At 40.6% G+C, this 288358-nt stretch overlaps 1 protein-coding gene across 7 annotated transcripts; it reads left to right on the forward strand.

Annotated features, from left to right (window-relative positions):
• The first annotated feature begins 6450 nt into the window (after window positions 1-6450).
• Window positions 6451-234347, forward strand: myo18ab (myosin XVIIIA b). 7 transcript variants are annotated; one of them, XM_061973197.1, is made up of 42 exons: window positions 6451-6593; window positions 15121-16216; window positions 28879-28944; window positions 30450-30537; window positions 33960-34066; window positions 36817-36993; window positions 39972-40182; window positions 45812-45954; window positions 56120-56220; window positions 89233-89296; window positions 90604-90748; window positions 96530-96700; window positions 98998-99088; window positions 103374-103566; window positions 103856-103942; window positions 115101-115242; window positions 115462-115621; window positions 121349-121535; window positions 126211-126409; window positions 126523-126632; window positions 129679-129744; window positions 130088-130216; window positions 138228-138371; window positions 138438-138527; window positions 143034-143153; window positions 146745-146856; window positions 151698-151825; window positions 154574-154728; window positions 158910-159033; window positions 161384-161491; window positions 163192-163284; window positions 172402-172512; window positions 178151-178255; window positions 182235-182381; window positions 182464-182577; window positions 185787-185903; window positions 187846-187929; window positions 189549-189686; window positions 197539-197724; window positions 197800-197939; window positions 205567-205689; window positions 234298-234347. In XM_061973197.1, exons 2-42 carry the CDS (start codon window positions 15200-15202, stop codon window positions 234302-234304), a joined length of 6000 nt encoding a protein of 1999 aa, XP_061829181.1. In that variant the 5' UTR covers window positions 6451-6593; window positions 15121-15199; the 3' UTR covers window positions 234305-234347. The 7 variants fall into 7 exon arrangements, with proteins under 7 accessions (XP_061829181.1, XP_061829177.1, XP_061829178.1 ...); XM_061973193.1 differs by lacking the exon at window positions 234298-234347 and adding an exon at window positions 211477-212221; XM_061973194.1 differs by lacking the exon at window positions 234298-234347 and adding an exon at window positions 211477-212221 and having other exon boundaries at window positions 96530-96688.
• The last annotated feature ends 54011 nt before the right edge of the window (window positions 234348-288358 follow it).

Below are 288358 nucleotides of genomic sequence, written 5' to 3' on the forward strand. Positions count from 1 at the left end.
CTGACAATGAAAATGACAACAATTATTGTTTTTCATCAACTATGTACTACTGTCTGGGTGGCGAAAGAATTTGAAGCCCTTTCAAAGATCACATTTACAGTAGTTCCCCTAAAACATTTACATTTTGCACAATGAGATGTATGCACGGAATACATTGTACATTCCTGTAACTTTGTCTGAAAAATATACCTTTTTATTAGCATTTTTGTAATGTAGTAACAGCATTTTATGATTAATATCCGTAAATTAAAATCCTTAATAAATGAAAATAGAATATGCACACATCAGGTAGAAGAGTCATAGTGCAATCACCTGGAATTTACACTTTGTGTGGTGCCACTTTTTGTGTGGCCATAAACACATCAGTGGCTAAGTGCCATGAGAGGAGCGGGTGCTGTTGACATGACCGATGAGAGAGAGGAGCCTGGTCTGTATGGCAGGCAATGAGCATTTTGGTGAGATAGAAGTGTTTTACTCATGTCCTTGAACTGGCCCTAACCAATCCTTTAGACCGTCCATCTGAGAGTCCCAGACACATTCACTGAGCGGGCGTGACTTCTGTACACATCTGCTGATTTCACATGGGATCTGGCGCAGAATGAACTGCTACCTGGCTAGTTGTGTGTCGTCTGTTATCTCATTATTTTTCTACAAAATGAAACAACGGAATAAACATCCTACATCATTTTCATACTTTTTTCCAGGGGTCCATATCGCACAGCTCTCGCATGTTATCCTAAAAAATGAATAGAAGAAATATATTTAGTCAGAAAGAATGAAGTGGTTCATTTCCAGGCTTTCACGGGCCACTCCAAATGATGATTCAATAAGTTGTCTTCTTCCCTTTCAGGCTAAACTGGACAATCATGCATCACATTACCTTTTGCCCTATATTCATTTATATTATTGTGTGTTGTCAACTTTGTACTTTTATGTCATTGCCTGAAGTAAATAAATAAATGACAAAAAAAGACAAAATGTGGAGAAGTGTATGTGCCATGTATGTATGTATGTGTGTGTGTGTGTGTGTGTGTAAACACCTGTGTGTTTAAAACCAGCAACATGACTCAAGTGTGAATTTGAACACAAACATTAGTAGTTTGAAAGCAAATGAAGGTTAGTTCTAGTTGAGATAAGTAGTAACACAACTGTGTAAAAGATAAAACAATTGTTAAGCAGTAAAATGATGATATTTCTACATAATTGATGTAAGGAGAACATGTCACATGCTATTTTATCCAGTCTTCAATGCTGTTGAACTTCTTGCATTTGAAATGTTATTATCGTAGATGTGTTTGCATGAATTGCATCTGCAATCAGATGAATGTGAAGGACACTGTGTCATAAAATAATGTATATGTTTTCAGTCCTGGGGATGTACACAATCTGTGGAATGCCCCTTTTATAATAATAATAATTAGCTTTACTGTCTCCGACGAGACATTTGTGTTGGACATCAAGACACAGCATTTTACTTCCATACATACTTGTACATACATCACAATCACAATAGTTTTTATTGCCATTGTTTGAGAATGGCTTCACAAACTAGGAATTTTTCTTGGTGCACGCATGATAGCACAGAGGCAGCCGTGATGGCGTTATTACACACATACGTATACACATACATACATACATACATACACACATACATACTGTACATACATACATACATACATACACACATACATCAATCAATCAATGTTTATTTATATAGCCCTAAATCACAAGTGTCTCAAAGGGCTGCACAAGCCACAACGACATCCTCGGTACAGAGCCCACATAAGGGCAAGGAAAAACTCACCCCAGTGGGACGTCGATGTGAATGACTATGAGAAACCTTGGAGAGGATCGCATATGTGGGTTAATAGTGTGAGAGTCCAGTCCATAGTGGATCTAACATAATAGTGAGAGAGTCCAGTCCATAGTGGATCTAACATAATAGTGTGAGAGTCCAGTCCATAGTGGGGTCAGCAGGAAACCATCCCGAGCGGAGACGGGTCAGCAGCGCAGAGATGTTCCCAACCGATACACAGGCGAGCGGTCCACCCCGGGTCCCGACTCTGGACAGCCAGCACTTCATCCATGGCCACCGGACCTGTGCCCCCCCCTAGGCTAGAGTATACAAATGAGTTTTAAGATGGGACTTAAATGCTTCTACTGAGGTAGCATCTCTAACTGTTACTGCTAGAACATTCCATAGTACTGGAGCCCCAATAGAAAACGCTCTATAGCCCGCAGACTTTTTTTGGGCTCTGGGAATCACTAATAAGCCGGAGTTCTTTGAAGGCAGATTTCTTGCCGGGACATATGGTACAATACAATCAGCAAGATAGACCCTTTAGTATTTTATACCTAAGTAGTAAAACTTTAAAGTCACATCTTAAGTGCACAGGAAGCCAGTGCAGGTGAGCCACTATAGGTATATATATATGTATATATGTATATAAAGGTATATACAGTATAGGCGTAATATGATCAAACTTTCTTGTTCTTGTCAAAAGTCTAGCAGCCGCATTTTGTACCAACTGTAATCTTTTAATGCTAGACATAGGGAGACCCCAAAATAATACGTTACAGTAGTCGAGACGAGACGTAACGAACGCATGAATAATGATCTCAGCGTCGCTAGTGGATAAAATGGAACTAATTTTAGCGATATTACGTAGATGAAGGAAGGCCGTTTTAGTAACACTCTTAATGTGTGACTCAAAGGAGAGAGTTGTTTTGGTAACACTCTTAATGTGTGACTCAAAGGAGAGAGTTGTTTTGGTAACACTCTTAATGTGTGATTCAAAGGAGAGAGTTGTTTTAGTAACACCCTTAATGTCTGACTCAAAGGAGAGAGTTGTTTTAGTAACACTCTTAATGTGTGACTCAAAGGAGAGAGTTGTTTTAGTAACACCCTTAATGTGTGACTCAAAGGAGAGAGTTGTTTTAGTAACACCCTTAATGTGTGACTCAAAGGAGAGAGTTGTTTTAGTAACACCCTTAATGTGTGACTCAAAGGAGAGAGTTGTTTTAGTAACACCCTTAATGTGTGACTCAAAGGAGAGAGTTGTTTTAGTAACACCCTTAATGTCTGACTCAAAGGAGAGAGTTGTTTTAGTAACACTCTTAATGTGTGACTCAAAGGAGAGAGTTGTTTTAGTAACACCCTTAATGTGTGACTCAAAGGAGAGAGTTGTTTTAGTAACACCCTTAATGTGTGACTCAAAGGAGAGAGTTGTTTTAGTAACACCCTTAATGTGTGACTCAAAGGAGAGAGTTGTTTTAGTAACACCCTTAATGTGTGACTCAAAGGAGAGAGTTGTTTTAGTAACACCCTTAATGTGTGACTCAAAGGAGAGAGTTGTTTTAGTAACACCCTTAATGTGTGACTCAAAGGAGAGAGTTGTTTTAGTAACACCCTTAATGTGTGACTCAAAGGAGAGAGTTGTTTTAGTAACACCCTTAATGTGTGACTCAAAGGAGAGAGTTGTTTTAGTAACACTCTTAATGTGTGACTCAAAGGAGAGAGTTGTTTTAGTAACACCCTTAATGTGTGACTCAAAGGAGAGAGTTGTTTTAGTAACACTCTTAATGTGTGACTCAAAGGAGAGAGTTGTTTTAGTAACACCCTTAATGTGTGACTCAAAGGAGAGAGTTGTTTTAGTAACACCCTTAATGTGTGACTCAAAGGAGAGAGTTGTTTTAGTAACACCCTTAATGTGTGACTCAAAGGAGAGAGTTGTTTTAGTAACACTCTTAATGTGTGACTCAAAGGAGAGAGTTGTTTTAGTAACGCTCTTAATGTGTGACTCAAAGGAGAGAGTTGTTTTAGTAACGCTCTTAATGTGTGACTCAAAGGAGAGAGTTGTTTTAGTAACACTCTTAATGTGTGACTCAAAGGAGAGAGTTGTTTTAGTAACACTCTTAATGTGTGACTCAAAGGAGAGAGTTGTTTTAGTAACACTCTTAATGTGTGACTCAAATGAGAGAGTTGTTTTAGTAACACTCTTAATGTGTGACTCAAAGGAGAGAGTTGTTTTAGTAACACTCTTAATGTGTGACTCAAAGGAGAGAGTTGTTTTAGTAACACCCTTAATGTGTGACTCAAAGGAGAGAGTTGTTTTAGTAACACTCTTAATGTGTGACTCAAAGGAGAGAGTTGTTTTAGTAACACCCTTAATGTGTGACTCAAAGGAGAGAGTTGTTTTAGTAACACCCTTAATGTGTGACTCAAAGGAGAGAGTTGTTTTAGTAACACCCTTAATGTGTGACTCAAAGGAGAGAGTTGTTTTAGTAACACTCTTAATGTGTGACTCAAAGGAGAGAGTTGTTTTAGTAACGCTCTTAATGTGTGACTCAAAGGAGAGAGTTGTTTTAGTAACACTCTTAATGTGTGACTCAAAGGAGAGAGTTGTTTTAGTAACACTCTTAATGTGTGACTCAAAGGAGAGAGTTGTTTTAGTAACACTCTTAATGTGTGACTCAAAGGAGAGAGTTGTTTTAGTAACACTCTTAATGTGTGACTCAAATGAGAGAGTTGTTTTAGTAACACTCTTAATGTGTGACTCAAAGGAGAGAGTTGGGTGGAAGATAATACCCAGATTCTTTACTGATTCGCCTTGTGTAATTGTTTGGTTGTCAAATGTTAAGGTGGTATTATTAAATAAATGTCGGTGTTTAGCAGGACCGATAATCAGCATTTCCGTTTTCTTGGCGTTGAGTTGCAAGAAGTTAGCGGACATCCATTGTTTAATTTCATTAAGACACGCCTCCAGCTGACTACAATCCGGCGTGTTGGTCAGCTTTAGGGGCATGTAGAGTTGGCTGTCATCAGCATAACAATGAAAGCTAACACCGTATTTGCGTATGATGTCGCCTAGCGGCAGCATGTACATACATACATACATACATATATACATACATATATACATACATACATACATACATACATACATACATACATACATACATACATACATACATACATACATACAGTTCATTGGACAATACAGTGAGTACAGTGAACAGTGCGCAGGTATATCAGACTGCTCACCTGCTCCACTCTCTCCTCATGGATAATGATGTGTCTGTGATCCCCCACACATTTGGGTTTTTTTTTTTTACAATTAAAATCTGATTTTTTTTTACCTCACAGTCCCTTCTATCTCTTGTTTGTGTGAGTCCATGTGCGATACAGTACATCTACTTTGAGACAAGACCTATATTGATACAGTACACCTACTTTGAGACAAGACCTATATTGTTTGGTATATGTTTAGTAGCATCTAATAGTTCCATGAACACAACAGTAATGTTTAGTGACATCTAATAGTTCCATGAACACAACAGTAATGTTGAGTAACATCTAATAGTTCCATGAACACAACAGTAATGTTGAGTAACATCTAATAGTTCCATGAACACAACAGTAATGTTGAGTAACATCTAATAGTTCCATGAACACAACAGTAATGTTTAGTGACATCTAATAGTTCCATGAACACAACAGTAATGTTGAGGGACATCTAATAGTTCCATGAACACAACAGTAATGTTGAGTGACATCTAATAGTTCCATGAACACAACAGTAATGTTGAGTAACATCTAATAGTTCCATGAACACAACAGTAATGTTGAGTGACATCTAATAGTTCCATGAACACAACAGTAATGTTGAGTAACATCTAATAGTTCCATGAACACAACAGTAATGTTGAGTAACATCTAATAGTTCCATGAACACAACAGTAATGTTGAGTAACATCTAATAGTTCCATGAACACAACAGTAATGTTGAGTAACATCTAATAGTTCCATGAACACAACAGTAATGTTGAGTGACATCTAATAGTTCCATGAACACAACAGTAATGTTGAGTGACATCTAATAGTTCCATGAACACAACAGTAATGTTGAGTGACATCTAATAGTTCCATGAACACACCAGTAGTGTTAAGTAACATCTAATAGTTCCACGAACACAACAGTAATGTTGAGTAACATCTAATAGTTCCATGAACACAACAGTAATGTTGAGTAACATCTAATAGTTCCATGAACACAACAGTAATGTTGAGTAACATCTAATAGTTCCATGAACACAACAGTAATGTTGAGTAACATCTAATAGTTCCATGAACACAACAGAAATGTTGAGTGACATCTAATAGTTCCATGAACACAACAGTAATGTTGAGTGACATCTAATAGTTCCATGAACACAACAGTAATGTTGAGTAACATCTAATAGTTCCATGAACACAACAGTAATGTTGAGTAACATCTAATAGTTTCATGAACACAACAGTAATGTTGAGTAACATCTAATAGTTTCATGAACACAACAGTAATGTTGAGTAACATCTAATAGTTTCATGAACACAACAGTAATGTTGAGTAACATCTACTAGTTCCATGAACACAACAGTAATGTTGAGTAACATCTAATAGGTCCACCAACAGCTAGGAGTGGCCCAGCAGGGTGTGTGGATGACGGGGAGCACGGAGCAGCCTTCACGGTGTGGCGGAACTACAAGCAGCCTGGAGCGGAGCTGCGCCCTAGAAGACGATCATAGTCTCGCCCTCTTGCTGTATTGACTAGTAAGTATTATTCCGTCGTATTGAGGGACAAGCGGTAGAAACTGGATGAATAGATGGAGGAGTGAGTTGACATTTAGCCAGGCTATCGATCAGGCTAACTGGATCATTTTGAGGAGATTTCACGGTGTTAGTTTGATCACAAATCGGGACTAAAACTAAAATTGAGACCAATTCGGCTAGCTGGCTAGCAAGTTTATTGTCTAAAAGTGGACTATTACTGTCACTAACAAATAATAAAACACTTTGTTTACTAAGACATGGAAGACATATTTCCATAGCTAGCTAATGTAGCCGCAAAGCTAAGCTACACAACCGTCATGTTTGTCTTGTAGCTTCACTTCTTGTCATCCAACACACTAAGTAGACTAATAAGAGAGCTTAACTAACAGCAGGCTGGCTTTTATCTCCTGCTTGTTAAATAGACACTTGCACTAATAGTATTAACACTGAGAGCCTATAGAGCAGCGCTTGTCAACCCTTTTTCAGCAAGGCACATTCTTGTCACCGGAGGCACACAACATGAAACATCCACTCAGTAGCCGATATCGGCAGTCAAAAGTTGTTGTCGCAATTGTTGGATATGAATTTAAATCATAACCAAGCATGTATCACTATAGCTCTTGTCTTAAAGTAGATGTACTGTATCACTATACAGGTAAAAGCCAGTAAATTAGAATATTTTGAAAAACTTGATTTATTTCAGTAATTGCATTCAAAAGGTGTAACTTGTACATTATATTTATTCATTGCACACAGACTGATGCATTCAAATGTTTATTTCATTTCATTTCATTTTGATGATTTGAAGTGGCAACAAATGAAAATCCCAAATTCCGTGTGTCACAAAATTAGAATATTACTTAATAATACAAAAAAGGGATTTTTAGAAATGTTGGCCAACTGAAAAGTATGAAAATGAAAAATATGAGCATGTACAATACTCAATACTTGGTTGGAGCTCCTTTTGCCTCAATTACTGCGTTAATGCGGCGTGGCATGGAGTGGATGAGTTTCTGGCACTGCTCAGGTGTTATGAGAGCCCAGGTTGCTCTGATAGTGGCCTTCAACTCTTCTGCGTTTTTGGCTCTGGCATTCTGCATCTTCCTTTTCACAATACCCCACAGATTTTCTATGGGGCTAAGGTCAGGGGAGTTGGCGGGCCAATTTAGAACAGAAATACCATGGTCCGTAAACCAGGCACGGGTAGATTTTGCGCTGTGTGCAGGCGCCAAGTCCTGTTGGAACTTGAAATCTCCATCTCCATAGAGCAGGTCAGCAGCAGGAAGCATGAAGTGCTCTAAAACTTGCTGGTAGACGGCTGCGTTGACCCTGGATCTCAGGAAACAGAGTGGACCGACACCAGCAGATGACATGGCACCCCAAACCATCACCCAACCATGCAAATTTTGCATTTCCTTTGGAAATCGAGGTCCCAGAGTCTGGAGGAAGACAGGAGAGGCACAGGATCCACGTTGCCTGAAGTCTAGTGTAAAGTTTCCACCATCAGTGATGATTTGCGGTGCCATGTCATCTGCTGGTGTCGGTCCACTCTGTTTCCTGAGATCCAGGGTCAACGCAGCCGTCTACCAGCAAGTTTTAGAGCACTTCATGCTTCCTGCTGCTGACCTGCTCTATGGAGATGGAGATTTCAAGTTCCAACAGGACTTGGCGCCTGCACACAGCGCAAAATCTACCCGTGCCTGGTTTACGGACCATGGTATTTCTGTTCTAAATTGGCCCGCCAACTCCCCTGACCTTAGCCCCATAGAAAATCTGTGGGGTATTGTGAAAAGGAAGATGCAGAATGCCAGACCCAAAAACGCAGAAGAGTTGAAGGCCACTATCAGAGCAACCTGGGCTCTCATAACACCTGAGCAGTGCCAGAAACTCATCGACTCCATGCCACGCCGCATTAACGCAGTAATTGAGGCAAAAGGAGCTCCAACCAAGTATTGAGTATTGTACATGCTCATATTTTTCATTTTCATACTTTTCACTTGGCCAACATTTCTAAAAATCCCTTTTTTGTATTAGCCTTAAGTAATATTCTAATTTTGTGACACACGGAATTTTGGATTTTCATTTGTTGCCACTTCAAATCATCAAAATTAAATGAAATAAACATTTGAATGCATCAGTCTGTGTGCAATGAATAAATATAATGTACAAGTTACACCTTTTGAATGCAATTACTGAAATAAATCAAGTTTTTCAAAATATTCTAATTTACTGGCTTTTACCTGTATGTATATGTATATATATATATATATATATGTATATATATATATATATATATATATATATATATATATATATATATATATATATATATATATATATATATATATATATATATATATATATATATATATATATATATATAATGTATATGTGTGTGTGTAAATATTAGGGCTGCGAATCTTTGGGTGTCCCACAATTAGATTCAATATCGATTCTTGGGGTCACGATTCGATTATAAATCGATTTTTTCGATTCAACGCGATTCTCGATTAAAAAATGATGTTTTTCCGATTCAAAACAATAGAATCAGGATTTCAATACATAGGATTTGAGCAGGATCTACCCCAGTCTGCTGACATGCAAGCAGAGTAAAAAGCTTTTATAATTGTAAAGGACAATGTTTTATCAACTGATTGCAATAATGTACATTTGTTTTAACTATTAAAGTTAAAGGTAAAGTTTAAATGAACCAAAAATATGACTTATTTTATCTTTGTGAAAATATTGGACACAGTGTGTTGTCAAGTTTATGAGATGCGATGCAAGTGTAAGCCACTGTGACACTGTTGTTCATTTTTATTTTATTGTGTTCTTAGTTTTTTTATAAATGTCTAATGATAATGTCAATGAGGGATTTTTAATCACTGCTATGTTGAAATTGTTACTAATATTGATACTGTTGTTGATAATATTCATTTTTGTTTCACTACTTTTGGTTTGTTTTGTGTGGTGTTTGTGTCTCCTCTCAATTGCTCTGTTTATTGCACTTCTGAGTGTTGCTGGCTCGGGTTTGCTTTTGGAACTGGATTGCATTGTTATGGTATTGCAGTGTATTGTTTTGTTGGATTGATTACTAAAAAAAAAGGTATATCGATTTTTGAAAAATGAGAATCGATACTGAATCGTACAACGTGAGAATGGCGATTTGAATTCGAATCGATTTTTTCACACACTCCTAGTAAATATGTAGTAATAATTGTAACAATCATTGTTATTGTTACAGATTTTATTAGATGCAAAACATTGCCACCTAAAAGAGGAGCAGCAATTATTATAATTTTGTTTAGAGTTTCCCAAAATGGAATTTCCCTGCCCTGGTGTCTGTTACACAAAATGCACAGGTGCTAACTTTAGCTATAGGTGTGCTTAAAATGATCAGCTGCCCAAATTGATTTATTTGCACACAAAAGCAGTTATCCTTAAAGACACATTACCCCTTTTTATACTAGAAACATGATTTAAAATGACCCCAGTGTGTGAATATTGTCTATCTGTGTTGGCCCTGTGATGAGGTGGTGACTTGTCCAGGGTGTACCCAATGCAGCTGGGATAGGCTTCAGCACCCCTTGCAGCCCTGAGAGGGACAAGCGGTAGAAAATGGATGGATGGATGTTTCCATCTCCAAACATAGTGTTTGAAAGAGTTTGTATGGTTTGAATTTACAGCCCAGATGAAATAAAGAAAAGTAGAGGTTGTAGCAAAGAGGACATAGAGTTATGTTTATTGCATGATATAAGTGTTAAATACTCTATTACAGGGGTCACCAACGCGGTGCCCGCGGGCACAAGGTAGCCCGTAAGGACCAGATGAGTAGCCCGCTGGCCTGTTCTAAAAATAGCTCAAATAGCAGCACTTACCAGTGAGCTGCCTCTATTTTTTTAATTGTATTTATTTACTAGCAAGCTGGTCTCGCTTTGCTCGACATTTTTAATTCTAAGAGAGACAAAACTCAAATAGAATTTGAAAATCCAAGAAAATATTTGAAAGACTTGGTCTTCACTAACTGACAAAGAAACAGATAACAGATTTGGTGTCCAGTTCAAAGTGTGACATGATTTATTTCAACATTTGAGAGTTGACTTTTGTATTTTACATGAGTTATTATTTGTACAAACATGGTACTAAGTCATTCATGATTTGTTAAAAAATGTTAGTGGCTAGCTAGTTAAAATGGGATAATGTGATTTCACAAGACTGTCTTAGAAGTCATCATTTGAAAATGTTCAATTTGAAAAATGTGCACTTAGAGAAAGTATAAAAATAAAGTGTTGCATATTGATATTTATCTGTTTCTATATATATTTATTGTGAGAAATCATTAAGATGATCAGTGTTTCCACAAAGATAAATATCATTAATTATTAATAATAACATAGAGTTAAAGGTCAATTGAGCAAATTGGCTATTTCTGGCAATTTATTTAAGTGTGTATCAAACTGGTAGCCCTTCGCATTAATCAGTACCCAAGAAGTAGCTCTTGCTTTCAAAAAGATTGGTGACCCCTGCTCTATTACATGCTTATTTACGAGGTCACTCAATTATGGCGGACAAATGTTTTCACTTTTTGACACGACACAAGTCAGCATAAGCACAGACAATCCCGAAATGTTTCCCATCGATTGTTTAACAGTACAGTACAGTACAGTACAGTACAGTACAGTACAGTATAGTACAGTGTTCCCCCCAGATTGCCAATAGACTTGGTGGTGTTAGCCTGGCCAGTATGACACAATCGTATCATTTGCATTATTGCATATGATGCATATATTTTCTTTAATAAATGTTTGTACGTATATATTTAAAATGAATCTGTGTTCTTAGTATTACTGTCTATTTTTCTTCAATTATATTGTTTAGCTCTATTTTTCAATTGCTGCTGTTCATTGTACAATGTAACGCAGCCTCCAGTATATTTTGCCCTTCCTAAATGTTGGAATTTAGTTATTCAAATATGTAAACAGTCCTTTGAATTACTGATGGGAAAAATAACTTGAGATGGTTTTATTGACCTTCTCCACAATGAGGTCACTGTAAAACTAAGCACACAAAGGAAAGCACATCAATATACACATTAAGCGCACGTATGTGGAGGAATCACGTTCAATTATAATACAGTTTGGTATATACTGTAAAAAACAATACAATTATACAGGAGGAAGGTTGGCTCTAATGTAGCTAGCTTTATGCTAACATACGATGGACCAGCTCATTGACAAGCTAACAACATTTCTTGTAGATTAGGGTATGTTGGAGCCCATTTCAGCTGACTTTGGGCGAGAGACGAGGAACAGGATGCCAGCCAATGGCAGGGCACATACTGTATTTACTTGTCGACAACAATCATTCATACCTATGGACAATCAACACAATATGCATGTTTGGGAATGTGGAGGAGACTCCACACAGTGATGTCCAAATGACCATTTGAAGACGTTCATGGTGTAAAGTTAGCCGTGACCGTCTGTAGTAATGTCAAAATTGGGTAGTTTTCACAGACTTGAATAAGAAATGCATTATTGAACTTTTTTTCCCCCCTCTTTTTTATTTTTTGTGTTGGTTTGTTGTGATGTTGTGTTTGTACGGTGCGTTCAAGGACTGCTGAACATATGGGGACGACACAATGCCCAAAATAATAAATAATATTAATATATTTCATTTCCATCCATCCATCCATTTTCTACCGCTTAATCCCTTCGGGGTCGCGGGGGGCGCTGGAGCCTATCTCAGCTACAAGTCGCCACCTCATCGCAGGGCCAACACAGATAGACAGACAACATTCACACTCACATTCACACACTAGGGACCATTTAGTGTTGCCAATCAACCTATCCCCAGGTGCATGTCTTTGGAGGTGGGAGGAAGCCGGAGTAGAACCCACGCAGTCACGGGGAGAACATGCAAACTCCACACAGAAAGATCCCGAGGTCGGGATTGAACTCACGACTACTCAGGACCTTCGTATTGTGAGGCAGACGCACTAACCCCTCTCCCACCATGCTGCCCATATATTTCATATGTTAGATAAAATACTAAGACCTAGGACAAAATAGTGGGTTTTGTGTGGTTCTATTTATTTTAGTTGTTGAAAAGAAAACAAAAAAGGTTTCAGTGCGAGTGTAAATCAATTTTGAGCACATTCAACAATACCGTCATAATATCAATAGCAATGATCATTTTGGTCACAATAACCGTGATACAAAATTCCTATTCACCATAAATGGCAGATAGAATTAAGTGTACCTCAGACACATACTTCTCAAGTGTTTAAAACTATCAATAGGGGACTGGACATCTGTTTAGCTTAATGCAAATGTTTGTTTATTAAACATTATGCTTTTTTTTGAGCGGGCTCAACACAGAACGGACATTCAGCAAACCCTCCTGTCTATTGCCATTCCACTATTGACCCTTTTCTTTGTTGATTTCTGCTGGCTGTTTCTTCCTGCTTGTGGCTCAACATGAGCTGGAATGCAGCTGCCTTTTCCCACACTACAGGATGGACCAAGGGTCACACAAGACTCACTTACATTAATGGCGCTAAAACAAAATGGTGCTGTATAGATGCTCTATAAAAAATATACAGGGTCATTAACACTCCCACCAAATTATGAGTGCCCTTTTATAGCACTATAAAATATAAGGCACAGATTATTTTTGACCTTTGACCCTAATGGCAAAATTTATCATTTTGTAGAAATGCAAACATGAACTCTTGAATGAAGCAGATGATCAATCATTCTGTAGAAGCAGGATCAGCTTTTGCACAATGGCTTTCTTCTTTTTGAAATCTGGTCTCCAGTGAGTATCTTCACCTTTCTCACAAGTCCATCAGAATCACTTACTGTGCCCACAATAGTGATCTGGGCTAAAGTCTATATTGCAGCACTGTGAAACCGGGTTTAGTGCATGTGCTTCACAATAAGAAGGTCCTGGGTTCGATCCCCGGGATGGGGTTCTTTCTGTATGGAGTTTGCATGTTCTCCCCGTGACTGCATGAATATAACATATAGCAGAAGACTAGGTGTAAATGATATAATCATGTTACAACAGAAGATATCAGCAGTAAATGAGAAAGTATGGTACATTAATAATAGTTTTGAGAAAATAATACATGTGGAAATGACGCACTATTTTACCACATATGTCAGCAGCCAAATTAGGAGCCTTTGTAACCCGCATAGAAATAGTTCTATTGGGGCTGGGCTGATAAAAGGATTTCAAGATATATCGTGAGAGACACGACCTGAATAAAAAAATGGGTTTGATAAAACATTCAATTTTTTTGCGGTGGGGTGTGTGAAAAAAGGTGAAGAATGAAGCATGGTTGGTTGCATGAACAAGGCACTTGCAGTCTTAGCAAAACAAGAAGTGAGGAGTGAGCAATGGGAGGGACATGCTCAACAGCCAATTGTGTAACAGTATCAAGTTAGGTTGCACCATTTTTCTGTCTAGCTGTTGATGCTCTGAATGGCATGAGAAAGTAAAAATGAGTGCAGCAGAGAGCCAATAAATTGTTGATAAAACAGTAAAAGTCACCTTGACAGTACGGCGCTCATCTTTTCTTTTCAACCTGCGTCTGTCCTCTACTCAGCTGTACAGAAACAACAGCATTTCCATACTTAAATAAGAATTTCAAAAACATGCTACAGACAACCCAACTTTCTGCCAGTGGTCCTTATGTTTGGACCTTTATTTAAAGAGCTTCTTGTTGAGTGTTCATTAAAATGTTGTCATTTTGTTTACATTGATTGAGTGTTTTCTATGGCTGTGTTGACATTTCCTTTCTGCCTTGATAGCTGAGGGGATTATAATCAGAGGAAGGTTTCATATGAAATAAAACATTCAATATATTTTCATACTGGTCCATATTTTCCACAGGCTAGAAAAAATGTCAATCATTTTCCATATTGACCAATATAAAAAACTTAATTGTGATACATAGCCATATCGCCTAGCCCTAAGTTCTCTTATCATTTACATAGCAAATAAAATATTGTGATATGTATTGTTATTGCAGGTGGCTGCAATACCCATTTTCTACCACTTGTCCCTCTCGTGTTGGCACAGATAGACAAGGGACCATTCCAATCAACCTATCCCAGTTTAAACTTCATCCAAAAGTGCAATTTTTCAATAAGAGATGAATTCCAAGAGAAAGTGTAATTGTGCTGCAATATTTGCATGAAGGTATTGTTTCTTCAAGTGAAAAACAATAACAGTAAATATGTGTGAATGTTGTCTGTCTATCTGTGATTAGGTGGTGACTTGTCCAGGGTGTACCCCGCCTTCTGCCCCTGGGCAGCTGAGATAGGCTCCAGCACCCCCCGCGACCCCGAAAGGGACAAGCGGTAGAAAATGGATGGATGGATGGATGTCTGTGTTATACTTCAAGTGTCTTTTTTCAATAGATGACAGCCTTTAGAAATGCACCCTAAATTATTAAGAGTCTTGTGTACAAATTTGAATGTTCCTTTTTGTGATTGACAACTTCTGTTTTTTTCCTCAGGGGATCTGGTCAGAAGTATTGGACACTTCTTTAAGAAGAAAGCTACCGCATTGACGGGCAGCTCAGCATATCAATCAACATGTTCAATCTGATGAAGAAGGATAAGGAGAGGGAATCAGGAAGAAAGGAAAAAAAAGACAAGAAGGAGAGGATGTCTGCAGCAGAACTGCGGAGCCTTGAGGAAATGAGCATGCGGCGGGGTTTCTTCAACCTGAAGAGAGAGTCCAAGCGTGAGTCCAAGAACAAAGTAGAGATATCCAACCCAATTCCAATCAAAGTTGCCAGCAGCTCGGACCTCACGCTTACCGACATTGAATCAGATGGCATAAGCAATAGAAGTGCTATCATTCTGGATGAGCAGCTGTGTGCTGCCAGCTCTGTTGATGACCTGAAGGGTGATGGAGGAGGACAGGATGGACATCGCAACTCAGTTCGAGATCGCGTCGCACACTTCGGCTCCATGGCAAAGCAAAACTCATCACAGGTGGGACAGATGATGAAGCGCTTTTCCTTTTCCCAGAAAAGCAAAGAAGAGAGCCCTTCAGAGGGCTCTACGCCATCAGGCCAAAACTCTGCTGCTCCATCCCCACAGGTGGAGAGCAAAGTCTTCAGCATGCTGCGCAAACATAGCCTCAACCAGCAGACGGCCAAGCCCACCGTCAGACAGGTGTGCATTCCGGAAGTTGTTCACAAGACCTTCCCTGCTCAGCTGCAGCTGCCAGCTGTTGTTGCACCAGTTGCACCTGAAACACGGGAGCTGGTGCTCCAGCGTCGCCACACTGGGGATTTTGGCTTTTCTTTGCGTCGCACCACCATGTTAGACCGCAGCCCAGATGGAGGAGTCTACAGGCGGGTGGTCCACTTTGCTGAACCAGGTGCAGGCACAAAAGACCTGATACTCGGTCTGGTGCCAGGTGACAGACTGGTGGAGATAAATAGGTGCAACGTGGAGAACAAGACCCGTGATGAGATAGTTGAGATGATCCGCCAGTCAGGTGACACTGTGCGTCTGAAAGTGCAGCCCATCCTGGAGCTCAGTGAGCTGAGCCACTGCTGGCTGAGGAACACTCAGGAACTTCGAAGGGATGCCAGACATGTAAGATGCTTTCAGTTTAACTCCTTTTAATGTGCTTTTTACACTCTGTTAATTACAGATGGGAATTCAGAAGAATTTTCCACTTTGGCTTCTGCTTAACAGTTCGGTTCTTTATCGGTTCTTTGGTTCTCTTGTCGATTTTCACTAGGAAAACAAAAGAACTAAAAGGTGGATTAGCATCACTTTTGTTTAGTTTAGAGTTAAAGGGGAGGGAACTGCACTTTTTTTGGAGTTTTGCCTATCCCTGCTTGGCACTCAGCATCAAGGGTTGGAATTGGGGGTTAAATCACCAAAATGATTCCCGAGCGCGGCCATCACTGCTGCTCACTGCTCCCCTCACCTCCCAGGGGGTGGAACAAGGGGATGGGTCAAATGCAGAGGGTAATTTCACCACACCTAGTGTGTGTGTAACTATCAGTGGTACTTTAACTTAACAATCAATATCAATCTTTTTTTTTTTAAATGCATTTTAAATATTAACGAAACGAACAAAAAACATCCACTTCAAGCGGGGCCAATGGGAGGTTCTGTGTTCCGCCCATAAAATCCAATAACCAACCATCCAAAAAGCGCCAACAATACTCCATTTACATTTCGTGACTTGAATATCGACCAAGTATTAGTGAAATTGTTACAAGTACTGACGCAAACAAACTATTTATAGCAGCACCGTGTGTCTCTGTTTACATCATTGAGTGGTCTGCTGCTTCCTCGCTTCCCTGTTTATTGTACATCATAAATCATGCCTCTCACCTAGAAAATAGTTGCCTGAGGATGTAATCTGACAAGTTGGGACACTTTGACAGCCATTTAGGACTCAGAACTGGCAAAAACGACACGAAAAGACACTCGGTCAGTTTGATGATTATGGCTTACAACTACTGAACACCTTGAATTGAAAATCTCCAAAAATGTTTGGTTTTACAGCCTGTTAGCCATCAACATTTGAACACCAGCTGCTAGACTAGATGTGTCCAATCTAAGTCTAAGACTAGATGTGTCCAATCTAAGTCTAAGACTAGATGTGTCCAATCTAAGTCTAAGACTAGATGTGTCCAATCTAAGTCTAAGACTAGATGTGTCCAATCTACGTCCAAGACTAGATGTAACAATCTAAGTCTAAGACTAGATGTAACAATCTAAGTCTAAGACTAGATGTAACAATATAAGTGTAAGACTAGATGTAACAATCTAAGTCTACGACTAGATGTAACAATCTAAGTCTACGACTAGATGTAACAATATAAGTCTAAGACTAGATGTAACAATATAAGTGTAAGACTAGATGTGTCCAATCTAAGTCTACGACTAGATGTAACAATCTAGGTCTACGACTAGATGTAACAATCTAAGTCCAAGACTAGATGTAACAATCTAAGTGTAAGACTAGATGTAACAATATAAGTCTAAGACTAGATGTGTCCAATCTAAGTCTACGACTAGATGTAACAATCTAAGTCTACGACTAGATGTAACAATCTAAGTCTAAGACTAGATGTAACAATCTAAGTTTAAGACTAGATGTAACAATCTTAAGTCTAAGACTAGATGTAGCAATCTAAGTCTACGACTAGATGTAACAATCTAAGTCTAAGACTAGATGTAACAATCTAAGTCTAAGACTAGATGTAACAATCTAAGTCTAAGACTAGATGTAACAATCTAAGTCTAAGACTAGATGTAACAATCTAAGTCTAAGACTAGATGTAACAATCTAAGTCTAAGACTAGATGTAGCAATCTAAGTCTAAGACTAGATGTAACAATCTAAGTCTAAGACTAGATGTAACAATCTAAGTCTACGACTAGATGTACCAATCTAAGTCTACGACTAGATGTAACAATCTAAGTCTAAGACTAGAACTGATGAAGTCTACTAGGATGTGAGGCCAAACGTCTTCCAAGACAAACCAAACAGTCCAGTTGTGATGGATGGAATGCCCTGAGATGACAATGACCTGATGAATGAGAACATTCATAGACTTTATTCTACCTTATTCCAGCCTTTTATTTGTCCAGCTTCTCCAAGCACATTTCTCATCTGTTTAAAAGACCAAAATGTTTTGCTGATTCAGGAGAGGTGATGTACAATGCTGCAGGATTAATCCATATTCAATTGACATTTAGGGTTGAATTACTGCAATACCCTAACTACAAGAAGCTGAGTTTTTATTTTATTTTATTTGTTTCTCGGGCTCTCCCAATCAAAAGTGTTTACAGCAAGGGTCACCAATGCGGTGCCCGCGGGCACCAGGTAGCCCGTAAGGACCAGATGAGTAGCCCGCTGGCCTGTTCTAAAATTAGCTCAAATAGCAGCACTTACCAGTGAGCTGCCTCTATTTTTTTAAATTGTATTTATTTACTAGCAAGCTGGTCTCGCTTTGCTCGACATTTTTAATTCTAAGAGAGACAAAACTCAAATAGAATTTGAAAATCCAAGAAAATATTTGAAAGACTTGGTCTTCACTAACTGACAAAGAAACAGATAACAGATTTGGTGTCCAGTTCAAAGTGTGACATGATTTATTCAAAAATTTGAGAGTTGACTTTGTATTTTACATGAGTTATTATTTGTACAAACATGGTGCTAAGTCATTCATGATTTGTTAAAAAAATGTTAGTGGCTAGCTAGTTAAAATGGGATAATGTGATTTCACAAGACTGTCTTAGAAGTCATCATTTGAAAATGTTCAATTTGAAAAATGTGCACTTAGAGAATGTTGCATATTGATGTTTATCTGTTTTTATATATATTTATTGTGACAAATCATTAAGATGATCAGTGTTTCCACAAAGATAAATATCATTAATTATTAATAATAACATAGAGTTAAAGGTCAATTGAGCAAATTGGCTATTTCTGGCAATTTATTTAAGTGTGTATCAAACTGGTAGCCCCTGCGATAAGGTGGCGACTTGTCCAGGGTGTACCCCGCCTTCCGCCCGTTTGTAGCTGAGATAGGCTCCAGCGCCCCCGCGACCCCAAAGGGAATAAGCGATAGAAAATGGATGGATGGAAACTGGTAGCCCTTCGCATTAATCAGTACCCAAGAAGTAGCTCTTGGTTTCAAAAAGGTTGGTGACCCCTGGTTTACAGGAAACCGCAAGTTTGTGTTCAGTCAGTCAGTCAAAAAATATATGTATATATATTTATGTATATGTGTATATATGTATATGTATATATGTATGTATGTGTTTATATTTATCCATCCATCTTCTTCCGCTTATCCGATGTCGGGTCGCGGGGGCAGCAGCCTAAGCAGGGAAGCCCAGACTTCCCTCTCCCCAGCCACTTCGTCCAGCTCCTCCCGGGGGATCCCGAGGCGTTCCCAGGCCAGCCGGGAGACATAGTCTTCCCAACGTGTCCTGGGTCTTCCCCGTGGCTTCCTACCGGTCGGACGTGCCCTAAACACCTCCCTAGAGAGGCGTTCGGGTGGCATCCTGACCAGATGCCCGAACCACCTCATCTGGCTCCCCTCCATGTGGAGGAGCAGCGGCTTTACTTTGAGCTCCCCCCCGGATGACAGAGCTTCTCACCCTATCTCTAAGGGAGAGACCCACCACCCGGCGGAAGAAACTCATTTGGGCCGCTTGTACCCGTGATCTTGTCCTTTCGGTCATAACCCAAAGCTCATGACCATAGGTGAGGATGGGAACGTAGAGCGACCGGTAAATTAAGATCTTTGCCTTCCGGCTCAGCTCCTTCTTCACCACAACGGTTCGATACAGCGTCCGCATTACTGAAGAGAGCCGCAACGATCCGCCTGTCGATCTCACGATCCACTCTTCCCTCACTCGTGAACAAGACTCCGAGGTACTTGAACTCCTCCACTTGGGGCAGGGTCTCCTCCCCAACTCGGAGATGGCATTCCACCCTTTTCCGGGCAAGAACCATGGACTCGGACTTGGTGGTGCTGATTCCCATCCCAGTCGCTTCACACTCGGCTGCGAACCGATACAGTGAGAGCTGAAGATCCTGGCCAGATGAAGCCATCAGGACCACATCATCTGCAAAAAGCAGAGACCTAATCCTGCAGCCACCAAACCAGATACCCTCAACACCTTGACTGCGCCTAGAAATTCTGTCCATAAAAGTTATGAACAGAATTGGTGTATATATTTGTACAGTATGTGTGTGTATATATGTGTGTATATGTGCATATATGTGTGTGTATATATGTATATATTAGAGATGCGCGGTTTGCGGGCACAACCGCGGAGTCCGCGGATTATCCGCGGATCGGGCGGATGAAATAAAAAAAAATTAGATTTTATCCGCGGGTCGGGTCAGGCGGTTGAAATAAAACAAAATTAGATTTTAAATAGTTTCAGGCGGGTGGCAGTTAAACCAATTGGTAAATATATATACATAGTTAAATGTTGTTACCCACATACGAAAAACGAGCAGGCACCTGCAGCATATGCCACAACAGAAGAAAAAAAAAGAAAAGAGATGGACACTTTTACGGAGCGGAGAAGGGACGCCTCGCCGGGGTCCGGGACCGAGGCCCCTTCCCCCGAGAGGGCCCCACCGGGAGCCGTAGCTGAGGCGATCCGCGAGAAGGGCCCGACGCACGTCCAGGGTCACCACCGCGCCCACCGCACCGACACCCCGCCTCGTCCGCCTTCGCCGCGGCCGGCGTCACACGCAGCAGGTAAGCAGCTTACCTGCCTGCCACCCCCGTGGCCGGGGGCTCATAACAGGGGTCACTCCGCGCGCTCCGCCCGCGCAGCTTACCTGCCCGCCACCCCTGTTGCCGGGGGCGCGTAACAGGGGTCACTCCGCGAACATTGCGCTCACGAAAGGGGTGGGGCTCACCCTGGTTGATATAGACAGCAGGACGGTGGCCATGGAAGTCGGAACCCGCTAAGGAGTGTGTAACAACCCACCTGCCGAATCAACTAGCCCTGAAAATGGATGGCGCTGGAGCGTCGGGCCCATACCCGGCCGTCGCCGGCAGCGAGACGTGCTTGGAGGTGCGCTCAGCGCGGCTCCCATATGATTGCGCACTGGTGTGCATCTGGGTCGTGACAGCGTGGCACGCAAATTTCTGTGCTGCATTGGATCAGTCTCCTTTCTTTAACAGGCAAAAGCTTTATAACCTCACCATACCTGCCAACTTTTGAAATCAGAAAAACCTAGTAGCCAGGGTCCAAGGGCCGCAGGCCCCGGTAGGTCCAGGACAAAGTCCTGGTGGAGGGTTCAGGGCTTCGCCCCCCGACGCAAAATGATTATTAGCATTCAGACAGGTTAAAATGTTGCTAAAACCATCACTTTTCTATCAGTCACAGTGACTTTTCAAAACAAAAATATTACAGCAAAAATCATATGGGTTGATTGACATGTTTATTCTGTAAGCTAACTTCAATAGTTTGAAATTATTTTGACAGTTAATGCCAGTTATCCTGTCAACCTTTCACAAGACTTCAATTTGTTAATTGAGAGTATAAACAGTATAAACACTTTTTACAGTAAACAAATGATAAAACAGTACTAAACAATTCCATTAAAAAAAAAATTGGTGTCATTATTAACTTTCTGTCCAAGTTTGTATAATCTACTGCCTTGTTCAATTGTAAAAAATATTCTGTGCCTAAAATTCACATTTCTATCACAATTATCATACTGTAAACATGGTAAGCTAACTTCATTAAAATTAATAGTCCTGTCAATAGCATGGAATTACAATTCAAATGTAGTTTTTTTGTAAGCCTTTCAAAAGAATTCAAAATACGAAAAATTAATGAAAATTAATTGAAGCCATCAGACACTTGAAAAGTGGCACATCACATCTCTAATGTAATCATTTTAACTTTTCAACAGAAATAGCACTGCAAAAATATTAAGGACATACTTCTGTATTTTGGTAGTTATGCTGTCAACATTTAACAAGATTTCTTCAACTTGGACTTGAAAGCATAAATAGTATAAACACTTTTAACAGTATAACAGTACTAAACAATTCCAATAGATAACATTGGTGTCATTACCTTTTTGTGGCTAAAATCCAAATTTATTCTATCAGATTGATCATACTGCAAAAATGATATGGTAACTTTATGATACGTTTACTTGAAGTGGCATAAAACACTGAAAGTGATTGTTCCTATAACCCCTTTGTTTCAAATGTTTGTTCCACTTGTGGCAGTCGGGCACCAGCATACCGTCTTTGACAACTTGAAGTGGCATAAAACACTGAAAGTGATTGTTCCTATAACCCCTTTGTTTTAAATGTTTTATGCCACTTCAAGTTGTCAAAGACGTGCTGTGAAATACAGCCGACAGGATTGCGCACCAAACACGAAGCAAGGCCAAAGTGCATGCATGGTGCAGGAGAACAAAGGACTTCTTTCATTTAAGGTTTGTGATAAACCATCAAACTCATTCGTTAAAAGGACTCTATAGTAATATAAAGCGAGTTTTTCTGGACATTATCATGCAAGAAAAGTTTATTTTTGGGACCGCGATCACCGCGTAATGATTTTTAAAGGTTGCATTACAAACATTTAACTGTCCCATGTGATCAGCCAGTGCGATTGGAAGTCCATGCTCAATTATTGCCTCCGTAAATAAAACTTCGGCATTTATCACATCCAAAGAATCTGTTTGGGCGACGAAAAACGTTGAAAGTTTTCCACTTGTATCGCTAGCAACGGCATTAGACTTGTGTTTTTTTGTCCCAACGTGGTCTTTTACATCGCTAATTCCTCCGTGTCCGATCGAAAAATCTTGTCTGCACAAGGTGCAATTTGCGTTGTTTTCACCCTTTTTTTTTTTTGATTAATGAAAAACCGTATTTTTTATCACTGCAACCGTAACCCGGAATAGGTTGATGAAAACCGTACGAATTACGGGAAAACCGGAGTAGTTGGCAGGTATGCCTCACTAATGCCTTGCATCGTCTATATTAGATATATAACAACGGGCGGGTGCGGGCGGATGGCGGGCGGGTGCGGTTCTGATCAAATGTTACATCGGGTGGATGGCGGATGGTTGACGACTTTCTGATGCGTTTGCGGATGAAATAATTGCCTATCCGCGCATCTTTAGTATATATATATATATATATATATATATATATGTGTATATGTATATTTATATATTTATATGAATATATGTATATGTATTTATATGTATACATGTGTATATATGTATATATATTTATATGTGTATATATGTATATGTATATGTGATAGGCTCCAGCGCCCCCCGCGACCCCAAAGGGAATAAGCGGTAGAAAATGGATGGATGGATGGATATATGTATATGTGTATATATACATATATGTGTGTTTATGTATATACAGTATATACATATATATACATGTGTGTGTATAAATCATTTTCAACGTATATTCAATTGAATAGACTGCAAAGACAAGATATTTCATGTTCGAACTGAGAAACATACTTTTTTTTTGCAAATAATCATGAACTTAGAATTTAATGGCAGCAACCCATTGGAAAAAAGGCATTTTTACCACTGTGTTACATGGCCTTTCCTTTTAACAACACTCAGTAAAGGTTTGGAGTGGAATTATTTCCCATTCTTGCTTGATGTACAGCTTAAGCTGTTCAACAGTCTTCCTTCTCATATTTTAGCCTTCATAATGCCTTCAATTTCAATGGGAGAAAGGTCTGGACTATAGGCAGGCCAGTCTAGTACCTGCACTCTTTTACTATGAAGCCACACTGTTGTAACACGTGGCTTGGCATTGTCTTGCTGAAATAAGCAGGGGCGTCCATGAAAAAGACATTGCTTGGATAGCAACATATCAATCCATCAATTCTTTAATTGTCATTGTCATAATAACACTTAAGTCATACATGTCAACGAGGTTTTGTTTGAGCTTTGTCTAGTGGCATAGAAACTGCATCGATGTGCAGGTTGACCATAGTTTACATTTAACATGGTCAAGAAGATGGCGATAAGAGGGGGGCGGTGGGGGTGGGAACAGTTAGATGTCTGATGAGTGTTATATCGATGTTGCAGCAATGCAATGTCCAGAGCACAATTATTGAGGTGGTGAAGAGTGAGGTATAAGATGGTCGGGGACATTAAAGGGGCAGGCCGCTCACAGCCTGGGGACACAGACTGTGAAACATTCTGGTGGTCCTGCTGGAATCCATCTATACCTCCTTCTGGAGGGTAGCAGGTTGAAGAGGCCATGTGCTGGGTGATGTCTGTCCTTCAGGATGTTGCTTACTGGCTTTAGGCAGCGAGCTGTGTACATGGCACTCATCTCTGGGAGTATCCTTGTCATTTTCTCCGCTGCTTTAACCACTCGCTGGAGGGTCTGTTTGTTCGCTTCAGTGCGGCTCGCAAACCACACTAAAAAAACATAAGTTAGGACACTGCTGATGGCACAATTGTAAAAGTTTACCATTGATTTCTGCGGGATATTTGCGAATTTTAGTTTCCTTAGAAAGAAAAGACGTTGTTGGGCTTTTCCGACTGTAGAAGCAGTGTTAATGTCCCAGCATAGATCTTCTGTTATGTTCCCCCCCGAAAAAATTTAATTGTTTGACCCTTTCTACGACATTGTTATTAATTAAAAGTGGAGGGTGCCCTTTCCTGCAGAAGTCTACAATTAGTTCTTTAGTTTTGTTAGTGTTAATAACCAAGTTGTTGTTGAAGCCAGCTGTTGCACTTCTGCATTGTATGCTGTCTCATGGCTGTTACTGATGAGCCCAAACACCGTCAGCATATTTGACAGTGAGGTTGGATGTTGAAGAGGCTATCCAGTCATGTGTGAAGAGCACAGGGCTTAGCACACAACCCTGTGGGGCACCGGTGTTGGTGGTGAGCATGGCACAAATGTGCTCACCTATTTTCACGTACTGTGTGCGATTAGTTAAAAACTCCAAAATCCAGTTGCAGAAGAAGGTGTTCAGACCAAGGTTGTGAAGCTTAGACCTGAGTCTGTTAGGCCTTATTGTGTTAAATGCTGAGCTGAAATGGACAAAGAGCAGTCTTGCGTAAGTGTTCCTAAGCTCAAGATGTTTCAAGAGTCTATGGAGTACAATAGCGATGGTGTCTTCGGTAGATCAGTTTTCCCGGTACGCGAACTGATATGGGTCAAGGGATGGTGGTATTGCCTTTTTAATACGTTCCATTATCAGCCTCTCTATGCATTTGGCAGATATGGAGGTGAGTGCTACAGGTCTGTAGTCATTTAGGCATGAGATATTGGTCTGTTTGGGGACAGGCCAACATGTTGCTCGAAAACCTGTATGTACCTTTCAGCATTAATGGTGCCTTCACAGATGTGTAAGTTACCCATGCCTTGGGCACTAATACACCCCCATACCATCACACATGCTGCCTTTTCAACTTTGTGCCTACAACAGTCCGGATGTTTCTTTTCCTCTTTGGTCCGGAGGACACGACGTCCAGTTTCCAAAAACAATTTGAAATGTGGACTTTTCAGACCACAGAACACTTTTCCACTTTGCATCAGTCCATCTTAGGTGAGCTCGGGCTCAGCGAAGCGTTTCTGGGTGTTGTTGATAAATGGCTTTGGCTTTGCATAGTAAAGTTTAAACTTGCGCTTACAGATGTAGCGACAAACTGTAGGATAGGATAGGACTTTATTGTCATTGCACAAGTACAACGAAACTCTGTTTTCAGCACAAACCCGTTCAAGATGAGACAAACAGTGTACAGGGTTACAGAACAGTAACACTGATGGGTCACCACAAGGCGCCCCGTAAAAGATGGGAAAAAGGTAAAACGCTGGAGAAGAAGATGAGTAAAAAAATACAATCTAGACTGGGCTCCTAAGGGGGCCTAGTTTGGAGTGGGGAAAAAGACCTCCATGCCATGCACACATAAACATGTTGCATATAATCACGACAACTCGCAACAGGGGGGGAGTTGGAACCCTGGAGGTCGACTGCTGCTATAAAGCGCTGCCAGCCGTCCATCACCCCGAAGGGGAATCAAGCGGAGGTGAAGGCGTGGGGTGGGGGTCGGGGGGTGTGTGTGTATATGCCCACTGTCTTGGGTGTGTTGATGTAGTGTCCATAGGCCTGGAGCAGTTCTGCATGCAAGCAAAAGTTTGACACCAGGTGTCGTTGAGGAGGGAGGGAGGTCAAAAGCATCCCATCATTGAGGAGTCCTCGGGGGGATGTTTTCAGAACAGTCTGCTCCTGTTGTTACATCAGGGCCATTCGAGGGAGTCAAATCTAAGATTAGGATTTTGTTTTTCCGCGAACAGACATTACAATGGCTTGTCTGTTGTATTCCATGCCGGGCCTCATATCCAATTTTTCCCTTTCAACCAGCTTTTCCATGATGTGATCCATCTTGCGATTCAGTTCAGAAATCGCCACAGTTTGTGTTCCCACAGCCTGGCCCAATCCTTCCATTGCGACGAACAGCCTTTGGGCTCCTTGAGTGGCTGCCATCGTCTTACGAATTTGACGATACACCAGAGCAATGCCCAGCCCAATCAGCAGGTGCCCCGCGATCAAGGTTCCAAATAGTAGTTACTGACAGTGGTTTTTTGAAGTGTTCCTGAGCCCATGTGGTGATATCCTTTACACACTGATGTCGGTTTTTGATGCAGTACCGCCTGAGAGATCGAACGTCATGGGCATTCAATGCTTGTTTTGGGCCTTGCCGCTTACGTGCAGTGATTTCTCCAGATTCTCTGAACCTTTTGATGATATTATGGACCGTAGATGGTGAAATCCCTAAATTCCTTGCAATAGCTGGTTGACAAATGTGTATATATATATACAATGGTGGTCAAAAGTTTCCATACACGTGTGAAGGACATAATGTCATGGCTGTCTTGATTTTCCAATTATTTCTACAACTCTTTATTTTTTTGTGATGTAGTGATTGGAGCACATACTTGTTGGTCACAAAAAACATTCATGAAGTTTGCTTCTTTTATGAATTTATTATGGCTCTACTGAAAATGTGAGCAAATGTGCTGGGTCAAAAGTATACATACAGCAACATACATGATCAGTTTTGGTGATGTAGAAAAGTTACAATCAAATCAAATTAGCTTCATGGCCTCTTAACTTCATGTGAGTGATTATGATTGATGACACCTGTTGACTTCTCTGAGCTCATTTAAATAGGACTCATGTGATGCAGTCATTAGACTCGCTTACAAACGCCACAATGGGAAAGTCAAAGGAACTCAGCACAGATCTGAAAAAACAAATCATTGACTTGAACAAGTCAGGAAAGTCACTTGGAGCCATTTCAAAGCAGCTTAGGGTCCCAAGAGCAACTGTGCAGACAATTGTTTGTAAGTATAAAGTGCATGGCACAGTTTTGTCACTGCCACGATCAGGAAGAAGACGCTAGCTCTCAGCTATCACCTGCTGCTGAGAGAAAATTGGTCAGGATGATCAAGAGTCAACCGAGAACCACCAAAAAACCAGGTCTGCAATGAATTGGAAGCTGCTGGAACACAGGTGTCAGTGTCTACAGTCAAGCCTGTTTTGCATCGTCATGGACTGAGAGGCTACCATGCAAGAAAGAAGCCCTTGCTCCAGAAGCCACACCTTATGGCTCGTCTAAAGTTTGCTGCTTATCACATGGACAAAGATAAGACCTTCTAGAGGAAAGTTCTGTGGTCAGATGAAACCAAAATTTAACTGTTTGGCCACAATACCCAGCAATATGTTTGAAGGAGAAAAGGTGAGGCCTTTAATCCCAGGAACACCATTCCTACCGTCAACCATGGTGGTGGTAGTATTATGCTCTGGGCCTGTTTTGCTGCCAATGGAACTGCTGCTTTAAATGGGACAATGAAAAAGGAGGATTAGCTCCAAATTGTTCAGGACAAGCTAAAATCATCAGCCCGGAGGTTGGGTCTTGGGCGCAGTTGGGTGTTCCAACAGGACAATGACCCCAAACACACCTCAAAAGTGGTAAAGGAATGGCTAAATCAGGCTAGAATGAAGGTTTTAGAATGGCCTTCCCAAAGTCCTGACTTAAAGGTGTGGACAATGCTGAAGAAACAAGTCCATGTCAGAAAAGCAACACATTTAGCTGAACTGCAGCAATTTAGTGGTCAAGTGGTCAAGCAGAAGCTTGTGGATGGCTACCAAAGGCGCCTTATTGCAGGTCAACTTGCCAAGGGACATGTAAGCAAATATTAACATTGCTGTATGTATACTTTTCACCCTCACATTTTCAGTAGAGCCATAATAAATTCATAAAAGAAGCAAACTTCATGAATGTTTTTTGTGAGCAACAAGTATGTGCTCCAATCACTACATCACAAAAACATAAGAGTTGTAGAAATGATTGTAAAGTCAAGACAGCCATGACATGATGATCTTTACAAGCTTATGTAAACTGTTGACCACCACTGTATATATGTTTGTGTATGTATATATATGTATGTATATATATATATATATATATATATATATATATATATATATATATACATACACAAACATATATACAGTGGTGGTCAAAAGTCCGTCAGCGTGAAATGAAGGTGAAACAAATGATGCAATTTGTCAATTTATTCTTAATATATATATATATATATATATATATATATATATATATATATATATATATATATATATATACTGTATCCCTCGAAGTAAAAATGTCAATTTTTAAGTATACTTTATTTTCTTTGTTCATACATGACTTTAAACCTCTTTTTGCCGGCAAAGGGATCTGTGGAAGAGGAATCTTTGGCTCTGCTTCCGGCATCTCATGCTGCTGCTAAACAGTCCCAGGTCTGAGCTGTGCTTTGTCTGAGTGAAAGTCACCCAACCTGTTCCATCACTATTCACAGTCTTATGTTCTATTGTGCTATCTCTTTTGACTTGCTCAATGTACAGTAGCGTGTCCTATTCACTTTTTCCATCAACGCATTGATCATTTTAGTCAATAGTACAGTGGTACCTTAGTTTCTGTTAACAATACCTTCCAAAAGGTCTGGCAAAGGCCGAATTGTAAGAAAATTTAAGATTTTTTTGTCAAAACATGTCAATCCAATTATAACGTTCCAGAAACCCACGAAGATTTACACAAAATACTTATTTTCAGAGGATAGTTATTGTTTTGAATGAAAAATACATATAGATAACAAATTAATTGGTTAAATGACAAACTCCAGGTACAGGTGCCAGATGTGACTCCCCCACTCCATTTTATGTGACCAACAAAAACCTGGAACTATTCAATCAATACATCAATAAAGTACTTCATCTTTATTGAAAAATGTACTTCATGCAATTGCATATCTTCTGAACTTTATCTGATCATGCAACAAGATATTCCAAATATGTTTTGTCTTTAAAAAATAAATATCTGTGTCTCACCTTGATTTATGATTTTAAAGAAAGTTATCAATCACGTAAAATAATCAATTGTGTTCAGTAATGATATAATGAGACAATAATACATTTATTTTCATAGATAGTCACAGTTCCAAGCAGCCACAACAGTGATGTGGTCTGCGATACAGAATGAGTTTGACACCCCTGGCTTTAATAAAAGTTTAACATCAAGTTGACCTTTACTTCTTGTTGGTAAAGGGAGGGAAAGCCACACAGATGCATCTTTTTGTATCAATGTGCTGGCACAGACAACTTTTTTGGCCGAGCGGTGGGTTATTTTGCAGTCACACTCGATGCAAAAAGCATAAAGACTGCCTGAAGCCTGTTTGCTCAACATTCAGAGTTCTGCAGTGTGCCTGACCGCCTAATCCCTCCAAATCACTTGGACAGCCAGAGACCTTGATTGATCCTGCTTTGACACAAAGAAAAGACAGACATTGAGTTGTGTGTATTCTATGAACAATTAAAACATATTAAGGAGAATTAAAAGGTTATCTGACCAGAATCTGTTCCAACTCTGAAGGATCTATTATCCATGTTTCACAGAGACCAAGTGGTGATGCGTAGGATTCTTCATTTAAGCACTCACTTCCACAGAAGGAAAAGGGACTACTTTGTTACACGCAATGTTTTGCAGTACAATAATCGAGACGGCATACGCAGCTTTTGTTCGTCCTTAGCTTAATCATACAAAAAGTGGGGTGTTCAAAAACCGAGGTACCAATGTAATGTCAAATGTAATATTACTTTATTAATCCCTCACATCACTCGGAGGGAGCATGTACTGCACAAATGAAACTTTGAGTACACCACCATTGCATGATCCACCTTTAGCATGGAAATATTTGACTTGGCTTGTACACAAATGATGCCTTTGCCTTTGTCTTCTTGCCATTTAGGTAAAGACAGAAGAGCAGATAGCAACTGAGCAGGCTTGGTATGGTTCAGAGAAAGTTTGGCTGGTCCACAAGGAGGGCTTCTCCCTGGGTAAGATCATTTAGAAATAGTACCGGTACCTATGGTACGTGCAAATAATACACACTTACTGTAGCAAAACCAACTTTTCTTATGGAGTAAAACTATGGACATTTTTATTTTATTTTGAAGTCCAATGTTAATATGTCATCTTAAGGATATGTATCTATATGAACCCTAGAACATGAAATATTCTGGGATTTTGTAATGGGACCAAGATGCAACAACTGGGATTTTAAATTCACAGAGCGGTTTGCTCATGTTCATACGAGTGCAAAGCTGTATTTCAGTTTGAATGGCAGTATTTCCTCAGGTTTATAGTTTTTGGCATGCAGGCACATTTTGGGGAGGACGGGTGGTTCCAGAAGACCACTGACCGCAAGTGCACACATACTGTACACTCAAGCAGCTAGCATAGCTCAGTCATACAATGCATTTAATACAGCTATTCACTAAGGGCCCTATGCTCCTGTTTGTCTACATCCTTCAAGTTACACACCTTTCTCCTTCATATTCTCCCATCTAATTTCTGGACACCAGGTGAAGAAAGCGCGTAAGAATCAGAATCAGAAATACTTTATTAATCCCCGAGGGGAAATTAAGATTTTCAGAACAATCCCATTCAAGAGCAGACAAACATTACAGGGAGACAGAACAGGATCAAACATTACAGGGAGACAGAACAGGATCAAACATTACAGGGAGACAGAACAGGATCAAACATTACAGGGAGACAGAACAGGATCGCTGATGGGTTGGCCAACTTCCGGCGCCCCTTTACAAAAAAGGTGAGAAACGGGTAAATGCTGGGGCGGTTGAGGAAAAAAAATATTCAGTCTAAGCCTGTTCCCCTGGAGAGGGGGTCCAGACTGAGGCCAAGGGGAAAAAAACTCATAGCCATAGCACACATAAACATGTGTGTAAGAGGGATACATCAAACATGAAAGAAAACAAAGGACATGAAAGACATTAAAAGAGCAGAGCTGATGCAACCAGATATTTCTACATACAGCTACAAAAGTACAAAAAAAAACATGTATACTGTGGTGGCCTCTGAGGTGTTCCACGCCATCGTCTGCTGGGGTGGAGGGAGCATGGCCAGCGACAGGAGCAGACCCAACAAAGCAACCAAGAGAGCCGACTCCACCCTCGACCGCCCACCAACTCTCAGCCAGTGTCCAGTCTGCATGGATGAGCGAGGATACGTCCGAGGTGTCCGATACCTGCTCACCAGAAGTCCACAAAAAAGCACCGCAGAAGTGACGAAAGTGCCACTCCTTGTCGCACAGTCCCAAAGGGTCCCCGACCAAAAGGCAAAAAAACCCCACATGAAAAGAAGAGGGAAACACAAAAGGACGACACAAGAGCACAGAGCTCCTGCCACCAGCAGCCACTACAGCAGCGTCATCTTTGGAAAAAAACAAAAAGTCTGGAACAGAGGCGGACTCATTACAAATGAGGCAGACTTTGCCAAGGCGCCTTTTATGGCTTTGTAAAAATCCCACAACTACTGTACTTCTTGATGACAACTTCAACTTGATGTTGCATTCATGATTCTTGCCAAAGCTCATAGTTATTGAAACCGCCACTATAATTCCACATGTCCCTGAAGTTGCCATTTAATATTTGATTTAGCTGCTTCCCAAATAAAGTAATAATGTGTACATATCAAACTGGTGGCCCTCAGCTTCCAAAGGCTTGCTGACCCCTGGTCATGTTGAGCAGGGACGTGCACATGATTATAGAGGGGCAGGGGCTCAAAGTCAGAAAAGGGCAGGACATTTTTTTTTGGTCCTTTACACAATATGGAAATTAATGTAAAATTAAATTTGCTAATAGGAAGCTAACTACTTAGCTGTGTGTCCTTTGTAGGTAAAAGTGATTGCCATTTCTTTTGTCTCAACAAATTATTGTCATAATGAGTTAATTTACATTATCATAGGCTTGGAAGACATGAAAAGCAACAAAACACTGGTTTATTATTAGGCTATTTTTTGTTAAAGATAAGCACTTTAATATTGAACATTGAACAGTGCAACATGAACTTTGAAAAAAAAATACAAAAATAAATACTCAAATGGAAAAAAACTTCAATGAGAAAATCTGTCCTTCTTCCCTTAACTTGATGAAAACACCATTAAGTTGTAACTTATGGTCTTTCTCACTTAATGCTCAGACTAAACAACTGAAACGCAATACAGGGCCAAAAATATGGACCAGGGGCCAGTAGAGGGCTGTAGGATGGAGGCCACCCATACCCAAATATGCTCCTCAATGTAAATTCAGGGCTTCCATGATGCTAGTACTTGGTTTTAGCCATGCATTAAGAGGTTTGCTACCCTTAGCTGCTTCCTGGCGCTCCTTCTCCTTCCTTTTCTGTATCCTTTCTTTTTTTGGCATTGTGCTGCAGGCATAATCAACATGAATCAAGTTTAAATACAGATGGTAATATTCCTAACAGATAACCTACATCTTATATCCCTAGAATGCTGAAATTATAATTATTATTAATAATAATAATAATCATTATTAATATTATTATTATCATTATTCTTCTTCTTATTATTATTATTATCATTATTATTATTATTATTATTATTTTGTTAACCCACACAGTAATAGCAAAGTCACAATAAACTTTATATCTAAACCTCTACTGTGAGAGAAATGTGATCCGCCGTAAACACAGTGCATTTTATTTTGAAAATTAACCTGGTATTTTATTTTGTATTTTGTACACTACTTCCTGTCCTGCACGATCTGCTCTGCTCTGTGCGGAATTGATGCGCCGTGCTCCGACGTACGGCAAAAACAGAAGCTGACACATTGAATAATAGAATAATACAGCGTTTTTCTGAAATATGACCCATATTAGATGCTGAATAAGTGGACGGCGACTAGACCATAACTCACAGGTTCAAGTTGCTCCACTCTCACGTCTCCTCAGGGGCGCAGTTGGCTCTCTCTCCTCTCACTTACTCACTCACTCGCCCTCTCTCTCCCTCTCTGGTGGAAGCGGCAGGCTCAAACAACCCGGTATTACAAGAAAACGTGGAGTTTTTGTACCGCTGTTTTTTTACATCCCTGACAGGAATTTATTAATGTTATTTAAAGAAAAAAAAACAAAAAAAAAACCACACACACACACAGGCAGAGGGCACTTTTTAAGACGAGGCAAAAAAGGGCAGGGGCTCAAGCACCCATAGGGCCCTATGTGTGCACGTGCCTGATGTTGAGGGACGATAGGGGGGAAACCTCATCATCCATTTTGGCAATATGCCTTTCTCCTCCATGTGTCGTAATGATGCTTGACATCTTCAGTGTTTCAATGAAAAATAACACAAAAATGTCATTCAATAGTGTTACCTTTTAAACTGCAAAAAGCAGATTTAAGGGTTTCCTAATGACTCTTTCCTCTTTTTCCTTCTTCCCAGCTACGGTGTTGAAGACAGAGCCTGGTTCCCTCCCAGAAGGAAAAGTGACAATCAAACTGGAAAGTAATGACACAATACTTGTTGTGGATGAGGACGATATTGAAAAGGTGAGTGTGTTCACACACATACGAATGCATACCCATCAAGGTCTTCATACAGTCACAGAAGAAAAGTAGTCTTATTAACCTTTCATATAACAGCCATCTGTTAAATGCAAAAGTGCAATTTGAACAGTAATCTGTTAAATGCAAAAGTGCAATCTGAACAGTAATCTATTTATTTATATCTGCACCTTATTGCTCTTTTATCTTGCACTACCATGAGCAAAGACATTTCGTTCTTATCTGTACTGCAAAGTTCAAATTTGAATGACAATAAAAGGAAGTCTAAGTCTAATGCGGCGAGAACCATTTTTAGCAGTATGGCGGCCGCTTAAATGAAAATGGGCTGCAATGATGCATGATGGTGAATAGATTGACTTTCAATTGTTATTTGTAACGGCACACGCAAACATATTCACACATCTTGACTTAATTACCTGCTGTCACATTTCATTCTATCAACACAATATCATGATTGTCCCTCTGTTAAGAAACAAACACCATAGTCTTTCATACATCATCATGTCCATTGTCTTTCTCTTTATGTGCTGCCATCTCACTTCCTCAGTCATATTCTCATCATGACATGCTATAATAAATACATGCTGTCATATTAGATGATCAAATGAACTGAAAATCTCATGTAAAAATATACAACATAAGGTGGCAAGAAGTACGTCAATAATTCCATTCTAATACAGCAAAATACACTATATTTCCAAAAGTATTTGGCCAGCCATCCAAATGATGAGAATCAGGTGTCCTAATCACTTGGCCCGGTGTATCAAATCAAGCACTTAGGCATGGAGACTGTTTCTACAAACATTTGTGAAAGAATGGGCCGCTCTCAGTGATTTCCAGCGTCATAGGATGCCACCTGTGCAACAAATCCAGTCTCACTCCTAAATATTCCAAAGTCAACTTTATTATAAGAAAAGTGAAGAGTTTGGGAACAACAGCAACTCAGCCACCAAGTGGTAGGCCACGTAAACTGACAGAGAGGTCAGCGTAGTGCAAAGACTTTCTGCACAGTCAGTTGCTACAGAGCTCCAAACTTCATGTGACCTTCCAATTAGCCCACGTACAGTACGCAGAGAGCTTCATGGAATGGGTTTCCATGGCCGAGCAGCTGCATCTAAGCCATACATCACCAAGTCCAATGCAAAGTGTGGGATGCAGTGGTTTAAAGCACGTCACCACTGGACTCTAGAGCAGTGGAGACGCCTTCTCTGGACTGATGAATCACACTTTTCCATCATGCAACATTATCCCATGTGCTTGTTGTTTCCATTATGTTCAAAATGTGATAAATGATTTTGTTTTATAAAGTACAACATTCAAAATAGTGGTATCACAGTCAAAGTATGGTGATATGGCATGAATGAAAATATAGTCAATGTTTCATAATAATCCCCACCTATAAAGTAATATTGGTATACATTGAAATGATTCTGTTCTGATTGTTTTCTTCATAAAAAGATAAAAATAGCTTTAAAAAAACAACAACAAAAAAAACAGTTTTTTGAAAGGAACAGCTCTTCAAAGAGACATACATCCCATCTCTCTATGACTGATGGCAGTGTAATCACATGCACTCCAAATAATGCCAGAGCCTAATACATCTCTCTATGACTGTTGGCAGTGTAATCACATGCACTCCAAATAATGCTAGAGCCTAATCCATTTCATGTGTATGGAAGCAAAGAAGTAAGTGAGTGATCTTTACCTGGGTTACAGGTTTGACTGTATACAGTTCTCAATGCATCTCTTCATGTTTTCTAGATTGGCATCGGGTATGTTGCTGTTAATGTTTTCAAAGTTATATTTCAAATTCAATTCAAGCGAGGTAGACAGTGGGTTCTGTATCTCAATGTTTGTAGGTTATCAATTTCAAAAGGTTGGCTCTTTGCTTGAAAGCACAGCGTCACCGCTTCATAAATGTTTCTTTGACTTCAGCTCGTTTGTTGTATATGGTCAATTCTGCCACAAGGGGTGGACGAGGGTATTACCATTGAGTACCCTGAGAAGTCGATTTTTGGGGCGTCCAAACAATGGTTAAAAACACTGCATTAGACCATGATTTGTGTGTTCTAGCGCTTGAAAAGTCTAACAAATTACTCTTCATTCACAATTGAAGTTAAAAAGTGGCTTTGGAGCAATCAAAGCTGCTCACACGGTCACTAAGGTGGACACTATGATTGACATGGCAACTTCATGTGTATTATATTTATCCATGAGAGCATTTTTGTTGTAAATTGTGTGTTAAAATCATGGTTGTTTTTACAAATGATGACAGATGTGAACAAAAGCATGTATTGTATTTTTGTGATGATGTAAATGAGGTGTGGTTGTATTGTATATAAAGTATGTGTCCATGAAAGGGCATTTTATGACTTTTCTTCATGAGATTACATGCTATAGTTAGGAAGAATTTAATGTTATAATTTTATTGCATGATTTTTGTATCCCTTTGATATAGGTAGCCAGGGACTGCAGATGGAAATGAGCTATTTAGCTATAATCTATCTGTCTTTGAGTTTAATGTCTCTGTGCATTGTCCCTTCAAATAAAGACTCAACTAAATTAAGAATGGTTAAACAAACTTTTAGTAACTACTCATTATAACCACAAACAAGGTTATGGAAGGCAGCACTGTGTAAAGGTAAACAATGCACACATAAAGTAGTTCAACTTACAGAAAGAGACATGGAGGAACTTAAGAGGATTGCTTTGTCTAACTGAGCTGTTCTTCCCAGGCCAACCCTCCATCGTACGATCGCTCTCAAGATCTGGCTTCTCTGCTCTATCTTAATGAATCCAGTGTGATCCACTGCTTGAGGCAGCGCTATGGAGGAAACCTTATCCACTCCTATGCTGGATCCAACATGGTGATCATAAACCCCCTCAGTACACCCTCCATGTATTCAGAGAAGGTAAGTTTGACAGTCATGTTTCTGTTAATGATTTAGATAGAATAGAAGGTGGTGTAAAACATATAACGTGGAAAAAATCAAAAGTGTGAGTCGGGATTTCAACCCTTTCATTTGCATTTTTCCCCTAAAATAAATTCAAACAAAGTGGATCAAACTACCAAGATTTTTGTGCATCAAGCAGTCTGCTACAAGGTCTGAAGGTGCACTCTGCTGACACTGCAAATCTGTGCACTGCATGAAATTAAATCCAAACTAAATTCTAAACAAAACACTTTTTGACAATTATTGTGACTTCTGCCGAGACGTTTTAAGGAGGAGATATACAGTGGTGGTCAAAAGTCTACATAGACGTGTAAAGAACATCATGTCATGGCTGTCTTGACTTTACAACTCTTATGTTTTTGTGATGTAGTGATTGGAGCACATACTTGTTGCTCACAAAAACATTCATGAAGTTTGCTTCTTTTATGAATTTATTATGGCTCCACTGAAAATGTGAGGGTGAAAAGTATACATACAGCAATGTTAATATTTGCTTACATGTCCCTTGGCAAGTTGACCTGCAATAAGGCGCTTTTGGTAGCCATCCACAAGCTTCTGCTTGACCACTTGACCACTAAATTGCTGCAGTTCAGCTAAATGTGTTGCTTTTCTGACATGGACTTGTTTCTTCAGCATTGTCCACACCTTTAAGTCAGGACTTTGGGAAGGCTATTCTAAAACCTTCATTCTAGCCTGATTTAGCCATTCCTTTACCACTTTTGAGGTGTGTTTGGGGTCATTGTCCTGTTGGAACACCCAACTGCGCCCAAGACCCAACCTCCGGGCTGATGATTTTAGCTTGTCCTGAAGAATTTGGAGCTAATCCTCCTTTTTCATTGTCCCATTTAAAGCAGCAGTTCCATTGGCAGCAAAACAGGCCCAGAGCATAATACTACCACCACCATGCTTGACGGTAGGTATGGTGTTCCTGGGATTAAAGGCCTCACCTTTGGTGGGGCGGTATGGCTCGGTTGGTGGGGCGGTATGGCTCGGTTGGTAGAGCGGCCGTGCCAGGAACTTGAGGGTTGCAGGTTTGATCCCCGCTTCTGCCATCCTAGTCACTGCTGTTGTGTCCTTGGGCAAGACACTTTACCCACCTGCTCCCAGTGCCACCCACACTGCTTTAAATGTAACTTAGATATTGGGTTTCACTATGTAAAGCGCTTTGAGTCACTTGAGAAAAAGCGCTATATAAATATAATTCACTTCACTTCACCATTTCTCCTCCAAACATTGCTGGGTATTGTGGCCAAACAGTCCATTTTTGTTTCATCTGCCATCACATGGACAAAGATAAGACCTTCTGGAGGAAAGTTCTGTGGTCAAGTGGTCAAGCAGAAGCTTGTGGATGGCTACCAAAAGTGCCTTATTGCAGGTAAACTTGCCAAGGGACATGTAAGCAAATATTAACATTGCTGTATGTATATGGTTAGAGTGTCCGCCCTGAGATGGGTAGGTTGTGAGTTCAAACCCCGGCCGAGTCATACCAAAGACTATAAAATTGGGAGCCATTACCTCCCTGCTTGGCACTCAGCATCAAGGCTTGGAATTGGGGATTAAATCACCAAATGATTCCCGGGCGCGGCCACTGCTGCTGCTCACTGCTCCCCTGTGGGGATGGGTCAAATGCAGTGGATAATTTCACCACACCTAGTGTGTGTGACTAGCATTGGCACTTAAACTTAAACTTTTCACCCAGCACATTTGTTCACATTTTCAGTAGAGCCATAATAAATTCATAAAAGAAGCAAACTTCATGAATGTTTTTGTGAGCAACAAGTATGTGCTCCAATCACTACATCACAAAAACATAAGACTTGTAGAAATGATTGGAAAGTCAAGACAGCCATGACATGATGTTCTTTACAAGACTTTTGACCACCACTGTAAGTGATCAATGAAGGATTTCTTTATTGAGCAAACACTACACATGAATTATAACTGCCAGGTCATTGCCTAATCAATGTTATTAACAGCATGTTAGCTTGTAGCTAGCAGAGTTAAGAGAGGTAAATGCTGACATGTTTTCAATCATCAATGCTGTTACTAGATTACATAAAAACTCTGTAATGATATATTTTACAGAAAAAAAGTTAGAAGAATGCACACTTTATTCCATGCTTGTTCTATTTATTGCGCAAAATGTGAATGTTGAACTAAATTTGATCTCTAAAAGGTGATAATGTCTGAAATTATTTCAAGTGCGGCGCTTTCAAAATGAAGACAAAATCTATATTTTTTCCTCCGCTGTATACTTTTTGTGTGGGTCAAATGCGCCTGTCTTCAATACTGTCCACACCTGTCACCATTTAATAACAGTCTTAAGCTCACGTTGAGTGAAATGAAGTGATTGGTTGCAACAGCTAGGAAAAAGTTCTTTTATGTTCATGTGTCAATTTGGCGTGGTCATGAAGCTGTGTGCCCTAACACATTGATTGGCCTGTGGTGTGGGCGCTAGCATGGTTTAAGCTTGTTGGTAATGTGCTCCATTTGACATGTTAATATCGCTGACGACCTCATGGCAGCCAAAATCTCCATGGTAATTACAGTTTGAGTAAGTGTGCTGCCCTAATGTGAATGTAGAGTGACTGAATAATGGCTTCTCAATGTAACGCAATATAAATCTAATCCCTTATTTTTACTATTAATGCCATTATTTGTCTGAAAATGTTGGGCCTAAATAATGCTGAATGGTAAATGGCCTTCACTTTTCTCACTTCTAGTGGAACTTGAAGCACCTTTTACACTGTGCTCTCCCACTATGATTAATGGAATATAGTAATTAGAAGATGACACAGGGTTTAAAAGCCAGTGGGGTTAATATCTTGCTCAAGGATACCGTGGGGCAGGTTAGACTTTAAACCAACAACCTGCTGAATTGAGAGATAACCTGAGCTATACAACAAAACCTATTGACATCTTCTTGTCCCTATCAGGTGATGCTCATGTTTAAAGGCTGTCGTCGCGAGGACTCAGCTCCTCATATCTACTCTGTGGCCCAGTCAGCCTACCGTAATCTTCTCACCACAAGGCAGGATCAATCCATCGTGCTACTGGGAAAGTCTGGCAGTGGAAAAACCACCAACTGCCAGCACCTTGTCCAGTACTTGGCGTCTATTGCTGGCAGCACCGGCAAAATCTTCTCTGGTAAGCTGGAGCACAAGCACACACAATATTAATCCACCATGATATTAAAAATGTTAGGTTACTTTGGTATCTCCCAGTTGACTGAGAGCGAGAATGAAGTGAGATCACAGAAGCTCTATTGCTCTCACGTCACAACAATTGTCTTTGCAGGCACATTCCATCTCAATCTAGAACCATCGTCACCTTTTTCTTCCATGTTTTAACCTGAGCCCTTCCTCGTTGACTTAATAAGAGACATAAAGTGTCCCTTATTACTGTGCTAATCAAACATGAGTAGAAAAATGTCATTATAATTCATGCATCACCATAGCAACTTTATAACATGACCCTGTCCATCATCCCTCACCACGTCGCACTTCAAACATTGCCAATTCTCAAAATTGCTTTGTGTTTTTGGCCTAAATTAGGCATTTTTAAGCGTAAAATGAGACCAAACCAATCAGAGCCAGCTGTTCAGTATTGTTGCCACTGATTGGTTCAGCCTCAGGCAAAGTTACAGGTGGGTGCTCACATTAGTCGTGCTTGGGTAGCAGAGGTGGGTAGAGTAGCCAGCAATTGTACTCAAGTAAGAGTACTCTTACTTTAGAGAGTTATTACTCAAGTGAATGTAAGGAGTAGTCACCCAAATATTTACTTGAGTCAAAGTAAAAAGTATGTTGTGAAAAAACTACTCAAGTACTGAGTAACTGATGAGTAACCTGTTTGTTTAATGATGACGGCAACAAATAATGTACAAAAACATAAAAATAGCAATGAGCAAATTCAGAGCCAGGAATATCTCTTAAAGGGGAACATTATCACAATTTCAGAAGGGTTAAAACCATTAAAAATCAGTTCCCAGTGGCTTATTATATTTTTCGAAGTTTTTTTCAAAATTTTACCCATCACGCTCCAAGAGCGAATATTAGAAAGGCGTTTAATTCCCCAAAATTCACCCATTTAGAGTTCGGAAATCGGTTAAAAAAATATATGGTCTTTTTTCTGCAACATCAAGGTATATATTGACGCTTACATAGGTCTGGTGATAATGTTCCCCTTTAAGCAACTAAAACAATAATATATATTAAATAATAATACATTAACATAAAAAAAATTAAGGTATATTGAGCCACAATAACTTAACAGCTCTATAGGCTCAGTAGGCAGAGATTACAAAGGAAAATAACAAGTTAGCCTTTACGCAAACCATAAACTGATAGGTGTGGGCTGCACCTGAGAACACACTGGTTGGTGTTTCTATGCATGCGTGTGTGTGTGTGTGTGTGTGTGTGTGTGTGTGTGTGTGTGTGTGTGTGTGTGTGTGTGTGTGTGTGTGTGTGTGTGTGTGTGTGTGTGTGTGTGTGTGTGTGTGTGTGTGTGTGTGTGTGTGTGTGTGTGTGTGTGTGTCTATGAGGCTGCAGTGCGTTAATAAACGTCCCCACACGATGTACATTTGACAGTGATTCATAGCAGGGAAGCTAACATCAGCCTACGGTGACAGCCAAAATATCTACTAACGTTACTTACCGCCATGTGCTTCCTCAAATTTGACGTTGAGTTCATGTAAGCTTAAGCTTGTTAATCATGTGACCGCCTGGCTCTGTTTGATTGGTGAAACGTCACCAGTGACTGTATTTGATTGGTGAAACGGAGTCAAACATCACCAGTGACTGCATTTGATTGGTGAAACGGAGTGAAACGTCACCAGTGACTGTATTTGATTGGTGAAACGGAGTCAAACGTCACCAGTGACTGTATTTGATTGGTGAAACGGAGTCAAACATCACCAGTGACTGCATTTGATTGGTGAAACGGAGTGAAACGTCACCAGTGACTGTATTTGATTGGTGAAACGGAGTCAAACGTCACCAGTGACTGTATTTGATTGGTGAAACGGAGTCAAACGTCACCAGTGAGTGCATTTGATTGGTGAAACGCAGGCATGCGATAGATCCTACTTTGAAGGTCTGTCTGACAAACCAAAACAAACAAAACGTGCATTAACAGATGGATAAAAATCAGTAGCGAGTAGCGAGCTGAATGTAAATAAAAGTAGCGGAGTAAAAGTAGCGGAGTAAAAGTAGCGGAGTAAAAGTAGCGGAGTAAAAGTAGCGGAGTAAAAGTAGCGTTTCATCTCTATAAATATACTCAAGTAAAAGTAAAAGTATGTTGCATTAAAACTACTCTTAGAAGTACAATTTATCCCAAAAGTTACTCAAGTAGATGTAACGGAGTAAATGTAGCGCGTTACTACCCACCTCTGTTGGGTAGTACTGCACATGTTTGGGTAGTGACTGCACATGTTTGGGTTGTGACTGCACATGTTTGGGTAGTGACTGCACATGTTTGGGTAGTGACTGCACATGTTTGGGTAGTGACTGCACATGTTTGGGTAGTGACTGCACATGTTTGAGTTGTGACTGCACATGTTTGGGTAGTGACTGCACATGTTTGGGTAGTGACTGCACATGTTTGGGTAGTGACTGCACATGTTTGAGTTGTGACTGCACATGTTTGGGTAGTGACTGCACATGTTTGGGTAGTGACTGCACATGTTTGGGTAGTGACTGCACATGTTTGGGTAGTGACTGCACATGTTTGGATAGTGACTGCACATGTTTGGGTAGTGACTGCACATGTTTGGGTAGTGACTGCACATGTTTGGGTAGTGACTGCACATGTTTGGATAGTGACTGCACATGTTTGGGTAGTGACTGCACATGTTTGGGTAGTGACTGCACATGTTTGGGTAGTGACTGCACATGTTTGGGTAGTGACTGCACATGTTTGGGTAGTGACTGCACATGTTTGGGTAGTGACTGCACATGTTTGAGTTGTGACTGCACATGTTTGGGTAGTGACTGCACATGTTTGGGTAGTGACTGCACATGTTTGGGTAGTGACTGCACATGTTTGGGTAGTGACTGCACATGTTTGGGTAGTGACTGCACATGTTTGAGTTGTGACTGCACATGTTTGGGTAGTGACTGCACATGTTTGGGTAGTGACTGCACATGTTTGGGTAGTGACTGCACATGTTTGGGTAGTGACTGCACATGTTTGGGTAGTGACTGCACATGTTTGGATAGTGACTGCACATGTTTGGGTAGTGACTGCACATGTTTGGGTAGTGACTGCACATGTTTGGGTAGTGACTGCACATGTTTGGATAGTGACTGCACATGTTTGGGTAGTGACTGCACATGTTTGGGTAGTGACTGCACATGTTTGGGTAGTGACTGCACATGTTTGGGTAGTGACTGCACATGTTTGGGTAGTGACTGCACATGTTTGGGTAGTGACTGCACATGTTTGAGTTGTGACTGCACATGTTTGGGTAGTGACTGCACATGTTTGGGTAGTGACTGCACATGTTTGGGTAGTGACTGCACATGTTTGGGTAGTGACTGCACATGTTTGGGTAGTGACTGCACATGTTTGAGTTGTGACTGCACATGTTTGGGTAGTGACTGCACATGTTTGGGTAGTGACTGCACATGTTTGGGTAGTGACTGCACATGTTTGGATAGTGACTGCACATGTTTGGGTAGTGACTGCACATGTTTGGGTAGTGACTGCACATGTTTGAGTTGTGACTGCACATGTTTGGGTAGTGACTGCACATGTTTGGGTAGTGACTGCACATGTTTGGGTAGTGACTGCACATGTTTGGGTTGTGACTGCACATGTTTGGGTAGTGACTGCACATGTTTGGGTTGTGACTGCACATGTTTGGGTAGTGACCACTATTTTGTTTGCAAGGGTGTATTATATTCCCTCAACTGTATTGCCTAATATGAATTTATAACATGGTTGATGTAGGAAATATTACAAACATATATGTTCTGGGCTCAATAAAATCATTTATTTTTGGAGAAAATTGTTAATATCAGTTGAAAATTGGAAACCCACGTGGGTTCAGTATTCAGTGCAGTGGTTGGCACTCGTGCCTCGCAGTGAGAAGGTCCTGGGTTCCATTCCCAAGTTTAAGGTTTTTCTGTGTGAAGTTTGCATTTTCTCCCTCTGACTGTGTGGGTTCTCTCTGGGTACTCCGGGTTCCTCCCACCTCCAAAGACATGCACCTGGGAATAGGCCCCTCCCACCGCCAAAGACATGCACCTGGGGATAGGCCCCTCCCACCCCCAAAACCTGCACCTGGGGATAGGCCCCTCCCACCTCCAAAGACATGCACCTGGGGATAGGCCCCTCCCACCCCCAAAACCTGCACCTCGGGATAGGCCCCTCCCACCTCCAAAGACATGCACCTGGGGATAGGCCCCTCCCACCCCCAAAACCTGCACCTGGGGATAGGCCCCTCCCACCTCCAAAGACATACACCTGGGGATAGGCCCCTCACACCCCCAAAGACATACGCCTGGGGATAGGCCCCTCCCACCTCCAAAGACATACACCTGGGGATAGGCCCCTCCCACCTCCAAAGACATACGCCTGGGTATGTATCCAATGCAGTGGAACAAGCCACTGTATTGAAGTGAATGGAAGGCCACCTTCAACAAAGTGTAGTGGGCTGTGACACTACAAGAAAGTAGTGTAGTGAAAGTTGTGACAGTTGTCGCCAAATTAGCTAATTATGAACAAAAGTTGAAGGCATTCTTGCTCATATTTAGTCAATGCAATGCAAACACAAAAGTACATATTTGACCACTTTCTTTTTATTTCTTTTTATTGACATTTTAGGGCAGCTGAGCTTTCCTCGCATTTTTAGAGCAACCATAACTCTTCTCTTTAATTTGCAAATAAGACTTACCGTATTTTGGGGTTCAGGTTACAAAGAACATTTAAAACATTGACAACAAATTTGTTTTCGAAAAGTTAAGACCTCACTACTTGGTGAAAAAGATGTCATGAAATCCAATGTTATAGGCTGCAACATTCACAAAAAAGGCTGCCAAATCCTGGGAGTAGTGAAAAATAAGAAGTATAATAATGATGTTGATGGTGCACTTGTCACAGTCTGTGCTACACACTTCTCTGCTGCATGTCTTATCATTTGTCACTCTGTAAAAATAGGATTCCATTACAATTAGACTTAGACAAACTTTATTGATCCTCAAGGGAAATTGTTCCACACAGTAGCTCAGTTTCAAAGGATGGAAAGGGTAAGGATGGAAAGGATAATGCAGGTATTAAGTAGACTAATAGTTTTAATTATTAAGTAGCAATATAACATATATGTAATATTTACATATGATATATACAGTATATAATATACGTATATGTATATAGTGCTTTTATCATAGCACTGTTACTGGTATTGATATATCTTCATTTTCCTGAGGAATCAATAAAGTACTATCTATACATTGTTTTTCCATCTTCTCTCGTAACTCTTTACCCTCCACCTTAACTGAACTTATCTCTCCACAACCATTGGAGGCAGGCGGCAGCCTCAACAGTGAATCTTTGTTCTGTTTGAGATGACTTCTTTAAAGTGCATGCTCTCGTGAGGGTTAATTGTTTTGTATTTCTTTGTACAACATGCATGGCTTTAGACCTGCTCCAAAAGTCTAATTCCTGGAAGTCACTTTTGTTTTGAATTGGCACCATACGGATAGGAGTGGCTTAACATGACTTGCTCTTTAGGAATACTTCATGAAATATAATATATTTCTTTTTACATGTTACTCAGCGGAGAAGTGGCAAGCAGTCTACACCATCCTTGAGGCTTTTGGCAACACTTCTACCTCCATGAACACCAACGCCAGCCGTTTCTCACACATAGTGTCGCTTGACTTTGACCAAGCAGGGCAGGTGGCTTCTGCCTCCATTCAGGTAAGAAGACTTTCCTCGGCTTCTGAACCACTTCCGTTCCTAGACTGTGATGTCAGTCGAGTTTTAATCGTACACCTAAATTGTAGTCAAATACTCACACTGCACACATGGAAGATATATACAATACAGCAATAAAATGATTAATGAAAAGTAGAACAAACACTGGTATAACCGTGGTTGTCTTACACACTGGAAGGTGTGTTACAAGGCACGGAGAGACAGGAAGTCTGAATTATGAGACATCTTATTGATCATTGCTCATTTTGTACCAGGAGGCCATTTCACATATTGAGAAATGACAATCTTATTTATATGTTGGTTGCAGCTTGTACTGAACATGTTCCTAATGTGCATTACTCCAAGTCTCCATGTCTGATTTAACCACACTTTTTACATTCAAGAGAATATAGGACACACTTTCTGTCAAATTGTCAAAAACCCATCAATCAAAACGATTTGTGACCTCTAAGCCCCGCCTTCTGACATCCGGTGTGATAAGTCGGTCACTGACAGTGTGATTTAACCCATCATGTATTTTACAGACCAGACTTAGACAAACTTTATTGATCCACAAGGGAAATGTTTCGTTGTTCACCATTTGTCAGTTGTTTAGAAAATAATCATCTATATATTTCATTTAACAGGAAAGTGTATGTGAACTATACAACGCGTCTTCATCTTCGTCCTCTTTGTTGGAACCCTGACAAAATGAAGAGGGTGCTATGTTAGAATGTCTTGTTCTACCATGAGGGTTTGTGTGGGCTCACACTTTTCCCTGCTGTCAGTTCACAGTTGAAAAAAAAAAAAATCCAGTTTATTTCTAATAAAGTCATTGTAATGTGTGGCTGCTGTTGAAAGAGATAAACAATAAAAGGTTTGTAGCACAGGTTAGTCATATAACTTAGCACCAATTCTTGTGTCCCAGCCTTCAATCCTCACAGGACCAAGAGTTGTAACTCCAGCGACATTGAGTATTGTAAATGACACCATATATCATTCATATTAATCCCCATCATTAAATGGAGTTTACTCTGTCAGAATAGTCACATCCTTCATGATTGAATCAGGCATGGGAGTTTTCCATCTATAGTCGGAAATACCTCTTTTTAGCTCTGTAAAAATGTAAAAAAATATTTTCCGTGTGTTAAAATCTTGATCCGTCTCTTTGCCATACCTGCCAACAACTACAGTTTTTCCCTAATGAGTACGTTTTTCTGATAATCCAGTGGTAAAAACTACCGTTTTCAATTAAAAAGGATGAAGTTAAAAATGGAAGCTACGTAGCGAAGCAACTCCACGGGCAGGGGACAACATATATAAATGATGTTTACTTATAAGAACATCCATGATTGTTTACTATGATGAGTCACCATTGGTTAAAATTAGGGCAAAACATTAGGGTTAGGCCAATCAGAGGCAAGAAAGGGCGGGTCATGGAAGCAGGAAGTGACATCACAACAGACATCCCAAATGACGACAAGAGAGTCTGAGAAGAGAAGAGGGAATATTCAACATTTATATATTTAAAAAGTAGTGGAAGATGGCAGAGGGATTCTCTTCTTTAGATTTTTCTTTTAGCCATGTAGACCACGTCCAGCCATGTAGACCACGTCCAGCCACGTAGACCACGTCCAGCCATGTAGACCACGTCCAGCCACGTAGACCACGTCCAGCAATGTAGACCACGTCCAGCCACGTAGACCACGTCCAGCCATGTAGACCACGTCCAGCCATGTAGACCACGTCCAACCATGTAGACCACGTCCAGCCATGTAGACCACAGCCAGCCATGTAGACCACGTCCAGCCATGTAGACCAGGTCCAGGAAAGCCACAATGTTGCTCACATTTGGACAAATGTATGATACAACATTAATTTGACTTGTTTACCATGTAAGCACTAATCCAAAGTGCTCTCCCAAATCACCCCCGGCTTATTTTCAGTCTTTTGCATGAAGTTGAAATGACATTCCTGCATGTTTAATATACATATTGTGAAATGAAGTCTAGCTTTAATTGTCATAGTACAACAACATTGAATGAGTAGCTTCTTGAGTTGACAAAGTTTAGTGTAGTGTGACTTTGTGACTAGCATCCATCCCCATGCTTTGATCATTGCTTTTTCCTAAGTCTAACCTTGTTTGCGTGTATGTTCTTCACAAGCACATAATAGTTTCTTCTTTGTCAGTATTTTACAACGGCTCTTTTTCAAAACTAACAGACGGCAGAAATACAAGGTGACGTTAATAATAGTCTTCACAACAGTAATAATGCAAACTATATTTTTATGTGTATCTCATTTTTTCCTAGTTGAATCATTTGAATTACAATTGTACAGCATGCACATGTGTGCATTACTACACATGATGGATAAGCAGGGTACTCCTACTGCATTCAACTTATGTTCAACCAGACACAAACCTGTTCACCCAATTACTTTTTTCAATCCTTAGGCTTTTTCTCTTTCTTTTCCATTCTCTACTCAGTTTGTCAGTATTTCAGCAAGTTTGTTTTTCAAAACCTATTCAAAATGTTCGACATCTTAGTATTTGTATTTATTTTTTGGTAGCAATATTTGACATGTTTAAGAGCAACCCTACTGCACTTGTTCATCTAGACATGAAGGCTAGGTGAAGGCCAATAACTGTGTACATACCTTACTGATTCATTTCACATGTATACATACTGTACTTCTAGTCATTGCTTTCAACACTTTCAACTGATTTCCAATTGTTGTTTTTTTTTAAATGCTAACATAAACAGCTAGATGTTAATTGGATGAAACAATGTCTATAATTAATAATGCTAAAGTTTTACAACTTTTGTTTAGCTGCTTCATTTTAAAGTGATTTCTACTACTTCTTGTAGGAACATTGATAAATCTGTCCGTATACCGTGTAATCTTTAATAATAAATCATTTAGATTGCAATGTAATTGTACTCCTGCTATAGTCCAGGGCTATGATCTCCTTATGGTATACAACAGACAGCATTAAACTCCTGAGAGCAACATATTCATGTAAACATGAACATCTATTTTTAAAGATAATCAACACTGTAAGTGTTTTCTCATTAAGGTTATGATAATGATACCCAAATAATAGATTGATGTTTGTATAATTCTGATTTGATCAAACTAGCCATGTATTTACGTGTTTAAATACTTTTTATACGTTTGTAAAGTATATTTTTACGTCACATTTTCTTAGTTGAATGATTTTTATTACACTTTGCACATTTGTACACATCACAGATAAGTTATATCATTTGACTTGTACTTTTTACTACTGCAAACCATCTATGTGCATGTACATACTGTATGTACTTTGTCATTCATTCACTCACTATTTTCACTATCTTCATGGTTTTAATGTTTTCCTAAAACAAAAATACTACACACTTGATTTGCACGTACATACACTTGGACAGTTGAAGATGTTTCTTATTTGCAAAATGATTTTACAATTTGATGTTTTTATTATTGTTCTTGGGTATCATTGTGCTACATACAGTATATGCCTAAGAGCTGACTGTTTCCTACATTTCATTATTGAATAAATTAATCATTTTAGTTAAGTTCAAGTTCAAGTAGCAATGATAGTCACACACACACACACACACACACACACACACACACACACACACACACACACACACACACACACACACACACACACACACACACACACACACACACTCTTGGTGTGGTGACATTTGTCCTCTGCATTTGACCCATCCCCTTGTTCAATTTTAGGATGATTGCACACTTATACATGACAGTAAAAGTTCCTCTTTGTTCCTATTTGAACGACTACAAACTACCTACATGATCTACCTACATCAGGGGTCACCAACCTTTTTGAAAGCAAGAGCTACTTCTTGGGTACTTATTAATGTGAAGGGCTACCAGTTTGATACACACTTAAATAAATAAATATATTGTCATTTGTAAGTTACATGTAAGTGTGATTTAAACAAGAATAGCTAAATAAATAAATCTATATATATATAAAAAATGGGTATTTCTGTCTGTCATTCCGTCGTACATTTTTTTTCCTTTTACGGAAGGTTTTTTGTAGAGAATAAATGGTGAAAAAACACTTAATTGAACGGTTTAACAGAGGAGAAAAGACAAAAAAAATGAAAATTAAATTTTGAAACATAGTTTATCTTCAATTTCAACCGAAAAAAAGAAGAGAAAAACTAGCTAATTCGAATCTTTTTGAAAAAATAAAAAAAATAATTTATGGAACATCATTAGTAATTTTTCCTGATTAAGATTCATTTTAGAATTTTGATGACATGTTTTAAATAGGTTAAAATCCAATATGCACTTTGTTAGAATATATAACAAATTGGACCAAGCTACATTTCTAACAAAGACAAATCATTATTTCTTCTAGATTTTCCAGAATAACATTTTTAAAAGAAATTCAAAACACTTTGAATTAAGATTTAAATTTCATTCTACAGATTTTCTAGATTTGCCAGAATAATTTCTTTGAATTTTAATCATAATAAGTTTGAAGAAATATTTCACAAATATTCTTCGTCGAAAAAACAGAAGCTAAAATGAAGAATTTAATTAAAATGTATTTATTATTCTTTACAATGAAATTTTTTAATTTTTTATTTGAACATTGATTTAAATTGTCAGGAAAGAAGAGGAAGGAATTCAAAAGGTAAAAATGTATATGTGTTTAAAAATCCTAAAATCATTTTTAAGGTTGTATTTTTTTCTCTAAAATTGTCTTTCTGAAAGTTATAAGAAGCAAAGTAATAATACAAATTATAAATAATAAATAATAAATGAATTTATTTAAACAAGTGAAGACAAAGTCTTTAAAATATTTTCTTGGATTTTCAAATTCTATTTGAGTTTTGTCTCTCTTGGAATTAAAAATGTCGAGCAAAGCGAGACCAGCTTGCTAGTAAATAAATAACATTTAAAAAATAGAGGCAGCTCACTGGTAAGTGCTGCTATTTGAGCTATTTTTAGAACAGGCCATCGGGCGACTGATCTGGTCCTTACGGGCTACCTGGTGCCCGCGGGCACCGCGTTGGTGACCCTCGACCTACATGTATGCATATACATCAGAAAGGACTTTAAAAGTGTAATAAACAAGGAAATAAGTTACTGTAGAAATAAGCTTTTATTTGCTTCCACAGATTGTCCTGTTTTAAAACACTAAACATACATTTGACCAACAATAGAGTATGGAATATTTTTTCAACAGGAGTTTTAATACTACCGGTACATATAACACAACTATGATTTATTTCCTAATTACTTTTTTGCTACATTATATATAAAAAAATGTCTTACTTTAAATATTTGAACAATGAGATGTTATTTGGATATTTATTTACACAATTATTGTACATTATAACTAAGGTATGTTCTTTTTTAGACTAGAATATCATTTTAATGGTTTATCAAACGAGCAGCTATCTTTAAACACTTTGTCTACGTTGTCCTAGCATTACCTAATCACAACTCCCTTTACATAACTGAGGAGTGAGGGATATCTTCATTTTTACACAAGCAATGTTCTTCTTTAAAGCTGCATACACATTGAAATACAATAGTTGAAGACTGGATCAAGGCAAATTTTATGGACACCAGTCAAAAAAGTATTTTCTTAGGTGGTGACTACTATATTGACTTATTGAACTCCAATAAGCAAAAGGATATTGATGACTTCATTGATACAATGTACAGCATCAGTTTATATCCTAAAATCACAAAGCCAAGCAGAATCTCAGGACACTTAATGATAATATTCAACCAATGATTGATGATAAAACTACAAGTGGTCTACTTATAACCGACGTTAGAGATCATCTGCCAGTTTTCGCAATATATGATAGAAACTACAAAAACAGAAATATGGACGACCAAAACAATGTTGGAAAACTATGCACAGAGAAGAGGATGATTGCTTTCAAAATGAGCGAGAAAAGCAACATTGAGACAATGTGTACAATGAAAATGGTGTTGATGAAGTATATGAACATTTTTTAAACACGTTCATAATACTTGATGACAAACATTGTCCATGGAAACAACTCAGTAGGAAGCAGAAAAAGAACAATCAACCATGGATGACAAAAGGGCTGATAAGACAAAGATGTACAGAGGCAGAAAATAAGTATAAAAACAAGCTAACTAACATAGTACAAACATGTAGAAAAGAATATTACAGTCATTTATTAGACAGGAACAAAAACAATATCTTCAATAGCATTATTAAAAATGGCACTAAGAGGGATTTTACCAGACGGAAACATACATAATGACAACATGAAGGAAGTAGTTGAAAGCTTCAATAATTACTAAAGATTGGAGGAAAGGATTCCAGAGCCAGTTTCAATTGAGGACTATAATGACACCATAGATAGAAATCCCAACTCAATGTTCCTCATGAAAATGACAAAGGAGGAAATCATTAAAATGGTGAATAAATCAATCAATTGTAATGCAAATAAGGTTAGATTGAGGAAGAAGCAATGATAAAAGCATGGGGATGGATGGCAGCAACAAACATTGTCAAATCAAGAAGCTCATTCATTCAATTCACTGTTGTTGTACTATGACGATAAAAGCTACACTTATAATGCAACTTCATTTCACAATTAGTGTAATAAACATGTGAACATTTCAACAACAATTCCTACAATGTAGTGACAGGCAATTAAAAACATTGTGTAATATATTAAAACAAGATTTATGTGTATTATACATTAACAGTATTCAAACAAAGCATGGATGAAAACTCTTGTCATAATAAAAAATAAACTAAATATATTATTCTGAAAATCTTACAATGATAAAAAGTAGACATTTCAAGTTTTTAAACATAGCATGGGAAGATTTGAGAAACTTTGGCTTTAAACATTTACCATCCATATGAAACTAATTGTTCATTTTTTGAACTGCTTGATGTGGCTTTAAACCTCAACTAAACCATGCAATCAACAACATGACTTTAGTATTATTTGTAGTATTCTTCAAACTATTGTTGCATAGTATAGTTGTGTCACGTGGGGGGGGGGGTCGCAGCTTGCTGCGGGGTTGTTCTTCCAACGCAAAAGACGGCTCCGGACGACAGCGTGAAGGTAGGTGTGACGACCGGGGCGCATGGTGATGCGGGGTTCGTTCTCCCAGGAATGCAGACGGCCGTCAGACACAGCGTGCAGGTAGGAAAAATGATTTATTTAAGAAATAAATTATACTGGAACAAACAAAAACGTGCTCATAGCACTTAAGGCAGAAACAAAAGGAGCTAGCGTGGGAGCTAGAAGGTTTAGTGCAGGAAACAAAAGTCGTCATCTGTTGTATGGAAACAAACTAGGAAGCAAGACAGAATGACAGGGAAGGCAGGCTTAAATAATAATGTCAGTGATGACCAACAGGTGCGCGTCGGGAACACACGCGGCAGGTGAAAACAATAAGCAGCCATGGCAACAAACTCAGGTGTACAAAACAGGCACTCAAGGAGTCCAAAACTAACAAAAAACACAAGTACCTTGAAGACGTAAACAAAAATAACAGTAGGCTTGGATTTATTAACATAAATCACTCACTACCACAAACACAAAAAATATAACCAAAAAAGGCAAGCGTGCCTAAAACACAAGAAGCTGCTAATTAGCAGAAGCTATGCCATGGACTAGGAAACTTACTAGGTCAGAAAGAGACATGAACCGGTGTGACATAAAGACAATGCAGGCAGAAAGAGTGATGAACAAAGGTAGGCTTAAATAACAGTGACATGATTGGTGAAAACAGGTGTGTGAGTCCAAACGTGGAACAGGTGAAACTAATGGGTAACCATGGAAACAAAACAAACTCAAACAAGGAAGTGAAACCAGGAACTAAGGAAGTCCAAAACTAACAGCATAACTAAACAACACATGATCCGGACCACGGATCATGACAAGTTGAACGTTGGTCAAAAATATTGAATCTGTTGGTGGTATTTAAAATCCAGATATATTCTAGAAACAAAGAAAGACCTTTAGTGTGACTATGATATACAGTAGGATGATAAAACAGACAACATTTTCTTGAAAATAGTGGACAGCGTTGGTGTTAGGTAGAAACTACTGGGATGTTGAAGTCATTGTATGATCAGTTGTCTCAGCATCATCCAACCAGGGGGAGCACGGTTACATCCAACAGGCATGGATGGGATTTGAACTTGATGAAAAAAACTGAAAATAATCCTGTGAGAATTGAAGGTTGGCACACAAGCATTGGTGCTAAGTTATATGGCTAACCTGTGCTACAAACCTTTCATTGTTTATCTCTTTCACATTACAATGACTTTATTAGAAATAAACTGGATTTCTTTTTTTCAACTGTGAACCGACAGCAGGGAAAAGTGTGAGCCCACACAAACCCTCATGGTAGAACAAGACATTCTTCTACCCTTCTTCTAACATAGCACCCTCTTAGCACCTCGTTCACAGACTGTTCAATGAAATATATACATGATCATTTTATAAACAACTCACACATCAGACTGGCTGTAAAATACACGATCATCTCTAATAGATTGATGGGTCAATCAGTGACCTACTTATCACACAGGATGTCAGAAGGCGGGGCTTACAGCTCACAAATCATTTTGATTGATGGGTTGTTGACAGTTTGACAGAAGTGGGTCCTATTTTCTCTCATTCACTTTCTTTATTTGTTGCGCTGCCTCAGTCCACCTCATGCTTGTGTGTGTGTGTGTGTGTGTGTGTGTGTGTGTGTGTGTGTGTGTGTGTGTGTGTGTGTGTGTGTGTGTGTGTGTGTGTGTGTGTGTGTGTGTGTGTGTGTGTGTGTGTGTGTGTGTGTGTTTCTAGCCTTCTTGAGACATGAAGAAGGAAAAGTATCTTCCATATGAGGAGGTGTGAACAAGTGATGACATAAATCAACAACATTGCATCTAATAGACAATGTCTCATTTGTGGTGACATCTATCAAAATGAGGGTGGTCCCAAAAAGGAGGGATATTTCAAATTGACAGTGTGTCGCTTTTAAAAGTGCTCCTCCTCTGGTCAACATATGAAATAACAAGTGTGTGTAAGAAATTGAAATGCGCCCCCTTTGGCCAAAATTAATTTAAAGAAAATATAGTAACCTGAAGTAAATAATGAAGATTGAAAACCAATTACAAACCAAAAATTCCCCCCAAAAATAAAATAAATTGACTTTTTCTCACAATGTGTCAACTTTTTTCTTATAAAATTGGGAACGATTTCTCGCATTCTTTCTGTTTCTGTAACATTTCAATAATTTCTCGTAAAATTATTACTTTTTTATGTAAAATCATTACTTTTTAATGCAAATGGCGACATTTGTCATGTAAAATTCTGACTTTTATCACAATTTTGAATATTTTTTTGTTGTTCTTGTAAAACAGTGACATATTTTGAGTAAAATTATGACTTTTGCCATAATTTTACCAAGTAAAATTCAGATGGTTATTATATTATTGCTGAAATTTTTAAGTTGTCTTATAAAATTGTTACTTTTGTCTGGTAAAATTACGACTCTTTTCATAAAATTGCCAACATTTGAAGCTTTTCTTGTAAAACTGCGACTGTTATTGAGTAAAATTCCAACTTTTATCATAACATTGCACAAATGTTCAGTTTTTCTTGTTAAATTTTGACTTGCGTTGAGTAAAATTACAACTTTTAAGTGTTTCTTGTGAAATTCCAACTCATTTTTCACAACAAGCTATTTTATATTTGCATAGTATGTATATATTATTAATGTTGTAAATACACTTCTTTATATATCTAGAAAGGCTGGTCCTAAAGAGGGAGGCATTTTTCTCAGGTCTCAAGAAGGTAATGCATACAAGAATGTGTGTGTGTGTGTGTGTGCGTGTGTGTGTGTGTGTGTGTGTGTGTGTGTGACTAATAATTGTTCTTCCTATCTCTCTGCAGGCAGCCTCCTCACTCACTCACTCACTCACTCACTCACCAGCTACTTTATTTGTACACCTTGTGCAGTAACTCATTCTGGAAATATTCTTTTGTTAATGGTCCAAATGAAGTTAAAACAAATTTACGGAAGTGCGTTCGCCACCACAAAATGTCGACACCACCTGTACCACGACTAAGAAATTGAAATGAAATAATGTTTTCTGCTTTATTCTGCTTAGACAATGCTTTTGGAGAAAATGAGGGTGAGCAGACGACCAGAAAATGAGTCAACCTTCAACATTTTTTATTACATGATGGATGGAGCCGACAACACCCTGAGGTAATTATAATCACATGGTAATAACTACTGACAATAATACAATTCTATCTATGTTTGGACCTTATTAGTTACCTTGGCTTTAAATGCCCCAGCTGACAAGTGTTTTGGGATATGAGCTAGTTCTTATGCTTAAAGTTGCAAGACAAAATGTGGCTTACAAGCTAGTTGGTGTAGTCAATGCACCAGTCAACATTTGATCTTACCAGCTACTGACACTGATAAGGATCTCTTGCTAGAGATCAACTTAACTTGCTTTTTCCAACCATGGAAACAAAGGAAGTAAGTGCTGAGAAGAAGAAGTGGATGATATTCACTGAATAAATATATATTGAAAAACTGGACCGAGCATGTGGCAAAACATTTCAAGCGCAGCACTGATTTAATAACGCCAGCCAAAGACGTTAATCGTCGGTAATTTATGCATAAAAATGTGGAGAAGCTTCTGATGGTGTGTTTGACAGCAAAGCAGCTTAGAAGGACATACCGTAGAAGTCCACTCTCCAAAGTCAATGCTAGTTTCATGTCACTCTGTCAGGAAAAACTGAATGAAAAGAGCTCGGCATCAATTGATAGTTTTGGGCTATTTTGGCACTTTGGCACCCCAGATCACTGGCTTGAATACCTGGTGGGAGTGGGAGAAACTCATTCCTCAAAAAAACCCCACTGGTGAGCTTGAAACCACAGCAACATGGGCAGACAAAAAGGTTTTTGCTGCAGCACATGCAGAGCAGAAGGATGTGGAAGACAGTGGAGAAGCAAGAATCAGGCTGAAGGAAGTATTTGCTAGTCTTTGAAAAAGTGAGGAAGAATACTGCAATATTCCACTAAAGGCAGGGACGTGCACATGATTATAGAGGGGCAGGGGCTCAAAGTCAGAAAAGAGCAGGAAAAAATGTTTTGGTCCTTTGCACAATATGGAAATTAATGTAGAATTAAATTTGCTAATAGGAAGCTAACTACTTAGCTGTGTGTCCTTTGTAGGTAAAAGTGATTGCCACTTCTTTTGTCTCAACAAATTATTGTCATAATGAGTTAATTCACATTATCATAGGCTTGGAAGACATGAAAAGCAACAAAACACTGGTTTATTATTAGGCTATTTATTGTTAAAGATAAGCACTTTAATATTGAACATTGAACAGTGCAACATGAACTTTGAAAAAAAATACAAAAATAAATACTCAAATGGAAAAAACTTCAATGAGAAAATCTGTCCTTCTTCCCTTAACTTGATGAAAACACCATTAAGTTGTAACTTATGGTCTTTCTCACTTAATGCTCAGACTAAACAACTGAAACGCAATACAGGGCCAAAAATATGGACCAGGGGCCAGTAGAGGGCTGTAGGATGGAGGCCACCCATACCCAAATATGCTCCTCAATGTAAATTCAGGGCTTCCATGATGCTAGTACTTGGTTTTAGCCATGCATTAAGAGGTTTGCTACCCTTAGCTGCTTCCTGGCGCTCCTTCTCCTTCCTTTTCTGTATCCTTTCTTTTTTTGGCATTGTGCTGCAGGCATAATCAACATGAATCAAGTTTAAATACAGATGGTAATATTCCTAACAGATAACCTACATCTTATATCCCCAGAATGCTGAAATTATTATTATTAATAATAATAATAATCATTATTATTATTATTATTATTATTACTTTAATGGGCGTCACGGTGGAAGAGGGGTTAGTGCATCTGCCTCACAATACGAAGGTTCTGAGTAGTCTTGGGTTCAATCCCGGGCTCGGGATCTTTCTGTGTGGAGTTTGCATGTTCTCCCCGTGACTGCGTGGGTTCCCTCCGGGTACTCCGGCTTCCTCCCACCTCCAAAGACATGCACCTGGGGATAGGTTGATTGGCAACACTAAATTGGCCCTAGTGTGTGGATGTTGTCTGTCTATCTGTGTTGGCCCTGCGATGAGGTGGCGACTTGTCCAGGGTGTACCCCGCCTTCCGCCCGATTGTAGCTGAGATAGGCTCCAGCGCCCCCCGCAACCCCAAAAAAGGGAATAAGCGGTAGAAAATGGATGGATGGATATTACTTTAATTATTATTATTATTATCATTATCATTATTCTTCTTCTTATTATCATTATTATTATTATTATTTTGTTAACCCACACAGTAATAGCAAAGTCACAATAAACTTTATATCTAAACCTCTACTGTGAGAGAAATGTGATCCGCCGTAAACACAGTGCATTTTATTTTGAAAATTAACCTGGTGTTTTATTTTGTATTTTGTACACTACTTCCTGTCCCGCACGATCCGCTCTGCTCTGTGCGGAATTGATGTGCCGTGCTCAATTGATGCGCCGTGCTCCGACGTCCGGCAAAAACAGAAACTGACACATTGAATAATAGAATAATACAGCGTTTTTCTGAAATATGACCCATATTAGATGCTGAATAAGTGGACGGCGACTAGACCATAACTCACAGGTTCAAGTTGCTCCACTCTCACGTCTCCTCAGGGGCGCAGTTGGCTCTCTCTCCTCTCACTTACTCACTCACTCGCCCTCTCTCTCCCTCTCTGGCGGAAGCGGCAGGCTCAAACAACCCGGTATTACAAGAAAACGTGGAGCTTTTGTACCGCTGTTTTTTTTACATCCCTGAAAGGAATTTATTAATGTTATTTAAAAAAACACACAAAAAAAACACACACAGGCAAAGGGCACTTTTTAAGACGAGGCGAAAAAGGGCAGGGGCTCAAGCACCCATAGGGCCCTATGTGTGCACGTGCCTGACTAAAGGGATTGGACCAGAAGAGAAATGGAATGTTTTAAAGAAGCAAAATGATGAAAAGGCTCACGTTTGATCCCAAATGATTGTCAGATCCAGGAAGTAGAAGAGTGATTATGACTGGCCTTCAGATGCCTAATGGCCAACTTCCTACAATCAAAGGGGGTGAATGTCAACAACATCAACATGAATTTTAATGGATATGTTTAGTCACCATACACCATATATATGTGGATATGTTTAGTCCATGTCACCATACACCATATATATGTGGATATGTTTAGTCCATGTCACCATACACCATATATATGTGGATATGTTTAGTCCATGTCATGATACATCATATATATGTGGATATGTTTAGTCCATGTCACCATACACCATATATATGTGGATATGTTTAGTCCATGTCATGATACATCATATATATGTGGATATTTTGCCTTAGCCTTGAATGAACACTTGATGCATATAATGAGAGCAGTATGATGATTCTATGTGTCTACATTAAAACATTCTTCTTCATTAATATATGCTACTTTTAAACTTTCATGCAGAGAGGGAAATCACAAGTAAAAGTGTATTTATTAAAGTTATTAAGCAGTGGCACAAACATTCATGTCATTTCCAAACAGAAAGTGCAAGATTGTCAGAGACATTTTAAAACAAGCTATTAGTGCACTTTTGTGCATGATGTCACTAAGATGACATTTCAAAACAACACTAAAATAAAGTGCACTTTTTGTACAGAACGCCCCTTTTTTTTTATAGGCATCCGTCCGTCAGTAGTGACGATGGGTTGCATCTGGGGGAGTTCTTCCTCCCACCGTCGTAGCTGGCGCCAATCGGGTGGAATTTAAGACTGCCAGCTTCCGTGTTGTTTCCTCTTTTTATGGGGGAGGCTGGAGTGACCTCTCCAGGGCAAATGCCTGGGCAGAAAGTATGGAGATCCTGGGTTGCCCAGTCATCAAGATCCCCTCTCAGCCGTGACAATGTGGCCCAGAGGAAAGCAAGGCAATACATCTGGCATCGGCTTAGTTGCAGGAGCTGCCAGCAGGAGGTCAGCAATGACACCCAGCCGCCTCAGGGGCTCCACTCCTGATTTTCTGTCTGGGTTTACTCCCATAGCCTTTCCTTCTCCCAAAGGTACCACAAGGCAGCGGGAGGGGGGATGACGACTATTTGACCCATAGGTGGGGCAGTGGTTGGTGGATGCCAGCGCGTGCCCACACACTGGTGGGCCTGCACACCTCGCCTCTGGGGCCCACTGCTGCTCCGAGATCCTCTACAGTTTAGCCTGAGGCCGCGAGGTCCCAGTTACTGTGTGTGGCCACGAGGAGGCACTGTAGGACTCTTTTTACCCCCGTAGCGCTGGCAGTAGGTGAAAGCAGACAGTAGCAGGCAGAAGCTTCATGCAACATGCGCTAACTACAAGCACTTCTACGCAGTGCTACTACACTCACACATCACACACACCCTGTTTTACAAACACACACACTACACTACAATACTTTAAAACAAATAAAGTGCACTTTTGTGCATGATGTCACACAAGATATTTCAATAAGTGTCAAATAAAAATGAGCTGCATAATTAGTTTAGTTTTAGTTTAGTTTATTTCTTCAGTCAATGGTCAACAAAATAAACAAACAGTTTTACATAAACACACAGATGTACATTCATAAACAAATAGTTGTACATTCATAAATACAAATAAAAAAATGTGGGTTTAGGCTGAAGTTGAACACTTATTGTGCCTAACCCTTTAAACAAAGTCAAGTACAAGATGAGCTTCCAAAAAAAATATGACATTTCCTTTTCACAACATATTATAAATACACATTGTACACAACATAAATACTGTATTTTCCACACTATAAGGCGCACCGGATTATAAGGCGCATAGAATAGAACAACAGTAGAGGCTGGGGTTACGTTATGCATCCATTAGATGGAGCTGCGCTAAAGGGAATGTCAACAAAACAAATAGTGATGGTACTGACACTTCTACTTCTGTTCAACAACCACTTTGTCCTCCAACTGTAGCCATCTCACTTTGATCCCTCTGTTTAGTCTTCTTTACTTGGCGCAGGTCATCATGCTGCTTCCTCCACTTCCATTCCTTAATGTTCAATTCTCTCGCTGCTGCTCTATTCCCGTCTTCTACTGCGTGACTGATCGCCTTGACTTTAAACTCTGCGTCGCAAGCGTGTCTCTTAATAGGAGACATTTTTGGGTCTGTACATAAAGTTTAGGTCTCACAACTATGGTAGGCAGCCGCCAACTTCATTTCCCCCGTAGAAGAAGAAGCGCTTCTTCTTCTACGGTAAGCAGCCGTAGATGGGGAAAATGAGGTCGGCGTAGTTGCGAGACCTGTTGTGGCTCAATATTGGTCCATATATAAGGCGCACCGGATTATAAGGTGCACTGTCAGCTTTTGAGGAAATTGGAGGTTTTTAGGTGCGCCTTATAGTGTGGAAAATACGGTACTTTTCAATTATATACACAGTAAAGACATGTGAAATATCCTTGTACACGTGTTAGTTAGAATGTGGGACATGCTCTCCCTGATAATCCTCATACCAACTACAACTATGGGAAACACTGTACTTTGACTTGCACAAAGTGCTTCTTTTTTTTTTTTTTAAACATGCCTCAAAACAACAGCTACAAAAACAATGAAGACACACAGCTTCAGTCCAGAGTATACTAGAAACTGGGCTCAATCTGCCCTGTTCTTATAAGTATGAGTAACAAAAATGTGCAAATTAAAACAAGAAAGGCACAAAAATAGAAAACTGCTCCAGTCTAGACTAGTAGATAACACAGCCATCCTTTAAAGTGCATGAACATTAATAAAACTGCTTCAGTCTAGACTAGTAGATAACACAGCCATCCTATAAAGTGCATGAACATTAAATAAAACTGCTTCAGTCTAGACTAGTAGATAACACAGCCATCCTTTAAAGTGCATGAACATTAATAAAACTGCTTCAGTCTAGACTATTAGATAACACAGCCATCCTATAAAGTGCATGAACATTAATAAAACTGCTTCAGTCTAGACTAGTAGATAACACAGCCATCCTTTAAAGTGCATGAACATTAATAAAACTGCTTCAGTCTAGACTAGTAGATAACACAACCATCCTTTAAAGTGCATGAACATTAATAAAACTGCTTCAGTCTAGACTAGTAGATAACACAGCCATCTTTTAAAGTGCATGAACATTAATAAAACTGCTTCAGTCTAGAGTAGTAGAAAACACAGCCATCCTTTAAAGTGCATGGGCAAAAAAGGCACAAAACATAAATAAAACAGCTTCACTCAGTCCAGACTATTAGTCTATTTGTGCAACAGATGAAGCTCAAAGAGTGGGCTAATTATTTTTCTCCTTGTCATCACGTGTGAGAGGTAGATTTTTCTGAATGAATACAAGCATCTGCAAGGGGTTCTGGGTATTTGTTCTGTTGTGTTTATGTTGTGTTACGGTGCAGATGTTCTCCCGAAATGTGTTTGTCATTCTTGTTTGGTGTGGGTTCACAGTGTGGCGCATATTTGTAACAGTGTTTAAGTTGTTTATACGGCCACCCTCAGTGTGACCTGTATGGCTGTTGACCAAGTATGAATTGCATTCCCTAGTGCAGGGGTGCTCAATACGTCGATCGCGATCTACCAGTCGATCGCAAAGGTAGTATTGGTAGATCGCATTACATTATTAAAAAACAACAATTTTTTTTTTTTTTTTTTTTTTTTTTTTTTTTTGGTGTCCTGTCCAGCTTCTCAGGCAAATCATATAGTTGATGTAGATGCCCATGTCGGCTGTTCAGATTTACTTTACAAAAGAGAAGTGTAGGATACTTCTCTTGTTGCCTTATTTGTATTTGACTTTATTAAATGTATTTATATTATCATTTAGTGCAGCCGGGGATAGAAAGAGAAAAAAAAGAAGACAGAGGGGGATTAGACAGAGAGACGAAAACAACAACAGCAAACAACAACAACAACAACAATAGAGCAACATCAGCAAATACGACATGTACAAATATGATGGTAAAAGTAATAGCAAATAAGCAGTTAGCAAAAAATAAAAAATAATACAGAAATGACAATGAGCATTATTACACTACAAATGGATCAATACAAATACCAATAGAAATAGCACTATTGATAATGAACAATACCAATAATTTACCTTTATTATCAACAATACAGTTGTTTAAATGCAACAATACATATACGTAATGATAACTTGAGATACGAAAGAATGCAGAAAAATGGAGGGGGAGAAAGAGAAGCAACCTACATTAACCTTGTAGATTGTTATAGTCACAATAGGTTAAGCTTTATCAGTGTGCCGTGTGTTACACCCAGTTTACGCTAGGGCAGGGGTGCTCATTACGTCGATCGCGAGCTACCGGTCGATCTCAGAGGGTGTGTCAGTCGATCACCAGCCAGGCATTAAAAAAATAGTCCTAAAAATGAGCGATCATAAATCTTCACAATGACGTCATTTTCGTCACTTGATTGACATTCACGGCACCCGAGGGTCTTCTGAGATGACACTGGCTGCTGCCAGCTCATTAAAATTACCGACTGGAAGGCGAGAAACACTTTATTTCAACAGACTCTGGCGCCGTACCTGTCGTCAAAACTCCAAAGACCGACTGCACAGTTGCGCTAACAAAATAAGAGTCTCAGAAAGCTGGCGTGCACAAGCTAGCAAGCTACGGAGTTTGCCGACAATGTATTTCTTGTAAAGTGTATACAAAGGAGTACGGAAGCTGGACCAATAAGATGCCAAAAACCAACCACTTTCATGTGGTATTGGACAGAAAGGAGGACTTGTTTTCTCCTCCATTCGAAAATGCGGACCTTATCAGCACTACTGTCTGATTCCTATCAATGCAAGTCATCAGAATCAGGTAATACACCAACTTATATTCTTGTCTTCATGAAAGAAAGGAATCTATATGTGTTAAACATGCTTGTATTATCTTTAAACACCTTTAACTTATTAACAATATTAACTATATGTGTTAAACATGCTTGTATTATCTTTAAACACCTTTAACTTATTAACAATATTAACTATATGTGTTAAACATGCTTGTATTATCTTTAAACACCTTTAACTTGTTAACAATATTAACTATATGTATTAAACATTCTTGTATTATCATTAAACACCTTTAATTTTTTAACAATATTAACTATATGTATTTAACATGCTTGTATTATCATTAAACACCTTTAATTTTTTAACAATATTAACTATATGAGTTAAACATGCTTTCATTATCTTTAAACACCCTTTACTTGTTAACAATATTAACTATATGTATTAAACATACTTGTATTATCATTAAACACCTTTAATTTATTAACAATATTAACTATATGTGTTAAACATGCTTGCATTATCATTAAACACCTCTAACTTGTTAACAAAAACATATATTTCATAAATAAGTAAATATAAATGATATATATGAATGAGGTAGATCCCCACGACTTGATCAATTGAAAAGTAGCTCGCCTGCAGAAAAAGTGTGAGCACCCCTGCCCTAGTGCGTGTGTCAAGCCGTAGATAGTATGTGACTGGGCCAGTACGCAAAGGCAGCGCCTTCAAGGATTAATTGGCGCTCTGTCCATCTTCCTGCGTCCGTGTACACAGTGGCGTTTTAGAAAGTCACAAATTTTACTTTTGGAAACCGATACTGATAATCTTGAAACCGATACCGATAATTTCCAATGTTACTTTTTAAAGCATTTATCGACCGTTAATATCGGCGGTCCGATATTATCGGACATCCCTAGTCACTATCGATAATAATCAAACAATAATAATATAAACTAAGGAAATGGAGTGTGAACTAGATCCAAGAGTGTATGCCGTGTGTGGCTATGTGTGTGATTAGCTGTAGTGTGTGTTACCTAGTGTTGTGTTGGGCGAGAGGGGGACAAGGCAGGAAGACAGTCCGTTGGGCAGGCAGATGATCCAGGGCGAGAGAGAGAGGCGTCGAGGGGTCCGTGTCCAAGCAGGAGGTCGATAATCCAAAAGGGCAGTCCGAGAAGCAAGGGGAACAACAGGGCATCACAGGAGAACACGGGAAGCGAAAGGTAACAGAAGATTATATTCAGGCCAGGGATGGCAGGTTGTGCAGGCTTAAGAAGCCAGCTCGCTCATCACAGGCAGGTGCGCTGATTGCAGATCTCCTGCAGCCGTGCGGAGGCGCGCCTACAGCGGAGAGGGAACGCCCGTGAGCGTGGCCTGCAATGCTCTCACTGGAGCACACAGATGGATGAGCGGCGGCGGCAGGAGTCTGAGCCGTAACAAATGAATAAGAAAACTGTTAAGGAACCGACTCGTTAAGCAGAATTCAAAGTGGAATGGTAACCGGAAAAATTTCATCAATTCCCATCCCTACTCAAGGTCATCCGTTTGAATCTGCCTAATATGATGGTGTGACCATATCTGGCATATTTCATGTGCTAATAGTTTGCTGGCCTTTTTGCCAGGTTTAAAGAAGTGAGATCTGACGTAAGTACGTCCACTTCTGCCTTGACCTGAAAAGATGAGACCCAACTTTGTCCATGTGAGTCTTTTCTAATAACTTGTAAACCAGATCATCTCTTATGAAAAGAAAAAAAAAGAAGTCTTATTCAAGAGTATAAAGGAATCCATTTGACGTGAATCAAAATCCACAAAGTCCTCCTTCAAGAGTCATCGTGTATTAAGACGCATGTTGGATTTTTAAAGTGTAAATCCATCAAAATTGGAGCATGATCCGAGATAACAATTGCATTTAGGTTTTGATGAAAGTGATTTGTTATCAACTAAGAAGTCATCAATACTGGTGAAGGTGTGATGGATGTGAGAAAAGAATGAATCTTTTCCTACAGCGCCAAAGATCTGAGACGGAAAGTTCATCCATAAAAGACCGGATTACCTTAGCATATCTTGATGCTGGGCAAGGGCGATTAAGCTGGGGATCGTTCCAACAGTTAAAGTCTCTCAATCAACCAATTCCTTTATTGTCATTGTCATAATAACACAAGTTATACAAGTCAATGAGCTTTGTCTAGCGGCATAATGTGCAGGTTGACCATAGCATTGTCAAGAAGATGGCGATAAGAGGGGGTGGGAACAGTCAGATGTCTGAAGAGTGTTACGTGGATGTTGCAATGTCCAGGACACAGTTATTGAGGTGTTGAAGAGTGAGGTATTAAGATGGCCGGGGGCAGGCTGATCATTTAGCAGTCTCTCAGCCTGTGAGACATTCTGGTGGTCCTGACACGAATAAATCTGTACCTTCTTCTGGAGGTTGAAGAGGCCATGTGTAATAATAGAAATAGCACAGTGACAAATCAGGGAGATTCAGAAAAAGGCCCTTTGATAACATAGTCATCCTCATAGTTGGGGGAATACACATTTACAAAGGGAGTGTTTGAAATCTGATCAGTGGTGATAACATTCGTTTGAGAGTACAAAAGGAACCCATTTATGTAGCAGAATAGCAGCACCCCTTCATTTACCCAAAAATGAAGATTGAAGGATGTGTCCTACCCATCCTCAGCTCAACTTCAAGTGGTCAGCAGCTTCAAGATGCAGAAAGATGACATGTTGTCGCTCCTTACTTGGCTTTATAGACTGATTCACTTCCTTACAAGTACAACTAGTCAACCTAATGTTGTTGAATTATAGCAAAAGGCCACTATCAAATATACACGACACAAGAATGCAAATCTGCGGTAGAACTCTCGAGAAAAAAAATCAATCAAATAATAATGAATATATGAATAAAATTATAACTTTGACTGATGTAAACAAAAAGAATAAATACAAACAACCTCAACTCCAAAACACATCCTCTCCCCCCCACAAGAACACAAGCAGCTGGGAAGAAAGAAAGTGAAATGTGGTTAACAAGTGAAGTGCACCATGGTACATGTTCAAGGAAAAAAAGGCAAAAGAGTTACTACTTAGTATCAGCAAAGAGCACTCAAATAGTAGTCATTTTGACTAAACGGACAAACGGTAACCATAGCTAATCATGGCGGACTTGGTAACAAACAACAAAGACGATTATTTTTAGGCTAATGAGGATTCACAACCTCATCCCTTTTGAAGCTGAATGAACAAAGGCTTAACTACTGCTTCTAGAAGCAAGCACAAAGAAGAGGGTGAGGCGTTGCAGCAGACTGAAGCCCAAATCGACTTGAATCTGCAAACGTGCAATTTGAAGACAAGCTATTCCAACATAAATGGAGTGCTTACACCAAATAAACCAGGAAGCATCCCCAGCCAGCTGGACCAAAGAGACAACTGTCCATGGAGTGAGTCACTTTATATTGATCATGATACTCACAGCACGTCATGTGTGTATCATGACAGTTAGCATTCGCTGTCTGGCTAGCTGTGTAGAAAGAAAACATGAAATAATACTTGACAGATTCTGTAATATGATTGTTCGTGTTTTTCACTAAGTACTGATTGGTGTTCTAACACAGTGTTGTGTATTACAAACTCAAACGTACTTTGTGTTGTTGTAGAAGCTGACTTATCTCTTGCCGTAGTTAGCTTCTATGGCTAATACTGTAGCACGCCGATGTGTTAGTACCCTAGAAAGAGAGTTCCTTAGACTTCACTCTTACAATAACAATGTTGCTACAGTTGGGTTATTATACAGGTTACAGAACGTAAATGAAGTACGAGTGACGGTTTTTTAACACATTTTTAAACTGATTTAGAGGTAGAATTGATTGCTCCCCTTAGCGCATTGCTAGCTACCAAGAATGAGCCAAGTTTTACATGTTAGAATGCGAAAGAAAACTAACTTTTTTCTTTTTGTCTCATAAGGATTGTAAAAAATGCAGTTCTCCGTGACAGCAGCGATCAGCAAGCATGTTAATGTGCCTCTTGGATTTTGATATTTTGCCTGTACTCGGTCCTCCAATCTCTTAGTCTGGTGGTAAATAGAGTGATCCGCAACATCGTCGGGAAGACAAGTCCAAACTTCAAGTTGGGACATAAATGTTGCTTTTTCTTCAACTTAGCAAAGGCCGGAGTAATGTCGGGAAACAATGGAAATCCTCTTGCCCATATAAGATAGCAGAGAAGACTCACCCAGCCCTGGTAAAATCTGGTTCTGGAAGAAATGTACTCGTACAAGGAGCAGCCGGGGATGTTCACTATCTTCAGGCCTAGCGAGCTCGGTCCAACATGGACTTGTCGTCAAGCTTCAGCACATTTTGCAAAAACTGAGTGGTGAACTCAATCGGACGAGGGCCCTCACAGTCCTCAGGTAGGCCCACCACTCGGATATTACTCCACCTCCAGTGGCCTTCCAGATGATCGCATTCTTTAGAGAAGAGATCTGCGGAACCTCTTTCTTGAGTCCAGCAGTGAAAACAGTCCTTGGTGGGGTTGGGAGGAGTCTTTGCAGATTTTCTGAGCCCTGGTCAGGCAGCAGCTTTCTGCCATCTCCTGGATAGGAGGAAGAGGAGTCCTGATGATCTTTTCCGCCGTCCTCACCACTCTCTGGAGAGACTTCCAGTCTGAGGCACTGCAGGCTCCAGTCCAGACAGAGATGCTGTTGGTCTCCATAGTGCCTCTGTAGTTCTCTATAGTGCCTCTGTGGTTCTCTATAGTGCCTCTGTGGCTCTATAGGGCCTCTGTAGCTCTCTGGTGCCTCTGTGGCTCTCTATGGTGCCCCTGTGGCTCTCTATAGTGCCTCTGTGGCTCTCTATAGTGCCCCTGTGGTTCTCTATAGTGCCTCTGTGGCTCTCTATAGTGCCTCTGTGGTTCTCTATGGTGCCTCTGTGGCTCTCTATAGTGCCTCTGTGGTTCTCTATGGTGCCTCTGTAGCTCTCTATAGTGCCACTGTGGCTCTCTATGGTGCCTCTGTAGCTCTCTAAGGTGCCTCTGTAGCTCTCTATAGTGCCTCTGTAGCACTCTATAGTGCCTCTCTAGCTCTTTATAGTGCCCCTGTAGCTCTCTATAGTGCCTCTGTGGCTCTCTAGTGCCTCAGTAGTTCTCTATGGTGCCTCTGTGGCTCTCTATGGTGCCTCTCTAGTGCCTCTGTGGTTCTCTATGGTGCCTCTGTGGCTCTCTCTAGTGCCTCTGTGGCTCTCTCTAGTGCCTCTGTAGCTCTCTATGGTGCCCCTGTAGCTCTCTATGGTGCCTCTGTAGCTCTCCATAGTGCCTCTGTGGTTCTCTATAGTGCCTCTGTAGCTCTCTATAGTGCCTCCCTAGGTCTCTATGGTGCCTCTGTGGTTCTCTATGGTGCCTCTGTGGTTCTCTATAGTGCCTCTGTGGCTCTCCATAGTGCCTCCCTATGTCTCTATAGTGCCTCCGTAGTTCTCTATAGTGCCTCTGTAGCTCTCTCTAGTGCCTCTGTAGCTCTCTATGGTGCCTCTGTGGCTCTCTATAGTGCCCCTGTAGTTCTCTATGGTGCCTCTGTAGCTCTCTATAGTGCCCCTGTGGTTCTCTATAGTGCCTCCCTAGGTCTCTATAGTGCCTCTGTAGCTCTCCATAGTGCCTCTGTAGTTCTTTATCGTGCCTCTGTGGCTCTCTATAGTGCCTCCCTAGGTCTCTGGTGCCTCTGTAGTTCTCTATGGTGCCTCTGTAGCTCTCTATAGTGCCTCTATGGTTCCCTATAGTGCCTCTGTAGCTCTCTATAGTGCCTCCCTAGGTCTCTATGGTGCCTCTGTGGTTCTCTATGGTGCCTCTGTAGCTCTCTATAGTGCCTCTGTGGTTCCCCATAGTGACTCTGTAGCTCTCTATAGTGCCTCCCTAGGTCTCTATGGTGCCTCTGTGGTTCTCTATAGTGCCTCCCTATGTCTCTATAGTGCCTCCGTAGTTCTCTATAGTGCCTCTGTAGCTCTCTCTAGTGCCTCTGTAGCTCTCTATGGTGCCTCTGTGGCTCTCTATAGTGCCCCTGTAGTTCTCTATGGTGCCTCTGTAGTCCTCCATAGTGCCTCCCTAGGTCTCCATAGTGACTCTGTAGCTCTCTATAGTGCCTCCCTAGGTTTCTATAGTGCCTCTGTGGTTCTCTATAGTGCCTCCCAAGCTTCCTATAGTGCCTCTTTAGCTCTTTCTAGTGCCTCTGTAGCTCACTATGGTGCCTCTGTGGCTCTCTATAGTGCCCCTGTACTTCTCTATGGTGCCTCTGTAGTCCTCTATAGTGCCTCCCTAGGTCTCTATGGTGCCTCTGTAGTTCTCTATGGTGCCTCTGTAGCTCTCTATAGTGCCTCTGTAGCTCTCTATAGTGCCTCTGTGGTTCGCAATAGTGCCCCTGTAGCTCTCCATAGTGCCTCCCTAGGTCTCTATAGTGCCTCTGTAGTTCTCCATAGTGCCTCCGTAGTACTCTATAGTGCCTCTGTAGCTCTCTCTAGTGCCTCTGTAGCTCTCTATGGTGCCTTTCTGGCTCTCTATAGTGCCCCTGTAGCTCTCTATGGTGCCTCTGTAGTCCTCCATAGTGCCTCCCTAGGTCTGCATAGTGCCTCGGTGGTTCTCTATGGTGCCTCTGTGGCTCTCTATGGTGCCTCTGTGACTCACTATAGTGCCTCTGTGGCTCTCTATAGTGCCTCCCTAGGTCTCTATAGTGCCTCTGTAGTTCTCTATGGTGCCTCTGTGGCTCTCCATAGTGCCTCTGTGGCTCTCTAGTGCCTCTGTAGCTCTTTATGGTGCCTCTGTGGCTCTCTATTGCGCCTCCCTAGGTCTCTATAGTGCCGCTGTGGTTCTCTATAGTGCCTCCCTAGGTCTCTATAGTGCCTCTGTAGCTCTCCATAGTGCCTCTGTAGTTCTCTATCGTGCCTCTGTGGCTCTCTATAGTGCCTCCCTAGGTCTCTGGTGCCTCTGTAGTTCTCCATGGTGCCTCTGTAGCTCTCTATAGTGCCTCTATGGTTCCCTATAGTGCCTCTGTAGCTCTCTATAGTGCCTCCCTAGGTCTCTATGGTGCCTCTGTGGTTCTCTATGGTGCCTCTGTAGCTCTCTATAGTGCCTCTGTGGTTCCCCATAGTGACTCCGTAGCTCTCTATAGTGCCTCCCTAGGTCTCTATGGTGCCTCTGTGGTTCTCTATAGTGCCTCTGTGGATCTCCATAGTGCCTCCCTATGTCTCTATAGTGCCTCCGTAGTTCTCTATAGTGCCTCTGTAGCTCTCTCTAGTGCCTCTGTAGCTCTCTATGGTGCCTCTGTGGCTCTCTATAGTGCCCCTGTAGTTCTCCATGGTGCCTCTGTAGTCCTCCATAGTGCCTCCCTAGGTCTCTATAGTGCCGCTGTGGTTCTCTATGGTGCCTCTGTGGCTCGCTATGGTGCCTCTGTGGCTCTCTATGGTGCCTCTGCAGCTCTCTATAGTGCCTCTGTGGCTCTCTATAGTGCCTCTCTGGCTCTCTATAGTGCCTCTGTGGCTCTCTATAGTGCCTCTGTAGCTCGCCATGGTGCCTCCCTAGGTCTCTATAGTGCCTCTGTGGTTCTCTATGGTGCCTCTGTGGTTCTCTATAGTGCCCCTGTAGCTCTCCATAGTGCCTCCCTAGGTCTCTATAGTGCCTCTGTAGCTCCCAATGGTGCCTCTGTAGTCCTCTATAGTGCCTCTGTGGCTCTCTATAGTGCCTCTGTAGCTCGCTATGGTGCCTCCCTAGGTCTCCATAGTGCCTCTGTGGTTCTCTATGGTGCCTCTGTGGCTCTCTATGGTGCCTCTGTGGTGCTCTATAGTGCCCCTGTAGCTCTCCGTAGTGCCTCCCTAGGTCTCTATAGTGCCTCTGTGGTTCTCTATGGTGCCTCTGTGGCTCTCTATGGTGCCTCTGTGACTCACTATAGTGCCCCTGTAGCTCTCCATAGTGCCTCCCTAGGTCTTTATAGTGCCTCTGTAGTTCCCTATGGTGCCTCTGTAGCTCGCTATGGTGCCTCTGTGGCTCTTTATAGTGCCTCCCTAGGTCTCTATAGTGACTCTGTAGCTCTCTATAGTGCCTTCCTAGGTCTCTATAGTGCCTCTGTGGTTCTCTATAGTGCCTCCCTAGGTCTCTATAGTGCCTCTGTGGCTCTCTCTAGTGCCTCTGTAGCTCTCTGTGGCTCTTTGTAGTGCCCCTGTAGTTCGCTATAGTGCCTCTGTGGTCCTCTATAGTGCCTCCCTAGGTCTCTATACTGCCTCTGTAGTTCTCTATGGTGCCTCTATAGCTCTCTATAGTGCCTCTGTGGCTCTCTATAGTGCCTCCCTAGGTCTCCATAGTGCCTCTGTGGTTCTCTATAGTGCCTCTGTAGCTCTCTATGGTGCCTCCCTAGGTCTCTATGGTGCCTCTGTAGCTCTCTATAGTGCCTCCTTAGGTCTCTATAGTGCCTCTGTGGTTCTCTATAGTGCCTCCCTAGGTCTCTATAGTGCCTCTGTAGCTCTCTATGGTGCCTCTGTAGCTCTCTATCGTGCCTCTGTGGCTCTCTATAGTGCCTCCCTAGGTCTCTATGGTGCCTCTGTGGTTCTCTATGGTGCCTCTGTAGCTCTCTATAGTGCCTCTGTGGTTCCCCATAGTGCCTCTGTAGCTCTCTATGGTGCCTCCCTAGGTCTCTATAGTGCCTCTTTAGCTCTCCCTAGTGCCTCTGTAGCTCACTATGGTGCCTCTGTGGCTCTCCATAATGCCCCTGTAGTTCTCTATGGTGCCTCTGTAGTCCTCTATAGTGCCTCCCTAGGTCTCTATAGTGCATCTGTAGCTCTCTATGGTGCCTCTGTAGCTCTCTATAGTGCCTCTGTAGCTCTCCATAGTGCCTCTGTGTTTCGCTATAGTGCCCCTGCAGCTCTCTATAGTGCCCCTGTGGTTCTCTATAGTGCCTCTGTGGCTCTCTATAGTGCCTCTGTGGTTCTCTATAGTGCCTCTGTGGCTCTCTATAGTGCCCCTGTAGGTCTCCATGGTGCCTCTGTAGTCCTCCATAGTGCCTCCCTAGGTCTCTATAGTGCCCCTGTGGTTCTCTATGGTGCCTCTGTGGCTCCCTATAGTGCCTCTGTGGCTCACTATAGTGCCTCCCTAGGTTTCTATAGTGCCTCTGCGGTTCTCTATAGTGCCTCCCAAGCTTTCTATAGTGCCTCTTTAGCTCTCTCTAGTGCCTCTGTAGCTCACTATGGTGCCTCTGTGACTCTCTATAGTGCCCCTGTAGTTCTCTATGGTGCCTCTGTAGTCCTCTATAGTGCCTCCCTAGGTCTCTCTAGTGCCTCTGTGGCTCTCTATAGTGCCTCTGTAGCTCTCTATAGTGCCTCTGTGGTTCGCTATAGTGCCCCTGTGGCTCTCTATAGTGCCCCTGTGGTTCTCTATGGTGCCTCTGTGGCTCTCTATAGTGCCCCTGTGGTTCTCTATAGTGCCTCTGTGGCTCTCTATAGTGCCCCTGTAGGTCTCTATGGTGCCTCTGTAGTCCTCTATAGTGCCTCCCTAGGTCTCTATAGTGCCTCTGTATTCTCTATGGTGCCTCTGTAGCTCTCTATAGTGCCTCTGTAGTTCTCTATGGTGCCTCTGTAGCTCTCTATAGTGCCTCTGTGGCTCTCTATAGTGCCTCCCTAGGTCTCCATGGTGCCTCTGTGGTTCTCTATGGTGCCTCTGTAGCTCTCTATGGTGCCTCCTTAGGTCTCTATAGTGCCTCTGTAGCTCTCTATAGTGCCTCCTTAGGTCTCTATAGTGCCTCTGTGGTTCTCTATAGTGCCTCCCTAGGTCTCTATAGTGCCTCTGTAGCTCTCTATGGTGCCTCTGTAGCTCTCTATGGTGCCTCTGTGGCTCTCTATAGTGCCTCCCTAGGTCTCTATGGTGCCTCTGTAGTTCTCTATGGTGCCTCTGTAGCTCTCTATAGTGCCTCTGTGGTTCCCCATAGTGCCCCTGTAGCTCTCTATGGTGCCTCCCTAGGTCTCTATAGTGCCTCTTTAGCTCTCTCTAGTGCCTCTGTAGCTCACTATGGTGCCTCTGTGGCTCTCTATAATGCCCCTGTAGGTCTCTATGGTGCCTCTTTAGTCCTCTATAGTGCCTCCCTAGGTCTCCATAGTGCCTCTGTAGTTCTCTATGGTGCCTCTGTAGCCCTCTATGGTGCCTCTGTAGCTCTCTATAGTGCCTCTGTGGTTCGCTATAGTGCCCCTGTAGCTCCCTATAGTGCCCCTGTGGTTCTCTATAGTGCCCCTGTAGCTCTCTATAGTGCCTCCTTAGGTCTCTATAGTGCCTCTGTGGTTCTCTATAGTGCCTCCCTAGGTCTCTATAGTGCCTCTGTAGCTCTCTATGGTGCCTCTGTAGCTCTCTATGGTGCCTCTGTGGCTCTCTATAGTGCCTCCCTAGGTCTCTATGGTGCCTCTGTAGTTCTCTATGGTGCCTCTGTAGCTCTCTATAGTGCCTCTGTGGTTCCCCATAGTGCCCCTGTAGCTCTCTATGGTGCCTCCCTAGGTCTCTATAGTGCCTCTTTAGCTCTCTCTAGTGCCTCTGTAGCTCACTATGGTGCCTCTGTGGCTCTCTATAATGCCCCTGTAGGTCTCTATGGTGCCTCTTTAGTCCTCTATAGTGCCTCCCTAGGTCTCCATAGTGCCTCTGTAGTTCTCTATGGTGCCTCTGTAGCTCTCTATGGTGCCTCTGTAGCTCTCTATAGTGCCTCTGTGGTTCGCTATAGTGCCCCTGTAGCTCCCTATAGTGCCCCTGTGGTTCTCTATAGTGCCCCTGTAGCTCCCTATAGTGCCCCTGTGGTTCTCTATAGTGCCTCTGTGGCTCTCTATGGTGCCTCTGTAGCTCTCTATGGTGCCTCCTTAGGTCTCTATAGTGCCTCTGTAGCTCTCTATAGTGCCTCCTTAGGTCTCTATAGTGCCTCTGTGGTTCTCTATAGTGCCTCCCTAGGTCTCTATAGTGCCTCTGTAGCTCTCTATGGTGCCTCTGTAGCTCTCTATGGTGCCTCTGTGGCTCTCTATAGTGCCTCCCTAGGTCTCTATGGTGCCTCTGTAGTTCTCTATGGTGCCTCTGTAGCTCTCTATAGTGCCTCTGTGGTTCCCCATAGTGCCCCTGTAGCTCTCTATGGTGCCTCCCTAGGTCTCTATAGTGCCTCTTTAGCTCTCTCTAGTGCCTCTGTAGCTCACTATGGTGCCTCTGTGGCTCTCTATAATGCCCCTGTAGGTCTCTATGGTGCCTCTTTAGTCCTCTATAGTGCCTCCCTAGGTCTCCATAGTGCCTCTGTAGTTCTCTATGGTGCCTCTGTAGCTCTCTATGGTGCCTCTGTAGCTCTCTATAGTGCCTCTGTGGTTCGCTATAGTGCCCCTGTAGCTCCCTATAGTGCCCCTGTGGTTCTCTATAGTGCCTCTGTGGCTCTCTATAGTGCCTCTGTGGTTCTCTATAGTGCCTCTGTGGCTCTCTATAGTGCCCCTGTAGGTCTCTATGGTGCCTCTGTAGTCCTCCATAGTGCCTCCCTCGGTCTCTATAGTGCCTCTGTGGTTCTCTATGGTGCCTCTGTGGCTCTCTATAGTGCCTCTGTGGCTCACTATAGTGCCTCCCTAGGTTTCTATAGTGCCTCTGCGGTTCTCTATAGTGCCTCCCAAGCTTTCTATAGTGCCTCTTTAGCTCTCCCTAGTGCCTCTGTAGCTCACTATGGTGCCTCTGTGGCTCTCTATAATGCCCTTTTAGTTCTCTATGGTGCCTCTGTAGTCCTCTATAGTGCCTCCCTAGGTCCCTATAGTGCCTCTGTAGTTCTCTATGGTGCCTCTGTAGCTCTCTATAATGCCTCTGTAGCTCTCTATAGTGCCTCTGTGGTTCGCTATAGTGCCCCTGTAGCTCTCTATAGTGCCCCTGTGGTTCTCTATAGTGCCTCTGTGGTTCGCTATAGTGCCCCTGTAGCTCTCCATAGTGCCTCCCTAGGTCTCTATAGTGCCTCTGTAGTTCTCCATAGTGCCTCCGTAGTACTCTATAGTGCCTCTGTAGCTCTCTCTAGTGCCTCTGTAGCTCTCTATGGTGCCTCTCTGGCTCTCTATAGTGCCCCTGTAGCTCTCTATGGTGCCTCTGTAGTCCTCCATAGTGCCTCCCTAGGTCTGCATAGTGCCTCGGTGGTTCTCTATGGTGCCTCTGTGGCTCTCTATGGTGCCTCTGTGACTCACTATAGTGCCTCTGTGGCTCTCTATAGTGCCTCCCTAGGTCTCTATAGTGCCTCTGTAGTTCTCTATGGTGCCTCTGTGGCTCTCCATAGTGCCTCTGTGGCTCTCTAGTGCCTCTGTAGCTCTTTATGGTGCCTCTGTGGCTCTGTATGGTGCCTCTCTAGGTCTCTCTAGTGCCTCTGTGGTTCTCTATGGTGCCCCTGTGGCTCCCACTAGTGCCTCTGTAGCTCTCTATGGTGCCCCTGTCGCTCTCTATAGTGCCTCTGTAGCTCTCCATAGTGCCTCTGTGGCTCTCTATTGCGCCTCCCTAGGTCTCTATAGTGCCTCTGTGGTTCTCTATAGTGCCTCCCTAGGTCTCTATAGTGCCTCTGTAGCTCTCCATAGTGCCTCTGTAGTTCTCTATCGTGCCTCTGTGGCTCTCTATAGTGCCTCCCTAGGTCTCTGGTGCCTCTGTAGTTCTCTATGGTGCCTCTGTAGCTCTCTATAGTGCCTCTATGGTTCCCTATAGTGCCTCTGTAGCTCTCTATAGTGCCTCCCTAGGTCTCTATGGTGCCTCTGTGGTTCTCTATGGTGCCTCTGTGGTTCTCTATAGTGCCTCTGTGGCTCTCCATAGTGCCTCCCTATGTCTCTATAGTGCCTCCGTAGTTCTCTATAGTGCCTCTGTAGCTCTCTCTAGTGCCTCTGTAGCTCTCTATGGTGCCTCTGTGGCTCTCTATAGTGCCCCTGTAGTTCTCTATGGTGCCTCTGTAGCTCTCTATAGTGCCCCTGTGGTTCTCTATAGTGCCTCCCTAGGTCTCTATAGTGCCTCTGTAGCTCTCCATAGTGCCTCTGTAGTTCTTTATCGTGCCTCTGTGGCTCTCTATAGTGCCTCCCTAGGTCTCTGGTGCCTCTGTAGTTCTCTATGGTGCCTCTGTAGCTCTCTATAGTGCCTCTATGGTTCCCTATAGTGCCTCTGTAGCTCTCTATAGTGCCTCCCTAGGTCTCTATGGTGCCTCTGTGGTTCTCTATGGTGCCTCTGTAGCTCTCTATAGTGCCTCTGTGGTTCCCCATAGTGACTCTGTAGCTCTCTATAGTGCCTCCCTAGGTCTCTATGGTGCCTCTGTGGTTCTCTATAGTGCCTCCCTATGTCTCTATAGTGCCTCCGTAGTTCTCTATAGTGCCTCTGTAGCTCTCTCTAGTGCCTCTGTAGCTCTCTATGGTGCCTCTGTGGCTCTCTATAGTGCCCCTGTAGTTCTCTATGGTGCCTCTGTAGTCCTCCATAGTGCCTCCCTAGGTCTCCATAGTGACTCTGTAGCTCTCTATAGTGCCTCCCTAGGTTTCTATAGTGCCTCTGTGGTTCTCTATAGTGCCTCCCAAGCTTCCTATAGTGCCTCTTTAGCTCTTTCTAGTGCCTCTGTAGCTCACTATGGTGCCTCTGTGGCTCTCTATAGTGCCCCTGTACTTCTCTATGGTGCCTCTGTAGTCCTCTATAGTGCCTCCCTAGGTCTCTATGGTGCCTCTGTAGTTCTCTATGGTGCCTCTGTAGCTCTCTATAGTGCCTCTGTAGCTCTCTATAGTGCCTCTGTGGTTCGCAATAGTGCCCCTGTAGCTCTCCATAGTGCCTCCCTAGGTCTCTATAGTGCCTCTGTAGTTCTCCATAGTGCCTCCGTAGTACTCTATAGTGCCTCTGTAGCTCTCTCTAGTGCCTCTGTAGCTCTCTATGGTGCCCCTCTGGCTCTCTATAGTGCCCCTGTAGCTCTCTATGGTGCCTCTGTAGTCCTCCATAGTGCCTCCCTAGGTCTGCATAGTGCCTCGGTGGTTCTCTATGGTGCCTCTGTGGCTCTCTATGGTGCCTCTGTGACTCACTATAGTGCCTCTGTGGCTCTCTATAGTGCCTCCCTAGGTCTCTATAGTGCCTCTGTAGTTCTCTATGGTGCCTCTGTGGCTCTCCATAGTGCCTCTGTGGCTCTCTAGTGCCTCTGTAGCTCTTTATGGTGCCTCTGTGGCTCTCTATTGCGCCTCCCTAGGTCTCTATAGTGCCGCTGTGGTTCTCTATAGTGCCTCCCTAGGTCTCTATAGTGCCTCTGTAGCTCTCCATAGTGCCACTGTAGTTCTCTATCGTGCCTCTGTGGCTCTCTATAGTGCCTCCCTAGGTCTCTGGTGCCTCTGTAGTTCTCCATGGTGCCTATGTAGCTCTCTATAGTGCCTCTATGGTTCCCTATAGTGCCTCTGTAGCTCTCTATAGTGCCTCCCTAGGTCTCTATGGTGCCTCTGTGGTTCTCTATGGTGCCTCTGTAGCTCTCTATAGTGCCTCTGTGGTTCCCCATAGTGACTCCGTAGCTCTCTATAGTGCCTCCCTAGGTCTCTATGGTGCCTCTGTGGTTCTCTATAGTGCCTCTGTGGATCTCCATAGTGCCTCCCTATGTCTCTATAGTGCCTCCGTAGTTCTCTATAGTGCCTCTGTAGCTCTCTCTAGTGCCTCTGTAGCTCTCTATGGTGCCTCTGTGGCTCTCTATAGTGCCCCTGTAGTTCTCTATGGTGCCTCTGTAGTCCTCCATAGTGCCTCCCTAGGTCTCTATAGTGCCGCTGTGGTTCTCTATGGTGCCTCTGTGGCTCGCTATGGTGCCTCTGTGGCTCTCTATGGTGCCTCTGCAGCTCTCTATAGTGCCTCTGTGGCTCTCTATAGTGCCTCTCTGGCTCTCTATAGTGCCTCTGTGGCTCTCTATAGTGCCTCTGTAGCTCGCCATGGTGCCTCCCTAGGTCTCTATAGTGCCTCTGTGGTTCTCTATGGTGCCTCTGTGGTTCTCTATAGTGCCCCTGTAGCTCTCCATAGTGCCTCCCTAGGTCTCTATAGTGCCTCTGTAGCTCCCAATGGTGCCTCTGTAGTCCTCTATAGTGCCTCTGTGGCTCTCTATAGTGCCTCTGTAGCTCGCTATGGTGCCTCCCTAGGTCTCCATAGTGCCTCTGTGGTTCTCTATGGTGCCTCTGTGGCTCTCTATGGTGCCTCTGTGGTGCTCTATAGTGCCCCTGTAGCTCTCCGTAGTGCCTCCCTAGGTCTCTATAGTGCCTCTGTGGTTCTCTATGGTGCCTCTGTGGCTCTCTATGGTGCCTCTGTGACTCACTATAGTGCCCCTGTAGCTCTCCATAGTGCCTCCCTAGGTCTTTATAGTGCCTCTGTAGTTCCCTATGGTGCCTCTGTAGCTCGCTATGGTGCCTCTGTGGCTCTTTATAGTGCCTCCCTAGGTCTCTATAGTGACTCTGTAGCTCTCTATAGTGCCTTCCTAGGTCTCTATAGTGCCTCTGTGGTTCTCTATAGTGCCTCCCTAGGTCTCTATAGTGCCTCTGTGGCTCTCTCTAGTGCCTCTGTAGCTCTCTGTGGCTCTTTGTAGTGCCCCTGTAGTTCGCTATAGTGCCTCTGTGGTCCTCTATAGTGCCTCCCTAGGTCTCTATACTGCCTCTGTAGTTCTCTATGGTGCCTCTATAGCTCTCTATAGTGCCTCTGTGGCTCTCTATAGTGCCTCCCTAGGTCTCCATAGTGCCTCTGTGGTTCTCTATAGTGCCTCTGTAGCTCTCTATGGTGCCTCCCTAGGTCTCTATGGTGCCTCTGTAGCTCTCTATAGTGCCTCCTTAGGTCTCTATAGTGCCTCTGTGGTTCTCTATAGTGCCTCCCTAGGTCTCTATAGTGCCTCTGTAGCTCTCTATGGTGCCTCTGTAGCTCTCTATCGTGCCTCTGTGGCTCTCTATAGTGCCTCCCTAGGTCTCTATGGTGCCTCTGTGGTTCTCTATGGTGCCTCTGTAGCTCTCTATAGTGCCTCTGTGGTTCCCCATAGTGCCTCTGTAGCTCTCTATGGTGCCTCCCTAGGTCTCTATAGTGCCTCTTTAGCTCTCCCTAGTGCCTCTGTAGCTCACTATGGTGCCTCTGTGGCTCTCCATAATGCCCCTGTAGTTCTCTATGGTGCCTCTGTAGTCCTCTATAGTGCCTCCCTAGGTCTCTATAGTGCATCTGTAGCTCTCTATGGTGCCTCTGTAGCTCTCTATAGTGCCTCTGTAGCTCTCCATAGTGCCTCTGTGTTTCGCTATAGTGCCCCTGCAGCTCTCTATAGTGCCCCTGTGGTTCTCTATAGTGCCTCTGTGGCTCTCTATAGTGCCTCTGTGGTTCTCTATAGTGCCTCTGTGGCTCTCTATAGTGCCCCTGTAGGTCTCCATGGTGCCTCTGTAGTCCTCCATAGTGCCTCCCTAGGTCTCTATAGTGCCCCTGTGGTTCTCTATGGTGCCTCTGTGGCTCCCTATAGTGCCTCTGTGGCTCACTATAGTGCCTCCCTAGGTTTCTATAGTGCCTCTGCGGTTCTCTATAGTGCCTCCCAAGCTTTCTATAGTGCCTCTTTAGCTCTCTCTAGTGCCTCTGTAGCTCACTATGGTGCCTCTGTGACTCCCTATAGTGCCCCTGTAGTTCTCTATGGTGCCTCTGTAGTCCTCTATAGTGCCTCCCTAGGTCTCTCTAGTGCCTCTGTGGCTCTCTATAGTGCCTCTGTAGCTCTCTATAGTGCCTCTGTGGTTCGCTATAGTGCCCCTGTGGCTCTCTATAGTGCCCCTGTGGTTCTCTATGGTGCCTCTGTGGCTCTCTATAGTGCCCCTGTGGTTCTCTATAGTGCCTCTGTGGCTCTCTATAGTGCCCCTGTAGGTCTCTATGGTGCCTCTGTAGTCCTCTATAGTGCCTCCCTAGGTCTCTATAGTGCCTCTGTATTCTCTATGGTGCCTCTGTAGCTCTCTATAGTGCCTCTGTAGCTCTCTATAGTGCCTCTGTGGTTTGCTATGGTGCCCCTGTAGCTCTCCATAGTGCCTCCCTAGGTCTCTATAGTGCCTCTGTAGTTCTCCATAGTGCCTCTGTAGCTCTCTAGTGCCTCTGTAGTACTCTATAGTGCCTCTGTAGCTCTCTCTAGTGCCTCTGTAGCTCCCTATGGTGCCTCTGTGGCTCTCTATAGTGCCCCTGTAGTTCTCTATGGTGCCTCTGTAGTCCTCCATAGTGCCTCCCTAGGTCTCTATAGTGACTCTGTAGCTCTCTATAGTGCCTCCCTAAGTTTCTATAGTGCCTCTGTGGTTCTCTATAGTGCCTCCCAAGCTTTCTATAGTGCCTCTTTAGCTCTCTCTAGTGCCTCTGTAGCTCACTATGGTGCCTCTGTGGCTCTCTATAGTGCCCCTGTAGTTCTCTATGGTGCCTCTGTAGTCCTCTATAGTGCCTCCCTAGGTCTCTATAGTGCCTCTGTAGTTCTCTATGGTGCCTCTGTAGCTCTCTATAGTGCCTCTGTAGCTCTCTATAGTGGCTCTGTGGTTCGCTATGGTGCCTCCCTAGGTCTCTATAGTGCCTCTGTAGCTCTCTCTAGTGCCTCTGTGGCTCTTTGTAGTGCCCCTGTAGTTCTCTATAGTGCCTCTGTGGTCCTCTATAGTGCCTCCCTAGGTCACTATAGTGCCTCTGTAGTTCTCTATGGTGCCTCTGTAGCTCTCTATAGTGCCTCTGTGGCTCTCTATAGTGCCTCCCTAGGTCTCCATAGTGCCTCTGTGGTTCTCTATGGTGCCTCTGTAGCTCTCTATGGTGCCTCCTTAGGTCTCTATAGTGCCTCTGTAGCTCTCTATAGTGCCTCCTTAGGTCTCTATAGTGCCTCTGTGGTTCTCTATAGTGCCTCCCTAGGTCTCTATAGTGCCTCTGTAGCTCTCTATGGTGCCTCTGTAGCTCTCTATGGTGCCTCTGTGGCTCTCTATAGTGCCTCCCTAGGTCTCTATGGTGCCTCTGTAGTTCTCTATGGTGCCTCTGTAGCTCTCTATGGTGCCTCTGTGGTTCCCCATAGTGCCCCTGTAGCTCTCTATGGTGCCTCCCTAGGTCTCTATAGTGCCTCTTTAGCTCTCTCTAGTGCCTCTGTAGCTCACTATGGTGCCTCTGTGGCTCTCTATAATGCCCCTGTAGGTCTCTATGGTGCCTCTTTAGTCCTCTATAGTGCCTCCCTAGGTCTCCATAGTGCCTCTGTAGTTCTCTATGGTGCCTCTGTAGCTCTCTATGGTGCCTCTGTAGCTCTCTATAGTGCCTCTGTGGTTCGCTATAGTGCCCCTGTAGCTCCCTATAGTGCCCCTGTGGTTCTCTATAGTGCCCCTGTAGCTCTCTATAGTGCCTCCTTAGGTCTCTATAGTGCCTCTGTGGTTCTCTATAGTGCCTCCCTAGGTCTCTATAGTGCCTCTGTAGCTCTCTATGGTGCCTCTGTAGCTCTCTATGGTGCCTCTGTGGCTCTCTATAGTGCCTCCCTAGGTCTCTATGGTGCCTCTGTAGTTCTCTATGGTGCCTCTGTAGCTCTCTATAGTGCCTCTGTGGTTCCCCATAGTGCCCCTGTAGCTCTCTATGGTGCCTCCCTAGGTCTCTATAGTGCCTCTTTAGCTCTCTCTAGTGCCTCTGTAGCTCACTATGGTGCCTCTGTGGTCTCTATAATGCCCCTGTAGGTCTCTATGGTGCCTCTTTAGTCCTCTATAGTGCCTCCCTAGGTCTCCATAGTGCCTCTGTAGTTCTCTATGGTGCCTCTGTAGCTCTCTATGGTGCCTCTGTAGCTCTCTATAGTGCCTCTGTGGTTCGCTATAGTGCCCCTGTAGCTCCCTATAGTGCCCCTGTGGTTCTCTATAGTGCCCCTGTAGCTCCCTATAGTGCCCCTGTGGTTCTCTTTAGTGCCTCTGTGGCTCTCTATGGTGCCTCTGTAGCTCTCTATGGTGCCTCCTTAGGTCTCTATAGTGCCTCTGTAGCTCTCTATAGTGCCTCCTTAGGTCTCTATAGTGCCTCTGTGGTTCTCTATAGTGCCTCCCTAGGTCTCTATAGTGCCTCTGTAGCTCTCTATGGTGCCTCTGTGGCTCTCTATGGTGCCTCTGTGGCTCTCTATAGTGCCTCCCTAGGTCTCTATGGTGCCTCTGTAGTTCTCTATGGTGCCTCTGTAGCTCTCTATAGTGCCTCTGTGGTTCCCCATAGTGCCCCTGTAGCTCTCTATGGTGCCTCCCTAGGTCTCTATAGTGCCTCTTTAGCTCTCTCTAGTGCCTCTGTAGCTCACTATGGTGCCTCTGTGGCTCTCTATAATGCCCCTGTAGGTCTCTATGGTGCCTCTTTAGTCCTCTATAGTGCCTCCCTAGGTCTCCATAGTGCCTCTGTAGTTCTCTATGGTGCCTCTGTAGCTCTCTATGGTGCCTCTGTAGCTCTCTATAGTGCCTCTGTGGTTCGCTATAGTGCCCCTGTAGCTCCCTATAGTGCCCCTGTGGTTCTCTATAGTGCCTCTGTGGCTCTCTATAGTGCCTCTGTGGTTCTCTATAGTGCCTCTGTGGCTCTCTATAGTGCCCCTGTAGGTCTCTATGGTGCCTCTGTAGTCCTCCATAGTGCCTCCCTCGGTCTCTATAGTGCCTCTGTGGTTCTCTATGGTGCCTCTGTGGCTCTCTATAGTGCCTCTGTGGCTCACTATAGTGCCTCCCTAGGTTTCTATAGTGCCTCTGCGGTTCTCTATAGTGCCTCCCAAGCTTTCTATAGTGCCTCTTTAGCTCTCCCTAGTGCCTCTGTAGCTCACTATGGTGCCTCTGTGGCTCTCTATAATGCCCTTTTAGTTCTCTATGGTGCCTCTGTAGTCCTCTATAGTGCCTCCCTAGGTCCCTATAGTGCCTCTGTAGTTCTCTATGGTGCCTCTGTAGCTCTCTATAATGCCTCTGTAGCTCTCTATAGTGCCTCTGTGGTTCGCTATAGTGCCCCTGTAGCTCTCTATAGTGCCCCTGTGGTTCTCTATAGTGCCTCTGTGGCTCTCTATGGTGCCTCTGTGGTTCTCTATAGTGCCTCTGTGGCTCTCTATAGTGCCCCTGTAGGTCTCTATGGTGCCTCTGTAGTCCTCCATAGTGCCTCCCTAGGTCTCTATAGTGCCTCTGTGGTTCTCTATGGTGCCTCTGTGGCTCTCTATAGTGCCTCTGTGGCTCTCTATGGTGCCTCTGTGGCTCTCTATGGTGCCTCTGTGACTCATTATAGTGCCTCTGTGGCTCTCTATAGTGCCTCCCTAGGTCTCTATAGTGCCTCTGTAATTCTCTATGGTGCCTCTGTGGCTCTCTATAGTGCCTCTGTGGCTCTCTAGTGCCTCTGTAGTTCCTTATGGTGCCTCTGTGGCTCTGTATGGTGCCTCTCTAGGTCTCTCTAGTGCCTCTGTGGTTCTCTATGGTGCCCCTGTGGCTCTCTCTAGTGCCTCTGTAGCTCTCTATGGTGCCCCTGTAGCTCTCTATAGTGCCTCTGTAGCTCTCCATAGTGCCTCTGTAGCTCTCCATAGTGCCTCTGTAGTTCTCTATCGTGCCTCTGTGGCTCTCTATAGTGCCTCCCTAGGTCTCTGGTGCCTCTGTAGCTCTCTATGGTGCCTCTGTAGCTCTCTATAGTGCCTCTATGGTTCCCTATAGTGCCTCTGTAGCTCTCTATAGTGCCTCCCTAGGTCTCTATGGTGCCTCTGTAGTTCTCTATGGTGCCTCTGTAGCTCTCTATAGTGCCTCTGTGGTTCCCCCTAGTGACTCTGTAGCTCTCTATAGTGCCTCCCTAGGTCTCTATGGTGCCTTTGTGGTTCTCTATAGTGCCTCTGTGGCTCTCTATAGTGCCTCCCTATGTCTCTATAGTGCCTCCGTAGTTCTCTATAGTGCCTCTGTAGCTCTCTATAGTGCCCCTGTAGTTCTCTATGGTGCCTCTGTGGCTCTCTATTGTGCCCCTGTAGTTCTCTATGGTGCCTCTGTAGTCCTCCATAGTGCCTCCCTAGGTCTCTATAGTGCCGCTGTGGCTCTCTATGGTGCCTCTGTGGCTCGCTATAGTGCCTCTGTGGCTCTCTATGGTGCCTCTGTAGCTCTCTAAAGTGCCTCTGTGGCTCACCATAGTGCCTCTCTGGGTCTCTATAGTGCCTCTGTAATTCTCTATAGTGCCTCTGTAGCTTGCTATGGTGCCTCCCTAGGTCTCTATAGTGCCTCTGTGGTTCTCCATGGTGCCTCTGTGGCTCTCTATGGTGCCTCTGTGGTTCTCTATAGTGCCCCTGTAGCTCTCCATAGTGCCTCCCTAGGTCTCTATAGTGCCTCTGTAGCTCTCTATGGTGCCTCTGTAGTCCTCCATAGTGCCTCCCTAGGTCTCTATAGTGCCTCTGTGGTTCCTTATGGTGCCTCTGTGGCTCTCTATGGTGCCTCTGTGACTCACTATAGTGCCCCTGTAGCTCTCCATAGTGCCTCCCTAGGTCTCTATAGTGCCTCTGTAGTTCGCTATGGTGCCTCTGTAGCTCTCTATGGTGCCTCTGTGGCTCTTTATAGTGCCTCCCTAGGTCTCTATAGTGACTCTGTAGCTCTCTATAGTACCTTCCTAGGTCTCTATAGTGCCTCTGTGGTTCTCTATAGTGCCTCCCTAGGTCTCTATAGTGCCTCTGTGGTTCTCTATGGTGCCTCTGTAGCTCTCTATAGTGCCTCTGTGGCTCTCTATAGTGCCTCCCTAGGTCTCCATAGTGCCGCTGTGGTTCCCTATAGTGCCTCTGTAGCTCTCTATGGTGCCTCCCTAGGTCTCTATAGTGCCTCTGTAGCTCTCTATAGTGCCTCCTTGGGTCTCTATAGTGCCTCTGTGGTTCTCTATAGTGCCTCCCTAGGTCTCTATAGTGCCTCTGTAGCTCTCTATGGTGCCTCTGTGGTTCTCTATAGTGCCTCCCTAGGTCTCTATAGTGCCTCTGTAGCTCTCTATGGTGCCTCTGTAGCTCTCTATCGTGCCTCTGTGGCTCTCTATAGTGCCTCCCTAGGTCTCTATGTTGCCTCTGTAGTTCTTTATGGTGCCTCTGTAGCTCTCTATAGCGCCCCTGTGGTTCCCCATAATGCCTCTGTAGCTCTCTATAGTGCCTCCCTAGGTCTCTATAGTGCCTCTGTAGCTCTCTATGGTGCCTCTGTGGCTCTCTATAGTGTCTCCCTAGGTCTCTATAGTGCCTCTGTAGCTCTCTATGGTGCCTCTGTAGCTCTCTATCGTGCCTCTGTGGCTCTCTATAGTGCCTCCCTAGGTCTCTATGTTGCCTCTGTAGTTCTCTATGGTGCCTCTGTAGCTCTCTATAGCGCCTCTGTGGTTCCCCATAATGCCTCTGTAGCTCTCTATGGTGCCTCCCTAGGTCCTTATAGTGCCCTTGTAGTTCTCTATATTGCCTCTGTAGCTCTCTCTAGTGCCTCTGTAGCCCTCCATAGTGCCCCTGTAGCTCTCTATGGTGCCTCTGTGGCTCTCTATAGTGCCTCCCTAGGTCTCTATAGTGCCTCTGTGGTTCTCTATGGTGCCTCTGTAGCTCTCTATAGTGCCTCTGTGGCTCCCTATAGTGCCTCCCTAGGTCTCTATAGTGCATCTGTAGTTCTCTATAGTGCCTCTGTAGCACCCTATAGTGCCTCCATAGGTCTCTATAGTGCCCATTTGGTTCTCTATAGTGCCCCTGTGGTTCCCTATAGTGCCTCTGTAGCTCGCTATAGTGCCCCTGTGGTTCTCTATAGTGCCTCTGTAGCTCTCTATAGTGCCTCTGTAGTTCTCTATAGTGCCTCTGTGGTTCTCTATAGTGCCCCTGTAGCTCTCCATAGTGCCTCCCTAGGTCTCTATAGTGCCTCTGTAGTTCTCTATAGTGCCTCTGTAGCTCTCTAGTGCCTTTGTAGTTCTCTATAGTGCCTCTGTAGCTCTCTATAGTGCCTCCCTAGGTCCCTATAGTGCCCCTGTAGCTCTCTATAGTGCCTCCCTAGGTCTCTATGGTGCCTCTGTAGCTCTCCATAGTGCCTCTGTAGCTCCCTATAGTGCCTCTGTAGCTCTCTATAGTGCCCCTGTGGCTCTCTATAGTGCCTCTGTGGTCCTTTATAGTGCCTCTGTAGCTCTCTCTAGTGCCTCTGTAGAATGCTGTGCTCTTTTCATCCCACACAAAAAGTGCATGTGCTGCTGAGCTCCTTTTACAAGAGGGGTGGTGTGTAGGGACCAGGTCATATTGTCAGTTCCATATTGACAATATCATTGTTGACAGCAGCATAGAGTTTTGGTCAGCTAGCTAGCATTAGCAGCGAGCTCCAAGCTAGCGATGGCCCCACTATGGGGCGAGAGAATGCTCTGGAATGGTTCCATAACAGCAATCTCTCCTCTGACAACCCATTTGAGATTGTCCAGAACGTCTGCTCCTATTTTGTCCATCTTCTGACCTATGCTCCTAAAAAGGGCAGAGTCGACGACCGACTCTTTCATGATGTGTGGATCCCGAGACACGCGTGACTTGTTGGGATTCTCTCAGCCAGACATCCCCACATTCCCAGTCCCAAGTGACAATACAAGTATGGTAGAGTTGATGGCTGGAGTTAGCAAAAGTGCCAATAAAACATCAAAAAAGGTCCCATTGCCACAAAGTAGCCGCTAAGCTCACTCACCCTGCAGCGTCAGTGCTCAACCACTTTGGTCTTTACTTTTTTCACTTTCACATATTTCACTTTCTGGATTATTTTTTGGGATTCAAAGATTTTTTTTTCAGATTCACACTTCCTGAAATAAGATTTTAATCTGAAAAATAAACATTTACAACTAGAAAAAAAAAAGATTTGAATCTGGGAAAAAAACAGAAGCTCAAATATTTAAAAGCCCTTCCATCCATACATTTTCTACCGCTTTTCTACCGCTTGTCCCTTTCATGGTCATGGGGGGCTGGAGCCTCAGGCGGGGTACACCCTGGACAAGTCACCACCTCATCACAGGGCCAACACAGATAGACAACATTCACACACTAGGGACCATTTAGTGTTGTCAATCAACCTATCCCCAGGTGCATGTCTTTGGAGGTGGGAGGGGCCTATCCCCAGGTGCATGTCCTTGGAGGTGGGAGGGGCCTATCCCCAGGTGCATGTCTTTGGAGGTGGGAGGGGCCTATCCCCAGGTGTATGTCTTTGGAGGTGGGAGGGGCCTATCCCCAGGTGCATGTCTTTGGAGGTGGGAGGTGCCTACTGCCAGGTGCATGTCTTTGGAGGTGGGTGGGTGCCTACCGCCAGGTGCATGTCTTTGGAGGTGGGAGGGGCCTATCCCCAGGTGCATGCCTTTGGAGGTGGGCGGGTGTCTACCGCCAGGTGCATGTCCTTGGAGGTGGGAGGGGCCTATCCCCAGGTGCATGTCTTTGGAGGTAGGCGGGTGCCTACCGCCAGGTGCATGTCTTTGGAGGTGGGAGGGGCCTATCCCCAGGTGCATGTCTTTGGAGGTGGGAGGGGCCTATCCCCAGGTGCATGCCTTTGGAGGTGGGCGGGTGCCTATCGCCAGGTGCATGTCTTTGGAGGTGGGAGGGGCCTATCCCCAGGTGCATGTCTTTGGAGGTGGGAGGGGCCTATCCCCAGGTGCATGTCTTTGGAGGTGGGAGGGGCCTAGTGGGCGGGTGCCTACCGCCAGGTGCATGTCCCGAGCCAGGGAATCGAACCCAGGGCCTTCTCATTGTGAGCCAGAGCCATTGTCTATATGTAAATATTTGAAAGTGAAAAAGTAAAATAATTTACAGGAAAACAAGTCCCAGAGTGAATCAGAACTATATTCAACTTGAAATAAATTGTGTGCACTTATTTTATTTTGGATACCCTGATGTGTTTTTCAAAATTCAGCATCTTTTTTTTTCAGTTTTAAAATGAGTACTAAAATTCAAATTTAGCTCCATGGAGATAGTGTCTCTCATAACTTCAATTGTTTTTAATCTTTTCTTTTTTCTTCTGTGCTACAATCACAACAATTTGAGGCACAGGTGAAGCCACAATACTGCTGTGACATTACGCTACCCCGCACACACACACACACACACACACACACACACACACACACACACACACACACACACACACGCACACACGCACACGCACACGCTCACACTCACACTCACACTCACACTCACACTCACACACTCATTACACAAGTGGATAAGGGCCAATTGTCCAATGCATGGTGGAGCCAACATTCCGGGACATTACCATGTACCAGTGCATCCCAGGTACACTTTTAGTAGTGTGCACTTTACAATCTTTCAACCTAAACCCAACTGACAAATGCGGTTTTCTACTTAAGTCTTTTTTCATTACTAAATAAGTTGAATTACTAAATGTTATTTTACACAAGGAACATTTCAGGAATATATCACTTCCTGCTTTCCTTAGACTCCTAATGTCTCTGCTGTCTTCTTCAGAACTGAGCTGCACTTTAATCACCTCGCTGAGGACAACACCTTTGGCATCATTCCACATTCTAAGGTAATCATGCAACTTTTTTCAATGAAATGTACAGTGGTGGTCAAAAGTCTACATAGACTTGTAAAGAACATCATGTGTTGACTTTACAATCATTTCTACAACTCTTATGTTTTTGTGATGTAGTGATTGGAGCACATACTTGTTGCTCACAAAAAACATTCATGAAGTTTGCTTCTTTTATGAATTTATTATGGCTCTACTGAAAATGTGAGGGTGAAAAGTATACATACAGCAATGTTAATATTTGCTTACATGTCCCTTGGCAAGTTGACCTGCAATAAGGCGCTTTTGGTCGCCATCCACAAGCTTCTGCTTGACCACTTGACCACTAAATTGCTGCAGTTCAGCGAAATGTGTTGACATGGACTTGTTTCTTCAGCATTGTCCACACCTTTAAGTCAGGACTTTGGGAAGAAGTGTGATAAGAGGAATCCTTTTTTTGACATTACACGGACAAAGATAAGACCTCTGGAGGAAAGTTCTGTGGTCAGATGAAACAAAAATGGAGCTGTTTGGCCACAATACCCAGCAATATGTTTGGAGGAGAAAAGGTGAGGCCTTTAATCCCAGGAACACCATCCCTACCGTCAAGCATGGTGGTGGTAGTATTATGCTCTGGGCCTGTTTTGCTGCCAATGGAACTGCTGCTTTAAATGGGACAATGAAAAAGGAGGATTAGCTCCAAATTCTTCAGGACAAGCTAAAATCATCAGCCCGGAGGTTGGATCTTGGGCGCAGTTGGGTGTTCCAACAGGACAATGACCCCAAACACACCTCAAAAGTGGTAAAGGAATGGCTAAATCAGGCTAGAATGAAGGTTTTAGAATGGCCTTCCCAAAGTCCTGACTTAAAGGTGTGGACAATGCTGAAGAAACAAGTCCATGTCAGAAAAGCAACACATTTATCTGAACTGCAGCAATTTAGTGGTCAAGTGGTCAAGCAGAAGCTTGTGGATGGCTACCAAAAGCGCCTTATTGCAGGTCAACTTGCCAAGGGACATGTAAGCAAATATTAACATTGCTGTATGTATACTTTTCACCCTCACATTTTCAGTAGAGCCATAATAAATTCATAAAAGAAGCAAACTTCATGAATGTTTTTTGTGAGCAACAAGTATGTGCTCCAATCACTACATCACAAAAACATAAGAGTTGTAGAAATGATTGTAAAGTCATGACATGATGTTCTTTACAAGTGTATGCAGACTTTTGACCAGGCCAGTATGTCAGTAAAAGAAGTCGAGTGCATGCATGTAGTTGTGTGATGTGAGCTCCACAATAACCAAGGTGTGATCTTGTCTTGTGTAGCCTGAGGACAAGCAGCGAGCATCACAACAGTTCACTAAACTGCAGGCAGCCATGAAGGTGCTGGGCATCTCTGTTGATGAACAGAAGGCTCTCTGGCTCATTCTAGGCGCCATTTGCCACTTGGGTGCTGCTGGAGCAACTCAAGGTAGAAACATCCTCACTGCTGGTTTCACTTCAACTTCTCCCAAGGTGAAAGCAGCCCCTAGGTGTTGGTGCATATTAGGGATGGTCGATAATATCGGACCGCCGATATTATCGGCCGATAAATGCTTTAAAAAGTAATATCGGAAATTATCAGTATCGGTTTCAAGATTATCAGTATCGGTTTCCAAAAGTAAAATTTGTGACTTTCTAAAACGCCACTGTGTACACGGACGCAGGAAGATGGACAGAGCGCCAATTAATCCTTGAAGGCGCTGCCTTTGCGTACTGGCCCAGTCACATACTATCTACGGCTTGACACACGCACTAGCGAATGCAACGCATACTTGGTCAACAGCCATACAGGTCACACTGAGGGTGGCTGTACAAACAACTTAAACACTGTTACAAATATGCGCCACACTGTGAACCCACACCAAACAAGAATGACAAACACATTTTGGGAGAACATCTGCACCGTAACACAACATAAACACAACAGAACAAATACCCAGAACCCCTTGCAGATGCTTGTATTCAATCACACGTGATGACAAGGAGAAAAAGAATTAGCCCACTCTTTGAGCTTCATCTGTTGCACAAATAGACTAATAGTCTGGACTGAGTGAAGCTGTTTTATTTAGGTTTTGTGCCTTTTTTCCCCATGCACTTTAAAGGATGGCTGTGTTTTCTACTAGTCTAGACTGAAGCAGTTTTATTAATGTTCATGCACTTTAAAGGATGGCTGTGTTTTCTACTAGTCTAGACTGAAGCAGTTTTATTAATGTTCATGCACTTTAAAAGATGGCTGTGTTTTCTACTAGTCTAGACTGAAGCAGTTTTATTAATGTTCATGCACTTTAAAGGATGGCTGTGTTATCTACTAGTCTAGACTGAAGCAGTTTTATTAATGTTCATGCACTTTAAAGGATGGCTGTGTTATCTACTAGTCTAGACTGAAGCAGTTTTATTAATGTTCATGCACTTTAAAGGATGGCTGTGTTGTCTACTAGTCTAGACTAAAGCAGTTTATTTTTATTTTTGTGCCTTTCTTGTTTTTATTTGCACATTTTTGTTACTCATACAAATACGTTAAGAACAGGGCAGATTGAGCCCAAGTCAAAGTAAAGTATTTCCCATAGTTGTAGTGGGTATCAGGATTATTTCAGGGAGAGCATGTCCCAAATTCCAAGCTGCTGTTTTGAGGCATGTTAAAATAAATAATGCACTTTGTGACTTCAATAATAAAGATGGCAGTGCCGTGTTGGCACTTTTTTCCATAACTTGAGTTGATTTATTTTGGAAAACCTTGTTACATTGTTTAATGCATCCAGCGGGGCATCACAACAAAATGAGGCATAATAATGTGTTAAAATCCACCACTGTATATAGTATGTATATATATATATATATCGGTATCGGTAATTAAGAGTTTGACAATATCAGATATCGGTAAAAAAAGCCATCATTGGACATCTCTAGTGCATATAGTCCAGAGGTCTTTCACCTTCCTAAACTTAGCCAACCTTCAATGAGTGAAGGCAGTGGTCGCTTGAAAGACAAAATTGGAAACGATGTACTATAAAAGCTGACCAATCACAACGCTGCGCTCACAAAGCAAAACTTTTTCTGAGGTAGATGTAAATGTGTACTGCAGGAGGAGGAGGAGCCAGCTGGCATTTACACAAACTACGCACACATTTCAGCCTGTCTTAGTGTAAGGGCTGTATTTACTACATTATATCCTTCCTGTAGTCCACTTGTTTCCAATCAATAATTAGTGTTAACTGCAGAAATGATTGTATATATTTCATCAGGTTGAATGTTTTGATGTCATTCATGCATGAGCATCATGACAACACAAAATGATACAAAGAATTTTAAAGACCTCTTCAGGCAAAACTTTGGGAAGTTGTTTACACAAACCAAGCAAGATCTGGCTAATTGGACTCCTCTTTTCATTTCACTTCTAGGCAGAGTCAATGCAATTAAGATGACTGTGCTTCCAAAATATGTGGATCTGTTTCAATGCTTGCCTGTATTTATCCCTGCTACATTTTTCAAATATTAGACTCAATAATCTCATTTTATATTTGGAATGGCAAACAGCCACGTCTGCGCGAGGAGTTTTTACAAAGAGCAAAACATGATGGAGGTATGGCCCTTCCAAATTTCTGTATGTGTTACTTGGCCACCAACTTACCATACTGGACATATTACTACCTACATCAGGAAAGTCCTACATGGGTGAAGCTGGAGACACAATCTTTTGGTTCTGCTTCCTTAGCAGCCCTAATGGCTGCAGCTTTGCCTCTATCAGTGAAGACAATTAACATTAATCCTGTAATAAGTCATTCGCTCAAAATATACTGTCAATTTAGAAAACATTTGAACCTGCAAGGAATGAGCCTTTTCAGCCCAGGAGCATCAAATCACTGCTTTCCACCTTCAACAGCTTTTAATATGTGGCATCAAAGGGCTTTGAAATGCTTCAATGATCTTTTCATAGACAATATATTCGCCTCTTTTATGGAGTTGTCCAAGAAATGTAATCTACCCAGTTCCCATATATTTAGATATTTCCAGATAAGACCTTATGTTAAAACAATTCTTCCGCAGTTCCCTAACAAACCCTCTAAATCAACCACAGATGAAATGATGTCTTTAAATCCAACAAAGAAGAGGGCAATCTCACATATACTTAATTTACTCTCAGGATTAGAATGCACTTCCATGCCAAGAATCAGAACAAGACCTCCAAACATCAATAGATGATGTAACCTGGGCAAGAATTGAGAAAAGGATTGACTCATCTTCAATGTGTGCACGACACTCACTGCTCCAATTTAAAGTCATACACCAGGTGCACTTCTCAAAAGCAAAATTAGCAAAACTATTTCCCCAAATGAAGTCATTATGCGATAGATGTAAACTAGATAACACAACATTAATACACATGTTTTGGCTTTGTCCGAAGCTAAAGGGTTACTGGAAGTCCATCTTGGAAGCACTCTCTCTCTCCACGGTCTTAACAATTCAAATTGATCCAAACCCTTTCATTTCTGTATTTGGAATCATTCCTGAAGGGATGAAACTACCTGTCGGGGTTCACAAAATAGTTGCCTTTACCACGCTCCTCGCACGCCGCCTGATATTGTTGAAGTGGAAGGAGACTGTCCCGCCCTCAGTCTCCCACTGGATAAGGGACGTGCTTGCAAACCTGAAGCTGTAGAAAATAAGATATACATTACGGAGCTCTGAAAACAAGTTTTTTAAAGTGTGGAGACCTTTTTTGACTTTTTTTGACCAATCCTCTACACAAGTGCAGGAAGAGCCCTCGACATGGACCTAAATATGACTTCCCACGTTTCAGGCCTTGTCATGCTGCTTCTAAACTGTGTTTCAGCTTTCAATTACTTTGTTTCAAGTGCCTTGTATTGAACTCTTTTTTAAATATATTATTCATTTATTTATTAATTTTTTTTCTGGGTACTTTTGTACTCTTACTTTTGTTTTCTGTTTTTGTTTAGAGTGACAGCAGGGGCAGGGGATGAAGAGGGTTTGAATGTGTTGTTAATGTGAATGTGAAATCAATCAAAAGAACTATGAAAGAAAGACAAGACAAAAAGATGGAGCAGGAGGAGTCTGCTGGCCATGGAGATGGATTTTATTACAAAAAACAATGCTCAACAAGTCATTTCTAAAAAAAGAGTTTCAGTTTGAAAGAAGCTGAAAGAAGCTGAAATTAGCAAAACAGCGTGTGCGATCTATACCATGCCTGTGATCTACTAAGACCGCATGTCTTTGGAGCTTCATTTGTGTCTTTACAAAGAAAGCTTTTTTTGACACTAACATTTTTGTAACTGAGTTTTTTGCATTTGAATTTTGTCAACTGAATTTTTGTACATGTAATTATGCTGACAATTTCAATGGAAAAAAGCAACATGAGAAAGTGTTTCTACCGTGAAAAAGTGAGGGTTAATTAGTAGTGAGTGGGCTGTCCCTCTCATGGGTGGTTGGACGGGTAGCGGTGCCCGAGGGTGTTGGGGGGCCTGTGCCCCTCTGGCGTCGAATCTCCTTGGGCTCCCTCCCTCCCCAGGGGGCTAGGGGGGTCTGACTCCTGTATGGTGTGGGGTTAGGGGAGGCCATTTTCCCCACATATTAGGCCCTGGTGGTAGGGGTGTAACGGTACACAAAAATTTTGGTTCGGTACGTACCTCGGTTTAGAGGTCACGGTTCGGTTCATTTTCGGTACAGTAAGAAAACAACAAAATATACATTTTTTGGTTATTTATTAACCAAATTTGTAAACAATGGCTTTATCCTTTTAACATTGGGAACACTATAATAATTCTGCCCACGTTAATCAACATTAAACTGCCTCAAGTTGTTGCTCAGATTAAATAAAATGACAAAACTTTTCTTCTACATATAAAAAGTGCAACATTAAACAGTTTCAAGTCAACTCATCATGCTTAATTTATTACAACATTTGGGAAGCATGTAGTTGATTTTTATTATGTAAATGTTATATTTGTATCAACATGTGATAGCAGGGACCCTGCCATTCAAAACTAGGCTGCTGCATTACTAATGATTAATGTAACTATAGCTGAAAAAAATAGTACAATAGCAATAGGAGAGACTATTCATCCCTGAACACCATGGAGTTCATGTAGGCTTAATGATGCACTTACATTATTATATCAACTATCAGAGACAGAAACTCTTCATTTAACATAATGTCCTTTTTTGCTGCTTCAAAACAGCTCAATCAACACAGAAAAAGGTCAAGTGAACTAACAGACAGACAGGGCTTTGCTGTCCGTAACACACACACACACACACACACACACACACACACACACACACACACACACACACACACACACACACACACACACACACACACACACACACACACACACACACACACACACACACACACACACACACACACACACACACACACACACACACACACACACACCGCAAAATGAGCTAATGTTACGCTAAAAGCGAATTAGCCTTCACCTCAAGCCATGACTGCGAGCGAGCTGAGCTGCAGTTTGTTTCTAGAAGGTCAACGGGCTCATAGTGATGTTACTAGTAGTTGACTGGGAGGGAGAGTCCGCTGCCTGATGCTTACCTGCTAAACGCTTAGCACTGACTACATGCGCTCTGAATACGCACTGCTGATTGGCTGTTACCGCTCTGAATACTCACTGCTGATTGGCTGTTACCGCTCTGAATATGCACTGCTGATTGGCTGTTACCGCTCTGAATACTCACTGCTGATTGGCTGTTAGCGCTCTGAATACTCACTGCTGATTGGCTGTTAGCGCTCTGTGTGTAACCAATCAGATGGTTGTGTGGGCGGGACAATGCTGGGTGTGTGTAGAGGACTGACAGAGACAGGCAGAAGGAAGCGGAGGCGGCTACTTAATATGTTCGTGTGGAAACTCGTTCGGTACACCTCCGAACCGAACTGAAACCCCCGTACCGAAACGGTTCAATACAAATACACGTACCGTTACACCCTTACCTGGTGGTGCTGCCCAACTGCCCTGCGATAGTCCCTCTCTTGTGGAATTATTTATTTCTTTGTATTATTATTTTATTTATTATTTATTTACTTTGTTGTAATTGTTTGTATTATATGTACTGTATATGTGTTTGTATCTACTAGAAAGTGTGTATGTGTATGCATGCACGTGTGTGTGTGTGTGTGTATTGTTGCTGTATGTGTTTTAATGTCCCACTAATGAATGTACAAACATTTTAGCTGGACGCAGGCAGTTTACCCGCCATGAATGGGCTCAGAAGGCGGCCTACCTCCTGGGCTGCACCTTAGAGGAGCTGACATCGACTATATTCAAGCACCCTCCCAAAGGCTTGCAGCACTCCACCTCCTTCAGAGGAGGACCAGATGAAACTACCCAAGGTGACAACTCAGGTATCAACTCTAATTGCCATTATTAGCCATGTGTACATGAGCAAAATGTATTTCATCTAATCATAACTCTGATTAGAATGTTACCGTGTACATGCATCCTGTCAAAAAATATCCGATTATGACGTGCGTTTTAATGCAGGACACCTTAAATTAGAATACTTTATTTGTTTTGACATGCACAGCACATACCATAAACAAAAGTAGACGAAAAGGCAGAGACTTGCGCTGTAAACAAACATGACTCTGTGCATTTCTGCTTGTCCGACATTGTCAGGTTTTTTATACGTTTTTCCTTCAAGTAGTGGAAGATGTCAGAGGGATTGTCTTCTTTAGATGTTTCTTTTAGCCATGTAGACCACGTCCAGCCATGTAGACCACGTCCAGCCATGTAGACCACATCCAGTCATGTAGACCACGTCCAGCCATGTAGACCACGTCCAGCCATGTAGACCACGTCCAGCCATGTAGACCACGTCCAGCCATGTAGACCACGTCGAGCCATATAGACCACGTCCAGCCATGTAGACCACGTCCAGCCATGTAGACCACATCCAGCCATGTAGACCACGTCCAGGAAAGCCACAATGTGTCTACTTGCTCCCATTTGGACAAATGTATGATAAAACATTCATTTGACTTGTTGACCATGTAAGCACTAATCCAAGATGGAATACACTTTTAAGAACACACATGATTGTGGCAGACATGTTTGCTACAGTATAGTCTAACTTTCATTTTCATTGATGTTTTACAACAAGACAGTAGCTGACATTTTCTTCTACTCTTTATATTTTGACATCCAATAGTTGAATCATTTTGAAACATAAACAACAAGATATTTGTTATTTCATGCCATAAATCACAAAAGGCTATTCAGATAAAGAAAGTTAGCTAATAGAATAAACATTGTTTCTACTCTTTATGATTTGTGCATTTGGAGCAGTTGGAAGTGGAGAGGGAGTCCAAGAAACAGAGTGGCAATAAAATCCAAGGCAGAATCCACTAAAGCAGAAACTAAAAGGAAAATGCAAGCTGCTCAGAAATTTACCAGGAAGACTCATGTCAGAGTCATCAAAGCAAAAATGCCAAAGTAATGTGTAAATAATTAGATGAACCATCTGTGGCTGTGAAGTGAACACTAGTAAGGTTGTAAATACTGTATAGAGTAGACTAACCCATGTGGTTCCTGTGGATGTGAACACTAGTAAGGTTGTAAATACTGTATAGAGTAGACTAACCCATGTGGTTCCTGTGGATGTGAACACTAGTAAGGTTGTAAATACTGTATAGAGTAGGCTAACCCATGTGGTTCCTATATATTTACGTCAACTCTTGATAGTTTTTCAATTCTTTAAAAAAGCAGGAGCTTCACCATGACAACACATGTACACATCAGCATTGCCAGGATTATATATATTTATAAGACTTAAGTCTTATCCTTTTAATGGATTTCAGTGACATTCACAAGTGTTCACTCCATGCTCCACATTTTTACAAAGCCCCCCAAAAAGGCGTTGGGGCAAAGTCCGCCTCATTAGTAATGAGTCCGACTTCATTCCAGATTTTAGCCTTGGGCCTAGTTTACGGAGAATTGACGTGTCCGCAGGCTGAAAGGAGGAATACAAATGGCAGAAGGTAGCATCATTTAAATATAAAATCACATTTAAGCGATAACAGGAAAATAAGATCCTAAGTGTGTACATTTGCCATTTTTTCCTTCCCTTCTTGATCCTCCTTATTTTGTATTCCTTTTTTCTTTCTATGAAGAACATAATCATCTCCAGTAGCACCTGCCTTTACTATAGCTTTTATTTCAGTGCTATTACTTTGTAGGCAACAAGTAACATTTCACACATAAGACCTACCACAGACATTACTTCCAATATGTTACTAGCACAACATCACTCTTAAGTACTTGTTGCAGGTGTCTGAGTCTCTACCTTTTGAGGTGAAATACAACCACACTTTCCTGTGTTTGGGCCTGAATTTTAGTTAGACGCTTACCTTCATCTGTGCAGGTGAAAAACTATTGTCCAGCGTAAGACTATCCTGAGAGTTGACTCTGCTATCAGGCGGCAATAATCAGACCTCATTTTTGCTTCCTTTATTCAATTGATCTATTGTACTCACTTCTTCAATTGGTTTACTACTAATCTTACTACTACAGAACTGTACTGAATATTGATACCCACTCCTACTATCATATTTTGTTCCCAGCATATAGAAACCTTGCAATAATTCCACAGTCAAAATATAATTAGAACATGTCCCTCTAACCTGTATATGTGTTCTGTCAGGTTGTAAGGTCACAGCTATGGAGTGTTTGGAGGCCATGGCATCGGGACTCTACTCAGAGCTCTTCACTCTCATCGTCTCCCTTATCAACAGGTCTCTCTTTGACATTGTGATTGAAACACAAACACACTACAATAGAATGTTATCGTCATTTCACTCAAAAGGTGCAACGGAATGAGTTTTCAGCCTGTCAAAGATCAGACAGAGTATATAAGATGGACAGAACAGGAAGACTAATGGTTCACCACCATGAAAAGTAAACACGGTAGGAGGAGGAGAAAAAAAAGGGGAGTGCAAAGTTTGAGACCAGAAAAAAACTCCACCAACAATAAGCACATAGTGTATGAGCACATATTAGGACACACACAAACTTGAGACTTGCAACTGGGGAAGGGGAAACTGGCACTGCCCAGTAGTCCATCATACCGTGGGGGTGAAGGGTCTAGGGTGTATTTGTGTCGTAGTCCATAGGTGCAGGTTTGTCCGTAAGCCTGCAAGTCGTCCACGAGGCATCATTGAACAGAGTAAAACATCCCAGGTGTCTTTGAAGAATGGAATTCACAGCATCTTTCTCTGCAATGGTCTCACTGGAGTGTTCACCAGGCCAGTGCAAAGGATTGTTTTGGTGAGCAGACACATTCCAATGCTTGGTCTGCTCGAGCTGTGCTCACAAATTGATCAGAATTTGTTTGAGATTACATTCAGAAGTGGTAAAGTCTGAGTGCCCAACCTGAGCTTCTCGTCGAGAAGATCTTGTCAATTTTCTTGAGAGACTAGTTTAGTAGCTCCACCCAAACAAGGCCAGCAGCCTTGACAATATCCCCTCCAGATTCCTCAGGGACTCTGCCTCCATCATTGCCCCGATCATCACACACATAATAAACCTCTCAATTTCTCAAGGCCAAGTACCAAAAGATTTTAAGATAGCAAGAGTAACTCCCCTCTTTAAAAAAGGAAGCAAATTAGAACCTGGCAACTACTGACCTGTTTCTATTCTCACTTCCATTTCCAAAGTAATGGAAAAAATAGTTTATGAACAGGTCGATAGTTACCTTGCCACTAATAAACTCATGTACAAATTCCAATCTGACTTCAGAACTAACCACTCCACTGACACATGCCTTCTCTATCTGACTTCAGAACTAACCACTCCACTGACACATGCCTTCTCTATCTGACTTCAGAACTAACCACTCCACTGACACATGCCTTCTCTATCTGACTTCAGAACTAACCACTCCACTGACACATGCCTTCTCTATCTGACTTCAGAACTAACCACTCCACTGACACATGCCTTCTCTATCTGACTTCAGAACTAACCACTCCACTGACACATGCCTTCTCTATGTGACTTCAGAACTAACAACTCCACTGACACATGCCTTCTCTATCTGACTTCAGAACTAACCACTCCACTGACACATGCCTTCTCTATCTGACTTCAGAACTAACCACTCCACTGACACATGCCTTCTCTATCTGACTTCAGAACAAACCACTCCACTGACACATGCATTCTCTATCTGACTTCAGAACTAACCACTCCACTGACACATGCCTTCTCTATCTGACTTCAGAACTAACCACTCCACTGACACATGCCTTCTCTATCTGACTTCAGAACTAACCACTCCACTGACACATGCCTTCTCTATCTGACTTCAGAACTAACCACTCCACTGACACATGCCTTCTCTATCTGACTTCAGAACTAACCACTCCACTGACACATGCCTTCTCTATCTGACTTCAGAACAAACCACTCCACTGACACATGCATTCTCTATCTGACTTCAGAACTAACCACTCCACTGACACATGCTTTCTCTATCTGACTTCAGAACTAACCACTCCACTGACACATGCCTTCTCTATCTGACTTCAGAACTAACCACTCCACTGACACATGCCTTCTCTATCTGACTTCAGAACTAACCACTCCACTGACACATGCCTTCTCTATCTGACTTCAGAACTAACCACTCCACTGACACATGCCTTCTCTATGTGACTTCAGAACTAACAACTCCACTGACACATGCCTTCTCTATCTGACTTCAGAACTAACCACTCCACTGACATGCCTTCTCTATCTGACTTCAGAACTAACCACTCCACTGACACATGCATTCTCTATCTGACTTCAGAACTAACCACTCCACTGACACATGCCTTCTCTATCTGACTTCAGAACTAACCACTCCACTGACACATGCCTTCTCTATCTGAGCGACCACATCAAACATGAGGTGGACGTGGGCATGGTCATGCTGGACCTTCAGAAGGCCTTTGACAGCGTTAACCACGCTATAGTGTTGGATAAGCTCAGAGCAATCGGATTTGATAAAACCTCATGGAACTGGATGCAATCTTACTTGGAGGGGAGGGAACAGGTGGTAGAGGTGAAAGGCACCGTGTCCCCCCCCCGCCCCCCCCCTTTCAGTAAGCTGTGGAGTCCCCCAAGGCAGTATATTAGGGCCTTTACTGTTCCTAATATACAGTATGTAAACGACATGTCATCAGCATGCGACTGTGAATTGTTCTTGTTTGCGGATGACTCGGCCCTGCTGGTATCAGACAAGGACAAGTCACAGGTGGAAAAAATCCTCAGTGCCAAACTCTGTAGAATTTGCACCTGGCTCGCTGACAACAAGCTATCCATACACTTGGGTAAAACTGAATCCATCCTGTTTGGGTCCCACATCCACCTTAAGAAAGTCAATGACTTCACTATAAAAGTGGGTGACATTGTTATCACCAGGAAAGATGAGGTCACCTACCTAGGTTCCATTCTAGAGGCTAATCTTTCCTGTGATAAAATGGCAACCAAGGTCATCAAAAAGGTCAACCAACGAACAAGATTTCTCTACAGAATCTCCTCTCTGGTCAACAAAAGCACCATGAAGATTCTGGCGGGAACTCTCGTTCAACCCTTTTTCCATTACGCATGCACCTCCTGGTACCCTAGCACCTCCAAAACCCTCAAATCTAGACTCCAAACATCCCAGAACAAGCTAGTCAGATTACTTCTAGACCTCCACCCCAGATCACACCTCACTCCTACCCACTTCTCCAAAGTGGGCTGGCTCAGGGTGGAGGACAGAGTAAAACAACTTGCACTGAGCCTAGTCTATAAAATCCACTACACCTCCCTGATACCAAAGTACATGTCAAACTACTTCCATAACGTAAATGACCGCCATAACCACAACACCAGGGGGCGCTCCACTAACCACGTTAAACCCAGATTCCCATCTAACAAAGGTCTTAACTCATTCTCCTTCTATGCCACATCAATGTGGAATGCACTCCCAACAGGTGTCAAAGAAAGTGCATCTCTATCCTCCTCCAAAACCGCACTAAAACAACACCTCCAGTCAGCTACAACCCTAAACTAACACCCTCCCCCTTCCACATAATACCTCTTCGAATTGTAAATACTCAAATGTAAACAATCAAACAATCAAATGTAGACACTTTTTCTTATATCAATCAATCAATCAATGTTTATTTATATAGTCCTAAATCACAAGTGTCTCAAAGGGCTGCACAAGCCACAAAGACATCCTCGGTACAAAGCCCACATAAGGGCAAGGAAAAACTCACCCCCCCTTATACTTTCTGGTCTCTCTCTCTGTGTCCACTACTTGCTGTACATATCTTACCAAGTCAGACCTACACTGTTTCAATATCCATTTCTCTGATGATGCAGTTGTTGATGTGTGAAGTGTTGATACCAACCAAACCTAACACCCCCCCCTCCCTCCATATCCCACACACCGCATTGTAAATAATGTCAATAATGTAAATAATTCAATGTATATACTCTAATGATTATCTTGTGTGATGACTGTATTATGTTGATAGTATATATTTGATAGTATATATCTGTATCATGAATCAATTTATTAAGTGGACCCCAACTTAAACAAGTGTATAAACTTATTGGGGTGTTACCATTTAGTGGTCAATTGTACGGAATATGTACTTCACTGTGCAATCTACTAATAAAAGTTTCAATCAATCAATCAAAAAAACCCTTAAGGACCAGTTTCATTCAAAACACATTTCTTTACAAGATACTTTTAGTAGAAGGTCCTCACTCCATCTCTCCTTTAGTTTGGCCTGGAAGAAAGAGCTAATCTAGACCATGTAGAATAACAGATACTATTGCACATCATTTCACTGTAAAAAAAAAAGAAGAAGCTTGTCTATCTATAATGTCAAGAATCAGGGAATTGAATCTTAATGACAGCTATTTTTGCTGATCTTCTAATTTGAGTCCATTCATCAACTTGACTGTAAAGTTGGATATTTCTGTTTCAATGTGTCTTTTAGAGCCTGAAGGTGTCATGTTCTGCTCCTCTCTTTTCAGAGCTCTGAAGTCAAGTCAACACTCTTTGTGTTCCCTGCTAATTGTGGATACTCCAGGATTCCAGAACCCACATCTTGCACAGCAGCAGCGGGGAGCTACATTTGAGGAGCTTTGCCATAACTACACCCAGGAGAGGTTGCAGACCCTGTTCCATGAACGAACCTTTTTCCAGGAGGTGGAGAAATACAAGGAGGTGCTGTTGGGGCAACACATACAACATTTGAGCAATATAACAATTAAAGGGGCCGGAATAGCTTCTGTATGCACTGTAGTCATAGTCTTCTTCATCCTCACCTTCTGTCAACTTGAATTTGCTTTGTAGATATTGCTCTTCAAATCCAATGATCAGATTTATTCAACCAGATCAAGTAATGGATAGTTTCTTAACTGACTTTCTGCTTTTGTGTATTACATTTGATTTCATGTCCCGCTCTTTTTTGTCTAGGTAACTAACCAAAGCCCTTATGCCCTCCTGCATTTAGGAAAACATAGAACTTGCTTTAGATGACATAGACTCCACTCCTTCAGTGTCTGTAGCAGCTATCGACCAAACCTCGCCTCAAGCTCTGGTAAGCACAACCCTCAACTCCCATGTATAGTACAGGCCAAAACTTAGGACACACCTTCTCCTCATTCAATGCAATGTTTTCTTTATTTTTATGACTATTTACATTGTAGATTGTCACATCAAAACTATGAATGAACACATGTGGAGTTATGTACTTCACAAAAAAAATAACTGAAAACATGTTTTATATTCTAGTTTCTTCAAAATAGCCACCCTTTGCTCTGATTACTGCTTTGCACACTCTTGGCATTCTCTCCATGAGCTTCAAGCACACCTGTGAAGTGAAAACCTTTTCTTGAAGCTCATGGAGAGAATGCCAAGAGTGTACAAAGCAGTAATCAGAGCAAAGGGTGGCTATTTTGAAGAAACTAGAATATAAAACATGTTTTCAGTTATTTTTTTGTTAAGTACATTACTCCACGTGTGTTCATTCATAGTTTTGATGTGACAATCTACAGTGTAAATAGTCATGAACATAAAGAAAACATTGCATTGAATGAGGAGAAGGTGTGTCCAAACCTCTGGCCTGTACTGTATATATTTCAGGATGTTCTATATGTCAATTGATTCCCTTTCTATTTGAACCCTCTCTGGTCCACACCACTTAAAGGTGGATGTTTTTTTCTTTCTTTTGTTTTTTAGTATAATTGTATTTTTTTATATTTTCACAGATTTAAATTGAAATACACATTAACATTGGCAAATGTGTTTCCTATCTCTTGGCTATCACGACTCTGACTTTCATGACAGAGAACAAGGTTTAATGTTGATGAAGGTTGGAGCTGTCATTGATTCCAAGATCTGTGAGGCCAAGATTTGCCTGGGACAATATTTGAAGAGGATAGAAATGCATGAAATACAACAGTAGTTGGAAAAAGGACTGCAATTTAACCACAGAGAAAGTACCTTTAGAAGCAGTTTCATTTCAAAGCCAATAGTAGAGAAGATATACAAGTGTGCATTTCTACTTCAGTTTGACTTTTTTTGCCTGGAAAATGTTGACGTCTAACCTAAAACAATCTTCTGTAAAGTGACAATTGTAGATATTAAACATGTTGAATCAATGCCATTTGGTTGTTGTGACTCCCTACAAAATATAGTTTTTATTAACTCTAAATCTGATAGCAGACATATTAAACTACTCAAAATGTGTATTAGCCCATTTAAGACAACTTGAAAACAAGTTTCCTAAGCTGAAGCTGACTCATGGAAGTAACAGAAGTGAGATTTATAGTGCATACAGTGAGAGTTGTGATACAAGATGTGTGATGCAGTTAGTACCAAATACTCTTATTGCCCAGCAACTTTTACCATTGGAAAACTTTTATTGCAAAACATGAGTTTATTGTGTGTTTGCACCTCCTCCAAACACTACAATTTGACAGTTACAGTGCCTTTTAAAAAGAAAAACAAACTTTTGGATAAAAAACAAATATTATATGGAAAACAACAAAAGAATGTACTACAAACAACTATAGTAGTTTTATGAGGTAATGTACTAATAATGCACAGCATTTACTTTGGAGAGCTGACTTCTAAGGTATCTCCTTTGAGCTGCTTCTATGTCAATACACCCTTCTCCATATTTCATGGCAGTATCTAGCATTCCACTTTGGACCAGCAGACTAGCAGTGCTATCTATACCTTCCAACTCAGACTAGCATTGCTATCTATACCTTCCAACTCAGACTAGCAGTGCTATCTATACCTTCCAACTCAGACTAGCAGTGCTATCTATACCTTCCTACTCAGACTAGCAGTGCTATCTATACCTTCCAACTCAGACTAGCAGTGCTAGTGCTTCCTACTCAAGTCCACTCCACGCTCTGTCATGTTTTGGATGATATCTTTCTTTAATTCAATGTATATCATTGAGCTCCTGTTTGTTAGCTCCACCTGTATACAATACTTCTACTAAGGAGAGTGGCTAAATTGCTGACATTTAGCACGCAATCAGTAGCAAAAGTAGCACAATTGTTTTTGTTAGTGCTCATAAGGCTTTCATTCAGGGGTGGCCACACCTTTTCTCTAGGCCAGCTACTTTTCAATGTACCAAGTGGAGGGGATCATTGATATGTATTATTTATATTCATTTATTTATGAAAGACCCAATGATCCTAGGAGCTATGTTGTCCGGGGGCTTTATGCCCCCTGGTAGGGTCTCCCAAGACAAACAGGTCCTAGGTGAGGGATCAGACAAAGAGCAGCTCGAAGACTTCTATGGAAATACAAGAACCGAGACTCAGATTTCCCTCGCCCGGACGCGGGTCACCGGGGCCCCCCTCTGGAGCCAGGCCCGGAGCTGGGGAACGATGGCGAGCGCCTGGTGGCCGGGCCTGTCCCCATGGGGCCCGGCCGGGCACAGCTCGAAGAGGCAACGTGGGTCCCCCCTCCAATGGGCTCACCACCCATAGCAGGGGCCATAGAGGTCGGGTGAAATGTAAACTGGGCGGCAGCCGAAGGCAGGGCACTTGGCGGTCCGATCCTCGGCTACAGAAGCTAGCTCTTGGGACGTGGAACGTCACCTCCCTGAGGGGGAAGGAGCCTGAGCTAGTGCGCGAGGTGGAGACGTTCCGGCTAGATATAGTTGGACTCACTTTGACACACAGCAAGGGCTCTGGAACCAGTTCTCTCGAGAGGGGCTGGACTCTCTTCCACTCTGGCGTTGCCAGCAGTGAGAGGCGACGGGCTGGGGTGGCAATTCTTGTTGCCCCCCGGCTCAGAGCCTGCATGTTGGAGTTCAACCCGGTGGGCGAGAGGGTAGCTTCCCTCCGCCTTCGGGTGGGGGGACGGGTCCTGACTGTTGTTTGTGCTTACGCGCCAAACAGCAGCTCAGAGTACCCACCCTTTTTGGATTCACTCGAGGGAGTACTTGAGGGTGCTCCCCCGGCTGATTCCCTCGTTCTACTGGGGGACTTCAACGCTCATATTGGCAACGACAGTGAAACCTGGAGAGGCGTGATTGGTAAGAATGGCCGTCCCGATCTGAACCCGAGTGGTGTTTTGTTATTGAACTTTTGTGCCCGTCACGGATTGTCCATAACGTGTTCAAGCATAAGGGTGTCCATATGTGCACTTGGCACCAGGACACTCTAGGCCGCAGTTCCATGATCCACTTTGTAGTTGTGTCATCGGATTTGCGGCCTCATGTTTTGGACACTCGGGTGAAGAGAGGGGCGGAGCTTTCTATCGATCACCACCTGGTGGTGAGTTGGCTGCGATGGTGGGGGAGGATGCCGGACAGACCTGGCAGGCCCAAACGCATTGTGAGGGTTTGCTGGGAACGTCTGGCAGAGTCTCCTGTCAGAGAGAGTTTCAATTCCCACCTCCGGAAGAACTTTGAACATGTCACGAGGGAGGTCCTGGACATTGAGTCCGAGTGGACCATGTTCCGCACCTCTATTGCCGAGGGGGCTGATTGGAGCTGTGGCCGCAAGATAGTTGGTGCCTGTCGTGGCGGTAATCCTAGAACCCGTTGGTGGACACCGGCGGTGAGGGATGCCGTCAAGCTGAAGACGGAGTCCTATCGGGTTCTTTTGGCTCATGGGACTCCTGAGGCAGCGGACAGGTACCGACAGGCCAAGCGGTGTGCGGCTTCAGCAGTCGCGGAGGCAAAAACTCGGACATGGGAGGAGTTCGGGGCAGCCATGGAAAACGACTTCCGGACGACTTCAAAGCAATTCTGGACCACCATTCGCCGCCTCAGGAAGGGGAAGCAGTGCACTATCAACACCGTGTATGGTGAGGATGGTGTTCTGCTGACCTCGACTGCGGAAGTTGTGGATCGGTGGAGGGAATACTTCGAAGACCTCCTCAATCCCACCAACACGTCTTCCTATGAGGAAGCAGTGCCCGGGAAATCTGTGGTGGGCTCTCCTATTTCTGGGGCTGAGGTTGCTGAGGTAGTTAAAAAGCTCCTTGGTGGCAAGGCCCAGGGGGTAGATGAGATCCGCCCGGAGTTCCTTAAGGCTCTGGATGCTGTGGGGCTGTCTTGGTTGACAAGACTCTGCAGCATCACGTGGACATCGGGGGCGGTACCTCTGTATTGGCAGACCGGGGTGGTGGTTCCTCTCTTTAAAAAGGGGAACCAGAGGGTGTGTTCTAATTATCGTGGGATCACACTCCTCAGCCTTCCCGGTAAGGTTTATTCAGGTGTACTGGAGAGGAGGCTACGCCGGATAGTCAAACCTAGGATTCAGGAGGAACAGTGTGGTTTTCGTCCTGGTCGTGGAACTGTGGACCAGCTCTATACTCTCGGCAGGGTCCTTGAGGGTGCATGGGAGTTTGCCCAACCAGTCTACATGTACTTTGTGGACTTGGAGAAGGCATTCGACCGTGTCCCTCGGGAAGTCCTGTGGGGAGTGCTCAGAGAGTATGGGGTATCGGACTGTCAGATTGTGGCGGTCCGCTCCCTGTATGATCAGTGTCAGAGCTTGGTCCGCATTACCGGCAGTAAGTCGGACACGTTTCCAGTGAGGGTTGGACTCCGCCAAGGCTGCCCTTTGTCACCGATTTTGTTCATAACTTTTATGGACAGAATTTCTAAGCGCAGTCAAGGCGTTGAGGGGATCCGGTTTGGTGGCTGCAGGATTAGGTCTCTGCTTTTTGCAGATGATGTGGTCCTGATGGCTTCATCTGGCCAGGATCTTCAGCTCTTACTGGATCGGTTCGCAGCTGAGTGTGAAGCGACTGGGATGAGAATCAGCACCTCCAAGTCCGACTCCATGGTTCTCGCCCGGAAAAGGGTGGAGTGCCATCTCCGGAGTGGGGAAGAGATCTTGCCCCAAGTGGAGGAGTTCAAGTACCTCGGAGTCTTGTTCACGAGTGAGGGAAGAGTGGATCGTTAGATCCACAGGCGGATTGGTGCGGCGTCTTCAGTAATGCGGATGCTGTATCGATCCGTTGTGGTGAAGAAGGAGCTGAGCCGTAAGACAAAGCTCTCAATTTACAGGTCGATCTAGGTTCCCATCCTCACCTATGGTCATGAGCTTTGGGTTATGACCGAAAGGACAAGATCACGGGTACAAGCGGCCGAAATGACTTTCCTCCGCCGGGTGGCGGGGCTCTCCCTTAGAGATAGGGTGAGAAGCTCTGTCATCCGGGAGGAGCTCAAAGTAAAGCCGCTGCTCCTCCACATGGAGAGATGCCAGATGAGGTGGTTCGGGCATCTGGGCAGGATGCCACCCGAACGCCTCCCTAGGGAGGAGTTTAGGGCACGTCCGACTGGTAGGAGGCCGCGGGGAAGACCCAGGACACGTTGGGAAGACTATGTCTCTCGGCTGGCCTGGGAACGCCTCGGGGTCCCACAGGAAGAGCTGGACGAAGTGGCTGGGGAGAGGGAAGTCTGGGCTTCCCTGCTTAGGCTGCTGCCCCCGCGACCCGACCTCGGATAAGTGGAAGAAGATGGATGGATGGATTAATGAAAGAGAGGTTAACAAGTGAAATGTGTTTAATGATAATACAAGCATGTTTCTTTCATGAAGACAAGAATATAAGTTGATGACTTGCATTGACAGAATCAGACAGTAGTGATGATAACATACCACATGGATGTTTGTCCAGCTTCCATACTCCTTTTTATACACTTTACAAGAAATACTAACTCCCTAGCTTGCTATTTTTCTGAGACTCTTATTTTGTTAGAGCAGGCAGAATGAAGCAGTGCTTTTATTGTGAAGACAGGAACTGTGTGGTCAGTCTTTAGAGTTTTACAGCAGGTACGGCACGAGAGTCTGTTGAAATAAAAAGTGTTTCTAACCTTCCTGTCGGTCATTTTTTCTTAATAATGATCTGTCAGCAGCTAGCGTCATCTCACAAGACCCTCGGGTGTTGTTGATGTCAATCAAGTGACCAAAGTCACGTCTTGGTGAAGATTGATGATCACTCATTTTTACCTCTTTTTTTTAATGCCTGGCTGGCCATGGACTGACACACCCTCCACCATGGACTGACACACCCTCCACCATGGACTGACACACTCTCCACCATGGACTGACACACCCTCCACCATGGACTGACACACCCTCCACCATGGACTGACACACCCTCCACCATGGACTGACACACTCTCCACCATGGACTGACACACCCTCCACCATGGACTGACACACTCTCCACCATGGACTGACACACCCTCCACCATGGACTGACACACCCTCCACCATGGACTGACACACCCTCCACCATGGACTGACACACTCTCCACCATGGACTGACACACTGTCCACCATGGCCAGTGTGGTGGAATGTCCGAATCTTAAACAGCAACAAAAGTGAATTTAGGACAAAAGTTTTATTTACCCATAATCATATGGTACAAGGTTGGATTGAATTGCCATGCAAACAGACAACGTCTCCGGAGACGCTGGACGAATCGAGAGTCATACGAATCATACATAGACTTGGTCTACTTGGCCATTTATGTGTTTCCCTCGTGTGTCAATGTCCAGATGTTTTGGACCTGTTGGTTCTGCAACATCCTTGAATCCCTTAGTCATAATAAACAATCAAAACATTTTGTACAATGGTCAGGCCGACCATACGTTCAATTCTACCCCACATATGCTCTTCCAATGGTTTAGAATAGAAAAAAGAGAAACGAGCTGACATTCTACTACTTTTGTGTCCTTCTTAATGCTTTTCGACCTCGCTCTCTTTCCGGACTTTGACAGACACAAAATATGGTACAAAAGGTCAGAAATTTCACCACATACCCCCCTCCAGGGTTTTAAAACCCTGGACCATACCGAAATCTGACCTAGGCCACTTCCTTAAAAAATCTCTACCACAGATAGAGGCGAAAACCCCAATGTTGTTATGCGGGGCGAAAATTCCTCTATGACCCTCACTGAGCGATCGCTGTTATCAGCCTGCAGCAAAACCATATCATAGAACAGTCATAAGTCTATATTCATTTTAAAACAGATTTTTGTTTGATTGATCATTAAAGGTCTACTGAAATGCGATTTTCTTATTTAAACGGGGATAGCAGGTCCATTCTATGTGTCATACTTGATCATTTCGCGATATTGCCATATTTTTGCTGAAAGGATTTAGTAGAGAACATCGACGATAAAGTTCGCAACTTTTGGTCGCTGATAAAAAAGCCTTGCCTGTACCGGAAGTAGCAGACGAGTAGCGTGACGTCACAGGTTGTGGAGCTCCTCACATCTGCATTGTTTACAATCATGGCCACCAGCAGCGAGAGCGATTCGGACCGAGAAAGCGACGATTTCCCCATTAATTTGAGCGAGGATGAAAGATTTGTGGATGAGGAAAGTGAGAGTGAAGGACTAGAGGGCAGTGGGGGAGCGATTCAGATAGGGAAGATGCTGTGAGAGGCGGGTGGGACCTGATATTCAGCTGGGAATGACTAAAACAGTAAATAAACACAAGACATATATATACTCTATTAGCCACAACACAACCAGGCTTATATTTAATATGCCACAAATTAATCCCGCATAACAAACACCTCCCCCCTCCCGTCCATATAACCCGCCAATACAACTCAAACACCTGCACAACACACTCAATCCCACAGCCCAAAGTATCGTTCACCTCCCCAAAGTTCATACAGCACATATATTTCCCCAAAGTCCCCAAAGTTACGGACAAGCGATCAAATGTTTGGAAGCCGCAGCTGCATGTGTACTCACGGTACCGCGTCTGCGTATCCAACTCAAAGTCCTCCTGGTAAGAGTCTCTGTTGTCCCAGTTCTCCACAGGCCAATGGTAAAGCTTGACTGTCATCTTTCGGGAATGTAAACAATGAAACACCGGCTGTGTTATCCGGCACAACAGTCAGGGGGTGCATTCTACGGCGGGGGTGCGTTATCCGGCACAACACCTGCCGCAATACACCGCTTCCCACCTACAGCTTTCTTCTTTGCTGTCTCCATTGTTCATTGAACAAATTGCAAAAGATTCACCAACACAGATGTCCAGAATACTGTGGAATTTTGCGATGAAAACAGACGACTTAATAGCTGGCCACCATGCTGTCCCAAAATGTCCTCTACAATCCGTGACGTCACGCGCTGACGTCATCATACCGAAACGTTTTCAGCAGGATATTTCGCGCAAAATTTAAAACTGCAGTTTAGTAAACTAACCCGGCCGTATTGGCATGTGTTGCAATGTTAAGATTTCATCATTGATGTATAAACTATCAGACTGCGTGGTCGCTAGTAGTGGCTTTCAGTAGGCCTTTAACTTGAACTTTATCCAGTAACGTTTTTAAACCTTTTCTTTGAACACTTTTAGCTATAGTTCTTTTAGGCTGTATTTTTTAATACTTAAAGGCCAAATGTTTTTACCTAAGTTTACATTTTTGGTACCGTAGTGGGTTTGTAATTTCAATATTTAATGTTGTTACTTTACAGAATATTTCATCTATTTTCATGGCAGCCTGCAACTTTGATTAATGTTGTCATGTCTGTATGTAGTATTTTTATTCTCCAATCTTTGACATTAAACATGTTATGGAACTTAATGGCATATAAAATAACGAAATAAAAAATAACATTGCAGTTTCTTTGCTGAGTAACTAATTACTCCTACAATGAGGTAACTGAGTTACTCCTACAATGAGGTAACTGAGTTACTAACTCAATTACTTTTCCGGAGAAGTAATGACTTTAAGGTAAGATGAGCATAAGTGGTGTTAATGTTGACGCAGTATGAGTGCAGGTAATGTTGACAAAAAGCTTGTATTTATTGAGAAGATGTTTGAGTTGTGGACATGTGGCAGATACAAACAACAAGAATGTTGCTCTTTAGAAACTGCATGTTGGGTTCTTCTTCACACACCACCCATTAATACAAGTGTTTTCAGTTAAAAGCTCCATCACGGAACCAATTATGCTTGCAAGTTGATGTACTACTGTGATTTTATGCATTCAGAAAGATTCTGTAAAAAAAGACATCAGGCCTAACGTCTCACATTGTCCCACTTAAACCTAGTCTTTGTCTCAAATCTGCTCACCCAAGCTGAACAAGGCTTTGAGTTGTTCTACTCTAATAATGTGTTGAAGACATATTCCACCAGAAGAGCACTAATCTGGTTAGTTATGAAGATGACAAACAGCATTATTACTTCTCTGTCTGATGATGCTTGTCAGAGGAGACGTACTATAAGGGGCGGGGCTTGTGAGTGCAGCTCACAAGAAGTCAAACATGCACTGATAGATTTATCAATGCATGTGTTTGATTGACACATTTCAGTCATTATTGCAATCACTCCCACCCTCTATAGGTGTAAATGTGCGCTGATGCTAAAAAGATAATTGTATATCATCATTCTCTTACCAAGTCTGCTCTTCCAGGCTTCTGATTGGACAAGATGTGCATAAGAGCAGGTGCATGTGCAGGTGTGTTCATGTAGACACACACTGCTTACTAACTACATTTGTGCAGATGGACATTGTTTTAACATCCCTCACGCCTTTTTTCTCCTATGGACATGCTCTCAGTCTGGACATGGTCTCAGTCTGGACATGCTCTCAGTCTGGACATGCTCTCAGTCTGGACATGGTCTCAGTCTGGACATGCTCTCAGTCTGGACATGGTCTCAGTCTGGACATGGTCTGAGTCTGGACATGGTCTCAGTCTGGACATGCTCTCAGTCTGGACATGCTCTCAGTCTGGACATGGTCTCAGTCTGGACATGGTCTCAGTCTGGACATGCTCTCAGTCTGGACATGGTCTCAGTCTGGACATGCTCTCAATCTGGACATGCTCTCAGTCTGGACATGCTCTCAGTCTGGACATGGTCTCAGTCTTGACATGGTCTCAGTCTTGACATGCTCTCAGTCTGGACATGCTCTCAGTCTGGACATAGTCTCAGTCTTGACATGGTCTGAGTCTGGACATGGTCTCAGTCTGGACATGGTCTCAGTCTGGACATGGCGTTTCTGGACATGGTCTCAGTCTGGACATGGTCTCAGTCTGGACATGGTCTCAGTCTGGACATGGTCTCAATCTGGATATGGTCTCAGTCTGGACATGGTCTCAGTCTCATGCAAGTGATGTCCTCAATTTCAATATTTAGCACAGACTTTGTATCAATTGTCTCATTAGACCCCAAAATACAACTCTTATGTTTTTGTGATGTAGTGATTGGAGCACATACTTGTTGCTCACAAAAAACATTCATGAAGTTTGCTTCTTTTATGAATTTATTATGGCTCTACTGAAAATGTGAGGGTGAAAAGTATACATACAGCAATGTTAATATTTGCTTACATGTCCCTTGGCAAGTTTACCTGCAATAAGGCGCTTTTGGTAGCCATCCACAAGCTTCTGCTTGACCACTTGACCACTAAATTGCTGCAGTTCAGCTAAATGTGTTGCTTTTCTGACATGGACTTGTTTCTTCAGCATTGTCCACACCTTTAAGTCAGGACTTTGGGAAGGCCATTCTAAAACCTTCATTCTAGCCTGATTTAGCCATTCCTTTACCACTTTTGAGGTGTGTTTGGGGTCATTGTCCTGTTGGAACACCCAACTGCGCCCAAGACCCAACCTCCGGGCTGATGATTTTAGCTTGTCCTGAAGAATTTGGAGCTAATACTCCTTTTTCATTGTCCCATTTAAAGCAGCAGTTCCATTGGCAGCGAAACAGGCCCAGAGCATAATACTACCACCACCATGCTTGATGGTAGGAATGGTGTTCCTAGGATTAAAGGCCTCAAACAAGTATGTGCTCCAATCACTCTATCAAAAAAAAATTGGAAATGATTGTAAAGTCAAGACAGCCATGACATGATGTTCTCTACAAGTGTATGTAGACTTTTGATCACAACTGTATTTTTTGAAACTAGTATCTTCAGAAGCAGCTCATTCCACTACGACTCTACTTTGTAAATTGTCAGTAGGTGCTGATGTGTTTCATGGAATCAATATAGAAGCCATTATTTCACACCATACTGCTTTATAAAAGACACATCTGTCTTTTTTTCATCGTAAATAATATTGTTGTGTGACAGAATGAAATAAAACTCTGAAAAGTTCAGTTAATCTGAAAATGAGCTTTGGGTCAGGGTTCTAGGTTTAGTAATATTTAATGTAGCACATGTTAAAGAGGGATTGCAATGTTATGCATGAACAAAATACTTCCTTGTGAATGTACCTTATTTTTCTATTGTTTTCCATTTCAGGTGCGCACTCTGGCAAGAACAGATGAAGCTCGGGGGCTCCTGTGGCTGATGGAAGAGGAGGCAGGTCATCCTGCAGGCTCAGAGGAGAGCATGTTGGAGAGGCTCTTCAGCTACTATGGCTCTGGACAGGGAGACCACAAAGGTGAGCACCTTCTGTGGAACTGATTTCTGCTCACTGCAGAGCACCGTAAATGTTGTAAATAATCAAAGTTCCAGAAAATGATAGGAAATAAAGCAAGACATTTATTTTCCATGTAGTTGACAAAGATATCAAAGCCATAAACGCTACATGCGGCTCATATTCAAGACAATGTGTTGATATTTTCACTTCAAAGGTCTAATGACATGACTTGTTTGTCAGGAGCAAATCTGCTGCTACGAGGACGAAAACCCTACATGTTCCTGCTGGGTCACAGCAATGGGACGGACTGGGTTGAGTACAACACCCAGGGCTGGCTGAGCCATGCCAAGCATAATCCTGCTGCCCAGAACGCTGCCACCCTGCTGCAGGACTCCCACAAGTAAGACTTTAAGATCAGAAATATACACATCAGTGCTGTTTGTTTCTAACTCAACTAGACAATATACAGTCCTGGTCAAAAGTTTACATACACTTTTTGTTTCATCTGACATCACATGGACAAAGATAAGACCTTCTGGAGGAAAGTTCTGTGGTCAGATGAAACAAAAATGGAGCTGTTTGGCCACAATACCCAGCAATATGTTTGGAGGAGAAAAGGTGAGGCCTTTAATCCCAGGAACACCACGCCTATCGTCAAGCATGGTGGTGGTAGTATTATGCTCTGGGCCTGTTTTGTTGCCAATGGAACTGCTGTTTTAAATGGGACAATGAAAAAGGAGGATTAGCTCCAAATTCTTCAGGACAACCTACCTAAATCATCAGCCCGGAGGTTGGGTCTTGGGCGCAGTTGGGTGTTCCAACAGGACAATGACCTCAAAAGTGGTAAAGGAATGGCTAAATCAGGCTAGAATGAAGGTTTTAGAATGGCCTTCCCAAAGTCCTGACTTAAAGGTGTGGACAATGCTGAAGAAACAAGTCCATGTCAGAAAAGCAACACATTTAGCTGAACTGCAGCAATTTAGTGGTCAAGTGGTCAAGCAGAAGCTTGTGGATGGCTACCAAAAGCGCCTTATTGCAGGTCAACTTGCCAAGGGACATGTAAGCAAATATTAACATTGCTGTATGTATACTTTTCACCCTCACATTTTCAGTAGAGCCATAATAAATTCATAAAAGAAGCAAACTTCATGAATGTTTTTTGTGAGCAACAAGTATGTGCTCCAATCACTACATCACAAAAAAATACAATTTGATGATATTAGGGAGCGTAGATGGTGAAATCCCTAAATTCCTTGCAATAGCTGGTTGAGAAATGTTGTTCTTAAACAATTTGCTCAGGCATTTGTTGACAAAGTGGTGACCCTCGCCCCGTCCTTGTTTGTGAATGACTGAGCATTTCATGGAAGCTGCTTTTATACCCAATCATGGCACCCACCTGTTCCCAATTAGCTTGTTCACCTGTGGGATGTTCCAAATAAGTCTTTGGTGAGCATTCTTCAACTTTCTCACTCTTTTTTGCCACTTGTGCCAGCTTTTTTGAAACATGTTGCAGGCATCAAATTCCAAATGAGCTAATATTTGCAAACAATAACAAAGTTTCTCAGTGTGAACATGAAATATCTTGTCTTTGCAGTCTATTCAATTGAATATCAGTTGAAAAGGATTTGTTGTATTCTCTTTTTATTTACCATTTACTAGGGGTGTAACGGTACGTGTATTTGTATTGAACCGTTTCTATACGGGGGTTTCGGTTCGGTTCGGAGGTGTACCGAACGAGTTTCCACACGAACATATTAAGTAGCCGCCTCCGCTTCCTTCTGCCTCTGTCTCTGTCAGTCCTCTACACACACCCAGCATTGTCCCGCCCACACAACCATCTGATTGGTTACACACAGAGCGCTAACAGCCAATCAGCAGTGAGTATTCAGAGCGGTAACAGCCAATCAGCAGTGCGTATTCAGAGCAGTAACAGCCAATCAGCAGTGCGTATTCAGAGCGGTAACAGCCAATCAGCAGTGAGTATTCAGAGCGGTAACAGCCAATCAGCCGTGAGTATTCACAGTGCATGTAGTCAGTGCTTAGCGTTTAGCAGGTAAGTATCAGGCAGCGGACTCTCCCCAAATGATATTAAACACCTCCCAGTCAACTACTAGTAACATCACTATGAGCCCGTTGACCTTCTAGAAACAAACTGCAGCTCAGCTCGCTCGCAGTCCTGGCTTGAGGTGAAGGCTAATTGGCTTTTAGCGTAACGTTAGCTCATTTTGCGGTGTGTGTGTGCATGTGTGTGTTAGTGTGTGTGCGTGTGCGTGTGCGTGTGTGTGTGTGTGTGTGTGTGCGTGTGCGTGTGTGTGTGTTTGTGTGTGTTACGGACAGCAAAGCCCTGGCTGTCTGTTATTTCACTTGATCTTTTTCTGTGTTGATTGAGCTGTGTTGAAGCAGCAAAAAAGGACATTTTGTTAAATGAAAATTTTCTGTCTCTGATAGTTGATATAATAATGTAAGTGCATCATTAAGCCTACATGAACTCCATGGTGTTCAGGGATGAATAGTCTCTCCTATTGCTATTGTACCATTTTTTCAGCTATAGTTACATTAATCACTAGTTATGGAGCAGCCTAGTTTTGAATGGCAGGGTCCCTGCTATCACATGTTGATACAAATATAACATTTACATAATAAAAATCAACTACAGGCTTCCCAAATGCTGTAATAAATGAAGCATGATGAGTTGACTTGAAACTGTTTAATGTTGCACTTTTTATATGTAGAAGAAAAGTTTTGTCATTTTATTTCATCTGAGCAACAACTTGAGGCAGTTTAATGTTGATTAACGTGGGCAGAATTATTATAGTGTTCCCAATGTTAAAAGGATAAAGCCATTGTCTACAAATTTGGTTAATAAATAACCAAAACATTTATATTTTGTTGTTTTCTTACTGTACCGAAAATGAACCGAACCGTGACCTCTAAACCGAGGTACGTACAGAACCGAAATTTTTGTGTACCGTTACACCGCTACCATTTACACAACGTGATAACTTCACTGATTTTGGGTTATATATATACACAAAAAGGATCAAAAATAAATATCCCAAACATCTCTTTTGTAAAGTAAATCTGTACAGCAGACATGATTTGGAATATGATTTGCCTGAGCAGCTGGACAGATTTAAAAAAAAAAAAAAAAAAAAAAAAAAATATATATATATATCCATCCATCCATCCATTTTCTACCGCTTATTCCCTTTGGGGTCGCGGGGGTTGCTAGAGCCTATCTCAGCTACAATCGGGCGGAAGGCGGGGTACACCCTGGACAAGTCGCCACCTCATCGCAGGGCTATATATATATATATATATGTTTTTATGTGTATTAACTTGGGGCAACCCGTGGGCCAGATTTTGGATGCTGCCCGTAGTTTTGGGACCACTGTTATAAACACTTTGTAGGGCTCAATTAAAAAGACACACTTGCACATTCAGCTTGATGGCAAAGACTACTTCCTGGCTTCAGCAACATACTGTAGCTGATATATTAGTGCCATCTAATGTCATGGATTTGAAAAAGCTTTTAAATTCTACTACATAATACTCAGAAGGTTAATAAAACAAAATATGTCAACTGGACAGCAACAGTTGTCACTATCAGCTCAGTGTTAAATGCTCAATTAGACAAAATGAGATGTTATTATAATAATTAACATTTAATTACACATAAAGACACACAAAAGTACTTCAAATTGATACTGTTGGGTACCGGTATCGAGTGGCAGGTACTATGAATTGGCACTGTGTGGATTCAAGTGTGTAAGGTAGAGTAAGGAAGTGGTTGTGTTTGATATTTCAACTGCAATCTTCAACTCATTGCTGGCTAATGTCAAGCAGCTGTAGTGACAAGCCAATCAGAGAACACATGCTATTGTCATGGTGAGCATGGGTATGTCCTCTGATCTGTAGTGACAAGCCAATCAGAGAACACATGCTATTGTCATGGTGAGCATGGGTATGTCCTCTGATCTGTAGTTACAAGCCAATCAGAGAACACATGCTATTGTCATGGTGAGCATGGGTATGTCCTCTGATCTGTAGTGACAAGCCAATCAGAGAACACATGCTATTGTCATGGTGAGCATGGGTATGTCCTCTGATCTGTAGTTACAAGCCAATCAGAGAACACATGCTATTGTCATGGTGAGCATGGGTATGTCCTCTGATCTGTAGTTACAAGCCAATCAGAGAACACATGCTATTGTCATGGTGAGCATGGGTATGTCCTCTGATCTGTAGTGACAAGCCAATCAGAGAACACATGCTATTGTCATGGTGAGCATGGGTATGTCCACTGATCTGTAGTGACAAGCCATTCAGAGAACACATGGTATTGTCATGGTGAGCATGGGTATGTCCACTGATCTAGTGACGTGCCCCAACTAGTGACGTGCCCCAACTAGTGACGTTCCCCAATTAGTGATGTGCCCCAACTAGTGACGTGCCCCAACTAGTGACGTGCCACAACTAGTGACGTGCCACAACTAGTGACGTGCCACAACTCGTGACGTGCCACAACTCGTGACGTGCCCCAACTAGTGACGTGCCCCAACTAGTGACGTGCCCCAATTAGTGACGTGCCCCAACTAGTGACGTGCCCCAATTAGTGACGTGCCCCAACTAGTGACGTGCCCCAACTAATGACGTGCCCCAACTAGTGACGTGCCCCAACTATTGACGTGCCCCAACTAGTGACGTGCCCCAACTAGTGACGTGCCCCAACTAGTGACGTGCCCCAACTAGTGACGTGCCCCAACTAGTGACGTGCCGCAACTAGTGACGTGCCCCAACTAGTGACGTGCCCCAACTAGTGACGTGCCCCAACTAGTGACGTGCCCCAATTAGTGACGTGCCCCAACTAGTGACGTGCCCCAACTAGTGACGTGCCCCCGGACTTCTGTGAACCCCCAATTGTGTGTGGTTGCAACCCTGCTTTTGTGGAGTAATGACTGGAGATGTGAACGGAGTGATTGATGTTGTTGTTTGATGTCACACTGTAGGAAGAACATCAATGGTCTGTTCATGTTTGACGTCACACTGTAGGAAGAACATCAATGGTCTGTTCATGTTTGACATCACACTGTAGGAAGAACATCAATGGTCTGTTCATGTTTGACATCACACTGTAGGAAGAACATCAATGGTCTGTTCATGTTTGACGTCACACTGTAGGAAGAACATCAATGGTCTGTTCATGTTTGACATCACACTGTAGGAAGAACATCAATGGTCTGTTCATGTTTGACATCACACTGTAGGAAGAACATCAATGGTCTGTTCATGTTTGACATCACACTGTAGGAAGAACATCAATGGTCTGTTCATGTTTGACATCACACTGTAGGAAGAACATCAATGGTCTGTTCATGTTTGACGTCACACTGTAGGAAGAACATCAATGGTCTGTTCATGTTTGACATCACACTGTAGGAAGAACATCAATGGTCTGTTCATGTTTGACGTCACACTGTAGGAAGAACATCAATGGTCTGTTCATGTTTGACGTCACACTGTAGGAAGAACATCAATGGTCTGTTCATGTTTGACGTCACACTGTAGGAAGAACATCAATGGTCTGTTCATGCTTGACATCACACTGTAGGAAGAACATCAATGGTCTGTTCATGTTTGACGTCACACTGTAGGAAGAACATCAATGGTCTGTTCATGTTTGACATCACACTGTAGGAAGAACATCAATGGTCTGTTCATGTTTGACATCACACTGTAGGAAGAACATCAATGGTCTGTTCATGTTTGACGTCACACTGTAGGAAGAACATCAATGGTCTGTTCATGTTTGACGTCACACTGTAGGAAGAACATCAATGGTCTGTTCATGTTTGATGTCACACTGTAGGAAGAACATCAATGGTCTGTTCATGTTTGATGTCACACTGTAGGAAGAACATCAATGGTCTGTTCATGTTTGACATCACACTGTAGGAAGAACATCAATGGTCTGTTCATGTTTGACATCACACTGTAGGAAGAACATCAATGGTCTGTTCATGTTTGACATCACACTGTAGGAAGAACATCAATGGTCTGTTCATGTTTGACATCACACTGTAGGAAGAACATCAATGGTCTGTTCATGTTTGACATCACACTGTAGGAAGAACATCAATGGTCTGTTCATGGGCCGAGCCAGCGGAGCCACGGTGTTGTCAGGTTCTATCGCTGGTCTGGAGGGCCGCTCTCAGCTGGCCCTGCGACGGGCCACCAGCATGAGGAAGACCTTCACCACGGGTGTGGCTGCTGTCAAGAAGAAGAGCTTGTGTATTCAGGTCAAACTCCAGGTGGTAAGTACAAGATTTGTTACAGAAAATGAAAGTAGGATTTATTGTGATGTCTTTATTTTCAACTTGAAAATATCTTTCAAAATAATAATAATAAGTCAACACTTAAGAGACTTCACATGCTACGAAATGCAGCTGCCAGACTTTAGACCACAACAGTCCACATCACCCCCCTTTCATCCAGTCTTCATTGGCTTACACTTGAATTCACTTGCATGGTGGGGCCCCTACTCTTCACTTGCATGGTGGGGCCCCTCAGTACATGTCTTGTTATGCCCCTACTCTTCAGTAGCATTGTGGGGCCCCTCAGTACATGACTTGTTATGCCCCTACTCTTCAGTTGCATGGTGGGGCCCCTCAGTACATGACTTGTTATGCCCCTACTCTTCACTTGCATGGTGGGGCCCCTCAGTACATGACTTGTTATGCCCCTACTCTTCAGTTGCATGATGGGGCCCCTCAGTACATGACTTGTTATGCCCCTACTCTTCAGTTGCATGGTGGGGCCCCTCAGTACATGACTTGTTATGCCCCTACTCTTCAGTTGCATGGTGAGGCCCCTCAGTACATGACTTGTTATGCCCCTACTCTTCAGTTGCATGGTGGGGCCCCTCAGTACATGACTTGTTATGCCCCTACTCTTCAGTTGCATGGTGGGGCCCCTCAGTACATGACTTGTTATGCCCCTACTCTTCAGTTGCATGGTGGGGCCCCTCAGTACATGACTTGTTATGCCCCTACTCTTCAGTTGCATGGTGGGGCCCCTCAGTACATGACTTGTTATGCCCCTACTCTTCAGTTGCATGGTGGGGCCCCTCAGTACATGACTTGTTATGCCCCTACTCTTCACTTGCATGGTGGGGCCCTCAGTACATGACTTGTTATGCCCCTACTCTTCAGTTACATGGTGGGGCCCCTCAGTACATGACTTGTTATGCCCCTACTCTTCACTTGCATGGTGGGGCCCCTCAGTACATGACTTGTTATGCCCCTACTCTTCAGTTGCATGGTGGGGCCCCTCAGTACATGACTTGTTATGCCCCTACTCTTCAGTAGCATGGTGGGGCCCCTCAGTACATGACTTGTTATGCCCCTACTCTTCAGGGTCTTCAGGCCAGGGTCTTCTAAAAGTCTTAAAAAGTGTTTTTAAAAGCCTGGCATTCCAGACTACATCTCCCAGACTCTGGAACAACTTGCACCAGTCCCTCTGTGATCTTGACTGTGTTGAAATGTTGAAGAAACATTTGAAAACTTCTCTTTTTAGTAAAGCTTTTAGATAATGCACCTTTTAACTATCATTTCTAATCCACTTTGTATCCTTTTTATGATGTTGATTTTAATTGAATTGTTGTTTTACTTCACCTATGTTTTGTACAGCGCTTTGTCATTTGATCTGTGAAAAGCACTTCATAAATAAAATGTACTTACTTGACCTACTAGTTAAATGTACATGTAGTGGTACATTTCATCAAACTTTAATTTGCTACTTCATTTGGATATGAAGAATATAAACTGACTGGACAATTTGTTTGCGTTATGCAAATATGTGTTTAGTGAACATGATGCTTTCTTAAAGAGCTGAACACAAAGTGGACAAACAGTCTTCTACAGACATGCTCAGAGCTCATCTTCAGCCCTGGACTTTCATGCCTCAAACTGCCTCACTTTAGATCATATTCTTTGATAGAAATAATGTCATGTGTAATGTTATGTTAAGTCTCTTTTCTAATGCCTTGTAATTCGCTGTATTTTTTCTAAAGTATAATCTCCAAAAATGTTTTCTTCACATTTATATAAACACGGGTTTAAGTGCAAATCTTCAACATAACTAAACCTTAGAAATGAAACTTTCTCTTGACTCAACTCCACCTGAATGATCAAAATAATCATTGGTCAGTGGTTCCAGATGTCCTCTATTTAGCAGACGTCTGCTTTTCTTCTCGCCCAGTGATTGGTGGAGTGGCTCCATGTGATGGTGTAGTGGCTCCATGTGGTGGTGTAGTGATTTGATTTTTTGATTTTTATTAAGGATCCCCATTAGCTGGTTGCCTCAACAACCCACTAGTCTTCCTGGTGTCCACAATTCAATACAATTAAAAGTAAAAGCATATAATTATAACTACACAATACAGAAAAAAATAAAAGCATCAATAAGAAAACAAGCAAACAATTTACAGTCACAGAATAATAATTACCATATAAATATAACTACACAATATAAAACCAGTGGCTCCATGTGGTGGTGTAGTGACTCCATGTGGAGGTTTAGTGGCTCCATGTGATGGTGTAGTGGCTCCATGTGGTAATGTAGTGACTAGGCTTCAGTATAATGTATAATAATACTGTTAGCTAACTCATCTCCACTAAATACAAGGCTTCAGGACAAGATATGTGGAGCAGTGATGTCACGTCTTTATGGGTGATTATTGTGTCAGCCATGACGCTACAGCATCTCATAGAAATTTTCTACCATTTTTACATAATTTCTATGTAGGAAATAACTTCCAAAGCATCTTAAAAATGGTCAAATCTCTTCAACTTCAGACGGCATCGCCAGCCTCTGCTGATATTTTTCAATTTCTCTATTTTATTTTTATTCTTTTAACCTCGCTGGGATCCCTGGATAGGTAAAATATATTTTGACTGCAACAAATGGCACAGTACATGGTAATCATAGTACTTTGGACCTATTAGTGAGCTTTATATATTTACTAGTGTAGACTGTGAAGCCTCTCATAATCATTTCTGCTGCTGCTGTAGTTAAAGCAGTGTCTCTCACATAGTGGGACACGTGGAGGTGTCAGGGGGATCGCTAACAGCTAGGGAATTTGTTTTCATTAATTTTGTCTTCAGACTAGCATTAATGTTAGAAAGATACACAAGCCTGCAGCTAGGTGGTGCTCATAAAGCTTTACATTAGACCTGGGCAATTATTTTGACTGGGGGCCAAATTTAGAGAAAAACATTTTTCTGGGGGCCGGTATATCTATTTTTAGAGACACTAATACAAAACCTCACAATCATTTCTGATTGAAAGCTAAAAACATTATGACAGACCACCTTAAAAAACGGAATGGAATTTTAAATGTTTTTACTGAATGAGACACCCAGAATGTAGATGAAAATAAAGAATGTTACAATATTAACTATGAAGGATAAAACACTGAATATTGACAACATATGAACGTCACACCCCCTCTCCATCCACATATTTTACAATCAAGCCAAACGCGAAGGGTAAAAAATAAACCCAGCTACAATCTGATATATGTGATGTATCACTAAGCTTTACAACTTTGCTGTAAAAATGTCCTTCCATGTCTGTCCCTGACACCCACATTTCACACTCTGGAAACACTCTGTGGAAACGCTTCCCACCCACACTGCTTGGTGCCTCGTCTGAGCTGCTGTGACTTATATTACTATAGTAACTAATTAGATTACCATAGTAACTAATTAGATGAGCATAGTAACTAGTATATCATGCAGATTCCAAGCATGTAAAGACTTAGTATAGTTGAAGACTTCCGGTCATTATAAAAGATGAGTGCACATCATAATGGCAGCTACACTTTACATCTTAAACATCTAAAACAATTATTCGGGAATGTCCGGCGGGCCAGATTGAAAAGCTTAACGGGCCACATGTGGCCCCCGGGCCTTCATTTGCCCAGGTCTGCTTTACATAGTTTAGTTTAGTTTATTTTTTCTTCGGTCAATGGTCAAAAAAATAAACAAACAGGTGTACATTCATAGATTGAAAATGAAAATGTTGCAGACCGAAAGGATTTAGGCTGAAGTTGAACACTTGTTGCGCTAACCCTATAAACAATGTCAAGTACAAGATGAACTTCCGAAAATTATGAAATGTCCTTTGCACAACATATTATGAATACATATTATACACAACATAAACAAAGTTCAATTATATACACAGTAAAGGCATGTGAAATATCCTGGTACACGTGTTAAACCTTTGCACTAATTATATACTATATACAAACAATTATACTTCCATTATTATTTATATCTCACATTTAGTTTTTAATTAACATTGATCAGAGTCTTAACTAATGTGTTGATTCATAGCACAACACAACACAACACAAACACCCAATGGCTGACAGACGTTGAGCCTGTAGTCATAACAGCGGAAGATACCCAAACAAGAATGTCCAGGATGAAGACCTAGACAGCACATGATTCCCACCTAGTGGCTGAAAAAGATCCCTCCATAAATGAGCGGCAGCACAAATGAAGCAGCTGCTAACATCAGACACACACCTACAGTAGAGTGGCTAACCCACGTCCACTTGATGAGAGAAGAGAAGAGTATGGAACTATAACCCTTGTCAGCACCACATGGAAGCTCCTATCAGGCACCATAGCAGCCAGAGGGAGGACGCATAGAAAGGCATTAGCTATAACACCAGGGAGCCAAAAACTGCTACTGGTCGACAAGGCAATTAAGAAATAATGACAATGACTCAAAAGAAGAATGGAAGTAATCCACAAAGTTGGGCATATTGCAGTAATACAGCAGAAAAGAAGCAAGAATGGTCAGTGTGGGTACAAAGAGCTTAGCTTGAGTACTTTTAAGTTAAGATGTTGTTTCTGTCTCCAAAGCTGTGACATGGAGGTCAAATCTATAGTAAATGGTTTCATTGTATTCTTCTAGGATGCTCTAATTGACATGGTGCGTCGCTCCAAGGTCCATTTTGTCCATTGCCTGTTGCCCAAAGTCCAGACTGTCAGTGAGTCAAGTGTTCCACCTGGAGAAAGTCTGGATTCAGGCCTCATGACAGTGGATGTGGGTCTTTTAAGAGCTCAGCTTCGAGGATCCAAACTGTTGGATGCATTGCGCATCTACAGACAAGGTGAGTGTTGTGACATCCCAATGTCACCATCACACGTGTGACTGCTCTGCTTTGTAGGATACCCAGACAACATCACACGTCCACAGCTAACATGTGACTGCTCTGCTTTGTAGGATACCCAGACAACATGGTGTTTTCTGAGTTCCTGAGGCGTTTTGATGTCCTGGCACCACATTTGACCAAGAAGCATGGACATCATTTCATAGTGACAGATGAGAAGCACGTAAGTTGTTTAATGTACTGATTACACTTGACTGTTCAGCATGGAAGATAAGAACTACAGGAGGCTTGGTTATTACACCACTGGAGTTGTTTGTACTACAATATATTGTATTGTTTCTCATCAAATATTCATTGTTTCAGTTTTTCTTATTAAAAACATGTGCTGGCTTTTAGGGGCACACAACGTGTCCATTTCATTTCAATGGGGAATATTGATTTGATGTACGGGCATTTGAAGTCAAGAACTCTGTCACATACATTGGTAAGTCCAGGCCCCACCTTATGTGGGAAAACAATGTCAACTAACCTATTCTCTTTATATTCAAAGTCAGAAGTAATTGTGCAAGCAATGAGCGATGTGAGAAAGTCAAACAATGCTTATTTATTCATCTTACTGATAATTATCCTGTAATGGCTCCAGACCAGGGATTCTCAACTGGCAAGTGGGGACTTTTGCCAATGAGTTGAGTCTTTGGATCGGCTGTTTTAAGGGAAAGAAAAGGATTCTCAATACATTTGAACATTGTGCAAAAGTGTTTTGATGTCAGGAGTAGTTTAAAGAAAAGAAGGGACCAATTCAAAGGTCTGTTTGCAACATGCTCACGGTTACATTTTTCAAAGCAAAAAATGTACTAAAAACAGCACCGGCTAGCTCATGATACCATTAGTCATTGAATCAATCAAAGTTGACTTATATAGCCCTTAATCACAAGTGTCTCAAAGGGCTGCCCAAGCCACAGCGACATCTTTGACTCAGATCCCAGATCAGGGCAAGGAAAAACTCAACCCAAGTTATTGTATTACATGGGGATTGGGATTGATAGTTATTGTATTACATGGGAATTGGGATTGATAGTTATTGTATTACATGGGGATTGGGATTGATAGTTATTGTATTACATGAATTGAATGATAGTGCGGCCTGCGAGTTTTATATAAATGGCGCTTGACAGCATCACACTTGTCAACCCTCTCGATTTTTCCGGCAGACTACAAATTTCAGGGCAACTATTCTCTCGAACGTGCCGTGATGGTACAGCATTTAGCGCCCTCTACAACCAGCGTGGCGGCCCAGCCACACCTTGTATGGGGCTTCTGCTTGCTCACGTAAGTGACAGCAAGGCATAGTTGGTCAACAACCACACAGGTTACACTGACGGTGGCGGTATAAATAACTTTAACACTCTTACTAATAATGTGCCACACTGTGAACCCACACCAAACAAGAATGACAAACACATTTCGGGAGAACATCTGCACCGTAACACAACATAAACACTACAGAACAAATACCCAGAATCCCATGCAGCCCTGACTCTTCCGGGCTACTTTATACACCCCCGCTACCAAACCCCGCCCATCTCAACCGACGATGTGTGAGGGAGCAGGGTTGGGGTTGGGGCGGGGTTTGGTGGGAGCAGGGGTGTATAATGTAGCCCGGAAGAGTCAGGGCTGGATGGGATTCTGGGTATTTGTTCTGTTGTGTTTATGTTGTGTTAAGGTGCAGATGTTCTCCCGAAATGTGTTTGTCATTCTTGTTTGGTTTTGGTTCAAAGTGTGGCGCATTATTAGTAAGAGTGTTAAAGTTGTTTATATGGCCACCGTCAGTGTAACCTGTGTGGCTGCTGACCAAGTATGCCTAGCTGTCACTTACGTGTGCAAGCAGAAGATGCATATGACCAGAGGCTGGGCTGGCACGCTGTTAATACAGATTGTAGTGGGCGCTAAATGCTGTACCATCATGGCACGCCCTTATTATTAATGTAAGGGTGAAAATCGGAGGATATCAATCCCGGGAGTTTTCTGCAAGAGGCACTGATATCCGGAAGTCTCCCGGGAAAATCGGGGGTGGGTCGGTAAGTATGCAGCTGAGCCGCAAAAGAGTGATCAAAGAGCCGCATGTGGCTCCAGAGCCGCGGGTTGCCGACCCCTGCCTTAGTAGTGATGGGATCGGCAGTTCTTTTGACTGTACTGAATCACTAGAATCAGTTTCTTAAATTGAGTCGTTCAAAAAATGTGTTCACCGAATCCCCCCCTCCCCCCAAAAAAAATAGGAGGGGGGGGGGTGTGCGTAGTACAGTACAGTGCAGACATTCGCGGGAGAAGCAGCAAATAGGGTGAACGCGAGTCCCTACACAGTTCTGTGCATGCAGTACACCAGGCAGTGAGTGACACAGTCAGCACAGTTCAGTACGTCAACCTGAATCACTTCTGCAGCAGCAGTTCTGTGTGCAGGTCAGCGAATCACGAGTCAGTCAGTAACAGCTTCCCCAGCGGCAGATCTCGGTGTGTGTCAGTTCGCGAACGACACAAGCCCTCAGCATCCAATGAACGACGCGCACAGTGACTGAACGAGAGCCTCAATGTGACGTCCTCCTCCGCGACAGTCAGTTCTCTGTGTCAGTAGGTTCGCGAGTCCTGATTCTGTCGTTCACTGAGTGATTCATGTCGTTAATCTGCGGTGAACGAATCGTTCGCTCAGTCCCTCCCCCCGCCCCCATGATGAGTAGCTGGCTGCGTCGTTCGCCGACGTCGAGGGTTCAGTGAGTCACAGAATGCGCCAGTTCCACTCATACCGGCATGGTCACGGCGGAGCTCAACTGAACTGAGAAAGGAACAAATCAGTTCATGAAGTGATTCGGTTCAGTACGTTCACTCAAAAGATTCGTTCATTTGAACGAATCGTTCGCGAACGACACAACATCATGCCTTAGTGTCTTGTAGTCTAATCATTCTTTCTCGTGGCTTGGATGTTGGACAAAGTCATTTGTTCTGGTATTGCCAGGGTGAGTCCAGTCATTCTCAGCTGCATCACCACTTTGTGACCAGCCACAATTCAAACTGCTCATTATCACTTGAAATTTGGGTTCAGACCAACAAAAATAATGGTGTGGTGTAGACATGGCATTAAAAAAAACACTTAAGATGTCAGCTTCCCAAAATTTGCTGTCCAATATCATGTATTAATGTTTCTATTTTTGAGGGGGTTTTATATATATATATTTGTATTGTTACTGCATTTAATATACTGTGTTATTTGTTTGCAGGCAGTGGAGGAATTGCTGGAGTGTTTAGATTTGGAGAAAAGCAACTACCACATGGGACTAAGCAGGGTGATCAGTTCATTTCTTCATCTTCTCATTTTGCTTTCTATCACTTGCTTCTCCTACAGCCAACCTCCAAAGACTTTCATCCTTTACATTCCAAAGTCATTCTGCCATACCTTTTCATTTTCCAAAGAAAACTAGCATTCAATTAATCAATATTTGCATGTTTGCACAATCTATTTGTTCATGTAAAATAGAGAAAAGGTTGTAGTAAAGTTATAAAGTTCCTCTTCATCTTTCAGTGTGTAAGTAGAATTACATGAGTTCTACTGTAGATCTTAGAATAATACCTTTTCCCATCACAATCTTGGTATAATTAATGTGTGGCTTACCTTTCTGATATTTGCAGGTGTTCTTCAGAGCAGGGACTTTGTCCAGGCTGGAGGAGCAGAGGGTTGTTCAGACCAGAAGGAACATCTCTCTGTTTCAGGCTGCCTGCAGAGGCTATTTGGCCAGACAAGCATTTAAAAAGAGAAAGGTACATTTTATGGCTGTAACACCTCAGTACAGTTAAAGAGTATACCAATTATCGTTATACAGTTAGGGATGGGTACCCAAGTGGCTGCTTTTTTTTGCCACTGACTGTATGCCGCGAGTCCTAAGGGGAACAATTCACCTAAAATGGGTGCCATGTTATGGTACCCTGTTTGTGCGTGACATCCCCAATGTTGCCCACTCACCTCACCACTTGGCACTTGGCCATTTGCTTCAGCCAAACTACCTGCAGGTAATGTTTCCATTTTCAGCAAATTTCCCACAAAGTCATTGACTCAAAAACACTCCAAAGTACGGCTCCATTTTTCTAATAGTGCGCTAGCTTTATGCTAACATATATTGGCTTTACTATTGACATGCTACTGATTAGCATTAACAATTTTGCATGGCAATTTTAACACCTCCAAATTTGACATGAAATCTACAACTAAGGTGCACGTTGCACTGCTCGCACTTTTATAATATGATGACAACAAAACAAGATGATATTATAATATGATGACAACAAAACAAGATGATATTATAATATGATGACAACAAAACAAGATGATATAATATGATGACAACAAAACAAGATGATATAATATGATGACAACAAAACAAAATGATATTATAATATGATGACAACAAAACAAGATGATATTATAATATGATGACAACAAAACAAGATGATATTATAATATGATGACAACAAAACAAGATGATATAATATGATGACAACAAAACAAGATGATATAATATGATGACAACAAAACAAGATGATATTATAATATGATGACAACAAAACAAGATGATATTATAATATGATGACAACAAAACAAGATGATATTATAATATGATGACAACAAAACAAGATGATATTATAATATGATGACAACAAAACAAGATGATATTATAATATGATGACAACAAAACAAGATGATATAATATGATGACAACAAAACAAGATGATATAATATGATGACAACAAAACAAAATGATATTATAATATGATGACAACAAAACAAGATGATATTATAATATGATGACAACAAAACAAGATGATATTATAATATGATGACAACAAAACAAGATGATATAATATGATGACAACAAAACAAGATGATATAATATGATGACAACAAAACAAGATGATATTATAATATGATGACAACAAAACAAGATGATATTATAATATGATGACAACAAAACAAGATGATATTATAATATGATGACAACAAAACAAGATGATATTATAATATGATGACAACAAAACAAGATGATATAATATGATGACAACAAAACAAGATGATATAATATGATGACAACAAAACAAAATGATATTATAATATGATGACAACAAAACAAGATGATATTATAATATGATGACAACAAAACAAGATGATATTATAATATGATGACAACAAAACAAGATGATATAATATGATGACAACAAAACAAGATGATATAATATGATGACAACAAAACAAGATGATATTATAATATGATGACAACAAAACAAGATGATATTATAATATGATGACAACAAAACAAGATGATATTATAATATGATGACAACAAAACAAGATGATATTATAATATGATGACAACAAAACAAGATGATATTATAATATGATGACAACAAAACAAGATGATATTATAATATGATGACAACAAAACAAGATGATATAATATGATGACAACAAAACAAGATGATATTATAATATGATGACAACAAAACAAGATGATATAATATGATGACAACAAAACAAGATGATATTATAATATGATGACAACAAACCAAGATGATAATATAATATGATGACAACAAAACAAGATGATATTATAATATGATGACAACAAAACAAGATGATATAATATGATGACAACAAAACAAGATGATATTATAATATGATGACAACAAAACAAGATGATATTATAATATGATGACAACAAAACAAGATGATATTATAATATGATGACAACAAAACAAGATGATATTATAATATGATGACAACAAAACAAGATGATATTATAATATGATGACAACAAAACAAGATGATATTATAATATGATGACAACAAAACAAGATGATATAATATGATGACAACAAAACAAGATGATATTATAATATGATGACAACAAAACAAGATGATATAATATGATGACAACAAAACAAGATGATATTATAATATGATGACAACAAACCAAGATGATAATATAATATGATGACAACAAAACAAGATGATATTATAATATGATGACAACAAAACAAGATGATATTATAATATGATGACAACAAAACAAGATGATATTATAATATGATGACAACAAAACAAGATGATATTATAATATGATGACAACAAAACAAGATGATATTATAATATGATGACAACAAAACAAGATGATATAATATGATGACAACAAAACAAGATGATATAATATGATGACAACAAAACAAAATGATATTATAATATGATGACAACAAAACAAGATGATATTATAATATGATGACAACAAAACAAGATGATATTATAATATGATGACAACAAAACAAGATGATATAATATGATGACAACAAAACAAGATGATATAATATGATGACAACAAAACAAGATGATATTATAATATGATGACAACAAAACAAGATGATATTATAATATGATGACAACAAAACAAGATGATATTATAATATGATGACAACAAAACAAGATGATATTATAATATGATGACAACAAAACAAGATGATATTATAATATGATGACAACAAAACAAGATGATATTATAATATGATGACAACAAAACAAGATGATATAATATGATGACAACAAAACAAGATGATATAATATGATGACAACAAAACAAAATGATATTATAATATGATGACAACAAAACAAGATGATATTATAATATGATGACAACAAAACAAGATGATATTATAATATGATGACAACAAAACAAGATGATATAATATGATGACAACAAAACAAGATGATATAATATGATGACAACAAAACAAGATGATATTATAATATGATGACAACAAAACAAGATGATATTATAATATGATGACAACAAAACAAGATGATATTATAATATGATGACAACAAAACAAGATGATATTATAATATGATGACAACAAAACAAGATGATATTATAATATGATGACAACAAAACAAGATGATATTATAATATGATGACAACAAAACAAGATGATATAATATGATGACAACAAAACAAGATGATATTATAATATGATGACAACAAAACAAGATGATATAATATGATGACAACAAAACAAGATGATATTATAATATGATGACAACAAACCAAGATGATAATATAATATGATGACAACAAAACAAGATGATATTATAATATGATGACAACAAAACAAGATGATATAATATGATGACAACAAAACAAGATGATATTATAATATGATGACAACAAAACAAGATGATATTATAATATGATGACAACAAAACAAGATGATATTATAATATGATGACAACAAAACAAGATGATATTATAATATGATGACAACAAAACAAGATGATATTATAATATGATGACAACAAAACAAGATGATATTATAATATGATGACAACAAAACAAGATGATATAATATGATGACAACAAAACAAGATGATATTATAATATGATGACAACAAAACAAGATGATATAATATGATGACAACAAAACAAGATGATATTATAATATGATGACAACAAACCAAGATGATAATATAATATGATGACAACAAAACAAGATGATATTATAATATGATGACAACAAAACAAGATGATATTATAATATGATGACAACAAAACAAGATGATATTATAATATGATGACAACAAAACAAGATGATATTATAATATGATGACAACAAAACAAGATGATATTATAATATGATGACAACAAAACAAGATGTAACAACTGGACAGCAGTTGTCATGATCAGGTCATTTTTTAATGTTGCAATAAAAATGCTTTTATTATAAAAAAAACATTTTTATTGACACTCAAAATGACCTAAAATTGTTACCATTGAGTACTGGTATCGATCCCCAGGTATAGGAAATTGGTACCGTATCGGTTCAAATATGCACTGTGTCCATCTCTAAATACACCAATGGCACCTCCATTTCTGTTTACCCCGCAAAGAATCACACACATTAGTCTCTTCCAATTATGAATAGTAGTTATTTTACAGTTGGGACTCTTTTAATTCTCTTTATTACGTGTGTGGGTTATTTGTTCATAGAACTCATACATAATGTATGAGTTTATTATGTGTGTGTGTTATTTGTTCATAGAACTCATACATAATGTATGAGTTTATTATGTGTGTGTGTTATTTGTTCATAGAACTCATACAGAATGTATGAGTTTATTACGTGTGTGTGTGTTATTTGTTCATAGAACTCATACAGAATGTATGAGTTTATTACGTGTGTGTGTGTTATTTGTTCATAGAACTCGTACAGAATGTATGAGTTTATTATGTGTGTGTGTGTTATTTGTTCATAGAACTCATACAGAATGTATGAGTTTATTATGTGTGTGTGTGTTATTTGTTCATAGAACTCATACAGAATGTATGAGTTTATTACGTGTGTGTGTGTTATTTGTTCATAGAACTCATACAGAATGTATGAGTTTATTATGTGTGTGTGTGTTATTTGTTCATAGAACTCATACATAATGTATGAGTTTATTACGTGTGTGTGTGTGTGTTATTTGTTCATAGAACTCATACAGACTGTATAAGTTTATTACGTGTGTGGGTTATTTGTTCATAGAACTCATACAGAATGTATGAGTTTACTACGTATGTGGGTTATTTGTTCATAGAACTCATACATAATGCCTCTCTGATGTCTTCATGTTGATCCAGCCTGCATGAGGCAAATAGACAGCCAAGTACAAAAGTGGCGTCCTCTTTACTCACTACCAACATAAGTCTTCACTTCAAGTGAAAGTGGTGTTAAATGTAGTTTTTTTAACATTTTATATGTATTTATAATTGTTTAGTTTTTTTGCATTTAAAACTTGAATGACTCCCACCAGGAATCTGTTTTGTCACGATCACATCAATTCATGCAAATTCAATGTAGGCTTGCAGCTTTATCCAATGCATGCAACTTCCTGGCACATATTGGACAATCTGTCATTTTTATCAACAACATTTGTCCCTGAGTGGAGTTCAGACGAAACAGGAAAGCAGCGTGTAACAATAATTTGAACTCTTTACTGCTTAAACAGCACAATTGTCATCTTCCCGCTGAGTTTAGACAAACTGCCCTTCTGCAGCAGTAAAGCTTTTTGGTTATGTAATCTGCATTAATAACATTAAGCAACACACCAGCATCCTCACTTCCTAGTTTACATGTATTTATTTATATATATTTGACCTTTATTTATCCAGGAAAAGACACTGAAGAACAGATTCTCATTTGCAATGCTGACCTAACTTGTGTTAATATTTTTGTGTGTCTGGAATTATTTGAATTTCCATAATGCGTTATGGGAATATTGTTTTCAGTTTTTGTACGGTTAGCTCTTTGTTTGACCTTTTGGAGCAAATTTGCCACATTCTGGTGAGCGTTACTTGCAAGGTGACTCTAAAATGCAGAAGAGAGCAGACAGTGTCTAATTAAAAGTGAATTTAATGACAAAGCAAAAGCTATAGTGCAGCTCGGAAGTGCACCAAAAGCTATGCAGGGGAAAAGGTCACACAGACCACAAGCACACTAAAAAGATTACAAAATACAAATGATCCAGCACTGAAAGTGGGAACTGGGTGGAAGTAAATTGAAGTAATTAACAATGGAGGAACAGGTGTGCTGGCAGGGCAAGAAGGTAAAGGTGCTTCAAACCAAAGAGACCAAACAGGAAATAATGACACCACGTGAGCACCGGCACAGTAAGTAAAATAACAAACAAACACTCCTATAATGGATTCCAGACTTTGTAAGCCAGTTACAGACCAAACAGTGGAGTGGAGGACTGGTAGAGGGTCGCCAAACTGCGCCCCCCCCTCCCCCCCCACAAATGGCTGGCCAGCAGTCCAGGCCATGTTTCCCTGTAGCCAGCTGGTAAGAGCCAGGTATTGGCAGCGGGTGGAATGGTGCTGCAGCTGGCAAAGGGGAGCACCAGAATGGCAGGATGAATGGTCTGGAATAGACACATGTGTGGCCAATGAGGTGGTCGTGCGCAGGATGGGTGCTCCAGCAGCAGCAGAAGTCCACGCCCAGGTCTTGGCCGTTGCGCAGAGGATCTCCATGGAGGAAGACAAACGCCAGATTGGCGCTTCCTCAGCAGGTAAGAAAGACAATCACCAGACGGGCACTTCTGCAACAGGCCAGGACGGCGAGCGCCAGACGGGAACTTCTACAGAATGCAAGAAAGGCGAGCGCCAGACGGGCACTTCTGCAGCAAGCGCAGAAAAGGAGACGGGGAATGCAGGTGCCATGTTCAGCAGTGGGTGAGGAAGGACCCTGCTAGGACAGGTAGCGGGCTCGCAGGAGGAAGATCAGGCAACGATCCCACCGGTAGAGACGCAGTGGGGGCCTCGCAGGAGGAAAATCAGGCAATGATTCCGCTGAGGGAGAGCCAAGCGGCGGCCTCACAGGGAGAGGGTGGAACGGTGGACAACCTGACAGGAGCAGGAGGAGTACTGGTAGTGATGTTGCTGACCAGGTCTTCCAAGCAGGGAGGCATTGTAGCGGCGCTGTGGATGACTTCACAGGTAGTGATGTTGTAGTGACTTCACAGGTAGTGATGTTGTAGTGACTTCACAGGTAGTGATGTTGTAGTGACTTCACAGGTAGTGATGTTGTAGTGACTTCACAGGTAGTGATGTTGTAGTGACTTCACAGGTAGTGATGTTGCTGACCAGGTCTTCCAAGCAGGGAGGCATTGTAGCGGCGTTGTGGACGACTTCACAGGAGCAGGAAGCAGCTGTGTTGCAGAGCCACTCATAGCCCAACCTTCAAGGGGCTGATCCCAGACATCCCCAGAGAGGCCATCAAACAACATGGATGGGTAGGAGGATTCTTCCATGTGGCAATCAAGGCAAAAAGTTTGTCAAGCCGCTAGGCAATACAAGTCCTCGTGGGGTCACTTGTTGGCTGGGTCATTCTGTCAGGCTCAGGTGAGCGTTGCTGGAGACATGACACAAGATGTCAAAGACAGCAGACAGTGTGCAGGTAAAAGTATATTGTTCTCTTGACAATAAATATTGTTCTCTTTGCTGACATTTGTGTGTGGCAGTGCCTGGACTACTTCTGAAACAATGGCAGTCCTCTTTGTGGAGATTGAAAAGTAACTTTAAAAAAAATACTTTGACTTTGTTGATGAACTATATTTATTTTATTTGACACAAAATGGATATCAGTATGTGTAAGAGACAGAAGACTGCCTCTCACCACCCAGCTAGACCAAGTACAGTTACCAAACACCAGAGAATCACCGGGCAGGCCTGGAACAGAATCCCCAGATCTTGGCTCGCAGGACACAGAAAAGAAGAAAAGCGGCCCCGTCTAGAACCAGGGCGCCACAGGGCTTAGAGGACAACCAGTCCCCGAGCCAGCAAGAAACCCTGGACCTCAAGGGCAGACAAAAAAACCACCACAACAGGCCCAGAGATACCAATATAGTTCCCATAAAGTAGACCCAGCTCTGCCCCAGGAGAGCACAGCAGAGTCCACCCAGGCCAGCCCACCTGCAAATCCCCCAACAAATCCTGGCATAGCCCCTCGCTTGTCCATTGCTTTTAAATTGAGCTAGCAAAACAAGAAAGCATTTGTAAAAAGGATAAAACAACATGTGAAAGCCCATAAAGTATTAGGGACGACAGTTTGTTCCCCTGTAATTGTTGTGAGACTTTCAAAAGTATTTGACACTGTCTGTAACGTTGTGAACACCATCTAATACCACAATCACTTCTGCACACCAAACACACTTCAATGCTGATACAAATGTTCAGCTGTTGTATTTATCCCACAGATCCAGGATCTGGCCATCCGTTGTATCCAGAAAAACATCATGAAGAATCGTGGTGTCAAAGGTTGGCCGTGGTGGAAACTTTTGGCTACGGTCAGACCTCTAATTGAGGTCCAGCTCACTGAGGAACAAATCCGTAGCAAGGATGTAAGCAGCAGTGGAATATTTCCTGGATGTCAATAAAGTAATGGCTTCTATCGTCTTCCTTTCTAGGAAGAGATCCAGCAGTTGAAGCACAAGTTGGAGAAAGTTGAGAAAGAAAGGAGTGAACTGAGACTCAACAATGACCGCCTAGAGAGCAGGGTAAGCTTGCAAGACCACATGAAGACTAAAAGACACATTTGAAGTGTGACATAAATGCTAGGATGCTGCACTTTGGAAGTCTTTCCCATTTCCTGGAAGTTCACATTTGCTTTTTTCAAGCACCATGTCTTTACATTCCAATAACACTTTTCTTTTCTGTTCTTATTTCACCAAGTCAGTGCTTGTTTTTACGCTCTCAAAATAGATTTCAAGTGATACTCTTTTCTTCAACTAAAACCTGATCATACAGACATTAAACTAGGGCTGGGCAATATGGCCTTTTATTAATACAGACATATATATGTCACTATACACCATATATATGTGGATATGTTTAGTCCATGTCACCATACACCATATATATGTGGATATGTTTAGTCCATGTCACCATACACCATATATATGTGGATATGTTTAGTCCATGTCACCATACACCATATATATGTGGATATGTTTAGTCCATGTCATGATACATCATATATATGTGGATATGTTTAGTCCATGTCACCATACACCATATATATGTGGATATGTTTAGTCCATGTCACCATACACCATATATATGTGGATATGTTTAGTCCATGTCACCATACACCATATATATGTGGATATGTTTAGTCCATGTCACCATACACCATATATATGTGGATATGTTTAGTCCATGTCATGATACACCATATATATGTGGATATGTTTAGTCCATGTCACCATACACCATATATATGTGGATATGTTTAGTCCATGTCACCATACACCATATATATGTGGATATGTTTAGTCCATGTCACCATACACCATATATATGTGGATATGTTTAGTCCATGTCACCATACACCATATATATGTGGATATGTTTAGTCCATGTCATGATACATCATATATATGTGGATATTTAGCCTTAGCCTTGAATTGATTGCATTGACTTGATGCATATAATGAGAGCAGTATGATGATTCTATGTGTCTACATTCAAACATTCTTCTTCATACTGCATTAATATATGCTACTTTTAAACTTTGATGCAGAGAGGGAAATCACAAGTAAAAGTGTATTTATTAAAGAGTTATTAAGCAGTGGCACAAACATTCATGTCATTTCCAAACAGAAAGTGCAAGATTGTCAGAGACATTTTAAAACAAGCTATTAGTGCACTTTAGTGCATGATGTCACTAAGATGACATATCAAAACAACACTAAATTAAAGTGCACTTTTTGTACAGAACGCCACTACAATAGTTTAAAACTAAAAAAGTGCACTTTTGTGCATGATGTCACACAAGATATTTCAATAAGTGTCAAATAAAAATGAGCTGCATAATAGGAAATCAAATAGTGTATGTCCTTCACTATGTGGTAGGTTCCTGCGGACATTATCTCCTTCTGTTGTTTACTATTTGTTTCATACGGTGTTGATGTGGAAATGGTTGCTTGGGCATTTTGTGGGTGTGGCACTGAACGGAGATGTTGACATGCGGAGTAAGCACTCTTCATTCTCTAGCGGGTGACTTTTCAAATGATGCTACGAATTAGCAGTAATGCTACTTTTTGTAGCAACGCTTTTGCCGCATACTTGACATATTACTGTTGTCTGTTCAACATCTTCCCGCTTGAAGCCAAACCACCGCCAGATGATGGACCACCTGCTGTTTCTCTTGGGAATTAATTCTTCCTTCATTTGTTACCAGATTGGCACCTTCTTTCTCTTGTATTACCACTCACACCACAGCTAACGTTACCCATGCCACTACCTCTCTGCTGGGTGAGGGCGTATACGTATGTGACGTATGTAAGAAGGTGCGCTTGTTTATGTCTCTGTGAGAAGGAGAGACTAGAAGGTGTTGTGTGTTAGGGTAACAGGACAGTTACAGGTGTTTTGTTAGGGCTCTGTGTTCAGAGGGTGTTGTGTGTTAGGGTAACAGGACAGTTACAGGTGTTTTGTTAGAGCTCGGTGTTCAGAGGGTGTTGTGTGTTAGGGTAACAGGACAGTTACAGGTGTTTTGTTATGGCTCGGTGTTCAGAGGGTGTTGTGTGTTAGGGTAACAGGACAGTTACAAGTGTTTTGTTAGGGCTGGGTGTTCAGAAGGTGTTGTGTGTTAGGGTAACAGGACAGTTACAGGTGTTTTGTTAGGACTCGGTGTTCAGAGGGTGTTGTGTGTTAGGGTAACAGGACAGTTACAGGTGTTTTGTTAGGGCTGGGTGTTCAGAGGGTGCTGTGTGTTAGGGTAACAGGACAGTTACAGGTGTTTTGTTAGGGCTCTGTGTTCAGAGGGTGTTGTGTGTTAGGGTAACAGGACAGTTACAGGTGTTTTGTTAGGGCTCTGTGTTCAGAGGGTGTTGTGTGTTAGGGTAACAGGACAGTTACAAGTGTTTTGTTAGGGCTGGGTGTTCAGAGGGTGTTGTGTATTAAGGTAACAGGACAGTTACAGGTGTTTTGTTAGGGCTGGGTGTTCAGAAGGTGTTGTGTGTTAGGGTAACAGGACAGTTACAGGTGTTTTGTTAGGGCTGGGTGTTCAGAGGGTGTTGTGTGTTAAGGTAACAGGACAGTTACAGGTGTTTTGTTAGGGCTGGGTGTTCAGAAGGTGTTGTGTGTTAGGGTAACAGGACAGTTACAGGTGTTTTGTTAGGGCTCTGTGTTCAGAGGGTGTTGTGTGTTAGGGTAACAGGACAGTTACAGGTGTTTTGTTAGGGCTCTGTGTTCAGAGGGTGTTGTGTGTTAGGGTAACAGGACAGTTACAAGTGTTTTGTTAGGGCTGGGTGTTCAGAGGGTGTTGTGTGTTAAGGTAACAGGACAGTTACAGGTGTTTTGTTAGGGCTGGGTGTTCAGAAGGTGTTGTGTGTTAGGGTAACAGGACAGTTACAGGTGTTTTGTTAGGGCTGGGTGTTCAGAGGGTGTTGTGTGTTAAGGTAACAGGACAGTTACAGGTGTTTTGTTAGGGCTGGGTGTTCAGAAGGTGTTGTGTGTTAGGGTAACAGGACAGTTACAGGTGTTTTGTTAGGGCTGGGTGTTCAGAGGGTGTTGTGTGTTAGGGTAACAGGACAGTTACAGGTGTTTTGTTAGGGCTGGGTGTTCAGAGGGTGTTGTGTGTTAGGGTAACAGGACAGTTACAGGTGTTTTGTTAGGGCTGGGTGTTCAGAGGGTGTTGTGTGTTAGGGTAACAGAGAGATTTGGCCAAGGTGAGGGTGATGTCAGAAAATGTCTTCAAAAACTTAACAGCACAGACACAAATAGAGCAGATTCTGCACAAACAGAGTCAACATTTGTATTTGGTGTAGGAGATTAGGAAGGAAGGGATTTTGGCTGACATTTGTTTGGACGTGTGTGAGGGCGAGCAGTCGGAAGCAAGAGTGGTGGGACATTCTTTCTCTTCACCATTTTCACAACCATGTATCTTGGCCCACAATAATCACATCTCTGGCTTTTTCTTCACCTTTTGCTCCAATAAACATGGCCGGATTGTTCAGACCAAATATCAGACTTCTGTCCACATACAACATGTCAATTGGACTGTTGGAAAGTCACCTGCAGTGTGAACACAGTGGGAATGTGTGGTCTCTGCTTCTCTTATTGACCTTTCACTGGTGTAATGAAGGGATTATTGACCTTTCACTGGTGTAATGAAGGGATTATTGACCTTTCACTGGTGTAATGAAGGTCTTATTGACCTTTCACTGGTGTAATGAAGGGATTATTGACCATTCACTGGTGTAATGAAGGGATTATTGACCTTTCACTGGTGTAATGAAGGGATTATTGACCTTTCACTGGTGTAATGAAGGGATTATTGACCTTTCACTGGTGTAATGAAGGGATTATTGACCTTTCACTGGTGTAATGAAGGGATTATTGACCTTTCACTGGTGTAATGAAGGGTTTATTGACCTTTCACTGGTGTAATGAAGGTCTTATTGACCTTTCACTGGTGTAATGAAGGGATTATTGACCTTTCACTGGTGTAATGAAGGGATTATTGACCTTTCACTGGTGTAATGAAGGGATTATTGACCTTTCACTGGTGTAATGAAGGGTTTATTGACCTTTCACTGTCTTGTTGTAGCTCACTCTCTCTTGTCTTGCATGTTGTATGTTTGTATATTTGATGTCAAATAAAAAAATAAAGCTTTTTGAAATCTTACACCGCTGGAATAAAAATCTAAAGAATACCAACTAATGAGTAATTTAACTCAATTATATAACATGGTAAAATCTAATTTTAGAAAGAAAGTGGCTATTTTTTTAAACTATTTTTTCAAGGTAGGTTCATTTTTAAATGTTATTCGGTATGACTTAAATCAGATCAATTTAAAGGAAACTTTACTTAATACAACAAACATTAATTTTATCCTGCATGTATTTATTTATCTCCTGTGTACACAAATGACAGTGGTATGACTCTGTCATTGACATACTCATTTATAATACTTTGGAAGGCCTGAGCAACTATTCATGACATTTTGACTGCCAAGATTGACATTTATGTCAACTGCTGTAAACATGTGTGTTATCAGATCACTGAGCTGTCATCAGAGTTGACTGATGAGCGGAACACTTGGGAGTCCGCCTCTCAAATGCTGGAGACTGAAACATCTGAGAGACTCCGTCTTGAGAAAGACATGAAGGACCTGCAGGTAGACGTACTCACAGTGCATGTGTGTGTAAGACATGTCAATGTAGGATTGAACATCAAGTCACTTTCTTTGGTGTGGAGGTTGTCTTAAACACGCAGCAATGTCCAAACCTAGGAATTGAACATAAGCAAAAACAGCCTAAAAAAGACATACACATTTAGATGATGCCATCACATAACTGCTGCCTGATCTATCCATCTATCTATCTATCTATCTATCTATCTATCTATCTGATCAAAAACAAATTGAAAGCAGAAAGGCTGTTCCACTTACCCGCTTATGAATGACTTACACTCCATCGTAACAGCAGACCAAGAAAGTAGAATGTATTAATACCTGAATGGATCTACAGGCTAGATAGGTTGCATTCAGTCACATGACTTTTCAACAAAGTGATAACTGAGTGTAAACTATCCGAGTACTCAAGGGGCCGAAATCTTACCACTGAAAGCAGATAGGAACAAAAACTGTCAACTATGCAATGGAATGGATCCATATACTTGATCAAAAATAGATTTGTGGCGTATATCAAGGATTATTCGTTGGTGGAGTTCCCAGACATATGGAACTATCTGCTGCTCTTCACCTCATTCCACACCACGAAACAGATGACAACTTGGAAAAGTATGGAGGCTTACAGCTTCTTTTTGTGGTCAACATTGTGTATGTGCTGAAAGATTCATTTATGATTGTTTATCAAAATATAACTATAGATGTCAACATTGTGTATGTGCTGAAAGATTCATTTATGATTGTTTATCAAAATATAACTATAGATGTCAACATTGTGTATGTGCTGAAAGATTCATTTATGATTGTTTATCAAAATATAACTATAGATGTCAACATTGTGTATGTGCTGAAAGATTCATTTATGATTGTTTATCAAAATATAACTATAGATGTCAACATTGTGTATGTGCTGAAAGATTCATTTATGATTGTTTATCAAAATATAACTATAGATGTCAACATTGTGTATGTGCTGAAAGATTCATTTATGATTGTTTATCAAAATATAACTATAGATGTCAACATTGTGTATGTGCTGAAACATTCATTTATGATTGTTTATCAAAATATAACTATAGATGTCAACATTGTGTATGTGCTGAAAGATTCATTTATGATAGTTTATCAAAATATAACTATAGATGTCAACATTGTGTATGTGCTGAAAGATTCATTTATGATTGTTTATCAAAATATAACTATAGATGTCAACATTGTGTATGTGCTGAAAGATTCATTTATGATTGTTTATCAAAATATAACTATAGATGTCAACATTGTGTATGTGCTGAAACATTCATTTATGATTGTTTATCAAAATATAACTATAGATGTCAACATTGTGTATGTGCTGAAAGATTCATTTATGATTGTTTATCAAAATATAACTATAGATGTCAACATTGTGTACGCGCTGATAGATTCATTTATGATTGTTTATCAAAATATAACTATAGATGTCAACATTGTGTACGCGCTGATAGATTCATTTATGATTGCTGCCTTTGGTAAACGCTTAAATCTTTTAGGTTTTACTCACATTTGATTTCTTATATATAGACTCGCTGAGTTAGTGCATTGGGAAACACTCGTAGCAAAAATGTGTGTTAAGAACTCCGAAACAAGATCAAATAGAAATAATAATTAAATAAGAAATACTAAAGGTTAAAAGTATATCAAACAAACCTTTAATGAAGTGATCACTGCAAACTCGTGCGTTCTTCCTTCTTGCACTAGAGGGTGTGCCACATTTCTCAGTGTCTTTGGTGAAATCTTGGCATATTTTGCCCTTCTTGATTACCTCTCCAGGAACTCTGAAAAAACGATTATCCTTTTCTTGATTTGAACGCTTCCAACAGCCTAAAACAATGCAAGCATAGAGCATTTTTCTTGGAGAAAGGCAAAGTGCCGCCAGAAGGCTTTGACAACAGACACTTGCTGCCTTGCTCATTAAATCAGCCAGGTTTGACATCAGGGGAATACAACCTTTTGAGTGGGCCACTGCCCATGTGTACTAGACAAAGACAACTCTTACCATAAAGAAGGTAATGCAGCACACATGGTAAACTACAATGACAGAGGGAAAAGGTTACGTTGCAAAGTGTTCACAGTTTGATAAATCTATCTTGTCAGCATCATAGAAGAAAGTCTGGGTCAGTTGGAAGTACAGAACACATCCTGGATGAAAACCATCCAACCTCATGTAGTTTGACAGCTGCTCCAAAGAGGAATAGGTGGAACTGCCTAAAGATAGGTGTGCCTATAGATAGGTGTGCCTAAAGATAGGCGTGCCTAAACATAGGCGTGCCTAAAGATAAGCGTGCCTAAAGATAGGCGTGCCTAAAGATAGGTGTGCCTAAAGATAGGTGTGCCAAGCTTGTGACATCATATTGAAAAAGACTTGAGGCTGCCAAAGGTGCATCAACTAAGTAGTGATCAAAGGCTGTGAATACTTCCGTACATGTGATTTTGAAGTTTTAATAAATTAGCAAAATGTAAACACTTTTCATATTGTCATTATGGGGTATATTATCTGTACAATTTGAAGGCCAAACATTAAAATGTTTCATTTTGGAATAAGGCGGTAAGATAACAACATGTGGAAAAAGTGAAGCGCTGTGAATACTTTGTGAACACACAGTATAAAAATGTGATATATTGGCATATATTCAAATAACCTAGGTTGTTAAAAACACACGGAACACGATGGAAGTTAGTCTGGCTAACAATCTCAGATATATGTGCTTTTAAAGATTTATTACCTCATTTTTTACAGTAGTGTAAAGCAACCCATTTTTACGCAAAGTCTTTAACAAAGACGTGAAGAAAAATGTTTCTTGTGGGCATCTCACTCGTATCTTTTATGTTAGCTGCAAGCAGCTTGCTGCCTTACTTGATCAGGTCGTGTACACATTTACTAATTTTTACTTAGGAACATGTAACTATTGTAATCATACAGAAACTACATTTATAACACAGTTGAATTGACAAATATTGTTTCATTTCTTTGATGCATACAAATAAAGAAAACTAAGTGAATATTATTGAAATTAGTAAGTATTAAAGTGTGAAAATGTTAAGTGAAGAAAGAGAGACATGAACACCTTCTGGATCAGTTGCAGAAGACTAAATGACTCAGGTCTGCTTCTGGATCAGTTGCAGAAGACTAAGTGACTCAGGTCTGCTTCTGGATCAGTTGCAGAAGACTAAGTGACTCAGGTCTGCTTCTGGATCAGTTGCAGAAGACTAAGTGACTCAGGTCTGCTTCTGGATCAGTTGCAGAATACTAAGTGACTCAGGTCTGCTTCTGGATCAGTTGCAGAATACTAAGTGACTCAGGTCTGCTTCTGGATCAGTTGCAGAATACTAAGTGACTCAGGTCTGCTTCTGGATCAGTTGCAGAAGACTGAGTGACTCAGGTCTGCTTTTCTGGTTTCAGATGAGTGGATATAATCCTTCAAACATGTTTTAGTGTAATTGACAGTGCTTGCATGACTTATTGATCTGTTATTATGTTCACAAACTTAGCATTTGATGAAACAATTAACATTGAAATGTGTTTCTTTCGTATACAATTAGACTTGCTTTGATAGCATGAAGAAAGAGACGGAGTCCATGGAGATGGAAGTGATGGAAGCTCGTCTCATCAGAGCCTCGGAACTCAATGGGGAGATGGATGATGATGAACCAGGTTGGATTCAAGCCTACACACCACAAGTGTCAGCAGGAATGACTCAACAAATGATCAAGTTCGAGCCCATTATCGAATCCTCTTATCAAACCGATTCCTTATCGATTCTCTTATCGAATCCAGATAGGTTGTTGTATATGGAAAAAAACACAATATTTGGTTTAACAAAAGCACACTTTTATTTTATAAGAAAAAATAAAATAAAATAAATTAATAAATATTGACTGTTACCACCCTAAAAAAAACAAAAACTAAAATATTGTTACCCAAAGTATACTAAGTGGGATTTTTCAGAAAAACAAATATATACAGTAACACAAAAACAACCTGTCTCTGTGATCACTATAGGTGTATAAATAATAATATAGTGTTAAATAAAATCAGTCCCTTGGGCACAAAACTGAAAATAATACAGCTCTCCAAAAAGTGCACTTCTGCTGCTATTGGAACATACTAACTACACACACTATGACCCTAAGAACACCACAGTCATCAATCAACAATTATTCCCCCCTTACATGAGAGCCAAGCCTGGCAATAATTGCATATTGCCTGTTCTGCCCTCACTATACGTGTTGAGCTTATACAGCTAACAAACAATCCAAAGCAGTTAATCCATTTAGGCTCTTTATTGTTGTTGATCTTGCTTTGTCTTTTCCTATCTTTACTTTTGTCTTGCACTGGACTGTTATTATTTTGTTTTTTAAACTGAAATACACACAATGACAAATGTATAAGCTATGTGATTCAATGAACATACTGAAATGTAAATATTAGCTTCACACAAATATACAGTACTATCATCAAACAAATACTTCTGAGTGTTGAAACTATTTCGATGGTGGAAATATACGACTGGCAGCCATTTTAAGGTCTCAAAACATCCATTGAAACAGTGCACAACAATCGTTTTTCAGTAGACATCTTACTATCAAATTGAAACACTTCCATTTTAATATTGAGTTACATAAACAAGTTAAATAGTTTACTTACAGACTTATCTTTTCCAAGGCTTGTAAGAGCTAACACAACTTGTCTACTTCTCAATTGTCTCAACCCGGAAGTGCCCAAACTAATGACACGTAGTATTTTCATATGGCCACAAGGTGTCAGTAAGAGTCTACAATCAAATGGGCATAACATTGCGTTCCACAGGGCATTTCCTGTACGTGGGAAGGGATTCGTTCACAGGGATTCGAATAAAGAACCAACTATTTTTCTTTACTATAGTGGTCTCGATAACGGGAACCGGTTCTCAAAAAGGGATTTGAGTCCATGGAATCGGTTCTTTTCTTATTGAACAACCGGGAGAACCGATTTCGAACATCATCCCTAGTCATTTGTAACTTCTTCAAAATAAACCTCAATTACTGACTTTCATCAACTCTACATATGATTGTATACACTATATTGCCAAAAGTATTTGGTCACCTGCCTTTACTCAAATATGAACTAGAAGTGACATCTAATTCCTAACCCATAGGGTTCAATATGACCTTTTGCAGCTATTACAGCTTCAAGTCTTCTAGGAAGGCTGTCCACAAGGTTGTGGAGTGTGTTTATATCTTCTGGGAAGGCTGTCTACAAGGTTGCGGAGTGTGTTTATATCTTCTGGGAAGGCTGTCCACAAACTGTTCCCACAAGGTTGGGAGCATGGAATTGTCTAAAATGTTTTGGTATCCTGGAGCATTCAAAGTTCCTTTCACTGGAACTAAGGGGCCAAGCCCAACTCCTGAAAAACAACCCCACACCATAATTCCTCCTCCACCAAATTTCACACTCGACACAATGCAGTGAGAAATGTAACCTTCTCCTGGCAACCTCCAAACTCAGACTGGTCCATCAGATTGCCAGATGGAAAAGTGTGATTCATCAGTCCAGAGAAGGCGTATGATTTGTCTAAATATGTTTTAGACAAGTCCATGTCAGAAAAGCAACACATTTAGCTGAACTGCAGCAATTTAGTGGTCAAGTGGTCAAGCAGAAGCTTGTGGATGGCTACCAAAAGCGCCTTATTGCAGGTCAACTTGCCAAGGGACATGTAAGCAAATATTAACATTGCTGTATGTATACTTTTCACCCTCACATTTTCAGTAGAGCCATAATAAATTCATCAAAGAAGCAAACTTCATGAATGTTTTTTGTGACCAACAATCACTGTATCACTGCGAAAAAAAAGCATCCGGGTTTACCCAAACCAGAAACCCTGGATGACAAGCCAGGTCCGCATGCTCCTCAAGGCCCGCGACACCGCCTTCAGGTTAGGTGACAGTGCTCCTCTATACAGTGCTGCACGTGCTGACCTGAAGAGAGGACTCAAGGGAGCCAAGAGGGACTACAAAGAGAGGATCGACAACCCACGGCAGATGTGGCAGGGCATACAGCACATCACCAATGTGACGCAGCAACCGGGGACTGGAATGTATCGCTGGCAGAGGAGCTGAACTGCTTCTTTGCTCGCTTTGAGACATCACAAACAGTCACAACCACACCAACCCCCAGCCCTCCCAACCCGCCCTGCCCCCAGCACTCCCACACTCACTCTTGAGGAGCACGAGGTCAGGCGGGTGCTCAAGGCAGTGAACCCCAGGAAGGCGGCTGGTCCAGACAGGTGCTCAAAGCATGTGCTGACCAGCTCTCCTACATTATCACCGTCTTCTTCAACCTCTCCTTGGCACAGGCACTCATCCCACCCTGCCTTAAATCCGCCACAATTATCCCGGTACCCAAGAAAGCTGCCACAAACAACCTCAATGACTATCGCCCAGGAGCACTCACACCTGTCATCATGAAGTGCTTCAAGAGGCTGGTCCCACACCACATTCAGGCCTGCCTGCCCCCCACCCTAGACCCACAGCAGTTTGCCTACCGGGCAAACAGATCCACGGACGACGCCATAACCATGGCTCTCCACTCGGCACTGAGCCACCTGGAACACCGGGGGTGGTATGTCAGGATGCTTTTCATCCACTATAGCTCCGCCTTCAATACAATCATTCCAGACATCCTGGTCAACAAACCGCTGGACTTAGGCCTCCCCACACCCACCTGTCTTTGGATTAAGGACTTCCTAACCAACCGACCTCAGACAGTGAAACTCGGCCCCCATCTCTCCTCCTCCCGCCCACTCAGCATCGGCTCTCCACAGAGCTGTGTGCTGAGCCCTTTGCTGTATTCCCTCTACACCCATGACTGTAGTCCAGCCCACCCGGAGAACACCATCATCAAATTTGCCGATGACACAACGGTGGTGGGTCCCACAGGGGGGGATGAGTCTGCATACAGAGATGAGGTCCTGAAACTATCAGCGTGGTGTTCAGTGAATAATCTGGCACTGAACACCACAAAAACCAAGGAACTCATCTTTGACTTCAGGAAAAACACTGCAGACCTCACCCCCCTCTATATCAACGGCGAGGAGGTGGAGAGAGTCAGCTCCTTCAAGTTCCTCGGCACCCTCATATCTGCTGACCTCTCCTGGACCCAAAATACAACTGCGGTCATCCAGAATGCCCAGCGGAGACTCCACTTCCTGAGGGTGCTGAGGAAGAACAGACTGGAGAGGCAGCTGATGGTGGCCTTCTATCGCTCGACTGTCGAGAGCCTGCTGACGTACTGCGTAACAGTGTGGTACGCCAGCTGCACTGAAGCAGACAAACAGGCGATTCAGAGGGTCATAAAGTCCGGACAAAAAATCATCGGCTGCCCCCTCCCCTCCCTGAAGGATTTACACAACTCCCGCTGCCTCAACAGAGCAAAAAGCATCACCAAGGACAGCACACACCCTGGCTTCCACCTGTTCCACCTGCTACCATCGGGCAGGCGCTATAGGTGCATCAGAGCCAGAACAAACAGGCTCAGAGACAGCTTCTTTCCCAGAGCTGTCACCATCTTGAACTCTAACTTATAATAATAATTCACCCCTATACAATATCCTACCCCAATACCCTACTGTGCAATATTACCCTTCGAGTGCAATACGTCCGACACTGATTGTTATTACTTTATTACTCCGGCACTCTTGGTTTGTTCTGTATATTGTACAGTATTTTGTATATTGTTTTGTATGTTGTACAGGATTGCTTATTATTTTTATTGGATAGTAGTCTGTTTATTTCAATTGTTAGTTTTTTCTTTATTACTTCTTGTGTAATTTAATTTATTTTTACCCCATATTTGTTCCCACTACCGCACCTTAAGTTGGAGTTCTTAATCTCATTATATGCAAATATAATGACAATAAAGTCCATTCTATTCTATTCTATCACAAACAAATAAGAGTTGTAGAAATGATTGTAAACTGAAGACAGCCATGACATGATGTTCTTTACAAGTGTATGTAGACTTTAGACCACCACTGTGTACAATGTGGTGACTTAATGCAGGCTGGCACTTTTTTACTGTGCAACTTTATGATGAGACATAATTGTAGTACTATAAGTGAAGTTAAAGTAGCAATGCTTGTCACACAGTGTGAATGCATCCTTTCATTGGAATTATGGAAAATAAACTTTCAGTAGAAATTGGAATGGCTGAATTTCCACTTGATGATAAAAGACACACCTGTAGAGTAGCTGGTGTCTATTTGTAAATAGGTGTGTTTTAAAGAAGTTTACATTCGGTTCATAGTAAAATTGGATTTGTAAATAAGTTTTATCCACCACTAGCTATGTATTTGTAGTTACCTTTTTCAGGCTCACCATTCTGACCGAGTGTTAGGTCTGGGTTCTGGGCTAGCACTCTGTCTCTCAGGAATAGCCTTGATTGGTGGGAAAAGAATAAGTCAATGGATGAAATAAGGAAATATTTTGAAGCAATGTGTTGTCTGCATCTTGTGACAGGAGGAGAGTGGAGGCTGAAATATGAAAGAGCTATCAGAGAAATTGAATTGACAAAGAAGAGACTTCAACAGGAGTTTGATGACAAACTGGAACAAGAACAGCAAACTAAACGCCAGCTGGAGAGGAGGGTGACTAAATACTCAATACACTTTCTCATTTCCTTCTAACTTACTATGTAAATACTCAATACACTTTCTCATTTCCTTCTAACTTACTATGTAAATACTCAATACTCTCTCATTTCCTTCTAACTTACTATGTAAATACTCAATACACTTTCTCATTTCCTTCTAACTTACTATGTAAATATTCAACACACTCTCTCATTTCCTTCTAACTTACTATGTAAATATTCAACACACTCTCATTTCCTTCTAACTTACTATGTAAATACTCAATACTCTCTCATTTCCTTCTAACTTACTATTTAAATATTCAATTCTCTCTCATTTCCTTCTAACTTACTATGTAAATATTCAATACTCTCTCATTTCCTTCTAACTTGCTATGTAAATACTCAATACTCTCTCATTTCCTTCTCACTTACTATGTCAGCAAACATGTTGAACTACATCAGTGTTTTAATTCATTCTTTTCTGACATGTCATGTGACCTCCCTATTTTTTTTATTGACAACTTCATTTATTTGTCCAACTCACTGTAAGCTGCATTCTTTATTTATAAAAGCCAAAAGCAGTGAAGTTGTCATGTTGTGTAAATGGTAAATAAAAAGAGAATACAGCAAATCCTTTTCAACTTATATTCAATTGAATAGACTGCAAAGACAAGATATTTCATGTTCACACTGAGAAACTTTCTTATTTTTGCAAATAATCATGAAGTTAGAATTTAATGGCAGCAACACATTGCAAAAAAGGCACTTTTACCAGTGTATTACATGGCCTTTCCTTTTAACAACACTCAGTAAAGGTTTGGGAACTGAGGAGACACATTTTTGAAGTGGAATTCTTTCCCATTCTTGCTTGATGTACAGCTTAAATTGTTCAACAGTCTCCCTTCTCATATTTTAGTCTTCACACATTTTCAATGTCTGGACTACAGGCAGGCCAGTCTAGTACCCACACTCTTTTACTATGAAGCCACGCTGTTGTAACACCTGGCTTGGCATTGTCTTGCTGAAATAAGCAGGGGCGTCCATGGTAACGTTGCTTGGATGGCAACATATGTTGCTCCAAAAGCTGTATGTACCTTTCAGCATTAATGGTGCCTTCACAGATGTGTAAGTTACCCATGTCTTGGGCACTAATACACCCCCATACCATCACACATGCTGCCTTTTACACTTTGCACCTAGAACAGTCTAGATGGTTCTTTTCCTCTTTGGTCCGGAGGACACGACGTCCACAGTTTCCAAAAAACAATTTGAAATGTGGACTCATCAGACCACAGAAGACTTTTCCACTTTGCATCAGTCCATCTTAGATGAGCTCAGGCCCAGCGAAGCTTTCTGGGTGTTGTTGATAAATGGCTTTGGCTTTGCATAGTAGAGTTTTAACTTGCACTTACAGATGTAGCGACCAACTGTAGTTATTGACAGTGGTTTTCTGAAGTGTTCCTGAGCCCATGTGGTGATATCCTTTACCTTTCATTTGATGTCAGTTTTTGATGCTGTACTGCCTGAGGGATCGAAGGTTACAGGCATTCAATGTTGGTTTCTCCAGATTGTCTGAACCTTTTGATGATATTACGGAGCGTAGATGGTGAAATCCCTAAATTCCTTGCAATAGATGCTTGAGAAATGTTGTTCTTAAACAATTTGCTCAGGCATTTGTTGACAAAGTGGTGACCCTCGCCCCGTCCTTGTTTGTGAATGACTGAGCATTTCATGGAAGCTGCTTTTATACCCAATCATGGCACCCACCTGTTCCCAATTAGCCTGTTCACCTGTGGGGTGTTCCAAATAAGTCTTTGATGAGCGTTCCTCAACTTTCTCACTCTTTTTTGCCACTTGTGCCAGCTTTTTTGAAACATGTTGCAGGCATCAAATTCCAAATGAGCTAATATTAGCAAAAAATAAGAAAGTTTCTCAGTGTGAACATGAAATATCTTGTCTTTGCAGTCTATTCAATTGAATATCAGTTGAAAAGGATTTGCTGTATTCTCTTTTTATTTAACATTTACACAACGTGACAACTTCACTGCTTTTGTAGTTTGTAATGACCTTCATATTATAATACAAAAACAACTTTAACCAATTTCCATGTTTAAGTTATTAACTCAATTTGCATCATTTGAACAAGACGTGTTTGAATCTCAATACACAAAAAATGCTGAAGATGAACTGAGTTGTGCACGTGTATAAACCTCACAGTCAAATGTTTGGAAGCTGGATGCATTGTAGAGTTCAAGTCTGAAAGAACAACATCAAGCCACTAGCAGCGTGCTAATGCATGACCCAGAACATTCTGGCAACGCACAGTTGCTGTCAGTTGGGTCAGGAAGCATAAAATGAAGCTTTTCACTATTTTCACCTGAAGATCCTTAGACTGGTGTCGGTTCTATTAACCCCAGCAGTCTAATGTATGTAGAATGTTGCTTTTTATTGTCTGTTCTATTAACCCCAGCAGTCTAATGTAGTGGAATGTTGCTTTTTATTGTCTGTTCTATTAACCCCAGCAGTCTAATGTAGTAGAATGTTGCTTTTTATTGTCTGTTCTATTAACCCCAGCAGTCTAATGTAGTAGAATGTTGCTTTTTATTAACCCCAGCAGTCTAATGTAGTAGAATGTTGCTTTTTATTGTCTGTTCTATTAACCCCAGCAGTCTAATGTAGTAGAATGTTGCTTTTTATTGTCTGTTCTATTAACCCCAGCAGTCTAATGTAGTGGAATGTTGCTTTTTATTGTCACGTGCAGATCAGCGACCTGCAGGACGATAACGAAGAATCCCAGCGAAATATTCAGCTGCTAAAGAAGAAAGCACAGAGACTGACGGCCGAACTGCAGGACACTAAACTTCATTTGGAGGGCCAGCAGAGCCGCAACCATGACCTGGAGAAGAAGCAGAGGAAGTTAGTAGGCATGACCTTCTCTATGTTGACTGTGCTGACTATGTACATGCTGCTAAACCACCTTTGGATGCAAAGGTCAAAGCAGCTAGAGATTAGAACATAGAGTTAATTAGAGATTATTTAGAATAATGATGGAAAGACAAAATGTGTCTTTATGCACCTGCAATTGAATCCATGAAACTAACGAAAATCAGGAGCATCTACTAGTGTGGCAAGTGTGTGCTAGTCTTTGACCACTAACTTAGTCACTGCTCCTAACATTTGTCTATCCTAGCCTCAGTCATTGTATCGTGGTGAAAAGAGAAGCTAGAGCTAGATGTGAACTAGAGCTAGATGTAAACTGGAGCTAGATGTGAACTAGAGCTAGATGTGAACTAGAGCTAAATGTGAACTGGAGCTAGATGTGAACTAGAGCTAAATGTGAACTGGAGCTAGATGTGAACTGGAGCTAGATGTGAACTGGAGCTAGATGTGAACTAGAGCTAGATGTGAACTGGAGCTAGATGTGAACCGGAGCTAGATGAGAACTAGCGCTAGATGTGAACCGGAGCTAGATGAGAACTAGAGCTAGATGTGAACTAGAGCTGGATGTGAACTGGAGTTAGATGTGAACTGGAGCTAGATATGAACTAGAGCTAGATGTGAACTAGAGCTAGATGTGAACTAGAGCTAGATGTGAACTAGAGCTAGCTGTGAACTGGAGCTAGCTGTGAACCGGAGCCAGTCACAGTCTGTCTCTCGTCATCTTCATCTAAATTCATGTGAAATGAACAGTTGATAGCAGCTTGGACAATTAGCCTAAAAGGCGCTGTTAGTTAGTAGCTGTAGTGTTAGTTAGTATCTGTTGTGTTAGTTAGTGTGTGGATGTGAGTGTCAATGTTGTCTGTCTATCTGTGTTGGCCCTGCGATGAGGTGGCGACTTGTCCAGGGTGTACCCCGCCTTCCACCCGATTGTAGCTGAGATAGGCTCCAGCCCCCCCCACGTAGTATCTGTAGTAGGTAGTATCTGTTGTGTTAGGTAGTATCTGTTGTGTTAGTTAGTAGCTTTTGTGTTAGTTAGTAGCTGTTGTGTTAGGTAGTAGCTGTAGTGTAAAGTTCTTACTTATATCTGTCAGTACAAACTGGCCATGAAAGCACTAAAACATACCGGTGTAGTGACTTTAAATTATTTACCCAAGGACTTTAAATTATTTACCCAAGGAACTTTAATTATTAGAGTTCTGGTTGGACGGTTTTTCACGGGACACATTTGTTGTTGCACTAGTGAGCCACGGATGAGGAGATGCTGCTTTGTTATTGATTGAAGTAAAGTGTGAATGTCATTAAAACAGTTAGCGCCATCTTTTGACACTTCTTCCACTCCCGTCCTTGCACGCTACACCGCTACAACAAAAATGACGCTGTCCAAGTGGAGGCACGTAAATAAGAGCGCCCACAAAACGGTGCATCCTGAAGAGACTGTCAGAAAGTGAGTTGAAGATGAAGTGTAAAACATCATCTATGCAACATTTGAGCAAAGAAGCAGCATGACATGTTATGTAGACCACAAGGAAGTCTTTTACCTTTAGAAAATAATCATAATATTACTTCTTTAATGTGCCTTATAATACGGTGCGCCTTTTATATGAAAAACGATTAGCAATAGATAGGGATGATGTTTGATAAGAAATGATCGAGTTTGAGCCTATTATCGAATCCTTTTATCGAACTGATTCCTTATCGATTCTCTTATGGAGTCCAGATAGGTTGTTGTATGTGGAAAAAAAACACAATATTTGCTTTAACAAATCACTTCACATTCTCTACTGCTCGCTACTATAGTCTTACCATGTCTGAGTTATTGTGCAGAAATGTGGGGAAATAACTAGAAATGTGTGCTACATTTGTTAACCGTGTTACAAGAAAGATCAATTAGACTGATACATAATGTTGGATATAGAGAACATACAATCACTTTATTTATTGAGTCAAAAATATTAAAGTTGGATGATTTGGTAAACTTGCAAACAGCTAAAATGATGTGGAATGAAATGATGAATGGATGAAGTAAAGAAGTGAAACATTGAACTGATATGATCCACTTTAAGAGCTTGTTCAAATGAATGTTGCTTACAAAGTACAAAGAAGAAGAATTATGAGAAATACTTTCAACCTTATTGAAAATAAGATATTCTTCATCTCAGTATATTAATAATGACTGAATTAATTAATGACATACTACACAACTGTTGTATATACTAATTCACAGATATTGTATTATAAAAAGGTCAGTAAATGATGTATATATTTGTAAACGCTATGAAGTGGGAAAGGGGTAGGATTAAATAAGCTTTACTTCTTCCTACTCCTGTAAAGTGAAATGATGTGAAAGTGTGATGTGTTATACTGTAAGTGTGTTCATGTTCCAAATAAAGTAAAGAAAGAAAGAAAGCACTAGTTTATTAGACAGACTTGTCGTGGTGTAGGCTACAAGATAACGTTAACGTTATCAGACACATACAAAAAGGCTCACGTTAACGTTACCGTTAGCCGCTGACTATGCTTAGGAAAGGTTAGTCCAGCTAATATTACTGCAGTCCTGGTTGACATAAGAGGTAACGTTACTACAAGTGAGCAGATATGGAAACTAACCAGCAACAGTTAACGTTAGTTACTCACCAGCGTCACCGCCACTGTAGCTGGGACTTGGGCAGCTGGCAGAAGAAGAAGAAGAGGAGCGTTCTTCATCGTCTCTGTCGCTGCTTCAACACGTGTGGAAGACACGACACGCTTGTTGTGCTTCCTCCCCTTACACGAGAGCGAAGCCTGGCAATAATTGCATATTCCCGCTTCCTCGGTTTTTTTGGTGGAATGAAGCCATGCCTTGGAGCGCTTTTTCCCGTCCATTTTTTTTCCTGCTTTCGCTATCTGCGCCTAATGACTGAGCTACGTGACGTCATTTCTTGTGATGTCTCACGGGGCATTTCTTGTCAGGACGGGATTCGTTCCCAGGGATTCGAATAAAGAACCAACTCTTTTTCTTTACTATAGTGGTCTCCATAACAGGTACCGGTTCTCAAAAAGGGATTCGAGTCCGAGGACTCGGTTCTTTTCTTATCGAACAACCGGGAAAACCGCTTTGGAGTATCATCCCTAGAAATAGACCATTGATGGGCAGTGCTCATGCCTTATAATCCGGTGCGCCCTATGGTCTGGAAAATACGGTATATTTGCCGGGTCAAATTATTAATGATTTATTATTGGTCGACTTCAAAGTAATGCACTTTCTTAAACTTTCATTCGCTGAAAGTTTTATGGTCACAAATACTGCACTTGTTTTTTTTTGCATTATTTTTTTCTTTTGTGTTATTGTTTTCATGAATGAAGTAACGTTTATGACAACCTTTTTCCAAAACATAATATAGAATATAAGATACAACAGGACAACACATACATTTATCATTTGTTTTCAAAACACTTACAACACAGTAAGACCCCAAAAACTTACTGTGGGAGTTGATTTTGGAGATTCCTAGTGGCAACACTGAGTAGTGTTTGTGTGCAGGTTCAACTAGTGGCAACACTGAGTAAGTAGTGTTTGTGTGCAGGTTCAACTAGTGGCAACACTGAGTAAGTAGTGTTTGTGTGCAGGTTCAACTAGTGGCAACACTGAGTAAGTAGTGTTTGTGTGCAGGTTCAACTAGTGGCAACACTGAGTAAGTAGTGTTTGTGTGCAGGTTCAACTAGTGACAACACTGAGTAGTGTTTGTGTGCAGGTTCAACTAGTGGCAACACTGAGTAAGCAGTGTTTGTGTGCAGGTTCAACTAGTGACAACACTGAGTAAGTAGTGTTTGTGTGCAGGTTCAACTAGTGACAACACTGAGTAAGTAGTGTTTGTGTGCAGGTTCAACTAGTGGCAACACTGAGTAAGTAGTGTTTGTGTGCAGGTTCAACTAGTGGCAACACTGAGTAAGTAGTGTTTGTGTGCAGGTTCAACTAGTGGCAACACTGAGTAAGTAGTGTTTGTGTGCAGGTTCAACTAGTGACAACACTGAGTAGTGTTTGTGTGCAGGTTCAACTAGTGGCAACACTGAGTAAGTAGTGTTTGTGTGCAGGTTCAACTAGTGGCACCACTGAGTAAGTAGTGTTTGTGTGCAGGTTCAACTAGTGGCAACACTGAGTAAGTAGTGTTTGTGTGCAGGTTCGACAGTGAGCTGAGTGGCGCCCAAGAAGAAGTACAGAGGGAGAAGACCTTGAGGGAGAAGTTGGGCCGTGAGAAAGACATCCTGACTGGAGAGTCTTTCAGTGTCAGACAGCAGTTAGAGGTATGTCAAATAACCATTTGGATACTTTACTCCCTACAAAGACTTCAACATCATTTTGTTCTGGCAGGTTTACTTAAACGGGAGAAGAATCATTTGGAGTGGGTGTTTCATTCTAAAGCAAAGACTTAGGGGAGAAAACTTAGTCTCAGACTTTGACTCTTCTTTAAACGCTCAAAATGCTCAAGTTTTGAAGCAAAGGTCAACAACCTTTTGGAAAGCGTGGGCTACTTGATGGCTACCACTTTGACACCCCAGTCTGAAATAACATCATGATATTTACATACCACAGTTAATCACATGATTCATTGCAAATAGAATATTTGTTCTCTTACTGAAATGATCAAATACAGTTTTTCTCTCACCCTTCCTTTACTCTGAGCAAATGTTCAAGCTCCAACCAAGAGAGTCGCCGGCCACTCTGCACTTTGTCCTTTCAAAATTCAGAGAAGGAGAAATGACACATCAGTCAATCAAAGTTGACTTCAAGGCATAATGACATCCTGGGATGTAAACAAAGAGAGCCTATGTTGTCTTTATGAAACATCAACACTTATAATTCCTGAGCAAACAACTCAAGTCCAGATAGCATTGATAATATATTTCAACAAGAGTCCTCCCTGGGCTCGCTCTGCTGGAGCTCCGTGTTTTGGGATCTCAGGCCCAGTTTACACTAACCGGATAAGGTTATCCAGGGTAAATCCCACCTAACATTATCCATGTCCACACACAACAATGCCACCGTGTAAGACCCCCTCTTCAGCAGAACGTGACCTAGTACGCATGCACGGTCATAGTCACCTCCAGTGTGTCCAAGTTGCAAGTTCTAGAATGTAACTTATCTGAACAACATCCAGTGTTGTGATATTTCAATGAACTGGAATCCAGTGTGACTATTGTAGTCAATCAATACTTGCCAACCTTGAGACCTCCGATTTCGGGAGGTGGGGTGGGGGGGTGGGGTGGGGGCGTGGTTAAGAGGGGAGGAGTATATTTACAGCTAGAATTCACCAAGTCAAGTATTTCATATATATAAATATAAGAAATACTTGACTTTCAGTGAATTCCAGCTATATATATATATATAAATAAGAGAAATACTTGAATTTCAGTGTTCATTTATTTACACATATACACACACATAACACTCATCTACTCATTGTTGAGTTAAGGGTTGAATTGTCCATCCTTGTTCTATTCTCTGTCACTATTTTTCTAACCATGCTGAACACCCTCTCTGATGATGCATTCTGCTTCGTCTCCTTGTTGTGTGCGCAGTTGTGCACTGCACTCTCTAAAAGCCCTAGATGTTATTGTCACATATGCATGTACAGTAGATGGCAGTATTGTCCTGTTTAAGAGTGTCACAACATTGCTGTTTACGGCAGACAAACTGCTTTACGGTAGACGAAAACGTGACTGCTGTTGTTGTGTGTTGTTGCCGCGCTGGGAGGACGTTAATGAAACTGCCTAACAATAAACCCACATAAGAAACCAAGAACTCGCCCTCCATCATTCTACAGTTATAACGTGATTGGGCAGGCACGCTGTTTATATTGTGGGAAAGCGGACGTGAAAACAGGCTGTCGACACGTCACTCAGGTCCGCCTGAATTTCGGGAGATTTTCGGGAGAAAATTTGTCCCGGGAGGTTTTCGGGAGAGGCGCTGAATTTCGGGAGTCTCCCGGAAAATCCGGGAGGGTTGGCAAGTATGAGTGAATCACACCTGAGACATCATACATGAATCACATCTTTATTACACACCTAAACAATGTGATAAAGAACACTTGACATCAATCAATCTAGGGATGTAGATATCTGGTCAGGACACTCCTCACTCTTTTGCCTTCACCTTCATTGTCCATTCCTTTTTGCTGACTTCATATACTCTGGACCGAGATGTTGAGTCCGCGACATACATGGCGGACAATAACTGATACAGTCTGCTTTGCCAGTCCAGAAGCATTCAATGTTTTCTGTAGTTTTCATATACACCAGAAGACTGTGTGGGTGTGAGCTACACTCCATACACCAGAAGACTGTGTGGGTGTGAGCTACACTCCATACACCAGAAGAGCATAGTGAATAATCATTCAAGGACTTGTACACCAACCACGTGACACTAGTGAGTCATCAAGCCATCCCACACACTAAATGTTCAGCCTCCTGCCCTCTGCTAAAGAATACAAATGACTTTTAAGATGGGACTTCTACTGAGGTAGCATCTCTAACTGTTACTGCTAGAACATTCCAGAGTACTGTAGAGATTGTATGATGCATGATCCCAGTCCCAGAGCATGTTAAGCATGCCTCTTCTTCCCATGATCATGAGCCTCACTGTTTTCTTCTCCAGGACAAGGACTTGGAGATTTGTGCAGTCAACCTGAAGTTGGAGCAGCTGGAGGCTGACCTCCAGGACCTCAACTCCCAAGAGTCCAAGGATGAGGCATCACTTGCTAAGGTCTTAAGCATAAATGTGATACTGCCATTGTAGATGTGTACTACTCTTCTATCATTTCATTTATTGCTCACTTCTGCAATGTAAAACTAAAATGCTCAGTAGCCTAGCATATTACATTTTTATCCCCAAATATTGAAATCAATTTTGCTTAAAAATAAGTACAAAAGTACACTTCAGTTACTAACTGTGTTACAAAAAAGATCAGTTATAGCAATACATCATGTAGGATATAGAGAACATAGAAACTTTATTTATTGAATCAAAAATACTGAAATTGCACCACATAGTGAACAACTAAAATGATACACAAAGCAAAATCTGCCAGCCAAGAATATACAATAATTATTCTCAACATAAAAAGAGGAGAAATATAACCTTAGAGAAGAATGTAACTTAAAACATTAGTATGCTCGTACAACACTTACAACCTGTAACTTAAAACATTAGTATGCACGTACAACACTTAAAACCTGTAACTTAAAACATTAGTATGCACGTACAACACTTAAAACCTGTAACTTAAAACATTAGTATGCTCGTACAACACTTACAACATGTAACTTAAAACATTAGTATGCACGTACAACACTTACAACCTGTAACTTAAAACATTAGTATGCACGTACAACACTTACAACCTGTAACTTAAAACATTAGTATGCACGTACGACACTTACAACCTTTAGTAGATCAGTATGTGGAATCTACATGATGGAGTGCATTAAGTGAAGAAATGAAACAATGTACTAATATGATCCACTTCAAGAAACTCTTCAAACTCTGAACTTACTGATAATCTTATTCATTTCAGCATTTGAAATACAACTTACTTCTCAATTATTTATATTTTGGAATATTATTATTAATGGAGTATATTGGGAATTCATTGAGAACAGGAAGTGAACAAAAGTGTTAGTAACTGCTATGTCAAAGAAAAGGGGTAAGATTAAATAAGCTCTGCTTCTTCCTACTCCTTTTACAACATGTTGCATAGAGAAACTGGAAACATCATGTTGTATGCATGCATGTGTGATGTATCATGTTGTATGCATGCATGTGTGATGCATCATGTTGTATGCATGCATGTGTGATGTGTCATGTTGTATGCATGCATGTGTGATGTGTCATGTTGTATGCATGCATGTGTGATGTATCATGTTGTATGCATGCATGTGTGATGTATCATGTTGTATGCATGCATGTGTGATGTATCATGTTGTATGCATGCATGTGTGATGTATCATGTTGTATGCATGCATGTGTGATGTATCATGTTGTATGCATGCATGTGTGATGTGTCATGTTGTATGCATGCATGTGTGATGTGTCATGTTGTATGCATGCATGTGTGATGTATCATGTTGTATGCATGCATGTGTGATGCATCATGTTGTATGCATGCATGTGTGATGTATCATGTTGTATGCATGCATGTGTGATGTATCATGTTGTATGCATGCATGTGTGATGTGTCATGTTGTATGCATGCATGTGTGATGTATCATGTTGTATGCATGCATGTGTGATGTATCATGTTGTATGCATGCATGTGTGATGTATCATGTTGTATGCATGCATGTGTGATGTATCATGTTGTATGCATGCATGTGTGATGTATCATGTTGTATGTGTGATGTATCATGTTGTATGCATGCATGTTGGAGATAAAGTCACACTTTCACATTGGTGTGATGTTGCAGATTCGAAAGCAGCTGCGTGACATGGAGGCAAAAGTGAAAGACCAAGAAGAGGAACTCGACGAGCAAGCTGGAACCATCCAGATGTTAGAACAGGTACACATGCTCTTTATTTACACAACCACATCCTAAGCTCAGATCCCATATCAGGGCAAGGAAAAACTCAACCCACTGGGCGTAATGAAAATCTAGTTAATAACGTGAGAGTCCAGTCCATAGTGGATCTAACATAATAGTGAGAGTCCAGTCCATAGTGGATCTAACATAATAGTGAGAGAGTCCAGTCCATAGTGGATCTAACATAATAGTGTGAGAGTCCAGTCCATAGTGGATCTAACATAATAGTATGAGAGTCCAGTCCATAGTGGATCTAACATAATAGTGAGAGTCCAGTCCATAGTGGATCTAACATAATAGTGAGAGTCCAGTCCATAGTGGATCCAACATAATAGTAAGAGTCCAGTCCATAGTGGATCTAACATAATAGTGAGAGTCCAGTCCATAGTGGATCTAACATAATAGTGAGAGTCCAGTCCATAGTGGATCTAACATAATAGTGTGAGAGTCCAGTCCATAGTGGATCTAACATAATAGTATGAGAGTCCAGTCCATAGTGGATCTAACATAATAGTATGAGATTCCAGCCCATAGTGGATCTAACATAATAGTGAGAGTCCAGTCCATAGTGGATCTAACATAATAGTGAGAGTCCAGTCCATAGTGGATCTAACATAATAGTGTGAGAGTCCAGTCCATAGTGGATCTAACATAATAGTGAGAGTCCAGTCCATAGTGGATCTAACATAATAGTGAGAGTCCAGTCCATAGTGGATCTAACATAATAGTGAGAGTCCAGTCCATAGTGGATCCAACATAATAGTAAGAGTCCAGTCCATAGTGGATCTAACATAATAGTGAGAGTCCAGTCCATAGTGGATCCAACATAATAGTAAGAGTCCAGTCCATAGTGGATCTAACATAATAGTGAGATTCCAGTCCATAGTGGATCTAACATAATAGTGAGAGTCCAGTCCATAGTGGATCTAACATAATAGTGTGAGAGTCCAGTCCATAGTGGATCTAACATAATAGTATGAGATTCCAGCCCATAGTGGATCTAACATAATAGTGAGAGTCCAGTCCATAGTGGATCTAACATAATAGTGAGAGTCCAGTCCATAGTGGATCCAACATAATAGTAAGAGTCCAGTCCATAGTGGATCTAACATAATAGTGAGAGTCCAGTCCATAGTGGATCTAACATAATAGTGAGAGTCCAGTCCATAGTGGATCTAACATAATAGTGTGAGAGTCCAGTCCATAGTGGATCTAACATAATAGTATGAGATTCCAGCCCATAGTGGATCTAACATAATAGTGAGAGTCCAGTCCATAGTGGATCTAACATAATAGTGTGAGAGTCCAGTCCATAGTGGATCTAACATAATAGTATGAGATTCCAGTCCATAGTGGATCTAACATAATAGTGAGAGTCCAGTCCATAGTGGATCTAACATAATAGTGTGAGAGTCCAGTCCATAGTGGATCTAACATAATAGTATGAGATTCCAGCCCATAGTGGATCTAACATAATAGTGAGAGTCCAGTCCATAGTGGATCTAACATAATAGTGAGAGTCCAGTCCATAGTGGATCCAACATAATAGTAAGAGTCCAGTCCATAGTGGATCTAACATAATAGTGAGAGTCCAGTCCATAGTGGATCTAACATAATAGTGAGAGTCCAGTCCATAGTGGATCTAACATAATAGTGTGAGAGTCCAGTCCATAGTGGATCTAACATAATAGTATGAGATTCCAGTCCATAGTGGATCTAACATAATAGTGAGAGTCCAGTCCATAGTGGATCTAACATAATAGTGTGAGAGTCCAGTCCATAGTGGATCTAACATAATAGTATGAGATTCCAGCCCATAGTGGATCTAACATAATAGTGAGAGTCCAGTCCATAGTGGATCTAACATAATAGTGAGAGTCCAGTCCATAGTGGATCCAACATAATAGTAAGAGTCCAGTCCATAGTGGATCTAACATAATAGTGAGAGTCCAGTCCATAGTGGATCTAACATAATAGTGAGAGTCCAGTCCATAGTGGATCTAACATAATAGTGAGAGTCCAGTCCATAGTGGATCTAACATAATAGTGTGAGAGTCCAGTCCATAGTGGATCTAACATAATAGTGTGAGAGTCCAGTCCATAGTGGATCTAACATAATAGTATGAGATTCCAGCCCATAGTGGATCTAACATAATAGTGAGAGTCCAGTCCATAGTGGATCTAACATAATAGTGAGAGTCCAGTCCATAGTGGATCTAACATAATAGTGAGAGTCCAGTCCATAGTGGATCTAACATAATAGTGTGAGAGTCCAGTCCATAGTGGATCTAACATAATAGTATGAGATTCCAGTCCATAGTGGATCTAACATAATAGTGAGAGTCCAGTCCATAGTGGATCTAACATAATAGTGAGAGTCCAGTCCATAGTGGATCCAACATAATAGTAAGAGTCCAGTCCATAGTGGATCTAACATAATAGTGAGAGTCCAGTCCATAGTGGATCTAACATAATAGTGAGAGTCCAGTCCATAGTGGATCTAACATAATAGTGTGAGAGTCCAGTCCATAGTGGATCTAACATAATAGTGTGAGAGTCCAGTCCATAGTGGATCTAACATAATAGTGTGAGAGTCCAGTCCATAGTGGATCTAACATAATAGTATGAGATTCCAGCCCATAGTGGATCTAACATAATAGTGAGAGTCCAGTCCATAGTGGATCTAACATAATAGTGAGAGTCCAGTCCATAGTGGATCTAACATAATAGTGAGAGTCCAGTCCATAGTGGATCTAACATAATAGTGTGAGAGTCCAGTCCATAGTGGATCTAACATAATAGTAAGAGTCCAGTCCATAGTGGATCTAACATAATAGTGTGAGAGTCCAGTCCATAGTGGATCTAACATAATAGTGAGAGTCCAGTCCATAGTGGATCTAACATAATAGTGAGAGTCCAGTCCATAGTGGATCTAACATAATAGTGAGAGTCCAGTCCATAGTGGATCTAACATAATAGTGAGAGTTCAGTCCATAGTGGATCTAGTTAATAGTGTGAGAGTTCAGTCCATAGTGGATCTAACATAATAGTGAGAGTCCAGTCCATAGTGGATCTAACATAATAGTGAGAGTCCAGTCCATAGTGGATCTAACATAATAGTGAGAGTCCAGTCCATAGTGGATCTAACATAATAGTGAGAGTCCAGTCCATAGTGGATCTAACATAATAGTGAGAGAGTCCAGTCCATAGTGGTTCTAACATAATAGTGAGAGTCCAGTCCATAGTGGATCTAACATAATAGTGAGAGTCCAGTCCATAGTGGATCTAACATAATAGTGAGAGTCCAGTCCATAGTGGATCTAACATAATAGTGTGAGAGTCCAGTCCATAGTGGATCTAACATAATAGTGAGAGTCCAGTCCATAGTGGATCTAACATAATAGTGAGAGTCCAGTCCATAGTGGATCTAACATAATAGTGAGAGTCCAGTCCATAGTGGATCTAACATAATAGTGAGAGTCTAGTCCATAGTGGATCTAACATAATAGTGTGAGAGTCCAGTCCATAGTGGATCTAACATAATAGTGAGAGTCCAGTCCATAGTGGATCTAACATAATAGTGAGAGTCCAGTCCATAGTGGATCTAACATAATAGTGAGAGTCCAGTCCATAGTGGATCTAACATAATAGTGTGAGAGTCCAGTCCATAGTGGATCTAACATAATAGTGAGAGTCCAGTCCATAGTGGATCTAACATAATAGTGAGAGTCCAGTCCATAGTGGAATACAATCAGCAAGATAGACCGGTGTATAATTGTTTGGTTGTTACATGTTAAGGTGGTATTATTAAATAAGTGTATCATTGTATTTACTAAATAAATCCACTAAATACTAAACTAAACAACACAAAATGATTGCATAGCTCCAATAGAATATTTGAAGTTTTTCAAATAGAAATGATTTATATTACCCGTGTCTTTATTTTAAGTATGTATGTATTTATCTGACAGGTAGAGTAGAATGAAACATAGCTAACTTAAGTCAAAGTACATAAGACTTAGTAGTCACATGTCAAAGTACATAAGACTTAGTAGTCACATGTCAAAGTACATAAGACTTAGTAGTCACATGTCAAAGTACATAAGACCTAGTAGTCACATGTCAAAGTACATAAGACTTAGTAGTCACATGTCAAAGTACATAAGACTTAGTAGTCACATGTCAAAGTACATAAGACTTAGTAGTCACATGTCAAAGCACATAAGACTTAGTAGTCACATGTCAAAGTACATAAGACCTAGTAGTCACATGTCAAAGTACATAAGACTTAGTAGTCACATGTCAAAGTACATAAGACTTAGTAGTCACATGTCAAAGTACATAAGACTTAGTAGTCACATGTCAAAGTACATAAGACTTAGTAGTCACATGTCAAAGTACATAAGACTTAGTAGTCACATGTCAAAGTACATAAGACTTAGTAGTCACATGTCAAAGCACATAAGACTTAGTAGTCACATGTCAAAGTACATAAGACTTAGTAGTCACATGTCAAAGTACATAAGACTTAGTAGTCACATGTCAAAGTACATAAGACTTAGTAGTCACATGTCAAAGTACATAAGACTTAGTAGTCACATGTCAAAGCACATAAGACTTAGTAGTCACATGTCAAAGTACATAAGACCTAGTAGTCACATGTCAAAGTACATAAGACTTAGTAGTCACATGTCAAAGTACATAAGACTTAGTAGTCACATGTCAAAGTACATAAGACTTAGTAGTCACATGTCAAAGCACATAAGACTTAGTAGTCACATGTCAAAGTACATAAGACCTAGTAGTCACATGTCAAAGTACATAAGACTTAGTAGTCACATGTCAAAGTACATAAGACTTAGTAGTCACATGTCAAAGCACATAAGACTTAGTAGTCACATGTCAAAGCACATAAGACTTAGTAGTCACATGTCAAAGCACATAAGACTTAGTAGTCACATGTCAAAGTACATAAGACTTAGTAGTCACATGTCAAAGCACATAAGACTTAGTAGTCACATGTCAAAGTACATAAGACTTAGTAGTCACATGTCAAAGCACATAAGACTTAGTAGTCACATGTCAAAGTACATAAGACTTAGTAGTCACATGTCAAAGTACATAAGACTTAGTAGTCACATGTCAAAGCACATAAGACTTAGTAGTCACATGTCAAAGTACATAAGACTTAGTAGTCACATGTCAAAGTACATAAGACTTAGTAGTCACATGTCAAAGTACATAAGACTTAGTAGTCACATGTCAAAGCACATAAGACTTAGTAGTCACATGTCAAAGTACATAAGACTTAGTAGTCACATGTCAAAGTACATAAGACTTAGTAGTCACATGTCAAAGCACATAAGACTTAGTAGTCACATGTCAAAGTACATAAGACTTAGTAGTCACATGTCAAAGTACATAAGACTTAGTAGTCACATGTCAAAGCACATAAGACTTAGTAGTCACATGTCAAAGTACATAAGACCTAGTAGTCACATGTCAAAGTACATAAGACTTAGTAGTCACATGTCAAAGTACATAAGACTTAGTAGTCACATGTCAAAGCACATAAGACTTAGTAGTCACATGTCAAAGCACATAAGACTTAGTAGTCACATGTCAAAGCACATAAGACTTAGTAGTCACAAGTCAAAGTACATAAGACTTAGTAGTCACATGTCAAAGTACATAAGACTTAGTAGTCACATGTCAAAGTACATAAGACTTAGTAGTCACATGTCAAAGCACATAAGACTTAGTAGTCACAAGTCAAAGTACATAAGACTTAGTAGTCACATGTCAAAGCACATAAGACTTAGTAGTCACATGTCAAAGCACATAAGACTTAGTAGTCACATGTCAAAGTACATAAGACTTAGTAGTCACATGTCAAAGTACATAAGACTTAGTAGTCACATGTCAAAGTACATAAGACTTAGTAGTCACATGTCAAAGTACATAAGACTTAGTAGTCACATGTCAAAGTACATAAGACTTAGTAGTCACATGTCAAAGTACATAAGACTTAGTAGTCACATGTCAAAGTACATAAGACTTAGTAGTCACATGTCAAAGTACATAAGACTTAGTAGTCACATGTCAAAGCACATAAGACTTAGTAGTCACATGTCAAAGTACATAAGACTTAGTAGTCACATGTCAAAGCACATAAGACTTAGTAGTCACATGTCAAAGTACATAAGACCTAGTAGTCACATGTCAAAGTACATAAGACTTAGTAGTCACATGTCAAAGTACATAAGACTTAGTAGTCACATGTCAAAGTACATAAGACTTAGTAGTCACATGTCAAAGCACATAAGACTTAGTAGTCACAAGTCAAAGTACATAAGACTTAGTAGTCACATGTCAAAGCACATAAGACTTAGTAGTCACAAGTCAAAGTACATAAGACTTAGTAGTCACATGTCAAAGCACATAAGACTTAGTAGTCACATGTCAAAGTACATAAGACTTAGTAGTCACATGTCAAAGCACATAAGACTTAGTAGTCACATGTCAAAGTACATAAGACCTAGTAGTCACATGTCAAAGTACATAAGACTTAGTAGTCACATGTCAAAGTACATAAGACTTAGTAGTCACATGTCAAAGTACATAAGACTTAGTAGTCACATGTCAAAGTACATAAGACTTAGTAGTCACATGTCAAAGCACATAAGACTTAGTAGTCACAAGTCAAAGTACATAAGACTTAGTAGTCACATGTCAAAGCACATAAGACTTAGTAGTCACAAGTCAAAGTACATAAGACTTAGTAGTCACATGTCAAAGCACATAAGACTTAGTAGTCACATGTCAAAGTACATAAGACTTAGTAGTCACATGTCAAAGCACATAAGACTTAGTAGTCACATGTCAAAGTACATAAGACTTAGTAGTCACATGTCAAAGTACATAAGACTTAGTAGTCACATGTCAAAGTACATAAGACCTAGTAGTCACATGTCAAAGTACATAAGACTTAGTAGTCACATGTCAAAGTACATAAGACTTAGTAGTCACATGTCAAAGTACATAAGACTTAGTAGTCACATGTCAAAGCACATAAGACTTAGTAGTCACAAGTCAAAGTACATAAGACTTAGTAGTCACATGTCAAAGCACATAAGACTTAGTAGTCACATGTCAAAGCACATAAGACTTAGTAGTCACATGTCAAAGTACATAAGACTTAGTAGTCACATGTCAAAGTACATAAGACTTAGTAGTCACATGTCAAAGTACATAAGACTTAGTAGTCACATGTCAAAGTACATAAGACTTAGTAGTCACATGTCAAAGTACATAAGACTTAGTAGTCACATGTCAAAGTACATAAGACTTAGTAGTCACATGTCAAAGTACATAAGACTTAGTAGTCACATGTCAAAGTACATAAGACTTAGTAGTCACATGTCAAAGTACATAAGACTTAGTAGTCACATGTCAAAGTACATAAGACTTAGTAGTCACATGTCAAAGTACATAAGACTTAGTAGTCACATGTCAAAGCACATAAGACTTAGTAGTCACATGTCAAAGTACATAAGACTTAGTAGTCACATGTCAAAGTACATAAGACTTAGTAGTCACATGTCAAAGTACATAAGACTTAGTAGTCACATGTCAAAGTACATAAGACTTAGTAGTCACATGTCAAAGTACATAAGACTTAGTAGTCACATGTCAAAGTACATAAGACTTAGTAGTCACATGTCAAAGTACATAAGACTTAGTAGTCACATGTCAAAGTACATAAGACTTAGTAGTCACATGTCAAAGTACATAAGACTTAGTAGTCACATGTCAAAGTACATAAGACTTAGTAGTCACATGTCAAAGCACATAAGACTTAGTAGTCACATGTCAAAGTACATAAGACTTAGTAGTCACATGTCAAAGTACATAAGACTTAGTAGTCACATGTCAAAGTACATAAGACTTAGTAGTCACATGTCAAAGTACATAAGACTTAGTAGTCACATGTCAAAGCACATAAGACTTAGTAGTCACATGTCAAAGTACATAAGACTTAGTAGTCACATGTCAAAGTACATAAGACTTAGTAGTCACATGTCAAAGCACATAAGACTTAGTAGTCACATGTCAAAGTACATAAGACTTAGTAGTCACATGTCAAAGCACATAAGACTTAGTAGTCACATGTCAAAGTACATAAGACTTAGTAGTCACATGTCAAAGCACATAAGACTTAGTAGTCACATGTCAAAGTACATAAGACTTAGTAGTCACATGTCAAAGTACATAAGACTTAGTAGTCACATGTCAAAGTACATAAGACTTAGTAGTCACATGTCAAAGTACATAAGACTTAGTAGTCACATGTCAAAGTACATAAGACTTAGTAGTCACATGTCAAAGTACATAAGACTTAGTAGTCACATGTCAAAGTACATAAGACTTAGTAGTCACATGTCAAAGTACATAAGACTTAGTAGTCACATGTCAAAGTACATAAGACTTAGTAGTCACATGTCAAAGCACATAAGACTTAGTAGTCACATGTCAAAGTACATAAGACTTAGTAGTCACATGTCAAAGTACATAAGACTTAGTAGTCACATGTCAAAGTACATAAGACTTAGTAGTCACATGTCAAAGTACATAAGACTTAGTAGTCACATGTCAAAGTACATAAGACTTAGTAGTCACATGTCAAAGTACATAAGACTTAGTAGTCACATGTCAAAGTACATAAGACTTAGTAGTCACATGTCAAAGTACATAAGACTTAGTAGTCACATGTCAAAGTACATAAGACTTAGTAGTCACATGTCAAAGTACATAAGACTTAGTAGTCACATGTCAAAGTACATAAGACTTAGTAGTCACATGTCAAAGTACATAAGACTTAGTAGTCACATGTCAAAGCACATAAGACTTAGTAGTCACATGTCAAAGTACATAAGACTTAGTAGTCACATGTCAAAGTACATAAGACTTAGTAGTCACATGTCAAAGTACATAAGACTTAGTAGTCCCAGGCTCATTTGCAACAGTGCTTAGTTGTTGTTGCAAAAAGCATGAAGTATAAGATGTAAAGACTTAGTGATGTGATCTGTTGTTCAGGCCAAGTTACGTCTGGAGATGGAGATGGAACGTTTGCGTCAAACACATTCCAAAGATATTGAGGGCAAAGATGATGAGGTTGATGAAATAAGACAGTCGTACAGCAAGAAGGTAAGATGGTTCCTTCTCACTCTTTATGTTTCCTTCTCACTCTTTATGTTTCCTTCTCACTCTTTATGTTTCCTTCTCATTCTTTATGTTTCCTTCTCATTCTTTATGTTTCCTTCTCATTCTTTATGTTTCCTTCTCACTCTTTATGTTTCCTTCTCACTCTTTATGTTTCCTTCTCACTCTTTATGTTTCCTTCTCATTCTTTATGTTTCCTTCTCATTCTTTATGTTTCCTTCTCACTCTTTATGTTTCCTTCTCATTCTTTATGTTTCCTTCTCATTCTTTATGTTTCCTTCTCACTCTTTATGTTTCCTTCTCATTCTTTATGTTTCCTTCTCATTCTTTATGTTTCCTTCTCATTCTTTATGTTTCCTTCTCACTCTTTATGTTTCCTTCTCATTCTTTATGTTTCCTTCTCATTCTTTATGTTTCCTTCTCATTCTTTGTTTCCTTCTCATTCTTTATGTTTCCTTCTCATTCTTTATGTTTCCTTCTCATTCTTTATGTTTCCTTCTCATTCTTTATGTTTCCTTCTCACTCTTTATGTTTCCTTCTCACTCTTTATGTTTCCTTCTCATTCTTTATGTTTCCTTCTCATTCTTTATGTTTCCTTCTCACTCTTTATGTTTCCTTCTCATTCTTTATGTTTCCTTCTCATTCTTTATGTTTCCTTCTCACTCTTTATGTTTCCTTCTCATTCTTTATGTTTCCTTCTCATTCTTTATGTTTCCTTCTCATTCTTTATGTTTCCTTCTCACTCTTTATGTTTCCTTCTCATTCTTTATGTTTCCTTCTCATTCTTTGTTTCCTTCTCATTCTTTGTTTCCTTCTCATTCTTTATGTTTCCTTCTCATTCTTTATGTTTCCTTCTCATTCTTTATGTTTCCTTCTCATTCTTTATGTTTCCTTCTCATTCTTTATGTATACCCACACCCCCCACTTCGTAAGTGGTATAACCCCATCCCCCACTTAGTATGTGGTATACCCCCATTCCCCACTTTCTATATGGTATACCCCCATCCCCCACTTGGTATGTGGTGTACCCCTATCCCCCACTTGGGATGTGGTATACCCCCATTCCCCACTTGGTATTTGGTATACCCCACCCCCCACTCAGTATGTGGTATACCCACACCCCCCACTTCGTATGTGGTATACCCTCACCCCCCACTTGGTATGTGGTATACCCCCATCCCCCACTTGGTATGTGGTATACCCCCACCCCCCACTCAGTATGTGGTATACCCACACCCCCCACTTGGTATGTGGTATACCCCCACCCCCCACTCAGTATGTGGTATACCCACACCCCCCACTTCGTATGTGGTATACCCTCACCCCCCACTTGGTATGTGGTATACCCCCATCCCCCACTTGGTATGTGGTATACCCACCCCCAATCTTTGTCCTTGAAGCAGAGTGATTATCTGGGTTATTGTGGGTTAAGAAGCCCAATGTTAATTTACTGGACTAAAACAATGTCACTTGTTTTTTGTATATGATATTTGTATTGTTGTTATTTGTATTGTTGTTATTTGTATAGGATGTTTGTATTGTTGTTATTTGTATATGATGTTTGTATTGTTGTTATTTGTATATGATGTTTGTATTGTTGTTATTTGTATTGTATTTGTATTGTTGTTATTTGTATAGGATGTTTGTATTGTTGTTATTTGTATATGATGTTTGTATTGTTGTTATTTGTATATGATGTTTGTATTGTTGTTATTTGTATTGTATTTGTATTGTTGTTATTTGTATAGGATGTTTGTATTGTTGTTATTTGTATATGATGTTTGTATTGTTGTTATTTGTATATGATGTTTGTATTGTTGTTATTTGTATTGTATTTGTATTGTTGTTATTTGTATATGATGTTTGTATTGTTGTTATTTGTATATGATGTTTGTATTGTTATTTGTATATGATGTTTGTATTGTTGTTATTTGTATATGATGTTTGTATTGTTGTTATTTGTATTGTATTTGTATTGTTATTTGTATATGATGTTTGTATTGTTGTTATTTGTATATGTTTGTATTGTTGTTATTTGTATTTGATGTTTGTATTGTTGTTATTTGTATTGTAGTTGTGTTGTTGTTATTTGTATATGATGTTTGTATTGTTGTTATTTGTATATGATGTTTGTATTGTTGTTATTTGTATATGATGTTTGTATTGTTATTTGTATTGTATTTGTATTGTTATTTGTATATGATGTTTGTATTGTTGTTATTTGTATATGTTTGTATTGTTATTTGTATATGATGTTTGTATTGTTGTTATTTGTATTGTAGTTGTGTTGTTGTTATTTGTATATGATGTTTGTATTGTTGTTATTTGTATATGATGTTTGTATTGTTGTTATTTGTATTGTTGTTATTTGTATATGATGTTTTTATTGTTGTTATTTGTATATGATGTTTGTATTGTTGTTATTTGTATATGATATTTGTATTGTTGTTATTTGTATATGATGTTTGTATTGTTGTTATTTGTATATGATGTTTGTATTGTTGTTATTTGTATATGATGTTTGTATTGTTGTTATTTGTATATGATGTTTGTATTGTTGTTATTTGTATATGATGTTTGTATTGTTGTTATTTGTATATGATGTTTGTATTGTTGTTATTTGTATATGATGTTTGTATTGTTGTTATTTGTATATGATGTTTGTATTGTTGTTATTTGTATATGATGTTTGTATTGTTGTTATTTGTATATGATGTTTGTATTGTTGTTATTTGTATATGATGTTTGTATTGTTGTTATTTGTATATGATGTTTGTATTGTTGTTATTTGTATATGATGTTTGTATTGTTGTTATTTGTATATGATGTTTGTATTGTTGTTATTTGTATATGATGTTTGTATTGTTGTTATTTGTATATGATGTTTGTATTGTTGTTATTTGTATATGATGTTTGTATTGTTGTTATTTGTATATGATGTTTGTATTGTTGTTATTTGTATTGTATTTGTATTGTTGTTATTTGTATAGGATGTTTGTATTGTTGTTATTTGTATATGATGTTTGTATTGTTGTTATTTGTATATGATGTTTGTATTGTTGTTATTTGTATTGTATTTGTATTGTTGTTATTTGTATAGGATGTTTGTATTGTTGTTATTTGTATATGATGTTTGTATTGTTGTTATTTGTATATGATGTTTGTATTGTTGTTATTTGTATTGTATTTGTATTGTTGTTATTTGTATATGATGTTTGTATTGTTGTTATTTGTATATGATGTTTGTATTGTTATTTGTATATGATGTTTGTATTGTTGTTATTTGTATATGATGTTTGTATTGTTGTTATTTGTATTGTATTTGTATTGTTATTTGTATATGATGTTTGTATTGTTGTTATTTGTATATGTTTGTATTGTTGTTATTTGTATTTGATGTTTGTATTGTTGTTATTTGTATTGTAGTTGTGTTGTTGTTATTTGTATATGATGTTTGTATTGTTGTTATTTGTATATGATGTTTGTATTGTTGTTATTTGTATATGATGTTTGTATTGTTATTTGTATTGTATTTGTATTGTTATTTGTATATGATGTTTGTATTGTTGTTATTTGTATATGTTTGTATTGTTATTTGTATATGATGTTTGTATTGTTGTTATTTGTATTGTAGTTGTGTTGTTGTTATTTGTATATGATGTTTGTATTGTTGTTATTTGTATATGATGTTTGTATTGTTGTTATTTGTATTGTTGTTATTTGTATATGATGTTTTTATTGTTGTTATTTGTATATGATGTTTGTATTGTTGTTATTTGTATATGATATTTGTATTGTTGTTATTTGTATATGATGTTTGTATTGTTGTTATTTGTATATGATGTTTGTATTGTTGTTATTTGTATATGATGTTTGTATTGTTGTTATTTGTATATGATGTTTGTATTGTTGTTATTTGTATATGATGTTTGTATTGTTGTTATTTGTATATGATGTTTGTATTGTTGTTATTTGTATATGATGTTTGTATTGTTGTTATTTGTATATGATGTTTGTATTGTTGTTATTTGTATATGATGTTTGTATTGTTGTTATTTGTATATGATGTTTGTATTGTTGTTATTTGTATATGATGTTTGTATTGTTGTTATTTGTATATGATGTTTGTATTGTTGTTATTTGTATATGATGTTTGTATTGTTGTTATTTGTATATGATGTTTGTATTGTTGTTATTTGTATATGATGTTTGTATTGTTGTTATTTGTATATGATGTTTGTATTGTTGTTATTTGTATATGATGTTTGTATTGTTGTTATTTGTATATGATGTTTGTATTGTTGTTATTTGTATATGATGTTTGTACTGTTGTTATTTGTATATGATGTTTGTATTGTTGTTATTTGTATATGATGTTTGTATTGTTGTTATTTGTATATGATGTTTGTACTGTTGTTATTTGTATATGATGTTTGTATTGTTGTTATTTGTATATGATGTTTGTATTGTTGTTATTTGTATATGATGTTTGTATTGTTGTTATTTGTATATGATGTTTGTATTGTTGTTATTTGTATATGATGTTTGTATTGTTGTTATTTGTATATGATGTTTGTATTGTTGTTATTTGTATATGATGTTTGTATTGTTGTTATTTGTATATGATGTTTGTATTGTTGTTATTTGTATATGATGTTTGTATTGTTGTTATTTGTATATGATGTTTGTATTGTTGTTATTTGTATATGATGTTTGTATTGTTGTTATTTGTATATGATGTTTGTATTGTTGTTATTTGTATATGATGTTTGTACTGTTGTTATTTGTATATGATGTTTGTATTGTTGTTATTTGTATATGATGTTTGTATTGTTATTTGTATATGATGTTTGTACTGTTGTTATTTGTATATGATGTTTGTATTGTTGTTATTTGTATATGATGTTTGTATTGTTGTTATTTCTATATGATGTTTGTATTGTTGTTATTTGTATATGATGTTTGTATTGTTGTTATTTGTATATGATGTTTGTATTGTTGTTATTTGTATATGATGTTTGTATTGTTGATTTTTTTATATGATGTTTTTATTGTTGTTATTTGTATATGATGTTTGTATTGTTGTTATTTGTATATGATGTTTGTACTGTTGTTATTTGTATATGATGTTTGTACTGTTGTTATTTGTATATGATGTTTGTATTGTTGTTATTTGTATATGATGTTTGTATTGTTGTTATTTGTATATGATGTTTGTATTGTTGTTATTTGTATATGATGTTTGTATTGTTGTTATTTGTATATGATGTTTGTATTGTTGTTATTTGTATATGATGTTTGTATTGTTGATTTTTTTATATGATGTTTTTATTGTTGTTATTTGTATATGATGTTTGTATTGTTGTTATTTGTATATGATGTTTGTACTGTTGTTATTTGTATATGATGTTTGTACTGTTGTTATTTGTATATGATGTTTGTATTGTTGTTATTTGTATATGATGTGTGTATTGTTGTTATTTGTATATGATGTTTGTATTGTTGTTATTTGTATATGATGTTTGTATTGTTGTTATTTGTATATGATGTTTGTATTGTTGTTATTTGTATATGATGTTTGTATTGTTGTTATTTGTATATGATGTTTGTATTGTTGTTTCAGTTGAAGCAAATGGAGGTCCAGCTTGAGGAAGAATATGAGGAGAAGCAGAAGGTGCTAAAAGAGAAAAGAGAGCTGGAGTCAAAGCTCCTGTCAGCTCAGGACAAGGTCAGTCTCTATTCGAAATGCTCTAAGCTTATTTAGGAGCTGGAGTTTTGTTGTAAGTTTAGAGCATCATTGTAGTCTGAAGCATCATTGTAGTCTTGGAGCATCATTGTAGTCTTGAAGCATCATTGTAGTCTTGGAGCATCATTGTAGTCTTGGAGCATCATTGTAGTCTTGGAGCATCATTGTAGTCTTGGAGCATCATTGTAGTCTTGGAGCATCATTGTAGTCTTGGAGCATCATTGTAGTCTTGGAGCATCATTGTAGTCTTGAAGCATCATTGTAGTCTTGGAGCATCATTGTAGTCTTGGAGCATCATTGTAGTCTTGGAGCATCATTGTAGTCTTGGAGCATCATTGTAGTCTTGAAGCATCATTGTAGTCTTGAAGCATCATTGTAGTCTTGAAGCATCATTGCAGTCTTGAAGCATCATTGTAGTCTTGAAGCATCATTGTAGTCTGAAGCATCATTGTAGTCTTGGAGCATCATTGTAGTCTTGGAGCATCATTGTAGTCTTGGAGCATCATTGTAGTCTTGAAGCATCATTGTAGTCTTGGAGCATCATTGTAGTCTTGGAGCATCATTGTAGTCTTGGAGCATCATTGTAGTCTTGGAGCATCATTGTAGTCTTGGAGCATCATTGTAGTCTGAAGCATCATTGTAGTCTTGAAGCATCATTGTAGTCTGAAGCATCATTGTAGTCTTGAAGCATCATTGTAGTCTTGGAGCATCATTGTAGTCTTGGAGCATCATTGTAGTCTTGGAGCATCATTGTAGTCTGAAGCATCATTGTAGTCTTGGAGCATCATTGTAGTCTTGGAGCATCATTGTAGTCTGAAGCATCATTGTAGTCTTGGAGCATCATTGTAGTCTTGGAGCATCATTGTAGTCTTGAAGCATCATTGTAGTCTTGGAGCATCATTGTAGTCTTGGAGCATCATTGTAGTCTTGGAGCATCATTGTAGTCTTGGAGCATCATTGTAGTCTTGGAGCATCATTGTAGTCTTGGAGCATCATTGTAGTCTTGGAGCATCATTGTAGTCTTGGAGCATCATTGTAGTCTTGGAGCATCATTGTAGTCTTGAAGCATCATTGTAGTCTTGGAGCATCATTGTAGTCTTGGAGCATCATTGTAGTCTTGGAGCATCATTGTAGTCTTGGAGCATCATTGTAGTCTTGAAGCATCATTGTAGTCTTGGAGCATCATTGTAGTCTTGGAGCATCATTGTAGTCTTGGAGCATCATTGTAGTCTTGGAGCATCATTGTAGTCTTGAAGCATCATTGTAGTCTTGAAGCATCATTGTAGTCTTGAAGCATCATTGTAGTCTTGGAGCATCATTGTAGTCTTGGAGCATCATTGTAGTCTTGAAGCATCATTGTAGTCTGAAGCATCATTGTAGTCTTGGAGCATCATTGTAGTCTTGGAGCATCATTGTAGTCTTGAAGCATCATTGTAGTCTTGGAGCATCATTGTAGTCTTGGAGCATCATTGTAGTCTGAAGCATCATTGTAGTCTTGGAGCATCATTGTAGTCTTGGAGCATCATTGTAGTCTTGGAGCATCATTGTAGTCTTGAAGCATCATTGTAGTCTTGAAGCATCATTGTAGTCTTGGAGCATCATTGTAGTCTTGGAGCATCATTGTAGTCTTGAAGCATCATTGTAGTCTGAAGCATCATTGTAGTCTTGGAGCATCATTGTAGTCTTGGAGCATCATTGTAGTCTTGAAGCATCATTGTAGTCTTGGAGCATCATTGTAGTCTTGGAGCATCATTGTAGTCTTGAAGCATCATTGTAGTCTTGGAGCATCATTGTAGTCTTGGAGCATCATTGTAGTCTTGAAGCATCATTGTAGTCTTGAAGCATCATTGTAGTCTTGAAGCATCATTGTAGTCTTGAAGCATCATTGTAGTCTGAAGCATCATTGTAGTCTTGAAGCATAATTGTAGTCTTGGAGCATCATTGTAGTCTTGAAGCATCATTGTAGTCTTGGAGCATCATTGTAGTCTTGAAGCATCATTGTAGTCTTGGAGCATCATTGTAGTCTTGGAGCATCATTGTAGTCTTGGAGCATCATTGTAGTCTTGGAGCATCATTGTAGTCTTGAAGCATCATTGTAGTCTTGGAGCATCATTGTAGTCTTGGAGGATCATTGTAGTCTTGGAGCATCATTGTAGTCTTGAAGCATCATTGTAGTCTTGGAGCATCATTGTAGTCTTGGAGCATCATTGTAGTCTTGGAGCATCATTGTAGTCTTGGAGCATCATTGTAGTCTTGAAGCATCATTGTAGTCTTGGAGCATCATTGTAGTCTTGGAGCATCATTGTAGTCTTGGAGCATCATTGTAGTCTTGAAGCATCATTGTAGTCTTGGAGCATCATTGTAGTCTTGGAGCATCATTGTAGTCTTGGAGCATCATTGTAGTCTTGGAGCATCATTGTAGTCTTGAAGCATCATTGTAGTCTTGGAGCATCATTGTAGTCTTGGAGCATCATTGTAGTCTTGAAGCATCATTGTAGTCTTGGAGCATCATTGTAGTCTTGAAGCATCATTGTAGTCTTGGAGCATCATTGTAGTCTTGGAGCATCATTGTAGTCTTGGAGCATCATTGTAGTCTTGAAGCATCATTGTAGTCTTGGAGCATCATTGTAGTCTTGGAGCATCATTGTAGTCTTGAAGCATCATTGTAGTCTTGGAGCATCATTGTAGTCTTGAAGCATCATTGTAGTCTTGGAGCATCATTGTAGTCTTGGAGCATCATTGTAGTCTTGAAGCATCATTGTAGTCTTGGAGCATCATTGTAGTCTTGAAGCATCATTGTAGTCTTGAAGCATCATTGTAGTCTTGGAGCATCATTGTAGTCTTGAAGCATCATTGTAGTCTTGGAGCATCATTGTAGTCTTGGAGCATCATTGTAGTCTTGGAGCATCATTGTAGTCTTGAAGCATCATTGTAGTCTTGGAGCATCATTGTAGTCTTGGAGCATCATTGTAGTCTTGAAGCATCATTGTAGTCTTGGAGCATCATTGTAGTCTTGAAGCATCATTGTAGTCTTGGAGCATCATTGTAGTCTTGGAGCATCATTGTAGTCTTGAAGCATCATTGTAGTCTTGGAGCATCATTGTAGTCTTGGAGCATCATTGTAGTCTTGAAGCATCATTGTAGTCTTGGAGCATCATTGTAGTCTTGGAGCATCATTGTAGTCTTGGAGCATCATTGTAGTCTTGGAGCATCATTGTAGTCTTGAAGCATCATTGTAGTCTTGAAGCATCATTGTAGTCTTGGAGCATCATTGTAGTCTTGGAGCATCATTGTAGTCTTGGAGCATCATTGTAGTCTTGGAGCATCATTGTAGTCTTGAAGCATCATTGTAGTCTTGGAGCATCATTGTAGTCTTGGAGCATCATTGTAGTCTTGGAGCATCATTGTAGTCTTGAAGCATCATTGTAGTCTTGAAGCATCATTGTAGTCTTGGAGCATCATTGTAGTCTTGGAGCATCATTGTAGTCTTGGAGCATCATTGTAGTCTTGGAGCATCATTGTAGTCTTGAAGCATCATTGTAGTCTTGGAGCATCATTGTAGTCTTGGAGCATCATTGTAGTCTTGGAGCATCATTGTAGTCTTGGAGCATCATTGTAGTCTTGGAGCATCATTGTAGTCTTGGAGCATCATTGTAGTCTTGGAGCATCATTGTAGTCTTGGAGCATCATTGTAGTCTTGAAGCATCATTGTAGTCTTGGAGCATCATTGTAGTCTTGGAGCATCATTGTAGTCTTGGAGCATCATTGTAGTCTTGGAGCATCATTGTAGTCTTGGAGCATCATTGTAGTCTTGGAGCATCATTGTAGTCTTGAAGCATCATTGTAGTCTTGGAGCATCATTGTAGTCTTGGAGCATCATTGTAGTCTTGGAGCATCATTGTAGTCTTGGAGCATCATTGTAGTCTTGGAGCATCATTGTAGTGTTGACTTCCCTCTGCAGGTGAGAAGTGGAGACATTGAGAGTGAGAAACGTCTGAGGAAAGACCTGAAGAGGACCAAGACTCTGCTGGCTGACTCTCAGATGATGTTAGAGCACGTGAAGAACAATGCACCCAGCAAGAGGGAGACTGCACAACTGAAGAACCAGGTACTGACCTGCATGCACACCTGCAACATGTCACATTCACTAACTTTCACTTTCACTTTCACTTTCCTATTGTGTGGTGGAGCTGGAGGAGTCTGAGTTCACGTGTGCTGCTGCACTTAAAGCCCGCAAGTCCATGGAGGTGGAGATTGAAGACTTGCATCTTCAGATGGAGGACATCTCTAAATCCAAACAGGCGGTTAGTAAACCTCTCTGGATGATAATAATACTTGATTAGTATTAATCATATTATCATTCTTATTAGTATTACCATATTATCAGTATGATTAGTACTATTATTATTATTATTATCCAGTATTTGGGCTCTCAAGTGATAGCAAAGAAGCAGTTAGTGAAATAAATAATAATACAGAAATGACAATGAACAATTTACACTACAAATGGATCAATACAAATACCGATAGTAATATCACTATTGATAATGAATAATAACACTAATTGACCTCTATTATCAACAATACAGTTGTTCAAATGCAACAATACATATACATAATGATAACTAAAGATACAAAAGAAAGCAGATAAATGGAGGGGAAGAAAGAGAAGCAACCTACATTAACCTTGTAGATTGTTATAGTAACAATATGTTAGGCTTTTGTCAGTGTGCCATGTGTTATACCCAGTTTACCCTAGGGCAACAACATTAATATATGTTTGATGAAACGTGATTATGTGCATGAGTGTATGTATGTATATGTACTTGTATATGTACAGTATGTGTATATGTGTTTGTACAGTGAATGTATATGTACAGTATGTGTATATGTATGTTTGTACAGTGAATGTATATGTACAGTATGTGTATATGTATGTTTGTACAGTGAATGTATATGTACAGTATGTGTATATGTATGTTTGTACAGTGAATGTATATGTACAGTATGTGTATATGTATGTTTGTACAGTGAATGTATATGTACAGTATGTGTATATGTGTTTGTACAGTGAATGTATATGTACAGTATGTGTATATGTATGTTTGTACAGTGAATGTATATGTACAGTATGTGTATATGTATGTTTGTACAGTGAATGTATATGTACAGTATGTGTATATGTATGTTTGTACAGTGAATGTATATGTACAGTATGTGTATATGTATGTTTGTACAGTGAATGTATATGTACAGTATGTGTATATGTATGTTTGTACAGTGAATGTATATGTACAGTATGTGTATATGTGTTTGTACAGTGAATGTATATGTACAGTATGTGTATATGTATGTTTGTACAGTGAATGTATATGTACAGTATGTGTATATGTATGTTTGTACAGTGAATGTATATGTACAGTATGTGTATATGTATGTTTGTACAGTGAATGTATATGTACAGTATGTGTATATGTATGTTTGTACAGTGAATGTATATGTACAGTATGTGTATATGTATGTTTGTACAGTGAATGTATATGTACAGTATGTGTATATGTGTTTGTACAGTGAATGTATATGTACAGTATGTGTATATGTATGTTTGTACAGTGAATGTATATGTACAGTATGTGTATATGTATGTTTGTACAGTGAATGTATATGTACAGTATGTGTATATGTATGTTTGTACAGTGAATGTATATGTACAGTATGTGTATATGTGTTTGTACAGTGAATGTATATGTACAGTATGTGTATATGTATGTTTGTACAGTGAATGTATATGTACAGTATGTGTATATGTATGTTTGTACAGTGAATGTATATGTACAGTATGTGTATATGTACAGTATGTTTGTACAGTGAACAGAATGTGAGTGTGTATGTATGTGGGAGCGTATGTACTTATGTATGTGGGTATCTTTGTGTGTATGTATTAATAAATGAATATACGTATGTATGTATGTATAATTGTGTGTATGTGAGTATATATGTGTATTTGTATGTACAATATATTTGACTCCCAGTGTGTGTGGGAGCCAGAGTACGGCCCCAGCCACCCAGAGAGCCCTACCAAAAACAGCAGGTGTGTCACCCAGGTAACCAGGGAACCAGGGAACCAGGGAACCAGGTAACCAGGGAACCAGGGACCACTGGCCCCACACAGCCAGGCCGGCCAGTGACAGGAACCCCAGAGCCCGGCCCTACGTGCCGCTAGGCAGGGCCAGCAGCAGGTTTTAGACAGACGTGCAGGGTATGGCACGGGAGAAGCAGGGGACAGCCAGCCCCCGAGCCCCCACGCAGGCAGAAAGATGGGACCCCCCCCCCCCTGAGGGGCCCAGAGACTGCCTGCAATTGGACGGGAAGACTGCCCCCGCCCTACCAGCAACTGGTTCCCCAAGAGCCGAACCCCCCTGTAGAGCATGGCGGGGCCCACCCCAGGCCACCCCACCCAAGTCGCAGGACCGCCCAGCACGGGGCCATGGGAAGCACCCACCCCACCTGCAGGGAGAAGGAACATCCAGCAACTGTCTTGGCGAATCTTCCCCGAGGGAGAAAATAAATACCTAAAAAACTCTTTTGAAAAGATGACACACACTAATACATGCCTACCAAGTGGCTCCCGTGCAAATTGCAACCTTTCTTTTCACTCAGGTGGGGTCAAAGGTCATAGGTTAGAGGCCAGCTAGAAGAGAGATTGTACTTTGCAACTAAGTGTGAAGTCAATGGACTATTGTTGACACTTTTCATCTTCTTTCTATGGGCACAATAAAACATCTCCCATTGGCTGCCCTCTAAGTGGCCCTTTATTTACCACTTATACATGTTATTTACCACTTATACATGTTATTTACATGTTATTTACCACTTATAAAGGTTATTTACCACTTATAAATGTTATTTACATGTTATTTACCACTTATAAATGTTATTTACCACTTATAAAGGTTATTTACCACTTATACATGTTATTTACCACTTATACATGTTATTTACCACTTATAAATGTTATTTACCACTTATAAATGTTATTTACCAGTTACAATGCAGAGAAATGTTATTTATTAGTTATAAATGTAATAAATGTTATTTACCAGTTACAATGCAGAAAAATGTTATTTACCAGTTACAATGCAGAGAAATGTTATTTACTAGTTATAAATGTTATTTACTTATTACAATGCAGATAAATGTTATTTACCAGTTACAATGCAATCATTTCTCTCACAAGGATTGTGAAGGATAGGCTAAAGTGCAGTTCCCCTTTTACAGAATACATTTTCAAAAGATAAATTCAGATATTTTGGAGAGGGTGAGTGTGGTTTCTACTACAATCTGGAAACTGCTTGCTCTCAAGAGAAGCTTAGCTTCCAAAGCTATTATCGTCTGCTACTAGATGATGAACCTCACTTTATGTTTTCACAGTCTAAGTGCTTTTCCCTCACTGATAAAGTGATGATAGGTTGGCATTAATTGTCATTTGACACTATTTGCTCTTTTCCCTCAGCTGGAGGAGCAGATGAGTCGTCTGCAAAGAGAGAAGAACGACCTGCAGACACGGACGGAGGAAGACCAGGAGGACCTAAATGAGTTGATGAAGAAACACAAGGCTGCTGTAGCTCAGGTTTGCTTTTCTTTTATTTTACACCCATTGGGATTGCTTTTGGGTATTGTAATACTCAATTCGGCATGGCGAAGTTGGTAGAGTGGCCTTGTCAGCAATCGGAGTGTTGCTGGTTACTGGGGTTCAATCCCCACCTTCTACCATCCTAGTCACGTCCGTTGTGTCCTTGAGCAAGACACTTCACCCTTGCTCCTGATGGCTGCTGGTTAGCGCCTTGCATGGCAGCTCCCTCCATCAGTGTGTGAATGTGTGTGTGAATGTGGAAATAGTGTCAAAGAGCTTTGAGTACCTTGAAGGTAGAAAAGCGCTATACAAGTATAACCCATTTATCATTTATTTATAATTCACGTCAAGTAGTACACGTACATGTGTAGAAATAAAGTCAAGTAGTACACGTACATGTGTAGAAATAAAGTCAAGTAGTACACGTACATGTGTAGAAATAAAGTCAAGTAGTACATGTACATGTGTAGAAATAAAGTCAAGTAGTACATGTACATGTGTAGAAATAAAGTCAAGTAGTACATGTACATGTGTAGAAATAAAGTCAAGTAGTACATGTACATGTGTAGAAATATAGTCAAGTAGTACATGTACATGTGTAGAAATATAGTCAAGTAGTACACGTACATGTGTAGAAATAAAGTCAAGTAGTACATGTACATGTGTAGAAATAAAGTCAAGTAGTACATGTACATGTGTAGAAATAAAGTCAAGTAGTACATGTACATGTGTAGAAATAAAGTCAAGTAGTACATGTACATGTGTAGAAATAAAGTCAAGTAGTACATGTACATGTGTAGAAATAAAGTCAAGTAGTACATGTACATGTGTAGAAATAAAGTCAAGTAGTACATGTACATGTGTAGAAATAAAGTCAAGTAGTACATGTACATGTGTAGAAATAAAGTCAAGTAGTACATGTACATGTGTAGAAATAAAGTCAAGTAGTACATGTACATGTGTAGAAATAAAGTCAAGTAGTACATGTACATGTGTAGAAATAAAGTCAAGTAGTACATGTACATGTGTAGAAATAAAGTCAAGTAGTACATGTACATGTGTAGAAATAAAGTCAAGTAGTACATGTACATGTGTAGAAATAAAGTCAAGTAGTACATGTACATGTGTAGAAATAAAGTCAAGTAGTACATGTACATGTGTAGAAATAAAGTCAAGTAGTACATGTACATGTGTAGGAATAAAGTCAAGTAGTACATGTACATGTGTAGAAATAAAGTCAAGTAGTACATGTACATGTGTAGAAATAAAGTCAAGTAGTACATGTACATGTGTAGAAATAAAGTCAAGTAGTACATGTACATGTGTAGAAATCAAGTTGCAATGACTTGAACAGGCAAAGCCAATTAAGACCTTTTTCTTAACCACAATTTTCAAGGATTGCAGCGGAATTAATTGTTGTTGATTTATAAATAATGATCATAAAGTATCATGTTTAATGTTTGCATATTGTTATTCATACTTGTCCTTCTAGAAGTCTTCTTTTTACACAATGTTAAGGTACTAGTACACCACAACTAGCACAGCCTTCAATGACATACTTAGTGTTTCTTAAATGACATACTTAGTGTTTCTTAAATGACATACTTAGTGTTTCTTAAATGACATACTTAGTGTTTCTTAAATGACATACTTTGTGTTTCTTAAATGACATACTTAGTGTTTCTTAAATGACATACTTTGTGTTTCTTAAATGACATACTTAGTGTTTCTTAAATGACATACTTAGTGTTTCTTAAATGACATACTTAGTGTTTCTTAAATGACATACTTAGTGTTTCTTAAATGACATACTTAGTGTTTCTTAAATGACATACTTTGTGTTTCTTAAATGACATACTTAGTGTTTCTTAAATGACATACTTAGTGTTTCTTAAATGACATACTTAGTGTTTCTTAAATGACATACTTTGTGCTTCAGTCCGCACAGAACCTGGCTCAGATCAGTGACCTACAAGCCCAGTTGGAGGAGGCCCTCAGGGACAAGGTGGATGCTCACGAGAAGGTAAGTGCTGTTTTTCCTCACCTTTCAGATTGAATACTCTTTGTAGCGAGTAGGACTGTATCAGAAGTCAACTCACAAGAGCATATGAAAAACCATGAAGAGATAGATAGATAGATAGATAGATAGATAGATAGTTAGATAGATAGATAGATAGATAGATAGATAGATAGTTAGATGGATGGATGGATGGATGGATAGATAGATAGATAGTACTTTATTGATTCCTTCAGGAGAGTTCCCTCAGGAAAATTAAAATTCCAGCAGCAGTGTACAGAATTGAGATGGAATTTAAAAAGTAAAAAGTAAATAATGGGGGTCTAAGAATACAAATAAAAAGCAAGAATGAGAATAAAAATATAACAGTAAAATAAGAAGAGAAACTAGGCATGTTATGAAAAAGTATTGCACTGTTATTGTTTTGCATTCCTTGTCATCCTAGTTTTAAGTCTTGTGTTTTTGAGTCTATTAGTTGTGCACTTGGGATGAAGCAGTCTAGAACTGAACAGGCTCCTCTGGCTACTGATAACGGAATGCAGAGGGTGACTAGCATCATCCAGGATGCTCACTAGTTTGTCCACAGTCCTCTTCTCTGCCACCTTCACCAGTGACTCCACTTTTATTCCCATCGTAGAACCTGATCAGTTTCTCCAGTCTGGAGCTGTCCTTCTTAGATGTACTCCCCCCCCCCCCCAGCACACTACCATGTAGTACAGAACTCTGGCAACCACAGACTGGTAGTACATCCACAAGAGTTGTTTACAGACGTTGAAGGAGCGCAGCCTGCTCAGGAAGTCCAGCCTGCTCTGTCCTTTCCTGTACAAGTGGTCTGTGTTCACAGTCCAGTCCAGCTTATTGTTCACCCACACCCCGATATACTTGAATGAGTCCACGGTCTGTACCTCGACTCCCTCGATCACAATGGGGTCATTGTCTTGTTGGAACACCCAACTGCACCCAAGACCCAACCTCCGGGCTGATGATTTAGGTAGGTTGTCCTAAAGAATTTGGAGCTAATCCTCCTTTTTCATTGTCCCATTTAAAGCAGCAGTTCCATTGGCAGCAAAACAGGCCCAGAGCATAATACTACCACCACCATGCTTGACGGTAGGAATGGGGTTCCTGGGATTAAAGGCCTCACCTTTTCTCCTCCAAACATATTGCTGGGTATTGTGGCCAAACAGCTCACTTTTGGTTTGAAAGTGAAGACAGCCATGACATGATGTAGTTGATGTCCACTTTAGAGCAGGACTGTAGATGAGGTGAAGTGGACACCTCCCTGGGCACATGTTGAGGACATGTGAAGTTTCAGGGAACTCTCAACTGGATTCCCTGGGAGGAGCTGGATGAAGAAATGCAGGAGACAAAAGTCTGGCTTTCTCTACTTTGCTGCTGCACCTCCCACCCGGCCCAGGTCAGGTGGCAGAAGATAGATCAATGAAAATAGCATTTAGTAATTTAGTAATCCAGTTCAATCTTCCTACACAACTAAACCAACTCCTGAGTGAAATAGGAAGATGCATGTTATTCTATTTGGAAGGAATGATGTCACCACCTGAAGGAACTTCCATAGTAATTGAAAATGTTGCTATTCAAAAACATGTGTCATTATTATGTCACAGATGCAAGCCCTCCAGAGTCAGCTGGACTTCCAGGAGCAGTCCATGGTGGAGAAATCCCTTGTGAGCCGACAGGAGGCCAAAATCCGTGAACTGGAAACTAAGCTGGACTTTGAGAAGACCCAGGTCAAACGTCTGGAGGTGAGAGACAAAACCAGAGGAAGGTGCTAGGCAATACAACACAATCCTTGGCTCAGAGTGTACTCTACACTTGTAGTTGACATACATACTGTACACTTGTAGTTTATACTGTACACTTGTAGTTTACATACATACTGTACACTTGTAGTTTACATACATACTGTACACTTGTAGTCACAAGTTGACATACATACTGTACACTTGTAGTCACATGTTTACATACATACTGTACACTTGTAGTCACATGTTTACATACATACTGTACACTTGTAGTCACATGTTTACATACATACTGTACACTTGTAGTCACATGTTTACATACATATTGTACACTTGTAGTTGACATACATACTGTACACTTGTAGTTGACATACATACTGTACACTTGTAGTTTACATACATACTGTACACTTGTAGTCACATGTTTACATACATACTGTACACTTGTAGTCACATGTTTACATACATACTGTACAGGTGAAATTCCAAAAATGTGAATATCATAATAAATGTTATTTTATATATTTTAATGTTTATTTCAGCAATTCTTCTTCAAATGTGAACCTCATATGTGATATAAACTCGAGCTGGGTGAAATATCGAGTTTGTAGGATAAATCGATATATTTTAAACAAGATATGAATCAAATAAATATCGCTATCATTTATTTGATGTTAAAATTACCAAACGGCGCTTATCTTTTGTTGTCCCGCTCCTCTCTAATTTCCATGGGCTACTAAGGCCCTCCCTTTCCTCCGCACTGACCACAACAACAACACACAAGCAAATATTTAACCACATTTCCTTGTAGCTTCACTACTTTTTACACAAGTAGCCATTTCCCTAGCTTAGCTTTTTTTTACAGCCATGTAGCGGTTAGCCACGCTACAAGCTACAAAAGAAGAGAGAGGGAGAAGTGGACTAAGTGGACCTCACGGGCAGGAGACAACATGTATCAATGATGTTTACCTATAAGAACATCCATGGTTGTTTACTATGATGAGTCACCATTGGTTAAAATTAGAGCAAAACATTAGGGACAGGCCAATCACAGGCAAGAAAGGGCGGGTCATGGAAGCAGGAAGTGACATCACAACAGACATCACAAATGACGACAAGAGAGTCTGAGAAGAGAAGAGAGAATATTCAACATTTATATATTTAAAAAGTAGTGGAAGATGGCAGAGGGATTCTCTTCTTTAGATGTTTCTTTTAGCCATGTAGACCACGTCCAGCCACGTAGACCACGTCCAGCCACGTAGACCACGTCCAACCACGTAGATCACGTCCAGCCACGTAGACCACGTCCAGCCACGTAGACCACGTCCAGCCACGTAGACCACGTCCAGCCACGTAGACCAGTGGTCCCCAACCACAGGGCCACGGCCCGGTACCGGTCCGTGGATCGATTGGTACCGGGCCGCACAAGAAATTTAAAAAATAAATAACTAATTTTTTTTTTTTTTTTTTAATTAAATCAAGACAAAAAACCCAAGATATAATTACAATTAGTGCACCAACCCAAAAGACCTTCCTCCCCCATTTACACTCATTGTTGTTTCTTTCTCTTATTAATATTCTGCTTCCTACATTATATATCAATATATATAAATGATAAATGATAAATGGGTTGTACTTGTATAGCGCTTTTCTACCTTCAAGGTACTCAAAGCGCTTTGACACTACTTCCACATTTACCCATTCACACACACATTCACACACTGATGGAGGGAGCTGCCATGCAAGGCGCTACCAGCACCCATCAGGAGCAAGGGTTAAGTGTCTTGCTCAGGACACAACGGACATGACGAGGTTGGTACTAGGTGGGGATTGAACCAGGGACCCTCGGGTCGCGCACGGCCACTCTTCCACTGCGCCACGCCGTCCCCCATATCAATACAGTCTGCAGGGATACAGTTAATAATAACAATATATCAATATATATCAATACAGTCTGCAGGGATACAGTTAATAATAACAATATATCAATATATATCAATACAGTGTGCAGGGATACAGTTAATAATAACAATATATCAATATATATCAATACAGTCTGCAGGGATACAGTTAATAATAACAATATATCAATATATATCAATACAGTCTGCAGGGATACAGTTAATAATAACAATATATCAATATATATCAATACAGTCTGCAGGGATACAGTTAATAATAACAATATATCAATATATATCAATACAGTCTGCAGGGATACAGTTAATAATAACAATATATCAATATATATCAATACAGTCTGCAGGGATACAGTTAATAATAACAATATATCAATATATATCAATACAGTGTGCAGGGATACAGTTAATAATAACAATATATCAATATATATCAATACAGTCTGCAAGGGATACCGTCTGTAAGCACACATGACTGTATTTTTTTATGACAAAACAACATGTGTGTGTGTGTGTGTGTGTGTGTGTGTGTGTGTGTGTGTGTGTGTGACAGTCCATGACATCATACGTGTGTGACAGTCCATGACATCATACATGTGTGTGTGTGACAGTCCATGACATGATACATGTGTGTGTGTGACAGTCCATGGCATCATACGTGTGTGACAGTCCATGACATCTTACCTGTGTGTGTGACAGTCCATGACATCATACATGTGTGTGTGACAGTCCATGACATGATACATGTGTGTGTGTGACAGTCCATGGCATCATACGTGTGTGACAGTCCATGACATCTTACCTGTGTGTGTGACAGTCCATGACATCATACATGTGTGTGTGACAGTCCATGACATGATACATGTGTGTGTGTGACAGTCCATGGCATCATACGTGTGTGACAGTCCATGACATCTTACCTGTGTGTGTGACAGTCCATGACATCATACATGTGTGTGTGACAGTCCATGACATGATACATGTGTGTGTGTGACAGTCCATAGCATCATACGTGTGTGACAGTCCATGACATCTTACCTGTGTGTGTGACAGTCCATGACATCATACATGTGTGTGTGACAGTCCATGACATGATACATGTGTGTGTGTGTGTGACAGTCCATGACATCATACGTGTGTGACAGTCCATGACATCTTACCTGTGTGTGTGACAGTCCATGACATCATACATGTGTGTGTGACAGTCCATGACATGATACATGTGTGTGTGTGTGTGACAGTTCATGACATCACAGTCCATGACATCATAAGCGTGTGTCAGTCCATGACATCATACCTGTGTGTGTGACAGTCCATGACATCATACCTGTGTGTGTGACAGTCCATGACATGATACATGTGTGTGTGTGTGTGACAGTCCATGACATCACAGTCCATGACATCATAAGCGTGTGTCAGTCCATGACATCTTACCTGTGTGTGTGACAGTCCATGACATCATACATGTGTGTGTGACAGTCCATGACATCATACGTGTGTGTGAGAGAGACAGTCCATGACATGATACATGTGTGTGTGTGTGTGTGACAGTCCATGACATCACAGTCCATGACATCATAAGCGTGTGTCAGTCCATGACATCATACCTGTGTGTGTGACAGTCCATGACATCATACATGTGTGACAGTCCATGACATCATAAACGTGTGTCAGTCCATGACATCATACCTGTGTGTGTGTGTGTGTGACAGTCATGACATCATACATGTGTGTGTGTGACAGTCCATGACATCATACATGTGTGTGTGTGACAGCCCGTGACATCATACGCGTGTGACAGTCCATGACATCATACGTGTGTGACAGTCCATAACATCATACATGTGTGACAGTCCATGACATCATACATGTGTGACAGTCCATGACATCATACGCGTGTGACAGTCCATGACATCATACATGTGTGACAGTCCATGACATCACACGTGTGACAGGCCATGACATCATACCTGTGTGTGTGTGACAGTCCATGACATCATACGTGTGTGACAGTCCATGACATCACACGTGTGACAGGCCATGACATCATACCTGTGTGTGTGTGACAGTCCATGACATCATACGTGTGTGACAGTCCATAACATCATACATGTGTGACAGTCCATGACATCATACGTGTGTGACAGTCCATGACATCATACGCGTGTGACAGTCCATGACATCATACATGTGTGACAGTCCATGACATCACACGTGTGACAGGCCATGACATCATACCTGTGTGTGTGTGACAGTCCATGACATCATACGTGTGTGACAGTCCATGACATCACACGTGTGACAGGCCATGACATCATACCTGTGTGTGTGTGACAGTCCATGACATCATACGTGTGTGACAGTCCATAACATCATACATGTGTGACAGTCCATGACATCATACGTGTGTGACAGTCCATGACATCATACGCGTGTGACAGTCCATGACATCATACATGTGTGACAGTCCATGACATCACACGTGTGACAGGCCATGACATCATACCTGTGTGTGTGACAGTCCATGACATCATACGTGTGTGACAGTCCATGACATCACCTATGTGTGTGTGACAGGCCATGACATCATACGTGTGTGTGTGACAGTCGATGACATCATACATGTGTGTGTGTGTGACAGTCCATGACATCATAAGCGTATGTCAGTCCATGACATCATACCTGTGTGTGACAGTCCATGACATCATACGCGTGTGACAGTCCATGACATCATACGCGTGTGACAGTCCATGACATCATACGTGTGTGACAGTCCATGACATCATACGTGTGTGACAGTCCATGACATCACACATGTGTGTGTGACAGGCCATGACATCATACGTGTGTGTGTGACAGTCGATGACATCATACATGTGTGTGTGTGACAGTCCATGACATCATAAGCGTATGTCAGTCCATGACATCATACCTGTGTGTGACAGTCCATGACATCATACGCGTGTGACAGTCCATGACATCATACGCGTGTGACAGTCCATGACATCATACACGTGTGACAGTCCATGACATCATACATGTGTGTGTGACAGTCTATAACATCATACGTGTGTGACAGTCCATGACATCATACGTGTGGCAGGCCATGACATCATACCTGTGTGTGTGTGTGTGTGTGACAGTCCATGACATCATACATGTGTGACAGTCCATGACATCACACGTGTGGCAGGCCATGACATCATACCTGTGTGTGTGTGTGTGTGTGTGTGTGACAGTCCTTGACATCATACATGTGTGACAGTCCATGACATCACACCTGTGTGTGTGACAGGCCATGACATCATACGTGTGTGTGTGTGACAGTCCATGACATCATACATGTGTGTGTGTGTGTGTGTGTGTGACAGTCCATGACATCATGCGTGTGTGTGACAGTCCATGACATCATACATGTGTGTGTGACAGTCCATGACATCATATGTGTGTGATAGTCCATGACATCATATGTGTGTGACAGTCCATGACATCATACATGTGTGACAGTCCATGACATCATACATGTGTGTGTGTGACAGTCCATGACATCATACATGTGTGTGTGTGACAGTCCATGACATCATACCTGTGTGTGTGATAGTGCATGACATCATATCTGTGTGTGTGTGACAGTGCATGACATCATACATGTGTGACAGTCCATGACATCATACGTGTGTGACAGTCCATGACATCATACGTGTGTGACAGTGCATGACATCATACGTGTGTGACAGTCCATGACATCATACGTGTGTGACAGTCCATGACATCATACGTGTGTGACAGTCCATGACATCATACGTGTGTGACAGTGCATGACATCGTTGACTGGGAATGAAAAAGTGCCTGCAAATGTATTTTTTATCTGAGTTTGATACATGTTGTATTATTTGCACAGCTATGTTATTTATTTTAGAGGCAAACATTTCCACATCAACACCGTATGACAAAATTAGTGATTTTTTTAGTTGTGATTTCCTTCTCTGCATGAAAGTTTAAAAGTAGCATATATTAATGCAGTATGAAGAAGAATGTTTTAATGTAGACATGCAAGCCTTGAAAGAACATTTTGAAAATCAAGACTACATTTCCTGCAAATGGGTGCATTTCTACCCTATATTTTAACTTTAGATTTATTCTCATATCAAACTCTTTTGGCTGTTTTTTTGACACTTACATCCACACCCTGGATTATAAATAATGTCAATAATTCAATGTGATTATCTTGTGTGATGACTGTATTATGATGATAGTCCATCCATCCATCCATCCATTTTCTACCGCTTATTCCCTTTGGGGTCGCGGGGGGCGCTGGAGCCTATCTCAGCTACAATCGGGCGGAAGGCGGGGTACACCCTGGACAAGTCGCCACCTCATCACAGTATGATGATAGTATATATCTGATAGTATATATCTGTATCATGAATCAATTTAAGTGGACCCCGACTTAAACAAGTGTAAAAACTTATTGGGGTGTTACCATTTAGTGGTCAATTGTACGGAATATGTACTTCACTGTGCAACCTACTAATAAAAGTCTCAATCTATCAATCAAAACACATAGAATCATCATACTGCTGTGATTATATGCATCAAGTGTTCATTCAAGGCTAAGGCAAAATATCGAGATGTAAATCGTGTATTGCAATATGGCCTTAAAATATGGCAATATTAAAAAAAGGCCATATCGCCCAGCCCTAGTTCAATGATGCCATTTCTGTTTGTCATGTATCATTTTGTCTATTTTGTGTTTATCCTTGAATAAACAGGTCAGTTTCTTGTTACCAACCATTGTGTATTATTCAAACTCCCCTAATTCAGCTGGCTAGTTGTTATCAAGAGTACTAAAACCCTTTTCAACATGATTCTGACAACTAAGTAGGCTAAATAACTTTAAACTTTAATACATGCTCGGATAGGCCAGTATCGGTCAGTATCGGTATCGGTCAGTATCGGTATCGGATCGGAAATGCAAAAACAATATCAGTATCAGATCGGAAGTGCAAAAACCTGGATCGGGACATCCCTAGGTCAGAGTAAAGATGAGCTTTGTGTTGAGGTTCTAACGTCTTTGGAAGGGAGTAAGTTTCACATTCAAAGTCATGTTTTAAGTCTTCTGTCAAAAAGAGAGTGTTTAACTAACTGAGACAGGAAGATAGTGTCAATGTTCTGTTTTTGCATTGCGCATTATTATGGTACACTCTTTTAGTGTATTTACGGTAACTCCCAGCATGCATTGCTCTATGCGCGGGCTCCAGTTGTTAGTCGGTTATGTGAACGGCAGTGGCCGGTTTGTTATTGTGTTCCCTGAACTTCAACTCAGTAAAGTATACAAAGAAGAAGGTTGTCGTCATTGCGTTATCAGATAGTTCCACAAGGGAGGAGCCTGACAGCTGAAGGTTCTATTTCACGTTCTATTATAACACGTATTGAGACTCCAAGCCAATCTAAACCAAACACAAGTTCTTTAATGTCAAATTGTTCCTGGCCATTTGGTGCTTTGGAGCTGAAGAGATTCATTTTGAATTCCAATTCCAAATGTTGCAGGGACCAAGTGGAGATGATTCAGGCTCAGTCCCCCATGAACAAAGAGCTCAGTGTTCTGTAATTAGTGGTGTGGTAGATGTCTGCTAATATGAAACATGTCATAACACATGTATGTGAAAATATCTCTTTGCAAATGTAAAATATGCCACGGATGGAGAGCGCTAAGTGGCAAGGTCAAGCTGTACTTGTGCAGGATCATTTTGGACTTGCAAGAGGGTCTCTGAAGTATAACTTGAGCAGCCTGTTACAGGAGGGCTGAGCTACTGTGTGGAAGCATTTCCCTTGTGGATCAATAAAGTTTGTCTCAGTCTAAGATGGGGATCAACTTGTATTGACATGCTGAGTTGGACACAACATTCTGAGCACTGCGTTATTCCTTTCAGACCCTTGTAGCACGTCTCAAGGAGAACTTGGAAAAAATGACGGAGGAACGAGACCAATGCAGTAGCAGCGAGATGCGGGACAAAGAAGCGGGCAAACGATTGCAAAGGCAGATACGCGACATGAGAGAAGAGATGAGTGAACTTGGCAAAAAGGAAGGAGAGGCCAGCCGCAAAAAGCACGAGCTGGTAAGGTCAATGCAAGGAGCTCCACCTACAAATCTTCTAGTCAAATATTCCTTTTCTCTCTTCTTTCATTCACAGGAAATGGACATTGAAAGCTTGGAAGCTGCAAATCAGAGTCTGCAGGCAGACCTAAAACTGGCCTTCAAACGCATTGGTGACCTCCAGGCTGCCATTGAGGACGAAATGGAGAGTGACGACAACGAAGACCTTATCAACAGGTACATTGACATTCACACATTTTCTACAAGCTTATTTGGCAACAAAATAGAAGCAGACGTTAAAAAAAAGGCCATAGTTAAAGTCTGGTGGTCCAAACATCATTTTTAAAGAACTGGTCTTTTGCAAAGCTAATGGAGATCATTCAGATGTTCCTAAAACTGTTCCAAAAAGTCAGACAAGGACCAAAAACAGAAGCAATTTATTTTGTAATAAATAATGAAAATCTAAATAACAAAATATAATAACACAAATAGTATCCCAATAGTAAGAATCATTTTGAAAAAATCCTAAATCCAGACGGTGATCTGGATCAACCCTAAAATCAAATGTCTTGTTCCTTCACCCATTTGTGAAATGACATGAATATTTAACATGACTTTAGCCTTCATTAAAGATTCTTGTTGGGGAAAAGTGAGATTGAGGAGGTACGACCTTCCTTCCACACACTGGCCTGGTCTACCTGAAACTGTTGTGTTGCCAGGAACATTGACTTTACAATCCCAGACTATCTTTGTCCTGCTTCTAGAAACTTTCTTTCGGGCCATGGTGGTGATTTGCAGTCATACTTATTTTTTTAAAAGTACAGAGACTGAATCCCTAATGCATGGAAGTCTTTGTTAGGACACATGATACTGTGACATGAAGTCTTTGTTAGGACACATGATACTGTGACATGAAGTCTTTGTTAGGACACATGATACTGTGACATGAAGTCTTTGTTAGGACACATGATACTGTGACATGATGTCTTTGTTAGGACACATGATACTGTGACATGAAGTCTTTGTTAGGACACATGATACTGTGACATGATGTCTTTGTTAGGACACATGATACTGTGACATGAAGTCTTTGTTAGGACACATGATACTGTGACATGACGTCTTTGTTAGGACACATGATACTGTGACATGAAGTCTTTGTTAGGACACATGATACTGTGACATGAAGTCTTTGTTAGGACACATGATACTGTGACATGATGTCTTTGTTAGGACACATGATACTGTGACATGATGTCTTTGTTAGGACACATGATACTGTGACATGATGTCTTTGTTAGGACACATGATACTGTGACATGAAGTCTTTGTTAGGACACATGATACTGTGACATGAAGTCTTTGTTAGGACACATGATACTGTGACATGAAGTCTTTGTTAGGACACATGATACTGTGACATGAAGTCTTTGTTAGGACACATGATACTGTGACATGAAGTCTTTGTTAGGACACATGATACTGTGACATGATGTCTTTGTTAGGACACATGATACTGTGACATGAAGTCTTTGTTAGGACACATGATACTGTGACATGAAGTCTTTGTTAGGACACATGATACTGTGACATGATGTCTTTGTTAGGACACATGATACTGTGACATGATGTCTTTGTTAGGACACATGATACTGTGACATGATGTCTTTGTTAGGACACATGATACTGTGACATGATGTCTTTGTTAGGACACATGATACTGTGACATGAAGTCTTTGTTAGGACACATGATACTGTGACATGAAGTCTTTGTTAGGACACATGATACTGTGACATGATGTCTTTGTTAGGACACATGATACTGTGACATGATGTCTTTGTTAGGACACATGATACTGTGACATGAAGTCTTTGTTAGGACACATGATACTGTGACATGAAGTCTTTGTTAGGACACATGATACTGTGACATGAAGTCTTTGTTAGGACACATGATACTGTGACATGAAGTCTTTGTTAGGACACATGATACTGTGACATGATGTCTTTGTTAGGACACATGATACTGTGACATGATGTCTTTGTTAGGACACATGATACTGTGACATGATGTCTTTGTTAGGACACATGATACTGTGACATGATGTCTTTGTTAGGACACATGATACTGTGACATGATGTCTTTGTTAGGACACATGATACTGTGACATGAAGTCTTTGTTAGGACACATGATACTGACATGACATGTGCACAATACAATAACCAAGAAGACATATGAAGACCAGGACAAATCTTTCTTGAAAATCTCAGAGAAAAAACCCCAATCCTTATGAACTGAGGTACCATTGTACTACTTTTGGACCATTCCAATGACATTGTTGGTCATTTAATAGGAAGTGCACTGTCTTCACACTGTCATTTATTTTCTTCTTTTAACATGAGGAAACTTTTATATTTGATAAATAAGTGTTTCCTGATAAAGGAAGATACTTACATTCTTTAAGTCCAATAAGTTGTCCACCGTCTTTGTACCTAAACTATGGATTAAATGGAGTATACTTGTATAGTACTTTTCTACCTTCAAAATACTCAAAGCACTTTGACACTATTTCCACATTCACCCATTCACACACACACACACACACACACACACACACACACACACACACACACACACACACACACACACACACACACACACACACACACACCCACACAAACACACACACGCATGTTCACACACTGATGGCGGGATCTCCAGGTTTTCTCTGAAGGCTTGTCTTCCCTCTGCCAGACACACATCAGAATGAGTAAATACTAGAAGTGTGATGGTTCTCCATCTACTTCCATATTAAAGTCATCAGAATGAATAAATACTAGAAGTGTGATGGTTCTCTATCTACCTCCATATTAAAGTCATCAGAATGAGTAAATACTAGAAGTGTGATGGTTCTCCAAATTAAAGTCAAGCTTTGCTTCATTTTGCCTAGAAAATGCAAAAGATAAAAAGTGCTTAGCTTTTGTTGGAGCAGCCTTCATGATGACAAGTGGAACTTTACAAAATGGACTACTAACAAACGTTATCGATATTTGGCTTTCTGATGACATTTTAGGATGAAGATATACCATGAATATGATATTACCCTATTTTCGGACTATAAGTGGCAGTTTTTTTCATAGTTTGGCCGGGGGTGCGACTTATACTCAGGAGCGACTTATGTGTGAAATGATGAACACATTATAATATTATTGATGTCATTGACGTAAGAGACTAGACGTATAAGATTTCATGGGATTTAGCGGTTAGGAGTGACACGTAAACGTATAGCATGTTCTATATGTTATAGTTATTTGAATGACTCTTACCATAATATGTTACGTTAACATACCAGTTGGTTATTTATGCCTCATATAACGTACACTTATTCAGCCTGTTGTTCACTATTCTTTATTTATTTTAAATTGCCTTTCAAATGTCTATTCTTGCTGTTGGCTTTTATCAAATACATTTCCCCAAAAAATGCGACTTATACTCCAGTGCGACTTATATATGTTTTTTTTCCTTCTTTATTATGCATTTTCGGCCGGTGCGACTTATACTCCGGAGCGACTTATACTCCGACAAATACGGTAGCATGACCATCACACATGGACCCCGACTTAAAGAAGTGTAAAAACTTATTGGGGTGTTACCATTTAGTGGTCAATTGTAGGGAATATGTACTAATAAAAGTATCAATCAATCAATCAATCAAAAGATAAAATGCTGGAAAGCTTATGAACCTAATTAAATCGTCTCTAAACTTTTGAACTTTGAACGTCCAACTGTTGAATGTTTCAGTACTTTTTACAAAACTTGCTGTTCTCCAATAAAAAGCAGAATTGACATAAAAGACTTTCTGTCTTACAAGCCTCTCATCACACTTTCCACTTCCCTCTGAGGTGCTTCTGATCATTTGCTCTCGCTCTCATGATGTCAACATTTCAGCTCTTGTGACTGGTCAGTCCATTGTGCAATTCAGCAATTCATCCATCCATTTCCTACCGCTTGTCCAATGTGTGCATTGAAACATTTAGAGGAGGTTCACCGCTAAATGTTATCTTGCATTTTATTTTCATCATGAAATTTCACCCCAAATACCACAACTTTGTGTGAGTGGAACGCTTCTTTTTTAGGAAAGTTCAATGATGACCAACATTGATAGTTTGAAAAGTGTTCATGAATATTTTCACTTTAGAAAATGAAGCTTCCTGATTGGCTGAAGTGCACAGCTCCAGCTTGTCCCCATCACACTGACATTTTCTTATCCACATTTTTGTCCGTTTACATATTTCACCTGGAAGACCGAGTGTTCCAAAGACACAAGACTTTTTAAGCCTCTGCTTCTCCTTGGCACTTTTGCTGATTTATTGTCAAATAAATGCAATATAGCGTAACGATAATAACCACACTGTTTGAGTGGTGAAGTGAATTACATTTATATAGCGCTTTTTCTCAAGTGACTCAAAGCGCTTTACATAGTGAAACCCAATATCTAAGTTCCATTTAAAGCAGTGTGGGTGGCACTGGGAGCAGGAGGGTAAAGTGTCTTGCCCAAGGACACAACGGCAGTGACTAGGATGGCGGAAGCGGGGATCGAACCTGCAACTCTCAAGTTGCTGGCACGGCCGCTCTACCAACCGAGCTATACCACCCCAGTGCTGATATGATTGATAAATGAAGCACAATTGAAATGTTGTCAGTCATATTAATAAAACACAAATATCTCACTTCTTTTTGTCAAAGTAGTTCTCTTTTTTTGATGAAAACTGCTCTATCATAAAACTTGTTTGGTTTGAAGTGAAGAAGGACTTAGTAAGCATGAGATGGTCCAACCATGTAAGGACAGTGTTGTTTGGTTTGAAGTGAAGAAGGACTTAGTAAGCATGAGATGGTCCAACCATGTAAGGACAGTGTTGTTTGGTTTGAAGTGAAGTAGGACTTAGTAAGCATGAGATGGTCCAACCATGTAAGGACAGTGTTGTTTGGTTTGAAGTGAAGAAGGACTTAGTAAGCAGGAGATGGTCCAACCATGTAAGGACAGTGTTGTTTGGTTTGAAGTGAAGAAGGACTTAGTAAGCATGAGATGGTCCAACCATGTAAGGACAGTGTTGTTTGGTTTGAAGTGAAGAAGGACTTAGTAAGCAGGAGATGGTCCAACCATGTAAGGACAGTGTTGTTTGGTTTGAAGTGAAGAAGGACTTAGTAAGCATGAGATGGTCCAAACATGTAAGGACAGTGTTGTTTGGTTTGAAGTGAAGAAGGACTTAGTAAGCATGAGATGGTCCAACCATGTAAGGACAGTGTTGTTTGGTTTGAAGTGAAGAAGGACTTAGTAAGCATGAGATGGTCCAACCATGTAAAGACAGTGTTGTTTGGTTTGAAGTGAAGAAGGACTTAGTAAGCATGAGATGGTCCAAACATGTAAGGACAGTGTTGTTTGGTTTGAAGTGAAGTAGGACTTAGTAAGCATGAGATGGTCCAAACATGTAAGGACAGTGTTGTTTGGTTTGAAGTGAAGAAGGACTTAGTAAGCATGAGATGGTCCAAACACGTAAGGACAGTGTTGTTTGGTTTGAAGTGAAGAAGGACTTAGCAAGCATGAGATGGTTGTTGCATGGAGCAAACATGGAGATGTTGCACAGATGATAGCAGTGTATACAAACTTGTTGACCTGAAAACTGAGGAGGTTTTTCTGGAAAGAAACGTTCTGTCCTGGAAAACGGGGGCTGGATGCCCACTGAAGGATATGTTGTATGTGCACAACTTCTTTGATTCACAAGTTTTGCAGTTGCAAGATTGTTTTGCTTTCAACTTGTTGTTACTGTATTAGAATTACACAGCCAATACTGAAGTAACCAAGATGGTCAAAAAGCAACGTTGTTAGTTTCCTGTTCTTACTGTAATGGTCACTTAAGGCATTTAGACCACAGGTGTCACATTTAAGGCCCACAGGCCACACCGAGCCGTAGGGAAGGATGATATGGACCATCACAATAACTTGCCTTTTATGGTGAAAAGGATGAAAGTGAAAATAAAAAAACTACCCATAAAACTCCACCTTTTTGACAATGAGTCTGTCTTCAGAGCCCCTAGACCAGGACTCTGAACTAACAGCAAGACTTAAAGTGCATCAATGAAGTTGAAGTAGTACACCTCTACTGCAGAGCTTGGAAGTTATTCTTCTTCTGTCAGCAATATTCCAGACATGATTATTATTATTTTGACTTTTATATTCCAAAGCAATCAGATGCCACTTCATTGTTTACTCTCCTGCACTTCGCTCGCATCGTGGCTACTAATGACCACACTTATCAGAATCCTCATCATTATTCAACCAGATAGACGGATTGATAATAAATAGTTGACAAATGAGCAGAAAGAGGCACAGATAGTAATGTTTTAGGAACTGACATCAATCACTGGTGGCCAACACTCTTCAGAGCAGACATGGAGCCAAATGTCCCCAAGAGTGCGGGAGACGTCTTCTTTCATCATCTTCTCCACCGTTCACAAAATGTTGGCTTTGATTGCACAGAATCCTTCAAATTGCCACAAATGTGTCAGAACTGCGAGCACTAGAATGTTTACTTCCATGTCTGTATTCACTTTGCATTCACATTGGAGTCTGCAACGTGTGTGTGTGTGTGTGTGTGCGTGTGTGTGTGTGTGCGTGTGTGTGTGTGTGTGTGTGTGTGTGTGTGTGTGTGTGTGCGTGCGTGCGTGCGTGCGTGCGTGTGTGTGTGTGTGTGTGTGTGTGTGTGTGTGTGTGTGTGTGTGCGTGTGTGTGTGTGCGTGTGTGCGTGTGTGTGTGTGTGTGTGTGTGTGTGTAATGTTATGGACTACATCAAATACTAGCCTGCAGGTTGTGAACACACTGAACTGCAGACTGGCTCCCCTTGCTAAAGGAACGCCGAAAACCTGGACTGGTACTTCAGTGTAGCAATGTGGGCGATACTGCTGGACCACACTGGATTGATTAATAAGTGCTGACAAAGCATTTCTAATCATAGTGAATAATGACAGCCAGGTTATATTATTTATTTCAACTCATATTCCTGCATATTTATATTGAAGTTTTATGCAATTAAAAAAAAAAATCTGACCAAATTATTAGGGGGGGGGGGCTTAAGAATGTTTCAGGGGGGGTTTAGCCCCCCCTAAAATGGGCAACTGATTGATGCAACCTTTTTTTATCCTAGTCTCCTTCCTTCTGATAGGGTGCGGTTTAAGTAGCTTGTTTTAGGAACCCACAAATATTCAGCTGCTTTATCAGTAGCAAAGGGCTGATATTTAATAGCAAAGGGCTAATATTTAATAGCAAAGGGCTAATATTTAATAGCAAAGGGCTGATATTTAATAGCAAAGGGCTGATATTTAATAGCAAAGGGCTAATATTTAATAGCAAAGGGCTAATATTTAATAGCAAAGGGCTGATATTTAATAGCAAAGGGCTGATATTTAATAGCAAAGGGCTGATATTTAATAGCAAAGGGCTGATATTTAATAGCAAAGGGCTGATATTTAATAGCAAAGGGCTGATATTTAATAGCAAAGGGCTGATATTTAATAGCAAAGGGCTGATATTTAATAGCAAAGGCATGTTCTGACAGTTTTACAAAGAAGTTGACATGTGATGTCAAAAGGTGTTTGAGTGTGACTTGCTTGTCATTTGTCTAAAAGTGCATGTTATGTCTTTTCCTTCTGAAATGAAATGAATGCTACATTGACAAGTCTTGTGTGAGCCTGAGCTGATTTCTACCACTCTTTACTCCTGCATGCTAACATTTCATTGCACTCACTCGCTAACCCTCTTTGAAAGTGACTCTGTTGCCCTCTGACTTGTTTTCTGTCGCCCACAGTCAAGGGAATTCAGACACTGACTCTGAGGTGGAGGGTTGTGTGGATGAGGTGAAACTCTGGTTGTCCAAAAGTAAAGGATCTACCAAGAACTTTTCAGATGACGGCAGCCTGAAGAGCTCTAGGTTGGTGTAAAGAAAGCATGTGGTCGTACAACAGCAGCTACTGAACATCTTTTAGAACAGGGGTGTCAAACTCAAATACAGAGTGGGACAAAATGTCAAAGTGAACAAAGCCGCGGGCCAAGGTTCAACAAATGAACCTTTTAATAGGGACCCAAACAAGTTTTGCATTGAATATTGAACAAGCAAGGCTTATATAACTTTATAGTGACATGCAAAATCCAGTTTCAAATAATAATAATAATAATAATTAAAAAATATCAATGGCATATCAAATACAATTTAAATAAAAATGTAATGCCTCTTTTCTATTTGCAGCCTTCTGAGGTAAATATCAACATTAACTTTTTCCACAGGCTAATAAATTAGAAAATAAAGTAATGAATAAACCAACCATTCAGGACTTTAAACTGCTCAGTTTGCAACACACTGATCTAATCTGATGTACCCAAGCCAGATACCTGACATCTTTTCTTGGATGCTAGTTCATTAATGTCGGGGCTCAGGCTTTGAGCTGAGGCAACCTTCATTATCCAACCAAGGTGTTCATCAGTCATTATATCTCGTATTCTACCTGGACCACAGTCTTGGGGGCGTGCCTTAAAGGCACTGCCTTTAACGTCCTCTACGAGCTATCGTCACGTCTGCTTTTCATCCATTCTAACAACGTGCCCGCCCAGTCACAAGATATGCGGCTTCTGCACGCACACACACGTGAATGCAATGCATACTTGACCAACAGCGATACAGGTTACACTGAGGGTGCCTGTATAAATAACTTTAACACTGTTAGAAATATACGCCACACTGTGAATCCACACCAAACAAGAATGACAAACACATTTCGGGAGAACATCCGCACAGTAACACAACATAAACACAACAAAACATATACCCAGAATCCCATGCAGCCCTAACTCTTCTGGGCTGCAATATACACCCCCGCTACCACCAAACCTCGCCCCCCCAACCCCGCCCACCTCAACCGATGCACGGAGGGGGCGGGGGGGTGCATATTGCAGCCCGGAATATTATGTGACTGGGCCAGCATTTGTTGGACTGGGTGAAAAGCGGACGTGACGATTTTCGGGAGGGGCACTGAAATTTGAGAGTCCCCCGGGAGGGTTGGCAAGTATGAGAGCTAGCGGTGAATGCGGTGTTACCGCGCCATTGCCACTGAATATAATCGGCGGGCCAGCTTTAGTGTTAATTTGATATCGCCTCAAGGGCCAAGTAAAATTACACAAGGCCAGAGTTTGACACCCATGTTCTAGACTGTCATTAAGCACAGGAGGTCTTCGGTTACAACACACTCCTGTCAATTCAATGAAAAGGTCGTTTTGAGCAAATGAGCTTGGTTTATAAACGCAAGGATTTCTTGAAAAGGCGTCAAAATCCATACAGCAGCTACACATTCTGTAACTCTGCTTTATTTGGGACTATTCTGAAGAAAAAGTAGGATAAAAGTTCCTCCTAGGACATGTTCAACTGTTAAAGGATAAAGATGATGAGAAAGTATTTACAGTAGCACCTATAAAATCCACAGAGATAACTCAGCTTTATTGCACTTTCTTAAGTTTGTGTGTGCCTTCCTTGCAACGTCTCTTCTAATGGACGTTGCCTGCCTGGCTATGATTGTCATGTCCCGCCAGCTTTCATCAAACATGATGGACGACTAATCCTTCATTCTAATCTACTTTGCTTTCCTTCCTGCTGGAAATGTGTCAGAGTGATCGCTGAAGGGTCTAAACTACTTCACTGCACGCAGTCATGTTCCAAAACTGCACTGTGTGTGTGTGTGTGTGTGTGTGTGTGTGTGTGTGTGTGTGTGTGTGTGTGTGTGTGTGTGTGTGTGTGTGTGTGTGTGTGTGTGTGTGTGTGTGTGTGTGTGTGTGTGTGTGTGTGTGTGTGTGTGTGTGTGCGTGCATGTGTGCGTGCATGTGTGTGTTGATGCAAAGTGCTGGCAGAAAAAAGAGTCACCACATAAGTGTATGTTGAAATGTACTTGCTCTCTTAATCTCCTGTGAAGTAAGTGTCATTATTTGTGTTACTTATTATTTTTAATAGGCTTAGCTGGTGGAAGCCAAATAATATACAGTGGTGGTCAAAAGTCTACATAGACTTGTAAAGAACATCATGTCATGGCTGTCTTGACTTTACAACTCTTATGTTTTTGTGATGTAGTGATTGGAGCACATACTTGTTGCTCACAAAAAACATTCATGAAGTTTGCTTCTTTGATGAATTTATTATGGCTCTACTGAAAATGTGAGGGTGAAAAGTATACATACAGCAATGTTAATATTTGCTTACATGTCCCTTGGCAAGTTGACCTGCAATAAGGCGCTTTTGGTAGCCATCCACAAGCTTCTGCTTGACCACTTGACCACTAAATTGCTGCAGTTCAGATAAATGTGTTGCTTTTCTGACATGGACTTGTTTTTTCAGCATTGTCCACACCTTTAAGTCAGGACTTTGGGAAGGCCATTCTAAAACCTTCATTCTAGCCTGATTTAGCCATTCCTTTACCACTTTTGAGGTGTGTTTGGGGTCATTGTCCTGTTGGAACACCCAACTGCGCCCAAGACCCAACCTCCGGGCTGATGATTTTAGCTTGTCCTGAAGAATTTGGAGCTAATCCTCCTTTTTCATTGTCCCATTTAAAGCAGCAGTTCCATTGGCAGCAAAACAGGCCCAGAGCATAATACTACCACCACCATGCTTGACGGTAGGCATGGTGTTCCTGAGATTAAAGGCCTCACCTTTTCTCCTCCAAACATATTGCTGGGTATTGTGGCCAAACAGCTCAATTTTTGTTTCATCTGACCACAGAACTTTCCTCCAGAAGGTCTTATCTTTGTCCATGTGATGTCAGATGAAACAAAAATGGACTGTTTGGTCACAGTACCCAGCAATATGTTTGGAGGAGAAAAGGTGAGGCCTTTAATCCCAGGAACACCATACCTATAGTCAAGCATGGTGTTCCTGGGATTAAATGCCTCACCTTTTCTTCTAACCCTAGCCTTCATAACCAATTTACAATGGGAGACAGGTCTGGACTACTGGCAGGCCAGTCTAGTACCCGCACTCTTTTACTATGAAGCCACGCTGTTGTAACACGTGCAGAATGTTGCATGTCTGGCCTGAAGGTTGGGTTCCTAATCAAGTGGCCCTGGTTAAAAAAAATGCGTTGCCATGGTTACACAGGATGTTCCAAAATAGAAATAGCCCGCTTCGCCATCAAGACCTGCTGAATTGCTGCAGTGTAATATTGCTGAAATATAAATAATGCTTATGTCTTTCTGTCCAGTGTCAAGCTGTACTTGCTGACCTCCATAATTGCCTAACAAAATGCTTCAGTGCGTCCACACTAATTGACTCATTTTGAATGTTACTGTACCAAGATCATCCTTTGTCATCTCATTTGGTTCATTACTTATCCACACTCTCATTTTCCTCCCAATGCCTTTTGTTCCAATGGATGATGTCTCCTCCTAGATTTGCTTCAAACTTAGAAGCAAAAGAAGACAAAGTGTGTTCAGTGTCCAATCAATGGAAAAAGGCAAACAAAGATGTAAAGACAACCCGGCCAGTTTCCTCACCTACAGAAAACACTCCCACCTGGATTCTAAAGGGGATGCCTTCTTCGGTGTCGTGAAAGTGAACGCAGAGCCCGAGGATACACCGTCTTTCCAAAAGTGTAAACCCCAAAACACAGAAATTCAGGATGATACCTCAATCAATCATTTAATCAAACAATGTTTATTTACCTCCTCAATGAGATTTGGGAGAAAATCCTCTGCAGCTGATGAGAGACAATTGGTTACACTCAACTCAGAAGGTAGGAAAGGCAAGGAAAGCCATTGGGAGGACTTTGACTGACAAGCAACCATTTCATTCAGTCTGGAGTTGAGCCCAGAAGGTCTACTTTAGGCTTGTATGTAGAAAACTCCCTTGGACATCGTCAAAGCACAATGTTCTTTATGAGCCCTAGTTGTCAAAAAGTGTGTGGGGGTCAAAGTCCCGGTAGTGTAAGCCAAGATATGTTGCTAGCGCGTAGATGCCCTCTGATCTTGACATGGATGATAGCACAACTACTGACAGACATTCAGCCACTGGCCAAAGTATTTCCATGGAAGCAGATAACCATCTCACTGAAGACCTGGATATCAAACCCGTCAGTCATCGGAAATACCTCCAACCAGACCTGGAGAAAGCTATCAATGAAGTGTTCAGTATTACACCAATTAGCGCAGAAGCTGAGTGGACTCTGACGGGGAGGAGGTCAAATTCAGGGGAAATGCAGACAAAAGTGAGAATATCCAACATCCTGTAGAAACACCAACTGCTAGTATTCTTGGACGCTCTGAGCTGCATAGGACCTGCAGTACCAGCAGCTGTAGTAGTCACAGCAGCAAGCTCTGAGCTGCATAGGACCTGCAGTACCAGCAGCTGTAGTAGTCACAGCAGCAAGCTCTGAGCTGCATAGGACCTGCAGTACCAGCAGCTGTAGTAGTCACAGCAGCAAGCTCTGAGCTGCATAGGACCTGCAGTACCAGCAGCTGTAGTAGTCATTGCAGCAAGCTCTGAGCTGCATAGGACCTGCAGTACCAGCAGCTGTAGTAGTCACAGCAGCAAGCTCTGAGCTGCATAGGACCTGCAGTACCAGCAGCTGTAGTAGTCATTGCAGCAAGCTCTGAGCTGCATAGGACCTGCAGTACCAGCAGCTGTAGTAGTCACAGCAGCAAGCTCTGAGCTGCATAGGACCTGCAGTACCAGCAGCTGTAGTAGTCATTGCAGCAAGCTCTGAGCTGCATAGGACCTGCAGTACCAGCAGCTGTAGTAGTCACAGCAGCAAGGGCAGAGGCAAGAAAATGAGGACAAATCCAAATTCCCAGTCTGAGAGTTTAAGTGATGACCTTGCTCAGTGGCGTAGCTCTAAGAGGTCGAAAAAGTCTAAAAAGAGGCAGAAATCTTCATCATCAGATTTTGAAACAGAACCAAGCTCTGGTGCCTCCATCATTTCCTACGTGTGACCGGATCTTCCTTTTTTAAAAGGTGCTTAACTCAGTAGAAGAGGAAGACCATGTGCCTCAGAGAGAGAGGGACACGGAGGAGAAGAAGACCGTTGATGATGAAGTACTTGTATCATGCAGATGATGAAGTACTTGTATCGTGCAGATGATGAAGTACTTGTATCGTGCAGATGAAGTACTTGTATCGTGCAGATGATGAAGTACTTGTATCATGCAGATGATGAAGTACTTGTATCATGCAGATGATGAAGTACTTGTATCGTGCAGATGATGAAGTACTTGTATCGTGCAGATGATGAAGTACTTGTATCGTGCAGATGATGAAGTACTTGTATCGTGCAGATGATGAAGTACTTGTATCGTGCAGATGATGAAGTACTTGTATCGTGCAGATGATGAAGTACTTGTATCGTGCAGATGATGAAGTACTTGTATCGTGCAGATGATGAAGTACCTGTAGATGAGTAGATGATGAAGTACTTGTATCGTGCAGATGATGAAGTACCAGTAGATGATGAAGTACTTGTATCGTGCAGATAGCGACCGCAGCGAGCAGTAGGTTCTTGCCTGATATTACCCAACGTAAAGTTTCCGCATGGTGTGATGATAATCCCTAAATACAAATGAGTTTGAATGCATAAGTGAGAAAAGTCAAGTCGTGTTAGTACCATGTCTGCTACCACATTGCATGCCTTTTTGTGTGCCTCTTTTCCTTTCTGATGAAGATGATTTGTGTTGTGTTGACTTCAAGCAGCCCACCTGGCAGAGGACGCTACTTCTTCAGATCTGATGAGGAGGAAGACGATGTGAGCGTGGATCTTCCTACTATCCTGCACTCAGATGGAGGATCCCACTGAAGGACGCCGTGTCAAAACTTATCTAGCGGGTTCTTCATGGAATCATCTTCTGAAAGAAATATGGAGTCACTTGTTGTCTTGCATGCAAAGTTGACTCACTTGTGTCATTCCAGATCTTCTCAGTATTTCTTTACTTTACAACTTTGCTTGCAATCGAATGCTTTTGTTTGCTTTTTGAACCAATGACTGGCTGCTTGGTCTCTTCAACAGAACTGAGCTACAGCATTTGAGATGGAAATGATAGCAGGTTTTTGTTTATTTCTTTTGCATTTATTCACTGTATTAATATGCCAAAAATCTATTTTTGTGTGTGTGTGTGTGTGTGTGTGTGTGTGTGTGTGTGTGTGTGTGTGTGTGTGCGCACTGTTCTGCCAATGAATACTGAATACTGGCAAATGATTTTTCTTCCTCAGACTTGAATGGGACAAGTGCTTTTTGATTCCAGGGGGCTTTTTCTTTCTTCACCTGCATTCCTGCTGCACTCTGAAGACTCATCTCCAATGTTTGCATCACTTTTAAGAGTGAAGGGAAAGACATCATGAACATCTCTACCTGCACTGAAGGCAACGATCATTGTATTCCCTTTCTATTTGTTTGTTGGTGTCGCCACTGAACAAAGAAATATATCAGACTACTTGGAAAGCATTCTTTCTATTCCAGTCCCTCCAGGTTGATTGCACCACTTCACACATTCAACTCATCCCTGAGAACATGCTCAGAGATTGCTGTTGCAATTTAGTCCAACGCGGGCAATTTGCATGCACATTTTGGCCAATCAGATTTGTCTCTGAGCAGCGTTCAAATGTGCGCATCATCAAAACTTGTTTGTTTGTGTCAAATAAGAGCAACATGTCACATGATATCTACTCTTTATTGTTGAAATGTCATCATTGTCGTCCTCTCAGGTAGATCACACCTACTTCTGCTTCCTGCCTGCAGCGCTTCTGGGTGATGTCGTGTTCAAACTAGCGATACCACATTTTTATGTTCTAATATCATTTCTAAAAATCTAAATATCAATTCTTTTGATACTTTGGTGACATCAGATAATGTGTAACCAGAACAGGAACTCAGTGTAAAGTCATGAAATCATTGACATCTTGTCTAAAGAAAAAGTGATTGGTGGAAGAAAAAACAAAATACACAGCAGGGTTGTGTGGTGTACTAGTACTAATAAAGTACTAATCAGTTCAAAATGATACTATACTGCTTTTGAAAAATACCTCTACTTTTTTTTTTCTAGCCGAATGATGCCGCGTGGCAATGACGTGCAGAGCCGAGGATGATAATTGATGACTCTCACTATTATGTTAGATCCACTATGGACTGGACTCTCACACTATTATGTTAGATCCACTATGGACTGGACTCTCACTATTATGTTAGATCCACTATGGACTGGACTCTCACTATTATGTTAGATCCACTATGGACTGGACTCTCACTATTATGTTAGATCCACTATGGACTGGACTCTCACACTATTATGTTAGATCCACTATGGACTGGACTCTCACTATTATGTTAGATCCACTATGGACTGGACTCTCACTATTATGTTAGATCCACTATGGACTGGACTCTCACTATTATGTTGGATCCACTATGGACTGGACTCTCACACTATTATGTTAGATCCACTATGGACTGGACTCTCACTATTATGTTAGATCCACTATGGACTGGACTCTCACACTATTATGTTAGATCCACTATGGACTGGACTCTCACTATTATGTTAGATCCACTATGGACTGGACTCTCACTATTATGTTAGATCCACTATGGACTGGACTCCCACACTATTATGTTAGATCCACTATGGACTGGACTCTCACTATTACGTTGGATCCACTATGGACTGGACTCTCACACTATTATGTTAGATCCACTATGGACTGGACTCTCACACTATTATGTTAGATCCACTATGGACTGGACTCTCACTATTATGTTGGATCCATTATGGACTGGACTCTCACACTATTATGTTAGATCCAGTATGGACTGGACTCTCACACTATTATGTTAGATCCACTATGGACTGGACTCTCACACTATTATGTTAGATCCACTATGGACTGGACTCTCACTATTATGTTAGATCCACTATGGACTGGACTCTCACAATATTATGTCAGACCCACTCGACATCCATTGCTTTCGGTCTTCTCTAGAGGGGGGGGTTACCCACATATGCGGTCCTCTCCAAGGTTTCTCATAGTCATTCACATCGATGTCCCACTGGGGTGAGTTTTTCCTTGCCCTGATGTGGGATCTGAGCCCAGGATGTGGTTGTGGCTTGTGCAGCCCTTTGAGACACTTGTGATTTTGGGCTATATAAATAAACTGTGATTGATTGATGATGTGGAGTGTGTCAGCACGCCCACACAGCTGCGCATGCAAGCACAAACAGCATGGAGAGGAATTAAGGTGACACTTTAAACATGGAAGCTCCCCTTTAAAACATGCCTCGCCTGCTAAAATGTTACAATCTTTGCTGCAAACTGAGGTGAACATCCATCCATCCATCCATCATGTACATGACAATCATCCAGGAGTTGAAAGATGCACATACTTGTTGCCAATTATTAGCGTGGTCAAAGTCAAGTTTATGACAATAATCTCACCTCCGTCAGAAGTCAAGTTTTTAAATCATTCCTAATCCAGCTGTCATTCAATTATACGTAGCAATTGCAAACTGTTTGACAATTGAAATGTGTACTTTTATGGAAGACTAGTTGGAGACACCACATACATGGTTAAGTTAAGTTAAGTTAAGTTAAAGTCCCAACAATAGTCACACACACACACACACACACACACACACACACACACACACACACACACACACCAAGTGTGGTGAATGTATCCTGTGCTTTATAATATGAAGAAGAGAACACACTCAGTGCAGAAGAACGTCATCATTTATTTTGCCCTGTCATTTTATATTGTTTATAGATATCATATTTGCACAAAGTATCAGATCAGTATCACTGATACCAGCCTCAATTTTACTATGTATCGGATCAGAAAGAAAATCCGTGGTATCACACTTTTCTACTAGCAACACATCAATTCCTAATTGACATATTTACTCCAAACTTGTATTTGAAGACAGATGTGATGTCCAAAGGTGACATAGTGTTTACATGACAGATGTGATTACAATTTACTCATTCACCAACTAAAAGTACCACTAGATTGTTCTCAACAGTCCACAAATGGTGTGAAAGTGCTCAGGAGCATGAAGCATGTTAGTTTGCAACAACCACAAACTAATCCTGGAGGTCATCGTTGCACTGAAAGTCATTTACACACCCAGGATATTGATCACACCGCACCAACAAGTCCCAGGTCATCAAACCATATTCCTCTCACTTTAGGTTCCACCAAAACAAGTCAAATTTGTGGAACACATCATGTAACACACATTAGAACACACCATGTAACACACATTAGAACACACCATGTAACACACCGTGGAACACACCATGTAACACACATTAGAACACACCGTGTAACACACATTAGAACACACCATGTAACACACATTAGAACACACCATGTAACACACATTAGAACACACCATGTAACACACATTGGAACACACCATGTAACACACATTAGAACACACCATGTAACACACCGTGGAACACACCATGTAACACACATTAGAACACACCATGTAACACACCGTGGAACACACCATGTAACACACATTAGAACACACCATGTAACACACATTAGAACACACCATGTAACACACCGTGGAACACACCATGTAACACACATTAGAACACACCATGTAACACACATTAGAACACACCATGTAACACACCGTGGAACACACATTGGAACACACCATGTAACAAACATTGGAACACATCATGTAACACACCGTGGAACACACCATGTAACACGTTGGAACCAGTGACGTGCGGTGAGGTTGATGGTTGGTGAGGCACTGACTTCATCACAGTCAAATTTACAAACATATGAACCCTAAAGAGTATCTTATTCACCATTTGATTGGCAGCAGTTAACGGGTTATGTTTAAAAGCTCATACCAGCATTCTTCCCTGCTTGCCACTCAGCATCAAGGCTTGGAATTGGGGGTTAAATCACCAAAAATGATTCCCGGGCGCGGCGCCGCTGCTGCCCACTGCTCCCCTCACCTCCCAGGGGGTGATCAAGGGGATGGGTCAAATGCAGAGGACACATTTCACCACACCTAGTGTGTGTGTGACAATCATTGCTACTTTAACTTAACTTTAACTTTACACATACAAACTGTAGCACACAAAAAAGCACATTAAATAGAAACAACTTTATTATGGTCTTACCTTTACTTATAAATGAAGTCCATGTGTGATGTGACACAAGCAGGGGATTTTGTTTTTGAAGTTTCGTTGCCATGCATGTTTTAGAGTGTTTTTGTTGTTGTGGATTTTGTTGCATGTTTTTATTGCTGTGGAATTTGATTGTAATTTTAGTTGCATGTTTTTACACTTTGTGGACTTTGATTGTATTTTTAATTGCATGTTTTTATTCTTTGTGGACTTTGCTGGCATTTTAAGACGTTGCCCCTTTTAGCTTGTTGCCCCTGACAACCAAAGTGCCCAATCGGACTGCACCTGAGAACAGCCGCACCTGTGGACCATGAAGGCACCTGTGGACCATGAAGGCACCTGTGGAGCATGAAGGCACCTGTGGACCATGAAGGCTGCACACATTTAAAAGGGAAGAGCGTCAGAGAGAAGAGAGGGAAGAGGAAGAGGAAGGAAGAGCGTCAGAGAGAAGAGAGGGAAGAGGAAGAGGAAGGAAGAGCGACGGAGGGAAGCGGAAACGACCGGGTGGTCGCCCGCAGGCCGGGAGGGAATCCAGGACTACACAGCAGACCCAGGCAAGCTACCGGAGTGAACCCCAAGAAGCCCACAACACGCAGGGGCAGAGGAAACTCTGCCTCCGAAGTAAGTGTCGTGGAATGTGGATCTGTGAGGGTGATCAAACTGACTTTGGCCTTTGGCTGTGGGCTTGCGGGCTCCTGCGTTGTACGCTGGCTGTGTGGTCCTGTGGACAGGAGTGATCGGGACCCAGAGACCTGCGGTGACTCCCGGGAGCGACCAAGAAGCGGAACGAGACGGGACGGGTACGTGGGCGTACCCAATACCTCGACGCAGAACTACTGCACGCCTTGCGTGTAAGTGTGACATCAGCCCGAAGAGCGTCTCCGTACTTTTAAATGATTTTATCCCTGTGGCCTGCCTCCGATTTTAATTGTGTGCAGGAGGACACCGTGGAAGTGGGCGGAGCCAGGACGCTGACCCACTACGCCTGTCGCGGCTGTACCCTCACCATAATATTGTTTACCAATAGTGTTATTAACTTGACTGCTTTTAATTTGTATTGTAATAAATTGTAAATCAGCATCATTATATTTCCTTATTTTGGGACTGTTGTTCTCACTGCATTGGCTTCTTAATATTTATATTCGTTTTTATCAAAATGTTATTAGATTTTAAATTTCCACCACTCAGGTCCATCACACATGCGCCGCTCCTTCTGAACAAAAGCATCAATAACTTGTTTATAGAGGTCTTCCTTATCTTTCTTCAGTTTTAAAAGTCTCTCTTGTCTCGATGAAGATCTTCCTTGTAAGTATTACCTCCTGCTTCCATTGAAAGTCCAGTTTATAAAAGTGTTGTGCCCTCACTATGTGTGTTGAGGTTATGCAGCTTGGCAGACAGCTAACAAACAATCCAGGACGTTCTAAGAAAGTTCCAAAGCAGAAGAATCCATTTAGGCTCTTTATTGTTGTTGATCTTGCTTTGTCTTGCACTGGACTTTGATTTATTTTTTCTTTTTGTAAAAGTGAAATGCACACAATGACAATGTATAAGTTATATGATCCAATCAACACACTGAAATGCAATACACAATATGTCAACATCAGCTGCACACAAATACACAACACACTAACACTGCTGAGTGTTGGAACTATTTCTATGACCGCCAGCCATTTGAAGTCTTCAAACATCCATTAAATTAGTGCACAAAAATGTTTTTTCACTACACATCTTACTATCAAATGTAGCCACTTTCCACCTTCATATTGAGCCACATAAACAAGTTCAACACTTTACTTACACACTTATCTTTTCCAAGGCTTGTAAGAGCTAACACAACTTGTCTACTTCTTATTGTCTCATCAACTGAACTAACATCGTAAACCGGAAGTGCCCAACCTGATGACGCGCAGCATTTTCCCATGGCCACAAGGTGTCAGTAATAGTCCACAATCAAACGGGCATAACAAAATCTGTTTTATTTGAGATATGTAATCCTCCATGTTAAAAGTCCAGGCGAGAGGAAAAAATAAACGATCTCTGTTGCTGCTTGTTGTCACTTCTTCTGCAGCCGAGTAGTCGCATGAATGATCTCTGGGATCACTAGCGCCCTCTACCACCAGGAGGCGGGATTACTGCGAGCCTCAGCCAGTGCGTCTTCGCAGCCGTTTTATGATTGCTCAGCACAAGAAATACGTTACACACATACAGTTGTTGACAAAATACACTGTACATTATATACCTCAGCTAACTAAACTATGGAAATGTATAATATAATTCATATAGCAATACAGTCTCACTGCACAGCAGACCAGCAGTTAGCCCAGTCATTGCGCAATCCATGTTGAGGCACAACTGGCTGCTGCCTCATTAATCTCTTCTCAGTATTTGAACGGCAAATGTGAAAATTCAGCGATTTTGAATAAAAATAATCTAAAACTGGTGAAGTTAAATGGAAAATAACTTTATAGTGTAATCACTGGATACATATAACAATGTAATTAATTTTTTTTTCTTTTTACGTTTTTTTCTTTCCATGATGGCAGGTGAGGCGGGCGGTACCTTGGAACACACCATGTAACACACGATGGAACACACCATGTAACACCCGATGGAACACACAATGGAACACACCATGTAACACACGATGGAACACACCATGTAACACCCGATGGAACACACAATGGAACACACCATGTAACACACGATGGAACACACAATGGAACACACCATGTAATACACGATGGAACACACAATGGAACACACCATGGAACACACCGTGGAACACACAATGTAACACACCATGTAACACACGATGGAACACACAATGGAACACACCATGTAACACACGATGGAACACACAATGGAACACACCATGTAACACACGATGGAACACACAATGGAACACACCATGGAACACACCGTGGAACACACAATGTAACACACCATGTAACACACGATGGAACACACAATGGAACACACCATGTAACACATGATGGAACACACCATGTAACACACGATGGAACACACAATGGAACACACCATGTAACACACGATGGAACACACAATGGAACACACCGTGGAACACACGATGGAACACACAATGGAACACACCATGTAGCACACGATGGAACACACAATGGAACACACCATGTAATACACGATGGAACACACAATGGAACACACCATGTAACACACGATGGAACACACAATGGAACACACCGTGGAACACACGATGGAACACACAATGGAACACACCATGTAGCACACGATGGAACACACAATGGAACACACCATGTAACACACGATGGAACACACCATGTAACACCCGATGGAACACACAATGGAACACACCATGTAACACACGATGGAACACACAATGGAACACACCATGTAATACACGATGGAACACACAATGGAACACACCATGGAACACACCGTGGAACACACAATGTAACACACCATGTAACACACGATGGAACACACAATGGAACACACCATGTAACACACGATGGAACACACAATGGAACACACCATGTAACACACGATGGAACACACAATGGAACACACCATGGAACACACCGTGGAACACACAATGTAACACACCATGTAACACACGATGGAACACACAATGGAACACACCATGTAACACATGATGGAACACACCATGTAACACACGATGGAACACACAATGGAACACACCATGTAACACACGATGGAACACACAATGGAACACACCGTGGAACACACGATGGAACACACAATGGAACACACCATGTAGCACACGATGGAACACACAATGGAACACACCATGTAATACACGATGGAACACACAATGGAACACACCATGGAACACACCATGGAACACACCGTGGAACACACAATGTAACACACCATGTAACACACGATGGAACACACAATGGAACACACCATGTAACACACGATGGAACACACAATGGAACACACCATGGAACACACCGTGGAACACACAATGTAACACACCATGTAACACATGATGGAACACACCATGTAACACACGATGGAACACACAATGGAACACACCATGTAACACACGATGGAACACACAATGGAACACACCGTGGAACACACAATGGAACACACAGTGTAACACACCGTGTAACACACCGTGTAAGACATCGCGTAACACACCATGGAACACACCATGTAACACACCTTGGAACACACCATGTAACACACCTTGGAACACACCATGTAACACACGATGGAACACACCGTGGAACACACAATGGAATACACAGTGTAACACACCGTGTAACACATCGCGTAACACACCATGGAACACACAATGTTACACACCATGTAACACACAATGGAACACATCATGTAACACACAATGTAACACACTGCTGCTGCTCCTACTTTATTATGCATACTTTTTATTTAATACTGTTTACTTGTGGGATAACTGCTGCAGCTCCTACTTTATTATGCATACTTTTTATTTAATACTATGTTTCCTTGAGGGATAACTGCTGCAGCTCCTACTTTATTATGCATACTTTTTGATGCATGTGAATATACCATGATGTTGTCTAATTACATGTTCTCAATCCATTGCTGCTAACTATCTACATTTCTATTCTTCAATCATTGCATGTTTACCTTTGGGTTATGTTACCTCCACGCTGGTATTGCAAGTAATGTTTTTGAAGCAGATTGGTAAATGATGCATCCATAATCAATAACAGATGGAATTAAAGTAATATACATTGCTTTCAATATCAGCCCCCCAATCTTTACCCCTCAAAGCCCTCATTATCTTTAACACCTTTTTACTTTTCTCCACTATTTTGCTGATGTGGGTTGACCAGTTCATATATTTATACAACCATATTCCCAAATATTTAAATACTTGTACCTCTTTTATATTTTCTCCATAGAGTTGAATTTGGAGCTTGTTTTGAACTTTCCTCTTTGTAAAATTCATGACTTTAGTCTTTCCAACAGAGAATCTTAAACCCCCAAGCTGTTCCCTATTCTTATTTACTGCTTTTTCAATCTTCTTTTCTGTGTGATGAGTATTTCCAGCTCTCTTCCACATCACAAACAGTGGTGGAAGTCCTTCATAGAAAAGGTTCCGTTTTCTTCTTTTTTTTTCTCCCTTCTTCACCTTAATGTTGCATTGCCGCCATCTTCTGCTCCGGAGTGTGGATGGTCACTAGTGCACAATCAAAATCCCCATTTAGCAAAAAGTTGAAGTAACAAAATGAAAGAGTTACAATGCAAGCCCTGCTCTATTTTATAACCCAGCTCTTTATAACCCGCAGTATCCCTTAAATCCAATAACATAACCCTGTGCTCTTCAAAAACTCTAATAGTGCCCTCCTCCTCATATTTAACACCCAGCCATTGTTCATTCATGAATACCTACTCCATATCTGTTAGTTGCCTTTTCAACACACCTCTCATATTTACTTCATCTAAAGCAGGGGTGTCAAACGTACGGCCCGAGGGCCGGATCAGGTTTTATCTGGCCCGCGGGATGAGTTTGCTAAGTATAAAAATGAACCTGACATTTTTGAATGAAATAAACTGCTGTTCTAAATGTGTCCACTGGATGTCGCAATAGCAATTCTTAGTATCTTTGTAGATGATGCTACATATGTACAAAATAAACCACATGATGTTAGGAAATGATCAAACCACATAAATAACATATCATTTGATTTTTGTAGTTCTTTGTTAAGGTTTAAGAAAACCTTGAAAGGTGAAATAATAGAAAATTATAAAATATAGTAACAATTACTTTCATCCCATTGATTTTTTTTTTTAACGTTGATGTTCTAGGCAATAGCTAGGGTCTCCCAAGACAAACTGGTCCTAGTTGAGGGATCTGATCCCTCAACTAGAGCAGCTCGAAGACCTCTATGAAGAACACAAATAAAGGACCCAGATTTCCCTTGCCCGGACGCGGGTCACCGGGGCCCCCCTCTGGAGCAAGGCCCGGAGGTGGGGCACGATGGCAAGCGCCTGGTGGCCGGGCCTGTCCCCAAGGGGCCCGGCCGGGCACAGCCCGAAGAGGAAACGTGGGTCCCTCCTCCAATGGGCTCACCACCAATAGCAGGGGCCATAGAGGTCGGGTGCAGTGTGAGCTGGGCGGAAGCCGAAGGCAGGGCACTTGGCGGTCCGATCCTCGGCTAAATAAGCTAGCTCTTGGGACGTTGAACGTCACCTCGCTGGGGGGGAAGGAGCCTGAGCTAGTGCGCGAAGTGGAGAAGTTCCGGCTAGATATAGTCAGACTCACTTCGACGCACAACAAGGGCTCTGGAACCAGTTCTCTCGAGAGGGGCTGGACTCTCTTCCACTCTGGCGTTGCCAGCAGTGAGAGGCGACGGGCTGGGGTGGAAATTCTTTACCCCCCGTTGGAGTTCAACCCAGTGGACGAGAGGGTAGCTTCCCTCCGCCTTCGGGTGGGGGGACGGGTCCTGACTGTGGTTTGTGCTTACGCGCCAAACGGCAGCTCAGAGTACCCACCGTTTTTGGATTCACTTGAGGGAGTACTTGAGAGTGCTCCCCCGGGTGATTCCCTCATTCTATTGGGGGACTTCAACGCTCATGTTGGCAACGACAGTGAAACGTGGAGAGGCGTGATTGGGAAGAATGGCCGCCCGGATCTGAACCCGAGTGGTGTTTTGTTATTGGACTTTTGTGCTCGTCACAGATTGTCCGTAACAAACAGCATGTTCAAACATAAGGGTGTCCATATGTACACTTATATGTAAGTGTGACGTCAGCCCGAAGAGCGTCTCCGTACTTTTAAATGATTTTATCCCTGTGGCCTGCCTCCGATTTTAATTGTGTGCAGGAGGACACCGTGGAAGTGGGCGGAGCCAGGACGCTGACCCACTACGCCTGTCGCGGCTGTACCCTCACCATAATATTGTTCACCAATAGTGTTATTAACTTGACTGCTTTTAATTTGTATTGTAATAAATTGTAAATCAGCATCATTATATTTCCTTATTTTGGGACTGTTGCTCTCACTGCATTGGGTTCTTAATATTTATATTAGTTTTTATCAAAATGTTATTAGATTTTAAATTTCCACCACTTGGGTCCATCACACATGCGCCACTCCTTCTGAACAAAAGCATCAATAACTTGTTTATAGAAGTCTTCCTTAATCTTTCTTCAGTTTTAAAAGTCTCTCTTGTCTCGATGGAGATCTTCCTTGTAAGTATTACCTCCTGCTTCCATTGAAAGTCCAGTTTATAAAAGTGTTGTGCCCTCACTATATGTGTTGAGGTTATGCAGCTTGCCAGACAGCTAACAACCAATCCAGGACCTTCTAATAAAGTTCCAAAGCAGAAGAATCCATTTAGGCTCTTTATTGTTGTTGATCTTGCTTTGTCTTGCACTGGACTTTTATTTATTTTTTCTGACTGTGGTTTGTGCTTACGCGCCAAACGGCAGCTCAGAGTACCCACCGTTTTTGGATTCACTTGAGGGAGTACTTGAGAGTGCTCCCCCGGGTGATTCCCTCATTCTATTGGGGGACTTCAACGCTCATGTTGGCAACGACAGTGAAACGTGGAGAGGCGTGATTGGGAAGAATGGCCGCCCGGATCTGAACCCGAGTGGTGTTTTGTTATTGGACTTTTGTGCTCGTCACAGATTGTCCGTAACAAACACCATGTTCAAACATAAGAGTGTCCATATGTACACTTGGCACCAGGACACCCTAGGCCGCAGTTCCATGATCGACTTTGTAGTTGTGTCATCGGATTTGCAGTCTCATGTTTTGGACACTCGGGTGAAGAGAGGGGCGGAGCTTTCTACCGATCACCACCTGGTGGTGAGTTGGCTGCGATGGTGGAGGAGGATGCCGGACAGACCTGGCAGGCCCAAACGCATTGTGAGGGTTTGCTGGGAACGCCTGGCAGAGTCTCCTGTCAGAGAGAGTTTCAATTCCCACCTCCGGAAGAACTTTGAACATGTCACGAGGGAGGCGCTGGACATTGAGTCCGAGTGGACCATGTTCCACGCCTCTATTGTCGAGGCGGCCGATTGGAGCTGTGGCCGCAAGGTGGTTGGTGCCTGTCGTGGCGGTAATCCTAGAACCCGTTGGTGGACACCAGCGGTGAGGAATGCCGTCAAGCTGAAGAAAGAGTCCTATTGGGCTCTTTTGGCTCATAGGACTCCTGAGGCAGCGGACATGTACCGACAGGCCAAGCGGTGTGCAGCTTCAGCGGTCGCGGAGGCAAAAACTCGGACATGGTAGGAGTTCGGGGAAGCCATGGAAAACGACTTCCGAACGGCTTTGAAGCGATTCTGGACCACCATCCGCCGCCTCAGGAAGGGGAAGCAGTGCAATGTCAACACCGTGTATGGTGGGGATGGTGCTCTGCTGACCTCGACTGCGGATGTTGTGGATCGGTGGAGGGAATACTTCGAAGACCTCCTCAATCCTACTAGCACGTCTTCCTATGAGGAAGCAGTGCCTGGGGAATCTGTGGTGGGCTCTCCTATTTCTGGGGCTGAGGTTGCCGAGGTAGTTAAAAAGCTCCTCGGTGGAAAGGCCCCGGGGGTGGAAGAGATCCGCCTGGAGTTCCTTAAGGATGCTGTGGGGCTGTCTTGGTTGACAAGACTCTGCAACATCGCGCGGACATCGGGGGCGGTACCTCTGGATTGGCAGACCGGGGTGGTGGTTCTTCTCTTTGTGAAGGGAAACCGAAGGGTGTGTTCCTACTATCGTGGGATCACACTCCTCAGCCTTCCCGGTAAGGTCTATTCAGGTGTACTGGAGAGGAGGCAACACCGGATAGTCGAACCTCAGATTCAGGAGGAACAGTGTGGTTTTCGTCCTGGTCGTGGAACTGTGGACCAGCTCTATACTCTCGGCAGGGTGCCTGAGGGTGCATGGGAGTTTGCCCAACCAGTCTACATGTGCTTTGTGGACTTGGAGAAGGCATTCGACCGTGTACCCCGGGAAGTCTTGTGAAGAGTGCTCAGAGAGTATGGGGTATCAGACTGTCTGATTGAGCAGTCCGCTCCCTGTATAATCAGTGCCAGAGCTTGGTCTGCATTGCCGGCAGTAAGTCGGACTCGTTTCCAGTGAGGGTTGGACTCCGCCAAAGCTGCCCTTTGTCACCCATTCTGTTCATAACTTTTATGGACAGAATTTCTAGGCGCAGTCAGGGCGTTAAAGGTATCTGGTTTGGTGGCTGCAGGATTAGGTCTCTGCTATTTGCAGATGATGTGGTCCTGATGGCTTCATCTAGCCAAGATCTTCAGCTCTCACTGGATCGGTTCGCAGCAGAGTGTGAAGCGATTGGGATGAGAATCAGCACCTCCAAGTCCGAGTCCATGGTTCTTGCCCAGAAAAGGGTGGAGTGCCATCTCCGGGTTGGGGAGGAGATCTTGCCCCAAGTGGAGGAATTCAAGTACCTTGGAGTCTTGTTCACGAGTGAGGGAAGAGTGGATCGTGAGATCGACAGGTGGATCGGTGCGGCGTCTTCAGTAATGCGGACGCTGTATCGATCCGTTGTGGTGAAGAAGGAGCTGAGCCAGAAGGCAAAGCTCTCAATTTACCGGTCGATTTACGTTCCCATCCTCACCTATGGTCATGAACTTTTGGTTATGATCGAAAGGACAAGATCACGGGTACAAGCGGCCCAAATGAGTTTTCTTCGCCGGGTGACGAGGCTCTCCCTTAGAGATAGGGTGAGAAGCTCTGTCATCCGGGAGGAGCTCAAATTAAAGCCGCTACTCCTCCACATGGAGAGGAGCCAGATGAGGTGGTTCGGGCATCTGGTCAGGATGCCACCCGAACTTCTCCCTAGGGAGGTGTTTCGGGCACGTCCGACCGGTAGGAGGCCGCGGGGAAGACCCAGGACACGCTGGGAAGACTATGTCTCCCGGCTGGCCTGGGAACGCCTCGGGATCCCCCGGGAGGAGCTGGACGAAGTGGCTGGGGAGAGGGAAGTCTGGGCTTCCCTGCTTAGGCTGCTGCCCCCGCGACCCGACCTCGGATAAGCGGAATAAGATGGATGGATGGATGGATGGATGGGTGCTTGGCAATCTTATTTTCAGTGGAGGTATAGGATAGGCAAATATAAGCTTTGGCTTCAGCCTATTCCTTTTTCGGTCATTCTTTTTATTTTATTTTTGTGTGTAAATGTGTATGATTGTTAAATATGTATAATCTGTACTGTTAAACCGGTCACACAAAATGGTTAATGGTTGATGGTTGATTATATGACCGAAATAAACTTATTTCATTCATTCATTCATAATATTTTTTTATCTTGATAAATTGAAAATGAACAGCAATGAGTTGACTGATGAACATTATCACATCATTCATTCAGAAAGTGTAAATAAGGACAAATAAAGATAGAATACTATTAACCCCAACATGTAAGTATAAAAAACCCCCAACAACATTATGATTTGTACATTTTCAGAGTAGATTTTTCTCCATGTTGACACCTCTGCTCTAGATAGTACAAGACAAGTTCTCCTCCTCCTCACATCCCTGGATGGATGGGACGTGTTAGAACATCAGCTAAAGGTTCCGTCTCGCGGTTTACGATGACCCCTGAACGTTTCACGCAGCTCGGCCAATCGCAGTCTACTTCCTGTCATCAACCGGAAACTGGAGAAGCGTCCTTGGAGATTGTATGGTGCGTTGTGTTTACGTGCCAGTCAAACATGTTGCACCTTTGGAGCTAACTACGGCTATGTTGAAGGAAAACGACATTTGGAGCTAACTACGGTTATGTTGAAGGAAAACAACATTTGGAGCTAACTACGGTTATGTTGAATGAAAACGACATTTGGAGCTAACTATGGTTATGTTGAAGAAAAAGAACATTTGGAGCTAACAATGGTTATGTTGAAGAAAAAGAATATTTGGAGCTAACTATGGTTATGTTGAAGAAAAAGAACATTTGGAGCTAACAATGGTTATGTTGAAGAAAAAGAATATTTGGAGCTAACAATGGTTATGTTGAAGAAAAAGAACATTTGGAGCTAACTATGGTTATGTTGAAGAAAAAGAACATTTGGAGCTAACTATGGTTATGTTGAAGAAAAGGCACAGTCTGCGAGTTTGAAGGTAAATTGTCCTGCAACTGCTTCTACGTAAATGACGCCCAGCTCGTGTTCATTGTATCAGAGACGCTCGCACGTAGCTGTTTTAAATCCATCCATCCATTTCCTACCGCTTGTCCCTTCCTACCAAGTTATTACTCTCTCAAGTTGTTGCATTTAAGTTGAACAAATATTTAGCCAATGTGCACATTGTGTTTGCCATAATGAATGGATAGTGACTTGTTGTACATAAGATGTATTCACTAGTCACGTGTCAGCAGTGTTCCATGTATGCATAAGATGTATTCACTTGTCATGTGTCAGCAGTGTTCCATGTATGCACTGCTGCATAAGATGTATTCACTAGTCATGTGTCAGCAGTGTTCCATGTATGCACTGCTGCATAAGATGTATTCACTTGTCATGTGTCAGCAGTGTTCCATGTATGCACTGCTGCATAAGATGTATTCACTAGTCATGTGTCAGCAGTGTTCCATGTATGCACTGCTGCATAAGATGTATTCACTTGTCATGTGTCAGCAGTGTTCCATGTATGCATAAGATGTATTCACTAGTCATGTGTCAGCAGTGTTCCATGTATGTACTGCTGCATAAGATGTATTCACTTGTCATGTGTCAGCAGTGTTCCATGTATGCACTGCTGCATAAGATGTATTCACTTGTCATGTGTCAGCAGTGTTCCATGTATGCACTGCTGCATAAGATGTATTCACTTGTCATGTGTCAGCAGTGTTCCATGTATGCACTGCTGCATGCACTCATCATGGCTTCTTCACCCATGGTCATTGGAAACCAGCTCATCCTGGAAGAGGACTTTGATGAAAACTATAATCCCTCTGAACAAGGTAAACCGCTTGGGATCCCAACAATATTTTTTTAAACTATTGTATTTATTTTTTATTTATAAAACCTTTATTTATAGTATTCAACATTTACAACATTAACATACAAGCAAATAATTAATAATAATCAAAACAAGTACAGAAACAGTACAAAACAGCGCCAGGGGGTTGCAAACTCAATAAAGCAACTAAAGAAAAATGCAAAAAAAAAAAAAAAAAAAAATATATATATATATATATATATGTGTAAAGCCATAGGCTCACATACATTCCGTAAATAATCCAAATTTGGAGCACAGTATCATAGTTTTCACAGCTTTTTGGTTGTTAGAGGTAGAAAGCGTTTTAAAGTAAATTTCTAATTCTTTTTTTAAAGGCACAAAGAAGAGGTCGGGTATTGAGAAATTTACATTTATGAATATAAAACTTAGCCAATAGTATAATGAGGTTACAAAGGTAATATTCCTTTAAAAAAAAAGTCATACAGTGTAAATCAAAATAGCACATCTTTAAAACAAAGTACTTATTTGTCATGAATATTGTACAGGATGGAAGGACAGATGCCCTGCCATTTTTTAAATAATTTTTTTTATTTTTAAAACCTTTATTTATAGTATTCAACATTTACAACATTAACATACAAGCAAAGAAATAATAATAATAATCAAAACAAGTACAGAAACACTACAAAACAGCGACAGGGGGTTGTAAACTCAATTAAGCAACTAAAGAAACATGCAAAATATTCATATATATATACATGGGTTATACTTGATAAATGTGTGTGGGTCAGTATTGACAGTCAAAAGTTGTATCAGATGAGAGATAACATCATATGTGTACGTGGGACAGTATTGACAGTCAAAGTTGTATCAAATGAGAGATAACATCATATGTGTAAGTGGGACAGTATTGACAGTCAAAGTTGTATCAGATGAGAGATAACATCATATGTGTAAGTGGGACAGTATTGACAGTCAAAGTTGTATCAGATGAGAGATAACATCACATGTGTAAGTGGGACAGTATTGACAGTCAAAGTTGTATCAGATGAGAGATAACATAACATGTGTAAGTGGGTCAGTATTGACAGTCAAAGTTGTATCAGATGAGAGATAACATCATATGTGTAAGTGGGACAGTATTGACAGTCAAAGTTGTATCAGATGAGAGATGTGAAGTGAAATATTTATATAGCGCTTTTCTCTATTGACTCAAAGCGCTTTTACATAGTGAAAGCCAATATCTAAGTTACATTTAAAGCAGTGTGGGTGGCACTGGGAGCAGGTGGGTAAAGTGTCTTGCCCAAGGACACAACAGCAGTGACTAGGATGGCGGAAGCGGGGATCAAACCTGCAACCCTCAAGTTGCTGGCACGGCCACTCTACCAACCGAGCTATACCGCCCCAATCATACAAACATCATATGTGTAAGTGGGACAGTATTGACAGTCAAAGTTGTATCAGATGAAAGAGATAACATCAGATGTGTAAGTGGGACAGTATTGACAGTCAAAGTTGTATCAGATGAAAGAGATAACATCAGATGTGTAAGTGGGACAGTATTGACAGTCAAAGTTGTATCAGATGAAAGAGATAACATCAGATGTGTAAGTGGGACAGTATTGACAGTCAAAGTTGTATCAGATGAGAGTTAACATCACATTTGTAAGTGGGACAGTATTGACAGCTGAGGTGGGACCAAGTCATTGTTTTGCAAGTCACAAGTAAGTCTCAAGTCTTTGCCCTCAAGTCCCGAGTCAAGACAGACAAGTCCCGAGTCAAGTCCAAAGTCAAGACTGGAAAGTCTCAAGTCAAGTCCCAAGTCCTGCCTTTTGAGTTTCGAGTCCTTTCAAGTCCTTTTAACTACAGACTAATATATTTACACAGATTGTGTATGCTTTTAAAACGCTGTATTTATTAATTAAAACAAGTGCATTTGAAATTGCAGGAAAAAAATAGTGCTGACGTTGCACTTCATAATAGCACTATTAACCAGTCATTTTAAACATTTAACTCATTCCATTACACAATAAACACATTTGAAAAAACAAGTGCAACTGTACTTATTTGCACAAAAGTGTTAACATCGTATTTCCATGGCATATTGCATTGTAACTAGTTCCACAGCAGTTTATATCCTGTTCTTACCTTATCTCATTGATCTCATCTCATACTGTATGTGTGTTGATGTGTGCGTACACATGAAAAACATAACAAATACATGAACATAACAATGAACAGTGATGTACTTTTTAGATGTCAGGGTCCTATGCAATATGTACACATATTCTTAATATAGTATACATTTTAACTGACCTTTATTTGACTGTTTGTCTTTTTGTAGGTGGTTAAAATATGCTGTGTTGCTGACCGCCGTCTAACGTTACGTTACGTTACTGTGTGTGATACATTGACTAACGTAATGTTACTGTGTGTGATACATTGACTAACGTTACGTTACTGTGTGGGATACATTGACTAACGTAACGTTATGTATAGGTACCTCATGCAACCCTGCTTCAAAAAAATCACTTGACAAAAAGTATGAATAAGGTAGCGAACTGCAGTGGACGCAACAGATTGCCATGTTTGCAATGACGTTATAACCATAGACATCTTATAAGTAGACGCAGCATTGGCTGCTGTGACGCGAGCAATTTGGCCGCCATCTTGAAGTGGTGATGAGGAGCCGGCGAGCAGCCTGAACTGACAGTTGACAGGTAGAAAACAAAGATGCTAAACTGACAGTTGACAGGTAGAAAACAAAGATGCTAAACTGACAGTTGACAGGTAGAAAACAAAGATGGTGTTCAGCGTTTTCCTGCTCAAATGAGCGGACTGTTGAAAATAGGAATCGGGGGATTACTTTTCGCAAGTAAGATTTAACATTAACGTACTATTGGTTGTATTTTGTGAAAAGAATATTAGCACAGAGTTGAGAAGGAGCAAAGATCTTCAATATTTGTATGTGAAAATCACAAAGAAATCTTCTGGGGGAGGATGACGCCCCTACAGAGGTTTGCTTTACAAACTTTCAGCCCCACCTAAAACAAAATTCACCAGCTGCCACTGATTATGATGCATTCTCATTTTAAGCAAAATGTAAGACAATACTTTAACAGTATAATTGTAACCAGGAATAAGTCTTCAAGTAACAATATTCAAATACTAACATTGTTGGGTAAGACAGAATTTGGTTTTATTCTGAATCCAGTGAAACAGATTGGTGGTTTTAGCTGATATAAAGACTTTCAGGTGTTTATATATGTTGAAGTATTTGGCAGACGCTTTTATCCAAAGCGACATACATCAAAAATACATATAAAACAATCACTGCAAACATTATCATTTAAGGGAAGAATGTAATAGAAAATATCAATACAAAGTGTCAAGACAAAATAAACTCTCTGCTGCTGCAGCAACAGAGATACAATCTATAAGATATATATATCTAATGTTGTTTATGTAGGATATACGCATGTATATACAACCTAATCATATTGTTTCTTCAACTTAAAAATAGCTGACCGTTTTTTTCCCCCTTCTCTGAGATTATATTCCCAGTTTTGATCTGGGACGTCTGGTCACATATAGCATATAAGAATATTCTATTACTGTTAAGCATACTTTGAATAATAAAACATGTGTCTGTTATCATAGCTACACGTATGACAAAAAAGCGTATGAAAATCAGTGGTATTCAGTGAGGTAAAATGAATTAAATGCGCTGACAGTTCATTGCTCCTGCCAAATGAATTGCACTGAGTGGAGCAGATCACCACTCCAAGATGGCGGCCCCGCGTCTCGTCTGCGCCAGTAGGCAGTAGCGCTCCATGCTGCGTCTACTTATAAGATGTCTATGGTTATAACGTTAGCAGTGAGTTTACAGCCTCACTGATTTAACTACTCAGCAAATGAAAGTCACGTTACTTAGCCAATAAACGTTAGTTTACATTCAAAACATACCCTTCTTTGTGCAACTTCAAATGTCGAATGAAGTTGGAAGTTGTTGCGTCTCCGTCTGTAATATTCCAACTACATGTTTAGCATACTGCAATTAATTTTTTGTTGACCAAGTCGTAGTTTTAATACCCGAACGAAACCAACTTTGGTATAAATGTTTCTCACTGGCACGTTGTTTGACAACTCTTCTTCGTTGGTTGTCCTGCAATTTGATTGGATGAATGCTGTGTGATGAAATCAACGTAGATCTAATTTGATTGATACTGAGAGCACACAAGCTGACAAGCAGCACACATGCTGATGGACAAGTACAAAATGAAAGCTACGATGCGCTCCTGAATAACTTTTTAATCTTTGGGTTTGGGGAAAGTAGCAAGTCATGTCAAGTCAAAAGGCTCAAGTCCAAGTGAAGTCACAAGTCATTGATGTTAAAGTCTAAGTCCAGTTGCAAGTCTCTTTATATTTTGTCAAGTCGAGTTTAAAGTCATCAAATTCATGACTTGAGTCTGACTCCAGTCCAAGTCATGTGACTCCAGTCCATACCTCTGATTGACAGTCAAAGTATTATCCGATGGGAGATAACATCAGATGTTTAAGTGGGACAGTATTGACAGTCAAAGTTGTATCAGATGAGATACCATCAGATGTGTAAGTGGGACAGTATTGACAGTCAAAGTTGTATCAGATGAGAGATAACATCACATGTGTAAGTGGGACAGTATTGACAGTCAAAGTTGTATCAGATGAGAGATAGCATCAGATGTGTAAGTGGGACAGTATTGACAGTCAAAGTTGTATCAGATGAGAGATAACATCAGATGTGTAAGTGGGACAGTATTGACAGTCAAAGTTGTATCAGATGAGAGATACCATCAGATGTGTAAGTGGGACGGTATTGACAGTCAAAGTTGTATCAGATGAGAGATAACATCAGATGTGTAAGTGGGACAGTATTGACAGTCAAAGTTGTATCAGATGAGAGATAACATCCGATGTGTAAGTGGGACAGTATTGACAGTCAAAGTTGTATCAGATGAGAGATAACATCAGATGTGTAAGTGGGACAGTCAGAGTTGTTTAGAACCAAAGGGTCATAGAATATTCCATAGAAACTAACTAAATTCATGACTTGAGTCTGACTCCAGTCCAAGTCATGTGACTCCAGTCCACACCTCTGATTGACAGTCAAAGTATTATCCGATGGGAGATAACATCAGATGTTTAAGTGGGACAGTATTGACAGTCAAAGTTGTATCAGATGAGATACCATCAGATGTGTAAGTGGGACAGTATTGACAGTCAAAGTTGTATCAGATGAGAGATAACATCAGATGTGTAAGTGGGACAGTATTGACAGTCAAAGTTGTATCAGATGAGAGATAACATCAGATGTGTAAGTGGGACAGTCAGAGTTGTTTAGAACCAAAGGGTCATAGAATATTCCATAGAAACTGCTTGGGGACATTTTTGACCACACTTGTGGGTTAGTGATTCAAAAAGTAAACTTTTTCTAAATGAATTAAAAATAATTGCAATTGGCCTCATGTCACAAACATGTTTTCTGAGGAATACCTGGAATATGAATATATTACAACTTTTCATTTTAAAGATAAAAAAAAAGAACTTGTTGGGTAATTTTTGAGCCCTGTTGTGCACCTAGCGGTTAAATGGGAACTGTGCTTTTTTGGGAAGTTTGTTGGCTATATCTCACAATCATAATGAGAGCCAAAAAGACAGATGTATTTGTAATGCCTTCTAACTCATAAATAAAAGTCTGCTTACAATGGATTTGCAAAAAAAAAAAAAAAAAAGTTTATGAGTTTGAACATCAAATATGTTGTCTTTGTAGTGCATTCAACTGAATATGGGTTGAAAAGGATTCACAAATCATTGTATTCCGTTTATATTTACATCTAACACACTTTCCCAACTCATATGGCAACGGGGTTTGTAGTTACAATGCATAAAAAAACATATGTGTGCATAAGGATTGTGAATGTTAGGCAACAAGTGCAGTTCCCCTTTAAGACCTTTAGCATTTCAATATGTGGAATTCAATTATGAAATAGAAGTCAAACAATATGATGACGTTTAAGAGGCTGTTCAAACTACAAGTGTTTACAAAGTACGAGGAAGAACAATTCTAAAATCGCTTGTTGAAAATAAGATATTATTCATCTCATTAGGTAAATCATTACTAACTCCAATATTTATTAAGAGAAAGCTGTTGTATTTGGAGTTCATGGATGTACATTTTGTCATAAAATGAGCACAGGAAGTGAACATATGTGTTAGTAATTGCTATAAGGTGAAAAAGGGGTAGGATGAAATAAGCTTTGCTTCTTCCTACTCCTAATTACAAATATGTCAAATATGTGATGTATCATATTGAAACGGAATACATGTTTGGTATAAACATCAACCACCCAACCCTTCTTAATTTGTTATTTTCCCTTCCTCATCAGAGATTAACAAGTATGCAAAGGAGATAGGAATTGATCCTGACAAAGAAGAGGAGCTGATGTGGTTGGCCAAGGAGGGGATTGTTGCTCCACTTCCACCAGAGTGGAAGCCTTGGTAAGTCAGGAAATGGAATGCACTCATGTGTCTATGTCGACTATTGTATAATATAATAGTCAACTGGCATATCAATATTGCTGCTGTGATGCCTTCATGTTCCTCAGCTCAATCTAACCAACAGTCATTTATCAGTCTCCGTGAGTTCTTCAGCTCCTTTTTTTAAGGTGGCAGATTTGGCAGGAGTGTTTGCCAAAATTACATGGAATTTGCAGTGTTTTTTATTTAATGTATTTATTTGTTTAAAAGGAACTAGAGTTGTGCAGATGCCAATGTTTTGGTAGCAATATTGTTACCAAAATGTAAATCAATACTTTTCTAAATTAAGGGGATCACAAAAAATGCATTTTTTGGCTTCATTTAAAAAAAAAAAATCTAAATGACTAAATCTACATTAAACATACTGTATGTTTCTTATTGCTCTCAAAGAACGATTTTAGAAGATTGGAATTTAAATTAGCACGTGGGGATAGGTTGATTGTAAGGCTGCAGCTAACGATTATTTTTCTATCGATTAATCTATAGATTATTTTTTTGATTAATCGGTTAATCTATAGATTATTTTTTCGATTAATCTATAGATTATTTTTCCTTTTACCGATTATTTTTTTTATTTAAAATGAAGATGAAAAAATAAATGTTGGCCAGTTTTTTCAAAAGGCATGACTTTTATATACAAAAAAAAAAAGTATGGCCACTCAGTCAACATTGACAACAACATGACAAAATATTCTGTAACAATGTAAACATTTAAAACTTTTAACATTTAACAAAATTAAAAGTAGCTTATTTGCTTTTTAATGTGCAAATATAAAAGTAAACATCCAGTGCAAATCTTAATATTCTGCAATAGTATAAGCATTTCTAAAGTAAAAGTATTGCTTATTTTGCTTTAAAATGTGCAAAAATAAAGATAAACATCCAATACAAAAAAGTGCAAAACGAAATATTCTGTAACAGTGTAAACATTTCAACAAAAGTAAAAGTATTGCTTATTTTGCTTAATAACACAACAATGATAGTATGATTGAAGTGAAAGTTAATTGTTGGTTTGTACATAGTATATGTAACTGTTAATGTTGTAAAAGGTATTTGCACAACTAATTAACGTTAGCGTTAAAGAGGAGCGCGTCTTTGTAAACACTGAACAGGCACGCCAAACGCGCTTCTCAGAGCGAAACAGTGTTTTAGTTTATGAATTTACAACGCAGATACAAATGACACATTCATGATTTTGTGTAATGATGACAACGTATACTCACGCGGACGATTGACTAGTTGATGGTGATGGCAAGAACGCTGTCGGGTGTTTTCTTTTCAAATGTTCCTTCATAGCCGTTGTGCTGCTATGATAGGCCATTTCCGCTCGACACAGTGTGCATACAACAACTGTCAAGTGTTTTGCTTTTTTCGCTGTGCTTATCCCACACTTGAAGGGATGTACCAATGCTGAATGTGGCTTCTGGATTTCACTCAAAAGACCAGACCGTAGTTACTTTTTCCTTTTATTTTCCTTTAGTTTGCAACAGTTTTTCCAACCAAGAAACAGCTTCTTTTTTCTTCTTTAGTCTTTTTAGCAGTCTTTAGCAGTGTTAGTAGACTTTAGTTTCTTTAGCTGTCATTAGCTGTCTTTAGTAGCCTTTAGTAGCCTTTAGTAGCCTTTAGCTTCTTTAGTAGGTGAAAAACCTTTAAGGACAAAACACCACAAGATTAACATGCTGTAAAAAATCAATCAATTATCAATCCCATAATTTACAACTATTAATTAGGCTATCAAACTCTTAACCATTAAACAAGTGCAAGAAAATGGACACATCTTTTCCCTTTAAGTTAAAACAGATTTTAAATAAATTGTCTCAACATAAATGCACCAAGATACATATAAAATACATTTAACACCAGAAACACAATAGATAAATGCAACAGAAAACCCAATATGCAAATACATAAATACCTAACCAATTAACCACCTATTTAGATACATATTTAAAATCCATATTCAATATAAATATATTATTAATTTAGCAGTGAAACACTCAATCTTAAACGCTGTCTACTGGTAGAAAAATGCCCCTTTTTCTACGCCCTCACCAACACAGTTAAATCCAACACTTTAAATTGAGCGACTTCACCCTCCTGATGAAGCAAACTGCTCCAACATTTATCAAACTAAGCAAAGAATATCAACACTAAACAACAGTTACATAACACACTGTGTGTATTTAGCCTCCAGACTAAGCACGCTACATGCACCCCCCCCCCATCTCACCAGCGCAACAGGTGCGCCACACCCACGAAGAGAAATATTAAATCTTACATACTTTTGGCACAACTCTTGGTTATCTGTAATGAACTAAACCTTTTTCCACTCTGCGCTGGCGTCTTTTGTACTCCTTGATTTGACACAGCGGTCTAATTACCGGGCTCGCGCACCAGCAGATGAGACGGGAGCGCGCCGCGTTATACCTGCGCGCGAACGTAAACTGATCGGCTCTGATTTTATAAGCCGACTGGCCGAAATAATGCCGAATTATATACATTTCCTGGGGTTGCCTAGGTGAATAGGGATGCGGATGTGCTCTAAGATAAAATATAATTTTATTAAGTGGGGTTTGGCTGGTTGCTAAACAGCCACGGTTGCGAGCTCGCGCGTCAGCTGACGAGACAGCTGTTCACCGCTACAACATTATTAGGCCGTTTATTGAAATACTCCCACACTTTTGACGACTTTTGGCGTGCTTTTTTTCCCTCGCTCGCACCGCTCGCATCATCTGCTTTGCGCTCCGCCATGACGGCACTGTGACGTAAATATGCGACGTGTCGAAGCATAAAAACGACGTCGACGTATTTACGTAACCGATGACGTCGACTACGTCGACGCGTCGTTTCAGCCTTAGTTGATTGGCAACACTAAGTGGTCCCTAGTGTGTGAATGTTGTCTATCTGTGTTGGCCCTGTGATGAGGTGGCGACTTGTCCATGGTGTACCCCGCCTTCCACTCAAATGCAGCTGGGATAGGCTCCAGCACCCCCCACGACCCCGAAAGGGACGAGCGGTAGAAAATGGATGGATGTAATTTAAATTAAAAGGTGTTAAAGGAGAACTGCACTTTTTTGGAATTTTGTTTATCATTCACAATCTTTATGAGAAACAAGGAAAGTTTTTTTTACATATAAAAATCAACTCGTTCTTTATGGCTAGCAATGCAGCTAATGGGAACAATCAATTCTACCTCTAAGTCACTTTAAAATGCATTCAAAAACTGTCAACAATACTTCATTTACGTTCCGTGACCTGTACAATACCAAGCTGTAGTGACATCACTATTATAAGAGCCAACACACAGGAGCTTTTTTCCAGCGTAGTAACACAATGGCGTGCTTCGGTATTAGCCGTAAAAGCTGACTACGGAAAGAGATAAGCTAGCTAAGCTATTTGGGTAAGCACTCCATTTATGTCGAAATAGTATGGCTTCAAGTTCCACATTGGAGTCACACTCTCTCGATGTGGTTTCCTAATGAAGCCTTAGCTTGACGCTCCTTCACTTCCTCCTGCTCCCGCTTGCTGCGACAACAACAAAAGAAAAAATCTTCGTTCTGTGTATCATTTACTCGTAAACCAAATCATTCCAAAATGTCCAACCATAACGATGTGAAAGAAAAAATGTATCGAGAAAATAAAGCAAGAGGGTGACAGAATGAGAGTAAGGTCCAAAAACTGTGTGGCCCATTTCCACCATACTTGACTGCCCTTACCCATAATACACTGATCCTTCTCCCATAAATGCAATTAAACAGTTACATGTTCTTCACTGTAAACCTGCTCAGTGGCCTAGTGGTTAGAGTGTCCGCCCTGAGATGGGTAGGTTGTGAGTTCAAACCCCGGCCGAGTCATACCAAAGACTATAAAAATGGGAGCCATTACCTCCCTGCTCGGCACTCAAGATCAAGGGTTGGAATTGGGGGTTAAATCACCCAAAATAACTTTTCGGGCGTGGCCACCGCTGCTGCTCACTGCTCCCCTCACCTCCCAGGGGGTGAACAAGGGGATGGATCTAATGCAGAGGACACATTTCACAACACCTAGTGTGTGTGTGTTTGACAATCATTGCTACTTTAACTTCAACCTAACTTTAAAGCAGCATAGAATAGTATGTTATCAATTTATTCACGCAAATGTAATAACTACAAATAATTAAAGTGTGCCTTATAATTACTCTAAGCATGCAATATATGCATTTCCATATTATTCAAATAAAGTAAATAATCCCCTTTTGGCTGAATAAACATAAAGTGCCGTCCATAAAATGTAAATGAAATTAAATAGCATTTAGGCTGTTACATTTCAGCCCCTAATTGTCATCAATGTCCTTGAAAGAATTACTTAAAAAGTGTCAACTCAAATCTAAGGTGCCTAAATAACATTATTAATACTTCTCAAAGAAGCTGTAGTCCTTTGCCCCATTCAACTCGAGGTCTTTGCTTACTTTAATGATGTTCTGCTTCTTGAAGAAGACATAGCTTTGCAATAGGAACTGCTGCTTTACAGAGAGTAAATGGGACAATGAAAAAGGAGGATTAGCTCTAAATTGTTCAGGACAAGCTAAAATCATCAGCCCGGAGGTTGGGTCTTGGGCGCAGTTGGGTGTTCCAACAGGACAATGACCTCAAAAGTGGTAAAGGAATGGCTAAATCAGGCTAGAATGAAGGTTTCAGAATGGCCTTCCCAAAGCCCTGACTTAAAGGTGTGGACAATGCTGAAGAAACAAGTCCATGTCAACACATTTAGCTGAACTGCAGCAATTTAGTGGTCAAGTGGTCAAGCAGAAGCTTGTGGCTGGCTACCAAAAGCGCCTTATTGCAGGTCAACTTGCCAAGGGACATGTAAGCAAATATTAACATTGCTGTATGTATACTTTTCACCCTCACATTTTCAGTAGAGCCATAATAAATTCATAAAAGAAGCAAACTTCATGAATGTTTTTTGTGAGCAACAAGTATGTGCTCCAATCACTACATCACAAAAACATAAGAGTTGTAGAAATGATTGTAAAGTCATGACATGATGTTCTTTACAAGTCTATGTAGACTTTTGACCACCACTGTATTACAAGATTCCATTCTCAATATTAACCCTCTTGGAAAAAGCCACCATCACCTCTGTCTTTATTGACACTGGTACTCATACATTTCTATACATTCACAGTGGAAAAGGGTCATTTAGTAAAATAACAGAAGTGGTGGTGTAATGGTACACGTGGATGACTTTTGTGTTGTACAGGAGTACTTCTGACAGAATAAGGGTTGCAATAATGTGTGAATGGCAAAAAGACAATACATATTATGTTAATCTTTGTCGCCTCTTTTTGCCCTTATGATACTCTCTTCAGCCAAGATGTTACAGGCGACATCTACTATTACAATTTCTCTTTCGGTGAGTCCACCTGGGATCATCCCTGCGACCAACACTACCGCCGGCTGGTTATCCAAGAACGTGAACGCGTCCAGCGCGCTGCTGTTGGATCAGGGACCAAGAAAAAGAAGAAAGAGAAAAAAGAGAAAAATAAGAAGGACTCAGTCAGACCTACTGGAGTAAGTGATTGCTTTTTTTCAACATATTCTCACTCTCTGTCTGTGTGTGTGTGTGTATGTATATATATATATATATATATATATATATATATACACACATATATATACACACACATATATATATATATATACACATATATATATATATATATATATATATATATATACATATATAAACTTTACAAGTTTAATGTAAACTTTTGATCGCAACTGTATGTGTATATTTTAGGTATATATACATATATTAGGGGTGTGGGAAAAAATAGATTCGAATTCGAATCGCGATTCTCACGCTGTGCGATTCAGAATCGATTCTCATTTTTTTAAAAATCGATTTTTTTATTTTTTTTATTTATTACATTTTTTTTATTAATTTTTTTTTTATTAATCAATCCAACAAAACAATACACAGCAATACCATAACAATGCAATCCAATTCCAAAAGCAAAGCCGAGCCAGCAACACTCAGAAGTGCAATAAACAGAGCAATTGAGAGGAGACACAAACACCACACACAACAAAGCAACAAAAATGAATATTATCAACAACAGTATCAATATTAGTTACAATTTCAACATAGCAGTGATTAAAAATCCCTCATTGACATTATCATTAGACATTAATAAAAAAGAAGAATAGTGTCACAGTGACTTACACTTGCATCGCATCTCATAAGCTTGACAACACACTGTGTCCAATATTTTCGCAAAGATCAAATAAGTCATATTTTTGCTTCATTTAATAGTTCAAACAAATTTACATTATTGCAATCAGTTGATAAAACATTGTCCTTTACAATTATAAAAGCTTTTTACTCTGCTTGCATGTCAGCAGACTGGGGTAGATCCTGCTCAAATCCTATGTATTGAATGAATAGACAATCCTTTTCAATCTTAGCCACACGATTATCAAATGTAAGAGGAAAATGAATTCATACTGACCAAACTGGCTTCATGGAAGGTCGACAATCTTCAGACAATACAAGGAAATTGTTTAATGTTATTTAATATGCCAGAAGTCTCTCTTATCCCACAGCAGTATGTAGTTTTGATGCGGAGAAGGCATTCCACCGCATAAACTGATCATTTATGTTTTGCACATTACGTCAATTTGGATTTGGAGATAATTTGATACAATGGATTAAGATGCTTTATACAAGGCCCATGGCATCAGTCAAAACCAATAATCATATTTCAGAAACTTTTTCGTTAAAAAGAGGAGTAAAACAGGGATGCCCTGCATCTGGATTATTATTTAATTTGGTTATTGAACCCTTAGCTGCAAAAATAAGAAGTGAAAATAATATTCATGGTATAAAAATTGGCTCTCAGTATAATAAGCTATGGATGTATTGTGACGACATCATTCTCTTTATACAAGCAGAGATCTAAATCTTAAACATTTAAAAAATAAGATAGAATCCAAAATGGAACGCTGGTCACGTCTCCAAATATCACTTTGGGGTCGGGTGAACATAGTAAAAATGAGTATACTGCCAGCAGATAATTATATACTGAAAATGATGCCTGTCCTAATGAATAAAAGTTGCTTTAAGAAAATACATACAATGATATGACATTTGATATGGTGTGGAAAGAAGGCCAGTTGTTCATACTTAAGGTTGTCTTGTGCACAAGATAAAGGAGGACTACAATTACCAAACTTCTTACATAATTATATCTCCTTCGCTTGTGAACAAGCAAGCCACTTATTTCATTCTGCTGCAGATAAGGACTGGATCAACATAGGAAACAACATGTTAATGAATTTGGACATTGATGTGGGGAGTTTATATTATATTTAAAAAAAATACCTAATGAATTGAGGCAGAGCCCAATAGAAGCCACCTTTAACATTCTAAAACTGTGTCAGAAAATACTAGGAATCAAGTCAATGACATCTGTCAATCAACCGCTTTGGTACAATCCTAATATCATCATTAATAAAAATGTGGTTAAATGGACAACATGGAAAGACAGAGGTATTACTAAACATCATCATATTATTAATAAAAACTATTTTAAACCGTTCAATGATTTAGTTGATCAATATAATGTACCCTGAAATCATTTTTTAAATTGTATCTCTTTAAAACACGCTGTAAATAAATGCATATCCTCTGAAAGTATGTCTTTAAATAGCCATGATGCACTTTTTAATCAAGATACATTTAAGAAATTAATGAAACTATTTTATGGAATAATAAATGAACACCACAATAGAAATGCAAATAATGCATGTGTTGGGAAATGGATGATGGACTTAAACATTTTAGATGAAAGAGACATATCATGGAATGATATTTGGAAACTTTTATTTAACCAGAAGAGAAAGCCATTGAGATCAAGATCTCTTTCACAAGGGTGACCTGGCCAAGAGGTCAACAGCACATGTCACAGAGCAGTTTCAAAAAAATAATACGTTAAGACATACATTTTAAAATACGTAAAACAAAAAAGATTGACACCTTTTAAAAACACAGGCATTCTGCAAACGTCTCTCGCTGTCTGTCCCTCAGGACAGAACGGAGGGCTCCAAATGGAAGTAGTTCTGTAAGTTTCAGTTTGGTCTGCAATGCATTCCATGCCATAGGAGCAGCAATGCCAAAAGCTCTTTTGCCAAATTCTGTCCGTACGTGAGGAACAGTTAAAACATACAAATTGTTAGAACGTAATGCGTAAGAGCTGCTTTTTCTTTGTAACAGAGTACACAAGTATGGAGGTATTAAAGCTAAAAGAGCCTTCTAAATGATAGTCAGCCAATGTGTGTATCTGCATGCACTCAATGAAGATAAGTCTGACTTCATTTACAGTTGACAATGGTGGGTGAGACTACGACAGCCAGTAACAAATCTTAGTGCTGAATGAAAAATTGTCCAAGGACTGGAGGCATTTAGATGAAGCACTAAAATAAGCCCTTTAGAAGCATTAAAGATAAGCTGACTCAATTTAAGATCTTGAATAGATTGTATTTGACATCTTCTCAGCTGTTTAAAATTGGTGTAGTAGATAGCAAGTTATGTATGAAGTGTCGGGCAGCCGAGGGAACTCTTCTTCATTTATTGTGGGAATGTCAGAGAATAAAAGAGTTATGGTTGAAAACAACAAAAGAAGCAATCACAGTCCTTAATATAAACATCCCAATGACACTGCAAACTTGTATTCTTGGGGATCTACATCAATTTAGTAACGTGTCGTCAAAGAGTAAAAATGCATTTCTTTCAATATGCATAATAACAAAAAGGGGAATATTAAAAAAATGGATATATGTTGATAGTCCAACTCATACTGACTGCTACACACAAGCTATGGAGATGATATCAGTAGAAAAAACTGCATTTAGTTTAGATAATAATGAGTCATATATTGGAATATGGAATCCATTATTTAAATTTGTTTTAACTATTAAATTAACCAAAATATGACTTATCATATCATTGTGGAAAATATTGGACACAAAATGTGTTGTCAAGTTTATGAGATGCGATACAAGTGTAAGCCACTGTGACACTATTGTTCATTTTTTTACATTTTTATATTAATGTTTGTAATGATAATATCAATGAGGGATTTTTGATCACTGTTATGTTGAAATTGTTACTGATATTGATACTGTTGTTGATAATATTCATTTTTGTCTCACTACTTTTGGATTGTTCTGTGTCATGTTTGTGTGTCCTCAATTGCTCTCAATTGCTCTGTTTATTGCTATTCTGGGTGTTGCTGGGTCGGGTTTGATTTTGAAATTGTATTGCATTATTATGGTATTGTTGTGTATTGTTTTCATAAAGAAAAAAAAAAATTAGTTTTTGAATGGAGAATCGTGTTGAATTGAAAAAAAAAATTGATTTTGAATCGAATCGTGGGACACCCAAAGATTCACAGCCCTAATATATATATATATATATACATCATGTATATATATATATATATATACAAACCCCGTTTCCATATGAGTTGGGAAATTGTGTTAGATGTAAATATAAACGGAATACAATGATTTGCAAATCATTTTCAACCCATATTCAATTGAATGCACTACAAAGACAAGATTTTTGATGTTCAAACTCATAAATTTAATTTTTTTTTTTGCAAATAATAATTAACTTAGAATTTCATGGCTGCATCATGTGCCAAAGTAGTTGGGAAAGGGCATGTTCACCACTGTGTTACATGGCCTTTCCTTTTAACAACACTCCGTAAACGTTTGGGAACTGAGGAGACACATTTTTTAATTCTTTCCCATTCTTGCTTGATGTACAGCTTAAGTTGTTCAACAGTCCGGGGGTCTCCCTTCTGCTATTTTAGGCTTCATAATGCGCCACACATTTTCAATGGGAGACAGGTCTGGACTACAGGCAGGCCAGTCTAGTACCCGCACTCTTTTACTATGAAGCCACGTTGATGTAACACGTGGCTTGGCATTGTCTTGCTGAAATAAGCAGGGGCGTCCATGGTAACGTTGCTTGGATGGCAACATGTGTTGCTCCAAAACCTGTATGTACCTTACACAGATGTGTAAGTTACCCATGTCTTGGGCACTAATACACCCCCGTACCATCACATATGCTGGCTTTTCAACTTTACGCCTATAACAATCTGGATGGTTCTTTTCCTCTTTGGTCCGGAGGACACGACGTCCACAGTTTCCAAAAACAATTTGAAATGTGGACTCGTCAGACCACAGAACACTTTCCCACTTTGTATCAGTCCATCTTAGATGAGCTCAGGCCCAGCGAAGCCGACGGCGTTTCTGGGTGTTGTTGATAAACAGTTTTCGCCTTGCATAGGAGAGTTTTAACTTGCACTTACAGATGTAGCGACCAACTGTAGTTACTGACAGTGGGTTTCTGAAGTGTTCCTGAGCCCATGTGGTGATATCCTTTACACACTGATGTCGCTTGTTGATGCAGTATAGCCTGAGGGATGGAAGGTCACGGGCTTAGCTGCTTACGTGCAGTGATTTCTCCACATTCTCTGAGCCCTTTGATGATATTACGGAGCGTAGATGGTGAAATCCCTAAATTCCTTGCAATAGCTGCTTGAGAAAGGTTTTTCTTAAACTGTTCAACAATTTGCTCACGCATTTGTTGACAAAGTGGTGACCCTCGCCCCATCCTTGTTTGTGAATGACTGAGCATTTCATGGAATCTACTTTTATACCCAATCATGGCACCCACCTGTTCCCAATTAGCCTGCACACCTGTGGGATGTTCCAAATACCGGTAAGTGTTTGATGAGCATTCCTCAACTTTATCAGTATTTATTGCCACCTTTCCCAACTTCTTTGTCATGTGTTGCTGGCATCAAATTCTAAAGTTAATGATTATTTGCAAAAAAAAAAATGTTTATGAGTTTGAACATCAAATATGTTGTCTTTGTAGCATATTCAACTGAATATGGCTTGAAAAGGATTTGCAAATCATTGTATTCTGTTTATATTTACATCTAACACAATTTCCCAACTCATATGGAAACGGGGTTTGTATATATATATATATATATATATATATATATATATATATATATATATATATATATATATGTGTATATATATACATACAGTCGCGATCAAAAGTTGACATTAAACTTGTAAAGAACATAATGTCATTTGCAGACTATAAGTACTGGTTTGCAAAAAAATGTTTTAACCCAAATAGGTGAAATGAGATAATCTCCCATGGCACACCAGACTGTATGTCACGGCACAGTGGTTGACAAACACTGCTCTAAGGGACATGGGTACCTCAAGTAATGAGCATGATTTGTTCCACGACCAAGCTCATAACTCAGCACACTGGAATCTCAAAGAAGCCCATTGAAATCAATACAAGTTGTGCTTGACCCTCCCAAAACGCACTCATTTTAACATGTAACATGCCTTTTAAAAAGAAAACTAAACTTTTAGACAATTAAAATTGTTTGAAAAGGAGTACAATAGTACAGTAGTTTATGTAATTATATCGTACAGTATTTACTTTAGCGGTCTAATGCGTTGTCTCTCTCGGCTGTTTCGCCACCCAATGTTGTCATGAACCAACCATGCTCTCAAGCTAAGGTACCACTCTCACACATTTGCCATGAATAATGTCACTCTCCATTTCAACTTTGCATCTCTTGCTCTGTTGAGCACACACATACTGGAAAGAAAGGTTGACACCTTGGGTAGTTTTCATTGAAACGGTTTTCTTTTCGCCTTCTCCTCTGAGTTGGTCCACTTGGGTAACTTCATTTAAAAATAAATAAATAACACCAATAAGTTTGTTTTGTTTTTGGGCAGCACCGTGGTACAGGGGTTAGTGCATGTGGCTCACAATACGAAGATCCTGAGTAGTCCTGAGTTCAATCCCAGGCTCGGGATCTTTTTGTGTGGAGTTTGTATGTTCTCCCCTTGACTGTGTGGGTTCCCTCCAAGTACTACGGCTTCCCCCCACCTCCAAAGACATGCACCTGGGGATAGGCCCCTCCCACCTCCAAAGACATGCACCTGGGGATAGGCCCCTCCCACCTCCAAAGACATGCACCTGGGGATAGTTTTATTGGCAACACTAAATTGGCCCTAGTGTGTGAATGTTGTCTATCTGTGATGAGGTGGTAACTTGTCCAGGGTGTACCCCACCTTCCGCCCGAATGCAGCTGATAGGCTCCAGCACCCCCTGCGACCCCAAAAGGGACAAGCGGTAGAAAATGGATGGAAGTTTGCTTTGGTATGTCTTCCTGAATCAAGTGTGTGCATGTGCAGAGAAATGGAATAGACCATTGTTTGAGAAGTGAGGGAGAAGCTGTCCAAACAATCTTGATTAAGAAAACATTTTGATGTATTTTAACGCGCACAAATTAAGACAAAAATATAATTGTTTTAAATATAATTTTTATTTTTGTTTTTACAAAACATTTTGGGCACCCTGGCAATCTCTGTTCCCCAGGCTAACTATGAGTCTGCCCCTGCAAAAAAGTGTTGACTAACATATCTAGACAGATATTTGAGATATGTAGACCTTTTGTGTACATATGAAACAGTTTACTTTTTTGAGTTTAGCTTATTAAAAATGAGAGCAAAACCAAAAGTGTTGTTTTTATATAAATGTATATGGTACAGTGTTTTGCACATTATGTATACTTTGCAGTGTAATGTTTGTTTCACTGTCATTACCTACTCAGTGGCCTAGTGGTTAGAGTGTCCGCCCTGAGATGGGTAGGTTGTGAGTTCAAACCCCGGCCAAGTCATACCAAAGACTATAAAAATGGGAGCCATTACCTCCCTGCTTGGCACTCAGCATCAAGGCTTGGAATTGGGGGTTAAATCAGCAAAAATGATTCCCGGGTGCGGCCACCGCTGCTGCCCACTGCTCCCCTCACCTCCCAGGGGGTGATCAAGGGTGATGGGTCAAATGCAGAGAATAATTTCGCCACACCTAGTGTGTGTGTGTGACAATCATTGGTACGTTAACTTTTAACTTTAACTTTAAATGAAATGTTAAATGTCATCTCACAACATGATGACAAATATGGAACATTTCTGCAATGGTATTCCTATTGTGCATTCTTTTCTTGTATGGGTGCCAAAGATGCAGATGTTGATCACATCAGGAATCTTATTTGCTTGCAATCTACGAATGCATCTGAATCTATTAACAGTCTTTCTCCCTTCCAGGGTCAAAGGACTTTGGCTTTGGCGTCGTTGCAATCACCACGAGGATGCCTGGTTCCTCTCAGTGGTCTCGATGCTCCTGTTCTTGGCCCAATATCTGGTTCTGGATCTGCTTCTGTGTTTTCTCGCTCACTTGGATCTGGGGGACTGGAACCTCTCAAAGCACCCGGGCTTCTTGGGGTAGTCTTTTAAGGCATAACATAACAAATGGCTTTTCAATAATTTTGTATCCCACTGGGGATGACTCGGGGGAAGATTCTGGATCCATCAGAAATATTTTTTTTATATCCCTAATGATGTAATTTTACATGACTTTATATATATATTTATATTAGGGTTGTACGGTATACCGGTACTAATAAAGTATCGTGTTACTAATCAATTGAAAACGGTACTACGCTACCTTTTAAAAAAACAAAAAACCGGTACCATTTATGCTGCTGTGCGGCGGTGACTACAGAGCCGAGGCGCGTGATGTTGAGTGTGTCAACATACACACTAAGTGCATACAAGCAATAACATCTTGGAGAGGAAGAATGGCAAAACAACTACGATTCTACTGGTAAATAAAGAAGGTGTGAAGTACAACATGGAGGTATTTGAACTTCAACACTAACAATAAAAACTACAATTCTACTGGTTAATAAAGAGTGTGTGAAGTACAATATAGAGGTATTTGGACTTCAAAACTAACAATAAAGGTGATGCTTTCAACAAGGAAGCGCCGCGCTTCAAGCGTTTCTTTAAAACACACCTCACCAAATGTGACAATTAGTATTACCACCTTTGCTTCAAACTTAGGTAAACATTAAATTCATGAACATTCAGATCTGCACAACGAGTTATAAAGAGTGACAGGTAATAATGTAGTTGTTACACCTGTCCTGCTGTTGTGCTCCGGTGCAGATTGTAGTCGAGGAGCACAGGGCAGATGTTCCTTCCAGGGCAGATGTTTTCGTTGGGGGTAACATCCTTCACTTTACTTGGCAATAGGTCGGCTAAGCTCTGCTTACGGGTCAGACTGAGGAGGCCACTGAGTCGTGACAATGGCTTCATTATTAGTTTAGCAGAACACAACCAGACCCATTCATTACTCTACTTTGCAGCGCCTGCGCTCCCTCTCCCTCTCTACTCGCTCACTCACTGATGTCACTCAGCCAACACGTTGCCATTCTCGCAAACACACTCACGCTATCGTATGACATTATTAACCAGCTCCTTTGTTGTGCACATGTAGATACATAACATGTAGATACGTAGACATGCACACAGCTGCTTGGCTTGATGCCAAATATTAGCAGGATTAAAACCGCCCAATTAGCATCAACTAACGCAAGTGAATTGAATGCATTTTGTAACAAATTCCTACAATTTGTGTTTTAACTTTAACAAATGTGTTTTAACTATATATATATATATATATATATATATATATATATATATATATATATATATATATATATATATATATGTACAATATACATACAGTCGTGGTCAAAAATTTACATCACCAAAAAATGAAGAGTTGTAGAAATGATTGTAGAGTCAAGACAGCCATGACATGATGTTCTTTACAAGTCTATGTACACTTTTGACCACCACTGTATATTTTTTCCCTGCAGTCCACTTAGGATCAATAGACTGCAATCGACCGGTTTGGCACTCCTGATCTAAAGTATTAGATTGTGCAGGTGGTCTGTCAATGAATATACGGTAAATGAAAGCAGATCAGTTTTGTTCAACTATAATGGTGCTCTTTTTAGTTTTACACAATGTCATTTGGACAGCAACAACTGGAGGATGCCTGGTGGGATATTTTGTCCTTCCCATGGCTGTAGCCTTCAAACGACCCTGTTTTAAAGATATGCAATGTGCCAAGTTACAGTATGTAAACCTAGCTGTTAATGCGGTAGTTGATAGAAATCTTGACAATTCATTAAATGAATGAAACTATTAATGCACACATTGTTTAGTTGGAGCCAGAGTTTGAATGAGAAAGAAATATTCAATATTGTACTGGAGACACAGATCTTAGCAGTTTTATTTTCCCTCTATACTCTGTCAGGGTCTCTGTAGCAGTGCCTTTTCTAGTGTTTCAAGCAACAAGAATGAAGAAAAGGTGTTTCTTACCATGCCTGGCTTTGACGAGGGTGACGACATCTTAGAACATGAGGTGCAGTAAAACCAATACAGATGTTTGGAGTAGGAACCCACTATTCTTACATTTCATCTATTGTTTCAGTCAAGCCAGAGGTCTTCAGACAGGCAAATAATGAACCACCATCTGGACCTGGATGACTTCAGAAAAGGTGTTCAATATGAGGTACATGGACCAATGACATTAAAACAAATCTGCTTCATACCATTTTTCTAACTCTTGGTTTTGGCTTCTCTCATCTACGTCCATGTTCCCGGGTCAGGAAAGTGAAGCTAGCGCTGCAGCGAGGGCAAAGGACAGAACACTTTCTGGAGGACACAACTCTGAGCCTCCCTCACGACAGGTACACACACACAAATGCTACATTGTCTTCATATTTCACTGTAAGATATCGTTTTGGTTTTTCTTGGTTTCTCGGTTTTGCACCTGTGTGAAGTTTGCCCCCCCCCCCCCCCCCCCCCCCACCACCTTGTCCAAATTTCCCCAAACTTGTCTAAATCGTTTGTGCTGCAAAAAGTTTTGTTTGTGCCGTTAGGTTTATTTTTTTAAGTTATTCTAAAATACATTTTCTGACTTGTGATGTCCACTCCACCTGCTGACACCAACACACACGTTTGTTTTTGCTCTAGCTAATTATTGTGTTAGTAATCATAACTAGACCCCCTAAATATGTCAAAATCTCTTCAAAGTTGCCCCAATTGTTTGTGCGTTACTGTTTTTAAGTTATTGATGTTTTATTATAATTATTAATGTTATTAGCTTGTAGTTCCATTAAAGTTGACTTATAGAGCCCTAAATCACGAGTGTCTCAAAGGGCTGCACAAGCCACGACATCCTGGGATCAGATCCCACATCAGGGCAAGGAAAAACTCAACCCGATGAGATGACAATGAGAAACCTTGGAGGGGACCGCAGATGTGTGAGAGTCCAGTCCATAATGGATCTAGTTAATAGTGTGAGAGTCCAGTCCATAGTGGATCTAACATAATAGTGAGAGTCCAGTTTATAGTGGATCTAACATAATAGTGAGAGTCCAGTCCATAGTGGATCTAACATAATAGTGAGAGTCCAGTTTATAGTGGATCTAACATAATAGTGAGAGTCCATTACATAGTGGATCTAACATAATAGTGAGAGTCCAGTCCATAGTGGATCTAACATAATAGTGAGAGTCCCGTCCATAGTGGATCTAACATAATAGTGTGAGAGTCCAGTCCATAGTGGATCTAACATAATATTGTGAGAGTCCAGTCCATAGTGGAACTAACATAATAGTGTGAGAGTCCAGTCCATAGTGGATCTAACATAATAGTGAGAGTCCCGTCCATAGTGAATCTAACATAATAGTGTGAGAGTCCAGTCCATAGTGGATCTAACATAATATTGTGAGAGTCCAGTCCATAGTGGAACTAACATAATAGTGTGAGAGTCCAGTCCATAGTGGATCTAACATACGGTAATAGTGTGAGAGTCCAGTCCATAGTGGATCTAACATAATAGTGTGAGAGTCCAGTCCATAGTGGATCTAACATAATAGTGAGAGTCCAGTCCATAGTGGATCTAACATAATAGTGTGAGAGTCCAGTCCATAGTGGATCTAACATAATAGTGTGAGAGTCCAGTCCATAGTGGATCTAACATAATAATGTGAGAGTCCAGTCCATAGTGGATCTAACATAATAGTGAGAGTCCAGTCCATAGTGGATCTAACATAATAGTGAGAGTCCAGTCCATAGTGGATCTAACATAATAGCGTGAGAGTCCAGTCCATAGTGGATCTAACATAATAGTGAGAGTCCAGTCCATAGTGGATCTAACATAATAGTGAGAGTCCAGTCCATAGTGGATCCAACATAATAGTGAGAGTCCAGTCCATAGTGGATCTAACATAATACTGAGAGTCCAGTCCATAGTGGATCTAACATAATAGTGAGAGTCCAGTCCATAGTGGATCTAACATAATAGTGAGAGTCCAGTCCATAGTGGATCTAACATAATAGTGAGAGTCCAGTCCATAGTGGATCTAACATAATAGCGTGAGAGTCCAGTCCATAGTGGATCTAACATAATAGTGAGAGTCCAGTCCATAGTGGATCTAACATAATAGTGAGAGTCCAGTCCATAGTGGATCCAACATAATAGTGAGAGTCCAGTCCATAGTGGATCTAACATAATACTGAGAGTCCAGTCCATAGTGGATCTAACATAATAGTGAGAGTCCAGTCCATAGTGGATCTAACATAATAGTGAGAGTCCAGTCCATAGTGGATCTAACATAATAGCGTGAGAGTCCAGTCCATAGTGGATCTAACATAATAGTGAGAGTCCAGTCCATAGTGGATCTAACATAATAGTGAGAGTCCAGTCCATAGTGGATCCAACATAATAGTGAGAGTCCAGTCCATAGTGGATCTAACATAATACTGAGAGTCCAGTCCATAGTGGATCTAACATAATAGTGAGAGTCCAGTCCATAGTGGATCTAACATAATAGTGAGAGTCCAGTCCATAGTGGATCTAACATAATAGTGAGAGTCCAGTCCATAGTGGATCTAACATAATAGTGAGAGTCCAGTCCATAGTGGATCTAACATAATAGTGAGAGTCCAGTCCATAGTGGGACCAGCAGGACATCATCTTGAGTGGAGACAGGTCAGCAGTGCAGATACGTCATCAACTGATGCACAGATGAGTGGTCCACCCTGGGTCCCAACTTTGAACTGTGGTCACCTAATAACCTCTCCACGCATGAGAGGGGGGGCAGAGCAGAAAAGAGACGGCAGATCAACTGTTCTAAAAGGGTGGTCTATTTAAAGGCTAGATTATACAAATGAGTTTTAAGATGGGACTTAAGTTAACATGTTATTAACCATGACTAAACCCTAACTTTGTCTAAACCTCCCCATAATCATCCAGTTTGTTTGTGCTACAACAATACTTGGTCCAACTCTTATAAAGAAGTTATTAAAGTTGAGTGATTCTGTATGTTGTTGTCACTATAACCTTGATCATGATACACGCAGCACCTCGCTGATATTCACACATACTGTAATATGTGCTTATGAATCTTCAATTGTTAATAACTTGAAAATGATCAGAGATAGACCAACACATTTTCCACACAAATGACTGGGACTAGTTTGGGGACATTTTGAGAAGGTGGGGGGGGGGGGGGGGGCCTGTTTATGAATCCTCATTTGTTATTAACCTAAATGTGTAAAGATTACACTGAAAATCAATCAATCAATCAATCAATCAATCAATCAATCAATCAATCACAAAGGAAGTACAAATGAATGAATCAAGTTTGGTGATATTTTCACATGTTGGAGGTTTGGTTATGAATAATAACACTTTTAAATACCATAAAAACCATAAAGCGTTGATAACTTAAAAAATGTAACGACACAAACGAAAATGGTTGCAGTGCAAACGATTGGGAAACGTTTGGGGAGATTCGGACATAGTCATGGCTCAGTCATGGTTAAATACACCTTCATTACACATTCTAACCCCCAAAAATGATAAAACGTTAACTTAAAAACTGTAACGGCACAAACAAAAATGTTTGCAGCACAAACAAGTTCAACTTCCCTCAGGTCAATCACAAAACCTTAATCACCTCAAAACTAATAGTTAGACCAAGCATGTTAGTAGCATCACCTGGGCGCTATAGTTCAGTTGGTAGAGCGGCCGTGCCAGTATCTTGAGGGTTCCAGGTTCGAGCCCCGCTTCTGCCATCCTAGTAACTGCCGTTGTGTCCTTGGGCAAGACACTTTACCCACCTGCACCCAGTGCCACCCACACTGGTTTAAATGGAACTTACATATTGGCTTCCACTATGTAAAGTGCTTTGAGTCACTAGAGAAAAGTGCTATATAAATATAATTCAATTCACTTCACAACCCAATGGGACAAGTTTGGGGGGATTTGGACATAGTAGACTTCATCAGTTCTTGCTCATAGACTTAGATTGTTACATCTAGTCTTAGACTTAGATTGTTATATCTAGTCTTAGACTTAGATTGGACACATCTAGTCTTAGACTTAGATTGTTACATCTAGTCTTAGACTTAGATTGGTTCACATCTCGTCTTAGACTTAGATTGTTACATCTAGTCTTAAACTTAAAATGGTCACATCTAGTCTTAGACTTAGATTGGTCACATCTAGTCTTAGACTTAGATTGTTATATCTAGTCTTAGGCTTAGATTGGACACATCTAGTCTTAGACTTAGATTGTTACATCTAGTCTTAGACTTAGATTGGTCACATCTAGTCTTAGACTTAGATTGTTATATCTAGTCTTAGGCTTAGATTGGACACATCTAGTCTTAGACTTAGATTGTTACATCTAGTCTTAGACTTAGATTGTTACATCTAGTCTTAGACTTAGATTTTTATATCTAGTCTTAGACTTAGATTGTTACATCTAGTCTTAGACTTAGATTGGACACATCTAGTCTTAGACGTTGATTGTTACATCTAGTCTTAGACTTAGATTGGACACATCTCATCTTAGACTTAGATTGGTTCACATCTCGTCTTAGACTTAGATTGGTCACATCTAGTCTAAGACTTAAAATGGTCACATCTAGTCTTAGACTTAGATTGTTACATCTAGTCTTAGACTTAGATTGGTCACATCTAGTCTTAGACTTAGATTGTTATATCTAGTCTTAGGCTTAGATTGGACACATCTAGTCTTAGACTTAGATTGTTACATCTAGTCTTAGACTTAGATTGTTACATCTAGTCTTAGACTTAGATTTTTATATCTAGTCTTAGACTTAGATTGTTACATCTAGTCTTAGACTTAGATTGGACACATCTAGTCTTAGACGTTGATTGTTACATCTAGTCTTAGACTTAGATTGGACACATCTCATCTTAGACTTAGATTGGTTCACATCTCGTCTTAGACTTAGATTGGTCACATCTAGTCTAAGACTTAAAATGGTCACATCTAGTCTTAGACTTAGATTGTTACATCTAGTCTTAGACTTAGATTGGACACATCTGGTCTAAGACTTAGATTGTTACATCTAGTCTTAGACTTAGATTGTTACATCTAGTCTTAGACTTAGATTTGACACATCTGGTCTAAGACTTAGATTGGACACATCTAGTCTTAGACGTTGATTGTTACATCTAGTCTTAGACTTAGATTGGACACATCTCATCTTAGACTTAGATTGGTTCACATCTCGTCTTAGACTTAGATTGGTCACATCTAGTCTAGAAGGTGTAAATATGTGATGTACAACATGGAAGCATGTTCAAATTAAACACTTCTACACTATTTATTATGCCACAGTTTTCATCCCATTTCAACCGTTGGAAAATCAAATTGTTCAGCTCATTCAGGACATTTTTTAAGAATAATACTTTTCTGATCTGATTTACTTTGAGGTTGAGCTCAAATTTGATGTTTAATGTGGAATTTGTCAACAATTTCAGCTATTTATTCCACATTTTAACTATTTATATTTCACCTGTGCATCAGTTCAGCTTTAGCCTTTCAGCATTCACATGGAATGTCCACTGAAATAGCTTCATATAGTTTGTAAAACTGCTTCAAAGTTCATGTTTGATGTTGATATATTGCCAGGGTTTTGAAACTTTTTGGGACCACACATCCCCGACGGGAGTAAGCATTTTCTAAGGGTCCCCTTCTCATCCTAATGCTGTTTCCATCTGCAGCAGGAGTTGCACATCTGGCGTTTGCCCAACAAAGTTACTGATTACCGTATTTTTCGGACTATAAGTCGCACCGGCCGAAAATGCACAATAAAGAAGAAAAAAAACATATATACGTCGCACAGGAGTATAAGTCGCACTTTTGGGTGAAATGTATTTGATAAAATCCAACAGCAAGAATAGACATTTGAAAGGCAATTTAAAATAAATGAAGAATAGTGAACAACAGGCTGAATAAGTGTACGTTATATGAGGCATAAATAAGCAACTGGTATGTTAACGTAACATATTATGGTAAGAGTCATTCAAATAACTATAACATATAGAACATGCTATACAATCTGTCACTCCTAATCGCTAAATCCCATGAAATCTTCTTCCTTGTTGTCGCCTCTGGTATGCGCCCCGCTAGCGTCCTTTCTTTCTGCTGCTGGATTGCTGTTCTCTGCAGCATATTTCACTACGTCCAGCTTGTAATCTGCACTATATGATTTCCTTTTCGGTGCCATTTTAGTTCAGTCCTTCTCACTTTTTATAAGTTACCGCCAACGTTGATGTGATCCATTTTAATAGCTCCGCCAGTAGCGTATAGCATATAGCAGTTAGCATTCCAAAACCCACAATGCACTTCTGCCATGACCCGCCCCCGCCGAATTCTTATTGGTTGGCGTGTGAGTGACGATTGCTGACATTTGCTTCGTCGCTCACGCGAATGAGATAAATAATATTATTTGACATTTTACGGTAATATGTTAATAATTTCACACATAAGTCGCTCTGGAGTATACGTCGCACCCACGGCCAAACTATGAAAAAAACGTCGACTTATTGTCCGAAAAATACGGTACTTGGTTCATAATGTCAGAATTCACCAGCACCATTTTTTGTAACGTGTCTAAATTCATTAGCCACATCCTTCCAAGGACCCAGCCCATGTGGTCGAGGAAGAGTGGGTCCTGGAGTCCTCCTGGAGCCATTTAAATTGGAATGGCCTAGCCACTTCCTGCTTGTGTCACGTGTTCACATTGTCACGCTTGTTATATCACCGTCACATTCACAAAGTGGAGAGAAGATGGATGGAATTAAAACAATCTTCAATTATGACACATAAGTTGTTTTTAGGCTGCACGGTGGAACAGGGGTTAGTGCATGTGCCTCACAATACGAAGGTCCCGAGTTCGATCCCAGGCTTGGGGTCTTTCTGTGTGGAGTTTGCATGTTCTCCCCGTGACTGTGTGGGTTCCCTCCGGCTTCCTCCCACCTCCAAAGACATGCACCTGGGGATAGGCTCCTCCCACCTCCAAAGACATGCACCTGGGGATAGGCCCCTCCCACCTCCAAAGACATGCACCTGGGGATAGGCTCCTCCCACCTCCAAAGACATGCACCTGGGGATAGGCCCCTCCCACCTCCAAAGACATGCACCTGGGGATAGGCCCCTCCCACCTCCAAAGACATGCACCTGGGGATAGGCTCCTCCCACCTCCAAAGACATGCACCTGGGGATAGGCTCCTCCCACCTCCAAAGACATGCACCTGGGGATAGGCTCCTCCCACCTCCAAAGACATGCACCTGGGGATAGGCCCCTCCCACCTCCAAAGACATGCACCTGAGGATAGGCCCCTCCCACCTCCAAAGACATGCACCTGGGGATAGGTTGATTGGCAACACTAAATGGTCCCTAGTGTGTGAATGTTGTCTATCTGTGATGGCCCTGTGATGAGGTGGTGACTTGTCCAGGGTGTACACCACCTTCCGCCCAAATGCAGCTGAGATAGGCTCCAGCACCCCTCCGCGACCCCGAAAGGGACAAGCAGTAGAAAACGGATGGATAGAAGTTGTTTTTGGAGTTGTGGTGTGTATGTGTGCAGATGATGTCCTGCTCACAGACAAATTTGGTCTTTTTCAACATAACTTTATTATTTGATACTATAACTAACCTCATTTGTAAAGCACTCTGGTCAACTTTGTTACTTTTAAAATTGGCTTTAAATATGCTATAGATTTCAGAACAAAAGAGTTGTTAGGTGTCATACTTTTGAGTAGTTATGAAATCGTTTATGGGGTATTTGTTATATGATGACTGCTTTAACAGTTCAGTTAAAAAAAAGAAAGAAAATGTAATATGGAAGTCAACCACCAGCTTTGCAAACTCACTTGATGATGATGTATTTGGACATTTGTACCCTCAGAAACGCGCTAGAGGCAATCCAGGTGATGTCTCAGATTGACATAAATAAGTCTTCATGGTCCTTCTTGTTGGAACCCATACAGCAACATCAGTTCTACTCAGATATTAAACATGTTTTAGAGTAATTAGAAATGTCGTTTTTAAAAGCCAAGACCATTTTTTAAATTAATTTTAGATAATCCTTTGGCTCTACGCTATAGCAGTCAATTATTTTTTTAAATCTTGTTGTAAGAGTCATACTTTGAACTGTCCTGGTCAATATTAGGTAAAATATAATTTGGAATAAGTAAATATATTCACCTACAGTATTTTGGAATTGAAGGCAGGAAATGAATCAGCAATTTGGTCTTTAATTTGTACAGGTCCAAATCATGTTTTCAAATGATCATCCAAACCTGCATATATGTACTATATCAAGTGTTTGTTTTTAATCTGTTTTTTATATTTTCTTGTGAGTCCATTTCTTCCTTGACTGTTCAAAACAAAAAAGCAGAGCAATGGTAAACACAAGATCACATAAAAAACAGTGATTTCATTTTAAACACATAAAAAAATCTGAAGTATAAATGTACATCTACATACAAAAAAACAACATCGTTCCATTTATAGTGTATGCAATAATTGAAAATGTATAAATAGTTCCCAAAATGTCAACTTTTCCAGTCACACATTAATAAGATATATAATAAGACGAGTATGAACATGTAAGGCTTTACTTCCAATGGTTAAAAAAAGCTCCGTGCATGAAGCTGTGCAATGGCTGAACATGAGTCTCCCTCTCGATGTCCTATAAAAAGGAGCGAACAACACGGAGGTCATTCAACATTACCAAGTCTCGTATTTGAAGTTACTCATGTCACGCCAAGTTGTACGTTTCTAGTGTTAGATGTTTTAAATGACTAAATACAGGTAAACTTACATTTTAAGGCCGCCCTTTTCTCTCCGTGTAGTGTCCCCATTATGAAAGTACTTTTCAAAGCTGGCCGCAGAGGATCTTGGGATATGAAAGGATGCAAAGGACACTTGACATGTACACTTGTTGCTCATGAGAGAAAAGGACACATTCGTTGGCAAGATCCAAAAGACGCTTGGAGCTTTTTCAATTTGGGACAGCCTTGACGTCAGCACCCTACACACGCCGAATTGAAACACTGATATTAGGGCTGTCAAAAAATAAATAAAAAATAAATATATATATATATATATATATATATATATATATATATATATATATATATATATATATATGTGTGTGTGTGTGTGTATATTTTTTTTAAATTCCTTTTTTTCCCCATCTGTCCTGTCCAGCCACTCAGACAAATCATATAGTAGATGTAGATGATCTATATCTGCTGTACACATTTACTTTAGAAAAGAGAAGTGTTAACGGACGGCGTGGCGCAGTGGAAGAGTGGCCGTGCGCAACCCGAGGGTCCCTGGTTCAATCCCCACCTAGTACCAACCTCGTCATGTCCGTTGTGTCCTGAGCAAGACACTTCACCCTTGCTCCTGATGGCTGCTGGTTAGCGCCTTGCATGGCAGCTCCCTCCATCAGTGTGTGAATGTGTGTGTGAATGGGTAAATGTGGAAGTAGTGTCAAAGCGCTTTGAGTACCTTGAAGGGAGAAAAGCGCTATACAAGTACAAATCAAATCAAATCAAAATCAAATCAAAACTACTTCTCTTGTTGCCTTATTGTTATCCGATTTGATTAAATGTTTAGGAAGCATTGTTTAAGTGATATAGAAATTGATTAGAGCTGTTTATTTAATAGAGAAATGTAGTTAATCATAGAAATGGCATCCAATGTTATTAAAAAAGTATCGATTCTGAATGGAATCGTTACCCCCAACAATCAAATCGCATCATGTGGTGCCCAACGATTCTAACAGCAATTTTTGTTTAATTTAGTCTATTAGTTACATTTCATAGCTATGCAATTAATTCAGATACAGGGCTCCAATTTTCTGACCTTTATCTGCACACTAGCAGCATAGCATTAGACACTTTTAGGCATGGTATGGCTTCTGTAGACGTTGCTCTTGTGTTTTGTGTGTTTGACAGAAAGGCTTTTTCCAACATGTGCATACTTGGTACTGTATCCTGTTATTAAGCTGTTCACAATTGTTTCTAATTGCAGAACTCTGAAGCCAGTGATATTATGAAGAGTTCATCATCCATAAATGTGAAGGTACTGTGATAATTAAATATGGCTTCTGATCTTCAGTCACCTAAATGTTTATTTCCTCCAAGGGGGTATTTTTTGAATCTTGTTTCAGCAGTTTGACCGTCTGCCTCTGAACAGACTTATAGACCCCTGAACAAAGTCTTAAGACAAGACAAGTATTCACATTAGCACCGGTGGATTGTGACCGCATTGTAAGTAGGGCATGAAAATGACAGAAACAGAAGCAAGACATAGGATTCTTAATAGAACTAGTTGTTAAAGATCCCTAAATATTCAGCACAACAATTGAATGGGGTTGGTGATGTCTTCTTGGATGGGGTGGAATGTGGCAATAATCATGTGGTGCCACCAGTACGACACATCAGTTGTGTTCCCTGACGTCATTGGGTGTTTTGGCCATTCATCACAAGACACCCTCTGCCGAGGTTGACCAACAACGGGCAGATCAGAGCAGGGTGTGTGTCGCATGGTGGCACCACGTGGTTATTTGCCAGCCCATGCTGTGTTTCAGCCACAGCCAGTGACTGCTTTGTTCTGCTGCGGTGGCAAGTTCTTTGATTGCCTTCCGTTGGGCCTGTCCTCTGATCCCTACTTCCTTCAGGAGCCTTGTGGTGGAAGTGGCTACAAAGCCTCTACAGCCCACTTCCACTGGCCACACCTTAACGTTCCAGCCACCCGTGCCTCTGCTTCAGCTGCTAAGTTGGCATATTGCAGCTTCTTCCGTTCGAATGCTTCATCGATGACGTCCTCCCATGGGACCGTTAGCTCAACGATGAAGACTGGTTGGTCGCTGCAATTTTGGGTGGGAAGGTAAGCCTCTGGCTGAGGTCTACCCGCATTTCCCAATCCCGGGCTGCGTTTAGTGGTCCTGAGTTTGGAGGTGATGGCTTGGTCCCGCCGTTTCTCTCCTTCCCGGATGAAAGTGGTTTTGCATGGGAAGGTAGCCTGGGCATTTAGAGGCATGGCATTGGTGATTACGCTCTTATTCTCAAGTTGGGCAGCCAAGCACTTCAGTACCTGGTTGTGGCGCCAGGTGTATCTCCCTTGAGTCAGACTGGTCTTGCAACCCACCAAGATGTGTTTGAGGGTTGCTGGGGCTGCCCACTGGAGACAGGCTGGGTCCTCTCCATACCAGAGATGTAGGTTGGTTGGAGAGGGCAGGACATCATATGTGGCTCTGATGATGAAACTTAGTCTATTAGACTCCATGCTCCATATTTCCTTCCACATGATTTTTCTACCACTTCATCCAGCGGCCTTGCTGGGCTTGGGAGACTGCCTTGGCATACCTGGCTGCTTCCTTCTGGTGGCGCACTTCCTCCAGCGCCCTGTGCCGCCGTTCGGTTGGAGTTGCCTTTTGCCATGTGGGTGTTGTTGCTTCCAAACCAAGGCCCGCTGTGCCATATTGGACATGCCACACTATATTCTGGTGTCTGAGAGCAGTCTTTGCCACGGCAACTGCTGCCGATGGATTCCATTTCCTCCCTGCCGCTAGGTTTGGAGCAGCACTGCTGACGAATGGGTGCTGGTCGTCTGTGGTGTATACATATATACAGTTGTGGTCAAAAGTTTACATACACTTGTAAAGAACATAATGTCATGGCTGTCTTTCCAATCATTTCTGCAACTCTTATTTTTTGTGATGTTAATAAATGTTAATTGGCCCTAGTGTGTGAATGTGTCTGTCTATCTGTGTTGGCCCTGTGATGAGGTGGCAACTTGTCCAGGGTGTACCCCGCCTTCCCCCCGAATACAGCTGAGATAGGCTCCAGCACCCCCACGTCCCCGAATGGGACAAGCGGTAGAAAATGGATGGATGTATATATGTCCTCTTTCTGTTTCTGTCATGTTCATGCTCTACTTACAACGTGGTCACAGCCCACCAGTGTAAATGTGTATACTTGTAGTATATAAATGAACTGTAGCAGGATTCCTTATGAAACCTGACGTCTCGCGGGGCACAACAATAGAGACCAATAGTTTGTGGCCGCTACGTTTAACACTATTACTTTTCTGTTGTTTCCTCTTCTGTCACCGGTCTCTTCCAGTCATTTTGTTCAACTTTAATACAAGAAGTCCATGGTTGAAAAACTTGCAAGAGATAAACTATCTGTATGCTGTACAAACATTTTTTTCCTTTTTATGTTCCATGAAGCTGTCGGAAAATGTTTTTGACCTCAACGATATGTCTAGCTCTGTGAGTCTACTGGAGAAAAACTATGACAGAGACAATGTAATGGATGCGATGGGAAAGTATACAAAGGTTGAGGCTGCCAAGAGGTATGTTGCTTTCCTGCTGTTCATAGGGTACAGTTTTATATGTTGTATTTCTGCAGGATAGAATTCAGAAAGGAGCAGTTTGATTTATGTTGTGCCAACACATTTGTGAATTTTTAGGTGTAAGTGCCATAATTCTGTGGATTTAGTAGATAGTAAAGCTCTAGACGCACAGTGCAAACTTTAAAAACTGAACATTTTACTATATAACAAATATCTCTTTAGGAATTTACTGTCCACAGACAAGGAAGAACTTACAGTTTCAAAAGGTGAACAACTTGTGGCCCTCTCTTCACACACGGAAGTAGACCTTCTGAACCAACCCGCTGCTGAACGTCTATGCTCAGCTGATAATCTGCAGAGACCTGAAACTTCTCGAGGTCGGCTGTGCCGAACTTCCAACACTCAAGTGAAAACATTGGAAACCTCCAGATGCAACTATGTGCACACATTGGAAAAAGAATCCAATTTTGCAATCTGGAAAAATGAGGAAGAAGGCAAAAGGGAGGTAGAAAATGAGTGGGTGAGGACTGAAAAAGAGAAGAATCTGAAAGTGAGAAACAAAGATGAAGAACTAAAGAGTGGTGATGCAAGTCAGAAAGGGGATGAGGACACAGATAAATTAATTAAGGAGAAGAAGAAGAGATCCATTTTTCTCCAGGAGGCATTGTTCAGCAAGGAGAAAGAGTGTTTAAAGGAGGAGAGGGGAATATATCGCTTCCGTAAGGAGTTGAAGAGAGAAGAAGATGCAGAGAAGGAGCAATGTATTAGGGAGAAGGAGAAGAGAACAGCTTTATTCCAGGAGGAAGAGGTGAAGCTTGAAGAAGAGGGTGAAGAAAAACTGAGGTAGGTCAAACTATAGTCTTTGCACAGCCTCTCTCTCACAGATTGTCAACATTGTGTCTTCATTGTTTGATTTGTGACAGCATTTACAATTGTCAGGTTATTAAAGTCCTTGTTGTTTTTTCAAGTGATGTCCCTATCTGTCTATAACATACTAAGTGTGTACTAAGTAGCGTAAACTGTATACTACCCAATGATTGCAGTGACTAAAAGCCAGTCCATGACAGTCCAGTCAGACCAAGATTTCTGCGCCAGAAAGGACATCTTGCCCTTTAAGGTTTAAGGGTTTAAGTTGTTTTTAGCATTATTAAGCTATCCATGTCGGCCATTGATAAAGGCAATGGTTTAATTTGCCAAATGTAAGGTTGCAACAACCTAACCAGTATGTCAAGTGACTGTACATGTTTGCCAAGGTCATATGAAAACAGATATGCCCTTTTTGTATATTCATGTACTTATTAATCATTGTTACTCATTTAAAATAAAGTACAGTCAAACCTCACTTTTCATGAGTACTCTGTTCTGTATGAAACCCAAGGTCTGACTGTACTATGTTTTTGTGCTAAGGGAGGAGAGCCAAATGATGCTGAAAGATTTACGTATCTCACTGGAAGAAGAAAAGAAGCTGGAGGCTCAGGAGAGGCTGGACATTGAGCGTATGAAGGCTGAGTCTGAAGAGGAGCTGCCAGCAGACAGAACCAAAGTGCATGAGGAGAAAAGGAACTATTTAAAGCAGGAGGTAATTAATGGTGATTATGAAACGAAGAGCAACACTAATCCCATCAATGTCATCATCATAATGTCTAACACCCTTTTTTCACAAAGGTAATCACCTCAGAGAGAACTTGTAGAGAGCTGATTCGTCCACATCCTGAACAGCAGCTCACAGAATACCATAAAGAGGTTAACTATACACGTTACTTATGTCTGTGTGTGTGTGTATTTTTCTGTGCATAAAGGTGTGTGTGTGTGTGTGTGTGTGTATGTATATATATATATATATACATATATATATATATATATATATATACATACAGTGGTGGTCAAAAGTGTACATAGACTTGTAAAGAACATCATGTCATGGCTGTCTTGAGTTTCCAATCATTTCTACAACTCCTATTTTTGTGTGATGTAGTGATTGGAGCACATACCGTATTTTCCGCACCATAAGGCGCCCTGGGTTAAAAGCCGCGCCTTCAATGAACGGCATATTTCAAAACTTTGTCCACCTATAAGCCGCCCCGTGTTGTAAGCCGCATCTAACTGCGCTAAAGGAATGTCAAAAAAACAGTCAGATAGGTCAGTCAAACTTTAATAATATATTAAAAACCAGCGTTCTAACAACTCTGTTCACTCCCAAAATGTACGCAAATGTGCAATCACAAACATACGTATATCAACATGGACAGAGCTGCGTGAAAAAAGCCACCCGGCCTCTTCGCGTAAACTTAAACTTACCTTAACCACTCGCTCATCTTTTCTTCATCCATCCCTTCGAGTTAGCTTTTATGATGACGCCGGCTGGAAAGGTCTCTTTTGGCAAGGTCTTCCTTTTGAATATCACCATGGGTGGAAGTTTCTGGCCATTAGCATGGCAAGCTAGAACCACAGTGAAGGATGACTTCTCATTCCCTGTGGTGCGAATATTCACCGTACGTGCTCCCGTTGTATCCACAGTGCGGTTCACAGGAATATCAGTTGCTGTGAAATAGTAATCCGTGTGCGGATGGAGAGATTGCGTCTTTTCATGAACCGGATCCCTGACGCTTAGTAGGAGCCATTTTGTGGTCTTTACAGATGTAAACACACAAAGGAAATGAAACGTACGGTATATCCGCGCGCTTTTTCTTCTTCTACGCGGGCGGGTGGTTGCTTACAGTAGAAGAAGAAGCGCTTCCTGTTCTATGGGGGCGGGTGCTTACCTTGGCGGTTGCTTGCGTAGAAGAAGAAGCGCTTCCTGTTCTACCGGGAAAAAAGATGGCGGCTGTTTACCGAAGTTGCGAGATCGAAACTTTATGAAAATGAATCGTAATATTAATCCATATATAAAGCGCACCGGGTTAAAAGCCGCACTGTCAGCTTTTGAGTAAATTTGTGGTTTTTAGGTGCGGCTAATAGTGCGGAAAATACGGTACTTGTTGGTCACAAAAAACATTCATGAAGTTTGCTTCTTTGATGAATTTATTATGGCTCTACTGAAAATGTGAGGGTGAAAAGTATACATACAGCAATGTTAATATTTGCTTACATGTCCCTTGGCAAGTTGACCTGCAATAAGGCGCTTTTGGTAGCCATCCACAAGCTTCTGCTTGACCACTTGACCACTAAATTGCTGCAGTTCAGCTAAATGTGTTGCTTTTCTGACATGGACTTGTTTCGTCAGCATTGTCCACACCTTTAAGTCAGGACTTTGGGAAGGCCATTCTGAAACCTTCATTCCAGCCTGATTTAGCCATTCCTTTACCACTTTTGAGGTGTGATTGGGGTCATTGTCCTGTTGGAACACCCAACTGCGCCCAAGACCCAACCTCCAGGCTGATGATTTTAGCTTGTCCTGAACAATTTGGAGCTAATCCTCCTGCTCCCAGCCGGGCCGGAGCAGGAAAGGATAGAAAGAGAAAAAAATAAAGACAGAGGGGGAAATTGTGGGGACAAGAGGGGGATTAGACAGAGAGACAAAAACAACAACAGCAAACACAACAACAACAACAACAACAATAAAGCAACATCAGCAAATAGGATATGTACAAATATGATGGTAAAAGTGATAGCAAAGAAGCAGTTAGTCAAATAAATAATAATACAGAAATGACAATGAACAATTTACACTACAAATGGATCAATACAAATACCGATAGTAATATCACTATTGATAATGAATAATTACACTAATTGACCTCTATTATCAACAATACAGTTGTTCAAATAAATGGGTTGTACTTGTATAGCGCTTTTCTCCCTTCAAGGTACTCAAAGCGCTTTGACACTACTTCCACATTTACCCATTCACACACACATTCACACACTGATGGAGGGAGCTGCCATGCAAGGCGCTAACCAGCAGCCATCAGGAGCAAGGGTGAAGTGTCTTGCTCAGGACACAACGGACATGACGAGGTTGGTACTAGGTGGGGATTGAACCAGGGACCCTCGGGTCGCGCACGGCCATTCTTCCACTGCGCCACGCCGTCCCCTAAAATGCAACAATACATATATGTAATGATAACTAAAGATACAAAAGAAAGCAGATAAATGGAGGGGAAGAAAGAGAAGCAACCTACATTAACCTTGTAGATTGTTATAGTAACAATATGTTAGGCTTTTGTCAGTGTGCCATGTGTTATACCCAGTTTACCCTAGGGCAACAACATTAATATATGTTTGATGAAACGTGATTATGTGCATGAGTGTATGTATGTATATGTACTTGTATATGTACAGTATGTGTATATGTGTTTGTACAGTGAATGTATATGTACAGTATGTGTATATGTATGTTTGTACAGTGAATGTATATGTACAGTATGTGTATATGTATGTTTGTACAGTGAATGTATATGTACAGTATGTGTATATGTATGTTTGTACAGTGAATGTATATGTACAGTATGTGTATATGTATGTTTGTACAGTGAATGTATATGTACAGTATGTGTATATGTGTTTGTACAGTGAATGTATATGTACAGTATGTGTATATGTATGTTTGTACAGTGAATGTATATGTACAGTATGTGTATATGTATGTTTGTACAGTGAATGTATATGTACAGTATGTGTATATGTATGTTTGTACAGTGAATGTATATGTACAGTATGTGTATATGTATGTTTGTACAGTGAATGTATATGTACAGTATGTGTATATGTATGTTTGTAAAGTGAATGTATATGTACAGTATGTGTATATGTATGTTTGTACAGTGAATGTATATGTACAGTATGTGTATATGTATGTTTGTACAGTGAATGTATATGTACAGAATGTGTATATGTATGTTTGTACAGTGAATGTATATGTACAGTATGTGTATATGTATGTTTGTACAGTGAATGTATATGTACATGTATGTGTATATGTATGTTTGTACAGTGAATGTATATGTACAGTATGTGTATATGTATGTTTGTACAGTGAATGTATATGTACATGTATGTGTATATGTATGTTTGTACAGTGAATGTATATGTACAGTATGTGTATATGTATGTTTGTACAGTGAATGTATATGTACAGTATGTGTATATGTGTGTTTGTACAGTGAATGTATATGTACAGTATGTGTATGTGTGTTTGTACAGTGAATGTATATGTACAGTATGTGTATATGTGTTTGTACAGTGAATGTATATGTACAGTATGTGTATATGTGTGTTTGTACAGTGAATGTATATGTACAGTATGTGTATATGTATGTTTGTACAGTGAATGTATATGTACAGTATGTGTATATGTATGTTTGTACAGTGAATGTATATGTACAGTATGTGTACATGTATGTTTGTACAGTGAATGTATATGTACAGTATGTGTATATGTATGTTTGTACAGTGAATGTATATGTACAGTATGTGTATATGTATGTTTGTACAGTGAATGTATATGTACAGTATGTGTATATGTGTTTGTACAGTGAATGTATATGTACAGTATGTGTATATGTATGTTTGTACAGTGAATGTATATGTACAGTATGTGTATATGTGTTTGTACAGTGAATGTATATGTACAGTATGTGTATATGTATGTTTGTACAGTGAATGTATATGTACAGTATGTGTATATGTATGTTTGTACAGTGAATGTATATGTACAGTATGTGTATATGTATGTTTGTACAGTGAATGTATATGTACAGTATGTGTATATGTGTTTGTACAGTGAATGTATATGTACAGTATGTGTATATGTATGTTTGTACAGTGAATGTATATGTACAGTATGTGTATATGTGTTTGTACAGTGAATGTATATGTACAGTATGTGTATATGTATGTTTGTACAGTGAATGTATATGTACAGTATGTGTATATGTATGTTTGTACAGTGAATGTATATGTACAGTATGTGTATATGTATGTTTGTACAGTGAATGTATATGTACAGTATGTGTATATGTATGTTTGTACAGTGAATGTATATGTACAGTATGTGTATATGTATGTTTGTACAGTGAATGTATATGTACATGTATGTGTATATGTATGTTTGTACAGTGAATGTATATGGAGACACAAAGACAAATCAAGTCCATGTATTTCAAGAATCATCCCTGTAGGATAAGTGATAGCTATACATGCTTCACTACACACCGCTAGATGCCGAAGTCATGACTTATGACATTTTAAAAGGTCGGAAGTTGTAAAAATCAAGACAAGATTACTCTATGACCAATCATCAACCATTAAGACAATCAACTTAACTTTGAACACACTACACACGAGCGAATGAAGGCATACTTATTCAACAGCCATACATGTCACACTAAGGGTGGCCGTATGAACAATGCCAACACTGTCATAAACATGTGCCATATGGTGAAACCACACTAAACAACACTGTCATAAACATGTGTCATATAGTGAAACCACACTAAACAACACTGTCATTAACATGTGTCATATAGTGAAACCACACTAAACAACACTGTCATAAACATGTGCCATATGGTGAAACCACACTAAACAACACTGTCATAAACATGTGTCATATAGTGAAACCACACTAAACAACACTGTCATAAACATGTGTCATATGGTGAAACCACACTAAACAACACTGTCATAAACATGTGTCATATGGTGAAACCACACTAAACAACACTGTCATAAACATGTGTCATATAGTGAAACCACACTAAACAACACTGTCATAAACATGTGTCATATAGTGAAACCACACTAAACAACACTGTCATAAACATGTGCCATATGGTGAAACCACACTAAACAACACTGTCATAAACATGTGTCATATAGTGAAACCACACTAAACAACACTGTCATAAACATGTGTCATATAGTGAAACCACACTAAACAACACTGTCATTAACATGTGCCATATAGTGAAACCACACTAAACAACACTGTCATAAACATGTGTCATATGGTGAAACCACACTAAACAACACTGTCATAAACATGTGTCATATGGTGAAACCACACTAAACAACACTGTCATAAACATGTGTCATATGGTGAAACCACACTAAACAACACTGTCATAAACATGTGTCATATGGTGAAACCACACTAAACAACACTGTCATAAACATGTGTCATATGGTGAAACCACACTAAACAACACTGTCATAAACATGTGTCATATGGTGAAACCACACTAAACAGCACTGTCATAAACATGTGTCATATAGTGAAACCACACTAAACAACACTGTCATAAACATGTGTCATATAGTGAAACCACACTAAACAACACTGTCATAAACATGTGTCATATGGTGAAACCACACTAAACAACACTGTCATAAACATGTGTCATATGGTGAAACCACACTAAACAACACTGTCATAAACATGTGTCATATGGTGAAACCACACTAAACAACACTGTCATAAACATGTGTCATATGGTGAAACCACACTAAACAACACTGTCATAAACATGTGCCATATAGTGAAACCACACTAAACAACACTGTCATAAACATGTGTCATATAGTGAAACCACACTAAACAACACTGTCATAAACATGTGCCATATAGTGAAACCACACTAAACAACACTGTCATAAACATGTGTCATATAGTGAAACCACACTAAACAACACTGTCATAAACATGTGTCATATAGTGAAACCACACTAAACAACACTGTCATAAACATGTGTCATATAGTGAAACCACACTAAACAACACTGTCATTAACATGTGCCATATAGTGAAACCACACTAAACAACACTGTCATAAACATGTGTCATATGGTGAAACCACACTAAACAACACTGTCATAAACATGTGTCATATGGTGAAACCACACTAAACAACACTGTCATAAACATGTGTCATATGGTGAAACCACACTAAACAACACTGTCATAAACATGTGTCATATGGTGAAACCACACTAAACAACACTGTCATAAACATGTGTCATATAGTGAAACCACACTAAACAACACTGTCATAAACATGTGTCATATAGTGAAACCACACTAAACAACACTGTCATAAACATGTGTCATATGGTGAAACCACACTAAACAACACTGTCATAAACATGTGTCATATGGTGAAACCACACTAAACAACACTGTCATAAACATGTGTCATATGGTGAAACCACACTAAACAACACTGTCATAAACATGTGTCATATAGTGAAACCACACTAAACAACACTGTCATAAACATGTGTCATATAGTGAAACCACACTAAACAACACTGTCATAAACATGTGTCATATGGTGAAACCACACTAAACAACACTGTCATAAACATGTGTCATATAGTGAAACCACACTAAACAACACTGTCATAAACATGTGTCATATGGTGAAACCACACTAAACAACACTGTCATTAACATGTGTCATATAGTGAAACCACACTAAACAACACTGTCATAAACATGTGCCATATGGTGAAACCACACTAAACAACACTGTCATAAACATGTGTCATATAGTGAAACCACACTAAACAACACTGTCATAAACATGTGTCATATGGTGAAACCACACTAAACAACACTGTCATAAACATGTGTCATATGGTGAAACCACACTAAACAACACTGTCATAAACATGTGTCATATAGTGAAACCACACTAAACAACACTGTCATAAACATGTGTCATATAGTGAAACCACACTAAACAACACTGTCATAAACATGTGCCATATGGTGAAACCACACTAAACAACACTGTCATAAACATGTGTCATATAGTGAAACCACACTAAACAACACTGTCATAAACATGTGTCATATAGTGAAACCACACTAAACAACACTGTCATTAACATGTGCCATATAGTGAAACCACACTAAACAACACTGTCATAAACATGTGTCATATGGTGAAACCACACTAAACAACACTGTCATAAACATGTGTCATATGGTGAAACCACACTAAACAACACTGTCATAAACATGTGTCATATGGTGAAACCACACTAAACAACACTGTCATAAACATGTGTCATATGGTGAAACCACACTAAACAACACTGTCATAAACATGTGTCATATGGTGAAACCACACTAAACAACACTGTCATAAACATGTGTCATATGGTGAAACCACACTAAACAGCACTGTCATAAACATGTGTCATATAGTGAAACCACACTAAACAACACTGTCATAAACATGTGTCATATAGTGAAACCACACTAAACAACACTGTCATAAACATGTGTCATATGGTGAAACCACACTAAACAACACTGTCATAAACATGTGTCATATGGTGAAACCACACTAAACAACACTGTCATAAACATGTGTCATATGGTGAAACCACACTAAACAACACTGTCATAAACATGTGTCATATGGTGAAACCACACTAAACAACACTGTCATAAACATGTGCCATATAGTGAAACCACACTAAACAACACTGTCATAAACATGTGTCATATAGTGAAACCACACTAAACAACACTGTCATAAACATGTGCCATATAGTGAAACCACACTAAACAACACTGTCATAAACATGTGTCATATAGTGAAACCACACTAAACAACACTGTCATAAACATGTGTCATATAGTGAAACCACACTAAACAACACTGTCATAAACATGTGTCATATAGTGAAACCACACTAAACAACACTGTCATTAACATGTGCCATATAGTGAAACCACACTAAACAACACTGTCATAAACATGTGTCATATGGTGAAACCACACTAAACAACACTGTCATAAACATGTGTCATATGGTGAAACCACACTAAACAACACTGTCATAAACATGTGTCATATGGTGAAACCACACTAAACAACACTGTCATAAACATGTGTCATATGGTGAAACCACACTAAACAACACTGTCATAAACATGTGTCATATAGTGAAACCACACTAAACAACACTGTCATAAACATGTGTCATATAGTGAAACCACACTAAACAACACTGTCATAAACATGTGTCATATGGTGAAACCACACTAAACAACACTGTCATAAACATGTGTCATATGGTGAAACCACACTAAACAACACTGTCATAAACATGTGTCATATGGTGAAACCACACTAAACAACACTGTCATAAACATGTGTCATATAGTGAAACCACACTAAACAACACTGTCATAAACATGTGTCATATAGTGAAACCACACTAAACAACACTGTCATAAACATGTGTCATATGGTGAAACCACACTAAACAACACTGTCATAAACATGTGTCATATGGTGAAACCACACTAAACAACACTGTCATAAACATGTGTCATATGGTGAAACCACACTAAACAACACTGTCATAAACATGTGTCATATGGTGAAACCACACTAAACAACACTGTCATAAATATGTGCCATATGGTGAAACCACACTAAACAACACTGTCATAAACATGTGTCATATAGTGAAACCACACTAAACAACACTGTCATAAACATGTGTCATATGGTGAAACCACACTAAACAACACTGTCATAAACATGTGTCATATGGTGAAACCACACTAAACAACACTGTCATAAACATGTGTCATATAGTGAAACCACACTAAACAACACTGTCATAAACATGTGTCATATAGTGAAACCACACTAAACAACACTGTCATAAACATGTGTCATATGGTGAAACCACACTAAACAACACTGTCATAAACATGTGTCATATGGTGAAACCACACTAAACAACACTGTCATAAACATGTGTCATATGGTGAAACCACACTAAACAACACTGTCATAAACATGTGTCATATGGTGAAACCACACTAAACAACACTGTCATAAATATGTGCCATATGGTGAAACCACACTAAACAACACTGTCATAAACATGTGTCATATAGTGAAACCACACTAAACAACACTGTCATAAACATGTGTCATATGGTGAAACCACACTAAACAACACTGTCATAAACATGTGTCATATGGTGAAACCACACTAAACAACACTGTCATAAACATGTGTCATATGGTGAAACCACACTAAACAACACTGTCATAAACATGTGTCATATGGTGAAACCACACTAAACAACACTGTCATAAATATGTGCCATATGGTGAAACCACACTAAACAACACTGTCATAAACATGTGTCATATAGTGAAACCACACTAAACAACACTGTCATAAACATGTGTCATATAGTGAAACCACACTAAACAACACTGTCATTAACATGTGCCATATAGTGAAACCACACTAAACAACACTGTCATAAACATGTGTCATATGGTGAAACCACACTAAACAACACTGTCATAAACATGTGTCATATGGTGAAACCACACTAAACAACACTGTCATAAACATGTGTCATATGGTGAAACCACACTAAACAACACTGTCATAAATATGTGCCATATGGTGAAACCACACTAAACAACACTGTCATAAACATGTGTCATATAGTGAAACCACACTAAACAACACTGTCATAAACATGTGTCATATGGTGAAACCACACTAAACAATACTGTCATAAACATGTGTCATATGGTGAAACCACACTAAACAACACTGTCATAAACATGTGTCATATGGTGAAACCACACTAAACAACACTGTCATAAACATGTGTCATATGGTGAAACCACACTAAACAACACTGTCATAAACATGTGTCATATGGTGAAACCACACTAAACAACACTGTCATAAATATGTGCCATATGGTGAAACCACACTAAACAACACTGTCATAAACATGTGTCATATAGTGAAACCACACTAAACAACACTGTCATAAACATGTGTCATATAGTGAAACCACACTAAACAACACTGTCATTAACATGTGCCATATAGTGAAACCACACTAAACAACACTGTCATAAACATGTGTCATATGGTGAAACCACACTAAACAACACTGTCATAAACATGTGTCATATGGTGAAACCACACTAAACAACACTGTCATAAACATGTGTCATATGGTGAAACCACACTAAACAACACTGTCATAAACATGTGTCATATGGTGAAACCACACTAAACAACACTGTCATAAACATGTGTCATATAGTGAAACCACACTAAACAACACTGTCATAAACATGTGTCATATAGTGAAACCACACTAAACAACACTGTCATAAACATGTGTCATATGGTGAAACCACACTAAACAACACTGTCATAAACATGTGTCATATGGTGAAACCACACTAAACAACACTGTCATAAACATGTGTCATATGGTGAAACCACACTAAACAACACTGTCATAAACATGTGTCATATAGTGAAACCACACTAAACAACACTGTCATAAACATGTGTCATATAGTGAAACCACACTAAACAACACTGTCATAAACATGTGTCATATGGTGAAACCACACTAAACAACACTGTCATAAACATGTGTCATATGGTGAAACCACACTAAACAACACTGTCATAAACATGTGTCATATGGTGAAACCACACTAAACAACACTGTCATAAACATGTGTCATATGGTGAAACCACACTAAACAACACTGTCATAAATATGTGCCATATGGTGAAACCACACTAAACAACACTGTCATAAACATGTGTCATATAGTGAAACCACACTAAACAACACTGTCATAAACATGTGTCATATGGTGAAACCACACTAAACAACACTGTCATAAACATGTGTCATATGGTGAAACCACACTAAACAACACTGTCATAAACATGTGTCATATGGTGAAACCACACTAAACAACACTGTCATAAACATGTGTCATATGGTGAAACCACACTAAACAACACTGTCATAAACATGTGTCATATGGTGAAACCACACTAAACAACACTGTCATAAATATGTGCCATATGGTGAAACCACACTAAACAACACTGTCATAAACATGTGTCATATGGTGAAACCACACTAAACAACACTGTCATAAACATGTGTCATATAGTGAAACCACACTAAACAACACTGTCATAAACATGTGCCATATGGTGAAACCACACTAAACAACACTGTCATAAACATGTGTCATATGGTGAAACCACACTAAACAACACTGTCATAAACATGTGTCATATGGTGAAACCACACTAAACAACACTGTCATAAACATGTGTCATATGGTGAAACCACACTAAACAACACTGTCATAAATATGTGCCATATGGTGAAACCACACTAAACAACACTGTCATAAACATGTGTCATATAGTGAAACCACACTAAACAACACTGTCATAAACATGTGTCATATAGTGAAACCACACTAAACAACACTGTCATAAACATGTGTCATATGGTGAAACCACACTAAACAACACTGTCATAAACATGTGTCATATGGTGAAACCACACTAAACAACACTGTCATAAACATGTGTCATATGGTGAAACCACACTAAACAACACTGTCATAAACATGTGTCATATGGTGAAACCACACTAAACAACACTGTCATAAACATGTGTCATATAGTGAAACCACACTAAACAACACTGTCATAAACATGTGTCATATAGTGAAACCACACTAAACAACACTGTCATAAACATGTGTCATATGGTGAAACCACACTAAACAACAATGACAAACACATTTTGGGAGAATATTTGCACCACAACACAACATTAACACTACAGAACAAATTCCCAGAATTCCCAGCAGCACCAACTTTTCCGGGACGCTACAATATAAACAAATGCCATGGTTGGATCTGACATCCACTGTAATGATACCAATTTACAGGCACGTATCTAATCGATACTACTATGATTACATCAATATTTTTTTGCATCACAAAATCTTTCTTTTTTTTAAATGTATATTATGTTTATAAAGTCAGGAAATATGTCCCTGGACACATGAGGACTTTGAATATGACCAATGTATGATCCTGTAACTACTTGGTATCACATCCATACCTAAATGTGTGGTATCATCCCAAACTAATGTAAAGTATCAAAGAAGAGAAGAATAATTATTATATTTTAACAGAAGTGTAGTTAGAACATGTTAAAACAGAAAGTAAGCAGATATTAACAGTAAATGATCAAGTAGATTAATGATTCATTTTTACAGTTTGTCCCTCATAATGTGTACAAAATAATAGAATGATAAATGACACAATATGTTACTGCATACATCAGCAGACTAATTAGGAGAATTTGTTTATTTACTTACTACTAAAAGACAAGTTTTAAGTCTTTTTATTCCATATGCAATCTAAAATCTTAACTATCTAATTTATGAAAGAAGGACTGAGGGAGAAAAAACGGTATGCGCTGGAACAGATAAGAAAGTTGCGGACATATATTCATTTTTAATAGAGTTGACCTGAGCCATTGTAGATAAGTCAAGAAGGGACCAGCGATCAAAATCTCCCTAGATTCTGGGCAGCAGTGGAACAAAGTTGGCTTTATAAAGTTCTCCAAATGCATGTGTGACCTGGACGTCCAAATATGTGAAACTTTGCGTGGCAATTTTAAAGGAGAAATTGTGCAGAAGATATTTCTTTGCAGCAGAATTTATAGGAAATATTTCATTTTCACCCAAGTTTAGTTTGTAACCAGACATATGTTGAAATGCTTGAAGGTTACTCAAGACTGAGACGGTGACGTCTGAGACATACATAAGGAGGTGATCTGCGCAGAGAGAGACATTGTGTCTACATACGCCCGTAATGAGCGGCTTGGTACCAAGCACAATTGACAGAGGCTCAATGGCAAGAGCAGAAAGGAATGGACTCAGGGGGAAACCCTGCTGTGTAGAACGACAGAGGCAAAAATATGCGGATTGAATATTATTCGTCCTGACCGAGGCCTCAGGAGATGACTAAAGGAGCTTAATCCATGAAATAAAACTGTTCTCCAGAACAGTCAAATACCTTATATATCGCTGCTTCTTCAGTGTTTTTAGCAGGTAGACTGTACAACATATTGAAAAGACACAAGATTCAAAAAGGAAGGCCTATTCCGAATGAACCCAGTTTGATCAGCATTGGTAACAGAAGGAAGGACTTCTTTTATTTTTTCATTCATTAATTGTGTTGTATTTATTGTTTTTGGACTGTCTACTACACTTTTTAAATTGACCTGTACTGTCACTGTGCAGCTGTCTGATTTGCTCCTGGAAGTGCGAGAGGACGTGCAGCGTGAGCACGAGAAGAAGCTGGTGCACCTGAGGCAGGAACACAGGAGAGAGCTCAACAACATCAGGGAGAAGCACCAGGAAGAGGTTAAAGCATAGTCTCTCCTCTTGTGTCTCAAAATATGTAGACATACATTTGTATGATATCTGTTGATGGGACAACCTGGAAGAAAGGACATAAAAAGAAACTGGCAGCTAAGATCAATCAAATACCCCACAACTACCAGATGCACTAAAGTACTTGCTGGGGATCTAGTTAAGAAGCTGCACTGAACCAAAATGCTGAGCTGTGGATGATTGCACTGATAATGCTCAGTGGATGGTGTTTTTGAGGCTTTATGATGAGTCAAAAGGGAGTTTCTTGGGTACCCCTGGCATAGGACTGGGCGATAGGGACCAAAACTGATTTCCCAAATGGTGATATACGGTATATACCGGTATCTTAAACAAAACAAGCAAATTGCTTAAGGTTTGCTTAAGTGTTTTTGTGGCAAGATAACCAGTGTTGAGAGTACTCAGATTATTTTTGTTGTAATTATTAACGTAACGTGTTGTTTATTAGTTAGCCGTTACTATGTCAAAGCAGTTTTCGTTCATTTTGTTTGTTAATGTTAGTTAGGTTTATAGCTTCTTGCGCGTCATCAGATCACAGTGGATCAGTTAACATAAACTCTGGGAATACTATGAGTCTGTTAGATTGCTGGGCTTCAGGATTGGAAACAGCGAGATCTCCTATTCAACTTTCTTGGTAATTCAGAACTACTGAAGTGGATTTTAATGCTTTGTGACCTGTTGAGAGATTCACTCCACAGTTAGTAGTGACATTTGAACTATTCAATGCTCAGTCAACAAATAATAAATCAACCCTGATTAAATAACATATCAGGGAGAAGGAACTTGATTTCACGTCTCTCACAGAAACCTGGCACCAGTCAGAATTGTATTCTGCCCTCAATGAGGCCTTTTACTTAGAAGCAGCTCACAGCACTGGTCGCGGTCCTGGTTTAGCTGTCATCAACCGTCAGGATTTAAAGCTGACCCCCATTTTGCTGCCGAAAACATCTTTCTGCAAGTTTTTTGCATTTAAATGACTTTTCTCATCTTACCTGTCTGTCCCCTAAACACAAACTTGTTTTCGTCCTTGAAATGTCTGATCTCCTCACAACACTCTGTACCACCTCCACCAATACCATAATCCTGGGAGATGAAATATTCATGTCGCCACCCCCCACTTGTCATCCTGCTGCAAATCTTCTTTGTCTCCCTCAACATACAACATGTTGACGTCCCCACACATTGTAGAGGAACAAACTTGACCTGGTTGTCTTGAACTCTGCCCCGTCAACAACCTACAGCTTTACAACCTCAGTGTTTCCCATCATAAAGTTGAGTCAATGGAGCTGCACTTTCCTCGCCCCCACACCAAACTACAGCGGCAGATTCATTCGAGATAAAAATGTTTTATTTGAAAAATTCAGGGTGTACCCCGCCTTCTGCCCGAATGCAGCTGAGATAGGCTCCAGCACCTCCCGCGACCCCAAAAGGAACAAGCGGTAGAAAATGGATGGATAGAAAAATTCAATTGAAAAAATATGCTGAATGCCCTCACCCTGGACTTCCAACTGCTCTTCTCAGACTCTCCTGACTTCCACTGTGTTGCTGATTTTGACCAGCAGTCCCTGAACAGTCTGCTCAAGCTCCACTCCCCTTACATTAAGTCTGTCTCCTTCTGGTGCTCAGCCCACTGGTACACTGGCGTAAGATGAACATGGCCTCTGGACTGACTGTCACTAACAAGCATACAGAGAGCACACTTCAACTTTTATTCCACCATCATTAAAACTGCCCTTGTGACTCTAAAAAACTTTTTTTTGGTCCTGTCCAGCTACTCAGGCAAATCATATTGTTGATATAAATGGCCATATTTACATATTTGTATTTGACTTGGTGTTTGCCTTTTTTAAAGAATGAATCATCTGCTCAAATCTACTCAGAGGCCAGCAATATGCACCTCTCCTCTCCACCACTGCGTCCTGCTGCCACAATCTGCTCAGCAAAGTTTTGGGATTGCCCAGCCTTTCTTTTCCTTCTCTGATGTCACACAGGAAGATGTGGAGGATATCATCAGAAGAATGAAGCTGGCCACATGTACCCTTTAGCATTGCCCAATGCCAACATGCAATCTTATTGTTCATTACAAGTATTATAAACCACTCCCTCTTCAGTATCTTAAAAACTGTCTTCTGACCACTTCTGAAAAAAATACACCCTCGTTTTCTCCAATTACAGACCTATCTACGATCTTCCATTCCTGTCAACGGTTCTGAAAAAAAACAGTTATAGCTCAACATAAAGATCCCCCCAAGCACAACAAGCTTTTTGAAAAGTTCCAGTGCGGTTTTCACCCAGAAACAGCCTTGGTCAGGGTCAATAATGGCCTGTTGATGGCAGCTGACACGGTTACCCATCTGTACTCATCCTCTTGACCCTGCTGGCAAAAGACACAACATGTGATGCACAGAAAATATGTGTTTTTAACTTTAAAATCAGAATGTGTTTGTGACAGGAACGTGCTCAGAGAGAGCAGTTGTTTGGTACTCTGCAAGAAGACAGAGAGCTTTTGCAGGCCTCACATGATCATCAACTGGAGAAACTGCGCATTCAGCTTCACAATGAGATAGAGAAGGCCCAGCTGACATACTCGCATAAGGTGAGAGCACACATTGTTATCAATGCAATGTTTGGCGGCTAAGTGTTGAAGTCTTGTCAAGGAAGAAGATAGAAGACTAAGGAAGTTGGAGATGATGAATGTTTTGCTGAGTATGACTTCCATGGTGGAATTAGTCCAGATAAGTCATGATTCATCAGATTACTACACCAAATGAGATATGTCTCTGGACTTGAACATCATTCTAAATTTGGGTAGTTAATGATTTATTTTTACAAAGTGGAATGACATCTTGCACAAGTTTAAATTTGTGTATATTTTCTGTCATTCAAATATAGGGTGCTGAATGTAAAATATTGATATATTTTGAATATTTAGCTCACTTTTTTCACATGATGTTACTTTTCTTACATTTAGCTCACTTTTTTCACATTTAGCTCCTTTTCTTCACATTTGTAGAAGTTATTAAATGGTGAATATAAATGTTCAATCTTAATGTTACAGGGAAACTGCACTTTTTAAAAAAATGTTGCCTATCATTCACAATCCTTATGTGAGACAGGAACACTTTTTTTTAATGCATTCTAAATATTAACTACATTTGATCGAAAAGCCGCTTACAATGGAGCCTATAGGAGTCGCTCTATTCTGCCTATAAAGCCCTTAAAAACACTTCCATTCATGTTTTATATACATATGTAATGTAGTAGCATTTATAATATTTGTTATTTACATATTTTGATCATTTTAAGCATACCTGACGCATTAATTTCAAAAACGCATTTCAGCTTTCGCTTATTTTTTCCCACTACATCACTGATTACTGATTACTGCAGACTTCCTGAGAGCCAACAAGCAATATAAAACATCACTTACTGTATCATGTCTGCTGTTATTAGGATGCCAACTGATACAATCTTACTATATTCTCGTTCTAGATGAAAAGTGACTCAACCCTCGCAAAGAAAAGGGGAGTGGAACCAAGTGTACTTTTGTGTCGTTCTCGCAATTTCTAAATCGGCTGTCAAAGTGTACCGACAAGTCTGCTTACATCCTGGTCCTTCTACTATCCAGGGATTATTTATGATCTATGTTAAAGCCCTAGTTACTCGGTGACCCTAAACAGTACTTTGTGTCAGCGGTGTTGTGCACCTCCTGACCTGATTACTCCATTTAAAGGGTTAGTCTTGTCACTTTAAGGACAAGACTTTAAGTCAGGGGCAAGGGAGACTCGCCCAGGTATTGATGGCCTTCTGTGCAGAGGCTGCCGCTGTAAACATAGGCGCGCACACGCTAGTGATCACAGCGCTGCTATAAATAGTTTGTCTCCATTAGCGCTTATAATAACAATATCACTAATACTTGTATAATGTATTGTTGACGCTTTTTGGATTGTTTTTTTATTGGGTTTTATGGGCGGAATAAAGGAGCTCCCATTCTCTCCCATGTAAGCAGACTTTCATTTACGTTTGAGTTAGTGCATTAAAAGGAAAATACATCCTCCGTCATGTTTTCCATAATGATTGCGAGTGATAGGCAACATTTCCCCCAAAACGCAGTTCCCCTTTAAGTATGAATGTTGAATATTATTCTACTAAGAATAAGTTCTTAGTACCCAAAGGGCACCCGTTTATAACAGTGCCATTGGTCACCAATACAACAAAACTTTGTTTTCAGCACAGACCTGTTCAAGATGAGACAAACAAACAGTGTACAGGGTTACAGAACAGGAACACTGATGTGTCGCCACAAGGCGCCAGCCACGTAAAAGATGGGAAAAAGGTCAAGGCTGGGGGAGGATGAGTAAAAAAATACAATCTAGACTGGGCTCCTAAGGGGGCCCAGTCTGGAGTGGGGAAAAAACCTCCATAACAAAGCACATATACATATTACAACATACATCTCCAGACTTGCAACAGAGGGGAGTGAGTGGGAGCTACGGTGATAGACTGTAGCTCTTCAGGCGCTGCCCAGCCGTCCATCACCCTTAAGGGATTCGTGTCAACAAGGCAACACTTGGTGGAGTTTATTGGGTTCACGTTCTCTCTCACTCTCTCTCTCTCTCTCTCTCTCTCTCTCTCTCTCTCTCTCTCTCTCTCTCTCTCTAATATATGGATAGATATATGTACATACAGTATGTATATGCCATGTTATGTAGAACTGTCCAAGATCATTTTCATTGGATTTCAGCAGTTCAATGGTAGTTTAGCTCATGTGCGCTCATCAAAGCTCTGAGAATTAAGTGGCGCTCTCACGCCATAAAGATATTTTCTTATTTTCTAATCAGCAAGAAAGAAATTCATAGTAAAATATCAGATCTAGAGTCTATGAAAAAAAGTGATTATCAAGGGAAAACTATGCAGGCTAAAAATTGCAGATAGGCCGCACTTTGGTGACCCCCTGGTTAGTATTAAGAAGCACTGATTTTGTTTTAGCTTTGCAAGAGCTTATTTAGTGTGACATGAGCTCAGATATGAGTGTGAACTTTAGTTCTGATTTGTTTGAGACAGGTGTGCTAAGTTACATCATGTGGTTACATGTGCACAATTCAACATATCTGGAAAAAGCAAAGCTTATATTTAATCCGACACTTTCTCCATGTCTTTTACTTGATTCTTTATTTGCACCATAACGTGTTCATGTTTAAGGTAAGTCAACTTCCTGTGTGAAAGTAATGAAGATGTTGAGAAAAAAAATCACTGTTTAAACCTTTTTCTGAATGCTGTGATCTGAAATGATGGTTCTGTTGGGGAAAAGCCAGCCAGACTGTTACAAATATAGTAAGTTGTTTTCCTGACAGCCTTTGTAGTTGGTACATTTAACAATACTGTATATATTTCATTCTTCTTCTTGCAGCAATCAGAACTTCAACATTACATCTACCAGTTAGAGCTGAAAACCAAAGACCTGAAGAGAGATGAGGAAATTCTCCAGAGCAAGGTCTGTGTGTCTCTCTCTCTCTCTCTCTCTCTCTCTCTCTCTCTCTCTCTCTCTCTCTCTCTCTCTCTCTCTCTCTCTCTCTCTCTCTCTCTCTCTCTCTCTCTCTCTCTCTCTCTCTCTCTCTCTCATACAATGTGTTTTCCAAACTCAATGGTTGTCAATGTTTTTGAGTCGCGACCCTCAAGATAACATTAGTTGGTGTTTGCAACCCCCTACTCGTACTGTGTGAAGCAATCATGAATGCAATCACCAGAAATCACACTTTATATGAAGTTTTTGGGTTTTGTACAGTGTATATGTATTTAAAAAAAAGGATATTTGTAAAGCTTTCAAACTCTTCTGTTGCCAAGACTGCCAACTTACCTGTTCTCTACTCACTAAGTGGTGTCAATGAGGCACACCTTGACACATGCTTTTTCATCTCTGGACTTCAGCTTGAACACTTCAATCAAATCAAGCTTTATTTATAAAGCGCTTTTCATACATAAAAGAAATGCAACGCAATGTGCATTACAAAGTTAAATAAATTGCACATTTAGAAACTGATGTCAATTTGATTTAAACCTGGACTCTGATACTGACAGGGCAGTACCAACACATTAATATGTTGTTTGTCACCCATTCCATTAAATATTTTGTTTGTTAAGGGGGGTGTCTGGCTGTAGGGTGTGCAGTCTTATCTCTTTTACAGACTCCCAACAGGTTTTCTTCCATGTTTGTCCCCCTGTATATATAAATATATTTTATTTTTATTGTTATCATTTTGTTTTATTTTTTTCAATCTGTCCTGTCCAGCCACTCAGGCAAATCCTATTGTGGATGTAGATATATCCACTGTACAGATTGACTTTACCAAAGAGAAGTGTTGGATACTTCTCTTGTTGCTTTATTTGTATTTGACTTTATTAAATCTTTGGGAAGCAATTTATTAAACCAAACCAGTTTTATTTGAAGCAGTATCTAAATGGTCCCTAGTGTGTGAATGTTGTCTATCTGTGTTGGCCCTGTGATGAGGTGGTGACTTGTCCAGGGTGTACGCAGCCTACCGCCATGAATGCAGCTGAGATAGGCTCCAGCACCCCCCGTGACCCCGAAAGGGACAAGCGGTAGGAAATGGATGGAAATTGATCAGAACTGTATTTGTTTTATGGAGGAATTGTGGAGTTGTACGATTGAGGAGGCAGGAGTCGAAGATAAAGTGCATCAATCCTTTACTTTCCCCTCAGACAGTTTACAACAGGAACGGCTCAACTAATGACTTCCGTGTCTCCTTTAACCTGGAAGCGGAAATACCCCACTCTTGGGGAATATCTCTCTCTCTATATATATATACCTATTGTGATCACCATACAGGCCTCGCCAGAATTCAACAAGATTAACAGAAATGTACACAACAATCTACACATATAACGGTCCCTGCTGCACTGGTCGGATTAAGCGGCCAAAACGGCTGCGCTTCACCACAAGGACGTCCTGGCCCGACTCAGGCCCTGAGGATTCTCGATGGCGGGCCCCGAGGCTTAGTTTGGAGGGCAGCCTCACTGAAGGGGTATGGCCAGCTCCACTGGCACCTCAATATCCACATGGGCAGGCTTAAGCCGGTCTTTGGCCAAACGCTCCGCTTTGCCCCCCACCTCCACAACAAAGTTCTTAGCACCTCCCTTCAGCACAACAAAGTTCTTAGCACCTCCCTTCAGCACTCGAAAGGGTCCATCATAGGGGGTCTTTGCAGCAGGCTTCGATGGCTGTCATGCCATATGAAAACTTACTTGGCCCCTGGGGATATGAAACTGCGGGAGTCGGTGGCGGGAAGTCTAAATGGGAACAAGGTTTCCCACTGTCTCTCAGAAAACAGCTCGCTGAGCCGCATCAGACCAGGGAATCCCAGCCATTGGAAAAAAACTCCCCTGGAATCCGTAGCATCTGCCTATACTCCAGCTCAGAAGACCGAGCATAACCCATGGTAAGCGATCAGCCCAATTATTGTCCGTGAAGCCAGCCCACAAAGCTTCCTTCATGCCTGGATAAAACCACTCACACAGTCTATTAGTCTTGGAGTTATACGCAGAGGTGCGGTGAATCTTCACTCCCAGGAGCTCAGCAACTGCAGTCCACAGCTCCGACATAAACTGCTGACATTTGTCTGATGAGAGGTCAGAGGCTGTGCCAAAGCGAGCCACCCAGGACCCAATGAATGCTCGTGCCACCTCTGCTGTTGTAGTAGAAGACAAAGGAATGGCTTCTGGCCTATCTACTGTTGTGAGGAGGTAGGTGAACCCTCGAGAGCAAGGCAGAGGGCCCACCATCTCTACATTCATGTGGTCAAAAATGACTTTCTGGTACCACAAATGGTGCCAAGGGAGCCCTGGTATGCTGCGTGACTTTTGCCTGCAAGGACGCCACAAAGACGCCCAAGCCCTTATGTCCTTTTGCAAGCCCGGTCAGACAAACTTGCCCCCCACCAGCTTAGTAGAGGCCTTAACTCCAGAGTGTGAGAGGCCATGGATGATGTCAAAACCTCCAGCCCACAGGTATCATAGGGCGTGGCTGGCACCTGGAGACAACACACAATACTGTAGCCTTGGCAGCTTGGTCCAGTCAAGGCGCCGTGCCTGTGCGTAGACTGGGGAGCCGACTGTAGTGATGTAATGTTTCCACGCCATGCATGGCCACTGGAGATGAAAAAGTAGGCGTGGTGAGTTCTGGAAACTTGGCAATCATTTTTAACATCCACCAACAGTCTAAATGCACAGCGGAAGTCGGCCCACAGGAACGGCGTAGACACGGCAGCCATAACAATATGCCATACAAAACTTTGTCCACCAAAACACACTTCCACATACCTAGTCCCGTAGGTGCGTATGGTTGTGCCGTTCGTGGCATCCATTGGTGGCCCATGTGCCTCAACTCCAAACCTGGCATGAGAGTAGCACCACCCCTTATCACGTTGCCGGCGCGCGATGATCGCAGCTGTCATGACATTAGCCACACCGCTGGCAGCGAGCAAGGCCGGTCCAGCTGCATTGTCCCCGTTGTTGTTGTTCGACATCACTCACGTTGGAGGTCACCAATGTGGAGTTGTACGATTGAGGAGGCAGGAGTAGAAGATAAAGTGCATCAATCTTTTACTTTCCACGTACAGGAACAGCTTGACTAGTGACTTCCGTGTCCCCTTTAACTCGGAACTGGAAATAACCCCCCCTCTTGGTGAATATCTCTCTATACACATACCTACTGTGATCACCACAGAATGTAGTCAATCATAGAACTTGCGTCTAATATTAAAAAAGTGTAGATACTGAATCGAAAATTGTTTTGAATGGAGATCGATTCTGAATCAAATCGTTACCCCCAAGAATTGAATGGAATTGTGTGGTGCCCAAAGACTCACAGCTTTAATACATGTATAGGAGGGGGCGTCTCAAGGACAGGCGGCAGGACGGGGAAGGTGTGACCATATCTCATTTGAAATCATTGTTGGATACTCCTAGCTTTGTGTAGAAGGCTTTAATGTGTTCTACACCAAAGCGACCAGAGTGGTGGGACAGCTTGTTGACAAGTCTGCTTGCTACCTCCATTTTGTCTGTAATGAGGGAGTCACCCTTCTTGATGCTGATGTTGGTGAGTCTGGTTTTAAGTTTCTGGCTGCAACCAGGAAGCTGCTTGTTGAGAATTTTCCAGAGCTCACGTGGCTTATTTGTGTTTTCCTCTATTTTGTCGTTAATGTAATTTTTTTTAAAGGATTTAGTCAGGTTAGTTGACTTATTTCTTAATTTATTGCATTGCTTTTTGAGAGTTGAAAGGAGTGATTTGAGGTTATTATTGGGTTGTTTATCTACTTCTGTTTTACACTTTTGGTATTCGGAGTATTTTCTGTCTCTGTCTTTTATGGCAGCTAATAGGTCCGGATTCATCCATGGTTCCGAGCGGGCTTTGATCCTGACTGTTTTCACGGGAGCCATGTCATTTAGTATCTTTAGGAACGCTGTTTTGAAGCGATCCCAAGCAACATGGACCAGGTTGCTCGCGAGCAGAGGGGACCAGTCCCACTCATCTCATTTTAAATTGAAATTATCACTGGAGTATTTTTTAAGGGATCTAGATTGGGTCGTTATGTGGCCATTGGCTTTGGGTTTAACTATTTTGCGGGTGCAGAAGGTTAGATAGTGGTCGCTAAGACCACAGATCATGACCCCACTATTTTTTATTTTAGGCCGGTCTGAAGTGAGAATGAGATCTATGGTTGACTGGGTGGCATCACACACCCTTGTAGGTAGCGCTATTAGCTGGGAAAGACCGTGCAGATTACAAAACCTGCGGTAGGATCCGAAGACAGGCGCATCTCTGCGTTGAATATCTGTGTTCAGATCCCCAGTTATAATTTTCTCCACAATGTCCGCCCCAGCCAAGCACTCCTCCAGAGCCCCATAGAAATCACTCTGATTAGGGGGTCTGTAAACAGTCCCTATTGGCGTTTTGTTTTTTTCATTTTCGCGGGCTTTTGTCCGTTTGAAGACAAAGAAAATAAAGAAAATGGATGTATGAAGGCGCCCCTAAATCCTGTGTATGCCGTGGGTCCAGACGCCGCGTCCTCAACCGTCAGGGACCGGGGAGAGGCCACGTGGACCCCTGCTACACCGTCTCCACTGCAGACCGGGGTGTCGATGTCGACAGTCACCATGTTGACCGCCACCGCGCTGTTCGTCTCCGTGCCGTTTTCCGCCGGGTCGCTGACTTCACCGATGTCTGGGTCGTCCTCCACCGCCGCGCTGCTCACCGCGCCGGTCGCCGCCGGGTCGCTGCCTTCACCGATGTCTGGGTCGTCCTCCACCGCCGCCGCCGGGTCGCTGCTTTCACCGATGTCTGGGTCGTCCTCCACCGCCGCCGCCGGGTCGCTGCTTTCACCGATGTCTGGGTCGTCCTCCACCGCCGCCGCCGGGTCGCTGCTTTCACCGATGTCTGGGTCGTCCTCCACCGCCGCCGCCGCACTGTTCACCGCGCTGCTCACCGCGCCGGTCGCCGCCGGGTCGCTGCCTTCACCGATGTCTGGGTCGTCCTCCACCGCCGCGCTGCACGCTGCACGCTGCACGCCGCGCCGTTCGCCGATGTCTGGGTCGTCCGCCACCACCGACCGTGTCGATGAACGGGGCGAAGTCCTCCGTCGAGCCGCCGATCGCTGGAGCACAGGTGAGCTTGAGTTGTGATGAGCCAATAGGAGGTCCCGCCGCTAAGTTAGCTTCAATGGCGTCGCTAGCAGTAGCATTGCTAGACTTCGCCAGGCGGGACAGCAATAACCGTGTGGTTACAGGTCCAGGGTTGTGTTCAGTGTCTCCTGATAGTAGAAGTAATAATAGTATTGTTGACCTTCGGTCTATTCTTCCAGTCAGGGGCATGTTTCTTTTGTTTCGATGTGCAGTCAAGCACGATGCTATCACGTTAGCTCCGAAGC

The sequence above is a fragment of the Nerophis lumbriciformis genome, linkage group LG17 (assembly GCF_033978685.3).
Source record: "Nerophis lumbriciformis linkage group LG17, RoL_Nlum_v2.1, whole genome shotgun sequence".
In the NCBI taxonomy this organism is placed as follows: domain Eukaryota; kingdom Metazoa; phylum Chordata; class Actinopteri; order Syngnathiformes; family Syngnathidae; genus Nerophis; species Nerophis lumbriciformis.

Coding starts and splice junctions, on each gene's coding strand:
- myo18ab (XM_061973193.1), top strand. CDS start 15,200: ATGTTCAATCTGATGAAGAAGGATAAGGAGAGGGAATCAGGAAGAAAG. Junction 115,622..121,348: donor CTGCTGCAGGACTCCCACAA/GTAAGACTTTAA, acceptor ATCACACTGTAG/GAAGAACATCAATGGTCTGT. Junction 163,285..172,401: donor CCATCCAGATGTTAGAACAG/GTACACATGCTC, acceptor TCTGTTGTTCAG/GCCAAGTTACGTCTGGAGAT.